Here is a 262,593-nt window from a genome sequence, read left to right on the forward strand (position 1 = left end):
AAACATTTGTGCTGTATATAGAATTATATCTGTAATATATGGGTGACATTACAAGGCAGGGTGGAGCAAAAGTGGAATTTCATCTGGTTGAATTTAGGTCATATTTATCCCTATTATTAACAAATGATGAGTGTTCTAAATAAGAGTCTCTGGTGTTCTTGCTCATCTGATCTGGAAGCCATATTTCCTCATCTAACTTCTGTTTTTTTTTTCAGTTGTATTGCTTTAAATTTGCCAAAGATTATACTTGTAAGTTAGTTTCTACTACAGTACTTTCACTGCACTGCTCACAGTACCTATAGTTTAAACATGGCGCCTTGGTGATGTTACGCATAGTAAATACATGTGACTGTTAATGACCAATACTTGATACTGCAAGATACTGGATACTGGATGAATTATCCACGTAAACTTACAAGGAAAATGATGTTCTGGTGATAACGTCTTTTTTTTTTCAGGCAGAGTCAGTCAATAGGCAAAATTCTGATTAGGGGCCCTCCTACCCAAGTAAGTAAAATTTATTCATATAGCTCTTTTCCAAAAACACAGAGCCAAAAAAGTGCTTTAGAATAAAACAATTAAAACAAAACAGATGGATAAAATTAACAATACAAAGGGAAATACAACACCCCTTATACACAGCAATAAAGTCAAATTAACCAGGATCAAACTGTAGTATATAAATTGTAATTGAATTAAATGTTAATATTGTCCAGTCTAACATGTCTGTCCTTTTTTCTGTCTTCGATGAGACAACAATGGTACGTTTAAATAGCAGAGGAGCTGATCAAACATCTCTCAATACTTAGTCTTAGTCAATACTTAGAAATATACAATATTTAATTTTTAACAAAAAGACATTAAAAAAAAACACTCAAAAACAAAAAAAAAACTCAAAAACTTGACTTTGTGGCAAGTGTGATATCTGAGGACAGACTGTTAGGAGTACTAAACATAAATAAAACTCAATTACCAGTCTACAGCAGTGGGACTGATGCTGGAAGAGGTAATTAAATGTCAAACTCTCAATCCGCCTCAGTTGTACCCCAGGATGGAACAGGAATCCCCCTATCCCCCAATATATGTGGAAGAATGAACAGCCCACAGCTAAACAATCCTCCAAACACCTTAAAAACATACTGAGCTTGTTTTAACCACAAATATAAAAAAAATATATAAAAAATATAAAAAATACCCGCAGTTACATTATAGTGTTTTACAGTCACAATTAGTTCAAATAAAACATACTCATTACTGTCCTGCTCCAAATAAAGAAACGTTTAGGTAAAAAAATTAATCCAATCCTAAATTTCACAGGCAGCCAATAAATGTAGTCCCTAATGGGATCCCTTTGTCCAGTTTTAGTTAAAAGAGACATATTATACTTTTTTTTTGTTTACACTAGTTAGAATAGGTCTGTGTGCTGTGTACAAAACATATTCATACAGTTCTTTGCACAGAATCACTCTCACATAAAAAAATCAAAGCATTTTTGCAGCTTGAATACCGAAAACAACATCAGAGTTTCTCAGTAGCCCAAACATTTACTAAAAAACATTTTTAAAAAGCAAACAAAACAAACTGATTATCAGTTATTGTGCTGTTCATGTGTTATCTAAAATTTTGCTTCTTTTGAATGTGCTTCTGTCTGCCTAAGAGTAAATATAAAACACTGTAAAACATGTTGAAGAGAGGAAAACACCTTCTTTCTTCTGATGCTTCCTCCAAAGGAGAAAAGTCTGAACACAGATGTCTGGACTGCAGATCAGAGCTGGACCACAGGGTCTCTAACAGAGAGGAGAAAACCCACTTATTTAGAATCTCCTTTGGGTTTGTTTGTTTGTTTGACCACTAGAGGGCGCTCCATAGTGAGACCAAGATGAATGGGTTCCTATGAAGCAATAGTTCTCAAACTTTTAAAGCCTAAAATCATGTCAAATACAGTAGTTTGCTTTATTGTCAATACTGCATATGAACAGGACATACAGATAATAAAAAATACTTTACTCTCCTTCCCAAAGGTTACAGCAAGTACAGACAATTAAAATTATAAATATAAAAGAATGAAAAACACTAAATGTACAAAACAACAATGTCACAGATATAGGCTGGTAAAAGTGAACAAGTTCTTTAAATGTCACAGTTGTGGGGGGAATTAAAGTGGGTATGACAGCGCAAGTATAAGCAGTAGTGCAGGTATGAGGTGTGTGAGTGCATGTAAGTTTTTGAAAAGTTCCAGTACTGTGTATATTCCAGTACTTAGTTTCAGTACTGTGTTGCTAGAATATACTCTAGTCAATTTGATTTGCTATTATTACCCATACAGAACTTTTATGAATCTGTGAGTGGAGATCCACAAGGGTCAATTGTAGGACCTTTGAAACTGTAAAGAACTGAAATGTAAAAGCTTACACACAGGATCTAACAAGTTAAGCACTAAACACAAACAGAGCTTACGTGACAATTAGAGGTAAAAACTATTTGGACTTCAATCATTAATATATTTTTTGTGCCTGTATTAAATATTCATCTGGTGTACCACCCTGTAATGGTTTGCGTACCACTAGTGGTACATTATCTGAGATTTTTTTCTTTAAAAAAATACAGAATGCTGCCCAAAGTGAATATACAACCTTGTTTAGAAAGTGTACAACAAGAATGTAAGAATAGAGTAAGAGTATAAATAGCCAAGTATACTTACTTCTGTAACTCCAACACTCCAGCTCACCGGCCAGTCTCAATGCACACTGTAGCAGTGATGATAGCTCCTTTACTGTATAAACCTGTTTGCTGTAGAAAAGCAAGCATACAATAATATGTACGTTTATATGTACGTTTTCTTTGTATGTTTAGCACAATACCTAATCCTAAATTAGTTACTCGCTTCCATATGTATTTTTAGCCGTTTAGATCCATTCATCCCCATTCATTTTCTGCTTGCGCGCGGGCTCCCTCTAGTGGTAATCAGTAATTTTCTGATATAACTGGAATCTATAGATAGTAGGTAGTCTCTCCATAAAACAGCTCTGGATGGATTCTCTGCTTCTCCACTTCTCTGGAGTTACTGGAACCACAGTTACAGAGTCAGCGCCCCTACCTGGACTGTAGGACAAGAGCTGGTTTATTATTGATGGTTTATTAACTGCTGCCAAGAAATACTCCAGCATTGTCATGCCAAATACATCACTGCAATAATTTAATTTATATATATTCCATTTATTTAAGAAATGTTTGCTCAATAATAAATCACATCACATTCTGAATGTTTCTTGAGATTTATTTGGAAATTATGTTTCTTTTTATCGCTTTCTTGTCTCAGTTGGGCTTAGGTGCATACGTTGGGGGAAAACTCCATAGTCATATTTACATATTCCATCAAATGTATTTTTACTTGTATCCATGATCCAATTTGTGTTTATAAGCTTACATTTGTGGATAAACTATCCATACAGTAAACTGTAGTATGTAATATTTTGTGTAGATTTCCCTCTGATTCCCAACATTTCCTTTTCACTAGTCCAGACTGCATTCTATTTCATTGGCAAAAAGCCGTTTTTGTTTCAGGCCCACATCAGCAGCCCCTAAACCTCCAAAACAGTTGGGTTTCTCTAGTAAATGTGTTTACTGAGCTTCCTTTCTTACTCCTACCTTCCACTCTCAACCCATGGAGGCGTGTTTCTGTGAAAGCACCAGAAAACTGCAGTAGAGATCAGATTACCCATCAACCCCTGCACAACCATTAAATTCAACCACCTGATTTAAAGGTTTTGCTCGTTTTCCTCGTCATTGACAGGTAAAAATGATTTTAATGGTTTTAACGTGTTTTGTTCTACAAGTCTAAATTATTTTCTCGATTTTTTTCCTCTTAGTCACCACAATCAAAAACACTTCTTAGATCACAGACTATTTAAAGTCTCACAAACCTGACTACACTTTATACCCTGAGCGTTCCAATAAGCCACACAGATATTAACTAGCGGTTTGTCCCACATAGAATGTTTTACTTCAGTAATCGCGCAGGCTACAATCCGATATAATTGTATAGTATACCTTATATTATGAAAAAGACGGTAATTAATAGTTAATACTATTCACCTACCCACACTGACTGTTTAAATGTATTTAACTGTGGTTTAATCAGTGTGATACTTTAAATATGGTTTTTAACATTTTTGTAAAAAAATAAAAATAAAACATTGAATGAGAAGGTGTGTTTAAACACTTGACGTGTCTGTATTGATTAATAATACAAAAAAATGCATGAGTAAAATATAAATAAATTAAAGTAAGTTTACTTAAGTTTACAATTTCACTTAATTAAACCCACTTTAGATGTTGTCCCTTTGGGGTTTCAATGAGATATTATGCTCATATGTCAATACACTTTATGATAACGTACTGTGATTAATTTAGTCTTATTATTGTGATAGATTTTTTGGCCATATTGTCCACCTCTGTTTGGAGTCAATGTGCAATTGTTCTCTTACCTATAAATCAAAGTGCAGTACCTGCATCCTCTCGTTTGGGGGCACTGTGGGATAGTAAGTCAACAGCATCAATACACCAGCAAGGGGGGGGTGTTGCGCTGGATTGAGTCATAGGGATCTGTCTGAAACACAAGACATTGATGGCTTGCTGACTTGATGCCTTGCTGTCCACACTATCTCACTTAGAAGGCATTGTAGTAAAGCTTTGTGTCTGAAATGTGAGAAATGCTGCTTACTTGAGGCAGGAAGGCATGTCTGAATTAAAGTTCAGTGATGTAGGATTCTGTTTTATTAACCCTTAGATGCATGAGACTATCTATCTATCTATCTATCTATCTATCTATCTATCTATCTATCTATCTATCTATCTATCTATCTATCTACAGTTGTGGTCAAAAGTTTACATACACTTGTAAAAAAACATAATGTTATGGCTGTCTTGAGTTTTCAATAAGTTCTACAACTCTTATTTTTCTGTGATAGAGTGATCGGAACACATACATGTTTGTCACAAAAAACAGTCATAAAATTTGGTTCTTTCATAAATTTATTATGGGTCTGCTGAAAATGTCACCAAATCTGCTGGGTCAAAAATATACATACAGCAACATTAGTATTTGGTTACATGTCCCTTGGCCATTTTCACGGCAACTAGGCGCTTTTGGTAGCCATCCACAAGCTCCTGGCAAGCTTCAGGTCGAATGTTTGACCACTCTTCTTGACAGAATTGGTGCAGTTCAGCTAAATGTGATGGTTTTCTTGCATGAACCCGTTTCTTTAGCACTGTCCACATGTTCTCAATGGGGTTTAAGTCAGGACTTTGGGAAGGCCATTCTAAAACCTTAATTCTAGCCTGGTTTAGCCATTCCTTTACCACTTTTGATGTGTGTTTTGGGTCATTGTCTTGTTGGAACACCCAACTGCGCCCAAGACCCAACCTTCGGGCTGATGGTTTTAAGTTTTCCTGCAGAATTTGGAGGTAATCCTCCTTCTTCATTATCCCATTTACTTTCTGCAAAGAACCAGTTCCACTGGCAGCAAAACATCCCCAGAGCATAATACTACCACCACCATGCTTGACAGTAGGCATGGTGTTCCTGGGATTAAAGGCCTCACCTTTTCTCCTCCAAACATATTGCTGGGTGTTGTGGCCAAACAGCTCAATTTTTGTTTCGTCTGACCAGAGAACTTTCCTCCAGAAGGTTTTATCTTTGTCCATGTGATCAGCAGCAAACTTCAGCCGAGTCTTAAGGTGCCTTTTCTGGAGCAAGGGCTTCTTTCTTGCACGGCAGCCTCTCAGTCCATGGCGATGTAAAACACGCTTGACTGTGGAGACTGACACCTGTGTTCCATCAGCTTCCAAATCCTTGCAGACCTGCTTCTTGGTGATTCTTGGTTGACTCTTGACCATCCTGACCAATCTCCTCTCGGCAGCATGTGATAGCTTGCGTTTTCTTCCTGATCGTGGCAGTGACACAACTGTTCCATGCACTTTATACTTGCGTATAATTGTCTGCACAGTTGCTCTTGGGACCTGTAGCTGCTTTGAAATGGCTCCAAGTGACTTCCCTGACTTGTTCAAGTCAATAATTCGCTTTTTCAGATCCACACTGAGTTCCTTTGACTTTCCCATTGTAGCTTTTGTAGCTGAGTCTAATCACTGGGTCAAATGAGCCCTATTTAAATGGGCTCATGAGAAGTCAACAGCTGTAGTCAATCAGAATCACTTACAAGAAGTGAAGAGGCCATGACATGAAGCTAATTTGATTGACACAACTCGCTACATCACCAAAATTGACAAATTTTGTTGCTGTATGTATATTTTTGACCCAGCAGATTTGGTGACATTTTCAGCAGACCCATAATAAATTTATGAAAGAACCAAATTTTATGACTGTTTTTTGTGACAAACATGTATGTGTTCCGATCACTCTATCACAGAAAAATAAGAGTTGTAGAACTTATTGAAAACTCAAGACAGCCATAACATTATGTTTTTTTACAAGTGTATGTAAACTTTTGACCACAACTGTATCTATCTATCTATCTATCTATCTATCTATCTATCTATCTATCTATCTATCTATCTATCTATCTATCTATCTATCTATCTATCACTTACCTACCTACCTAGGTATCATTTGTCTATTTTTAAGTTTGCAAAACTAATTATAATAATAATACATTTTATTTGTAATGCACTTTACAGTTCAAAGAAATCTCAATGTGCTAAATTAATAATTATCTGGCTAACCAAGCTAGAAAGACATGCAGACACAGACAGACAGACAGACAGACAGACAGACAGATAGATAGATGCATAGTCTGCATGTCTGTCTGTCTGTGTCTGCGTGTCTGTCTAGCTTCATTAGCCAGATAATAACTTTTGCAAACTTAAAAAATAATAAAATTGTGTGTCAGAAAATAGTAAACACATACTCCTTAACACACACACACACACACACACACAGTAAATACAGTAATATTAGCTAGCTTATAATTATAATTAGATAGTAGCAATAAATGAAACCTCTGTGACCTTTGTACATTACTCTTCTTAAGGGCTGATATTTATAATATATTCTGTGTGGTCTACAGTCACAGCTGATAAGAATCAATTGTCATTTTAGATCCACCTATGAAAGATTGGGGTCGTAAAACAAAACAAAGAATTTTTGTAAAAAGGATAAAAAGCAATTTTAAAAAATGGCAGTAAATCAGTAACACTTTTCCCGAGGAATGTTTCCAATATGAAAAAAACAATAAATAAAGAAACAAAGGAAAACAACCTCACCAGGTTATTTTTGATCCACTTTTGCATAATAAGAGCTAACAGCCAATAGTCAGTTGTTATTACTTTGGCAATGACAAGACTTTTTCTTCCTTCTGATTTGGACACAAAGAGATTTTTCTCACTACACTGCCTTCTGAATGGGATTGTGTATGAATCAAAAGGAAAAGACACATTCTGAGTTTATCAATGTATTAAATCCAGCAAACTGCTTGATATGAACTGTTCCTATATAACAAAATATCAGAAATTATTTATTTTTGCACATTCTGTTTACATTGATTCAACATTAATTCGAAGTTATGGTTTTATTTGTACTGTTTGTATTAAATTTTACTTATGTTAAATATGTATATCTTGTTTGTGTTATATTTATTACATTATTTTTTTTTGCTACAGAGCCTCAACCATTCAAAGCCTTTAAATAAATATTGATTTAATGTCAGAATTTTAACACCAACTGAGAATATGAAATAAACATACATTTTTGGTTGCCTAAATATATATATCAAATAATCAACAGTTTGTGGCACTTGTGAAAATGTCTGATTATTTTGCAATTGTATTATCATCACACCCGTGACAGTGACATAAAACAATCTTAGTTACAATCATATTATTAATTTAATGCTTTATTTTTTTAAATCATATTTTACTAATAACATAAAATGAATGGACACAAATAAATAAATTCTGATGTCCGAGATTTGTTTAATTGCATTAGAGATGGAACAATTACCGTTAATTCAACGTTTAATAACGTTAAATTAATATTGTTAAAAGATTGTTTTTCCATCATCAACATTATTTAGACTTGGCCTGGTCTCTTCCTGCCTCAGAATCATGTTTAAATGGGCAGCGTGTCTTACCTTTCAGACAAAGCTGAGATCTCGCCGGACAGTCTCGCCAATCCCAGCACGGGTTTAGGATCCCACCAGCCAATCACAACGCAACGGGGGCGGGATTTCGCCGAAAACAGGCGCGCTGAGGAAAAACGCCGCTTTTGGTGCTGATGCTGCTGCAAGAGGGGCGATGCAGCGACTGCAGTCTTTACCTCAGTGCATCTGACCGCAGAACAGGGGACGTTTAAAAGAGGTTTTATTTATTTATTAGTCATTTTACCTCATTTTACTGCAGTTTAAACACACAGACCTGGTTTAAACGTGTGTAGAGACAGTTTACAACATTAGAAAGAGGGATATTAGAAGGGTATTCGGCAGCAAACAACAACAGCAGCAACAGCAGCTAGCGGTGAACGGAGATGTGTAGCTGAGCTGCTTTACAGGCTTTAAGTTCTTCAACTTTTTCTGGATATAAAGCTCGTTTTTCAGTCGGGTTTCGCCATGGTGGATGCGGCTGAGTGCGGGGTGAAGGTGATGTGCCGGTTCAGGCCACTCAACGAGTCGGAAATCAACAGAGGAGACAAATATATACCCAAATTTAAGGGGGAAGACACGGTGGTTGTCACGGTAAGTCTAATTTGGTTTAACAGACTAAATCTAACGTTTAAAGCTTAATATGTTAAAACAATAGCTATACTTTTATTTTTCATAAGAATAAAGAAAGAATATGGCTCAGCCATATTCAGCCCAGTAGAGATTTGTGGTGTTGATATAACAGGTTGACAGTGTTCATCACCTTCTGGTGAACTTACAGTGCTATAGCTGCTATACACACAAACACACACACACATACATATATATATATATATATATATGTATAAATGTATTTATTCATTTTTTATTTTTCAGTCATAATGACTAATCATTATACTATTGTAAGAAGCACACATCATGCAAGAGGACCAAGACACATATAATAATTATCCATTTAATATATATATATTAATATACTCAGCATACAGAGATATTTACTAGTCCCAGTAGTATAATCATACAACAATGCATAATTTAAGATACATATAATGATCCATTTACACATAGAGAATTATGTTACAGTTTTAAACAAGATTAGAATAAATCTACAGTATACTCTCCATATTATTATTATTATTATTATTATTATTATTATTATTATTACTTAGCATAAATAAATCGAAAAATATATTGTATATAGTATATATCAGTCCTTTTAATTAAAATTTATGTTTATTGCACTTTAAATCAGTCTGATTATTATGCTATTTTATTATCATTGACATAAGACAATGTTAAAATTACAATAATACTTGTAATCATGTATATTTTATTTATATGTATTTTATATTTTGTATCTTTTAAATATATTTTATTTATTTGGTTAATGCAGTTTTTCTTCTTAATAACTCATATATTCAAAACAAATATAAAACAAAATGTGACAGGTCTAGAAAGAATGTTAGATATAAGTTAGAATGCTAAATTAATAATTTTGGCCATTAGCAGTGTTGCTATCTCTATGGCTTATATTGCAGTAACAAATAACATCATTTAGCTGTAGTGTTTATTTTAAAGCTGGTAATGCCTGTTATATGCTTATTATATATAGCCCGATTCAGTACATGTTGTTTAATACTGTAAACTAAAATACTGTAAACTGTATGTGTAAATGGATCATTAATGGATTATGTCCTTTAGTCTTGTATGATGTGTGTTGCTTTAAATAGGCTACACAAACACAGTCTACATACATCCTACAGGCTTTTGTGTGAAAGCCAAGATGCTGATGGAGCTCATGATGGAGCTCAGACATCAACACCTCATTGAATGGGGGAAAATATATAATTTTAAATTATAATTAAATATTTTTCCTTACTATAAAGATTGGTAAATGAGGACAGTGATCAATAAACATATAAATATTTATGTTAAATCAAAATATCTAAAAAGTAATTCATGATCTACTGAAAAACCAGCATGACCAGCTCAGGCTCGACCAGCATGTTGATGTGGGTCATGCTGGTCATCAGCTAAACCTTCAAACACAAACAAAACCAATACTGGTCAGGAACTTAGCTGGTCAACCAGCTTAATCATAAAATATAAAATCTTAATATTTTTCATTGGGGTGTGCCATATTGTATAACACACAATATATTGTGACATTAAATAGATTGTCATGAGTAAATAATCTATATTAAATTCGTCAATTAATTAGTATTTAATTTTAAGCATATTGTCATCTGTGATTTGCTGGTGTTGGTCCACTCTATTATATCAAGTCTAAAGTCAGTGCAGTTTTGTTTTCCCAGAAAATCTTACAGCACTTCATGCTTCCCTCTGCTGATAACTTTTATGGAGATGCGGATTTTTTCCAGCACACTGCCAAAAGTACCAATCGGTTTTTCATAATATTCTGATTTTCTGAAACACTTATTTTTGGGTTTTTATTGACTGTAAGCTGTAATAATCAACAATAAAAGAAAAAAAAACTGAACATTGTTGTTTTCTTTTATAAACTAAAAACAACATTTCTCCCAAATTCCAAATAGAAATATTGTAATTTAGAGCATTTATTTGCAGAAAATGAGAAATGGCTAAAATAACAAAAAATGCAGAGCTATCAGACCTCAAATAATGTAAAAAAAACAAGTTCCTAATTATAAAGTAAAATATATATTTGGTGCAATAGCAATAACAATATATATATATGTGGTTACTGTTCCTCTTTGCTAGTCTTTATAGTTACCAAAAATGGTTTTATATATTGTTCCAGCAGTTTAGTGAAATGGATGTTTATTTCTGGTCTAAGCTCCATCAAGATCTTGGCTTTCACACTTTTTTACTAGTTTTACAGTAAATTGCACTGTATCACCACACAATAAAAAAACACTGTGTACCTTTTTATATTAAGTAATGCTATATGAATAATGGATAAAGTAATGCCCCCTTTTAACCCCTAATGTATTTGCTGTTTTTTTTCTACAATGTGTCATGTGCCTGGATGTGAAAAACATCAATGAATGATTAACCTTAATGCATAATTTAATATGCACGTCTAAAATTAACCCCTAATGAAGGTTCATTTTCTGTGTTGTAATTATTCAGCCTAATCCTGGCTGTGTTCTCTTCTTCTACACAGTCTGTAATCTCATTTTAAGACCAGCAAAGTGAATTTCAGGCTGAATCAGGGACAGTGCTTATTTCAGCCAATAAATGTTCATTCTTGCCCAGAGTATTACAGGATTTTACAGTTTTCTGTATAACTAAGCACAAATTTCCAATAAAAAGGACTACAATCAGATTTTTTTTATTTTGTAGTATACAAGACAAATGAGCCACTACTTGTTCAGATTAAGGGTGCACTGTATGTAAATTCAGGGCAGATGTCAATATCCAATATTACACATGTATGTAACTTAAAAGGTCTTGCTCCATCTTTCTCTCATTCATTTTGAAATGTCTAGTTGTGGCCTCTATTGTGAATGAATGCCATTAGAACTGTTTTTTGTGAATAAATTGTAGTTACACTTTTGTAGCACCTTTCTAGAAACCCAAGGGCACTTTACAATTTACACGTTTTACACAACCATTTTATACTTGGCACTCATTCACACACCGGTGAGAAGCGGCAGCCAATAGCGCACAGTGTACTCTCAACCGGAAACAACCGTCCACCTAGACCACTGCAGCAATTACTCAGAACAGAATGCCAATCCATATCTGGGCACAGTGATACATACATTTACACACACACTTACACATACACACCAGATCAATTTAGAGTATTCAATTTTTTCTAGGCAATTTAGAGTTTTCAATTTACCTGATGGATTGGCAGCCTGTTCAGGGTGTATACTGCCTTCTGCCTGTAAAGCTACGTGAAAGAACGGATGAGGAGAGCAGGGCAAGTAATTTATTAAACAGAAAACAAACCAAGTAAACCAACACAGGATCTGAGTACAAACTGAATAATGAACAGAACAAATACGCTGCCGAGACTGATGCATAACACGCACAAGAACCGACAAACTAACACTGACGACAAAGGAGCTCACAAGGCGGGAGAGGGAACAGGTAACACCTGGGGACTAATTAATGAGGGGCGGAGTTACAAATGAACACAGGGGAGTGGAAAATTACTGGGGAACACACAGGGAAACGAGAAACACAGGGAAAACAGGGCAAGGGCGTGACACCGCCCAATGCCGGCTGGTATAGGCTGGATTTATTTCCTCCATTAAAGCTCCGTAAAAGCTTCAAAGTTAAACTCAGTAACTCAGTGAAATAAAATTCTTAAAAAAGCTTTAAAGCTACTCTGTTATAATAAAGCAAAAAAGGATCTAGTCACAACAAGTCAACTGATAAGCACGATTGAAAAAGTAGATTAGGGGAACAGATTGCAACATTAATTCTGTGAAAATGCATGAATTCCAGCTTTTTCAAAAAAAAAACAATATTCCCCCTATCCTGTTGGGAGCATTGGCTAAAAGTGCTGTATCATGCTATCATGCTTAACTACTACACCCCAAGTCAGTTTCACACTGGATTTGCAATATAAGACTTTTACAAACAGATTTGTAAATGATACAAAATATTATTTATTACCTTAAAATAGTTTTTCAACAGTATTGCACATTGCTATCGTCATTTTTAAAATCATGTAGAGATGCAAGTTGTTAGTCATATCGCAGGGAAAAAGAAACAAGGTGTGTAGTCAACAAAGGTAAGCTGTAAACTGTCAGGTGCAGCAAGGATAGGACACGGAGAGCGGAAGCAAATGTCAGGTATTAATTATACAAAAAAAAAAAAAGAAAAAAAAAACAGAACATAGGAATTTACTGTAACAAAGAACAAAGGAAAATGCAACCTAAATAGACATAGAAAGTACAATAACTGACAACCTGACACTGAACACAAAGTTTTATATGTAAGAAAGGTAACAGGAAGCAGGAAACACCTGAACAAAGGTAACGAGGGGGCGGAGCTACAAATGAAACACAGGTGAAAAAACGTAAGGTGAAGACAGGAGAAACACAGGACCATGTTGTGGCAGGACACAGGCACATAGGGAAAAAGTTAACAAACAGAAAAAACAGGAGCACAGAAGGGAGAGGACAGGGAACAGGGCAAGGACGGGACACACAATTAATAGTAGTCAGGTGACTGGGAACGTGGGGACCATCTGAGTGGGTAGTGTGGGGCATATAAAAGTGAGAGGTGCATTGTGGGATTTTGTCATTTGGGGTTCCTAAAATCAGTAGAGACAGAGGGAGGCCGAAAGGCGTACAGAGCCTTAACGTTAAAGCTCCACTAGGTAGGATTGAGATTTTGTGCTCGTGGGCTCCCTCTACAGTTGTAGAGTGTAATAAATGTTTCAGGCTGATTAGTTTCTCTTTCTCGTTTTCTGGGTTTTACAGACATATTCGGTCTCTTTCCAGCTTTTGCCAGAGTGTCTGTATGTTAGTTTGTAAAGAATGAACCAGTAGTCCTTGTAGAACTGTTAGAACTAAAGGTCGCAGTTCTTGCGAGCATTGGTTGAGGCCGCCTCGGAAAACTTACAGAGTCTGGTTTGAGCTCAGAGGAGCTCCGGCACAGACACGAGAGCATCGCTATTCCTCCTATTCCACCTCAATGCAGCGCTGCAGTGAGTTTCAAGCTGTAATTTTACTTCTTTAAAAAGATCAAAAATCAAGGAAATCCTACATAGTGCTGCTTTAAAGGATGTTTTTGTTGGGTTTTTAAAAGGTTCTTAACAATAATGCTGTTTTCCTTAAAGCAGAAGTCAGAAACTGGATAGGAATGATTGACCAAAGGTTATATTGTACTTGTGTGGGGCACCTGAATAATTGATATGTTTACTATATATTGTACATTTGGTCCAGTTAGTTTTAGTTTCACACTGCAGTTTATTGATCGGACTAAAGAACTTTACCACATCCTGTTATCATCACCTTAACAGGCTACGTCTCGCTATACTTCACACTGGTTGGTTTATAGAAGTTGTCAGTTTAGCAGGATGCCTTTCTGGGTGTTGTGCCAAAGCGCCCCAGTGGATGTGTTCAATTGTATTAGCTGCTCACCTGATTTACCGTTATTAAGCTCTGATTTACCAAACTGTCTGTTTATATATAATATATATAATAGACTCCATGAGGAGATCTTTGGAGATGATTTAATCAACACAGTGATGTAAAACCGTAACTTTTTTACTGCCTAGATAAGGAATCTAATTTATCTAATCTAAACTCTACTTAACTTGTAAATACTGTATGTAAATACTGTAAGTACTGTATGACCACTAAACTGCTCTGAGCAATGTGATTATATGCGTGTGTGTAGGGTGTAGAGTTATTAGCTTGGTGCCCATGACAGTGATGGATCTGCTCCCAAAATATAGAAAGTTAGAGGGAGGAAACACCAAGAGACCAGTGCCAGAAGCTCTAAACGAGTGGACTGGAGTATAGAACAGAAGGAGGGCGACAATGTAGGTCACCTAGAGCTAACCTTAAACTGAATATGAGTGATGCACCAAATATTGGGCAACTGAAAGTATGGCAAGATAGCAAATTTGGTGTTAATAGTTTTTTTAATAGGTGAAACGACTGAATCATTTATAAAGAACAGTTACTAATTTACTTTAGTTTATTTTATTTTTTACATATTCTTCAAAACTCGCTTTTTCGTACTTTTATATTTCCACTTGCGTCTCAACTGCCCCTATTAACACTCCTAGTGCGAAAAAAAACATGGAATGATATACTTCTATAAGTCAACACAATAAGGAAACCTGCATAGAACCACCATGGAACCACCTCAAAACCGATCAACCCCCACCAGGGCCCCACTCGCTAGATCAGTTAAAGAAACAACATTTTGGTAATTTTTGTTGAGAATCAATACACAATACAGACAGTACACAGCATAATTAACTAGCAAACTTTGTCTGATGAAGGCATCTATACCTATTGTCTGTGGCATTCTGAAAATTACTAAAACTGGCAAGAATAGAGCTGGTGAGATCTCTCTATAATTGATTTTGTGTAAAGAACTTCCTGAACATATTTTATATACACATAGACTTTGTGTAAAAAAAGGTATAATATGTCCCCTGTAAGTCATATTGCAGTGTTCACATAAGCATTTATTTTATGCAGTGGCAAAATTTAAGACTAAAAACACATCAGACTTAGTTTAATGCTATACACAGACAGATAGGAGCTACCAACAGACAGAAGGGCTTCCTGTAGCCACAGGACCATGCAAAGACATGCACAAGGACTTCAATCTGTTGTCAACCTGTTGTCAGTGAGTAATCCAGCTCAGAAAAACTGAAAACATTACAGATAAAACTGCTTCAACCCAGTTGTGTCTGTTATCATTGTGGTTTTTAACCTGTCTGAGCACAGCCATAAGCATTGCAGCTAAACTGCTGTAGCCCAGCTGTGGCCAAGCTGCTGTTTCTGTTAGCCTCTCTGCTTTAACCTGGATGTTTTCATCCCAGCTAAAGTGCTCCAGCAAGGCTTGCTGCAGTGTCAGAGTGATTTACTCTGAACTTCAAAGAGAGGGAGGGCATAATAAAGAGAGCACATTGAGGTTGCTGCTCCCGAAGAGGCTTTAAAAGATGTCCTATTCAGGTGAATCTCAATATCTGGGTATCTCTCAACCACGACAGTAAATGTGTTAAATAAGTATAAGCTCTACACACAGAGCTGCAGAATGCAAACTGTAAAGAGCCACACTATTTTATACTCATTTTCCATTCTACTCTGACTTGGTTTATGGATGCTGATGTAGGGTTTTTTCTTGACTGACAGAAGTAACAAAAGTAAATGACTCCGGTAAAAGTGTGGGTACGGACAGTATTAGTGAAGTATGAAAGAGATGACCAAATGAAATAAAGACTACATTAAAAGAAAATGGAAGCTCTTCTTTTAAATAGATCAAATGTAAAATAACAAAAAAGTAGTAGCAGTAAAGAAGGAAGCTTATTATATAAATGTTTTCTATATTTTATCTATCTTGTCTTTTCATGTGATTGGACAGCTGCCTAAACTTCCTGTATTGGAGTTTATTTGGCAATAGAGATTAATCTCTACAGTCTGATATCTAATTCCTGCTATGTTATTGTACAGTGGTATGAAAGTCATTGAGCTTACCTGCCTAATTTAGTTTAAAGAATTATTGCACACTTTCTGTTAGTTCTGTAAACTTCATTCACCTCTCAAATATCTTTATCTTAATATGTTTGTCTTCACTGTGTTTGCTATATGATATATTTAACTGAAATTGCTGATCCCAACAACCAATGATTTATAAAGTAACAGCAGTGATAGGTTCACTCTAAATTTATGAATAGAATAGCACTGCTGAGGTAAATTTATGGCTAGAATAGCACTGCTTCAGTAAATGTATGACAAGCGTAACACTGCTGAAGTACATGTATAATTAGAATAGGACTGCTGAAGTAAATTTATGACATGACACTTTTTTCCACCTTGTACTGTGAATGTTAACATGTGTTCAATAAAACCATGCAAACATATATTTTTTGTGTGAAGTATTAGCTTAAGCAGACTGTGTTTTTCTATTGTTGTGACTTAGATGAAGGTCAGAATGACCAATTTATGCAGAAATCCAGGTCATCCCAAAGGGTTGTAAATGTATGACAAGCATAGCATTGCTGAGGTAAATTTATGACTTGAAAAGCACTGCTGAGGCAAATATAATGACTAGCATAGCACTGCTGATGTGAATTTATGATTAGAATAGCACTGCTAAAGTATAGTTTTGACAAGCATAGCACTGCTGAAGTAACATTTGACCAGCATAGTGCTGCTGAGGTAGGTTTATTACTATAATAGCACTGCTGAGGTAAATTTAGAACCAGAATAGCATTGCAGAAGTAAATGTATGGTAAGCATAGCACTGCTGGGGTAAGTTTATGACAAACATAGAACTGCTGAGGTAAATTAATGACCAGAATACCACTGCTGAAATAAATGTATGACAAGCATAGAACTGCCTAAATACATTTATGATTACAATAGCACTGTTGCAGTACATTTATAATTAGAATAGCACTGTTGAAGTAAATTTATGACAAACATAGCACTGCTGAGGTACATTTATTACAATCATAAAACTGCTGAGGTAATCATATGACAAGAATAGCACTACTGAGGTATATTTATGATTAGAATAGCACTGCTAAAGTAAAATGTATAATTTAAAATGGCACTGATTAGGTAAATGTATGTATAGAATAGCACTGCTGAGATGAATGTATTCTGGAATATTAACATTTTTAATAAATATTTGTAATAAATAGTTTGTTTTGTAGTTGATAACTGTTTATTTGAAAATCAAGACATAAAAATACTTTTAGTCTATGTCATTTATTCAATGGTGGAGAAAAGATGTATTGCTCTCTTCTAAAAATCTGTGAGTAATCCATCTTGGAGAAACGTTTGTGGCATTGTGGCTTAGCTGTATGCTGGGATGTTTAAAATGTTTAGTTTAAGACTGTTATATATTATTATATTACATATACACCTTTATTATATATTATTAGGTATCATTAATTATTAATATGTAACAAAAACATGTTATATATTTGGTCTATGTCAAGATTATTCATTTTGTTTGGTTTCTGATCAATTAGTCTGCTACACTCCAGAAAACCACATGCAGCAAGAGGTTAATTGAGGCATGTTGATATTAATTGTGCCTTTTTCATCATCAATATAAAAAAACAAAGTCCAATCAAAATTTTCTCTGCTTTGTGGATTCAGAAATCCACAGATCAGGGCCATGTGATTGATTTTTTTTTTTTTTTTACAGTGTCTTCGCTATGTCTGACAAAGGGGACTGCCTGTAATCCCCCCAAATTCACCTTCCCTTAAAGAAAGCCTCTTTCACCCCCTGTACTCTATTCATATGCTAATCACCCTGCTCATCCTAAAATCCACCGTTACATGCACTAGACAGCCAAATCCTGTCCCCTGGGCTAGAAATCATTTGTCCTGATACAGTCAGGACAATGTGGCTTCCTGCCAAGCGTAGCTCACCCCGAGTCCCAATGCCTTAGCCCGGAATACCCCGAATACTTCAATCTGTTGGACCTTGTGTTAATAAATGCGCATGGGTTACTGCCATCGCTTAACAAAACATGGCTCATTAATGGTGGTTATCAGGTGGTGAAGCTTGCTTTGTGATGTCACGCTTTAGCCTGGCAAGAGCCTCTACAGGCTGTGTGATGTGTTGAGTGGGGGTGTCACAAATGTAGTCTAATGACTGTGAGTGGAAGGGGGAGGGGCTAGCATCTGGCTACACCAAGTTATGTTGCTGCCTAGTGTGTAATAATTAGAAAAAGAACAGCTTAAACATATCTATGTTATTATTATTATTATGTTTAGGTGCTGTCTTTAAGTTTTAAATATTTTGTTCATGCATTTACTGATATTTCAGATTAACATTTATTTTGAAAACTCATAACTCCTTTGAGTTATTCTAACAATGTGTGTGTGGAAAAGCTCTTACTTTCACTATTAAACATACCTCTGAGCTCTAGTGTTGTATTTCTACTATTTGATTTCACCAAACGATTAAGTGATCACAGATCATGATCATTCAATATTTTTTCAACCGCAGGTTTCAGCTCCAAAGTGTGTTTTATAGTATTTTTAAAGAATTGATTTATGTGCAACAATCAATAGACAACAGTGACATATCCTTTGTTTGTTATTTGGCGTACAGGGCTTGGTTGCTGTGTGTAAGGGTGTTCATGGTCAGATATAGACGTGTTCTTTTCTGAAGGCCACTGAGCGTGTGACTGGGTGACTGGGTGAGATGTATGTTTCTGTGATGATGGCATGTCGGCAGGGGCGGAGACACGTGATTGGTGGAGTGATGCTTGGCCTTCAAAGCAGAATATTTATGCATTGCCATGGAAGCTGCTGCACACACCAACAGACACTCACACCCACACACATGACACCTTTTCTGTTCCAGATTGGAATCTAATTATGGAGTATGAAGCATGTGTGAGCATCTTACATTAAACATTCTTACATTCAGTAATTTTAGGTCAATAAAATTGCATCAAACTATAAACTGGTCTTGTGTTGTAAGAGATATTTTAGAGATATACAACATTTAATGCATCTGTTGCTGACTGGTGTTCGTTACAGAGAGCTGCCATGAGTTTACTGCATTTAGGCTGAGCAGAAACAGCAGAACACTATAGACTACTGTAGCCTGGCAGTGTCAGTGTGTGATAATGTACCCCACTGGTGGTGGCTTTTATACTGTTCATATCAATATTGGAATTATATTGTATCAATCGAAATTAAGAATATACTATTATATATTGTAATATAATTTTGTCCATATCGTCAAATATTAATCGTAACCCCTGTATCCTGATGCTTCAGGTTTAGCCAGGTGACAGTAAACAGCCCTAAAATACAGGGTTGGACAATGAAACTGAAACACCTGTCATTTTAGTGTGGGAGGTTTCATGGCTAAATTGGAGCAGCCTGGTAGCCAATCTTCATTAATTGCACATTGCACCATTTTGAGCACAGTTTTGGTCAAAACATTGCACACAACATGGGTGACATATAAGAGTTCAAAAAAGGAAAAATTGTTAATGCACGTCTTGCTGGCGCATCTATGACCAAGACAGCAAGTCTTTGTGATCTTTCAAGAGCCACGGTATCCAGGGTAATGTCAGCATACCACCAAGAAGAACAAACCACATCCAACAGGATTAACTGTGGACTCAGTTTATTATTGGTTTCCTACGGTATTGCAATATATCATGATATACAGAATTGTAATCCACGTATTGTAATACTTATCGTATTGTCAGCCGTATGTCGTGCAAATACTGAGTCCCTAGGCATGAGTGCTAGTGCTAAATGGGATTGGGCCCAAATGTGCTCTTTTGAATTTCCTGCCACAGTTATTATAATATCTATTTTTTGTATATAAAGTAATATTAGCAGCTAAGGTAGGTGTCACTTAAAGAGCACTAACAGTGAAAGCCTGAAGCTCACACATGGCACCTTCACAGCTGATTTTAAATTCTGCAGACAATAATCGTTTAGTCTGAATTTTAAATGAGCGAGTCTAACGGAGAGCACGCTGAAAAGTATTGATGGCCTGAAGCTGTGCTTGAGCTGGGATGGAAACCCTGAGTTCAGCAGCACATCAGCCTGCCTGGAAAAGGCCTTGACTGTCCCTAGAGAAACCGCATCAATTATTGACCAAAAGAAGATGCCATTTTCAGCCTGTGTGTGTGTGTGTTTCTCTTGGCTGAGTGTGTTTGCTCACAGAAGCTCTTTGTATTTGTAGATCGCTGAATGTGTACCTTATCATGGCTTAAGGGATTTCCTATCTGCATACTGTGTGGCTCAAAGAGATGCTCTTTGTTCTGTAGTTCTGAACCACAAAAGGCAGCGTTTTGATTTGTAGAGCCAGATAAAAGGGTATCTATTATGAAAAGCCACTTTTCTTGCTTATTTGAAATTGAAAACCAAGAATTGCTGTAATTCATAAACACTGTTCAAGTTGTAGACATACTATTGGTCTATTTTCATACAAAGTATAAGGCACATTTTAAGTGACAATAGTAAGGAACAGGGGTGTCACCATGTTTTTCTTCTAATTCAGCAGGTCTTGCCACTGGGGGTGCCTAAGTAAACCAAACTGTAATTTTCTTTCGAAGTCAAACGAGGGTGTTTATTTACAGTAAGACAAGAATACTTAGATTTTCAGTATTTTAGGGGGTTAGCAGCAGCGCTAGCCATGGTTAGCAGCACTAGTAAATGCTTCCTGACAGCGCTACACTGAGGAGCTGAGGAGTGTTCTGGTAACCTAGGGTATCAGCTAGCGGTTCGCCCCACATAGCTTGTTTTAACATGCAGGCTTCAGTCCAATATACTCACCTCTGAATGGCGAAAGAGCTAGCACTAAGCGCGGTTAGCGGCTAATGCTAATACTGCTTCAGCCTCAGTGCTGGAGAATCTTCACTGAAACTCCTTTGTTAACACTGAACTTCAGGCTTTACTTTACTTACAACCTGACTGGTAGAATTTAAACATAAAGCGCACTGTCGATTTTTGGGAAAATGAAAGGATTTTAAGTGGAAAAAATATGGTATATATATCTTAGTAAGAATTCATTTGGGACTTTCTATTGATCAGTTTATAAAGAAATGTTGACACCTTGGAAATACATTTGACAGAAAGTTCATTTTTAGCTTGAGGTCAAGGACAGAGTTCTGGGCATTCTATTTCAGGATTTTTTGGTAGACAGAATAGCAGAATTTATGGTTCCATTTATCACAGCAAGTCTTCCAGGTCCTGAAGCAGCAAAAAATCCCCAGACCGTCACACTACCCCCACCATGTTTTACTGTAGGTATGATGTTCTTTTTCTAAAATGCGGTGTTTTATGCAACATGTAAAGGGACACATACCTTCTCGTTAGTCCACAGAGTATTTTCCAAAAAAAAAATATTTTTCATCAAGAAGTATTCTGGCAAAATATAGACCTTTTTTATCTTGCCATGCACACCATTTTGCCCATATATACAGAAGATATGTATATAAATATATATATATATATATATATATATATATATATATACATATATATATATATATATATATATATATGAAGGGTCATGCAGGCTGGAGCCTATCCCAGCCGGCAACAGGCGGAAGGCACTATACACCCTGGACAGGCCGCCAATCTATCACAGGGCAGACAGAAACAGACAGACACACAAACATATTCATTCACACTCACACCTAGGGGACAATTACAACCAAGTTCCATTTAGCCTTAACGTGCCGTCTTTGGACTGTGGGAGGAAACCGGAGCACCCTGAGAAAACCCACACAGAAATATGTATATATATTAGTGGTGTCAATTAAAATAAAATAAAAATAAAAATAAAATAAAAAAATAAAAAAAATTAATCCAACAAAATTCTGTGATTAACTGCGATTAATCGCATTAGTTTTTCTTCAGACGTAAATTATTATAGTGGATATTTAAATATAAATAAAATAATGAATGTAAGAAATGTAAAATGCAATTATATGTATATTAGTGGTGTCAATTAAAATATTAGTATATACTTGTATGTTTGAGGGAAGATAAAAATCAACGCAGGGTGCTGTAATAAAGAATGCATGATAAATTGGCCCGTAAAATTGTTTGTGAGGATTTCTAAATTCGAACTTAATTTGAATATTTAAAAAATATCAGAGATGAGGATCAGTGCAGTGCAGGAGTGCTGGTGTGTGTGCATGGTGAAAAATGTAACGCGTTACTGATTACAAAATAACAGCGTGCGTTAACGCTTTATCGTATATATATATATATATATATATATATATATATACGTATATATATACGCATCACTGTGCCTCACTCTCCAGACATTCATGCTGTTAACATGGTACAGATATTCTCATGTTATAGTGATTGGGATGACACTGATATCTCTGTAAAGGAGATTTACACACCTGCTGTTGCCTGAGAGAGAGAGAGAGAGAGAGAGAAAGAGAGAGAGATCGCTGCAAATAGAGACAGACATTCCGCCTCACCAGCAATCATGTTTCCATCTTCCCCCCATTTGCCAGGGGACACCTGGCTTTGTCTATTAGCCAATCGGAATTGTTGAGCTTCAGTTTCCGTGGCGACGGACTCCGTGCAGCAGCAAGGGGCTTTTGGCGGCCGCGGCAGCAGGGTGGTGTGACCCCCGCTGACCTTATCAAACACAACGTGAAGAAAACCCACTTCCCCCAATCAGACACAGTGACTGAAGACCATCGGACTATTAGCGGAGCACACACACACACACACACACACACACACTCACACTCATTTGATTTCAACAGCAAAGAAAAGGTTCTGAATAGAGACATCTGTCAATTGAATACATGAAAGAAAGGAAGAATGAATGACCGACTTTACTAATTACCTTTATAAACATTTAGATGCCGAGATAAGGCTTTAGTTTTGCAAATATATTTACTTGATTACTGTAATCAATGCCATTAATTACACTTAATGTCAAAGAAATAGTTGCAAAGAACAGAAAATGATTAACAGTTGATTTTGCAGTCAGGCTGGAGTGTTAATAGTGTGTCCAATAGCACCAATCAGATATAGGTCTGGCTCTACAGCTGGCCCTGGCATAACATCTGTATCTTCAAGACAAGCTCTTAAGATGGCAGCAGTATGTGGACGAGCATTGTTTTGTTGGAATATATAACTGCAGTGTGTGCTCAGTAGGGCTGGCCCGAATAGCGTTTTTTGAGCTCCGGATATTCGGCACTGATTCGAAGCGAATATTCGAATATTCGTTTTTAAAAAAAGAGGTAAAAAAATAAAATAAAAAAAAGCAAATCACGGCCCCTTTAATCCACTGAAAAATGTTAAATTTGCTCTGACCGACGAGACATATTCACCCCGGATTTTTGGTGTTTTTATCCTCCATATTTTTGTGTTTTCACCCCATATTTTTTCTGTGTTTTTAGCCCAGATTTCTTTGTGTTTTCATCCCGGAATTTCTGCTGCCCCACACGCGGCTTATCCGCTGCGTAAGCAGGCTAGGAGGCTGCTGCACGGTTTCTCCGCTGCGCAAGCCAGCCCAGTAAATTGCTGTTTGTGTTTTCACACTTAGGCTATTTGCTTAAAAAAACAAACAAAAAAACGTTTGTTCAGGAAGTATTTTATATTCTTAAACATTGTTAATTATATTAGAGGACAGTCATTGTAAACTGTACTTGGTCTATTTCGGTTAAAGGATTGTGCAGGGCATATTACTGATTTTGTATTTTTGCACTTGGGCTATAAGCTCAATATTAAATATTTCGTTTGTTTAGAAATTATTTTATATTTTTAAACCATGTTAAATTATATTAGAGTAGAGGAAAGTCATTGTTAATGACGTTATTGTACTTGGTCTATTTCGGTTTAAGGATTGTGCAGGGCATAGCCGTATTACTGATTTTGTATTTTTGCACTTGGGCTATAAGCTCAATATTAAATATTTCGTTTGCTTAGAAATTATTTTATATTTTTAAACCATTTTAAATTATATTAGATAAGAGGAAATTCGTTCAGACATCATTTTTGTAGGCCAGGCTTTTGTAACCGATTTAGCCCCTACTGTTGCCACATTACCCCTTACGTTTTATTATATAAATCAGTTTCGAAGAGCCTGCATTTTTTTTTATCATGTATAATAGAGGTCTGCGCGAGACTGATTTTTAAACCCACTCTTCCACGCTCCCGCGTTTCTGTCTCGTTACCGCTCCGCAAAAAAATTGCTTCTTTTAATCCCGCGCCCGCCCGCCACATACACATTTCTGCCGCTCCCGCCCCACGTTCCTAATATAAATTAAATAAACTACATTTAATGCTTCAAATTTACTTATATATTTATTAAAACAGCAGCGCTGAATAGTGCGGTCCCGTTCCTTACCCCAGTCCAAACACCATCGGTGTGTGCGTGTGTGTGTCGGTCCATCCTGCGCGTTGAGAGTTTTCTTTAGGTTTTTTTTTTTTTTTACAATTATTACAGTTTTCTTAACTATTTATTAATTTGCTCCCGCATCGTCTGGATTAAACTCCCGCTCCAGCCAATAACAGTTCAGTTCTGTCCCGCGCGCAAGATATTCTGACGGGACCCGCGAGAACAGAAGTGGTTAGAGTGAGGTGGAACTCTGGAAAGGAGAAAAAAAAACGAATATCCGAATACCAAAATTAAAAACCGAATACCTACTCAACGAACGAATATCCGAATACCCGAATATTCGGGTCCAGCCCTAGTGCTCAGAAAGGCAGGTCCACTGGTTGCAGGACCTCATTAACATAACGTTGGCCCGTCAAAATGTCTGTAATGATCTGGCATTGTACACTATGGCACCAGGCCTTCTGGATGTATTACAGGACAACAAACTGCTTATCTTGGCCCAGACTACTGTGACGCTACAAACTAATTTGTTGGTCATCTCCACCAATATGAACGCAGGACATGTCATGATCTGGCAACAATTTATATCACAATAGATTTCTTAACTTTGGTCAATGTTGTACTAATCAGATGTTGATATGAACAGTATAGATATCCTCTTGGTATACGTAATAACGCCCTATACAAGAATATGATTTCACTATATTTAAGGACATTTTCAGGATACGTAGTATGTATTGTGTTTTGACACATAGCTTCTTCATGATTTGATTTTTACACTCTGTAATTAAATGTACAGTTGGGTCAGTGTTCTTTAAGCACGGATAATATCCTTGCTAGTCTTATTAAGCATATCGTTGATGCGAAAATAATTGTTATTATACAATATCTATATATTTCTCAGCTCTACTCTGGCATAACTACCAAACAAGTTTCCCTCTTGTCAGTTGATTCCTTCTGAGTACAACAATTTTTAACAGTGATTGTTTATGGAACCACATCATGCTTCTGTTGTTGTCAGTGGTAAATAGGCCTGTCACAATAATTGCAATATCGGTTTATTGTACAATAAATTAACATGACCTCAATAATTTTTGAAAATCGTTATTTTGTCTATTGTTTATTTGTATGATTGTTCACATATATAACAGTTAACAGCCAGTCATGCTTCAATAACTGTGACTCCATACACAGTGTGGACTAAAGTAGGTGAAGAAATAATTAAAATGAAATGTATTTCACTAATATGTAAAAATCAATAAAGCTTTGGTCAAGAATAAGCTCAATATGTGGCCTTCAGTCTTTTTACAGTCTAGATATATCTTAATATTTAAATACTTTAGACCTACTAAAGAAGTTCTGAATATTAAATATACTGAAATATTAGCATTCATCATGCGTACAGTGTGTGTAGAGTATAGAGTATGTATGGATATCTGAAGTTGCTGTAGTCAGCAGTAACATTACACTCTCCTGAGAACCTGTGTGAGAGTGAGCACTATGCTAATCTTTACAGTCTTTCTTTATTTCACTTAATTGCTAGACTTCTTCAACTCCCTTTCAATTGGCTCTTCTTCATTACAGGAGCACCTATCGAGGCACTTCATCACGTTTTCTCAACTGTAGAAGAGCACTATATAGTTTTATTTTCTGTGCTGGAAAGGGCAGTCTTTAGGTACTCAGGTTTGTAGGGGTGGCATGGAAGGCACATCAATAACAGCATCCTTTCCTGCAGGAAGGGCAGAACTACACATACAGTCCCCTCCAAACATATTGGAACAGTGAGGCCAAACACATTATTTCTGCTGTAGACTGAAAATATTAAAAGATAAATATGAAACAAAATATAAACATTTCACATTTATTTTCCAGGTATTTACATCTGGATCTGATACACATTTTAGAATATAGCATCTTCTCTCTGAACTCACCATTTTTTGTGAGCAAAACAGATAAAGTAGATTAAAGACTTATTTAGTTGCAAATCTGTCACTTGCAGTAACTGCATCATGTCTGTGACCCACTGACTTAATCCACTGTGTTTTACAGATGAGATAGAATGTTTGGAATCAAGAGCAGATCAAGATCAAGAGCAGCCTTTCTTTCTCCAAATGTTAGCCTCTTCATCATATTGGTAAAGGTTAAACTTTGTCTCATCAGTTCATAGGCTTGTCTCTATACTTTTTGGTAAATTGTAGCCTGACCTTTCTATTCACCCTATTAATTTCATATTCTGGTGAACCACTGTACTTTTGTTCATGAAGTTTTCTGTGAACAGTAGATTGTGATAACAGTTGTTTTATGGATATTCTTTACAGCACACACAATGTGTCTGTCATCAACTGCTGTGGTTTTCTTTGGTCTACCTGTTCATCACCTGTTATTTAGTACACCAGTGACGACTTTCTTCTTGAGGACAGTTGTTCTGACTATTGACAATATTTGTGCAATGTTTTTAAATACCTGGAAATAAGCTAAAATGTTAATCTTTTGTTTTCATATTCATATTTTAATGCCAAACCTGAGTGTTTTCAGTCTACAGCAAATGAATAGTGAATGAATCAGATTCTCACAGCAACATTGAAACATTTTGGAGAAAGTCAGAGACAGTAGAGACAGTTTCTTCAACACCCTTGATTTCAGAAGAAACAATGAATGAGCAGGTGTTCCAATACTTTGCCAATATAGTGTATACTGGAACCTCTGTGGTTTGCTCTGAACAAAGGAACAGAAGGGATTGGGGGGTTGCTCTCTGGGGTAATCATGTTTGATTGACAGTTGGGGGTAGGCCACACTCAAGGCCATTCATCCAACAATGTGCACTCCTTTAAAGCTCTCGAGACCTCCATGTATGCACCGGGTCATGGAGTCTGCATGTAGCTGTGTCTTCTAGGAGGCACTGAACTGTCACTGGGGTGGTACATAAGGTACTTATGTAACTTGAGTATATTAAGACTTTGTTTACACCTGGTCAATTCATGTGATTAGTATCTGTATTGTATCCTGATACAATACCACATGTGCATTGCTTTGGTATTAATAGCAGGACATGATGTGTCATTGACTCTATTAGACACTCCTACCTACTGATGCTCCACCTTGTAGATAAAGTAAAGTCAGAGACAGAAGCTCTGAATCTGTTGCTGCACAGTTTACAGTGTTGGTCATCCTCTAGTCCTTTATTAATGCTCGCAGGACGATGCCCACAAGACAATGCCCTCTGGATGCTGTTTGTAGACTATTCTCAGTCCAGCAGTGACACTGATAAGATGTTTAAAAACTCCAGCAGCACTGCTGTTTCTAATTCACTCATACCAGAACTGAGAATTAATAAACGATCCACAACCCAAATAATAACAGCTGCTCTGTGGTGGTCTCTCCTCTGCGGTCCTGACCATTAAGGAACAGGGTGAAAGGAGGAAAATAAAACAGGAGGAAGGGCTCCTATATGCTCAGTGGAGTTGAAACAATGCATAATGGGTGTAGATGCAAGAAGGTGCTCATAATATTATGCTTGAGCTGTGCATGTGCATTTATATTTGTACATACTTTTGTATATTTGTATATTTCTGTTTTGTATTGTATTTTTCTCTGCTGTTCCTGTTTTGACATTACAAACTGGACAAACGGCTACTTGATAAAGATGATGAGTGTTTTTTATTCAGTCAGTTAATTATCACATAATGCAATAACCATTAACACTACATACATTTCAGTCAGGATAATAGTGACATAAGCAGCACAGGAATTTTGCCTGTCCTCATAACAAATTAGTCTACATATAATAAAAATAAGAATGTAGTATAGAATATATTAATACAGTTATAGAGCAAAGCACAGTTTGTACAATAAAAAGGGGATACAGTATTGCTAAACAAAAAATAAAATCTAGCATAAATGTATAATAATAAAAGATAAAACGATAATCATAAAGATAACATAAGTAAAAAAACAATTCAACCCACATAAATTAAATAAAATTAACAAATTATAATAAAACTAAAAACAGGAAAAATGTAAAAAAAACAACAACAAAATAAAACAAATTAAGGAAATAGAACAAATTAAAACAAGCAATTGGTTTGGAGATGGTTAGAGAGTCTATTTTAAAATGTCTGAGTGACACCAGCAAGCTGAGATTTAGAGTTGTTGATTATTGCAACAATGTTCGAGTAGTGAATTTGCATCACCTGAGCTTTTCTAATGATGATTGTGAACAAGTCATGTCCCTAACAATGTAATTAATTAGTTATCTCCTGGGGCATCTCACTGTGTATCTCTTGGGATGCCTCACTTTTACAAGCTCTTTTCTATATTTTTCTCTGTAGAATTGCACGAAGCAAATGTATAACATATTGTTTAAAATGTCAAAAACAATGTTTCATCTTTCAACTTTAAAAAAGCATTTGGGATGTAAAGTGTACTAATGGAAGGAAGTTAACAGAAGTTGGTAAATATTGTGCATAGAATGGAAATTTAAATACAATGTTTTGTTGTATGTTTCTAATTCAGATTCTTTATTATGTTTGTTATTTACAGGGAAAGCCTTATGTGTTTGATCGAGTTCTGCCTCCCAACACAACCCAAGAGCTGGTCTACGACTCCTGTGCTAAACAGATTGTTAAAGGTGAGATAAGCTAAAAAGTTTAATATTTATTTTCTGTGTTTAAAAAATGGTTTGAGAGAAATTCATTAATTTAAACTGTTTTCCATTCATCAGCTCAGGTGTGTTCTGTGACTGAAGTTTATATTCTGGAGTTTTGCGCTGGAGTTATGTTGCTAACCCATTTCTACCTTTAATCAGTATTTTATCTAATGGTCTCCCCCCATAGTTGGGGAATGTGACTTACTTTTTCACCACTGCTGTAAATGGGCCACCATGCAAATTAGTACAAAAAAATATATTTTGTTTGATATATTTAAAAAAAATAAACTGTTCAAGATTTCTGGGATATGTTTGTTATGTTTTTAGGACAAAAACATGCAGATATTAAGTGTTTTAAGTATAAAGCACAAAATATAATTGATGTAACAGAATTGTACTAATATAGTTTGGGTTACACAGCAGTACACAGTTGTAGAGAGAGGTCTTGTTCAGCTCCAAAGGACTCCAAAGGTACCAAATGTCCTGTCCAGTAGGAACATTCTAGCCCATATTGTCAGTAATGGAGATGCTTATCTCCCCTGTTACAGTAAGTGGAGCCACAACAAAATTATGAAGCTCAAATTCGTAAGGTACATTTTGCTTTAAATTCAATAGATTATTTTAACAGATTGGGTATATATTTTGAAAAAGGGTTCTAAGGGATTTCTTGTTAAAGTATTACTGTAGGTAGAGTAGGAAAAGTACTCTAACTGAAAGTGAATTTTGCTTCATTTGTCTGATTCTACTGTTTTCTGTTTCTCAGATGTGCTTGAAGGATATAATGGAACCATTTTTGCCTATGGCCAGACTTCATCAGGGAAAACTCACACAATGGAGGTATGAATACAAGCCCTTCATATTTAGTTCCATATCTGTCCTACACAAACGTTAAATGTTGTTGTCTTTGTCTGTCTTTGAGCATTAAAACATTGGATACTGTGTTAACAGTACATTGGGTAATGTTAATTGTAGCTTTTTATTACAGCTGTTATTAGCTTTTATTTATCTACTGTCTGAAATTGATTTAGAACACATTGATTCCTTATTGATCCTAAAATCCAACACAAGCAGCCATCATTGGGGTCCAAGCGCTTTGTAAAATTAAGGAAGATACAGTAGGCCCTCTGTCTAGAACTGTCTCTGATAGTGTCCTGATTGTTTATTTAAGTTCACTAAAGAACAGAATAAAAGATGAAGAATATTATTATTATACCTATGTTTGCCTTAAAAACTGAAGAGATATAAACAGTTGTGGCACATCTGCTTCTCTGTTGTATCTGGATGGGGTGGCGGTGCTGCTGATTCACTGTTCTTGCCACATAATTAGTGTCTTCCCAATGGCGCAGTAAAATATTTAACCAACAGATGCCATTTTTTTGGCCTCCTCACAATGTGTGGGGGGGGGCAGACGTTGTCAAGGTGGCAGCTACCCTAACTATAAAGTTCAGTAGGAAACCCTGACCACTCTGGATCACTTTATCCATTTTAAGTACACGCTGTTTTATTATAATTTAGACTGCATGCAGACCACTAGTATTCCGAATACGGAAATAATTTTAAATGCCCATCCTTACTAGTGGTTTTGATAAATTACTTAGCTAGTCTTGCAACGTTTTTTTTAACAGTCTATTCCCTTAGAATTACGTAAAGGACCCAAAACTGAGAATATGCTTAGTTTTTTAGATAAATGATGTATACAGCCTACATTTCTTAATTCATCAGACAGGAGTGCAACAAAAAATGTTCAGTTGAGTTCAGAAATAGGAGTAAACTAAACGTAAAAAAAGGGAGAAATATAACTGATTATTACATTACATTACATTACATTACATTACATTTGGCAGACGCTTTTGTCCAAAGCGACTTACAATAGTCAAGTACAATGTAAAATAAGTTTAAAGGTAAAAACAACTTTGGATAGGGATAAAAGGAGGTCAAAGGGGAATAATAGGATAGAGGAGTGAAGGAGGGGAAGAAGGAAATGAGGTTAGAAGTAGTTAGTGTGTTAGAGGTGTTAGGAGGAGAGTAAGTGCTCTTTGAAGAGCTCTGTCTTCAGGAGTTTATTAAAGATAGCGAGAGATTCTCCTGATCTGGTAGTAGAAGGTAGTTTGTTCCACCATTGGGGAACTCTGTATGAGAACAGTCTGGATTGCTTTGTGTGAATGTTTGTTTGGTAAAGCGAGGCGACGTTCATTGGAGGAGCGCAGCGGCCGGGAGGTAGCGTAAGCCTTCAGGAGCGAGTGCAGGTAGGAAGGAGCTGTTCTGTCATCACCTTGTAGGCGATTGTAAGAGTTTTGAATTTGATGCGAGCATCAACTGGTAGCCAATGGAGCTGAATGAGCAGCGGGGTGACATGTGCCCGTTTTGGCTGGTTGAAGACCAGACGTGCTGCTGCGTTCTTGATCATCTGGAGTGGTTTTACTACACAGGACGGGAGGCCAGTTAGCAGGGCATTGCAGTAATCGAGGCGTGAGATGACGACCGCTTGCACCAGGAGTTGGGTGGCCTCCTGGCCTCCCTGGCCTCCTGATTATACATGCAGACTTATATCACTATTGCTCACTTTTGAAAAAATAATATATTATCTAGTGAAAAAATCACTAAATTAGCAACTCTGGCTCTCTAACAGTGTTGTTCTGTGAACAGTTGTTTTTGTACATAAGTCAAAGTCATGGTTGCAGTGGAACTTAGTCACTGCAGTAAGGAAAATCTTCCTCTTAATGTTTACACTTAAGGGCAGGGCTTAATGTGTTTTATGCAACCGGGCACTGTTCTCAGAAAGTACTTACTGGCTGAAGCATAGCTGTCAAGAGATGCCAGTGCTTCAACTTAACATGTTCCTTAATATCTGTTTCAAAGTACACACTAAGAAAAGTAAGTACAGATTTCTACTTAAAAGAGTACAAAGCTTGTCGCCGGGGCTGTATCTTATATTGAGGTACAAAAAAGTACCTTTCAGTGAAAGTCCTTTTTTGTACCCATGTTTTTGTGCCAGTAAAGATTATAAAGATTATAAACATTATAATCTACTAAATATGGCTCAAAAACTTGATGATCCAAAATTGTCTGGCTTACAGAATACTGAATGTACCTTTTGGCTGGTTAAAAGGTACAGATTTGTATTTATTGCTGTTAGGAAAGACTTTGTACTTTAGAGGGAACAAATCTGACCCTGTAAATACCAATATTGTACCTTTGTGGGTACAATTATGAAGAGAGTACCTTTGAGTACAAAAAAGTACTCACAACATACCTGTTTTTTAGAGTATACTTTAAGTATAAAATATATGGGAAACATTTCCCTTACCTAAGGAAATCACGGTGTGTGTTGCATAAAATCTCTATTAACTATTTACTTAACTAAAAGGAAAAGGGTTAGGATTTACTGCAGTGGAGTTCCCCTTTAACCATTACAATGACTCACCAGCGGTAATAACTGTTCACTGAACAACACTGTTAGTGAGCCTGTGTTGCTAATTTAGCAATGCTTTCATTGGATTCAGCAACTTTTAAGAACCCTCTAATGATTTATTAAATGAATTATTTTAAAAGAAAATGCTTCCTATAAAAATAAAAAATACCCAAATAAAAAACAGCACTGTTTGATCCTACGTTGAACGTATTTGTGGCACTTTTGCCTGATGGATTAATAAATGTAGGCTATATAGATCATCTCAAAAATGCATCCATATTTTCAGTTTATTGGGAGTTAAGGGGAGGTTTTTGATCCCTTGATTAATTGTAAGGTAATAGAGCGTTAAGGGACTTAATGCAATGTTTATGGGACTTAAGGGAAATTTTATACTAAAGGAAAAATGTAAGTTTTATGATGATTTCCCGTAAGACAGCCTTTATATAACACTTAATGATTTTTCTTCTGCAACACGCCTATTTTTAATGAATTGTTAAGGGCAATCTTAAGGGGCAAAATATTACTTAAGGTGTTTTATGCAACTGGATACCGATCACACACTGATCACCTCATGACCAGCTTCCCAGCTCCTCATGAGAAGCTGGTCATGAGGCAACTCCTCCCTCTGCAACTGGGTTTTAGACTTCCTGACTGAGAGACCACAATCAGTCAGGATTGGAAACAACACCTCCAGCACCACCATACTGAGCACCGGCGCCCCCCAGGGCTGTGTGCTCAGCCCACTGCTGTTCACTCTGCTGACTCATGACTGTACTGCAAAGTACAGCTCAAACCACATCATCAAGTTCGCTGATGACACAACTGTAGTTGGCCTCATCAGCAAGAACGACGAGTCAGCATACAGAGAGGAGGTGCAGTGGCTGACGGACTGGTGCAGAACCAACAACCTATCTCTTAACGTGGATAAAACCAAGGAGATGGTTGTTGACTTCAGGAGAGCTCCAGGTGTCCACCACCCGCTGAACATCAACGGCTCTGCTGTGGAAATTGTGGATAACACCAAGTTCCTCGGTGTTCACATTGCAGAGAACCTCACCTGGTCCCTCAACACCAGCTCCATAACCAAGAAAGCCCAGCAGCGCCTCTACTTCCTGCGGAGACTGAGGAAAGCACATCTCCCACCCCCCATCCTCACCATGTTCTACAGAGGCACTGTAGAAAGCATCCTGAGCACCTGCATTACCGTCTGGTTTGGGAATTGCAACACCTCAGACCGCAAGACCCTACAGCGGATAGTGCGGACAGCTGAGAAAATCATCGGAGTCTCTCTTCCCTCCATCACTGAGATCTACACCACACGCTGCATCCGCAAAGCTACCAGCATTGTGGACGACCCCACCCATCCCTCACACGGACTCTTCGCTCTGATGCCGTCCGGCAGAAGATACAGGAGCATCCGAGCCTCCACTACTAGACTCTGCAACAGCTTCATCCACCAGGCAGTCAGACTTCTCAACGCACAGAGACAGAACTGAACCCCCACCCCACCCACCACTCACCCAACACACTCGCACAAAACTAAACTGTACACCCCCCCCCCCTTTACACAAAACTAAACTGTACACCCCCCCCCCCCTTTACACTCACAAAGAACTGAACTTCACCCACACACACACCCAGTCAGCACACAGAGGCTGACATGACCTTATTTGCTGCACTCTTAAAAACTATAAACTCTACCTCAGTAACTGCTGTGATTATATATGTTCTATATGTTACAGTATGTCACACATCTCTGCACCTTATCCCCACTATACACTTTATTATACCGTATCTGTACTGCACTGTCCTGTCTTTAAATTGTCTCGTCTTTTGTATTTATTGTATTTATTGTTATTTAGTGTTATAATTTTATAATTTTATGTTGCACTGTCGTCACTCCTGCACTTCATGTTGTCTATTGCTTGTGGTTCTATGTTGCACCATGGTTCCGGAGGAACGTAATTTCATCACACTGTGTACCTGTACTCAGATGTAATGACAATAAAAGCCTCTTGACTTGACTTGACTTGATCATTTTATAGGTAAGTATAGAAAATATACCACAACTGCCCCAATGAGCATGAAAAACAAGATATTCTGTTTAAAATTGTTGTTTAAAGCAAATATTAAAACAATTGAATAGATGTTGTACTGTTACAGTAGTAAAGGCTCATTCATAACGCTGAGATTCCTCAGCTTTTAATATTAGGACTAAGATGTTGAGAAGGTGTGACTGTGCCTAGTCATCGCCACCAGCCATCATAAGTGCTCGTCGCCCACCAGTCGCCTGCAGCCGTTTCCCTGGAAACAGACCAGTGCTTTGATCCAGCTGAATATAAAGTCATATAATTGCAGTTTTCACGGGTGGGGTCCTGAGGGAACAGCTCTAAAGAGATGAGGATACCTTCAGTATACCCCCTCCTAAAAATCTGATTATACTACAATCCACTTACTAATCCAAATAGTTTATTTTATTTCATTTTATTCAGCTTCATTATCAAATTTCTCTACTGTGACACAAAGAGAGATTATATAATACAATATTAGATTTAATAAAGATAATCAAAAACACACACACACTCATCCACTCTCTATCTCTCTATCTCTCTCCTGCCTCTCTTTCTTTCCGCTTCATATAAAATGTTCAATATAAGGAGCTAAATGAATCGCCTGCGGTCAAATACATATTTCATGTCCAGACAGAGACCCCAGTATTCACACTGTTCTTCACTATTAAACATTCCAGAATCACTGAGGCTATATTAGAATTAAAAGCAAAAATACCAACAAACAAACCTACTGTAAATTAACACCCCCAGCCTGCATGTGTATTTGTTCATTTGAATAATTATTATATGTATTAATTTGAATATTAGTGTGTTGTTAAGCTTTTAAATTCTATTTTCACAGTTGGCAAAAAATATATAAAATTTGATTTGGAAATTTTTGTCTGCTTGATGTGACTGATGGACACATTACACTTTTCTCATTTTCTTTGACATATCTACCAACATTATTTTACTGCAATATTGGACAGGTGGAGTGCTTTCTTAATATTATGACATGTTGGATCAGTGACTTCTTGCTAAATTCTGTATTTTTCTTAAATATCGCAGTATTTATTGCAGAAAAAAAACTGAAATATCGTGCAGCGCTAATATAATAGTCTCCTAATTTTTCATTTTTTTATTGTTTTACATGATTTAAAAGATTTGGTATTTGTTCTTTCCATTTTCCTGATTTAACAATGAATGAACTAATAGAAATGCTTCAAATGTATTGGAATAAAATATTTTACGTTGATAAAGTAAACCTTTTGCGTGACCCCTACTTTTATAATATCCTCTTAATCGATGGGTCCTATTTTAGCGTTATTGAGGCAAGCCATCAACCGTGCACCGTGCACCTTGCAGCTTGATTTAGAGTGTGTCGGTGTGTCTTTGCTATCAAAACAAAGGGAAAAGTACATCTTGTGCGGCTCGAAACATGCAAAAGGCTTAAACTAATTCTCTTAAGTAATTGCTTGCCCTTCCCTTTAAGAGCCAGGTGCGCTCAGACTTTGGCACATTGCTATTTCAATGGCGCAGCTACCTGGATGTGTCCAATATGTCAATGACCTATATTTTATGCTGATGTAAATAATGTTATTTTATATAATATTCTGTTTATTGTTAATGTAAAAGTTTGCATAGCCAACAGGCATGTGTTCTAGTTTTGTGCACTGCAGAGCCTGTGTTGATAGTAATACGGCAGAAATTTACCTGAACCACTTCTTACTAACAGACCACCCATAGGTGTAGATATATTCACAAGCACTGTTGCTATATAAACAACGCAGGCAGAAGGCATGAAAATAGACTGTTGGCAGGGGTAAGATAGAGGTGTATATATATGTAGTATAATTACACACTTTGATATAACTGCTCACTTTCTTTCTCTGTCTTATCTAATACAGGGAAAACTCCATGACCCTGATCACATGGGCATTATTCCTCGCATCGCTCAGGACATCTTCGACCACATATACTCTATGGATGAAAACCTGGAGTTCCACATCAAGGTAAAAACAAGAAAAATCATTATCAAATATGTAATTAATAAGATTAATCAATTAATTAACAATGTTTGCTTTGTGTATGAAACATTTGCATTCTGGTGGGGTCAGCTGGTTGGCTACTTTCAGTACGGTTGCCAGATCATACGCAGCAAAAGAGCCACCTGCTGGTGTGACAGAATGAGTTCTACCTGGGCCATATGTCTTGGTCACCTCCAATAAGCGTCCAGATCATTGCTTTTTCTTTGCTTAAAGCCAGTTCACAGAAACCATTAAACGATCTGTATATTTGTTAAAAATTAAATAAAAAAATAGTTTAGTGTAGCCTGTAAACAGGTGCTCCCTATTGGTCACTGTCTCAGTGTGTGTATCAAATACTTGTTTACTTTGCTGCTTAAAATTACAGTCTAATGTATTTTCTAGAATTTAAAGTAACTTGTTGCTTCTTTGTTTAGGTTTCTTATTTTGAGATTTACTTGGACAAAATCAGAGATCTGTTGGATGGTAAGACATTTTTGCATTGTTTTGTTCTGAGAGCTTAGTAGAATTTTTTATTAATTTTATTTTTATTGATTTAATTTTTTTTTTACTTCCTGTAGTTTCAAAGACCAACCTTGCTGTACATGAAGACAAAAACAGGGTACCATACGTCAAGGTAAGTGGAGAATATTGCAATGCTTTTGAGGAGGGCTTTATTATTTTTGTTCAGTTATTTCTACGTATATCACTTATTCTTAAAAATTTAGATGAAAGAGGTTTTAATAAAAAAAAGTTAGTTCAATTACAAAATCTGAATGTATAAAATTATAGACTATTATAAAATTATAAGTTTGACAGCCTTCTCATTTTGTATTATTTTAAATAAAAGTTGTTTCTTCAACAATAAAACAATTAGCAATAAAAACAACTAATTATTTTATGTATTTGGTGTAATATGCATTTACATTTTTTAAATCATTATCTGACATTATTATTAAACGTATATGCTATAAGTATGCTGTTAATAGTGCACCTACTACATAATAGTGCACCTACTACAAATATTGGTATATTAGTGAACTGGAAGAGAGAGGGAAGGCACACCTCATCCTCTTGAGTTAAACGATATGGAAGAAATATATAAAAAATTAAAAGAGGTTAATGAAACATTACAGGCCATACTGGTATTTATTGTGATCAGAAGTTATATTCTATCCTCTGTTGAGGAGCATTAGGAGGTTTTTGTGAGACAGAAAACCTGACTGTGGTGACAGAAACCTCTTCCTGAAACAAGATATGCAGGAGTTCTTCATATTATCCATCTTGTTTCCTCTCTGTTTGCTAGCTACTTCAGACACCTTCATAAAAACTATACATGTATATCATAATCTAATGTAATATTTTCATACAAAACTGATGGGGGGGGGGGGGGTATGTTATGCTTGTGTTAGTAGCAGTGTATAATAATATGAACAAGTTTAAGAGAAAATAGTAAACGTACGAGAGTGTGAGTAATCCTAAAACATGCAGTAAAGCTGAAGGTTTGAAAATGGGGTTCTCAGGAGTGTAGATTGGGTAGACAATAGGCCAGCATAGAATTATTAAATTGATACAAATTAAAATAAATATACAAAATTGATTATTACAGCGATTCATTTTATTCATAAAAATTTTATTAACTCCCAACAGAATTAGCACTTTTCTTAATTGGACATTTCTTAGTGGGTTTTATCCAACGTCTTAAGAATCAGTGATATACAGTTCATGCATGATTTGAAAACTGAGGGGCTGCATATGTGAATTTAAATTCTATTAATAAATAAATCCGTTATTTTTCCTGTATTTTTTTATTTGCTCTTGTATAAAGGGCTGCACAGAGCGCTTTGTGTCCAGCCCAGAGGAGGTCATGGACGTTATAGATGATGGCAAAGCCAACCGCCATGTAGCTGTCACAAGTGAGTAGCTGAGATTATTTATGTACATTTACACCCATTTCTCTCTCATCCAACACATTGACTATGAAGACTGACTGACCGTAACACACACTGACTAACCGCAAAGTTTGACATGCAGTTGTGTCTCAGTAGCCACAAGAGGATGTAAAGGTTCTATCCCTGCAGCCCTATAAAAAGGTTTTTGGAGTATTTTTTTTGGTACTGTACCTTGTCATTTTCTTTAAGAGCCAGGTGCACTTTGACTTTGGCACGTTTGTATCTTAACAGCGCAATGCTTTTGAGCGTCTCAGCAGAGGTTACTGACCTGCTTGTTCACGCTGTAAAGGTGAACCAGCAGCTCATTTAAGGTGACAGCAATGTCATTTTATTCTGTTTATTTTTGAGTTAAAAGTCTGGTTTGCGCTCTACATAGTGTCTGTGTGTGTGTTTAATGAGTGGGGGTGTACGCCTATAGGAATGGACTCTGACAATTGACTGTTGTCTAGGTTCATTTCAGTCAGTGGCGCATCTGTGTTTTCCACTTTCAAAAAAATAGCAACACACCACAAATTTACCGCAGGTGCAGGCGTGAAAATAGTGTTAAAGGGGTGTAAGATAGGAATAAGCATTATTACGTGCCTTATGCAGGGTGTACGACAGGACAAGCTCTTTTTTGATGCAAGCTGTGGTCATCTCATACCTTGACTGCTGCAATGCAAACGGGCTTCCCAGCCTGTGTAGTAAAGCCATTATAGATCCAGGTCCAGGATGCAGCAGGGCACCTGGTCTTTACACAACCAAAAGAGGAACATGTCACCCCACTACTCTTTGAGCTCCACAGCCTACCGGTTGCTGCTTACATTAAATTTAAAGGCCTTACGATTATCTACAAGGTAATCTCAGAACAGCTCCCTCCTGCTTCCATCTGCTTCTAAAGGCTTTTGTGCTGCGTTCCTCCAGTGAACGTCACCTAGCTTTTGCCAAACATTCACACAGAGCAATCCAGACTGTTCTCATACAGTGGTATTCACTTCTTCTGTGAGTGGTCATAGTATTCCGAATCATCAGTGTCCGTTAAATGTCCTAACCTTGTGCCAATGTTTTTTTTCTTCTCTTTCTCAGACATGAACGAGCACAGCTCACGCAGCCACAGCATCTTCCTCATCAATATCAAGCAGGAGAACGTAGAGACTGAGAAGAAGCTGAGCGGAAAGCTCTACCTGGTGGACCTGGCTGGAAGTGAGAAGGTCAGTCTTCCAGAAGCTCCAGTATTTCTGATACAAGTCAGACACAAGCACACTCTTTAAAATCAAAGTGCTTCAGATGGTTCTTTTAGTGAAGCCATAAAGAAATATATATATTTTTTTACAAAAAGAAACCTGTTTATACGCTATTATGCCAAATATAAAAATAACTGAAATTAGTATTGTGTTGCATGACTTGTCATGTCATGTCCAATGTAAGCTATAGGAATCTTCACTGATTTGTGGTCTATGTGTGTGGAGTCTCTTGCATTGAATGTAGATGGGATTTCCATCATTTCCATAAATCATATAGCCTTGCCATGAGCATGGTGGCCAGTGTTCAATCAACTTTACTCACAAGATAACAGCTCACCACTTGTACAGCTGTGGCTTTTCTAAGCTGTACCACTTAGGTTTGGAAAATGACTTAAGATCAGTTTTCATACTGTTTTTCCATGACTTTTGGTATGCTAGTAAGAGATGTGTGAGTGTGAAGGGCATTTATATTGTTAAAGAACTTTTACTGTATATTGAGTAAAGTATATTGGGTTCTTCAGACTTAACAAACATGCTTGTTAATGTCTACAAAAGTGCTTCTTCTATGGCATTGTGTGAAGAAGTATTTAAAGCATCTTTAGCAGTGTAGCAGTAACCCCTAGCCTTACAGACTGCTGTGTGAGATTCTTTGGTTTTACACCTTGAATACACTACACGACTTTTAAAGTGGGAGCAGATAATAGACAGACTGGGCCAATTTACACAACTATTTTTGCAGATTTTTTAAAATCTGAAGCAATATAGAGCACACACTACACAACTACTCATGATATACTACACCAGCAGATTCCTGACCACTATGCACATGATTGGAAGGGCCTCTGACGACTGATTGGCTGTTTTCTAGGTTAAAATCAGTCAGTGGCGCACCTGTGTTTTCCGTTGCCAAAATAACATCACACCAGAAATTTACCTGAGCACACCTCACTTTCAGATCACCACGGCCATCAGTGTAAATGTATTGCTAAACTCCTAAAATAGACTGTTGACGTGGTGTAAGACAGCAATGAACACCGCAACACGCTTTGTCAAGGGTGCATGATAGGGCCCTCATTTTTACATTTGTTCACAAATTTCTTTCCTGGTCTGTTGCTCTGTCCCCTCAGGTCAGTAAAACGGGAGCAGAAGGAGCCGTCCTGGACGAAGCTAAAAATATCAATAAATCTCTTTCTGCTCTGGGGAACGTCATCTCTGCCTTGGCTGAGGGAACCGTAAGTACTCTTTCCTTTTCTTTCTCTCTCTCTCTCTCGCATCCTGTTTCATCTTCCTCTCTACTTCTATTACTCTTTCCCGTCTACCAACCTGAGCCATTACTTCTACATAATCACACGCATGAGAGGAATATAAAGTATGGTTCTTTTATACACTACAAAAACATGGAGTCCGGATGTTTATGGCATTCAGATACTTCAAGTTAAACACAAACCTGTTGGCACTGTGCCTAATGCCAGGACGATGGGGTGTGGTGGTGTTCATCCAACAGCCTGACCCCACTAATGCTATTTGCCCTGAATGCAATCAAATCCTCACAACAATGCACCAAACAGATTCAGGTTACCCAAGGCTGCCATCATGTTTGTATGATCTTGTATGTAACAGCAGGTATATGTATAATGCCTTAGGAGTCAGATGAAGTAATGAAGTCCAAAAATTTTGTTACTTTACTTTTTTTTACAGGAGCAACTATTTTTCTTTCGACTTCTTTTTCTTTACTTCTACTCCTCACATTTTCACACAATTATCAGTACTTTCTATTCCTAACATTTTATACATGTTTCATTTTAGCTTATTTTCATTGCAGCTTCACCTCATTAAAAAAACCCTATTCAGATAAATCTCTCCATCCAGATAGAGTGAATCTGATTGTGGTTGGATGAAAAGTATGAACATATATCATTCTGACACCCTATTGGTTTATACATGATCCATCATAGAACATAGCAGATGTACAGTATGTAGCCTAGTATGATAATGATCCGTGCAGACTCAAGAGAAATTGAGACAAACGTCCAACTAAGCTTCTTTAATATATTAGCATTGTACTACAATAGATTCATTTTCAATGGGCATATATGCAGCTAAAAAAAAGGAGTCTATGGCATCCCAATTTTTTCAATGTCAACATTTTAATATAACATTATAGTCATTATGGCTTTTAGAGAAATGTGTTTTGGGGAGGGGGAATAGGACGTTTTTGTGCCTGTGGAATTTTTTCCTCTTACATCACTTTTACTTCAATACTTTTAAATCCGTACTTTTATACTTTTACTTTAGTAAAATCTTGAGTTTATTCTTCAACAGTACTTCTACACAAGTATTTTAAACCCTAGTATCCATATTTATACCTGAGTAATGAATGGAAATACTTTTGACACCTTTATATGGAGTAAATCTATATCTGTCAATGTAACTTTGAGTTCAAAGGCTAACATATTGTTGTGTTGTTGCTGCTGGTGTTGTAGAAGACACATGTGCCATACAGAGACAGCAAGATGACCCGTATCCTGCAGGACTCTTTGGGTGGTAACTGCAGAACCACCATCATTATCTGCTGCTCTCCATCTGTCTTTAATGAAGCTGAGACCAAGTCCACTCTCATGTTCGGTCAGAGGTAAGACCAAAATTATTCATTTTAATTAACCTGCAGCCTTTATTTTAGAATGTATTACATTGCAGTGTTTCCTCTTAGTTGCACTTATATCAGTGCTTGATATGACAAATTTTGACAGAGAATGGTTTGCTGCTTTCAATATACAGTTTTGTGCATTAATGGTTATCCATGTGCTTGCAGTATTAGGTTGTATTAATTTTCACTAAATTGGCATCCTCTTACAGTGTACAGTGGCTTTCAAAAGTATTCATACCCCTTGAACATTTACACATTTTGTCACCTTACAACCTTAAAGTGGAACACTAGTGAACAAACAGCAGACAGAGAAACCACATAGGTCAGATTGAAAGTTGTGGAGAAGTTAAAAGCAGGGTTAGGTTGTTAAAACATTGCCAAGCTTTGAGCATTCCAAGTAGCACTGTTCAATCCAACATCCATAAACAGAAAAGGTATTCTACAACTGCAAACGTACCAAGACATAACCATCCACCCAAACTGACAGATCGATAAAGGAGAGCACTGGTCAGAGAAGCAGCCAAGAGGCCCATGGTCACACTAGAGGAGTTGCAGAATCCACAGCTCAGGTAGGAGAATCTGTCCACAGGACAACTATAAGTTATGCACTCCACAAATCTGGCCTTTATGGAAGAGTGGCAAGAAGAAAACCGTTGTTGTAAGAGACACATAAAAAGTGTTGTTTGCAGTTTGTAGCCACAAGCCATTTAGGAACACAGCAAACATGTGGAAGAAGCTGCTGTGGTCGGATGAGACCAAAGGTTAACTTGTTGGTCTAAATCAGGGTTGTCCAAACTACGGCCCGCGGGCCATTTGCGGCCCGTTTACTTTTTTGGAGCGGCCCGCGAGGTATTTTAGAAATAGAATGAAATTTGGCCCGCTGTTAAGCAGGTTTTATAATGTGAGATTCAAAGTTTGAAGGCTACGTGTCAGAAACGGGCCAAAGAGTCTAAAAGCAGCGAGAGTGAAGTTGAAGCGCAGAAAAACAGGCCAAAGAGTCTAAAAGCGGAGAGGATGCGCAGTTTTAGTGCAGAAAAAATTGGCCAAAGAGTCTAAAAGCGGAGAGAGTGAAGTTGAAGCGCAGAAAAACAGGCCAAGGAGTCTAAAAGCGGAGAGGATGCGCAGTTTTAGCGCGGAAAACAAGCCAAGGAGTCTAAAAGCGGAGAGGGTGCGCTGTTGTAGCGCAGAAAAACAGGCCAAGGAGTCTAAAAGCGGAGAGGGTGTGCAGTTTTAGCTCAGAAAAAACGGCCAAAGAGTCTAAAAGCGGAGAGGGTGCGCAGTTGTAGCGCAGAAAAACAGGCCAAAGAGTCTAAAATTGCCGTAATTAAGGAGTTTAATATTAAGAGACATCATGAAATGAAACATCAATTTGAAAAATCGTAGTTTACACAACACTGTCAAAGATAGATAAAGATAGTCAGGTAAAATGATGTGTAAATGAAAGTAATCAGGGAAATGTATTATTTAAAGTGGTATAATTAATTATTTATTTTATTATAGAGTCTGTGGCCCGTTACTTCAAATATATTTCTCCTTCTGGCCCCCAACAAAAAAAGTTTGGACACCCCTGGTCTAAATTCAAACACTATGTGTAGCCGAAAAGTAACACTGCTCATCACCCTAAACGGATCATTACCACTGTGAAGTATGGTGGTGGCAGTGGAAGTGATGTAAAGGGCATTGAATGTAGAAACAAGAAGGTGGTTTTATTGAAGTGGCTGATCTGTGTATGTTAAATTAATAAAAAAAAAATAGGCTTTTAAACAAAAAAGCCTTCAGATTAAATTTCCTTTAAGGTGACAAAAATTGCATTCAGTCAACTGTGTTCAACATTTGACAGGTGCTGTAGGTGTATACTGTGTAAGTGTGTGGGTGTATTTGTAGTGTAATACTGTGGTCAAACATGCCTAAAGTACTCAACTTTTGTAGAAGTTGAAGTGTTCTTTAAGCTCCACACTTATCATATTTTTTTGTATTAAAAGGTGCACTATCAATGAACGTCTATTTTCTGATCTATTTTTATACATAAGGTGCACTGTATTATAAGGTGCATTTTAAGAGACACGATGCGCGTGGAACTTCTAATTCAGCAGGTCTCACCGCTGAGTGGTGGTGGTGGGGGTAGCTAACTAAGTTAATGACTGTAATAAAAACTGTAATAAAAAATACTTTCTTTTATAGTCAAACAAGCAAGTTCTACACAGATTTCTCTCCTGGAAACTCCTGGCATTTTTGTTTAGTAATGCGCTTCTGTTAATTTACAGTAAGCTTAGATTCCCAAATTACTCCAGCACTAAGGCTGCAGCATTAGCATTAGCAGCTAACCATTAGCTTCAGCCGTGCTAGCCGGGGTTAGGAGCAGGCTTCAGGCCAATAATACTCACCTCTGAACAACAAAGAGCTAGCGCTTAGCGCGGTTAGTGGGTAGAGTTAATGCTGCTCCAGCAGTGCTAGCCAGGGTTAGCAGCAGGCTACAGGCCGATAATACTCATTTCTGAATTGGGAAATAGCGGTTAGCGGCTAACGCTAATGCTACAGCTACTGAAACTTATGTATAATGCACACTGGATAAAAAAGGCACACTAATGATTTTTTTAAGTGTCCCTTATAGTGTGAAAAATACGGTAAGTGGAAAGTAAAACTGAAGTATTGTGAGTAGTTTATTTTAAAATGTACTACTGAAGTACTGAAAGTAAAGTTAGTAAAGTAGAGCAAAAGGCAGAACAGAAGCAGAGAGGTCTTTTTTTTAATAAGATCAGCTTGATCACATTATTTATTCAGTGATGAAGCTTCATCAAACAGTGCAGAATATCTACCGCTCTGGCTTTAGTGATAATGTGGGTTTGGAATGATTCATATCATTTTTATAATTGTAATGAGTAACGATGCAGCTCATGACAAAAATGTATCGGAGAAAAAGAATTAAACTTATCCAAAATATGTAGTGAAGTAAAAGTTTAAATAGGAGAAAAAATAATCTCTGACTGTGGAGAGAGCCAGAAATGGAAAAAAATGTGTATATCTAATCCAATTAAAATATTTATAAATATACATATTCAAGGCAAGAGCTTTTCCTGTCTTGTCTGCACATTTCCCCAGGCTACACTGTGTGTTAACAGTGTGTTAAGCCACACACACACAAAAGCAGCCTGGCTGTATTCCCTAAGCCACCAAACTCTTCCTCAGCAGATGCTGCAGCTTAATTGGAGTTAAAAAAAACACACACATAAATCTAATATACAGTGATGCATATATCTGCTCTGCTGATGCCTTTTACACAGTCACTGCAGATATCTCACTGAATAATACATCTTAGAAGTTAGGAGTTACTGTGCATGTTTGCTGCACTTGATACATTTAATTACATAATTAATTATATAGTTAAAGAACTCAATTTACATTCATTTTTTTCTGTTTTTTTGCTCTAAATATTGCAATGCACACAACATTATGGGTGACATACCAGAGTTCAAAAGAGGACAATTTGTTGATGCACGTCTTGCTGGCGCATCTGTGACCAAGACAGCAAGTCTTTGTGATGTATCAAGAGCCACGGTATACAGGGTAATGTCAGCATACCACCAAGAAGGACGAACCACATCCAACAGGATTAACTGTGGACACTAGAGGAAGCTGTCTGAAAGGGATGTTCGGGTGCTAACCCGGATTGTATAAAAAAAGCACAAAACCACAGCTGCTCAAATCATGACAGAATTCAATATGCACCTTAACTCTCCTGTTTCCACCAGAACTGTCCGTCACCACAATACATTATTGTGGTCTAAAACCAGGTGTTTCAGTTTCCTTGTCCAAACCCTGTAAAGACCGCTAAATAACATCATAGTATTCTGATGTAGGGTGATGTACATATGTTCAATATATAGGAGTATATTTACAGAACAGGCTCCTTTACTGGCAGGATAAATATAGGCCTACCCTATACACTAATGACATAATGTCTCACTGCAGTAAAGGTGGTGGGCGGCGGTTAGAGAAGTGTCCTTTTAGTAGGTCTGGTAGTGGGATGCTGATATTCCAGCTCTGTTTAAACAGGGGATTGTTGCTTAAAGTGATTACGCATCAGTTCAGCTTATCCTCCGTATGTCATTAAGACTGATTTCCTGTCTACACTATATCTCTTCTCTCTGCCTCTCACACGCACACTCACACATATAGAGAGTTGTGCAGGGAGAGGACTGGAAATGCGCACCACCGTCTTTTTCTGTGTGACGTCACACTAAGAAAGTTACATGATGTTATGCTTTTCTGAGCATTCAGTGGGTATCACCATATCACCCAGCACTGGTAACCTTAAATCTGCTTAATCAGTGCTTAGCACACAGAACCCTAGGTTTTTTATTCAGGTTTTAGTCTTAATACAATAGAAAATCAGAAAACTCAGCTTGAATTAAAATATTAAGGACTGAAATCTTTAGAAAGTTTCCATCTGTAATTTTCATTCTAACATTTCTTTTGTTTGTGATTTATCTGTTAGAACCTGTATGTAGGCCTTCACTTCAGATTTCATTCTCAGAACTACAGTTTTATAACTAATATCATCAGTTTTATTGGCCCTAGAGTAAAACCCTGTGGAACACCACAAGATATGCTATAGCAACCAACAGTCACCAACAGTTTACAACAATTTCTGCATTACAGTTAATAGCTAAATAAGGTAGTAAACACTGTAGTTCACAGCTTGGCACTCTTGTTGTTTTTCTGTCTAAACTGTTAAATAGGAATAATGTTTTAGTTTGGTCATTGCTGGTATGTGGTCTGAAATGTTTAAGAACCACTGGTTTAGAACATTGGGTGGTGTCCCTAAGGGCTCTTTTGCAAATCGAGGAAGTAATGTAGCATTGATAGTGAAGAACGGAAGTGTGGGCCCAAACTCAAGGTTTAAGATCAGGCGATTAAGGGATAGTTTGGTAAAAAATCAAATACACATACATCATGAATTACTGAATGCAGATGCAGTTGACCGACCAAGACCAATATGATGTATGCTACCCTATTACTATAAATACACACTTTCATAGGTACACAAAAGCTTAATTTATTGGCTTCAAAATGTATTTAAAGAACGCATAAACAAGTAGAAAAACATGTAAATGATTGAACAAGCAGATTTTGTAGTCCTTTCATTTACAGCATTTAGACATCTAAAGTGAATTATAAGTTTAATTCTATTACAGATGTGGGCAATTGTAGTGTTAATCTGGACATACATTGTGCTATATTTTCAATCGTTTTACTCAGCTCAAGCTTAAAATGTGCAGTTAAATCACAGGATTGGTTTATTTCACGCCCAACACACACCCATGAAGTGGGTGCAAGGTGTACTTTTCTCGCCGTTACGATAGCAAAGACCCTAAATCAAGCTGCGTGATGCACACTTAACAGCTCACCTATAGATCACTAAAATAGGGCCCCCAGTCTATTTACTAAGAAAAACACAACATACACTCTGGGGTCTACATATTGTTCAGTAAGACTAAGTGGTGAAGCATGTGTTTTTATACTATTCCTTTAAAGCAGCACTAGGATTTCCTTGATTTTTTAAATCTTTTAAAAGAAGTAAAATTACAGCTTGAAACTCACTGCAGCGCTGCATTGAGGTGGAATAGGAGGAATAGCGGTGCTCTGTTTCTGTGCCGGAGCTCCTCTGAGCTCAAACCAGACTCTGTAAGTTTTCCGAGGCGTCCGCGACCAACGCTCGCGAGAACTGCGACCTGCTTTCCGACCTTTAGTTCTGACAGTTCTACAAGGACTACTGGTTCATTCTTTACAAAGTAACATACAGACACTCTGGCAGAAGCTGAAAAGAGACCAAAAATGTCTGTGAAAGCCAGAAAACGTGAAAGAGAAACTAATCCGCCTGAAACATTTATTACACTCTACAACTGTAGGGGGAGCCCACGAGCACAAAATATCAATCCTACCTAGTGGAGCTTTAAGTAAAAGAGAACAGGTTTGATAGCTTTATTAACTATTATCAGTAAATAGCATCATAGTCTAATGAGACTGGTAAAGGTTAAATGCTAGACTATGCACTGATGTTTTTTTTTTTTTGCTTTTCATAAAAATGATAGATATGCTGTGCCTCTCTCCACACAGAGCAAAGACCATCAAGAATACTGTATCCGTCAACATGGAGCTGACAGCCGAAGAGTGGAAGAAGAAGTATGAGAAGGAGAAAGAGAAGAACCGAGGGCTGAAGGTTATCATCCAGCGGCTGGAGAATGAACTCAAACGCTGGAGGAAAGGTAAAAAAGAGAGAGCTCATGTAATTTATATAACATGAACATGACAGGTGCAATCAAAATGATTCTACTTTGTGCCCGCATCATTAAAGTAGCACCAGAGTTTATGAATATATCTATGCTGATGGGTGTGGTGGTCTGGAAGTGAGGTTTGTTCAAGTAAATATCTGGCGTGTTTCTATCTTGGCAGCGGGAAATACAGGTACACGCCACTGACTAATTAAAACCCTGACAACAGTCAACAGTCAGCCACCCAATACTATCTTAGCCATGCAGGAGCGCCGTGCACGTAGTGCGTGCTCATTGCGTGTACATCCCCCACACACATATAAACACAAATCCACACATGGAATTATGTAGTAAGCTAAAAAAAGAGTCCTTTACGCTAAGCAACTTATTGTTCAGCACCTCCAGGAACTCTAAAAAAAAGTCTAAAGTGGGAGATCGCAGGTTCGAACTTCTGCTCATGCAGTTTTACCATCAAGCTTCCGGCGCTCAGAGGGAGCAAAATTGGCCCTGCTTCCTCCGGGTGGGTAGATGGCGCTCTATCCCCACATCACTAAAGAGTGATGTCCGCAGTACAGGGCGTCTGTGAGCTGATGTACCGGAACCGAGTTGAGTTATTAAAAAAAATAAAATCTGCCAGCAAAGCTAAATGTAGTACTTAAAAGAATGTAAAGTATTAAACATATTTTGTTTAGTTATTAAGTTACTAAATAATGTGGACAGTGCAGTGCAGTGGGTGGTAATGATGGTGAATGGTGGTGTCTGGCTAGAATTGTTTGTTTTAACAGACTCTAGCAGAAATCCACAGTCAGTGTAGAAGACCCTACACACATCCCACAGTGTTCTTTAGCTTTCATACAACATGGCTAAAGTTATGGGACACAATACTAGCTCCTGTCCCTCTACATGTACAGTATTTGACATAGCATGGCAGTGTATTCATGACTGAACAACATGAAAATGACAGATTAGGAGGAATTATATTTGGAAATGTTGTTCCCTTCAGGTTTTTTCTGCAGTGGTTTGTTTGATGTTATTGGTATAATGAGAAACTAAACCTGAATCTGTCTGAAAGGGAAATGAGGCTTTTAAACAGCAGGGAATGTTCTAATGAAACTGTAATGAAACATTAAGACATTTCAGAAAGTTCTTATATAATCTGTCTACAATCATTGGTTGTTTTCTTCATATTGTATTTAGTGACCTGAATACAGCATGTAGAGCATCACTGGCTTCTCTTCCCTTTTAATCACTACATCATTATTTCCAGGCAGAATATGACTGAGCCTTTATTATTTCTCCAAAAAAGCAAGTACAGTTACATACTGTGCTCCAACTCAAAGCTTAAAAAAAGCTTAAGCTTAAGCTTTGAATACAAAAATATTAATAGTGTAGAAAATGTATTAACTCATACAATCAATTTTTGGGTTAAAACAATTAGAGAAATTCTGTTGAAAGTGTGAATTCTGAACTTATTACTCTGTTTTGTTTGGATTTTTTTGTTTAATGATAGTATTTTTTTTAAATACTAATACAAATTAAAGGAACCATAAACAAAGACTCAACCCTATCAGTACAAAAAGTGTAACAGATGTAAACAATTTTTTTTAATTACATAAGTATGTAATTGCCATAACGTTTTGAATTAAATACATTTATTAGAAATACACATAGAAATACACTAATTCTTTCAAGTTTCAGTTACATTTTCAATATTTAAAGAGAGGACAATATGGTCCTGGAATATGAGTTTTTTTCAGAGTATTTTTTTAATAACAATATTCTTGGTGATATAACAAATCACAGAGAACAATATATACATTTTAAGAATACACTACTGCAACAAAATAAGGGCCCTATTTTACACCATGTGCAAAGCGCATCGCAATGCTCTTTGCTACCTTATTTACCCTGTTGCAGAGTGTAAACCAGACTTTACTCCAAAATAAACAGAATAAAGAATAAATTACATTGCTGTTTTCTTAAATGAGCTGCTGGCACACCTTCACAGAGTGAACACGCAGGTCGGTATCCTTTGCTGAGATGCACAAAGCGCCACACTGTTAAGATAAGAATGTGCCAAAGTCAGAGCTCACCTGCCTCTTAAAGCGAATGATGACTGGCACACTGATTGATTTATTTCACATTACTCACAAAAAAAAAAACACCCATGATTAATTAACGAGAATAAATGCATGTCTTTTGCACTTTTCAAGCTGTGCAAGGCTTATTTTTTTGTGGCCTCTCGATACCAAAAAGTCCTTAATCCAGCTGCATGACTCCATGACTCCTCAATTGCCAGTGCACATTTAGTATAACAGTTTCAAACTTTCAGTAAAAGCATAAAATATATAAACTGGTGTCTGTTTTGTAAACAGCGGTAACTTACCAAGACTTTGTATATTTGTGATTTTGTATAGAATAATATGAATATACAAAAAGACATGATGCAACTTAAACATAATGTAATGTAGCACAACAATCTACCACAGACTTAAAGTGCATAACAAATATAAAGTGCATGAATATAAACTGCTCATATAAACAGTTTTTTTTTAATCCCAGTAACTGAGTAACTTCACAGCAAATAGCAATACAAATACATAATAATCTGCTTTTAGACAAAACACCACTATTTTCACAATATGTCTTTATTATGCCTTTCAAAAAAAATGTAATAATGTTTTTGGGAGCACCTAGTTAAAATGTATTGAAGCTGTATTGAAATCATTACACCTGCAGTAAATATTGTATTTTAATAGTCTAGCTGTCTAACAGTAATAAATCTATACTAAAGGGTTCATTTTCATCTGTCTCTACATTTCTGTTCGTTCTCCTTTTTGGCCACAGTATAATTTGCGCCTTTCTTTTCAGTCTCTTCATTAAACCCATCACACAGCGTATCAGAACTTCACCCCAGTGCAGAGATAAAGATGCACTACAAAGTCCAGACAGCTCTTGAAGCTCCTCTGCTCTCCCTCTGCTCTTTCTTTTTGTCCTCCAATCCTCTGCTCTCGTTCTCTCCCTCCTCTCTCCCGGTATCTCTCCTTCTGCAGGAGTTATTCCCTCGTAGCCTCTTTTCAGACTGAATTGAAGAGCTGAACTCAGCTGGGAGCTGATGTAGTCTGCTGGCATTTTACAGGCCTAATTCTCCTCATCACCTGCTGGTTTATGAATATCCATATCATTTGTTCTCTAGTGCACATAGAGTACCAATCAAATGTTTGAACACATTCTTACTCAATGTTAGTATTTATTTCTTTATTTAACTTATTTTCTACATTGAAAATTAATATTAAATACATGAAAACAATTAAGGGACACATATGGAATTATGTAGTAAACAGTAAAAAAGTGTTTGTCCTCCACAAAAAAAAAAAAATGTGAACAGCTAATAGCTAAAAATTAGTATTTGTAACTTTCTGACAGGTAATGTACTCACTCTCATGGTAACCTAAACCTAATCAGATATTATGTACAGTCATATTTGATGTAAATACTGATGTAAATATACAAAACGTTCTTCATAAAATAATAAAGGAGAATAAAAATGAAGATTTGTGCTAAAGAAACACTCAGTAATACATGAATTAACATAGAAAATTAATGTGGGACATTTTTGACCCATGTTGTGCATAAGAGGGTTAGTGATACAAAAAAGGCTTTTAATCAAAAAGTTAAAAAAGATAAAATATGGATGTACCGTACTCAAATAAAAAAATAATAATAGAGGAATACCTTAAATACTGAATGATTACATATATATATATATATATATATATATATATATATATATATATACAGTATATATTTATTTATTGCAAAGATATAAAAAAATTAACTCAGCCGGGTCACTGTTGACCCACGTTGTACATCGAAGGGTTAAGTAAAAGTATAAAAGTGATGAAGGGAATAAATGCTATTAAAGACAACATGGCTCTGAGGATCGACTAAATTAGATAAATATCGTCTGATTGCACATTATCAGCCAGTATTAAAATACTGCCAAACAATCTTTTCAAATTACAATTACTTAATCTCTTTTTCTCACTCTTCTTTAGGTGAATCAGTTCCCGTTGAAGAGCAGCATAAGAACAAGGAAGCGAAGACCGCTGATGCCACACCCATTATTGATACTGTAGCTCCGCCCCCACAGCCTCTTTGCGACACAGAGAAAACCCAGTACGAGGAATTGATCAATGAACTTTACCAGCAACTGGATGACAAGGTGCTCTACAGTCAGTCTAGTCAATGCCAGCAGAGTTTGGCAAGGTGTTTCATTTCATACAGTAGTTCATACAGTAGTAGCCTCCTCCGCACTTACTCTCTCTCTCTCTCTCTCTCTGTGTTTTTTTCTCTCTCTCTCTCTGTCTCTCTCTCTCTGTTTTTCTCTCTCTCTCTCCAGGATGATGAGATAAACCAGCAGAGTCAGCTGGCAGAGTCGCTGAAGGAGCAGATGGTGGATCAGGATGAGGTGTGCACACTCTGCCACACACTGCCTCACTATAGCACAAACCCACAGTTCAGCCCTTATACCACCCCACTGTCCATTCACGGAATTGATTCATGTTATGCTAATGCTAATGCTTCCTTGTATTTCTGAAGAAATAAATGTGTAGTGTGGTATGCATTGCGAATTAGCTGGAGTGACATTTTTTATTTTATTAGAATATCTTAACGTAAATTCTTAGTGTAGTAGTGCGTCTGGTTAGTGTTGTGATACTTACTGTACTGGACTGAGTGATGGACTCTCAAGAGGGGTATCTGGTTGGTGTATTGATAAAAAGTTGCTGTGCTTTCCTCTGAGTGCATTATGATGCTACTTGGCAATGCTGAATCAGCAGAATTTGTAAGAGAGACGGTGGATGACTTCACATGTATTGGAGGAGGCATGTGCTAGTTTTCACCCTCCTTGTGTTGGTGCATCAGCAATGATGGGGGGATATAGCGCTGACTAGCAGCCGAATGGGGGAGAGGGTTGGCGTAACTAAACTGGGAGAAAAATGGGGGTAAATTAGTAAATCACTGCTTCTGCTTTGTCACACTTGTGTTCAATATTTTTCTAATCGATCAGAAGGTCTCTTGTTGAGCATGAATGAATAAAACCATTAAAGGGAACTGGTGCCACCTGCTGGTGGTGGGTTGTCTCTTTATACAGGCAGCACTGTCAACACCCTGCTAATCTTCCCCAGTTACAGCAGGTCTGATTGAAAATTGAAAATTTGAATGACACTGTTTCCATTCAGACTGCACAGTTTCATCCATGTCTCCTCTCAGGCTGTCTTCAACATTTATACGCTTGAGGACTCTAAGTAGCGGAAAATAGACTTTGAATAATTTATACAGTTTTGATATTTAACAGTGAATGATTGTTCCTTCTGAATATGGTTGTGCTGCTCCAATGCTGCTCTTCATTCTGTCATAACTGCTTTTCTGTATCACTGTGGCCTTCAGTGAAAATTATTAGGAAATTATAAAAAATTATAAATGATCCCACTTTCTCCTCTTGGCATTATATCAATTAAGTGCAGCAATAACTAGGAGTCTATTGTTTTTTTTTCAGCACTCATAACTAGTTATAAATACAGTTGAAAAATATAAACTATATAAAAATATAAACCCACCTCCAGTGGTAATAATCCGTTTTTTAAAATAATTATTTTAACTTACGGATACTTTATAACCAAACAGATCATATTTACTCATCCTCGTTGATACAATGCTGTATAACCATTTTTTTTTTCATTCGAAAGGTTCTACAGATTTCTCAGGCATTACAGAAGCAAATGCAGCTCTTTTTATCATACATATTTAACATATTTTTCATGTTTCATAAATGCCTCCAAATAATGCAACACCTACAGCTTGTAGAGCTTGTATACATTATATTATATTTCTATCACAGTTGTTGGCATCAACACGGCGGGACTGTGAGAAGCTGCAAGAGGACCTGGCCCGGCTGCAACATGAGCATGAGGCGGCCAAGGAGGAGGTGAAGGAGGTGCTGCAGGCCCTGGAGGAGCTGGCTGTGAACTACGACCAGAAGAGCCAAGAGGTGGAGCAGAAAGGGAGGTCCAACAATCAGCTCAATGAGGAGCTCACACAGAAGAGCGTGAGTACAGGACGAGAGAGGTTAAGGGCTTGTTCCATGTGTTTTCTTTCTTTTTATGATTTTTACATTGTAAATTTAACATTGAAAACTATATTAAAGCTATACAGGAACACATGCAGAATTATTCTAATTGTGGAGGAGAAACACGTTCTTTACGGTTTACTACATTATTATATTGTCCTTTTTAAACACATGCATTGTTTTCATGTCTCAAATATTAATCTCTAATGTAGTAAATAAATAAAGAAACTTTAAATAAGAAGGCGTGTCGTAATGTTCTACTGATACTGTTTGTACTCCAAAAGTGTGTATACAGCTCTGGAAATTAAGAGACCACTTCAGTTTCTAAATCACTTTCTGATTCTGATTTTGCTTTTTATAGGTATATGTTTGAGTAAAATTTTTGTTTTATTCTATAAACTACAGACATCATTTCTCCCAAATTCCAAATACAAATATTGTCATTTAGAGTATTTATTTGCAGAAAATAAAAAATAACAAATTCATATTCATAAAGTTTAAAGAGTTCAGAAATCAGTATTTGGTGCAATAACTCTGTTTTTTTTAACTACAGTTTTTATGCATCTTGGCATGTTCTCCTCCACCAGACTTACACACTGCTTTTGGATAACTTTATGCCTTTACTCCTGGTGCAAAAATGTAAGCAGTTCAGTTTGGTTTGATGGCTTGTGATCATCCATTTTCCTCTTGATTATATTCCAGAGGTTTTCAATTTGCTAAAATCAAAGAAACTCATCATTTTTAAGTGGTCTCTTATTTTTTTCTAAAGCTGTATAATTAAAATATGTACATGATATATGTATGATAGGATAAGGACAGAGGTGCACAGGATTAATAATGTATGAGAGTATATTTATGAAACTGGATTGTGGCACAACAATTTATTTTATCCTGATCATTCACACCAAAATGCAATTTAAAATAATAACACTGAAATGTGGGTGACCTGTGTGTGTTGTAGACACTTCTATCTAGTGTGGAGAGGGAACTGGCTGCTCTGCAGGAGATGAGTGGACATCATAAGAAGAGATCTGCGGAGATCTTCAGCATGCTGCTCAGAGACATCAATGAGATCGGCAGCATCATCGGCACCAGCGACCTTAAAGCTGTGAGAACTAATACATCACACAGCTTTCTCTCTTATACACACCTATACTGAACAGCCATAATATTAAAAACACTGTTACAATGTGAATAACCTTGATTATCTGTTTTCAATAGCACCTGTCAAAAGTTGAGATACTGCTGTCCTAGTACATCTGGCTGTAATTTACAGATGTTCTCTTGGTTTATTATTACCACTGGATTAATCATACACAGATAAACACAAAAGGACAGATATTCAATCACAGACACTTCAGTACTTCTCTACCTCTCTATTCTTCAACATTTTCTCTCCATTCTCCTCAAATTCTCCTCCAGATGACGGAGTCACACACAGCGATGGAGGAGGAGTTCACCATGGCCCGCCTTTACATCAGCAAGATGAAGTCGGAGGTGAAGTCTCTGGTGAACCGCAGTAAACAGCTGGAGGGCGCCCAGGCCGAAACGGCACGCAAGATTCAGGCCAATGAAAAAGAGCTGGCATCCTGCCAACTACTCATCTCTCAGGTTAAATCACTGACCTCTGAGTTCTGATCAGGCCTCACTCCTCAGAGCCCTCTAGTGGCACACATAGTACGAGAGGTGGAAAAAGTACAGAAAAATTGTAATTGAGTAAAAGTACCTTTACTTTGCTAAAATTCTACTCAAGTAAAAGTAAAAGTACCCATCTATAAATCTACTCGAGTAAAGGTAAAAAAATACTCAATTTAAAATGTACTTTGAGTAAAAGTTACATAGTTACTTTTAATTATTTGATGTAAAAAAGTAAAAACAAATAAAAAATTAAATTGTTTTTAATGAACTATTATTCCACATAATAATTTGGATCTTTCAGGCAGTGGTATAGGTTTCTATGATCCATTTTTTTTTCTTTACTGTTAAAAGTTATGGTCATATAGGTGACTATAAACCGTATTTTTATAGTTTTACAGTTCATTATTATTTTTTAACTTTCCATTTCTATGCTTTAACTGCTATTTACATGTTTTTTTAACATTCAAGCAGATTGTTTAGTGATAAAAATACTTAACACCACATGCTTTCGCAGGTTTGATGTGGAAGTTTTGAAAGCTGACAGCTCTGTCCGGCGAGGCACATTTTGTATTGCATGAGGACGTTTTTGCCTCGTTATTCCACGTGCAAGCATCCGTACCAATTTATTTATTTTTTCATTCAGAAAATTGTTTTTTTCCCCAGCATTTTATTTTTTAGTCAGTAATTGGGATTTTTCCAATGTAGCAAAGTAAATTACTTTCAAAATGTACTTGAGTAAAAGTAAAATTACCTATTTTAAAAACTACTTTAAAAATGACAAATTACTCATAAAATCTACTCAATTACAGTAACTTGAGTAAATGTATTTCATTACTTTCCACCTCTGCATAGTACCAGTGACCTGGATCATGTAATTAAATCAATCAGAGTTTATGTTCTTTACACTGTATATCGTCGCTGTCCAATGAAAAAAAATCTCCAAAACAGCAACTTTACAGGAGAGAAAAAAAAACTTGTAAACTTTCAATGGAACTTAATGTAAAAAGAATTTATTTCAGGTCATTTTGAAGAGTTTCTATTGGTCCGTTCATCAAGAAATTTTGGCACAGTGTAAGGGACAGTTTGTTCAAATTATGTAGTAACCTAAAAATCGACAAAAATGAAGATAAGTTTTTTTTTAATTGGACAGCGACGATATACTTTATACTGTTTAATGTTTTCTGGTTTATCCCTTAGTTAAATCAGAGTGGTTATCATTTAACTACATTTACACAGATACATTGGATACATATAATTTACATTACGTTATTGAATTAAATGTAGTCACATGATTATTGTTGTATATTTCATGATACACATACAGCACCAGTACAGTAAATGTTCTGCACTGTAGATTAATACTAAAGCCATCCAACAGTAAAGAAAAAAACATGGAATTATTTAGTAAACAAAAAAGTTTTTTTTTTTTTTTTTTTATAGTAGGCACCTCTTGGTTAGGTGACAGCTTTGCACATCTTGGCTGGATTTTTTCACCTGGTCACCTGGAATGGCTTTCAGTTAACAGCTGTGTCTTGTCAAATTGATTAGTTAATTACTTGATTTTTTTGCCTCTTATTGTGTTTGAGAGCATCAGTTGTAAAGTTGTGAAGAGGTAGAGCTGGTATACAGTGAATAGTTCTATTCGAGTTATGTTCTAATCCATATTATGCCAAGAACTGCTCAACTAAATAAAGAAAAGAAAATATTTTAAGAAATGAAGGTCAATCAATTAGAAAAAAAAATTAACTTTGAAAGTATCCTCAAGTGCAGTTGCAAAGACCATTAAAAATGTTATGATGAAACTGGCTCTCATCAGGACTGCCCCAGGAAAGGAAGATCAAGAGCTACCTCTGTTCTACAGAATAAGTTAATAATAGTTAGCCGCATCAGAAACCACAAGTTAACAGCACCCCAGATAAGAGATGCATCACTGATTATTTTGGGTTGTTTAAAACTTTTTAATTTTACTACATGGTTCATTATGTGTTCCTTCATAGTCTAGATGACTTCAGTATTCATTTACAATGTAGGAAAATAATAAAAACATTGAATGAAAAGGTGGTACTGGTACTGTATGTTTCTGTGTGGTCACTACTAAGGGTCAAACATTTTGTGCAGATAATTTGCTAACTATAAGGATTATAAAGTTGAAATACAATTAAAAGTACACAAGGTATATCAGGATATCAGTGACAAATGTAGAATCATGTAAAAGCTAATGTCAGCCCATGTAACTGAATGGATGTTTGTCCCCATCTGATTCAGCTCCAAGCCAAGATTAAGTCTCTAACAGACTACATGCAGAACGTGGAGCAAAAGAAGAGGCAGCTGGAGGAGAGCCAGGACTCACTGATGGAAGAGTTGGCTAAGCTCCATGCGCAGGGTGTGTGAAACACATAGACACTTGCACACACACAAACACACACATACACACCATACAAAATGTCCTAAGTGATCAGAAGTTAAATATTAACTAGTATTTACAGGTTTTTTTTTTTCAGGAAGCCTTGAATATCAGTTCTACTCAGTGTACTGTATATAAGCATGGACGTCAATATAACATTTTCTGCTGTTCTGTAGACTTAAAGCAAAATTATATCTGCCATGTTGTTGAATTTGCAACCAGAGTAGTGATTTTCACGATTAATTTGGTTAAGTTTAATGTGATTTTTAAAATGGGGTAATCACAATTTTACATACAGACATTTTATCTTTTTTATCTATAGTGTCTCCAAAAACACTACTCATTTCTGAAGTGTTTATCCGTCTTACCTTGGTTACTGGCACCTCCCACAGACCAGCGCACACATATTCACCGAGTTCCAGCACTGTTCTAGCACTTTCGATATAAACACCCGGTGGGATAAAGCATATATTTAGCTAGAAATAAATCCTACAATTTCTAAAAATTGCAGCACCTGTGATTAATTGTGGAAAACAATAATAATTCTGTGACTCGTTTATTGCGTTATTTCTCACAAACGTTCTGAAGTTTATATATATATATATAATATATAATATATATATTTTTAGTAGGGGGAAATTGAATATATATATAAATAATATATATAAATTTATTTTTTTGTGAAAAAAATCTAAGATTCCTTTTTGGCCATAATTGCCCAGTACTAAACCAGATAGTAGAGACCAGAGGCGAGGCCAGACTTGCCTACTCGTTAGTTAGACCAGCTCCCTTTCTTTCAGACCACACCCCCTTTGTCACTATGATTAACTAGTGCCTGATAGTTCAAATAAAACTCAGCTGCTCCGTGTATTGCAGACGGCCCATTTTTATATGAGCATGGGTGGAGCTACATTTCATACTGCAACTACACCTGTGGTGGCTTCACATTTGAGAGACGTTGTGATGCCAAAGCTTATCACCAGTCTTTGAATCTACTCTACTCTGTGAACAAACAGCAGACTGGACTGCTGAAAATAATGTCTGTAGGTGTATATTAGTTACATTTGCGCTGCTTTATGTTAACACAGGAAAGATGCACGAGGTGTCAGTGATGGACAAGGAGAAGGAGCACATGAGCAGGATGAAGGATGCTGAAGAAATGAAGGTACATGTTAGGCTTCACTTTCTGCTCTTACAACAACAGAGTACCATCCCAATGTGTCTGAAACGAATTGTATTAATTTCCAGAGACATACAGTTGTGGTCAAAAGTTTACATACACTTGTAAAAAAACATAATGTTATGGCTGTCTTGAGTTTTCAATAAGTTCTACAACTCTAATTTTTCTGTGATAGAGTGATCGGAACACATACATGTTTGTCACAAAAAACAGTCATAAAATTTGGTTCTTTCATAAATTTATTATGGGTCTGCTGAAAATGTCACCAAATCTGCTGGGTCAAAAATATACATACAGCAACATTAGTATTTGGTTACATGTCCCTTGGCCATTTTCACGGCAACTAGGCGCTTTTGGTAGCCATCCACAAGCTCCTGGCAAGCTTCAGGTCGAATGTTTGACCACTCTTCTTGACAGAATTGGTGCAGTTCAGCTAAATGTGATGGTTTTCTTGCATGAACCCGTTTCTTTAGCACTGTCCACATGTTCTCAATGGGGTTTAAGTCAGGACTTTGGGAAGGCCATTCTAAAACCTTAATTCTAGCCTGGTTTAGCCATTCCTTTACCACTTTTGATGTGTGTTTTGGGTCATTGTCTTGTTGGAACACCCAACTGCGCCCAAGACCCAACCTTCGGGCTGATGGTTTTAAGTTTTCCTGCAGAATTTGGAGGTAATCCTCCTTCTTCATTATCCCATTTACTTTCTGCAAAGAACCAGTTCCACTGGCAGCAAAACATCCCCAGAGCATAATACTACCACCACCATGCTTGACAGTAGGCATGGTGTTCCTGGGATTAAAGGCCTCACCTTTTCTCCTCCAAACATATTGCTGGGTGTTGTGGCCAAACAGCTCAATTTTTGTTTCGTCTGACCAGAGAACTTTCCTCCAGAAGGTTTTATCTTTGTCCATGTGATCAGCAGCAAACTTCAGCCGAGTCTTAAGGTGCCTTTTCTGGAGCAAGGGCTTCTTTCTTGCACGGCAGCCTCTCAGTCCATGGCGATGTAAAACACGCTTGACTGTGGAGACTGACACCTGTGTTCCATCAGCTTCCAAATCCTTGCAGACCTGCTTCTTGGTGATTCTTGGTTGACTCTTGACCATCCTGACCAATCTCCTCTCGGCAGCATGTGATAGCTTGCGTTTTCTTCCTGATCGTGGCAGTGACACAACTGTTCCATGCACTTTATACTTGCGTATAATTGTCTGCACAGTTGCTCTTGGGACCTGTAGCTGCTTTGAAATGGCTCCAAGTGACTTCCCTGACTTGTTCAAGTCAATAATTCGCTTTTTCAGATCCACACTGAGTTCCTTTGACTTTCCCATTGTAGCTTTTGTAGCTGAGTCTAATCACTGGGTCAAATGAGCCCTATTTAAATGGGCTCATGAGAAGTCAACAGCTGTAGTCAATCAGAATCACTTACAAGAAGTGAAGAGGCCATGACATGAAGCTAATTTGATTGACACAACTCGCTACATCACCAAAATTGACAAATTTTGTTGCTGTATGTATATTTTTGACCCAGCAGATTTGGTGACATTTTCAGCAGACCCATAATAAATTTATGAAAGAACCAAATTTTATGACTGTTTTTTGTGACAAACATGTATGTGTTCCGATCACTCTATCACAGAAAAATAAGAGTTGTAGAACTTATTGAAAACTCAAGACAGCCATAACATTATGTTTTTTTACAAGTGTATGTAAACTTTTGACCACAACTGTATATTTCCAGAGCTATTCAAATCTTCATGTGAAGAATCATAGATAGACTATAAGGACAAAACTATTTGGACAGTTACACATTACACCTTCAAGAGCTTTTATGAAGTCCCATTCTAAACTTATAGACCCTTTGCAGTTCTAACAGCAGGTTTATATTTATTGATCACCAAGCGTCGGACCATTTTTGCACTATTCTCCCCAGAACTTTGCTGTGGTTCCTAAACTCTTTTGACCACTACATGATCAGTTCACATACTTGTGTCCTATCACATTTGGCATGTTAGTGTATTACAGTAAATTTGTGTTTCATTTAAAATTAAAACTAATATATGTGTGTAAACATTCTACATTTGTGTGTAGATTGCCCTTGAGGAGCAGATGGAGACTCACCGTGAGGCCCACCAGAAGCAGCTCTCGCGCCTCAGAGACGAGATTGATGAGAAGCAGAGGATCCTGGACGAGCTGAAAGAGTTAAGAGCTAAACAAATTGTGTTTTTTCTTCTCAGGCAGCTTGTGTATTTTTTTATCGTCAATAATTTTTTTAAATGTTATTTTTTCACATTTCAATTGGAATTTTAACACATCATGTATTTACATACATATCACGGAATAAGGCCCTGTCTATCAGTATCCAGACATTTTGTGCGAAAAAAATGTTAAACTAATAATATTATTATTAATAGTTTATTAATAATAAACTAATAATAATAATAATAAAAACTAATAATAGTGGACTATTCTTAGTCCAGCTGGGATTCTGAAGTGTTTAAAAACTACAGCTGTCTGATTCACTCTTACCAACACAACTCACTCTACTAATACATCACCATCATACCTTTCAGTGTCACTGCAGTGCTGAGAATAAATGATCCACCACCCAAAAAATAATATAAATTAATAATAAAATCCTGTGGGGTCCTTACCATTGGGATGCATGTGAAATTAAGATCCTAAGAGCCTAAGATCGTTCTGCTGGTCATATGACCTGACACATGTTTATTCTCACTCAGTCTGAACCAGGCTCTTGAGCTGGAGCAGAAAAAACTCCTCTCGGACTACGACAAGCTCAGAAAGGAGGAGGAGGAGAAGGACAGGAAGCTGCAGAAACTGGTGTAAGTAGATTGATGTGGATGAACATGAAGGATGAGTGTGCTCAGGTTGGAAAAATGCAAAGTGAGGCTTGTGATGCACTGAAGTTTACCTGTGTTTCTTTTCTATACATCAGCTTACTGAATGAGAAACGGGAGCAGGCCAGGGAGGACCTGAAGGGTCTTGAGGAGACGGTGGTAAGTAAACAAGTGATGTGGTGTTTTAAAAGTATGGACAAAATGTGTGGACAAAAGTATTGGGTCACTTACTATTCACTGTTTCTTCTGAAATAAATGGCATTAAAATAGTTTATCCTACTTTTTTTGGAGTAACTGTCTCTACTATTCAGGCAAGGATATATACCAGATTTTGTGACATTTCTGTAAGGTTTTGATTGCATTCAGCAGCCAGTATGCTAAGGCCAATTTATGCTTCCTGTCTGGAAATGTAACTGTGCAACGCTGACAGCCGGTCCTCCAAGCCTTGCACTCCCGCCCATGCATTCCTTTCTTCGCTGTTTAAATGCAAAGCAGCTGATACGTGCACACAGAAGTATAAATGCACTCTGCTGTGTAGTGCACTCTCGCTGGATACACGTAGGCTACGGCAGAAGTTCGATGCAGGAGTTTCGCAAGGCACACTGCAATGCTCATTCCTATCTTACACCGTATCAACAGGCTATTTTCATGCCTTGCACATGCACATGCCTTGTCAGAGTTATAATAATAATAAATCTACACTGATAGGCGTGGTGGTCTGGAAATGAGGTGTGTTCAGGTAAATTGCTTGCTATTTTGGCCAATAAAAGTGACGAGTACGACCCCCACTCGTTAAACACACACACACACACAGCGCGAACCTGAATTTTACCTTAATAATAAACAGAATAAAGAATAAAATAACAGTGCTGTTCCCTAAAATAAGCTGCTGGTGTACCTTCACAGTGTAATGTGCAGGTCAGTATCCTCTGCTGAGACACACAAAAGCATCGTGCTGTTAAGATACGAACCTGCCAAAGTCAGAGCGCACCTGGCTCTTAAAGGGAATGACAACTGGCACACTGATTGGTTTATTTCACGGTACGCCCAAAACACACCCATGAATAATTAAGAGAATTATTACATTCCTGTTGCATGTTTAAATCCAAAAAGTACTGAACAAAGCTTCATCATTCCAGGGAACACAATACCACTACTCACTACTACTCGCTATTCTCAGAAATTGACCTCAGAGGAAGGGCTTGAGTAGGGGTGGGCAATATTATATCGTATACAATATATCGTATGTATAATTGTTTTAGTTTGCAGTTTATATTCATGCACTAAAGATTCTGCAATATTTTTTGCTGCATTATATTATTTTATGCTATATTATTTATTTTGCCACATTATGATTATGCTGTTATACTCTTATACTATATTCCTGAAATTAATTAATTATTTTCCTATATGGCCAAGTATATCGTTATCGCAAAAATACCCTGAAATATCGTGATATCATTTTAGAGCCATATCGCCCACCCATTAGGCTTGAGGATGCCCAATAAAAAACTGTTTATAATGGCTAGGCACAAACTATTGTCTTGTCAGTGGTTTCCATTGCTAAAAGTGAGGCGGATACACTATATGTCCAAATGTGTACAGTGAACACTGCTTCTAATTGATCCATAATTGACTGGTGCACTATAGACCTCTAAAATAGGGCCCATTGACACCATGCCTAATGCCAGGATTGGGTTTTGTATAAAGCCAATCATCACTGAGCTGTGGAGCACTGGAACTATTTTCTCTGAATTGATTGTGTTCCATCCAATACTTTTGGGATGAAGCATGAAGATGAGGATGAGGATGAGATGCGGTGGTGGTCATCTAACATCCTGACGTCTTGTCGCTAAATGCAATTAAATCCTCACAGCAATGGTCTTGCTCCAAAATCTTGTAGAAATCAAGTAGAGTAGAGCCTTGCTTAGTAGAGACAGTTACTCCAGCAAAAGCAGGATAAACTCTTTTAATGCATTTGATTTCAGAAGAAACAATGACTAAACATGTTACTATACTTTTGACTACATTGTATGCATTATAGACTACACATATCTTTTTAAATGAAATTGAAAGGAAAATGTAGTTAGTGACTATAATAATCCCATAATCCCTCTGAAAATTCTGTGAAAAGTATGCGAAACTGCAACACAAAGTACAGCTAAATATTTTTTTGTGTAAAATATACACGGTCTAGTTATTGTTTTTATCTCTTAATGAATCTGAGTGATTACTGACTTTATTTTTAGCGTTTTTAATCTTTAACAACTTTATTTCTTTGGACCCTCCAGGCAAAAGAGCTACAGATGCTCCACAACCTCCGAAAGCTCTTTATTGATGAACTCAACACACGTGTCAGTAGGGTGAGTGTTCCCACAACCTTATTGTATCTTCATTGTTATTTAATTTTTTTAATATAATTTTATTTCAAATTTTTCCCATTTTCTCTCCAATTTACACGGCCAGTTACCCAACCCACTCATTAGGACTCCCCCTATCACTAGTAATGCCCCAACACAGAAGGAGGGTGAAGACTAACACATGCTTCCTCCGATACATGCGAAGTCAGCCACCGCTTCTTTTCCAGCTGTTGCTGATGCAGCATTGCCAAGTAGCCAGCGCGCTCGGAGGAAAGCGCAGCAGCTCGTTTCCAATACATCAGCTCACAGACGCCCTGTGCTGATCGACATCACCTTTTAGAGTGATGTGGGGAGAGAGCGCCATCTACCCACCCGGAGGGAACAGGGCCAATTTTGCTCCCTCTGAGCGCTGGCAGCTCACAGTGGCAGCGCTTTAGACCGCTGGACCACTCAGCGCCCTTCATTGTTATTTTTGAATCAGCATTACCAAACTTCCCCACATTTCCTATGAGTATTTGGGTGGGACCTACCTACTCTTGGCAGGTCCAGTCACATCCCCTGGCTGTGAAGCTTGTTTCTGATGCCAGGAGCTGAATGACTGATGGGGCATGTGTGGGCTCCAGCTGAGGAAAGAGGAAAAAACATGTGGCCTGTTTGAGATGTTTCCTGCAGACTCAGGAAAACTGTAGCATTGACTCATCATGAGCAAAGTGAAATTAATATGCCACTGCCTCATTAATGTCAGCTCTCTTTGAGCAACATTATCAGATAAACCTAAGGTTGAATAGTTCTCACAGCTGTCTGTTTCTATGGGTCATGCTGTTGACAGTTGTAGTTAGCATGTTTTGCAAACTCAGTGACAGCTTCTAGCATATTACCGGTACTCATAGGATAAGGATATAAAGCTCTGGAAAAAAATTAAGAGACCACTTCAGTTTCTGAATCAGTTTCTGTGATTTTGTTATTTATAGTTATATGTTTGAGTTAAATGAACATTGTTGTTTTATTCTATAAACTACGGACAACATTTCTCCCAAATTCCAAATAAAAATATTGTTATTTAAAGCATTTATTTGCAGACAATGAGAAATGGCTGAAGTAATAAAAAAATGCAGAGCTTTCAGACCTTATAAGTAAAGCAAAGGAAACAAGTTCTTATTCATAAAGTAAGTTTTAAGAGTTCAGAAATCAATATTTGGTGGAATAACCCTGTTTTTAATCACAGTTTTTATGCATCTTGGCATGTTCTCCTCCACCAGTCTTACACACTGCTTTTGGATAACTTTATGCCTTTACTCCTGGTGCAAAAATTCAAGCAGTTCAGTTTGGTTTGATGGCTTGTGATCATCCATCTTCCTCTTTATTATATTCCAGAGGTTTTCAATTTGATGGGGTGTGACGAGACACTAATATCACGAGACAAGACGAGACACGATACTGGGTTCACGAGGACGAGACAAGAAGGGATTTAAAAATAAAATTTTAAAGAAAACGTCAAAAATGAAAAATGGCTTGAAAACTAGAGTTTTATTTGACAAAATCATATAACACAAACTTAACAGACTGGTTTCTCACACATTGATTTTATAAGAAATAGAAATAAAAGGAAAAATAAATTTAAAACTTTTCTAGGTCTTGTAGTGCAAACTATAATTGCAAACCACAACCAGTTATATTAAGCCTAGGGTTTGTGTTTTTTCTCCTAAATCTCTTGTAATTTAACTATGCTTAACCATAGCCAGTCATATTAAGACTATGCTTGAAGTGCAAACAGAAACATTTTTTTTTAAATATAGTACAGAGTTAAGGGAAACTGCCTATGAAACAGTCACGTGTTCGATTTACTTACAGTATTTATATATGGTTTGTGTCTTGTTGGTCACTCTGTTACCGTTTATTGGTTCCACTGGAGCCAAAATGCAACCAGACATACAACTTAAAAGTAGCAGAAGCAGCTTCTATTCAAATGCCCGAATTTTCCTCTTCTGCTGAGAGCTGATCTCACTGCTCGGCCAACACACTCGCTGCAATCGCTACTGTGTTGCCAGATCCTTCTTTAAAAGTCCACGCTAAACTGTTTTTTTCCCCACGAGACAGGTTTAAGCCTGATGAAAAAATATCGTCACGTTTTAATCTCGCGAGATCTCGTCACACCCCTAGTGTTGAGTCTGTGCTAATTGGCTCTAGTCTGGAGACTCTGGTGCACTCGGAACTGACAGTCATAGTGAAAGTTGGGTAATATATGATGAGCTGAGATGACCTAAATTTTTGGATAACATGAATACGTTATTCCAGACCAGACAGGGGCTTTTAATAGTGAGCGGGGGTTTATGTAAATAAAATTAGTCTAGACTGTGATGTAACAGTTTTGGAATCAGACCTTTTTCCACTTCTATTTTGATTCTACTGGAGGTTCTTTTGAAAAAGGAACAACAGTATTTTAGGTTCACAATATGTCACTTTCATGTACTGAACTCCCATTATTCAGCTTTACTAAGATAAACATAGTTCAATATTTTAGAGCACCTTACCAAGCAATCACATCTCATGACCTGTTTCTGTCCTCACAGAGCGTGGAGCTGGACCCGGAGGAGGGTGGCAGCCTGGCTCAGAAGCAGAAGATCATTTTCCTGGAGAATAATCTGGAACAACTCACCAAAGTCCATAAACAGGTCTGTGCTCTTGTTTCTGCTTCAGTCTTCTTCATTCAGTTTCATTAGACAATGGCAGGACTCCTACTCCCTGCTTTGTGCCCCTATTGTTCTGACCCTCTGTCTCTCATCTCTCTGCAGCTGGTGCGTGATAACGCAGAGTTGCGCTGTGAGCTGCCGAAGCTGGAGAAGCGTCTGCGGGCCACAGCCGAGCGCGTCAAGGCTCTGGAGGCGGCGCTGAGGGAGGCCAAGGAGAACGCCATGAGGGACCGCAAGCGCTACCAGCAGGAGGTGGACCGCATTAAAGAGGCCGTCAAAGCAAAGAACCAAGCAAGGAGGAGCCACACGGCACAGATCGGTCAGTTACAGAGCTGCAACTTGATTACTTTAAACAGTACCGCTCAAAAGTTTGGACACACCTTAAATTGATGGGTTTTTTTTCAGTACTTTAACATGTTCTGCATTGTAGATTAATACTAAGTTCATCCAAACAATGTCAAGAGTTAATTACTTAAATGTTTTGCTTCTTTATGTGTTTGAGAGCATCAATTGTAAAGTTGTGAAGAGGTAGAATTAGTATACAGTAAATAGCTCTATTGGAGCAATGTTCTAATCCATATTATGGCAATAACTACTCAATTAAACTCAACAGGATTAGTTTCTCAGGGGGTTCTGGGGTAATTTTCTATTTTAGCAAGAGTTTAAGAGCACAGAATAAGTTCATCAGAGGTACCAGTTTTCGCAAAACTGCTGCATTGTTAAAAATATGGCCAACAAAAAAACATTTTTGTCTCCCTGTCCTTTGTCCTTTTTTGTACCCATGGTTTTTGTGTCAGTAAAGATTATAAAAATTATAAACATTATCATCAACTAAATATTGCTCAAAAACTTGATGATCCAAAATTGCCTGGCTTTCAAATAAAAAATGTGCAATTAAAATATATATTGTTTATTGGTACAGTGATACAGAATACTGAATGTACCCTTTGGCTGGTTAAATGGTACAAATTTGTACTTATTGCTGTTAGAAATTACTTTGTACTTCAGAGGGAACAAATCTGACCCTGAAAAGACCAATATTGTTCCTTTGAGGGTACAATTATGTACAAAAAAGTACTCATATCGTACCTCTGTTTTTTAGAGTGTAGTTGCTGCTTCTCCTTCACTCTGTGAAGCTCCAGCTCATCCCAAATCACCTCAAATCACCATCCAAGTTGTTCAGGTTTAGATCAGAGGATTGTAGAAGACTTAGCACTTTTTTATACTGTTTAATACATAATTCCAGATGTGTCTCTTAATTGTTTCCATAAATTAAATTGAATGAGTTGTGTGTAAACTAATGCAATGTAAGCATATAATGCAAATGCATGTAATGAATGTTAGTCAGTGTCAAATGCTATAAATAATGTGTGTCAGTGTACATGTCAGTTAGATAAGTTCTCAGATCTGGTTCATTTTTCACCTCCACTCTGCTTCCTGTAGCCAAGCCCATCCGTGCTGGACATCATCACCCAGCTGCCTCTGGCTCTCCAAGTCACAGCATCAGAGGAGGAGGCCAGTCTACACCCAGCCCACGCCGCCACCACCATCACCATCAGCAGGCTCTGCACTACCACCAGAGCAGCAACAGCAGCCTGAGCAGCAGCAGCAGCAAATGAAGAACTGAGAGACGGTACAGTCCTGTCTACAAATTACACGATTACACAGCATTGCACAGCTTGAATTAGGGCGTGTCGGTGTGTCTTTGGTATCGTGAGGCCACAAAAAATACATCTTGCCTGTAGTGCTGGGCGTTGTTGAGCAATTTTTGAAAACCGCATACCGCAGCACCATACTGTAGAACAGCGCATCCAAAGAAACACTCTAAACTCGCTGTTCCCAGCTGCACACACACCCCTCCCCTTCCTCCTCATGGTCAGACAGTGCTCTGCTCAAGCACCAATCAGAACACTCCAGTAATTACCAAGCACTGGCACCACCTGGACCAGAGTTGAGAAGAAGCAGGAGTGGAAGGATATTAGCGGAGAAGTTTTCGATAGTTATTATCATTTGTTTATCGTTCATCCATGAGATTCTAAGTGTTTATTAATGTGTTTGGATCTGTTTAGTGGTGTATGGAATGCTGGTGTTTGCTCTGTCGCCGCGTAACCTGGCCCCCCCCATAACCCCCCCCATTCCCGGTTTAACCTGCAGAGCTGAGAGGTATGAACGCGCTGCGCTCTGGATAGGCGTAGACTACGGCATAGGGTAATATTAGCAGCTAAATCACACTCGTCCCTCACTCCATCCTGCCTGAAAACAGCAATTTATCCCCCAGACGAGCCCAGAAACAGTCCAGAGTACAGAAAATCATTTATTCAGCAAGTGACAAAACAACATAAAACTCGCGGATACGAGGTGAGCAGTACCTATAGCCCTGTTTAAATATACTAATACTATAGCCTGAAGGATAATATTATTACACACTGAACTGAATGTATTAGTTAACTGGAGAAAGAAGGGAATTGTGGCTGGTTTTAATACTGTACGGCCTTTAATGGCTTGAACTAATTATTAAAATATTTAGTTTTGTAAAGGAAGTCGTGTTAAAGTTGTTGGCCTATCTCTTTTTAAGGTCTATTGTTTACATAATTTAGCTGTTTTTCTGTTAATAAAGTTTGATTACCTTAACTATTGTGTAATTTTGTCGGACAAAGTAAACCTAATAGTAATCAAAGCCTTAATTTAAAGCCTTAGTGTTTATTATATGTACTCCTAACAGCCACAGTAAGTAACAGACCTATATAAAAGCCCTGTCATGCAAAGAAATATATAAATAAATAATAATAAAAATACCAAGATATACCATGAAACCGTCAGAATTTTTTTAAAATACTGTGATATGCTTTTTTGGTCATACCGCCCAGCACTACTTGCCTGGCTCGAAACGTGCAAAAGGCAGGAACCAATCTTAACAGCGCTGTGCTTTTGGTGCATTTCTTCAGAGAATACTGACCTGCAGCTTATTTCAGGGAACAGCAGTGTTACTTTATTCTTTATTCTGTTTATTCTTGATGTAAAAGCTGGATGTGTGTCCGTATGTGTGTTTGTTCCTTCATGGCTAAGATAGGATTGGGCGGCTGACTGTTGACTGTTGTCAGGGTTTTAATCATTCAGTGGGGCACCTGTATTTCCCACCTCCAAGATAAAAACACGCCAGAAATTTACTTGATAACACCAGTGTAGATTGATTTCTAAACTCAGACGTTATTTAAATGATTCAGGCAGAGGGAGTGAAAATAAACTGTTTATAGGAATGAGCATAGCATCGTGCCTTGCTAGTTGGATGACTTTAGTATTAATCTACGGATGAGATTTTGGGATATTCTGTCCCTCCCTGTTCCCAGACTGGCACATCAGGATGCTTCCAAATTCTCTTCCTTTAAATTCAATTTGACCTGAGAAAAACAAGCTAACATGCCTCCAGCTGCCCTTTCCTTAATACCAGATTTGTCCTCCAAGTTGTGATCAATTGAATTTGATGTAACTCCTGAAGAAACAGAGCTCTATTTAACAGAAGAAGAGGTCCGTCGACCCCTGTGTCATGCTTTACAAATCCCTGATTGGGTCAGGTTTGTCCTCTTCTCTTGTACTGTGTGAAGATTAATTGTGCCGCACTAAAAAACTTGACTAATCAGGTTTGTGCAGCATGTGATGTGTCTGGAAGCGGCAGTGTGGGTCTAACATTAGCCACCGGTGCCAGATGCTCGACTAAGATGGAGGAAAGTGTTTATAATGGACACAAAAAGCTCTGTGTCCACAAAGAGCCGGCAGGCTTCGGAAAATCACTGAGAACAGGACTTTTACATTAACTCTAAAAGCATGGGTGTTTTAGTGTCAGTACATACCGTGTTGCTTTTAGTGATACAGTGCTTATACCCTGCTTATACATTTATCAGATATTTTTCTTACTTTGTATACAGTAGTAACATACCTAAATATTGAAAAAAAAAATGTAAATTATATATATACTTTTAAAGCAAAATGAGACTGAATTTTCCCACTTTAAAGACCTGCTATTATTATTTTTTTTAATATACAAAAAAAATACAAGTAAAAGTTAAGAACATTTGGTAAAATATTATGTCCTTTTTCTATGTACACTACCAGTGTCAGTTTTCTGCAGTTTAGATTAATACTAAAGTCATTCAAACTTTGAAGAAACACATATGGAAATATTATTAGTTAATTATAATAATTATTGAGTGTTAAACAAACTAGAATATGTTTTAGATTTTAGATTTTTCAAAGTAGCACCTCTTGCTTTAATTGCATGTTTTGCACATGTAGGCATTTTCTCAGTCAACAGTAAACAGAACAGAATAGCTCTATTTGAGGATTTTATTTATCCATATTATGGCAAAAACTACTCATCTAAGTAAAGAAAACTTTAAAAAATTAAGGTCGGTCAAACCAAAAATTTAAGAATTTTGAATGTCCTCAAGTGCAGTCACAAAGACAATCAAGAACATTATGATGAAACTGGCTCTCATCAGGACCGCCCCAGAAAAGAAAGAGCAAGAGTTTCTTCTGTTGCACAGGATAAGTTTATCAGAGTTACCAGTCTCAGAAAATGCAAGATAACATCACATCATATAAGAGCCACCTAAATGCTTTACAGAGTATGTTGGTTTGTTTAACACTTTTAAGTTACTACGTGAATCCTTTTGTTTTAATTTACAATGTCGGGAAAAAAAATGTATGTCCAGACTTTTGACTTGTACTGTAAATATTTGAACACTCGATAAATGAACAATAATAACTTGTTGCTTTTGTTTATAACTGATTATAAAGTTAAGAGAATAAGTACTTAAATCTGTCTTTTTAATTGCTATTTTAAATCATCTAAGTTAAATCACCGATACACAACATATTAAAGGACCTGGAATTTATGTGCACCTTCAGAGGTTAGACTGTAATGCTACTAATATGAATACTAATGAAAAGCATCATTAATTATCATCAATTAATCAGTATCATCAATATCATACACATTATATCACAAAAACAAAAAATAGAAATTCACACCAAATTAAACACAGAAATGTATTATAAATTAAATTCATTTATGAATTTAATAATAGAAACATTGAAAAAGTTTCTTCATGGTTTAGATGTCTTTAATATTAATACACAATGTAGAACATAATAGTAAATGTAAAGGAAAAGCATTAAACGAGAAGGTGTGTCTAAATTTTTAATTGGTTCTGTGTATCTTAAGCAATTTATGTACAAAATGACAAGATGCGTGAAACTGCTTAAATATTGTAGGGGCCCTATTTTAGCGATAAAAAATAAACCAATCAATGTGTCTCTTGTCATTCCGTTTAGGAGGCAAGTTTGCTCGGACTTTGGCGCATTCGTATCTTAACAGCGTGCTGCACGTTCATGCTGTGAAGGTACTCCAGCAGCTCATTTACGGGAACATCAATGTCATTTAATGTTTTATTTTTATTCAGTGTTGTTGAGGTAGAAATTGGGTTTGCGTGGTGCAGGGCGTCCATGTATGCATTTAAGAAGCGGGGGTGTATGGCACACTGAGGGCACGCAACACTCCTGCATCACTAGGGTATGACTGGGTGGCTCATTGTTGACTGTTGTCAGGGTTTTAATCAGTCAGTGGTGCACCTGTATTACCCGCAGCCAAAATAGAAAAATGCCAGATATTAACCTGAACACACGTCACTTCCAGGCCACCACACCCATCAGTGTAGATATATTCCTAAACTCTAACACTATTTTAACAATGCGGGTGAAAGGCGTGAAAATAGACTGTTGATGGGGTGTAATATAGCAAAGAGCACAGTGTGTAAGATAGGGTCTTAAGAATTAGTAAAAAAGAAAATTATGTGGAGTTTGTGTTTTAATAGTCTTTATCTTTATCTATTACATTGTCCTGCTAATTTGTGCCGCTGTTTAACTCATACACAGATATTTCTCTTTTTACAAACTGTTTTAGTTCATTTTGTTATTTAAAATTAAAGAGAGTGATTCTAACTGAATACTGCATACAGAGCAGTGGGGTTAAAGTGAGGTAATTTAAAGGGTTAAACCATTAGGCCTTTACTGAAGAACAGTAGGGGTATATGGATGGGTTCTCAGGTTCTTTTTTCTTCTTATTATGCAATAGTAACCCAGTTTGAGATCCAACGTTTACTTTCTTCATTAAAAATAGTTTTGTCAGTGTCCACTAGGGGGAGTTGTTCAATAACTAATGTCCAGCAGAGTCACAGAGTCATGAGAAAATGCAGCCTAATGGCTTCCACAGGACCAAACTGTGATCCATCAGCCTTTCTTCACTCGACTGCTGAACTTTCCTTTGTCTGTGTGTTTCAGAGGGAAGAGGAATGGCGTATCTTGAGCTGACTCGGAATTCTTTCCTTCCAGACTTCGTCCCGTCACTTTATTGATTATTTTTCCATGGCGGACTCTTTTTTGTTGCTGGAAACGAATACAACTTAAGTCACCTCAGATTGTGTTGAGAACAGGAGAGTTTTTTTTCAGAGATTATTCAGGTATTCACCTCATGTTTGACCACACATCCTGATTTAAAAATCAATGAACCATTCATTATGTTCAGTTCAGCAATGTAAACTCCCTACTCTTTCTCTCTTTGGTTACGTTCACACAGCAGGTGCCCAAGTAGCACAAATCTTGATTTCTTACCAAACCACATGTTTATTTTAGGTTGTTCATGCTATTTTTAAAACGTGACCCATATCTGACATTCGTGTAACTGATGCACATTTGCTAAAGGACAACACATTGGGCTTCTCGTGAAGTTTCAGTTTCATCCTTGCCAGGATCACAGCAGCTATGAAGGAGTTCTAGTGACTGACAGCTGGGCTTATCGACAAGAATATGTGCCAGCTTCCTGTAAAAACAGCATAATATTCAGCCATGCCGACGTATTTGGTTTGTGTCCTTTGTCCTTGGTTTCTTAAATGTTGTTTTTAATCTTTTTATTTTGGCTATATCTTTAGAGTTCCTGAGCAGTTGTACGCTACCATTTTAGCCTTAATGCATCTAAGAGCTGCCCCCCAGCTAACAATTTTTGGCTAATAGAAAGTTTTCTGAACTTTACAGGTAATGTCAAAAAAGAACGTTCTCTCAAGTTTTCTGGATGTTTTTAGCATGTTTTAATTTAACGTTTTTAAACGTTCTGAAAACTTCACTTGCGTCAATAATGTTTTCATAATGTTAGTATTCATCTAGCTGGGAACATTATGTGAGAAACGTTCTAATAGCATTGTGATACAAACCATTATTAGGTCACACATTTTAGGAACGCACCTGGAACATTCTTTCTATAATATTACAGGCTTACCTTATTGGAACATTTTTGAAATATTGCTAAATATAGCGTTCTCTGTTAGGAGGTCATGGTGCATGATTTGATGTGGTAATACTAACAGCAGAGTTCAGCTTTATGCAAATGAGTATGACCGTTGTGCTGCATCTAGCCAATCGGACAAGAGTAGGCTGTCGCACACACAACAGATGCCTTTCAAAAAAGGAAGAGGGGCTGAAAACAGCAGAAATTGGATTTACTAAACTATATTTTAAAATAAGGTTAATTAACAATCTACCTTAAGACTGTTTTTTGCCTCATTTGAATTCAAAATTGTTACAGACACACCCGCATGGCAAACCAAGAGATCCGACACGGCAGAATACGTTGAAGAAGAGTGCTAGTGGAATATTGTGCTAGTTCTTGTTACCTCTTTATTCAACCACTGAAATCCTCACTCACTACTGTCGTCCATTTTCCTTTCTTCTCACAGGCTTTTTTTTTTCGCTGCATTGTCCGAATCGGATACGTAACAGATTTCAGTACAACATATTGAAGATGCCCAAATCGGAATAAAAAATGTCAGAAACCAATTACACTGACGCACAGATGTCACATATGTGTCACACCTGTGTCTTATATGAGGAAAACAGTCAGATTTGAGCCACTAAACATACCTGCTCTGTGAACTTAATCCTTTAGTCTCCGTCTCTATTGTCATCTGTAATAATTGTGAATTCAGTACAGATCCAGCTGTTAAAAATCTGGACCTCCTCCCTAAAAACTCTTCTGGATCTGAACTGTACGAATCACTAAAGCAAACCCATGAAATGAACACAGCGATGTCTGGACACCCTTAGGTGCAACTCAAGGGTCTTTCTGGGGTTCTTCTAATTGGCAGCGACTCAGTAAATCCTATTTTTATTGCCTACTCAGAACAAGTCCAGACATGACTGGGAATGTAGTTTGCTTTAGAACCTAAACTCTGTTGATTTAAGGTCTCTGAATGTATTTTGGGTTTTTTATATATACACTGAAATCTGTCAGTAACCCGGACTGAATTTTGTATTTTATAATGATTATTTATAACTTGAGTCATTTCAGAATGTGTTGAAATGTTATTTATTTTTGAATCTTTCTGTTTAAGTTAAATATTTATTTACTGCTCATTGGACAGTTTCATTTGCATCTGTTTCTTTTCATGTGTAAAGTCAGGGATATCTGTACGTATGTTTTTTAGTGTTGTCAGTATTAGTTAGAGAAAAAGTCAATCAGTGTCCGTTGATGGACGAAACACAAAGAGAAATGTATATACATGGAGGTAGGTATGAAAGAATCAAGTAATAATGTGCTGATTTTTTTTTTTATATAGACAGACATTGTGCACATGATGAAGCCAATCATAAAGGCCATATTTAGGGTAATTAACCTTTGAGTAGTCACTGTCCTATCAGGAGCATCTTTTTTTTTTGCACACCTTTTTGCACAGCAGCTACCCTAACATTTTGTCAGTATTATGAATTTATGAGGAGTTATGTTACATAAAATATTCTTACAGTAAGCCGGAATCACACTACCGATGTGTTTTATCCCTAGAATAAAGCTAATTAAATCAAAAATATTAATCATGTTATATTCTACAGTTCAGCATAATGTAATTTACAGTAAAATTTGATAACACAAAAAACTGAGATCAGTGCACTCACAACTAAATTGGATTGTGAGTAGTAAGTGTATGACTTTGGTTGGGTTAAAAACATGCTCACATGCAGTTTATAAGCTTATTTACCACCCTGTAATTTTATCTGGGGATAAAGCACACTAAACATACTTTTCACAAGGGGTTATAAAAATTAATAATAAAACAAATTTACATTAACATTTTAATTGGGTTTAAATTGAGTTTAAAGCCTGTTTTCCAAAATTAACAGGATTCCATTTTTGGACCCTTTAAGAACAGTTGAATTTGGGACTTATTAGCCCTCAAAATCTTTTAATTGTGCTGTAGTGTGACTCAGGCATTAAACAGAAAGTTAAGAATGTTTTTTTTTTTTTTTTTAGTTTTCCTCATAAGTAACCATTCTAAAGACTGGACAATGACAAGAAGAAAATATCAAAGAAATTTAGACAGAATTTGTGCTTTTGCAAAAAAAAGCAGTCTCCCCAGATGCCTTATAGCCCAGTATTAATGTTGTTCTATAAGTATTTGTATAATATTTATTCATGTATTTATTTAAATTTTAACTTTATTACTTTCTTTGCATATTTATTTGTATTAATTTAAATGATTGTATTTTTGTATTATTATTTCATTTATTTATTAATTTCTGTGCAAAACCTCTTGGTGCGTGATGCTGACCAGCCACTCAGTTCATCGTGCAGTATTCCACAAGAAAGCGCAGATCTGCATTATATTTTCTAAACTTTCTCATGATATTTAAAGCAGCAGTCCCTAAGATTTCTCTTTATTTTAAGCAGTTGAAAAGCAGTGGTATTCCTGAGTGGAGGGCAAAAAAAATCATGACCAAGACCATCCCTGCAGTGTCTATTATATTGATTCTAAACAGAGTGGTCTGATAGGTTGGTTAAAAGTAATTGCTCTTCCACATGCTCTGTGCAATTTCACATTCTCACCAGAGAGGTCACTAAATCTCCAAAACTTATGGACTGTTGCTTTAATGGTGCTCAATACGCATTATTTTATTATAAAACTGCTCATATATTATGTTATGTTTTGTTGTTTTTTCAGTCTGTGCAATTCAGTCTGTTGCCATCCATCATTCAGATTGGTTACCCTCACTTACACTCTTATAGCACCAGTATTAGCGGTCCTACACAGTGTTACACTCTTTGCTCACAGTGTTGTATTGCCAGTCACTATTGCTCACTGATTTATTGTTCTATCAGTACAGACTGGTGTGATGAATGTGTGAAAATACTCATACTGTATCTGCTTTGTTCTTGTGTAGATTAACACGTGGTCAGTATACAGTGCAGTGGCTGAACTGACGGCCTTGTGGTGAAATGGGTGTGGTGCTACACACTTCGACTGGTCCTGTCTAATCTTAAAGAGTCAATACTTTGTAAACACATGAGGGAATTACCTCAAATAAACACACACACACACATATACTTCCAATGGACCTTAAGAAGAAACTTGAGTTATTAACTGAGTTATTAACTCTGAATCGTGGCAGTCTGACAGCAGAGGCACCAACGGTACCTTAAATAAGATATCGGTGTTTTTATATTGTTCAGTGTTTTTCTATGACTAACCTCACCTGTGGTTGTCTGAGCGCCTTCATCTCCGATCAGAAAACTCATTCCTCATTCCTGTGATCTCCCAGTTTAGTCCTGTAATGTGTTCATGTTTTCACAATGCTCCCTGATTCATTTGAGCAGGATCATCAGAAAGAAATGAATCGTGAGTCTGACGGGTCTTTATTCCGAAAACTAGAGAATTGTCAAAGATGAATTTCTCTGGTTTATGAGAAATGCATGGCAACATTCAAATATGAGGGTCAATGTTAAAAGGAATAAAAAGTTGTCAACTTTTTGTCATGTGTCATTTTTTTTGTGGAATTTAAAAATGTGTATGTCGTATTATACGTTATAAACTCTTAAAATTAGGAAAACCATGTTCTGTCAGCATATGGTAGATATCTTAGGTGGACATCTTGGAAAACCTCTGGAAAAACTCCTTTGGTCTTTCTCTGATTAGCATGGTGGTGGTGTATGGGGTGTTAGTGTGTGTTGTGCAGGTATGAGTGGATCAGACACAGCAGTGCTGCTGGAGTTTTTTAACAAATCAATGTCACTGCTGGACTCAGAATTGTCCACCAGCAGTGTCCTGTGATCACTGATGAAGGACTAGAGGATGACCAACACAAACTGGACAGCAACAGATTCAGAGCTTCTGTCTCTGACTTTACTTTATCTACAAGGTTGAACAGCTGTAAGTAGGAGTGTCTAATAAAGTGAAGGACAGTGAGTGAACACAGAGTTTCAAAACTTCAACAGCACTGCTGTATCTAATCCACTCATACCAGAACAACACACATTAACACCTCATACACCACCACCATGCCAGTGAATCAAAATGCAGTTTATCTATCTGACCTTATTGAATTTTAATGAAACAGACATCAGTATAAGTCATTCTGAAATCTATAATCTGTTATTCATGAAGAAAAAGAAATTGTGATGTGTAAACGTTTATATTGCTTTGCCAACAGTTTGAAGGCATTCAAATCAAGCTATGTGGCTAAAAAGTAATTTTTGAACCTTATAAAACTTATATTTTTTATTTACAAAGGAAAAACATCCAGACATATATTGTGAAATATATATATTTTTAGATATTTTAAATATCTAATTGCCACATTTATGCATTCAATAAATATGCAATGAATGAATTCAACATATTAGCACTTTAAAACCATAAATCAGAAATGTTCTCCATTTACTAGAATGTTTGTGATTATTGACGCTTAATACAATAAAATTCTCGCAGCAATGGACTGAAATGTGTTTTGACTGTGCCTTGCTCTTCAACCGACTGCTGTAACTGCGCTAACCGCGCCTATAAACTCTAATGGCCACGCCCACCACACCATCGCTTATACCGTAATGTATATTCGGTCACGCCTCTTGGTTCTTTAGCCGCGCCCCCTGCCTGCCTCGCTCTCTGCTTCACGCGGAGAGAGAGCGCGAGCTCGGCTGGGTTTGTGTTGTTTTGTTTTTATCTGAGGGGAATTCAGCGCTTTGTCGGGTTTTACAGGACCGGGACCGGACCAGGACCGGGCTGAGGGCGAGGTAAGTCTGGGTTTTAGCTGCAGGACTTTATAACAAGACTCGGAACCGGTCCGGTGTTCTGACAAGTTGTGCTACCGTGTCAAACCGTGCTACCCTAGTGTAAATTACTGTATCAGGTAAAGTTAAGGTCACATAAGTGATTGGAAACTGTATTTTTCATAGTTTATTTTAATTTTTGATTTTCCATTCGTTTAAAATTGTAATTAACAGTTTTGTAACATTCAAACAGGTTTATTGCACCCAAGGAAAACGGAATTATCATAAAAACACACGAAAATATAAAAAGTGTGGGTTGGCCCATGCGCAGTGCCGTTAAGAAGCACATATGGATGGATAGCATAACTCGACAGAACAGGCGTTCCGGTGAAGAGAGAGCTCGGGTGAGATGCAACTTTCAGTGAAGAGCGCTAAACTTGGATCAGTGTGCTGGGAATGACTGTGTTTAGCTGGAGTTTGGGATGTGGGCGAGGTTTATTGTACATAATTAGAGAGAGAGAGAAAGAATGAGAGAGACTGAGGATCTGAGATTGGAGGTCTGCAGTCGGTCCTTATTTTTACTATGCAAGGAAACCTGTTGAGCTGGACTGGTTTGGTGGGTGACCTCCCCCTGCCCCCACCTGTCTTTGGGACAAGTCTGACAGTTGCAGCTTCCCATTTAGGAACAGTGTGTGTGTGTGTCCTAATGAAGGGATGAAGAGACCCTTGGTTAACCCCTCTGTCACAGATTGTCTTGCGCAGCTTCAGAGTGGTCAGCCAGAACAAGAATATTATATATACAGCTCGTGAAAAAAAATCTGAATCAGTTTCTCTGATTTTGCTATTTATAGGTATATGTTTGCGTAAACTGATTTTTTTTTATTCTATAAACCACTGACAATATTTCTCCCAAATTCCATATAAAAATGGTCATTTAGAGCATGTATTTGCAGAAAATGAGAAATGGCTGAAATAAAAAAGATGCAGAGCTTTCAGACCTCAAATAATGCAAAGAAAACAAGTTCATATTCATAAAGTTTAAAGAGTTATTATTTGGTTGAATTATTTGGTTGAATAACCCTGGTTAATCACAGTTTTCATGCATCTTGCCATTTTCTCCTCCACCAGTCTTACACTCTTCTTTTGGATAACCTTATGCCACTCCTGGTGCAAAAATTCAAGCATTTCAGCTTGGTGTGATGGCTTGTGACCATTGGGTCATATAATATGTGCACTATACACAGTACCTGTCAAACGTGAATGTGTTTGAGAGCATTAGTTGTGTTGTGAAGATGTAGAGTTGGTATACAGTGAATAGACCTATTTAAGTAATGTTCTAAGAAAAGAAAGAGTTTCTTCTGTTGCGCAGGATAAATTCATCAGAGGTAACAGCCTCAGAAACCGCAAGTTAACAGCACCCCATATAAGAGCACTTAAATGCTTCACAGAGTATTTTGGTTTGTTTAACACTTTTACCACAAGATTTTCTATCTATCCATCCATCCATATTTATGTATGTGTGTGTTCGAAAGTGTACATTCTAAATGTAGTTTTCTTCAAAATATATATTGAATTGAAGTACAGTTATCCTCACTGTGCTGCATTATCACCATTTACTATTGTGGAAAGGCTTTAGATGTTTAAAGATTTATGTGTGGATTTGATTGTATTTAGCTACAACAACATCAATATCATCTGTAATTGATGATGAATAGTTAGTTGTGTTGCTCCAGTTTGTAACGAGAACTGGTATTGTGTGTAAAATGTGCTTAAAAATGTCATCAAGTCTGTTTGTCTACTGTAGAGGATTTGGAGAAATTGAGTGTACACTCTGAACACAACAAACTTATTCTGAAATTAAACAGGAATGCACAAACTGCCCTGATGTCCCTCTCAAAATCCCATAGAAATGATTCATGAGTTGCAGTAACAACCTCACCTCACTTCTGGGAAGGCTTTACACTGAATTTCGTAACAGTGCTGTTAGGCTCAGACCAGAGAAATTAGTTTAACTGATCCATAGCTTAATGCTGGAGGGCTTTATACCTCTTATGCCAGTTCTTGACATCAGGGATCATGACCTGTATGAAGCTCTATGGCTTCTCCAGATGACTCCTCACTATTGACTTGTTGTTTCTTAGAAATTCTAAACACATCCTATTTTACATAAACTGTATTAATAAAAAACATTTTAAGCATCATAAGCTTATTCAAAGAAGTCCCTTTACTGTATTCCAATTAGTGTATCAAAACCTTATATGTTTATTACTGAAGAGTCCTACACTGAATCACTGAACATTTCTCAGAACAGTCCTCTGCAGAACAGCTTATTGTATGGAATTGATGCCACTTTTTGGCTGTTTTTCATGTTGTTGCTACACCTGCTCTAAAAGGCACCTGTTAAACAACAGATGCTCACTGCAAATAAGGAACTAGCTGAAGAATAAAAGCCTCTTGGTTTTAGTTCTTGTTTCATTGTCATCATAATCTACCTTGTGCAGAGTTGTTTTTGAAATTTAGTCTATTTAATTAAGTTAAAAGTTCAAATTTGTCACATACAGAGTCAGCCCAGTCACACAACAATATACTGAATAAGAAAAAGAATATTTGTTGTATAAATTACAAATAAGATAACATGTAGAAAATAGACATAAAATATAAGCTAAAACAAAGATGACAGTCAATTAACAATTAAGAGACACATATGGAAATAGGTAGTAAACCGTAAAAAGGTGTTTATCCTCCACAATTCCCTGACCTAAACCTAACTAAAATGGGTTTATTTGGGATCAGCTGGAGCTGAAAGCAGCAACTATTGTTCAGCACCTCCAGGAACTCCTTCAAGGCGCTGAGAAAACCATTCCAGGTGGTTCTCCCTCATGAAGACACTGAGATTAAAGTTTCAAGAGTGTGCAGATCTGTCCTCAAAGATACTTCTAATTGCTTCTAATTGCTATTTAGAAGAATCTGAAGTCACTCAGGCCTTCATGTATGCTAAATACTGTAGCCCACAACCAAGAAGTTATGATATTTGGCTCAATTAAGGAAAGTTAATGCAGCACTTTGTTCACTCTGGAGGTGAAAGTATGTAACTACAACAGCATGATTGATGTTTATGTGCGCCACTCTTTGCATTAGACCTGCTGTTGCCTTGCTTTAATCAGCGTCTTTACTAAAATACACAGAAGTAAACACAACAGACAATATTGATGTTGGAAAAAATGAATGACATCATCTTTATTGTACAATAGGTCGATGATGTAATATTTGTGACAGGACTATAAATAATTAAAATATTATTAGGTATGTTCCCAATCCGATCATGTGATTTCCAAAGGATTAGAATCAGGTGGAAAGCATCCGGATCACTGATGTATCAAAAATGTGACATTACGCTGTTCCTCCACGAGTTCACTATAGACGGTTGAGCACTCACTCTCTCTCTCTCTCTTTCTCTCTCTCTCTCTAACACACTCGCTCGTTTGATCACTTGCTTCCACCAAAAAAAAGCGATATATGCAGCTACATTCGTTTTTATGTCCTCTATTAAAGCTCTTATTTAAACTCATTACATATGTTAAAAGCATCAAAACTATCCTATTATAATACAGTAAAAAAACGTTTAGTCTAAATCTAGTCTGCCAGGCCTAAACTACACTACACCATACATTATTACTGTATCCCGCCCAAAAATACAGGAAAATACCAGCTTTAAAAAATAATCATGATCTGATCTTAATTATGATTAATCACAGAATTGTTGTTGTATGACATTTGTTATTATTTATTTAAGAAAAGTTGCATTTTTACATGGAAATCATTTATATGGCCATTTAGTACATTTTATTTAATTTGTGATAAATAATAATTAAAAATGTATTTTAAAAACCCTTAACGGTCAACTTGGATGTGTTCCTTCTTTTTTTTTTTTTTTTACTTCATTTCCAAGTATCGGATCGGGACTTGGTTTTGGCAGATACTCAAAATCAACTCGACTCTGAATTGGGAGCAAAAAAAAGGGAACTCGGCATCTCTAGATATTATTAATTACAACACTATTGAAAACTAGGGGTGGGTGATATGGCTGTAAAATAATATCACTATATTTCAGGTTATTTTTGCAACAAGAAGACTGTTTCCCTCCACTGCTCACAGATGCCAGCCTCCCTCCCAACCTCCCTTCCTCCTGGCTCCTTCATTTCCCCCTGCCTCCTTGCTATCTCCCGATCAGTCATTTCTGAGAGTGATGAGAAGTGAAGGAGAGCTCCTCCTCTCGTCTTACGCCGGCTGTCAGCCCAGAGTCGCTCCGTGACTGTGGAGCACGGGGGGAGATCACAGGCGGTCTTGTTCACTTTGAACTTCTCCACTGCTCGCAGAGATAGGCAGAGAGAAGGAGCAGCAGAGATATGAGGGAGCTTCCATTAGCTTGTCAGAGTGGCCTGGGATCGGGTTCCGCTGTCAGCAGCCAGGTATCTCCATACAGCGAAGTGCAGCGGTGGTGGGCCCAGCTAAAGTGGACTAGAGAGATGGTCAAGAGCCATAGAGCCATATCTCAACCTCCATTATAAGAGCTTTAGTCTAAATAAAGGGTTTTAATACAGCAACACACCCCTCAGCTCAGATCAACCAAGATAAAAAAATATATTGAGCTCTCATTCTGATTACCAATAACTTGGAAATCTAGGAAATTAGAGAGTGTGTGTAAAATAGCTACAGCAGTCCAATTTCAAAACACTACAGACAGTTGTCTGCCCCGCTCACCTCTCCCTAGACGTGACGCTAACTCGGGTTGCCAAGTTGAGGAGGCTGCATCTACACAATCCATTGCAAGATGAGTTCAGTAACTTCTACCATGGCAAGCAACGACAAGTCATATTATAAACTGGCTCATGTGAACTTTGTCCGTAGCTAACCTAGCTTTATGCATCGCTAGTCTAAGCCATGCCTGTTATACCACTAGAGTTGGAGTTTCCAGGTCCTAGTATTATACTGCTTAGTTCAGCAGATAACAAATACATCTACATTTGATTAGCCTAGCGTTTTATCTTGTTACAGCCTGATCTAGATCTCAGTTGTGACCGGTGTGCAATTGCTGTCTCACCCTGACTAACTTTTTTTCCCCACATGAAAGGCAGTCAGTTGGGCACTTTGTCTCTGTTTTGCCTCTATAAAGTGAACTTTAAGGCATGGAGGCATTTGCACAGGGGCGGATGCTCCCCCTGCACCCTTTTCACAGCTGCTTAGAGGAGCTAATGGCTGCTGATTGTTTGGATGAGATTTGAGGAGTCAGAGTGTTTGTAAATTTTTTTAAATTTGCATGTCGAGAAGTATCTTAAGTAAATAATTGTTTTAGAATCTACGCATCTAGAATCTACCTTTAAGAAAAAGGTTTCGTCTTTGAATTGTCTTTTACTTTTTTCAATATTCTCAAAAAGTAGTTTTAATTTTTTTCCTAACCATATTCTAATCTCCCATCTGTCTTAGGATTCTCTAGTTGTTTTTCTAAAGTCAATACGTTTGTTAACTTATAGTGTTTCCCTGTTGTTTGTATTTCGTACAAAAAAAAGATATATAAGAAAAGATATATAAGAATTTTACACAGCAATTTATGCACTTTAGTGCTGGGCGGTATGACCAAAAATGTTTATCACACTATTTTTATATTAGGAAATCAGACTGCATTTAGCAAAAAAATATTTCAAGCTACAGTGTTATTTTTATATTTGAAAGGGCTATAGCTCCTGCTCTTTACATTTTTTCACCTTGTATCCAGAGTTTTAGGTAGTTTATTACTTGTGCTGAATAAATGATTCTGCAAACAGGATCATCTGGAGGACGAGAGGAACTTTTCTCTAAGCTGTGGATTGATCGCATAATTCCATTTGTCTCTTTTCTGTGTGAAAAGTTGCTGTTTGCTTTTGTTTTTTTTATTTTACTTGGATAAAAACACTCATACAGTGAGAAACAGCAGCAGGAGCTCCTCAGATAAAGTGCTGTTGTTATTTTTCTTCAGGCAGGCTGGAGCGTTTGACTTCACAGGCCTGAGCTAGTGTCACTCCAGGATATAAGCTTGTTATGTTAACTGGCTAGCTTTAGTTAGGAAGCTGTATCTGCTTATTCTTACTAGAGAGGTCACTAAACCCTAAATCCCCCAAACTTACGGACTGTTACTTTAACTACTCATAGCACGAACAAACATTTTGTCTGGGCCAGTGAAATTCATCAACCTGGAAGCTCCAGTTCAAAACTCAAGCAACAACCCCCACAGATCAAACATTTTTGACTAATTGAATATATTTTAGTCAATTAGATTTTTTTTGTTGCTGAACTTTTTCTTTAAACTAAAGCAGATTAAAAAGTTGATGAAAAGATGAAGAGCAGAGATATCTGTTCTGAGATGATGGCTGTCTGTTTCAGGACTTCTTGGTATGCTGTGCCTGTAGCTCAAACCTTCAGGCTGGATTTCTACAGCTCACTGTTTTCATGTAATTCCTTTATTGAGGCGACAGAAACGTTTCATCTTCAGCTCTGATTATTGAGTGCAGGTATGGGCCTCAGATTCCACAGCTTTAACATTAGATAAGGCATGGCTGTTTTACCTTCTTGGCAGGATAATTGCTCTTATTAACTGGTGTTTCTTGTTGTACTTCGCCTTTGAAGTGATTAAAACTGAGCTTTTATCCTCGGTCAGTTCAACAGCTGCTTAAAAGCTGATTATCGTTTGCTTGTGAGCGTGTAATTAGCCGTAAAAGATACAGCTCTGTTGATGGCAGCAGATGCACTGCAGAGCTTTAATGGTAGCATTGTTGGTCAACAGTTTGTTACTTCAGATTCTTAATCAGGCAATTTGGATCAGTGACACTTGATTAAGCTCTTCTCTTCTCTCTTCTCTTTTTATTTTTCTTTTTTCTTTTATTTTGTTCCCGTCTTCCCTAAACAAGGCCACTAAAGCCCCTCAGCCACACTTGGTTCAACTCCAGCCAATTACTGAGGAATCTGAAGTAGGAACTGCCACATAGCACCAATTAACTTTTTATCACTCGCTCAAAGAGAGAGGGGCAGGCAGCCTTGTTTGAATGGCCTCACTGGTGTGGAGGAAATACTCTGCTGCTGAAAGATCCACGAAGACAGATGCACAGAGAGAGAGGAAAACCACTACAGAGAATCTAGAGGTCCAGAAAACTAGCTGTTCTGATGGGGACTACAGAATATAGAGATTTAATGATACACATATTAAAATTTGTGGTTGGCGATATGGCTTTATTTAATATTATATATATATATATATATATATATATATATATATATATATATATATATATATATATATTTTTTTTTTTTTTTAAATATACTTCAACAAAATGAATGTGAAAGTTTTATTTAATATAAATAAGAAACAAAACAATCTGTGTGAACTTCTGAATTAGTGCGAAATGTTCTGGTGTCAATCAATTAACACAATCTATAAAACTATATTCTATAATAATTGTGATTAATTGCACTTAGGGCCCTATTTGAGCGATTTATAGAAAAGCCGTCAAACCTGCACCATGCATCTTGATTTAGGGCGTGTCAGTGTATCTTTGCTATCATAACGACGGGAAAAGTTTGCCTTGCTTGAAACCCGCAAAAGGCATATACTAATTCTCTTAATCATGGGTATGTTTTGGGTGTAATGTGAAATAAATCAATCAGCGTGACATTTGCCATTCCCTTTAGGAGCCAGGCAGATTTGGCGGATTGCTATCGTAACGGTGCAGCTTAATGTGCTCAATGCTTCATGGCAGAAGAAACTGAGCTAATTAAAAATGAAAACAGAAAGAAATTAATGGAATTTTCCTGGGAAAAATATAATTTCATAGAGCTCTATGTACTCTATGTGTATGGTTAAATTTATTGGCATCCAAATAAAATACACAAGGAAATCCTGAGTGGTGCATAAAGGCCACATTAACAACATAAACAAGCACATTGTATATATATATATGTGAATTTAACTATGGCCTCAAATGTACCTCAGCCAATCAAATCTTTATGAGTCAGAATCAATAAAACCAGTCACCATGTCAACCATGCTACAATCTACACACTATTAACATGCTAAGATACAGTAAATGCACCATGCAGGATGTTTCAGCATGTTATGTATTATACATACCGTATTTTTCGGACTATAAGGCGCACTTAAAAACTTTTAATTTTCACAAAAATTGACAGTGCGTCTTATAATACGGTGCGCCTTTTGTATGGATTTTACTCGTCAGGTTGTAAGGAGCAGTAAACACACACTCCGTGCAGCGTTATAGAGAGTTTCAGTGCTATACAGAGTCCAGAGCCGTGCAGCTCCGAGGCTGAGCAGCAATAGCATTAGCTAGATGCTAACCGCTAAGCTAGCTAGCTTATTCACTGAGATCAGTATTATCTAAATTTTACTCGTCAGGTTGTAAGGAGCAGTAAACACACACTCCGTGCAGCGTTATACAGAGTTTCAGTGCTATACAGAGTCCAGAGCAGTGCAGCTCCGAGGCTGGAGCAGCAAATAGCATTAGCTAGCTTATTCACTGTTCAGAGATCAGTATTATCTAAATTTTACCCGTCAGGTGTAAGGAGCAGTAAACACACACTCCGGTGCAGAGCAATAAATAGCATTAGCTAGATGCTAACCGCTTAGCTAGCTAGCTTTTTCACTGTTCAGAGATCAGTATTTTCTAAATTTAGCACTTTTAATACTGCTGGAGCAGTATTATTAGAGTTAGATGCTAATCGCTAAGCGTTCACCGTTCAGAGGTGAGTTATCGGCCTGTAAGTCTGTGCTGCTTTGCCTGGCTAGCATTAGCTAGATGCTAAGCGCTAACTCTCTCAGAGGTGAGTTTTATCAGCCTGTAATCTGCTTGTTTACCGTGTTAAAACAAGCTACGGGGGACGAATCGCTAGCTAATATCTCACTGTCTTACCAGAACACGCAGGATTACTCAGTGTAACGCTGTCGTTTAAGTTTGGGTTAACTTTACTAGTTTAGGTGACTAGCTAGCGTGCTAGCGGATAGCTATGCTAACGCTGGTGCAGCAAGCCTTAGTGGACATCTGGAAATCTAAGCTTACTGTAAATAAACTGAAGCACGTTACTCACCCAAATAAACAGTTTTCAGGAGAGGAATCTGTGTAGATTAATATCCAGCACTCGTTTGACTTTGAAAGAGCTAACGTAAGAGAACGGTATATCGTACACTTCAGTATTCCGTACAGTTGAGCATTTAAACAATAAAATACTTAATAATAAAATATTGTTATGTTTGAAATAATGTCTGGGGTCATTGTCAATCCTTCCTCTTTCCATTAAAACAGGTCAGTGACCATCCACGTTGTGTTTTCTCTTGAAATTCCGGTAGGTAGGGAGGAACCGTCCGCGTCGCCGAAAACGGGTGGGTGGGGAAGGGTTAACAACGCTGAGGCTAAGGGGTGGGGAAAACTTTATCGACTAGTTCACGTAAGGTTTTACCCACTTTTAACATCGCATTTCACCCAAAATGCAACTTTAAACATCCAACTAACAGCATCTGTTGTAATATTTGATTGAGGAATTAATAATCATTGTTTATAACTTACTTTAAAAACGAGCTAACTCCAGCTCCACTTCATCTCTCATAGACAGCTGAGATTTTGTGCTGCAGCTTCAGCACAATTTATTTTCAATTCATAGACAACTTATCAAATCCATTTGACAAACACTTTACTAAGCTTCTACGTCAGTCTAAGCTCATATGTTATAGGTGGTGAACTTTTGTAAAATACAGCCACCAGGAGTGGAAATCTGAGGTGTACGGAACACCGTTGCCTGTTTGTTGGCAGGTGTACGGAATACTGATGCACACTGGTGACAGGACTGAGGTCAGTTTTTGGGGTTTTCTTTAAAACTATTGGTCCAAAAGTAACCAATCAAAATTTATTTTGGTTGCTAGGCAGATATTCCATCATTTAGCCAATCACTGCAGCCTATTTGAACTCGGGTATTTTCGTAATATCCACTCAAACGTGGAAAATACTGAAAATGTGTACGGAATACCGTTCTCTTACGTTATATTTTGTATACTGAGACGCTCCACCGGCAAGAGACCACCCCCGGTGGGGGAAGGGAAACATGGCGCCACCCCTGTTCACTTTGATATAGGCACCCTTTCTAGTGTCACTTAACGCGCCTTATAATGCGATGCGCCCTATGTATGGAAAAATAGCAGAAAATAGGCGTTCTTTGATAGTGCGTCTTATAATACGGTGCGCCTTATAGTCCGAAAAATACGGTATATAGATTTTACAACAATAAGTGCCCAAGACATCACATCCTGAAGTTCAAGAGCTAACCTGCTGCACTGTTTGACTGTAATTACCAGTTTCGCACCCTCTGCTATTTGCAGTACAAAAGATAATTTAGCACAACAAATCTCATGGATGATCTCTGATTTTCCGCTTTGGCACGAACTTTTACTGGATTTTTGCGAGGGTTATTCCGCTGTCCTCGTGTTTGTATGATGAGCAAATGCTTTTCCTAAGTAGATACTGTCTTTAAATAGTGGTTAGCTCCTGTGCTTAAAGTGCTGCATAGAGTACCTAACCACTCAGCTATTTAACCTCACCTGAATACACTCTATCATTATACCCAGGCACAAATGTCTACACTTGAAATGCCATGACATCATTGTTGGACTTTATTTAGATCTTGGAACTGGGTCATTCCCCCAGGGAAACATACCTGTTTAGCTGTGGTCCTATCAGTGTGTTTTGGACGAGTTCAGGTTTCGTGTAGGAGCAGAGGACTATAATAAATAAATTCTGGGTTCTACACAAACTTAAAGACAGAAAACTGAAGTAAATTCCTCTGATTTTATCTGTACCATTAAATTGGATGTAGCTGACAAGTAACAAAAGCGTAAACCCCATCATTAGAATGATGCCTTAGGCACACTTCATTTACACACCTTTGAGATAAAAGTTAAAACTCGGATTTGTAACTTGTTGTAACACTTATTGAGGTAAAATGGTAAAATTCACCTTTGGTTACATGTTAATCAGTATATAGCTGTCAGTTCTTTTTTATGTCAGTTACAAATTCAGTTTTCAAACGTCTAATACCTAATCTGCTTTTTTTTTTACTTTACATTTTTTGCAAAAACATGGCAGTGTCAAATGCTGCTCGCTCATTTCCATAATCACATTCAGGGAACTATCTTACACCAGGGCACGTCCTGATGCTCATTGCTATCTTACACCCTGCCAACAGTTTATTTAATGCCTTGAAGCTGCTTCATTTAAATAACAAAGGTGCTGGTAAAATATGTCTAAACCGAAGGGCCATGGTGGTTTTGACATTGGAGGTGTTCAGGTCATTTTCTGCCGTATTGCTATCTTGGCAATGGAAAACACAGGTTCGCCACTGACTGAACAGAACCTAGGCAGACGTCAACAGTCAGACGTTCATTGTTATCTTGGCAGTGGAAAACACAGGTGCACCACTGACTGAAATGAACCTTGGCAGATGTCAACAATCAGATGTTAATTTCTATCTTGGCAGTGAATTGTCAACACAGGTGCATTCCCAATGCATGTACATGCCCGTTTATTACACACAACTGGACATGCAGCAGTGGACAAACCCATAGAGTGTGCCTGTTGATAGCTACATAAACTTTAACAAACTTTTTTATTGGTCCATTCATCATGAAGTTCAGGTATGATGTAAAAAATCAAAGGAGACAATGTGCTCACGGGGTTTATTGGTGTGTATTTTGGTACGTTTAGGTTTATGCCTGTGTGAAACCAAACCAAACAGAGGGAGAAAATGCACCAAATAAACAAACTCATCAACTGATCCGGACCATAGAAACAAACTAAAGTTGTGAAAACACCCTAAAACATATTCTGGTTTGTTTAACACTTTTTGTTTACTAAATAACTCTGCACATATTTCCGTATAACTTTAATACAGTCTTCAATATTAAATGTACAATGTAAAAATCATAAAAAGAAAGAAAACACATTGAATTATAAGAAGTGTGTTCGAATTTTTGACTGGCTCTGATTTAATCATTTCTAAATACATATCTCACATTACAGCAGAAATGTGACTCTAATGTTGAATTTAAGTGGGATAAAATCAGAATGCTTCTTTAACCGTGGAGTGAATGAATGTGTGTTGGAGCCTGATGTCCGGGTCACCGGGGGCAGGTGACGGCCGGTGATCCAGAACGGCTGGGGATTCTGGCCTACAGAGATCAGTGCTGACTGAATGGAACTGCAGGATAGGGCCAGTCATCTTCGCTTTTAGTGCTGTTGGGGTCACAAATGGACCCGGGGTCATGCAGGACAATGCAGGTCACTGTGCTCATTGATAAGAACCACATCCTCAGCCTTATCTAAACGTGAGAGAGTGCGTGGGCATTGTGTGGCATATCGCTTTACCCAGTAAAGGAGATTAGTTCTCGTTATTTATTTGTGAACCACAGTAGAGCCTCAACAGTTTGGTCTGTATGATAAGGCTGATTGTGGGGATTTCTAACCTGCAGTGCAGGTAGTAGGAGGTGACAGCTAAGGATGTCCCCATCCGATTATGTGATTGGACATTTAGGGCCGATTACAGAACTTTAAAAGGATTTTAATCAGGTAGAAAACATACAGATTACTAATTTATGAAAAATTTAACTTCACGTTGTTACTTCACTAGTTCACTATAGACTATAGAGAATGAAGACCCTTAGGTGCTCATTCTTGCTCTCTCTCTCTCTCTCTCTCTCTCTCTCTCTTTCTCTCTCACATACACGCAAACACGTTTCCTCTTTAAAAAAAAAAAATGCTGTGTTTATACTAAACCTCCTGGTTTATGCTGACTCCATCCTCAAATTTGAAACAGCTCAAATTTGGAACAGGCTAAAAAAAAAATGTGAGGGTCAGATTTGTGTTTTTAAAGGTTAGGAAAGGTTTATAAAAGAATTAAACAGTACTGGTATGTTTCATTACTTCTAAGGAACACATTTTAGCTATTAATAGAAACATATTTTTTAGGGTTTAGTGGCTCTTTAAAGCTCCTTAATATTTCTAATTTGAAAAGCATATAATACAGTAAAAAAATAATATAATACAGTAAAAAAAGGTGTCTAAATCTCGCCTGCCAGACCTGAACCACACTATACTATTATTACTGTCTCCCTCCCAACATTAAAAAAGTTCATCATGATGTTAATTCTGATTAATCACAGAAATGTTATCATGGGACATTTTTTTTGTTTATTTATTTAAGAAATTATACATAATTGAATGGGATTTTTTATGGCTATTTTGCACTATTTAGTCAATTCTGTGATAAAAATGGAATGTTTTGATACTTTTGTTTTAACTTGAATGTGTTCTTTCCATTTTATTTACTGCATTGCCACAGAAAAATGTGATCGGGACATCCCTAGTTGCTCAGTATACATCCCTAGCTGGAGCAGTTATGGATAGTTCAATTAGTTGATTAATCAAGTAAATAATTTTTTTTTTTTAGTCTTCTTGTGAAATTGTGACACAGAAATGATCTGTGTTGCTTCTGCAGTGCTATCAATCTATCAATTCAGTAAAACTATGTTTCCAGCTGCAATATTTTGGCAACTGTGTCTAAGACAATTGTACAGTGTTATTTAGAATTCCAGACACAAATAAATCTCAAATTGTATAATTTGATCATTCAGGCATTTCAGTAAACAAACTGTACCCCACCGCCGCAGGCTGTCGTCACCTCCGTCACATGCCAGTCGCCCCCGCCGCCTTATCAGAGCGTGACCTGTGATGCTCATCAAACGCACAATCAACACTGCTGGCTCCCATCCTGCGACACATGAGAAAGCTCCGGATGAATAAGGGCTTACTGTATTCTCCCACACGGGATAAATGTCCAGGCATCTCTGCTGAATTAGCTTGGCTGCAGTCCCGGCTGAGACAGCTGAAGGCTTTTATTTAATCTTAACCTGACAGGGGTACGCCGGGACAGCGCCCAAATCTCTCATCATCTCAGAAGATTAGATTAGCACGGCCCCAAATCAGCAATCAACAAAAGCCCCGGTTGAGGTAATGGCCACTTGTGTCCGCGCTCACCACTCCCAGTGTGCCCTTAGATAGAGCATTGTGTCCTTTTAATTAAATGTGACCAAAAAGCTTCTGGTACAGAATGGAAGAGCTCCAGACCAAGAAAAAATAATCAGAACCTCATTTAGCGCAGTTGGACACTCAATAAAACCTTTTACTCTGATAAATATCAGTAAACATCTTCTCTTTTCTCTGGAAGATTGTAAACCATGAAATATTTAGTGGTGGTTTCAAAAGTGGGCAGCACTAGCAAACTACACTTACTGTCAAATTAATAAAAAATTAACAGGAACATGAAGTAATTAAACATGTAGACTGCTGTGGGTAACTCTAGATCATATGTATTTAGCTACACATACAGAAGTAGTGTGCAACACGTGTGTAACACAGCATGCAACACATCTCAGCATAAAGTTGTAGAGGTTCCTAAAGGTGCCCTGTGATAATTTCAGTTATTCTCATGTGGTTCCTGGTTCTCACACAATCAATCAATCAGGGAAAGATCTGGTGATGTGACTGGCCATAGTGTAGTATTTACAGGGGTTGGACAATGAAACTGAAACACCTGGTTTTAGACCACAACAATTTACTGTCCCGACGGACAGTTCTGGTGGAAACAGGAGAGTTGAGGTGCACATTGAATTCTGCCGTGATTTGGGTTTTATGTTTTTTGGATACAATCCGGGTTAGCACCCGAACATCCCTTTCAGACAGCTTCCTCTAGCGTCCACAGTTAATCCTGTTGGATGTGGTTGGTCCTTCTTGGTGGTATGCTGACATTACCCTGGATACCGTGGCTCTTGATACATCACAAAGACTTGCTGTCTTAGTCACAGATGCGCAGCAAGACGTGCACCAACAATTTGTCCTCTTTTGAACTCTGGTATGTCACCCATAATGTTGTGTGCATTGCAATATTTTGAGTAAATTTTGTGTGCTCTTACCCTGCTAATTAAACCTTCACACTCTTGCTGGTGCAATATGCAATTAATGAAGATTGGCCACCAGGCTGCTCCAATTTAGCCATGACACCTTCCACACTAAAATGACAGGTGTTTCAGTTTCATTGTCCAACCCCTGTATGTCTTAAAGGTGAGTTCTTAAAATGGTAGCAGTATGTGGATGCGTATTGTCCTGCTAGAATAGAGCACCGGACTGAGCATTTAGAAAAGGTAGGGCCACTGGTTGCAGGGCCTTATTACCATCATTTTAGGTTGTCAAACATTTAAAAAAAAAGAACAATGCTTTCCTATATTAAAAACATTCAGAACCCATTTGCACATTTTCTCTTTCTTTTGGTTATTTGTGAGTGATTTGTACCTTTCAGTCACCAAATAGTCCAAATGCCTTGAAAGGGTACACTCCTCCAAGGGCGTTGACCCATTGGAATGAATGAAATCTGAGCTGGATAATCCTAATTCAGTAAATTCAGCTGTCAAACACAAAAGATGTGCTGGTGCATAGTCTGATGTGACAGCTTTGCATCATCTTCCACAGTGGTCATTGTTTTCAGCTGAGCATTTATTTAGTTAATAAGGTTTATTGTTGTTAATCACTGTTTTTCATTTTAACTTGAAGTGAAGTGTTTTAAAGCAACTGGAACCTGAATGCTCAGGGAGAATCAGACCAGATTATAGGATATTAAACACTATGAATCATTTTAATTATAAAATGTAAAAAAAAAATCTAGAAAATATTAGAATAAAAAAAGAAACTAAAGAATCACAACCACACACCTTGTCTAAACTGTGGGGCTGAATTATAAATACATACACAAAGATTAGATTAGACGAGTATTGGCTGGTTCTTAGCATTAGGAGTCAAAAGTTTTAGAACACCCCTTTTTCTTTTATGTTTTGCAATTTAAGATCTTTAGGTTCAATAAAAAATAATACAAAATCCAGTGAAAAAATATATACATATATATTGATTTAAAAAGGGATGATTTTTAGTAAACAGTTCATTGGTTAACAGCTCCTTAGTATTAGAACAGACACTCTCTGCACTCTCTTTGCAACACATTCACACTTTCTTAATAAGAAGACACAAAAATACAGATATGCAGAAAGGCATCTGGCTGACCCACATGGCAGCCATGCCTTTGGCACAGATTAACACTGTAATAAGCCTCAGTTTCAGCTGTAAAGAGAAAATTTAAGCTTTGATATGTGAAAGGCAGTAATAAAGTCATTGTTAAGATGATAAAATATATGCATGGAGATAATAAAATAGCTGCTTGCCTGGGCTATACAGCACTTCAACTGGTCTACCATAAAATAGAGGTGTTCTAAAATATTTTTCCGGTAGTGCAGTTTAGATCAGGGGCCAAAATTACCATCTAACCTAACCCGAATTGGTCTCATGACAAGAACAAATGTTATAATGCAATTAAAGGGTGGCAGTAAATATGCATTAACATATCATATTAGATTCAGTTGTTTAGGCAGTTGTGTGATAGATGACCATCCAACACTAATTGAATGTAATTCCTAAAGCCATGTTTTGTCTAATAGAAGGGTAAATGCCTTAAATCAACTCAAACCTCCAAAACTACTGTAATAGAACTGCATCAGTCAGTAGTGTGTGAGGTATCAGTGCACTGCATTAACTCTTTAAAACGTGGGTACCATCTGCGGGTAAAATGAATTGATAGTCCCTTCATGCCAACAATGGGGCACAGTAGTGCTGCCCGGTTTGACCAAAATGTATATCACATTTTTTAAAAGATTCTGACGGTTTCAGGATATATCAAGGTATTTTTATTCTTATTTATTCTTATTTATTTATTTATTGGGGGTGGGGGGGGGGGGGGGTTGCATGACTGGGCTTTTATATAGGTTTGTGATGTGTTGTAATGTTAGAAGTACAAATAAAATAACACATTAAGACTTTAAATAAAGGCTTTGATTACTATTGGGCTTACTTGGTACCACAAAATTACACAATATATGAAGGAATCATATATTCTGCATTAGCAGAAAAACAGCTGAAAAATGCACAAAACCGACCTTAAAAACAGATATGCAACAACTTTAACACAGCTTCCTTTGCAAAACTAAATATTTTAGATAGTTCCATACACACTATAAATTAAATAAAAATAAAACATAAAATTAAATATATTAAATATAAATAAAACTGAATGCTTAAGTGTTTAAGAGATCATTTTCAAAAGCTATATTGCACAAGTAAGACACAAGTTTAATATCAATTTACAATATTTTTTTCTTGAAGCCAAGACATCAGCCACAGCCACAATTCCCTTTTTTCCAGCTAACAAATACATTCCATTCACTGTGCATTAAAATTATCATATTATTATTATAATTATCATATGTTATTATAAGTACAAATATATTTAAACAGGGCTATAGTTATTGCTACTGCTCTTTTTCTCCTCGGATTCAGAGTTTTATGGAGCTTTATGGTTTTATCACTTGTGCTGAATAAATAACTCTGCACTCAGAACTGATTTTGGGCTTGTCTAGGGGACGAGAGAAACTTTTTTCTGAGCTGTGTATTGATTCCCAATTCCATCCATCTGTTTCTAAGTGAATAATTGCTGTTTGCTGTTGTTTTTCTATTTTATTCAAATAAAAAAAACTCATATTGCAAAGAACAGCAGCAGGAGCTCCTTAAATAAAGTGCTGTTCTCATTTCTCCTCAGGCAGGACAGAGCAGGACAGAGCGTTTGACTCCACAGAGCTGAGCTACCGTCACTTCAGTGTGTTAACCTGTATACTAACTGGCTACCGTTAGCTAGTGAGCTGTGCCAGTATGCTTCTTTAGCAGTGCTATTCTGCACGGTGCTCCATAGCATCTTTAGCAATATGGCGGTATGTGAAAAATGCATACCGGTTTCAATTTCTTCTCCGGTATACTGTATGAACCAGTATACCACCCAGCACTAAGGCACAGAAATGTACTTTTCTAAAAGCGTTTCTAGAGAATCCTGAACGGTGCAGACAGGCTTGGTCTGGGCAGTGCTGACGTTAGTGATACCTGAGCCTATAGTTTCTCCTGGGGCCTGGTCCAGCCCCCTCAGTGCCTCCCAGGCAATGGACAAACTCATCTCTATTTCCCGGCCAAGTGAACCGCACAAAGAGCGCCCTTGTTCTGGGGCTTCAATCCCTCTGAACCCACGGGCCAGTGAACAGGAGGGCCTCTTGGAGACTGATGGAGGAGAGGGGGGAGCTAACAGGGTGTATAGGGTGTAATCAGTTGGCCAATTAAACCGACCTTGGTCTCTCACCCTCATGTAATGAGAGAGGCAGGCACTGAAGGGTTAGTTTCTCATAGGAAAGTGATGAAGCAGGCGAGTAGAGTGGGGGCGGAATTGTGCTCCCGGATAAAATTTGTAGCTTTGTTGTCATTTCACTACTTCTACCAATCAGATTTAGTGATGGTCCCATCCCAAATTTCTTAGTTCCGTTCTAACCGCCAATAATGATACACATTGTGACACAGATCTTTTCATATTAATGTTGTTGTTTATTATTTAACATCATTATTTAAAAAAAACTTCTTATTGTTGGTGTAACGGTACGTTCACACTGCAGTGGCACGAAGCATTTTCGCTCCTCCTCCCACTGTTTTCTATGGAGAGTGGCGGCAGTGTCGCGCAGAGCACTCTGGGAGCGGTAGCGGCGCGAGCGAGGCGGTGCGAGCGGCAAAAAGTTGAGATATTTTCTACTTTATGCAAATGAGAAGCGAATTTCGCTAGGCGGTAGCCAATCAGCGCCACGTGGACATGACGTTGTCCCACACAAGCCACATGTGAACTACAGTGTGAGAAAATGGAGGAGACACGCCCCAAAGCGGCAAGTGGGAGGCGGAGAAAGCGATTGGCCGCGATGTCGCGCCGCTGCAGTGTGAACACAGTGTGCAGTGTTAAGCTAATGGTTACATCATGGGGCTGTGATAGAGCACACAGCACATCTTATTAGAAGAGCAAAAATACAGGTACATCTTAAAAACTTAGAATATCATTAAAAAATATACTTTATTTCATTAATTCAGTTTAAAATCTAAAACACATATATTAAATAGATGTACAGACTGTGTAAGAGTGTTTATTTCTTTTATTGTTGATGATTATGGCTTACAGCAAATAAAACCCAAAAGTCAGTATCTCCATAAAAGTTGGGAAGCATGAAATGCTGTAAAATCTCCTGGTAGAAGCTGCACGGGCTTGATATAACACAGTGGATCAACACCAGCAGATGACATGTCTCTCCAAACCATCACTGATCATCAGTAAATTTTACATTTCATTTGGAAATTAAGGCAGCAGAGTCTGGAGGAAGAGTGGAGAGACACACAGTTCAAGCTGCTTGAGGTCTAGAATGAAGTTTCTACAATCAGTGATGGTTTGTCATCTGCTGGTGTTGATCCACTGTGTTATATCAAGTCCAAAATCAGTGCAGTGTTTTCATGGAAAATCTTACAGCACTTCTCTTTGCTGGCAACTTTTATGGATATTTTATATTCCATCAGGACTTGGCACACTGCACACAATGCCAAAAGTATTTTTGGTCTTTTATCATAATGAGACACTGTTTTTTTTGTGTTTTCATTGGCTGTAAGCCATAATCATCAACAATAAAAGAAATAAATGCTTAAAGTAGATCACTCTGTGTTTAATACATCTATATAATATACGAGTTTCACATTTTTAACTGAATTACTGAAATAAAGTAATTTTTCAATGACATTATCATTTTTTGAGATGCACTAGTAGAAGGTATGCATTGACAATGGATATGATTATCCTATTCCTGCCAGGACACACCCTCTTTGTTGTTCTGAATGGCAAAACATTTAATAACATGGCTGTATTTCTTAGTGGAGATGGTTAAAGCGGCAAGTGATTAACAAGTGATTATAAAGGCAATTGGGCTTGACATTGAGGTTCATCGAAATTGTTTCAATATGTGGCGAGAAATCATGTTTCCTGACATTGTTATGTTCCTGATTTTAATATCTGGGAAATGCAGTAAGCCAGTGGCTACATGTTCTTATCCTGGATGTTCACTCCCTGCTGAATTTAGTGTTTTCCAGGGCTGTGTGTATTGCCTAGAACCTGGCTAGGGGATACATATCTGTGTTTAATTCACTCATTTCTTACTGTCTGAACGTCTATTCTGGAAGTAAATCAGATGCATGGCTTTTTACATTACTTTTGGCAGACGCTTTTTTACAAAGCGACTTACAATAGTCAAGTACAAAAGTAATAGAAGGTAAAAACATCTTTAGATAGGGCTTAAAGGAGGTCAAAGGGAAATAATGGGATAGAGGAGTGAAAGAGGGGAAGAAGGAAATGAGGTTAAAAGTAGTTAGTTTGTTAGAGGTGTTAAGTGAGTAAGTGCTCTTTGAAGAGCTCTGTCTTCAGGAGTTTATTAAAGATAGCAAGAGATTCTCCTGATCTGGTAGTGGAAGGTAGTTAGAGGTGTTAGGAGAGTAAGTGCTCTTTGAAGAGCTCTGTCTTCAGGAGTTTATTAAAGATAGCGAGAGATTCTCCTGATCTGGTAGTAGAAGGTAGTTTGTTCCACCATTGGGGAACTCTGTATGAGAACAGTCTGGATTGCTTTGTGTGAGTGTTTGTTTGATAAAGCGAGGCGACGTTCACTGGAGGAGCGCAGCGGCCGGGAGGTAGCGTAAGCCTTCAGGAGTGATCAGTGCAGGTAGAAAGGAGCTGTTCTGTCATCACCTTGTAGGCGATTGTAAGAGTTTTGAATTTGATGCGAGCATTAACTGGTAGCCAATGGAGCTCAATGAGCAGCGGGGTGACATGTGCCCGTTGGTTTTGTCTGGTTGAAGACCAGACGTGCTGCTGCATTCTGGATCATCTGGAGTGGTTTTACTACACGGGCCGGGAGGCCAGTTAGTATGGCATTGCAGTAGTCGAGGCGTGAGTTGACGACTGCTTGTACCAGGAGTTGGGTGGCCTGTTGCGTCAGAAACGGTCGAATTTTTCTGATGTTATAAAGCACAAAGAGGCAGGATCAAGCAACCGAGACCACATGGTGCGTGAAGGAGAGCTGGTCATCAACCATAACACCCAAGTTCCTAGCAACCTTTGTCGGTGAGAGAGAGAGTCGATGGTTATAGCGAATTTGTGTTGAAAAGATGGTTTTGATGTTGAAAAAAGGGAGGCTTTGCATCAGTTTGTCAGTTTTTCCTTCTTCATCACACCAGGTTCAAGAACTGACTGTACACTCACCATGCCCAGCACACTTCATACAACTGGTGATCTGTAGAATCCAGCTGAATGTGTTTGAAATGTTGGGTAAGAGCAAATAAACACTGACATGGGCAGATATACTCCCACTGGGATCAGCACTGGCAAACACTGCCTTATTGTTAACATGATTATAGTTTGGGTTTGACAAAGATGAAGCCAAATAACTGTTACACAAAGACTACGCTTTTATTATTTAGGACTTGGGGCCTGGGTTCCCGGACAAGGATTTAGAGTAATCATAGACTGTATTTTCACTAAAATGGAAACTCTTTATTTAAAATGCTGTGTAGTCCAGTACTGGGCTTAATCCTTGTCCAGGACACCAGAACATGGCAGGTTTGAGACTTCCTCAGTCTTGTCTTAGAGAATCTCAGAACATCTTTTTACTTGTTGTAGGCCTGTTCTTAGACCTGCAGGAGTCTATCTACAGTGCCTTGTTGTAACATGCTGTGTGTATTACTGGAGCAAGAACAAATGTGTTACAAATGTTTTGGGAGTGTCCTACTGTGAAAAACGTCTGGGAATCCCTGCAGGTCCTCCTAATACTGCTTCCTCTGCGAGGATCTTTAGAAATGAGTGTTTTTTGTAGGGATAGGGAAAGTTTGATGACAAAAAAGTTGATTGTTTTGTCAACTTAATTTCATTTGTTAAAGTACATTACCAAAACGATTGGACACGCCTTCTTAATCAATGGTTTATTCTTTTTTTTCCCTACATTGTAAATTGGGGTGCTGTTAGCTTGCGGTGTCTGAGGCTGGTAATTCTGAGGTAACTCTTTGTTTTCCTTTCCTGGGGTGGTTCTGATGAGAGCCAGTTTCATCCTAACATTTTTGATGGCCTTGCTGCTTGAGGATACTTTCAAGGTTGACTGACTTTTTTCTTTACTTAGTCAAGTATTTGAATAAGAGGGCAAACATTTCAAGTAATTAAATATTAAATAATAAGTTCAGCACAGCTGTTAACTGAAAGCCGTTCCAGCTGACCACCTCATAAAGCTTATAAAAAAAATTAAAAATATGCAATGAAAAGGTGTGTCCAAACTAATGCCGCACGATATATAGTTTAAGCATCATCATCGCGATGTGTGCATACGCAATAGTCACATTGCGGGACGTGCAATGTTACTTAACACAATAAAATCAAACAATTCATGTTGCAATGTTTAGATTCTTGAGACAAGAAGTACACAGCGTTGTCTCTGTGTCTGTGTAAGTGAAAGGCTCCTGTTGCCTGAGAAGTACGTGGGGGAGGGGAACAGAAGTAAACATGAGGGTAACCACATGGCCTCCATCCAGCCTCCATTCCAGCACAGTTTTGCAGACATTAAAGGGGCTATTACTGTGGTTTTGCTGTTTTCCTTGGGTTTCGAGTAGGGGTGTGCGTACGTGATACTATCGTCAAAAAATGTAAATATCGTGAACGATATTATACCCTGAAATATCGTGCCATATTACCCACCCCTAATTACCTAATTTAGCAAAAGAAAAATTCACACTCTTCTAATTGCCCATTATATATCTACTAGAGACAGATTATATCTGTCTGGTATCATTTATTTTACTTTAATCCTGGATATTTGTAGATATTTGGAGTGCATTATTGGTATCATGACATTCTGGATCATTGACTTCTGTTACAAATCTGATAAAATTATTTTTTTAAATATCTCAGTTAGCCATGTCATATTGCATGCAATAATAAAATTTAAAATAATTTAAATAATAATTGTCATATTGCCAAAAGTATCATTATCATAAAAATACCATGAAATATCGTGATATTATTTTAGAGCCATATCGGCAGACCTAGTTTCAAATGCTCGGCACTGACCCAGCTCTTGATCGGTCTGGACGTGAAACAGCGCACAGGTGTACGCGTGGCTGGTGATGTCATGGGCCCTGCATTGTTTAATATCAGAATATGTATCATTAAAAAAAGGGACATTTGCAGTGTATTTTTTCCCCAATATCGTACAGCCCTAGTAAAAACATTTGACTGGTGCTGTACATTAATTTCTGTATTTCAGCCCTGCTACACATTCTGCAAAAAACTGTGATGTTAAAGCATTTAAGACTTTGAAATGTTGCCATTCCTTCTCTCAACCTTTAAAGGGATAGTTCGGTATTTTTGACATGAGTCTGTATGGCATCATCATAACCAGTGTCGTGCATCCACACTGACTTACCCCCCACAGCGTCCTGTGAGCCGAGTTCTTGTCCAGTTTAGGTCAAAGCGAAAGTAGTCCGGCATGTTTGCTGGGGTCAGGAAAATAACTCCTTTTTCTTCCCAAAGCAGTACGTGTTCAAAAGAGTGATTTATTTACATCACAAAAAACTAACCCTGCAAAAGTCACGCCTCGTAAATCACTTGGGTCCTACTTTCTCTCATTTCGTATCAGTGCGCGTCATTCTGACAGCGAGCTGCGCACGCGTCAACTTGTTCTGTGTTTTGGCAGTGCTTAGCAGCTGTGTTCAGACTAGCAACGCAAACGAGCTAACTTTAGGGAGAAGTCTATTGGCTTTTATAAGCTTTGTAAACACATATATATATATATATAGCTAGGTGTGTGTGTGTGTGTGTTAAAATGGTGCGGACTTGTGACTATCCAGGCTGTAGCAACAAAGATGTGGCTGATTCTCCGCAGAGTTTTCATCGTTTTCCTGTGACTGATGTTGCTCTGAGGAAACTTTGGGTACTAGCGCTGGGCATCCATGTGGACACAAAAGTGGAAAAAATAAAAAAGCTTCGTGTTTGCAGTGCGCACTTCAGCGATGATGACTTTTTATCCACATGTCCTGGACAACGACAGATGAAGAAACGGATTCTGAAGAAATCTGCTGTCCCTGCACCCCAGGTAAATAAAACTGTAGCCTACCAATGTTCTCTACAGCATTCGCTCATAGCGTAAAAAAAAGTTCTCAACACACCAGCATTCAGGAGTGCAGGGAAGTCACTGTTGTTTGTGATGCAAGCAGCTGCCCCGCTGACATCCTCATCAATGGATAGGTCTTGCATCTCGGGCATAACTAAGTCCCACTCGTGGCAACAGTAGCATTCCACCTCGGTCTGCATTATTTCGCACTTGAAACAAGTGCACCAGGATTTGTCGGCCACCCTGGGTATTGCAGCTCCAGCAGTGGCTCCAGTTTCATCTTCCACCACTTCTCTGTCCACCCTCTCTCTTTCTGCCCGATCTAATTCCATTTGGCGAAGTTCAACATCTGTATACTCGGGTTCATAAAGATATCCCCGTGGCCCTGAGCGGTGATCAATGTTTTCCTCGTCACTCTCGTAGTCACACATGTTCTCGAGGCGAGAAGTAAACAAAGCGACCCAAACACGTAGGCTAGCTGTCAGGTTGCAGCGCTGCGCGCATTGATATGGAACGAGAGAAAGTAGGACCCAAGTGATTTACGAGGCGTGACTTTTGCAGGGTTAGTTTTTTGTGATGTAAATAAATCACTCTTTTGAACACGTACTGCTTTGGGAAGAAAAAGGAGTTATTTTCCTGACCCCAGCAAACATGCCGGACTACTTTCGCTTTGACCTAAACTGGACAAGAACTCGGCTCACAGGACGCTGTGGGGGGTAAGTCAGTGTGGATGCACGACACTGGTTATGATGATGCCATACAGACTCATGTCAAAAATACCGAACTATCCCTTTAATTATTATTTTGTCACTGAAGATACCAAGTGATGAATTGTTTCAGGCGTTATTTTATCCTATTCTTTGTGCAAACATTTTTTAAGGTTTGGGTTTGGAAGTCATTTCAGAACTGTCCACAACTTCTGCAGTGTGTGCAGCATGTGGTTTTACATATTCTTGTTAAAAAATGGTCCAAAAGTGCTTAAATTCATAGTCATTCTTGGAAAAAACACATTTTTACAGTGTAGTGGTCCATCGTAGATACCTCTGAGTCCTGAGAAGTTATTGTAAGTGGTATTGTAGCAGTAAATGTAACTCTGTATTGCAGTGCATGACAAAGTAGTCCCTTGCCCACGTGGTTCTATCAGCTATTGTTGAATGAGAACAGAGCTGGGGTGGATACATTAGGCACTAAGGGAACAATAAGTTCTTGTAGTTGATGTGTTGATTCAGTAGGTCTATGAATCTTGAACATAAACAGTAGGCCAGTCATAAGCCAGCTGTGTCATAATACTTCAACACAATCAGAGATGATCTACAGCCACCTAAACGCTGAAAGGCCTGAAGAAAGAGCAGCAATCAGGATTTTCCTCTCTCGGCTCACTTAGGCACGACTAGAGCAGATCAGGTAACAGCGGGGGATCGTTCTCACCTATTTAATGGCCCACGTCACTTCTGTTACCCACCTGGAATGACCCCAGGCTACTTGAAAAGGCAGTTTTATGTCACTCTATATACAAGTTCTGTGGGCCTTAAACATAAAAGTGGCCTTTAAAATTTGTGCCGTTTTCTGTAGTGGCAAAACATTACACAGTCTCAAAATAGTTTAAATACTGTATGTATCCTCAGTGTAAAATTTCATAGCTACAGTGTTGATTTATGTCTAGCTGTGGGGGGTGTTAGATCAACACTTTAAGTGTTAACTCAACACCATAGGTGTTGGTTTTGCTACCAGCATAGCAAACAGCAACTGTCAGTAATTGCGTAACCTAAAGCTTTAGTATGTCATTATTTGAATTATCTAAAACTAAGACAAATACAAAGACATGTTTTTTTGTGTTTAACATCTTCTGGTTTAATTTCCATATTTCTTTCTTCCGCAACTTAGGTATTCCTGAATTTTAGCCATGTTAATTTCTGTGGACTAATAAATGTTGTCTTTTTTATGTTCTGCATTGTAGATTAATACTAAAGTTATCCAAACTATGAAGAAAAACTAATGGAATTATTTAGCAACAAAAAAGTGTTAAAGAAACCACAATGTGTTTTATATTTTTTAAAATAGCATACCTTTGGATATCTTGGCTGGATTTTCTCAGTCAGCCTTATGAGGTAAAGTCATCTTTAATGGCTTTCAGTTAACAGCTGTGCTGAACTTATCAAGAGTTAATTACTTGAATTTATTTCTCTTTTAATGTGTTTGAGAGCATCAGTTGTAAAGTAGTGAAGAGGTATACAGTGAGTAGCCCTATTTTTTAAATGTTCTAATCTAAATTACGAAGGAACTAACTTATGAAGAAACATTACTTTAAAAAATGAAGGTCAGTCAATCTGAAAAAAAATAAGTACAGTCGCAAAGACCATCAAAAAACGTTATGATGAAACTGGCTCTCATCAGGACCACCCCAGGAAAGGAAGAGAAATAGTTATCTCTGTTGCACAGGATAAGTTCATTAGAGTTACCAACCTCAAAATCCGCAAGTTAACAACACCCAAGATAAGAGCACCTAATATGCAGTACGACTTATATACATATGTACTTACTTTAGCATCTCACAAAACATGAAGTGTATTTATTCTGTTATTTCAAAGTATCAGGTGGTGCTACCCTTAATAGCACTAACTGTAAATAAATAAATATGAAAATAATTATTATTTATGTGGCTAAAATATTATACTTTAATATATTATAATATTCTTAGGTTGGTGGTATGTTTTTTGTGATTTACAGGGAAAAAGGTTAACTATAGGATTATGGAATACAAATATAAGATCATTATTTACTCTTATAAACTATACATAATGCAAATACTTTGCCTATAATCATGTATCATTTTATGGGAACATTCATTGTCATTTGCCAATTCAACTTAATGAAAAAATGCAATAACTTAATAAATTTTTTTTTATTTTGAACTTTTTTAAAGGTGTAATTTTCCTTGAAACAGTTTAGTACTTGCTCTGTTTGACATATAAGTCACTTATTAGTCACTTATATTAGGATTCATTGTAGGGGTGGGCGATATGGACCTAAAATAATATTACGATATTTCATGGTATTCTCGCGATAACAATACTCTTGGCGTTATGAAAAAACACTGAATAAAAAAAAAAATCAAAAATACACTACTGCAACAAAATGAAAATGACATTTTATTATTGCATACAATATGATATGGCACATCCCTAACTGAGATTTTTTAAAAATACAAGAATTTCATCAGATTTAACAAAAATCAATGATCCAGAATGTCATGATACTAATAATAATTCACTCCAAATATCTTCATATATCCAGGATTAAAGTAAAATAAATGATACTGGACAGATATAATCTGTCTCTAGTAGATATGCAATAAGAAATGAGAACAGTGTGATTTTTTCTTTAGCTAAAAACAGCAAAAAAGTAGTACCCTGATGTGATAATTAGGGGTGGGTGATATGGCACGATATTTTTATGGTATAATATCGTTCGCTATATTTAAAAATGTTGGCGATATTATCACGTACGATACAATATAGCACACCTCTAATTCATGGCCTCGCCCACCTCAGCTTGTGACCGCCCACCTCAGAGCTGTGGAGGGAGCGTCACAGTACTGTTAGCCAATCAGAGGCCAGATATTTGCATGAATATTCATAAGTAAGAGCCAAAATCATGTAATTCTTCCACCCCCCACTCCTACACCAATTTAAAATAGCTTGAAACAGGAGCACAAAAACCGTCATTTACTGAGCATTCATTAATACTAGAGACCACCACAACATTAATAAAAAAAAACATGAAATGAGAACTTTCATGTTTGAAATATTGCAGAAGATACTTTCCTTTTATGTAATTTTTTCTTTTGACAGAAACCTTATTCATAGTAAAAAAATAAAAGAAAGCCCTATACATTCGGATGTAATTTAAAACTGTAATTGATAGTTTAATGTCTGTTCTTTTTCCCAACAGTATTCAGTCTTATTATGACTGGGTTACAGTGTAGATGCTATAAACCGCTCTGATCTGATCATTGCAGTCTAAGCTTTGTTGAGCTTTGTCAGTCTTCCCTCCGCTTTCAAAGAAACCCATCAGCACCTTCAGAAGTCCACAGTGTGTCCTCAGCTGTGGACCAGCCTGGGGGAGGTCAAACATCAGTCTAGACTCTGCAGGCCTTCACAGCAGGAAGCTCCTGTAGATCCTCCAGCCTCTGTCCTCGTCCTTTCATTACGCTTCATTGTCCCCGGGGGCTCCTCGCTTTACGACCCGGGTGTCTGCACCGGACTTTACATAGCAGTCATAAACCCTGGTTTAAAAAGACCCTGTGGAGTTATATTTGTGCTCTGATTCTTTTCTCTCTAGCTGCTTCCTGTGGGTCGGTGGGTCTGCTGGTCTGTGGGTGAGAATGGTGCAGTAGATGGAACTGGAAGAGTAACAGCACTCACTTCATCTTGGAGAGCTCAGACTGGAGAATTACCCCACATTTAAACAGGTAAGGGCAGTTTTATGATTTTCAATTTATTTGTAATTGCAATTTCTAAATCAATGATTCTCACGTACCACATACACACACTTACACAGTTAGGATAGGGATAGATGTGGCCTCAACATTTTACGTGACACTGTCAATATTATGTGCCTTTGGTTTGCCTTTTAGTTGTCTGTAAGCAAGCTTTATTTTGAGCATGTCAGTGTGTCTTTGCTGTCATAACGACAGGAAAAGTATGCTTTGTGCGACTTGAAACGTACAAAAGGCATGTACTAATTCTCTTAAATAACTATGGATGTGAATAAAAAATAAACCAATCAGTATGTCACCTGCCATTTCCTTTAAGAGCCAGATGTGTGTGATGAGCAGAGGTTGTATGTGCAGCTTGTCTGAGTTGCCAACATATCAATGAGCATCCAGCAGTGGACTGTTGTCAGGGTTCAAGAATACGCAAGAAATTTACGTTACTTCCACACCTTACTTTCAGACCACCATACCCATCAGCATAGATATATATTTATAAGCATCTACAAACTCTGCATAACAATACATTTTTGAGATAACTCTGTCCCTTTAAAATTTGGATCATTAATAAGAGTTTTTCTTAAGGCTACACAGCAGTTGAATCCCAATTCCTTTTGAGTTCCCTTCATGTTGTGCATGTGGGAATATCTCTCTAGTTCTAGTGTTGTTTTTCTGTGGTATAATTTCACCAAATGTTTAAATGATTACCGATCACCATCATTCAAGATTCTTTTTTTTCTGACCACATTCCTTCCTAGAAGAAGATGTTTCTTCACTGTCCTTCCACATTTTTAATAATGTGTTGGACAGTTCTTAACCAGATATTAGTAGTTTCAGCAGTGTCCTTAGATGCTTTCTCAGCTTGATGCATGTCAATAATCTGACCCCTCTGAAAGAGATGAACGTCTTTTTCCATGTGGTTGTTTAACAAATGAGAAGCTACTCCCTGCATCAGTTATAGTTAAATAACTTGCTGCCTGCTGAAACATAATCACCCATGCAGTAATTATTCAATAGGAGGCTAAACACACACACAAACACACACTGAGGCATGCTAGAGCACGGTGAGTCATTAAAAGCTACCCTGAGCTCTGAGGTGCGGAAGATGGGGGTGTTCGTGACAGTGTGGTACGTGTTTTCAGCAGAATGCTTGTTGGGTTCTTCTCCTCAAACAGAAACCTGATCTGGAGGATCTTTCCCTCAATAGGGGCTTCCCATAACAGCTGCAGTGGAGTGTCCCATGCGTGACTATTGTACCTGATGATCCTCTAACCGACAGGCCTGTCGCTGTCCGTGCCAACCCAGCTCACGCAGGCGGGAACGCTGTCAGGAGAACTGTTGAACCTGGCTCGCCAACTGCTTTGAGCCAATCAGTGGCATAGTAGATCTGTGTGTCTAAGTGCTTTGTACTGCATTTCCTTTCTCTGACATATGAGTTATATAAGTGTACAGGGTGGATGCTGTCAGTTTATAATTTATCTTTTTTATATGGTTGTTAAGTTGACCCAGGTGGTTGCTGAGGTGTTGCAAAGTAGTGCTTTGGCAGATGGGATCTAGGTAGTCACAGGTAGTCATGTGGTGTTTGGGTGCAGGGGCGATTCTAGTTTAGAGTTTTTGTGTTTATTTATGAACCCATCAACCTCATTTGGACTTTCTATATTATCTCAGGAGGGGTGAGGTAAACATTTTTACATACAGAAATTCCTAGCACAGTTGCATTCTTCGTTTCCTTATCAAATGTATTATTTATTATGGCTGATTGGCAGGCTGCAGCTTTAGCTTAATAAATAAGAAGTGTCAGTGACAGCATAAAGACTGCTGTGTGATGGTAAGATTGTGTTGGTGCACACTCAGTGCACTGCAGAGCGGAGAGAAAGTTTATCATACTTTTTGTACAGTAAGGGAAGACTTCAGGATTCTGTTTCATGATCTACTTTCTAAGATTTGAACATTTGTTTTAGTTTATCAGAGAAAAAAAGCATTTTACTTTCACTTGAGAACTCCGATAAAGGTATAACTATGCTCAGGGTTGGGTGTTATCAGCGTACTTGTATAATTATCACATAAGTAGGGTTGAAAAAAAGTGGTGTCAATTGATTTAAAAAATTTAATCCGATTAATCACAACAGTATCCAAGGATTACCGGTGATTACTCGCACTTTATGTACATAAAATAATGAATGTAAGAAACGTAAAATGCAATTATATTTATATTAGCGGTGTCAATCAAATTCTAGTATATACAGTGCCCTCCATAATTATTGGCACCCCTGGTTAAGATGTGTTCTTTAGCTTCTCATAAATTGAGTTTTGTTCAAAATAATATAGGACCACGATGGGAAAAAAAAGTAAAGTCCAACCTTTAACTCAAGTAAATTTTAAGGGGGAAATAAAATCCCTGACTAAGAAATAATTATTCTTCATAAAATCACCTGTTCCACAATTATTGGCACCCCTAACAATTCTTAGGAAATAAATTTAATAAAAGTATTTCTGTCACTTCTACAGTAGTTTACGAAGTTGATCAGAGTATGTAGGAACATTTAATTAGTAATTCACAACTTCCTGTTTCCCTGGGGTATAAATATGACGTGACACAGAGGCCATTTATCTTCAACATGGGAAAGACAAAGGAACATACCATTCAAGTGAGGCAGATGTGTGTTGACCTTCACAAGTCAGGCAATGGCTACAAGAAAATCGCTACTCGCCTACACCTGTCCATATCTACTGTCAGAGGAATTATTAAGAAGTTTAAAACAACTGGAACAGTGGTAAACAAGCCTGGACGAGGACGCAAGTTTATTTTGCCACCACGCACAGTGAGGAGGATGATAAGAGAAATAAAAAGTTCTCCAAAGCTCACTGTTACAGAATTGCAACAAATGGTAGCTTCTTGGGGTCACAAAGTCTCCAAAACAACCATCAGGCGCTATCTACATGCCAACAAGCTGTTTGGGAGGCATGCACAGAAGAAACCATTTCTCACTCACAATCATAAACGCAAACGTTTGGAGTTTGCTAAGCGGTACTATGACTTCAACTGGGACCGTGTGCTTTGGTCAGATGAAACAAAGATAGAGCTTTTTGGCAACAAATGCTCTAAGTGGGTCTGGCGTAACACAAGAGCTGAGTATGCAGAAAAGCACCTTAGTTTAGTCATGTTTATTTCGGTTGAAAACACATATACATACACATAAACAGAAAAGTTTTCTGTTAATAAGCATATCAACAACACAAATATGAACCGAAAAGGTATAGGCTGAAGCTTTGGCTTATTTTTGCCTATCCTTTTTACATTATCTCACATTCTAAATTCCATTATTTTGCAAATCAAAAACACAAAATGAGTCAAAAAAAAAAAAAAAAATAAAAAAGCCACACATTCCATATTTAATCACTGTTCATGTTTATAGGAGTTTACTACTTTTCTCTTGTAAGTTTTTTTAAATTTGCTGAGTGAACTACACATTTTCAATTCATTGTTAAAACCATTCCACAAAGTGACCCCCCTGACTGATACACATCTATTTTTTATATTTGTTCTTGCTCTTATTTTTTTAAACATACTTGTTGCTCTCAGCTCATACTTATTCTCTCTCAATTCAAAAAGCTTCTGAATACAGTCAGGAAGCGAATTGTTTTGCACTCTATACATTATCTGTGCAATGTGTAAGTCAACTAGATCAGTGAATTTTAGAGCCCATAAATTAATAAATAATTTGTTTGTTGATTCATAGAAGTCTGCTTGGTTAATAATTCGTATTGCTTTTTTCTGTAGCATGAAAATTTGATGCATGTTAGTTTTATATACGTTTCCCCATACTTCCACACAATAGGTCATGTATGGAACTATGAAAGAACAGTACAGTATAAATAATGATTTTTGATTCAAAATATGTTTGGTTTTATACAGTATTGCAATGGTTTTAGAGATTTTAGTTTTTACATTATTAATATGTGGTTTCCAACATAATTTATGATCAATTATCACACCCAGAAATTTATTTTCATATACTCTTTCAATTTCAACATCATCTTTCCTAAGTTTAGCTTCATTTCTGATTTTTCTGTTACCAAATATTATAAACTTTGTTTTACCTAAATTCAACGATAGCTTATTGATATCAAACCATCTCTTTAAAGTACTCAATTCTCTTTCGACTGTATTCAGAAGCCATTCCAATTTCTCCCCAGAACAATATAAGTTTGTATCATCAGCAAATAATACAATTTTTAATAGTTTTGATACTTTACAAATGTCATTTACATACAATGTGAACAATTTGGGTCCTAACACTGAACCTTGAGGAATCCCACAAGTGTCCTTCAATAAATCCGATTTACTATTGCCTATTTGCACATATTGGTATCTATTTCCTAGATAACTTTTAAGCCATGAATATGCTACACCTCTCACTCCATATCTTTCCAGTTTCTTTAACAATATTTCATGATCAATAGTGTCAAATGCCTTTTTTAGGTCTATAAATACTCCAACAGTATATTCCTTCTTATCTATTGCTGTAGCTATTTCTTCTACTAATTGCATCACTGCCATCGAGGTGGACCTATGTTCTCTAAAACCATATTGATGATCACTCAATAGATTATGCTTTTCTATAAAGTGTTCAAGCCTGTGGACAAATAGTTTTTCTAAAATTTTTGAAAACTGGGATAGAAGAGAAATTGGTCTATAATTAGAGAATTTATGTCTGTCTCCACATTTATAGATAGGAATAACTTTAGCTGTTTTCATTTTGTTAGGAAATATGCCTGTTTGAAGGGACTGATTGCAAATATGTGTAAAAGGTTTCACTATGCATTCTATTATATTTTTCACCAGTGACATATCAATGTTATTGTAGTCAGCAGATGTTTTATTTTTACATTTGTTTACAATTTCAAGTATTTCTTTTTCATCAGTGCCCCTAAAAAAATGGAGTGAGGGTTTTTAGTAATAATATCATATTCTATCCCATCCTTGTTTCTAGGCTCCACAATCTCTTTTGCTAAGTTATATCCTATGTTAACAAAATAATCATTAAATCCATTAGCGATATCTTCTGCTTTATTTATAATTGTATGGTTTCCTTTTACAAAGTAATTAGGGTTGCTTGTTTTCCCAGAACCTTTTCTAATTATGCTATTAAGAACTTTCCATATTCCTTGCATGTTGCTCCTACACTGCTCTAATACTTTCTGATAGTAATCCTTCTTACTAAATCTCATAATACTTATTAATTTGTTTTTGTACCTCTTATATTTGTATTCTGCTTCATTTGTTCTTTGTTTTATAAATCTTTTATATAATATATTTTTCTTTTTACATGCATTTGCAATCCCCTTTGTTATCCATGGCTTGCCCTCATATTTGTTTCTTATTTTGTGTTTTCTTAAAGGACAATTTTTTTCGTATAACCCTGTTAGTATGGACAGAAAAACCCCATATGCCTTATTTGGATCATTATTTGTATATATGTCTGTCCAGGCTTGTTTCATTAAGTCCACCCTGAGAGCTGCTAAAGTTTCTGGTGTTCTATGTCTTACTAATTTAAATGTATTTGACCTATTTTCTTTTTTAACCATAAACATGTTTTGAAATACTGCAAAGACTGGAAGGTGATCACTGATGTCTATTATGAGCAGTCCACCAATTATTCTAGCTTCTATTTTGTTTGTCCATATGTTGTCAATCAGTGTTGCAGTGTCTGTAGTTATTCTGGATGGTTTTATGATTACAGGGAATAGATTGTTGCTATACAATGAATTCATAAAGTCTGTTGTCTTTTTATGCCCATTTGGATTTAATAAATCAATGTTAAAATCCCCACATATAATTTGAACTTTATTTAACTGGTCTAGTATGTCCTCTAATTTATCTTTGAATATGTCAAGGCAGGTTCCTGGTGTTCTATATACACAACTGATTAATATATTTTTAGATTTTTCTATGTTAATTTCTATGGTTATGCACTCCATTATATTGTCTATTGCATATGACATCCCTGTAACCATATTGCATTGCAAAGCTGTATCAACATAGATGGCAACCCCTCCTCCTACTTTATTAACCCTGTTTACTGTAAATAGCTCATATCCCTCCAGCCCAACATCATACTCTTTATTATGTTCAAGCCAAGTCTCAGATACTGCAATGATAGTGAACTTATTAAATTTATTCAAATACTCCTTAATTTTTGAAAAAATTTTGTTAAGGCTTCTGCTATTGAAGTGTATTATGGAAAAAGCACCTTCCATATTGACCTTACTATTGAACTGTTCATCTGTGTAATACTCACATGAGTTATTGATGTTATTGTAGAAGTTGTTTTCTGGGTCAATATCATTTCCAAACTCATATATTTTATGTTCCATATGGTCAATAGTGTTCAAATTCAAACTGTCACACTTGCTATACTGTCTATTTGCATGCTCAACCACACAGTCCTTGATAGTATGTTCAAACTCTTCCTCATCAGTTTCATTGAATGGAAATGAATAATCCTCATTCAGGTCTGTCATTTTTTGCGAATACAAATTGTCACTGTTCGCCATATGGAGGCAACCTCATGCCCACTGTGAAATACGGCGGGGGATCAGTGATGCTGTGGGCCTGTTTCTCTTCTAAAGGCCCTGGGAACCTTGTTAGGGTGCATGGCATCATGAATGCTCTAAAATACCAGGACATTTTAAAACAAAATCTGGTGGCTTCTGCCCGAAAGCTGAAGATGGGTCGTCACTGGGTCTTTCAGCAAGATAATGACCCTAAACATGTGGCCAAATCTACACAGAAATGGTTCACCGCACACAGAATCAAGCTCCTCCCATGGCCATCTCAGTCCCCAGACCTCAACCCCATTGAAAACCTGTGGGGTGAGCTGAAGAGGAGAGTGCAGAGGAGAGGACCCAGGTCGTTGGATGATTTAGAGAGAATGTGCAAAGAGGAATGGTCAAAGATCCCTCTTTCTGTATTCTCCCATCTTGTGAAACATTACAGGAGAAGATTAGGTGCTGTTTTGTTGGCAAAAGGGGGTTGTACAAAGTATTAACATCAGGGGTGCTAATAATTGTGGCACACATGATTTGATGTTAAATAATTATTTCTTAATGTGGGATTTTTTTCCTACTGAATAAATTCACTTGAGTTAAAGGTTGTATTTTACTCTTTTTTTCCATCGTGGTCCTATATTATTTTGAACAAAACTCAATTTATGAGAAGCTAAAGAACACATCTTAACCAGGGGTGCCAATAATTATGGAGGGCACTGTACTTGTATGTTTGAAGATATATATATATATATATATATATATATATATATATATATATATATATATATATATATATATGTATATGTATATGTATATATATGTATTACCCTCGGGATCAACTTCCACCAGTCCCTTTTGCATTATGACCCAAACTTGTCTGTTTACCTCGACCTGCAAAAGGCCAGGAATAGTTGAGGTATGAAAACCTGCCCAGTGAACAGCCCTGAAGCCCCGAGGCACCACTGTGTCACCCGAACCCTGGCAGAGGGCGTGTCCACCAGTGCCTTCTCAAAAACACCACTTCCCTGTTGCCCTCTGCAGAGAGGATTTCTATAAAAGCAAAGCTGTAAATCTGTCACTGCCATCAATCTCAGCAAAAAGCTGACACAGCAAGCTAGCATGCTAGTAATACCCTGACAATTCACTGCCATTACTCAGTTCACCCCAGGTTTACATGCTTTTACATATTTTGTGCTTTTGGTCAAAATATGGTTAAGAATGAAACCATCTTTTCAACATTTTAAATGTAAATGATGAATGTAAACACAAAAAAAAAAGAAACAACCCCTCCAACCTCCAACCAACCTCTCGCTAGGCCCGTGGCTTGTTGACAGTTATTGTTCAGAAGCCCTTTTGGTGCAAATTTCAGCTTTAAGTGCTTTAATAATACTCTGATTCCTCAAACCTTATCCCGACCATCAGCAGCCCTGGACTCCTCTAAGCAGCTGCCCAACACTCTGGATATTAATATAACTGATGCCCAAAAAGCAGGAGAAGACAAAAATAGATAAATATGAACATATGAATAGATAAATATGAAGCATTTTTTACATAGCTGCTCCCTCAGTTTGGCAAATCAAAGCTCTCAGGATGTAGAAGACTTTCAGAAGCACTCAGGGAGTGCACTGTTTTACTGTGCAGCACCCGCTGCACTTACATGGAAGAGTCATTAGAAAAGATGTATTTTTCATCAAAAGAAACACTCTTTATAACTTCAGCTCAAATATACAGTGTTTTATACTAGTGCTGGGTGGTTAATTGGAGTTAATTAATTTAATCAAATTACTGTTTTAATATGATTAAAAAATATGATCTTTACATATAGAACCTGCCAGAGGAAATCTCAGAGGATAGGCTTGTGCTTCTGTCAGAAACCTGTAAGAAACTCAGGTTTTATGTGGCAGTAATTTTTTTATTTTACACTTTTTCTTAACTGAAATTACATTACATTACATTACATTTGGCAGACGCTTTTGTCCAAAGCGACTTACAATAGTGAAGTATATAAGTAATAGAAATTTAGGTAAAAAAGGTAAAAACATCTTTAGATAGGGCCTAAAGGAGGTCAAAGGGAAATAATGTGATAGAGGAGTGAAGGAGGGGAAGAAGAAAATGAGGTTAGAGTAGTTAGTGTGTTAGAGGTGTTAGGAGAGTAAGTGCTCTTTGAAGAGCTCTGTCTTCAGGAGTTTCTTAAAGATAGCGAGAGATTCTCCTGCTCTGTATGTAGGAAATGTAGGAAGTGTCTAAGTTGGAAGGGAGCTATTTGCTGTTGTTAAAAAAGTTAACATCACCCCACCTAAATGCTTCACAGAGTATTTTGGTTGGTCAAACACTTTTCAGTTACGACATGATTCCTTATGTGTTCCTTTATAGTCTGGATGACTTTAGTATTTATTTACAATGTAGGAAATATATATAAAAAAAAAAAAAAAAACTTTCAATGAGACAGGGAATAGTTTACTTTGGAGGTTCATCATTAATGCCTGCATACAACTACAACAATCATTTATTAAAAAAACAACTACAACTAAAAAAAAGTAAAGCTCAGTTATTGCCATAGTATAAGTCCTTTAATAACTTTAGCAGAATGCTTTGTAATCATGCGCCACATTCACCCAGCTTATCAAGTTCAGCCTTTAATAAGCCACGGGTCTGTTGTGGTTTTTGACTCTTTTGACAGGAAAGAAGCCATCCAAGTGAGCACAGCCACTGTAAACAGTAATTATACCTTCAGCTCATCATCCACTAATAACTACAGCGTGTGACGTACACGGCCAGGAAAAACCTGTTAGGTGGGAGAAGTTACTTTAGTAGAACGTCTCTTCAGTGCCAGTAAATTCTTTTTTTTTCTCCAGGCTCGGGAGATTATTGCCACCCAAGAGCGAAGCTTATTCAGCTCGGCTTCTGTTCGTGTTTCACTGTCTTTGTTCCCTAAACTGCTGTTTTGCTGTGAGATCTGCAGGAATGCTATCAGACTAGAACAGTGTTTTACTGTACTGTGTAACCCTGTGCTGTGCACTTCACTTTCTCTCTCCTCTGATCACTCATTTAGAACTGCATTCATAACCTCTTCTGCACAACAGTACTGTATGTGATGTTTTTAAGGTAGGGATGCATGGAAATAAGCAAAACTGAATTCGAACTAAATGAAACATTTGATGGAAGGCTGAATACTGAACACATTGTTTTTTAATGATTTTAATTTCGATTTCGATTCTCCAACGCATCTCAAGTTGGACCTGGATGATGCCATTGGACCTGCCAACATGTGGCTACACAGTTTGTGAAACGGGGACACATTTTGTATGCATATCGCTTAATCACGCATTTCCCTCATTTGTCTGTAGCCGCTCATGCTGTCATGCTACATCAACAATTGTTTGCATTGATAATTGATTTATAATCACATCACAGACCTCTGTGTTGTAATCAGATTCCCACCCCTATTAAAATGCATTAAAAATGACAAACAAAATATCTAAATGTCCTGACCATCAGCAGCCATGGACTCCTCTAAGCTGCTGCCTAAGGCTCAGTTCAAACAACAGGTAAAAGTGGCCCAAATCCAATTTTCTATCCAAATCTGATCTTTGTTTTGGGCTTTTCACACAATATTTTTAATGTGACTCATATCTGACATCTGTCCAAATGATTTTCACTTTGTAAGTGGCTCACATGTGTGAGCAGTGAGCAGTGCTTCACGTTAAGTTTCACTTTAATCCTTGTCAGAATTTAAAGAGCTTTGATTGAGTTCAGACTGCAGCTGAGCTTATTACTTAGAATTCACACCAGGTCACGACCAGGTTTTTATTCCTTTATTTTCTTATATCTGTAGCCACATTTTGCCAATTCATTAGGAACACCACATGGCTGCAACATGAATCTTCCAATAAGATTGGAAGAAACACATCAGTGCAAATATTTCTGAGCTCTATTTTGTTTTTCTTCTGCTGTTCATTTTCCTGTCTACTTACAATCACTTCTCCTCCGTCTTTTTTTTCGCACGTTAAATTTCGGTCATAGGTTGCCAGGTCTGTACAGAACCCTCAAAGCAGATTGCCAGTTGATTACAGAACCCTCACTGGAGGGGATTGTGACAATAGTTCTAAGGTCTGAAGAAAAAAAGTTACATAGAATGTGAAAGCTCTTTTAGTCTGTGAGAGAGTGAGGGGTTTACTGCTCCTCCAGTAAATAAAGAATAATCCTGGTTCCTCTGGTATTGCAGTGTGGTTCTGTGCTGACAGCAGGGCTGATCGTCTGAAGGCCAGGCATGCAAGTAGTGCGGGGAGTTAGCATTCTCTTTGTGAATATGCTCCAGTAGTAATTATCTCAGCCAGGGGATCTGCCAGATTCTGTTTAATGCCTGATGAGAGAAGAAGCATTCAGACGTCTCATAGAGTCTACTGTGATCTGGGAAGCCAGTGACTTTCTCCTGTGTAGGATAGGAGTGTCTGGATCTTAGGGTGTGTTTGTATTTGTCAGCTTTGGTTGATTTAAAGTGATCCCTGGTGTGATTGCTCTGTTAGTGTGGTTCATTACTGTAAGTGTGAACGCTGCCTTTTGAATTCTGATGTGCACCATAAAAAACTCAACCCATTTTTAAATTCATTCTGGCATGGTTCATTTTAAGAATGAATGCAATGTGAACCAAAGGCATCTTAGGATGTGATGTCACAGGATGGTGGCGACAGAGGCATTCCTGCAGCTGGAATTGTGCACAGACAAGTCTGCACACCGCATACCTGACCACGTTTCTTTCACGTGCTTTAACTCCCTCCTCTCCCAAACCACAGGCCGCCACACTTCATAGTGTTTCAAAACTAAACAATACATAGAATACATTTATTAATATGTAGCTAGTGCAGTAAAGTAACTGCACACTTGTGTGTTTCAAACCAAGAGAATTTAACAAAATATAATTACAATATAATATAAAATATAATCTTTACGCTGTCCAGGTAGTGTTGGAAGCTTAAGGTATTTGTTTGGCAACAATTGTGATTTACACAACCTCAGCCCTTTACCCATTAGTGTAAACACACCTTTCCCAGTTTATGTTTGTCTTGCATTGAAATACAAACTGTAGATGTCTGTGCAGCTTGAATAAACAGTGTGAAAGACTACAGTTGCAGGAAAACTGTATTCCTCACTATTATGGCAGTTGAAAAGTTAATCTGTTACTGTAGATCTCTATGCTCTCTAAGTGTGGAGGCACAATTATTGATGCTTTGTCATTATCTGCATTGTTTTGCTACAAGATAGATGTCGCTGTCAGCTCACAGGCTCATCCTTGCATAAGACAGAGAGAAGATGAGAGAACAGAACAGTGCTACTGGCAGTGCTACTGAAATTTACATAAAGAAACACAATGGCCAATATTGGAGTCAACGAAAATAATTGAAGCCATATCCGTACATTGCACAAAAATTGATAATGGACAATACCAGTCAAGGGACATTTTTCTGGATTGTGGATTAATGCTAAAGACATGGAAATAATTAAGGGTCACATATGGAATTATAGAGTAAATAAGAACAATAGAGTTTGTTCTCCACAATCCCCTGATCTAAAACTCCAAACCAAGATGGTGATTTGAGGTGATTTGGGATGATCTGGAGCTTCACAGAGTAAAGGACAATTTGCAACGATTGTTCAGTACCTCCAGGAACTCCTTCAAGATGCTGAGAAAACTTGTGCAGCTGGATTTAAAGTGTGTCTTTGGTTTTACGAGGGCACAAAAAATGTGCCTTGCGCGGCTTGAACTTTGTGCCAGTTGTCATTCCCTTTAGGAGCCAGGTTTGCTCTGACTTTGACACGTTGATATCTTAACAGCATGGTGCTTTTGTCTCAGCAAAGGAACCTAAAGAAGGAAGATATGCCTGCCGCTAAGGGAACATGTTATTTTATTTTTTATTAAGTTGGCTTGGAAAAGCCAACTTCTTGTTCTTCGTAATCTTCTTATTATTATTAAGTTGGCTTGGAAAAGCCAACTTACTGTTCTTCGTAATCTTATTATTATTATTATTCTATAAACTTTTTATAAACAGTTTCTCCTCCTACAGTTTTCAAGCTAGAACCACGAAACTTCACAAGATGATAGAACCTATTGCCGCGGGGTGTGCTTGTGCTTTTCTAAGTGATCGGACCACCAGGGTCCGATCGGTGGTCCGCCAAAGTCAGATTTTTTCCCATAGACTTCCATTCACACTTTTTTCAAACTGCTCTAAAAGTCACAATTTTTAAGCTAGAACAACGAAATTCACAAGACATACAGAACTTGCAGAGACGTTTCAGACGATATGCTGATCTCACCGATACGATTTACGGTTTTCGTAAAATTATCGTACGAACTTTCCCCATAGGAATGAATGGGCGGAATGTTGGCCATCTCACACACACCAGCCGATCCTGCGCACGGCCCCCCTCTCTGCCCTGCTCCTCAGTACTGTATCTGTATGGAGAGGAGACTGCTGAACACAACCCACACCAGAACCAATACAACACTACACACACAGCACACACCCCACACCACACACAGTCCACACCACACCTTATACACATTCCACACCACACATACCCCACACCAAACACACTCCACACCACACATACCCCACACCACACACACTCCACCCCACACACACTTTAAACCACACTTCAAACCACACATACCCCACACCACACACACTCCACCCCACACAAACCCCACACCACACACACTTCAAACCCCACACCACACACACTTCAATCCACACATACCCCACACCACACACACTCCACACCACACAAACCCCACACCACACACACTTTAAACCACACACACTCCACAGCTCACATACCCCACACCACACACTCCACCCCACACATACCACACACACTTCACACCCCACACCACACCACACATACCCCACACCACACACACTCCACACCACACAAACCCCACACCACACACACTTTAAACCACACACACTCCACAGCTCACATACCCCACACCACACACTCCACCCCACACATACCACACACTTCACACCCCACACCACACCACACATACCCCACACCACATACACTTTAAACCACACACACTCCACAGCTCACATAGCCCACACCACACACACTCCACCCCACACATACCCCACACCCCACACACTCCATACCACACACACACTCCACAGCTCACATACCCCACACCACACACACTTCAAACCACACATACCCCACACCACACACACTTCAATCCACACATACCCCACACCACACACACTCCACACCACACAAACCCCACACCACACACACTTTAAACCACACACACTCCACAGGTCACATACCCCACACCACACACTCCACCCCACACATACCACACACTTCACACCCCACACCACACACTCCACACCACACATACTCCACACCACATACACTTTAAACCACACACAAACTCCACAGCTCATATACCCCACACCACACACACTCCACACCACAAATACCCCACACCCCACACACTCCATACCACACACACACTCCACAGCACACATACCTCACACCCCACACACTCCATACCACACACACACTCCACAGCTTACATACCCAACACCACACACACTTCAAACCACACATACCCCACACCACACACACTCCACACCACACACACACTCCACAGCTCACATACCCCACACCACACACACTTCAAACCACACATACCCCACACCACACACACTCCACACCACACAAACCCCACACCACACACACTTTAAACCACACATACCCCACACCACACACACTTCAAACCACACATACCCCACACCATACACACTCCACACCACACAAACCCCACACCACACACACTTTGAAATCACACACACTCCACAGCTCACATAGCCCACACCACACACACTCCACCCCACACATACCACACACAATTCACACCACACACTCCACACCACACATACCCCACACCACACACACTTTAAACCACACACTCCACAGCTCATATACCCCACACCACATACATTTCAAACCACACATAACCCACACCACACACACTCCACACGACACAAACCCCACACCACACACATTTAAAACCCCACACCACACACACTTCAAACCACACATACCCCACACCACACACGCTTCAATCCACACATACCCCACACCACACACACTCCACACCACACAAACCCCACACCACACACATTTCAAACCCCACACCACACACACTTCAAACCACACATACCCCACACCACACACGCTTCAATCCACACATACCCCACACCACACACACTCCACACCACACAAACCCCACACCACACACACTTTAAACCAGACACATTCCACAGCTCACATACCCCACACCACACACTCCACCCCACACATACCACACACTTCACACCCCACACCACACACTCCACACCACACATACCCCACACCACATACACTTTAAACCACACACAAACTCCACAGCTCATATACCCCACACCACACACACTCCACCACACACACACCACACACACTCCACCCCACACACACTTCATACCCCACACCACACACACTTTAAACCACACACACACTCCACAGCTCACATACCCCACACCACACACACTCCACCACACACATACCACACACACTTCACACCCCACACCACACACATTCCACAGCACACATACCCCACACCACACACACTTTAAACCACACATACCCCACACCACACACACTCCACACCACACAAACCCCACACCACACACACTTCAAACCACACATACCCCACACCACACACACTTCAAACCACACATACCCCACACCACACACACTTCAAACCACACATACCCCACACCACACACACTCCACACCACACAAACCCCACACCACACACACTTCAAACCACACAAACCCCACACCACACACAATTCAAACCACACATACCCCACACCACACACACTTCAAACCACACATACCCCACACCACACACACTCCACACCAAACAAACCCCACACCACACACACTTTAAACCACACACACACTCCACAGCTCACATACCCCACACCACACACACTCCACCACACACATACCACACACACTTCACACCCCATGCACTCCACACACACTTCACACACACACACCACACTCTACACACCACACCACACACACTCCACACCACACCACACTCTCTACACACCACACCACACACACTCCACAACACACACACTCCACACCTAATACACACAACTCACCCCACACTCCACCACACATACACCACACTCCACCCCACATTCCAAACACACCACACCAAACACACTCCACAACCCACTCCACACCCCACACACTCCACACCACACTACACAACTTAGTAACTATTTGACAAGCCAACTTAAAGTTCGTTCACGAACTTTGCCTTTTCTAGTTATTATTATTATTCTTACGCCTTTTTTTCTGTACGCTACTCCTCCTAGAGCTTTCAACGTAGAATCACGAAACTTTCACGGATCGTAGGACCTATGCCAACTTAGCGTGCTTGTGCTTTTTGAAGCGATTTATCGTACGGTTTTCGTAAAAACTTCGTAAACGTACGCATTTTTTCCCCATAGGAATGAATGGGGCGAAATTTTAAACGTCCGTAACCGCCACAATTTTTGAGATACGAAGACCAAATTTGGCGAGCTTATAGATCTTACCGAGATCTTAAAATTAATAGGAGGTTGCGAAGTGATACGACGTACGGTTTTCGTACAATTTTCGTACGAAGTTTTCCCATAGAAATGAATGGGGGGCCCAGAGTTCCATCTCGCACACGAGCAGCTCTGCGCACGGAACCCCTTCTCTCCCCTGCTCCTCCAGTACTGTGAGTGTATGGAGGAGCTGCTGTATGGAGCAGCTATCAGTCAAAAGTTTGGACACCCCGGCACCCCAGCCAGGGCTTAGCAACCACCTAATAACTGCTTAGCAACCACTCTCTCTTTCTCACTCTCTCTTTCGCTCTCTACTTCTCTAATTCTCACTCTCTTTCCCACTCTCTCTCTATTTCTATATTTCTCACTCTTTCTTTTGCTCTCTACTTCTCTACTTCTCACTCTCTCTTTTGCTCTCTACTTCTCTATTTCTCACTCTCTTTTGCTCTCTACTCCTCTATTTCTCACTCTCTTTCTCACTCTCTCTCTACGTCTCTATTTCTCACTCTATTTCTCACTCTCTCTCTACGTCTCTATTTCTCACTCTCTTTCTCACTCTCTCTCTACGTCTCTATTTCTCACTCTATTTCTCACTCTCTCTCTACTTCTCTATCTCACTCTCTCTTTCTCACTCTCTCTCTACGTCTCTATTTCTCACTCTCTCTCTACTTCTCTATCTCACTCTCTCTTTCTCACTCTCTCTCTACTTCTCTAATTCTCACTCTATCTTTCCCACTCTCTCTCTACTTCTCTATTTCTCACTCTTTTTTTTGCTCTCTACTTCTCTACTTCTCACTCTCTCGTTTGCTCTCTACTTCTCTGTCTCACTCTCTCTTTTGCTCTCTACTTCTCTATTTCTCACTCTCTCTCTACGTCTCTATTTCTCACTCTCTCTCTACTTCTCTATTTCTCACTCTCTCTTTCTCACTCTTTTTTACGTCTCTATTTCTCACTCTCTCTAATTCTCTATTTCTCACTCTTTCTCACTCTCTCTCTACGTCTCTATTTCTCACTCTCTCTCTACGTCTCTATTTCTCACTCTCTCTTTCTCACTCTCTCTCTACGTCTCTATTTCTCACTCTCTCTCTATTTCTCACTCTCTTTTGCTCTCTTCTTCTCTATTTCTCACTCTCTCTTTCTCACTCTCTCTACTTTTCTATGTCTCTTTCTTTCTACTTTTCTATTTCTCTATTTCTCTCTTACTCTCTCTTTATTTCTCGCTCTTCTCTCCACTTCTCTTTCACTCTACTTTTCTGTCTTGCTTTCTCTTTCTATCTATCTCTCTACTACATCCTCTTTCTTTCTCTACTTCTTTATTTCTCGATCTCTCTTTTTCCCTAATTCTCTTTCTCTTGCTCAATATTTCTCTCTACTTGTCACTCTTTTTCTCACATTCTCGGATGTTCTTTCTCTACTTCTCACGCTGATTTTCTCTCTACTTCTCTATTTCAGGCTCTCCCTTTTTCTGTACTTCTACATTTAACACTCTTTCTTTTTATCTACTACTGCCTAGCAACCAGTTAGATACACCTTAGCAACCACCTGGAAAACATTAGCAACTGCCTAGCAACCACTTAGCAACCATGTGTAATACGTTAGCAACTGCCTAGCAACCAGATAGCAACACCTTAGCAACCACCTGGAAAACGTTAGCAACTGCCTAGCAACTGCTTAGCAACCACTTTAGAAATGGTAGCAACTGCCTAGCGACCAGTTAGATACACCTAGCAACACCTTAGCAACCACCCCAGATACCATAGCAACATCTTAGCAACCACCTAGCAACACCTTAGCAACCACCCCAGACACCATAGCAACACCTTAGCAACCGCCTAGCAACACCTTAGCAACCACCTAGCAACACCTTAGCAACCACCCCGGATACCATAGCAACACCTTAGCAACCACCTAGCAACACCTTAGCAACCACCCTGGATACCATAGCAACACCTTAGCAACCACCTAGCAAAACCTTAGCAACCACCTAGCAACACCCTAGCAACCACCTAGCAACACCTTAGCAACCACCTTGCAACCACCTAGGAACACCTTAGCAACCACCGCGGATACCATAGCAACACCTTAGCAACCACCTAGCAACACCTTAGCAACAACCTAGCAACACCTTAGCAACCACCCTGGATACCATAGCAACACCTTAGCAACCACCTAGCAACACCTTAGCAACCACCTAGCAACACCCTAGCAACCACCTAGCAACCACCTAGCAACACCTTAGCAACCACCCTGGATACCATAGCAACACCTTAGCAACCACCTAGCAACACCTTAGCAACCACCTAGCAACACCCTAGCAACCACCTAGCAACCACCTAGCAACACCTTAGCAACCACCCTGGATACCATAGCAACACCTTAGCAACCACCTAGCAACACCTTAGCAACCACCTAGCAACACCTTAGCAACCACCCTAGATACCATAGCAACACCTTAGCAACCACCTAGCAACACCCTAGCAACCACCTAGCAACCACCTAGCAACACCTTAGCAACCACCCTGGATACCATAGCAACACCTTAGCAACCACCTAGCAACACCTTAGCAACCACCTAGCAACACCCTAGCAACCACCTAGCAACCACCTAGCAACACCTCAGCAACCACCCTGGATACCATAGCAACACCTTAGCAACCACCTAGCAACACCCTAGCAACCACCTAGCAACCACCTAGCAACACCTTAGCAACCACCCTGGATACCATAGCAACACCTTAGCAACCACCTAGCAACACCTTAGCAACCACCTAGCAACACCCTAGCAACCACCTAGCAACCACCTAGCAACACCTTAGCAACCACCCTGGATACCATAGCAACACCTTAGCAACCACCTAGCAACACCTTAGCAACCACCTAGCAACACCTTAGCAACTACCCTGGATACCATAGCAACACCTTAGCAACCACCTAGCAACACCCTAGCAACCACCTAGCAACCACCTAGCAACACCTTAGCAACCACCCTGGATACCATAGCAACACCTTAGCAACCACCTAGCAACACCTTAGCAACCACCTAGCAACACCCTAGCAACCACCTAGCAACCACCTAGCAACACCTCAGCAACCACCCTGGATACCATAGCAACACCTTAGCAACCACCTAGCAACACCTTAGCAACCACCTAGCAACACCTTAGCAACCACCCTGGATACCATAGCAACACCTTAGCAACCACCTAGCAACACCTTAGCAACCACTTAGAAACACCGTAGCAACCACCCCGGATACCATAGCAACACCTAAGCAACCACCTAGCAACACCTTAGCAACCACCCCGGATACCATAGCAACATCTTAGCAACCACCTAGCAACACCTTAGCAACCACCTAGCAACACCTTAGCAACCACCTAGAAACACCTTAGCAACCACCCAGGATACCATAGCAACACCTTAGCAACTGCCTAGCAACCACCTAGCAACACCTTAGCAACCACCCAGGATACCATAGCAACACCTTAGCAACCACCTAGCAACACCTTAGCAACCACCCCGGATACCATAGCAACACCATAGCAACCACCTAGCAACACCTTAGCAACCACCTAGCAACACCTTAGCAACCACCCTGGATACCATAGCAACCGCCTAGCAACCACCTAGCAACACCTTAGCAACCACCCTGGATACCATAGCAACACCTTAGCAACCACCTAGCAACACCTTAGCAACCACCCCGGATCCCATAGCAACACCTTAGCAACCACCCTGGATACCATAGCAACCGCCTAGCAACCACCTAGCAACACCTTAGCAACCACCCAAGATACCATAGCAACACCTTAGCAACCTCCTAGCAACACCTTAGCAACCACCCCGGATACCATAGCAACCAGTTAGCATCCACCTGGAAAATATTAGAAACTGCCTAATAACCACTTAAAAACCATTTGGAATACGTTAGGAATTGCCTAGCAACAAGTTAGCAACAGCTTAGCAACCACCTGGAATATGTTCGCAACTGTCTAGCAACCAATTAGCAAACACTAAGCAACGATGTGGACTACATTAGCAACTGCCTAGCAACTACCTAGCAACCACTTAGCAACACTTTACTTTATAAGATAATTATAAGCTTTTCACCATGTTAGCCAAAACTTTTTGGACTTCAACATTTAGCCGAAAGTCAACAGCATAGCAACCACTCTTCATACGCTTTAGACAGAAATATCTTAGCAACCATTTTAACTATTCAACGTTATTAACATACTTTTCCAAGCCAACTTAAAGTTCGTTATCGAACTTTCCTTTTCTAGTTTTGTTTATTGTTGATGTAAAAGCTGGGTTTGTGTGCATCAGCACATTTATTTGTGTGTGTAACAAGTGTGGGTGTACACGTGCTAAGCATTCGTGATGTGCACTGTGCTCCTGCATGGATAAGATAGGATTGGGTGGCTGACTGTTGACTGTTGCACCTGTATTTCCCACAGCCAAGCTAGAATCACGCTAGAAATGTACCTGAACACACCTCATTTTCAGACCACTACGCTTATCGGCAAAGATACAGTATATTCCTAAAATATGATGCTATTTTAACAGCGCGGGCACAAGGCGAAAGTGATGAGAGCAGCCAGAGAGCAATGAGCAATGCGGCACACCTTGTTCAGGACGTACAATTGGGCATATAGTGTAGTTCTTTGATTTGTACTCATTAAGTCTGTGATAAGCTAATGAACTTAAAATAGAATTAAGTATTCAGTTAGCCTTTCGTAAATATCAATTTATTTGAAGTAAAAATGTGTGAATTGCAATTTGTATGACTAACACTTAAATAATTAAAATATAATAAAAGTAAATGGAAGAAGTGACTCTTACCATGTTGTTAAAGTTGGAAAGGGGTTGTAAAGAACTGAGGGACTCCTGCCTCTGTGATAAAGGTATCAAAGTTGTCTAAACATCAGAAGTGTTTTAATGTGGAAGCTGGTTTACTGTTCACTGGAGGAATTTATAAATGCTGTGATTAATGTAGGAAACTCTGCTGCAGTTCAGCTCTGAGCCTGTCAGAGCAGCAGGAATGCGTAAACCTCAAAGGATGCAATAAAATGCATTGGAGTGAAGTATTTACAGATGGCTGGGAGATTGCACATGCATATATTTACTGTGGTAGCCCTGGGGGACAGAAAGAAGCAATTATACGCTTGTGCCCTGGAACACTGCTCAGAGCTAGTCCTCATCAGGTTTCATGGATGTTCTCAGATGTTCATACATGTTTTGGGCTCTAGATTGCATCAATGTAGTGCGATTACCACCAAGAGTTTACAAAGTTTGACAATTCACTTTAAAAAACAAAACGAGAAAGACTGAAATTGTGGAATTGTCAGAATAACACTATACTTATTTATACTACCCTATACTGCTTAATACTACCATAAACCCTTACCCTTTACTTATATATTACCTTATGTTCCTATTTTTCCATATACTATTCTATACTCCTATATCGCCATATAATCCTATACTACCATGTATTACTCTATACTCCTATAATCCCTACACTACTCTATATTCATATATTACCACATAATAATTTACTACCCTATATTACCTTATACTCCTATACTACCCTATATTACTCTATACTCATATATTACCGTACAATCCTTTACTACTCTATATTACCTTATACTCCTATACTACCCTATATTACTCTATACTCATATATTACCATACAATCATTTACTACCCTATATTACCTTATACTCCTATACTACCTTATATTACCTTATACTCCTATACTACCTTATATTACCTTATACTCCTATACTACCCTATACTGCTCTATACTCATATATTACAATATAATTCTTTACTACCCTATATTACCTTATACTCCTATACTACCCTATATTACTCTATACTCCTATAATCCCTATACTACTCTATACCTATATATTACCATATAAATCTTTACTACCCTATATTACCTTATACTCTTATACTACCCTATACTACTCTATACTTGTATATTACCATATAACCCTATACTACCCTATATTACTCTATACTCCTTTAATCTCTATACTACTTTACAGTTGTGGTCAAAAGTTTACATACACTTGTAAAAAAACATAATGTTATGGCTGTCTTGAGTTTTCAATAAGTTCTACAACTCTTATTTTTCTGTGATAGAGTGATCGGAACACATACATGTTTGTCACAAAAAACAGTCATAAAATTTGGTTCTTTCATAAATTTATTATGGGTCTGCTGAAAATGTCACCAAATCTGCTGGGTCAAAAATATACATACAGCAACATTAGTATTTGGTTACATGTCCCTCGGCCATTTTCACGGCAACTAGGCGCTTTTGGTAGCCATCCACAAGCTCCTGGCAAGCTTCAGGTCGAATGTTTGACCACTCTTCTTGACAGAATTGGTGCAGTTCAGCTAAATGTGATGGTTTTCTTGCATGAACCCGTTTCTTTAGCACTGTCCACATGTTCTCAATGGGGTTTAAGTCAGGACTTTGGGAAGGCCATTCTAAAACCTTAATTCTAGCCTGGTTTAGCCATTCCTTTACCACTTTTGATGTGTGTTTTGGGTCATTGTCTTGTTGGAACACCCAACTGCGCCCAAGACCCAACCTTCGGGCTGATGGTTTTAAGTTTTCCTGCAGAATTTGGAGGTAATCCTCCTTCTTCATTATCCCATTTACTTTCTGCAAAGAACCAGTTCCACTGGCAGCAAAACATCCCCAGAGCATAATACTACCACCACCATGCTTGACAGTAGGCATGGTGTTCCTGGGATTAAAGGCCTCACCTTTTCTCCTCCAAACATATTGCTGGGTGTTGTGGCCAAACAGCTCAATTTTTGTTTCGTCTGACCAGAGAACTTTCCTCCAGAAGGTTTTATCTTTGTCCATGTGATCAGCAGCAAACTTCAGCCGAGTCTTAAGGTGCCTTTTCTGGAGCAAGGGCTTCTTTCTTGCACAGCAGCCTCTCAGTCCATGGCGATGTAAAACACGCTTGACTGTGGAGACTGACACCTGTGTTCCATCAGCTTCCAAATCCTTGCAGACCTGCTTCTTGGTGATTCTTGGTTGACTCTTGACCATCCTGACCAATCTCCTCTCGGCAGCATGTGATAGCTTGCGTTTTCTTCCTGATCGTGGCAGTGACACAACTGTTCCATGCACTTTATACTTGCGTATAATTGTCTGCACAGTTGCTCTTGGGACCTGTAGCTGCTTTGAAATGGCTCCAAGTGACTTCCCTGACTTGTTCAAGTCAATAATTCGCTTTTTACAGATCCACACTGAGTTCCTTTGACTTTCCCATTGTAGCTTTTGTAGCTGAGTCTAATCACTGGGTCAAATGAGCCCTATTTAAATGGGCTCATGAGAAGTCAACAGCTGTAGTCAATCAGAATCACTTACAAGAAGTGAAGAGGCCATGACATGAAGCTAATTTGATTGACACAACTCGCTACATCACCAAAATTGACAAATTTTGTTGCTGTATGTATATTTTTGACCCAGCAGATTTGGTGACATTTTCAGCAGACCCATAATAAATTTATGAAAGAACCAAATTTTATGACTGTTTTTTGTGACAAACATGTATGTGTTCCGATCACTCTATCACAGAAAAATAAGAGTTGTAGAACTTATTGAAAACTCAAGACAGCCATAACATTATGTTTTTCTACAAGTGTATGTAAACTTTTGACCACAACTGTATACTCTCTATACTACACTATACTCATATGTTTCCATATAATTCTACTACCCTATACTGCCTATACTACCCTCTGCTACCCTATATTCCTATAATACCTTATATTTCTATACTCTTACACTAACTTATACTTTAGTTCATATACTGCCCTATTTTACTCTATAATCCTATACTACCCTATACTGCCTATACTACCCTCTGCTACTTTGTCCTTTTCTATACTGCCATATATGACTGTATAATCCTATATTAAACCAATACATCAGTATCAGTATATCTACAAGTATTCAGAGTTTGATACATTACAGGAAGGGAAGATCTACTGTTTATTTTAAGTATTAAAAGTAATATTTGATCATGCTGAGTCATAGTTAAATTGTTTAATAATAGTTTTATTACACAGTAATTGATTGCAGGAGAACTCATTAGTTGCAACTGTAGATGGGCATCAGGTTTTGTGTGTGTGTGTGTGTGTGTGTGTGTCAGGTGCTTTGCTCCTAATCAAACCCCTCTGGTACTGTCTGAAGACGGAAGCTGTTAAACCTGTGCAGAATGACTGGTGTCCTGCTGAGCTTGTGCTTGTAAGCAATTACAGCTCCCCATCCTCTTCCTCAGTCGTCACGGGAACTGCTCTTTACACACTAAGGGAATCCTGGGAAAAAATGCTAAAGCGCATTTATATTTATAGCATTCGCCTAATAATTTCATCCAGACAGACTGTGGTGTTAGGAGGCTTCACCAGAAGCTCTTACTGGTAGAGGCTACTTTCCCACACACTTATACCTACAGTACCAGTCAAAAGTTTGGACACACATTCTGATTAATCTGATCTGTATGTATTTGTATATTTTTTTCAATTGTAGATTAAAACTACAATGAAAAAACTAAACTACAAGGAAACAGACATGCATGTTCTAGCTCAAGAAGCCACTTAGAATCAGCCAATAGTGAGCAAGAAGTTGCTCATCAAAGCAAAAGGTGCTACTTTGAAGAATCTAAAATATAAAAATAGTTTGTATTGTTTAAAACTTTTTGATTACATCAGAATTGCAATAAAAATAATAAAAATAACATAATAAATCAAAAGAGGCGTGTCCAGATTTTTGACTGGTACTGTATAAGTGTACTTTAAATTATTCTTTGATAGTGCCCTTCCACCAACATTTGTGCCCAGATGGAATCAAAAAGCAAGGCATTTTTTTCCCACATACCTTGGCAACATTTGTTGGCATCTGTAATTGTACAGAGCTGTTGTGCAAGGCCCTCTGCTGATGAAGTACTCTGTGTTGTATCCTCATGTCCAACAAAACTGGTACAAATGTGAGCTGGTTCACTGAAAGGCACCAAGGTTCTTATAAGCCTGAAAAGAAGAACCAGGGTTCATTTGGTTCAATGACGATCGATCAGTAAAGCAGTGACTGATGTTATATCATAAGACTTTAATATATTATTGCTTAATTGTTACAGCACAATTGTTTTAAGGTCAGAGGGCCATTATCTTGCAATATTATTGGCACTCCTAGAATGTCTCTAAGCCAATCACATTGTGGGGTCAGGTCTAACTGTGTATTTTAAAAAGTCAATGATCCTACAAGCTGTGATATGACTATACTGTATATCGAAGATTGAAGTAAAATAAACAATATTGGGCAGATTCACTACAAGTAAAAAGTTTGGACAATTTTTTTTATTATTGTTTTTTATATATTTTTTTTCCTACATTGTAAATGAATACTGAAGTCATCCAGACTATGAAGGAACACATAAGGAATCATGTAGTAACTTAAAAGTGTTAAACAAACCCAAATAGCTTGCAGTTTCTGAGGCTGGTAACGCTGATAAACTTCTTGTACAACAGAGGAAACTCTTGCTCTTCCTTTTCTGGGCCAGTCCTGATGAGAACCAGTTTCATCAGAATCTGTTTGCTGGTTTTTGTGACATGCTCTTCAGGATAAGTTCTTAAAATTTTTCAGATTGACTGACTGTTCATCTTTTTGTTTTTTTACTTAGTTGAGTAGCTCTTGCCATAATATAGATTAACATTACTCAAATATGGATATTTTAAAACAGTTATAAAAAGTTTTTTTGTTAGTTTCATAATAGTTATCATGAGCTGGATTCTTAGTTTAGTTTCCTAAGAGTGAATTATTTTCTAACCCCAGTAATTTAGTAGCCAAGAGTGTCTGGAAAACCACCCTTCCCCCACAGATAAGAGTGTGAGAGAGTGTGTGAATGGTAATTACCTGGGACATCGATGGCTTTACACTTCCGTGTGACAGCACACAGTGGCCCCAGGCTCCCCCTAAACTACTCCAGTCGTCCAGTCATCCAATCAGAAGAGCCCAGGGCAGGGCTGAGGAGGAAATGAGCTCTCTGGCCTTTTTTTCTTCTTCATTTGAAAATCTCAGTCAGGTCCAGCCCACTGATCCAGCAGCTGGAGCTTCTAATCCAGACCTTGATCTGCACTGTTTCTTGAGCTTTTAATTCCACTGCATTAAGGTAAGGCTGTGTGTCATTTGACAGGATGTACAGAGCTATTGCTGTGTTTCTCAATGGATGGGAGGAGTTTTGCTGTCGTTTTAGTCTTAATAAAGATCTTAAGCAACCAGGATTACCTGCAATAGCTTTTCTCAAGCTGTTTCTTGAAGAGTAGCTTCAGAGACTTTTTTCAACAGAGCTTTTTGGCTTTAAACATTGGTTAGATTGCCTTTATGATATTAAAGGAATCCACTGAATATTTGGCAACTGAAAATATTTGGTTAAAATGTCAAAATAATTAAAAAGACAGAATAATATGCCAAAAATGAGTTTTAAGTCATATTGTGACTTTATTAATATGTCTGCCGGGATGTTAAAATGCTAAGTGTCCAATAAATATTGGTACATTGTAGTTTTGTAATGTCTTTTTCTTTAAAAAGGATGGGCAGGATAAGTAGGATAAGTTGTAGGATAAGTTGATAATGTAGTTATTGTAACTAGGGTTGGGTGCATCCTTACAGAAGAAATATTTAATCAGTGTGTCCAAACTTTTGATCTGTTCTTTATCTAAAAAAGCATTGTTGCCCATTAGGGGTAGACAGTATGACTTTAAAACAATATGTTGCGCAATATGTTAGGAAATGTGTTAAATGTGATAATGATACGTTTGACTGTAAAATCTTGAATGCAAAAAACATTGAAAAAAAGAGTAATTCCAAGAATCTACTACTGCAGTTTCATATAGCACTTTTATTAGTAACAAAACAAAATTCTAATTTTCGAAAATAACATAATAATATGACACAATAAAATAAATAATAAATAAACAATGTAACTAATAACAATTAGATAAATTTGTTTTTTATCAATTAGATAAAAAACAAAATAGCACAAAACTAAAGTGCTAAATATGTTGTGTGTATATGAACAGTTACAAATACTTTCAAATCATCACAGAAAACAACAAAAAATACAAAAATACAAAATAAACTGCTTTTAGAACAGAATACTGCTTATTACTGTTGTAATTATGCTGATATTATTATTGTGCATGATATGATATACCACAGAACTACTTAAATCCACACTTCAATCAAGAACCAGGGATATTCTTTCTGAACTGAACGGACTTATCTACCAAATTTGAAAACCTTCAACGGAGGCCCACCCTGGACGCTGTGTGTGCTAATGTGAGTGTAAATGGTGTCCGTTATTCAGGCGTCAGTCTGAACAGCTGAAGTGGAGCAATCCACACGGAGACCTGCAGAGCTGCAGCAGCTAGCGGAGCAGGAGGTGTTACCAGTCAGACAGCAAACCAAACCAGTCAGCTCCAGCACCAGCATGACAAAGAGATATGCAAATCAGACTTCTCCAGGAGTAAGACTCTGTTGTGTTGTCTTTATAAAGTGAAAGAGTGAAACATACAGTGTTGCTTTATTTGACATTTTTAAAAGAATAGTTTGGCCAGAATGTTCTTTAGCACTGGAGCTGTAAGACCACTGTAGCTCAGGAGCAATGGGATTTTGCACTCTTGTATGCTTCAGTTCTGCGTTTTGGTTAGAGAATACTAACAACATCAGATTTAGGTGTGCAAATGAGCACAATGCTAGTATTAGTAGTGCATGTACAAGGGAAATTCTAGAATTGTGGGTACATTTTAAGCATATACAGTACTGTGCAAACGTTTTAGGCACCAAAGCAAATTACACTAATTAATTTATCTCAGCAATATTAATGTTTTACCTGAAAAAAGGTCATTTTTCCACATCATATTTGAACAGATGCAAATTAACATACATACAGTAAAACGTAACAAGGAATTCTCATTTTTAACTAAGTATGTTATATCCTGTGAGCCAAGCTGAAGAACAAGCTGTGTATATGTTCAGTTCCGTCAGCAGCTCACCTGATTTACAAAATTTACCAATTTTCCAAACCAGTTGTTGAAATGATCTAAACTAGAATAGGAGAAAACAGGGCTGTAAAAGCTCTGTTTTTTGTAAAATTGCTGTTTGTATTTATTGTAATGTTAGTCTTTTACTGAGCTTATAAACACTTCTTTACTGAAATTCCCACAGATGCCTAAAACATTTGCACAGTAGTGTACATATGTAAATTCTTGTGCTATAACTCAAGTTTTAACTTTGATTCTATGATATTTCAGCACGACATTATTTATTAAAAGTTAAAAGAGAGTTTTGCTCAGTATTACAATAACAAATCTCTATCAGACATGAACATAATGATCTCATGCTTCCTGAATCCTGCACTCTTTCACAATCTAACCCCAATAAATCCTGCCACTGTGATCTTGGAATATGCTCGTGCCATCAGGGAGGGAAAAATCCATTGATGGAGTAACCTGGTCTATATTCAGTGTATTCAGGTAGTCAGCTGACCTCATTCTTTCAGCACATACTGTTGCTGAACCTAAACCTGCAGACCAACTGCAGCATCAACCCCAGATCATAGCACTGCCCCCACAGACTTGTACGGTAGGCACTAGGCATGATGGGAGCACCACTTTAACCGCCTCTCTTCTTACCCTGATGCTCCATCACTCTGGAACAGAGTAAATCTGGACTCTTCAGACCACATGATCTTTTTCCATTGCTCCAGAGCCCAATTTTTTATCCTCTCTAGCAAACTGAAGCTGTTTTTTGCCGGTTAGCCTTACTGATAAGTTGATTTCTTAAAGCTACACAGCTGTTTATTCCCAATCCCTTGAATTCACTTTGTATTTTTTGTATGGAAATGCTCTTACTTTCACTATTAAACATATCCCTGAGTTCTAGTTTTGCTTTTCTACCATTGGATTTCACCAAACGTTTAAGTGATCGCCGATCACCATCATTCAAGATTCTTTTCCGACCATATTCCTTCCTGGTTGATGATGTTTCTCCACTGTCCTTCCACTTTTTACTAATGCATTGGAGAGTTCCTATCCTGATTTTAGTGGTTGCAACAATCTCCTTAGATGTTTTCTTTGCTGGATGCATGCCAATAATTTGACCATTCTGAAACAAATTGACATCTTCTGACGACCACGGGGTGTGCCTGTCTTTTCACATGGTTGTTTAACAAATTGAGGAGCTACTCACTGCATCAGTTAGGGTTAAATAACTTGTTGCCAGCTGAAACATACTCTTATCACCCATACAGTAATTATCCAATGGGAGGCTCTTACCTATGCTTAGTTATTTTTTTTTGGCCAGGTAGTGTATAATAATAATAGCAGCTTAATGAAGAGACACAATATTTATCAAACATTATTTATACAGTACCAGTCAAAAGTTTAGACACATCGCTTCTCAAAAAATGTGTTGTTTTTTTTCTATTGAATACATTAAAAGGTGTACGGAAACACACATTAATCTGGGAGACACAATGTACTCCCATTTCTAGAATGATTACTAGCTATACTATCATATATTCAGTACAAAAATAATACAAAAAATGTTGCTGGTGATTAACTAATTTATAGAGTTCTAAATATGTGCAGTACATGTTTCTTTAGCAAGTGTTTAAAAGTGTTCAGTAGATTTATTATCTTAATGATAATCTGTGAAAGTACTGGTAAGGCTGCTGGTTGAGGTCAGAGCTCTTCTGACTGTCTCCCCTACACTTCACACTTCCACACTCCAGCTCTGTTAGTGTGCACTGAGAGGTCATCTAAATAGACTGAAGATAGGCAGTGAGTGCTGCAGGTCCCAGCATGCGGCTTTAGCTGAGAGGAGCTCAGTACTCTCAGTGCTGACTGAACTCAGCCCTCAGACTGTTTACTGTTTCAGTCACTCTCTCACTGCATCAATATTAATCACACTTCTGTTTATAAAAGTTTACAAAAAACAGTGTCAAGCACTTGATTTTAAACATACATTCTTGAAGGAGAACTCTGGTGTGAAAATGGACTTGGGGTGTAGTGAAACATGATATTAAGTACCAACTTTTGTAGAATAGCCCACCTCAGTTCACCCCACAAGCATTCTGAAATACAGCACTTTTAGCCGATGCTCTCATCAGGTTTTTAGTGCTAGTGATAGGGGCATAGCATTGCCCAGGCAAAGAAATTACTATTGCTACACCATTAACAACTCAAAGTAGCTTCACACTTCATTGGTAGAATTCTCAGAGCCCTTACATTTAAAACGCACTGAGAACTGAGAAAAGTGTACAGATAGTTTATTAAAAACACTATTTATACATACAGTACCTTCCAGTAGTTCTCCACATGCCGCCATCTTTAAATTAAGTTGTGATAAGTGCATAATTTATTCAATGGAAATGCATGAATTACAGGTGTTCATGAAAATATCTCAATAATATTGATGCATATTCACAGAATTAATTTTGCAGTCTGTTCCCCTATACTACCTATTCGCTTGTGCTCATCAGTCAGTTTTTCTTTTTTTTTTTTGGAAGTTTAAGTACCTGAAGGTACTGTATGTATAAACAAGATTTTTTTTTACAGGCCAGGATTTTTGTCAGTGGTCTGCCTGATATTACTCCACTAAATCTTGAGGATTTCTCTTTAAGCATTACAGACAAGGTCTTCATGTATTATAAGAAAAATATTAAGTAAATCTGCTAATGTCAAAAAAAAAAAAAAAAATTGTCTCTTTCCTAAGCTTTATTTTAGAATAAATATATTCCTGAATACATAACAGTTCATGTTTTCCAAACCTTTATTTTCATTACATTTGTCTAGTTTTCATGTCTATTTTTAAACATGCAGAATTTGGGTTTCATTCCTGTTACTGATCTGGAATTATTAAGTGAAGTAGAGAAAAAAAAACAGGACAGCTTCTCCAAGTGTCCTGTAGGAGATTTCAAAGCCCTTAAAGTACGGACCTTGTAGCCCGTATATCGGACAAGGAATTTTAAGGGGTTAATAAACTAAACTATCTGTACACTTTTAAAGTTCTCAGTGCCTTGTTTTAAATTTCAGGGACCTCAGAATTCTACCAATGAAGTGTGGAGCTACTTTGAGCTTGTTAATGGTGTAAGCATTGTAGCATTGTAAGCGTATTGGAACCATCAGCTAAAAACTCTGTATTTTGGAATACTGCGGGAGAATGGCGGTGGGTTATTTGATAAAGTTTGTGCTCATTTGTATCATGCTTTACTATAGTCCAAGTCCATTTACACTGGATTTCTTCTTTAATCTTAACATTGAACTCAAGCTTAGTTAAACTTAGATTCTTTGGTTTCTGTAGTTTGCACTTTAGCTACCAGACATCCCATCCTGCAAAACCTCAATTTTTCAGAAAGGTATCTCCTTCAAACCTGCGTTTGCTGTGGCATAGATTCTGCAAGCTTCTGCAATGTCACAACATTTATATCAGTCTACGAAAAAGTTAAACAGTAATTAAAATTGTAAACAGTAGTTGTGCGCTCAGCTGTAAAGCAAGTTTACATAGTTAAAACGGCTTAGTGTTGACTGGTATGAGAGCAGGGTAATCTTAGTAACCATCAAGCCATACAAGCAATCAGTGGAGCATGAAAATCCACTCTGAACGGTGATTGCACTTATCCTTAATGATTAACCTCCAGGGTCACCATGCAGGTGACCAAGAAGGCCTGAAAAGATTCATACCTTTATAGATTTGGTGTTGGGCCTGCTGTGCTGGGAACTTGAGGTTAGGAAAGCCCATTCAAAGCCCATATCCTTGCTGTCCAATTAAAAACAAGTATCCCCATTTTTGTTGATTTTTAGTCTAGACTCACAAACTGTCCTTTATATTGTGTCAAACTTTCTTAATGAATGGACCAATAGAAATTCTCCAAAACGACCTAAAATTACTATTTTTACATTGACTATCATTGAAAGTTAAGAATGCTTTATCTCTCTTCTGTAAAGTTGCTATTTTGGACTTTTTTCATTGGAATAAGACAATATGTGTTACCACTTTGTTATAAAGCCATCACTCATCAGTACCTTTTTGATGCCTTTGGGAACATAAGAGTTTCACTACATGCTTTAAACATGTTTTGTTTTGTACTAATAATAAAAAAAAAATAAATAAGAATATCTGCTGTTACTTTAAACACAATCAATGATATTAAAATAGTTTATCCTGCTTTTTTTGGAGTCACTCTGGTAGATGGTGACTCTAATGTCCAGGAGAAGACTTTCTGCTAGGTATTAAAGAATTGCTGTTAGTTTTTAATTGCATTCAACAACAGGAGTGTTAGTGAGGCCCGGATGTTGGATGATCACCACCAGCCTCATCCCCAACCCTTCTGGTTACACCTGGGATTAGGCATGGTGCTAGTAGGTTTTATGTTTATTGGCTCCAGAGAGTCCTATTTTATTACCAGTACTTTTCTAAATGTCTAGACAAGGTTCTGTGTATGTGCAGTTGCACATTTGTGTCAGCAACATGTGTAACTTTACGTAGCTGAATTCCTTTCTTTAGAAGAAGTGCATGTTAATAAGCGAAGACAGACTTTACCTGTATCGTATTTGCTCTATTCCTCTGTTGTTTTCTCATTATTGTTGTAATCAAAGTGTTTGGATCTGAAATCTTTATACTTATTAGGTCTTATGATACAGATAGCCGTTGTTGGATTGCCATTAGCTGGTTCCCATGACCTCATGCAGTACTGAGTCTATTTGCTGGGACACTCTGAGCTGCACACATGGTTTTAAAAGTCTGATACAGGTGGCAGTCGTTTTGTTTGAACATGACGCCATTAAAACTCTTAAGAGATATTTCTGTGATACGTTATCAGCTCTCTTTTATTGTGTTGTTTTCCCAGCTTATTTACTTTAATCAAACTCAAATCAGTGATGTCATTCAGTGCAGCCCCCATAGCAACCCCACCCATGCGGCCATAGCAACAGAATACAAGCATAGTTGTGTAGGTGGATGCCAAAGTGAAGCATTGATTGGCTGAAGGATGGACGTCAGAGGTGCAGCTGTTGATCGATTGGTAGATTGAGATTTATGTAATGTGAGATGTTAGTGATGTATAGTAAAGCCAGCTGCCTTCCATCCCTGATTACCAGACCAGATCTGATATATGTAGTGGTCAGTTCTCAGCTCAGAACTGTTACTGTGGAAACATTACACTACAATCAAATAGAAAAGTTCACTTTGCTTCTGGTTCGTGAGGCTGCACTGTAAACTCAATGAAGGCAGTCTGAGACTGTTGGACTCAGAACAAGGGGCTGGTCTATTAAATAAGTACAGCGCAGGCTTTGGCAGCTTTGGAACTTGAGGTTAGGAACCCCTAGATTTTCTACATATTCTCAAAACAAATTCGATTTTTTTTAAGGTATTATGACCTTAAAATTATATCACAATAATTTAGGGTATTTTTGCATGAACAATATTGTAGGTTATATGAAAAACACTAGAAAATATTTAATTAATACTACTGATTATACTAGTGCAACAGAATACATTTAAAAATTATATTTTAGTATAGTATAACTTTAAACTTTTAATGCATGCATATAAACTGCAAACAGAATTGGTAACACTTTACTTGGATGGTCCATTTGATGCTCAATTGACATTCAACTACATGTCTATAAAAAGCAAATGAACTAAAAGGTGAAAGTAAATGATTCTCTATTGAATAAAACCCTACATTCAACTCTAATCAAAATGCTTATCTTAATATTTTAGGATTGGGTTTAGGGTTAGATTTTAAGTTTAGGTAAAGGTTAGGGTTAGGTGTAGGGTTCAATTTTATGGTTGATTAATGGTTAAGGTTAGGGTTAGGTGTTGGGTTAGGTTCTATTTTGAATTATTTTCATTCAACATAGGGTTAAGTTACATTGAATGGACATTCAATTCAGTGTTAGTTGAATGTCAGTTGAGCATCAACAAGGCCATAAAATGGACCATCCAAGTAAAGTGTTTCCACAGAATTAAATTGAGGTGTATGTAATTATGGGTGATGTTAGTGGTGAAAACCACTTTGCTTCTGGTTTGTGAGGCTGCAATGTAAACTCAATGAAGGCAGTCTGAGACTGCTGTTCTCGAAGAAAGGGGCTGGTCTATCAAATGAATAAAGCGCAGACTTTAATTCAAATTTAATTTTGGCTTAATATCTATTGATCTGGGCCTAGATTCCAAGAAGCATCACTTGACCATCTAAGAATCATCTTGGTGTTAAAAACCTTCTAGGAAACTCCCTTCAGAAGGGAAAGAAACCACAGCTTTTTCATCGTCATCAGGGATTTTCAGGTTTAATCCCAGGTGATACCATGATCTTTCTATATTGCCAAAAGTCGCAGAGAGTAGAGTTGACCCCCCTCTAGTTGGATGGATGGCACTCATGGGTCAGTTCTGGTCAAAGGCAAGTGTATTATGGGCCCAAAACTGTCTCAAAATGTAGCTTCTCCATTTACATGTTTGGTATGGCATTTATACTTTGGGTTTCATGTGGCCTTCAATCATCATACCATGTGAAATATTCAGTATTCAGCATTTCTGTAGTCAGTAGTGGCTGTGCACCTCCACCCAGACTTGGGTGAAGTTATCACTATGTTCTGTAGTGGAATGTGGGCTGGATTAAAGTATAAGTCTGGGCCAGAACTGACTTGTCTTCTGCTTGGTTAGAGTTTTGAAAGAGTGGAAAAGTATTTTCCAAAATAATGTAAATGGAAGTCTCCTTGTGGTTTGAGGTTTTTAATTCTTCATGCGGACTTAATATAACACACCTGATTCAGATTCAATTCATGTCAGTGCAAACAACAGTCCCACACAATGTCATATTGGGAAATAGGGATTTAAGTGATCTCTGTTCAAAATCATTGACAGATAGTTGTTGTAGTAAATTTGGAGTCAGTTTATAATTGTCAAATAGTAAAATATATGTTCTAGTGAGGGTTGTGCACTACTGACTAATGTTGTTTTCAAGAGCCTAAATTAGACATGGGGTCAAGTATGTGCCTGGCCACCCCTTGCCTCGAGGCCACTTTGTGATCTGTAGGTCGGGTGACTGCTTATTTACGTTGTTTGACATCTGGTGTCTGTCTTTTATTGGTTTTAAGTGCTGTGGTGGGGACCTTTTGCACTAGCATGGCCTGATCCCAGTAAATCACCTTCTGTGTTTCTACAGAACACGCAGTGACCTGGACTGTTCTGAAGGTCCATTAGTCATCGTTTGAAAAGGTCATATTGTCTGTCGCGGTGTGATGAACGATTTCCAGTTTATTCACTAAAAGCCCTTTAAATTTAAATAACATTTACGCAGTCATTTCCCTTACCTCAAGCGTAGTCAACCAACCAAGACATGCTTTGGTTTTGCAAAGTAGATTATGGGCAAATGTATGAAAACAATTGAGCATGTAAAGGTTGTGGTTTTTCATGGTTTAATGTTTCGCACTTGCCTTTACTTTTTACCACATGGTTACAATATATAATTACTTTTAGAAAATCTTGTCCTCTTAGTTCTACAGAAAAGAGATCACAAAAAAATATTATTTACATTTGCATTTTTAGGTTGTGGTGGGAAACAATTTGACCAATGGTTCATGCATTTAAATGTATTATGTATCCTAATCCTATCATTTTACACCATTTAAAATGAGTTAACAGCTGTGCTGAACTTGTCTAGAGTTAATTACTTAAATTTCTTGGCTCCTAATGTGTTTGAGAGCATCATTTGTAAAGTTGTAAAGAGGTAGAGTTGGTACACAGTGAATAGCCCTATTTTAGTAATGTTCTAATCCATATTATGGCAAGATCTACTCAATTAAGTAAAGAAAAAAAAATGTTTAAGAAATGAAGCTCAGTCAATCTAAAACATTTCAAGAACTTTAAAAGCACCATCAAGTGCAGTCACAAAGACCATCAAAAACGTTATGATGAAACTGGCTCTCATCGGGACTGCCCCAGAAATAGAAAGAACAAGAACTTCCTCTGTTGCACAGGATAAGTTCATCAGTGTTACCAACCTCAGAAACAGAAAGTTAACAGCACCCCAGAAAAGAGTATCCAAAGCTTCATAGAGTATTTTGGTTTGTTTAACACTTTTAAGTTACTACATGATTCTTTATGCGTGTCTTCATAATCTGGATGATTTCAGTATTAATTTACAATGTTGGGGAAACATAAAAATAAAAACATTTGATGGGTAATGCCTGAGTAAAAAGAGGATGCATGACCACCCTAGATAAATGAAAGAATGTACGGATAGTATTTTAAGCTTATTTCTCTTATTTCTCATTTTAGGTGCATCTGTAAAGTTTAAAGCTCAGGAATGGCTGTCCTCACAGCTATATACCTCGTCATTGCTTCCAAGCTCCTTTTGGCCATGGTGAAAAGTGACAGCATCAACTTCTACAATATCCAGCCCCCTGTAGACGGTAAGCAGTTTCTATTTTACTTCTATATAAGCGTATTCATACATATGCACACCAATGAAGCACAACATCACGTCCTTGTTTAGTCACCCATTATCTATTTTTTAGCTCCACTCATCATATAGAAGATCAGAGGGTCTAATACAGCCTGCTAGCTCGGTTCCTAGCATTCCACTGTGTTGAGTGTTGTGTCCATATGTGTAACATAGACGTCATGTCTGTGCAGCGACTCCATACCCCAAGAGCTTCAAGTGCTTCACGTGTGATCAGGCCTCCGACAACTACAACTGCAATCGCTGGGCTGAAGACAAGTGGTGTCCACAGAGTAAGTGACCAACTTCCATAACACTTCCTCCCACATGCATTCCTCACATCACATCCCAAAATATTTCTTCTGCAGGAAATCATTTTGAAATAAAGTTTAATAAGATTCTACTGGCAGAACCAAAAGTCAGTATACATCAAAACATTATCACCTCATGATATTATGTGCTGTTAGTCCTCCTTGTGCCAAAATACAGCTCCAGTCTACTGAATCATGGACCTCTGAAGGGGTTCTGTGGTGTCTGACACCAAGACATTCCACCACAGTACCTTTATAATTTCTGTAAATTGTGAGGTGGTGCATCCATGGATCATACTTTTAGATTTTTATGGGATAACCATCTAAGCTTCATATCTTAGCTTCATCTATGAGTCGTCTCAAAGATGAACATTTTTTCGATGATTTATCAATGTTGGCTTCAGTTACAAATCAATGACATGACAAAGGTTAAGTTTGGTAAAACTATATCCACTGCTGATCAGTTTTGCATGCTTTTGTATTCCACTTGGGTCTGGTCTGCCACTATAAACAATCCAAGCATGAAAAAAATCCATACATCTGTTTTCTGTAAATCAGCAGAAAAAGTTTGGTGTCAGGAATCATATGCTTCTATGAGCTGTTTGCATGGCTCTCTTATTGTGACATCACAATAAGGGAACCTGCTTAGGACCACCTGAAACTGGCGAGAATAGAGATGGTGAGATCTTTTAATGTGATTGATTTTGTGTAAAAAACTTCATTATCATGTTTTGTACTATAGCCCATTGACCTATTCTAACTTGTGTAAAACAGGTATATGTCCCCTTTAAAAAGACATTGTGGGCTCATATGTGACACAGCTGTCTAAAGTTTCTTTTTTTGCCGGGAGGTCATAGGTTTACACCCCCATGATACTGTGAATATGAAAGTTAATTATCACTGATAATAAAACCAAACCAATCCAAACTGACAATAGGTTACTTTGTCTCAATCCCTGCATTTCTCAATTTATTAGTTTAATAAAGCAACACTGTTGCTGTTCTTTCTGCTGACAGATACACAGTTCTGTATGACCATCCATCACTTCAGCCGTCACGGTAAAACCAAGTTTGTGACTAAAAGGTGTGCAGCGTGGGAGGAGTGCAACTCTGCAGGCTGCCGACATCATGGCAACACCCACCATAGTGTAAGTACTTTTTATTTCAGCTTAAATATTCAAAATAAGTGTAAAAAATAGACTTGTGGTGTCAGTCATTAAAAATATAATTGTTTTAAACACAGCGATACTCTTTGATTTTTGGAATGATGGATAAATAACTTGTTATATAGGCCTGGCAAAAAACATAGAGTCTTTAACTGTGCTGAGTAAAAGTTAAACAGAGAGCTTTAGCATCAAACATGAGGAAGCTTGGACAGTGTAGCACAGCTCATGTTGAAACACTAAAAAAACAGCTCCTTCACAGATTATTAATCCAGGTAGAGAGGATAGCAGGAGAGGGTAGCAGAATTAATGCATCACTGGAACAACAGGTGTGTGTGTGTTTGCATGTAAGAAAAAGAGATGGAGAGGAAAAGAAAGAAATGAGAAGAGAACGACACAAGGCGTTCGGTGAGCGGATGTATCAATACTGATTCACTGTGCTTTTCTCCGAGCATGCTAGCTGCTCAGGCATTTGCATTTGGCAATTTAAAAATGAATGCATTAGTTTTCAGAATAGTGACATGTATAAACACATTAAAGGCACACTATGTAACCATTGGTTGGTTTTCTTATGAGACTCAGGTCAAGAGTATTGTCGTAATATAAATATCGTAATATTAATTTAGGGACATATCGCCCACTCCTACCAGCAACGCAATATATAATCATGAAAATCAATCGAACCATTCTAGGGTCATCAGTAAATGCTAGTCTAGAATTGTAAATACACTTACATGGGCTGAACTTTTTTTTTTTTTTTGACCAATAGCAAGTGATGGAAAGGCAATTGTCTAGCTATAACCAAAACAACTGTGTTTAGCCAGTGAGCTAGCTAGCTAACTAACAAACTATTTAAACAAACATCCCCACTAGCCACTTAGCTATCGAGCAACAGACCACATCCATAAACACAACAGTCGAAGAAACACCTTTACAAACAATGACTACCATAGAAAGTGAAAGAGAAAGAGAGCAATCATCCCAGTGTTCCTTAAAATCAACCCTTTAGCTCTCGCCATTTACCTGTGGTTCTGGAGGGAAATCTACCCACAAATTTTAGATCGAACCCTTATCCAGCCCACCTTTCAGAAGTTGTGTACTGGCTGAATGAGGTGTAAGAAACCTGCAGATATGTACTGTAGCTTTCCAGGAAGATGATTAGAAGCCACTAGTCATTTCTAGAAAGTTAATTCTGAATTATACAAAACATTATCTGAGAAGTTCTGATCTATGATAAATATCTCTCTCTCTTGTGATTCAGGTGTGTGTATCGTGTTGTGAAGGCATGGCGTGCAACGTGGAGATGCCCACTAATCACACAAACGCTGTGTTTACACGGAGTCAAGCTTTCAGCTCTGCTGCCCCCAGTGGCAGGAAATGGAATTACATTCTCCTGCTCATTCCTGCTCTCTCCATAATTTTAGATTTGGAACAGTAACCAGAAGAGCCTGTATAGATTGCAGTAATCACAGAGAGGCCAAAGTCAATCTACAAAGAGTCTTCACTCTGAAGCATGCTGGGATATCCGAAGTGCTGGACGAAAGCTTTGAAGAAAAAGTTGTTTCGTTACTTCAGTTACTTCAGTTACTTCAGTTGCTTCAGGCTTATGGTGGCATCCTGTGTTCTCAGAAATGGGCTCTACAATATGGAATATTTCAATATGGAATATATTGAAGATGCCAGCCATTCAGCTCTTTGAGTTGGACATGAGGACAAAGCCCTTCATGAAACCAGACAAATGATCTTATCACTGCCCAATATGGATGTTCCTTCATGGAATATTGGTTGTGCCATATGATTAGCTTTCAGAGTTGGACATGAGGATGCAAGCCTTCATGAAGATCAGAAAAGTGAATGCTGTGGCTTTAATGATGAACGTATGGACATTTTTTAAAGTGAACTTTTCAAGATAGACTTGAGCATAACAAGGCTCAAGAATTCTTGAAGTCCAAGGAAATCCAATCCTTCTTCTGTGATGGACATATGGACATCCTCACTGCTTGTATACTGCTTGTGCCAGCCAATTCGCTTTTTGAGTTGGATATGGGGAAAAAAGCCTTTGTGAGACCAGAAGAACCATCACCGTCATCTTGTGGCTTGAGTAATGGACATTCCAGTATGGTTCTTTCACAATGGAATATATTGGAAATGCCAATCGATCAACTTTTATGTTGGTTAAAATATGGACTGTCCAATATAGAGATCCATCATGGAATATTGGTTGTGCCAGCCAATCAGTTTTATGAATTGGACGTGAGGAGGAAAGCCTTTACAAAGACCAGAATGGTGACATCCTTTGGCTTTCTTTGGCCTCATATGGATATTTCATTATGGAATATTGTGTGGCCAGAAAGAAGCCAGAAAAAGGACATCTTAGCACTCTCAAATATGGACGTTCCATCATGGAGTATTGGTTGTGTCAGCCAGTCAGCTTCATGAATTGGACAAGTATTGTGGCTATAGTGATAAACATATGTTAATTTTAACATGGACTTTTCATGGTGCCAACCAGTCAGCATAAGAGCCTTCATCCAGTCCAGAAGGGTTTCATCCTGAGGCTTCAATGGTTAATGGATAATCCATTATAGAATACATTGGAGATTCCATATAATCATTTTTTTCTGAGTTGGACATGAGTACAAAGCCCTTCATGAAACCGGGAAAAATGACATCTATACACTATACAGTAAATGAAATTGGATGAAAATGAATGTGGATATTTCTTCATGGAATATTATTTGTGCCAGCCAATCAGCTTTCAGAATTGGACATGAGGACAAAAGCCTTCACTAAGGCCAGAAAAATAATGATGAACTTATGGGCATTCCAGAATGGATAATCCAGTCAGGACTATTGGTTGGAATACTGGCCAATTCAGCCTTACACATTTGACACGATGGCCAGAAAAGTGTCGTTCTGTTTCTTCAGTGATTGACATGTGGACACAGCCAATGGAAAATGGAGGCGGTCTTTCTGACATTAGAACTGTGCCAATGGATGCGGGCATCCAAACCATGAAACTCAATGATATGCAAAAGAGGCTTTGCCAATGGAATTCCAGAACTTGCTATTGATGAGTGTTTACCAGTGACATGCTAAATAGGACGGGGTAAAGGAAGCTAATTATTTAGCTCTGAGGGGAAGCAGATACCCCTCAGTAATGCTTCATTGAGTCTGTATTGACCAAATTGACAACCGCAGACAGACTCGAGTGTTTTTTAGGTGGTGGGACGGCCTCTTGTGGCTTTGAGCCCAGAGACTGTCCAAACAGTCGAGTCACTGCTGCAAATAGATGCTGAATGTATTGTCATAGATTTCCAAACAATGCTGAATTCTCCAGAACAAGGGTTAGAAGTTTTTTTACATCAGTTGAATCTGTCTGTCAGTCTACAGAAGTTTTATTATTCACTGATATAGAGTTTGATATAGAGACGATTCCTGACAAAGTCAATGGATGTTTTACTTCAGCAAAGCACAGCACTGCAGAAGGAAGAGAGCTGATGTACTGTAGTGCTGGTACTGTGGTATATCACTTTTAACCATGCACTGAATGTCTGCAATTCTAATGAACAGTAAAACACATATTAATGTCAGTATTTAAGAAAAATGTAATAAAAATTTAATATTAATACTGTTGCCTCTGTTATTCTTGAATATCTGGTCAGTCGCAACTTTACTTTGGTTAAAATTAATAGATTTGTTAAAATTCAAAAGATGTTTTTAATGTTGCACTTGTTGAATAGCAGTTACAGTCTCAGTTTTTAACTAAAACCCATTTTTAAAAGATTAAAATGTGTTTAGTGGTCTCTAAAACACACCCCCAAGAAGACAAAAAAGATTAGAAACAATAAGAGAATGACTATGCAGTAGGCCTGTCACAATATCCAATTGTAAACACCAAACTTCAGTGATAAACTTTATTATCATATTAATTATGTCAATTTTGTGCCATTGATGATCTCTTTGGAGTTATGTGAGTATGCGTCATTTTGTGCTGTCTTGTTTTTTTTTTTTATTTAGACTGTCAACCAAAAGTATCTGTAATAGACAACAGCTTGGAAAACAAAACATTGAGGTCTTGTCTATATATTGTATGATCAGTTGATAATGTAATTATCATCATGAAAGGGCTACTTATAAAAATAAGAACAAATTGACAATATTTTTGAATACATACAATTTTAAAAACTTGATTTTTATTAGTTCCAGAGGGAAGACTATATTTCCAAGTGCCCTATTTTAGCGATCTATAGGCAAAATTTTAATTGCACACCATGCAGCTTGATTTAGGGTTCGTCGGTGTGTCCTTGGTATCGTAAGGGCACAAAAAATATACCTTGTGCAACTTAAAATGCACAAAAAGCATGAACTAATTCTGTTAATTAATCATGTGTGTGTGTTTGTTTTGGGTGTAAAGTGAAATAAACCAATCCGAGTGCCAGTTGCCATTCCCTTTAAGAGCCAAGTGCACTCTGACTTTGGCGCGCTGGTATCTTAACAGCGAGACACTTTTGTGAGTCTTAGCAGAGGATACTCTTAGTCATTTTCTTTTTCCATTGCAAACAAACACGTGAGTAGTGCCAATATATAGGATCTGAGGGTGTACTCAACAATACTGACCTGCGCGTTCATGTGAAGGTAAGCGCATACCATTCTAACACCATACTAACACCTTAAAAACCACCTTGCAACCATGTAGCAACACCATTGCAACCAGCACAGATACCATAGCAACACCTTAGCAACCACTTAGCAACACCATAGTAACCACCATGGACACGATAGCAACACCTTAGCATCACCTTTGTAATCTCCTAGCATCCACTTACCAACACCATAGCAACCACCATAGCAATCAGTGGGAACCATTTTAGCTGTGCAACCATCCAGCATTTCCTTCAGGATATGCACTTTTCTAGTTTTATATAGTGGCTTGCAAAAGTATTCATACCCCTTAAACTTTTCCACAATCTCAATAAAATACATTTACAAAATGTGGAAAAGTTTAAGGGATATGAATATTTTGCAAGCCACCATATGTTGTACCTTTTTGATATTAGAAAGTGTTGGGAATATATTGACAAAGTTCATTTAGTTCAGTTAAAAGGTCATAAAATCTGGCATCCACATTGTTTTGGAAAGCATTGTTCATGTGTTTGGGAAGTTTTTCTTAAAATAATTGTATTCACAAAGGATTTAGAGAATGCGAAATTATTTTTGAGAGAAATCCCCATGACCTTTTGTAATTTCTGTGTGTTGCCAAGCATTACTTTCATGTTGAAATTGAACAGCTAAGGCATATGAGGTTCAACACGCAGGAGGATGTTTTAATAAACGTGTGCACTCTAATATGTTAACCCCTCGCTGAGCTCCCACCCTGAACTCCCACCGGCTGAATGTCACGGCATTTACTATAATGACAGCAGACTCACAGCAGCTCAGCTCAGGTGTATTAATATGACTTCATAATGTTCATATTAGTTACGGTTAGGGTTTTGGGCTCTTGGCTTTTATTTTTCTTTTATTTTCAATTTCCTGGTGTTTCAGCCTTTTAAGGACTAGATAAACAAATTAAACTAGAACATGCTTTAGCTATCATCTTGTATTTCTTTCTAAAGTCAGTAATGACTGTATATAAGGCTTTATTATGTGTTACACACTTTTAAAAAAGCTTAATTTGAGAAATCATAGCTGCATATTATAATGCATTATACCAAAATATACCAAATCTGTGTTATAGTGCATTACAAAACTACATTGTACAATGTTTTTATGAACAGATATAAGTCCTTTCTTTATAAACCCTTATACTTGTAGTTTACAATGTGTTATGAATGTCGCTGTAAGTACTTATGAGTTATTATACAGGCTTATTACAGTCATTATAACGTATTATGCATGTCATATAGTGCATTATGAATGCATTCATTATGAATTATGAGTACAGGATTCATAGGAAGTGTTACCCAATTTTGTTTTTGTTTTAATTTTTGCAGGGGGTGGTTGCAAAAATGTGAGATGAACCATTTTCATCTTATTTGTCGATTACACTACTTAAGGCAAAATGAAAAGTTTCCTACTGAAAAAATACTTTTAACTATTTTTTCTAGATCTTCAAACTTTAAAACGGGTCAATTTGACCTGTAACATAACAGGAGGGTTAATTAAGGTTTTAATGAAAGTCCTGCACCTATCCTTCACATCATCTCCTTACAGTGTTGTTTTTTAGGCTGATTCTGACTGAAAGAGCTGTTTCGGGATCAGCTGAGGAAGGCCCATCTCCTGGCCTGGGCTTCATGGTGCATTAAGAAGAGTCCCTGAGGACCGAGCGTGCTGAACACAAAGCCACGGGCCATTTGTATCTTTTCTGTCTAGACTAATGGGGAAGGTTTTGTCTGACTTAACATGACATATGGCTTTCCCCTCCACAATGCTTTCAGGGGGAAGTGAAATCGCTGTGAGTTCTATTGTGAGATCTATTGAGTGACAGTGTGAAAGTGAGTGTGTGTGTGTATGTGTGTGTTGGTGGTGCAGGCTTTGTATCAGTGTTTCTGAATAGAGTAAAAGTGTGTGATGAGTGTTTGTGGTCTTTGGGTGTTTGTGTCGCTGCCTGAATGGATTTCAGCTGTCCAGTGAACAAACGTGTGTAAGATTGTGTATGAGTGTGTTGTAATTGTGTAGCTTCTCTGCTGGTTGCTCTGTAGTGTGTGTGTGTGTGTGTGTGTGTGTGTGTCCGCTCTGCTCTCCTGCTCTGCAGTGTGTGTTGGTGTATTCTATATAACATTAGAAAAAACCCAAATAAACAAAGTCAGTGATCAGTAAGACTGTTTACCCGCAATAAACACTTTATAACATTAGAATAAACCCAAAACATATAACGTCAGTTATAACATTAGAATAATAAAACGAAAATATATCCGCAAACGGCGATTTACGGGGTTCGAGCAGTGTGTATATAGAAGTATGAGTGTGTATAAGTGTGTATTGCCTACTGATGTTGTAAGGGCTACAGCAAAGCATACAACTAAACCATATGGGTAGGTGAAATGTACATTTAGATATAATTAATTTTCTGGTATATCGGCCCCAAGCGATCAATCCATTCAAAACTTTACAGCATGATAGCAGGCCCTCATTTACATATGTTTCATCCTTGCTAAAAAAAAAGCTTGATTAAATTTATTGGTTAATAGAAACCACAAATATGTACTTATCAAATTTTCCTTTGGTGTTCCATTAAGACATGTGGTAAAGATGGTAATTGCAAAGTTTGAGCTTGATAGCTTGTATGGTTCTTGACTCAGTGCTCAGTGAGTGTTTACCTAAACGGTAATTAACTCTTAAACATTAAAATTAACCTAAATAAACAAAATCAGTTATCAGTGAGTGTTGACCTTTAACTGTATAAAACATTCAAATAAAAAAAACAAATAAAGATAAAGTCAGAGGTCAGTGAATCTGTGTACCTGTAATTAACTCTATATAACATTAGAATAAACCCAAATAAACATAAAGTCAGTGCTCAGTGAGAGTGCCTACCTGTAATTAACTCTATATAACATTAGAATAAAATCTGATAAAAAAAAGTCAGTGCTCAAAGAGAGTGTTTACCTGTAATCAACTTTATATTACATTAGAATAAACCCAAATAAAGTTTATATAACAGCAGAGTAAACCCAAATAAACATAAAGTCAGTGGTCAGTGAGAGAGTGTTTACCTGTAATTAACTTTATATAACATTAGAATAAACCCAAATAAACATAAAGTCAGTGGTCAGTGAGAGAGGATGTTTACCTGTAATTAACTCTATATAACATTAGAATAAACCCAAATAAACATAAAGTCAGTGCTCAGTGAAAGTGTTTACATGTAATTAACTCTATATAACATTAGAATACTAAACTCGAATAAACATAGACAGTGCTCAGTAAGAGTGTTTACCTGTAATTAACTCTATATAACATTAGAATAAACCCAAATAAACATAAAGTCAGTGCTCAGTGAGAGAGTGTTTACCTGTAATTAACTCTATATAACATTAGAATAAACCCAAAAAAACATAAAGTCAGTGGTCAGTGAGAATGCCTACCTGTAATTAACTCTATATAAAATTAGAATAAACTCAAATAAACAAAGTCAGTGCTCAGTGAGAGTGTTTACCTGTAATTAACTTTATATAACATTAGAATAAACCCAAATAAACATAAAGCCAGTGCTCAGTAAGAGTGTTTACCTGTAATTAACTCTATATAACATTAGAATAAACCCAAATAAACATAAAGTCAGTGCTCAGTGAAAGTGTTTACATGTAATTAACTCTATATAACATTAGAATACTAAACTCGAATAAACATAGACAGTGCTCAGTAAGAGTGTGTACCTGTAATTAACTCTATATAACATTAGAATAAACCCAAATAAACATAAAGTCAGAAGTCAGTGAGAGTGTTTACCTGTAATTAACTCTATATAACATTAGAATAAACCCAAATAAACATAATGTGATCCAGTGATCATTGAGAGTGTCTACCTGTAATAAACTGCTGTTCCCTAATGACCTGTATTGATGAGTACATATCCCTACTGATACCTACTTTCTCCTACAGAGACCTACAAACATCTAATAAAACTGATTAACAATTGCTGAACCTTGCTGATGCCTGATGACCCCTACTAACTTCTACTGATGCCTACTGTCCCTTACAGAGCCCTACAGAAGTCTACTGTTATTGACAGACATTTGCTGAACCTCAAAGGCCCCAAATGATGCACCTTTATTGACCACAACACACAGACCAGATGATTTTTTTTTTTATTTATTGCCATGTGCCTAAATAGTGGCACTGAATAGAAAAGGGATCTGGGGTGGCAGTGGTGTTCCAGTATACGTTCCAGTACTGCTGTTGCTCTTGACCTGGTCTATAGTTCTGTCCCTGTCTGTATCTGCCATTCCACCTCTGGGGTGGTTGAGGATAGAACTGTGATAACTGTAATAACAATGATAAATTGATGAATAATCATATCATTAATAAAGTAGACTGACTAAGACTGAAATAGCCATACTTTAGCTGATCAAGAATCTGAATTGACCCTCTTCTACTGACTCCTTCTAATTCTACTGACTTCTACTGACCACTACTGAGCAAACAGAAATAATCTGCCCTGAGGATCATGACTTAGCATGAAGATGTACCTGTACCCACCTGTTGTCCTGTCCACGGATGATTCCACAGCACAGGGCTGTAGAGTCTCGGAGGTTGTGGCGATATCGGATAATTCCTTGTCGCCCAGGGACACTCCCTGCTTTGTCTTTCATAAGAAGAAGACCTGCTGTCCCCCTGTCCTTCATCATTGCAGACCCTCCATTCTTCTTGGCATTTGTTATACTTGTTATACCCCTTTGCTCTAGTTCCCCTCTCCTTCCTCCATGTGCTGGATTCTTCTTCAGTGGGGTCTTTGTTTACTGAATGGAAGCTATAGAAAGTTGTGGGAACCAGAAGTTTTGTAGGAGTCAGAAGATGGTAAAGTTCTAAAGGGTTCTTACCCAGAGGATGGAGCTCAGCCAGTTTAATTTTCTCGATTTCTGAGATGATGGAGACGAGCTGCTCTGTGGCCCGATCGTCAGCATCCTCATCAATATCATCAGCAGGCAGAATTTGAATTCCTGCTTTAAAATCTACAATAAAAATGAAAATTTCAATAGCATTTTATTTTTTCTCTTAGGGAAATAAGTCAATAATAAAACTACTGCTGCTGCTCCACTAATAGTAATATTACTCATATTGTTATGAGAATTACAATTACTACTCCTATTATTAATGCTACTACTACTAATACTGGTACTGCTACTTCATCAATTCAACTACTTGTTCTAATACTGCTTCTACTACATGCCCAACTGTTAATAGCATTATGACTAATAGTAAAGTGGCAGGACTGGCATATATGTATATATGTGGGTGAGTTTATGAGCTCTCACGGGAGTTCCCAGCATGCTCAGCGGTCACACTTTTCTTTTTATTGGGGTTATTTGAGGCGGTTTGTTTTGTTTGTGGGGTTATGGCTGTTTATATTTGTTTGTTTGGATTAATGAAATAAACAGTAGTTGTTCAGCCTCTTGGTGTTGGGTTAGAGGGTGGAAAAGAGTCTCCTGTCGCATGAATAAATAGCATTAATAAAGTTACTCATTAAATTACAGAACAGTGTAAGGCAGTGAAGTCAGCTATAAGACATTGATGATATTGATGATTACATCCCATCAGTTTTCCAGCTGTTTCGTTTTCATTCCTGGATCTTATAATGATGTGCGTTTAAATTTGTACTCACCAATAGGCCGACCATTGACCCTCTCAACTTCTTTCAGCAGCTCAACCACAAGCCCTGCTGTGGTCTCCTGCTTATTAATTCCAGCCTCATCCACAATGATGATCACCTGATCACCTGTTTCAAAATTAATAGATATCATTTGTTATCTCCTGCGTTTTGATCCTACCATAAGGATCTATTAGTGGTTGCTAATGTCTGTTTAAACTTACCAACTGGCTCGACACTAACTGTGACCACATCATCCTCCAGCACCTCAAGGACCTCAATGATGACATCTGCATCATTCACTAGAATATTATAAAAAAAGTTAACTTTAACATTTAGATTAACTTTCATATTCAGTTAAATGAGATAAATATCATTACATAAATATGGAGGAGTCTCAGTTTCTGATTAAATGAGAAATGATCATGGTTACTATGTAGTTACTATGCATGTAACTACGTACATGTAACTACATCATTTATTGGTAGATATTTCTCATGTGGTTGCTAGGTTGTTGCTATGGTGTTGGTGTCACATTACGTTAAATATGAGTTTTTGGTAACACTTCCTATGAACCCTGTATTCATAATGCATTCCAAATGCATTCAGAATGCATTATATGACATGCATAATACCTTATAATGACTGTAATACGCCTGTATAAAAGCTCAAAAGTACTTACAGCAACATTCATAACACATTATAAACTACAAGTATAAGAGTTTATAAAGAAAGGGCTTATAATGCTTTATAATATCTGTTCATAAGAACATTGTACAATGTAGTGTTGTAATGCACTATCACACAGATTTGGTATATTTTGGTACAATGCATTATAATATGCAGCTATGATTTCTCAAGTTAAGTTTTTATAAAAGTGTGTAACACATTATAATACAGCCTTATATACAGTCATTACTGACTTTAAGTGACGTGAGTTGTCATATGCGTTTTAAACGTGAAGTAAAATTTATTATGCCTCGCTGTAATGTCTTATAGAGCATTACGAGTACTCGTTACTGGCTTTAAGTGAAGTGTGTTTTCAAATGCCTTTTCAAATGCCTACAGTAAGGCATGATAAAATTTACTTGTTCAAAAAAAACGTTTGAAACACACTTCACTTAAAGCCAATAAAGAGCACTCATAATGCTCTATAAAACATTACAATGAGGCATGATTAAATTTACTTCACGTTTAAAAAGCATATAAAGTTTGACTCTATGTTTTAAGTTTTAACTCTCTGTTGTCTTACCCCTTCCTATAAAGGAAGATACTGATTGGCTCTGCTTCTGAGATTAAACAGCCAATAAGAGCATAGTTAATTGTCTGTTGCACCTGCCCTCCCTGAAATAAAGATTCTGATTGGCTTTGCCTCTAAGTGTGAACAGCCTATAAGGGAGGGCTTCCTGTAAAAGAAAGTTTCTGACTAGCTTTTTTTTTTGTTTTAACTGTCTGTTGCACCTCCTCCTCTCAGAAACAAAGATTCTGATTGGCTTTGCCTCTAAGTGTGAACAGCCTATAAGGGAGGGCTTCCTGTAAAAGAAAGATTCTGACTAGTTTTTTCTTTAGTTTTAACTGTCTGTTGCACCTCCTCCTCTCAGAAGCAAAGATTCTGATTGGTTTTGCCTGTAAGGGCTAGTTTTAATTTGATTCTCTGAAATGGGCCTATAAGTAGTTGTTTTAACTCTTTGTTGTCTTTGAGATTATCTTCATCTTCATCATTGACTCACCGAGGAGCTGCTCACAGTTCTTCTCCACCTCATCCCTCAAAGATGTAGAGGTTTGGAGGACTTCCTCCATTTCTTCAGGAGTGTTCTCCACTATTGGAGTATATAAAACCTCCAGTGTCACTGCGTGGACTTCTGCAAGAACGCCAGACTCTGGAACTATCTGCAGGTCCAAAACTTGGGTCTCCTCGACCTCCTTCGCTGCCTGAGGATCAACCTGGTCGATGTTTCCACCAGTTTTCTGACTCCTTTCTTTCCTCCAGGGCAGCTTCCACCTGCTCTTTCGATGAGGCGATGATTCAAAACTGTACTGTGTGTATACTCCGTTACTCGGCAACGCGTCGGCGGAGTGATACAAATTTAGTGTGAGAAGGCCGTGATGTTATCACGAATATCATCACGGCTAGAACACTTCTCAACCAATCAGATTGTGAGGTCGGAACTAACTGTTGTATAACTGTGCTTTGTGTGTGTGTGTGTGTGTTTGTGTGTGTGTGTGTGTGTGTAAAATTACCTGTAAAGATCTCTATATAACATTAGAATAAGTCAACATAAACATAACATCGATGGTCATCAAATGTGTTTACCTATAAATAACTATATATGCAATCCTAGTGTAACTACCTGCAATAAACACTATATAACATTAGAATAAACCCAAACAAACATAAAGTCAGTGGTCAGTAAGAGTGTTTACCTGTAATTAACTTTATATAACATTAAAATAAACCGAAATAAAGGTAAAGTCAGGGGTCACTGAGAGTGTTTACCTGTAATTAACTCTATATAACATTAGAATAAACCCAAAAAAATACATAACGTCAGTGCTCAGTAAGAGTGTTTACCTGTAATTAACTTTATATAACATTAGAATAAACCCAAATAAAGGTAAAGTCAGGGGTCACTGAGAGTGTTTACCTATAATTAACTATATAACTATATAAAATTAATTATATAACATTAGAATAATAAAACGAAAATATATCAGCAAATGGTGGGGTCCGAGCAGTATGGGGCAAACATATATATATATATATAAGTGTATATAAGTGTGTATCTCCTCTGCAGTGTGTGTGTGTGTGTGTGTGTCAATTTCAGAAAAATGTTCCTCAACATGAAATTGTAACAAATCTGGATATGCCACTGCCTATATACCATCATCAAAAGGTTTAGAGAAACTGAAGAAATTCATGTGAGGAAGGTAAAAGGTCAAAGGTCAGTACTAGATGCTGGTGATCTTTGGGCCCTCGGGCAACATTCTGTTTTTATTTTCAGTTTTCCAGTCTTTATTTCTTGTAATTACGTATTCCTTTTCTCCAAGTATACATTTGCTCTCTGCACTCCACTTTTATTCCACAGGACTTTTTTAATTGTTTTATATGTTTCTTTGAAAAAAAATGAGATGCTGAATGTTGTGGTACGAACACAGGATGAGGATTTCCTTTGATGACTCTTCCATGAAGGTGATGTTTGTTTAGGTTTTGTTCAGGGCAATAGTCTAAAGCGCTGCCACTATGATTGGGAGATCGCTGGTTCAAATCCAGGGCATGCAGCTTGCCATCAGCTGCTGGAGCCCCGAGAGAGCACAATCTGCCTTACTCTTACTAGGTGAGTAGATGGTGCTCTTTCTCCTTATCACTCGTAGGGTGATGTCGATCAGCACAAGGCATCTGGGAGCTGCTGTATTGAAACCTCTACTCCAACCGTGCTGACTACTAGCCAGTGCTAGTCTTTACCCTCCTTGTGTTGTGGTGCATATACATTTACATAAAAAAGTCCTCTGAATGTTTTTTTGATATTTTATTTAATGTTTAGATTGTCAGGCAGCTGCTTGGAGGATGAGTTAATGAATTAATGAATGAAGTTACACTTGTGTAGTGTCAACACACATCAACACACACACAGCCAATTACACACACTGTACTCTTTAACAAAAATGTCCATCCACATGTAGGACTGCATCCAGCATTGACCTTAGACTCTCTGCTTCTTATATAAAGTGGCATAAATTAATTTAATTACAGTGAACAATGCTCGTCTTTCTGAACAGTTGGCTTGAATTCAGAACCATTCTTCATAAACCCACCACAACTGCACACACACACACACACACACACACACACACACTCAACAGCTCCCATTTCTTTCATACCACTCTCATTCATTCTACAGACCACGCAACACATGATTCTCCAGCTTGTGTGCTATGATAAATGAATCAATCCTGTTACCTTGAAATTAGAATTACAGAAAAGGTCAATTCCAATTATAATCATGTGGACCTTTACTATGACTTATCTCCCTGTTTTGCTCTGATATATTTATTTCATTGATTCATTTGATCAAATTACTGAATGATTAGATTTTCTAATAAGCTTTCCTTAAAGAGCTTTTGAAAATATGTAACATTCTCTCATCATAAACAAAGACAATGTTTTAAAGGCTGCTCTTAATATTTAAACTGGCGCCAAGTGGGTCCCCAAATGATTGAAGTCAGCTGATTTATGATGGTTTCTTGACCCACTAGACACTATATGGGTTTCTGTCCCAAATGATTTAAAACCAAAAATCCGAAGCAATCTGTTTATAAATAGTGAGCAGTATATAAGGAGTATGGCATTGTCTAGAGAGTAAAAGGTAGTATAGGGTTTGTAGGGTGAAAAAATGGAGTAAAAGGCATCGTAAGACATTATAGAGGGTATCATTTGTAGCATATGGGGATAAAGGAAGTATGGAGGGGAGTATAGAGGATATAGGGTAGTATAGAGGAGTGTAGGGACGTTTAGAGGTATTTGGTAGTGTAGGGGGTTATAGGGTAGAATAGAATAGTATAGGGGTATAGATTAGTGTAGTATATGGGTGGTTGACATAACATGGTGTTTTTTTGGTCCAGTGTGTCAAATATATGTAAATTATAGAAGAAAATGTCAAAAACTGTGATGATATTGTTCAGAAAGTCAAGTCAAGTAGTTTTATTGTCAATACTGCATATGTACAGGACATACAGAGAATTGAAATTACGTAACTCTCCTTCCCAAATTTTACAGCAAGTACAGATAAAAGATATAATAAAGGAGAATGGGAGACACTATGGGTACAATACAGCAGGGACACAAATAGACATACATGAGACAAAAACAAGGTGCAGTGGTGTGGGGGAGAAATAGATATATAAATATAAATAAAAAAATAAATAGATATATAATCTAAAAGAGTGGGAGACACTATATGTACAATACAACAAGACAATAAACATACGTAAGACGGAAGACAATAGTGCAATATTGATGGTGATTGAGATGGGATGACAGTATAAATAGTATATATCAGTAGTGCAAATATGTTATGTAGCTTAAGGCTGGTAAAATGAATGAGTGCTAAAGTTCTTAAAAGTTCACAGTTTTTGGGGAATTAAAGTGTGTATTGACAGTGCAAGTATATCAGTAGTGCAGGTCCATTTGGAAGGGACCAGTACTTTGTGCATTGTAGTGCAGAGTTTCAGTACTTTATTAGTGGGGGGGTCAGGATGCTGAGTGAGTGTGTGCTGGAGGCAGGATTGGGATGGGGGGTAGAGCAGGAAGAGAGTTCAGCATCCTCACAGCCTGATGGATGGGGCTGTCTCGCAGTCTGCTGGTCCTCGCCACGAGGCTCCTCAGTCTCCTACCTGATGGCAGCAGGCTGAAGAAGCCTGTGCTGTTTTATATGAACTTACAGAGCATTAATGGAATTACCATTTATTTTTTCTCAATTTTCAGTCAAGCTAGAAAAAGCTCATATGGTGTGACTGTCCCAATCACATTTCACAAAGTTAGATTTTGAATAAAAACAAGCAAATTATTTTTTTTCTGTTTAATCAATCATATATTAGTAACCCAGATGTCTTTTTGAGAGTCTGCTTGGCTAAAAGCTTAGGCATAATATTTTGAAGCCACCCTTAACTAAAACATTTTGTCCCAAAAATAAATGTCATACTCCTTTTTTAAAATGGCCAATTGTGTGAAGACCTTTGGGAAGTGGAGTTCTCCTTCTTTTGGAAGGAAGAACAACACCTCAGAAGGACACTGAAATGTACAGGGTGTGTTTTCGCTCTTTATACTTTTAGAAAAATCAAGTATATGTAGCACTCCTGCTTCAGTTCCATTTTGCACTGTCATATAGTGTGACGCATTTTACACAAAAATGCCCAAATGAAATTTGTTTTCAGTCAACATTACCTTTAAAACTATGTTGTGATATTGTGGTTAGCATGGTTTTATAATACTAGCATAATGCTACATTGCTTAAATGTAAATGGAGCTCATATCATATAGTGTGACAAAATAATCATACTGTGTGACAGGGTTTTCTTGTCACACAATATGATTATTTTGTCACACTATATGATATGAGCTCCATTTAAATACATAAATAATGCTCTTAGATACATATATTATAGCTAATAGTTACATGTTTTAAATATTTCAATAGTTTAACACATTTTTATAGTATATTATTCACAGATGTAATATTTATACAGCAACACTCACTCATTCATGCAGATTCACTCATTCAAATTGTTTCAGGAAACATTCGCCTAAAAGAACATCATTCTAAGACAAGCTAACACTGTTTGTACAGTAGTGGGAATAATTAAATAACTGATGATCAGCAGGTGCAGCCTTGTATCTTAATACAGTGCAATTTACCCCAGCATCCCGTCAAAACTCTAAACCACTCTTTTTTTTAGTTTATACTTATTTAAATCCAGGCCCAAACCTCTACCTCTCCTGTATTTTTGATCACTGGATCCGGTCAGTTCTGTAATCTGACCGTGTTGCTGTGGCTGCATTGTCTGTATGCGTATGCTTTGTGAAGTTTAGCAGAGCTTAACATTCCACTGAGGGGCAGAGGTTACTGTGATAATTGGCGGCAGGCGGCGTTTCAGAGAGATCCTGCCACTTTGTTCTGCCGCGAGGACCTGAGCCCTCCGACTCGGCCTCAGACTGGCCTCAAAGACTGCCCTGTCCCCCTCAGAGGGTTTTTACTAACGACAGGACAAAGACGCTAATGACTTGGAGACTCTCCTGATGGATTGCAGAGGGAGTGGCTGGGTCTCCGCCTTCTCCATTAAGGTCTCTGGGTAACTCTCTGAGTGCTGAATGAGGATTAATGTGCTATACATTTAGGTAACATACAGTATAAGCTTCAGGTTTACTCCCATAGCTGGGCCCCATTCTGTATCAGTGGTGTTTCTATGAAACTAAAGGTTAAACTTTAGTGTTCTGCACTGGAAAAGCAATTTCCTGCTCTTCAGGCAAGCGTTTGTAGCTAGCCAAGAGGTGGGGTCTCCAGTGGTGGAAATCAATGAAACCTCCCTTGTTCAAACATTAAGGAAGGGTTAAGGAAGTACTTGATTCCAGTAGAGATAATTAGATATAATTGGATGAGTTGAGGAGTTAAGAACAAGGTAAGGTGGAGATCATCCAACACCCTAACCTTACCAGTGATGGGAACTTTTTTCAGTAAGGAGTAATCTAACTAATTACTCTGACTGTCACTGTAACGGCATTACCATTTCCGACACCACATTACTGCACATTATTTTAGCCACTCAATTAACTTTTTTTTTACTTTGTGCATACAGACAAAGGCGCAAGTGTGTGTGTGTGTTGTGTGTGTGAGTCACAAGGGAGGGGAGGATGAGATAATTGCCAAATCAATGATTGGCTAAGGTATAGTAAGATTACGTCTTCCAATAGCCAATCAGAGAAAATAGGTGGGTGGGTGTTTTAAGCGCATGCATAGTGGCGGGTGTTCACAGCGCATAGCGAGAGATGACGAGTGAGGAGGACTCCAGTGGCAAAACAGCATTTTCCAGATGGAAATACTGACACTATTTCAAACTCACTGAGGCCAAAGGTAAAAATGTGCACGTCAAGTCATGGACAAACCTCTATGCAGGAACTTGTCTTTGCTGTCGTGCACTCTATTCATCTGGCTTATGAAACACGCTCTGAGAAGGTGGGTGCCAGGGGGTTACAGGGGCGAGTAACAAAAAAGTAACGCAATAGTTACTTTCACTGGTAACTAGTTAGTTTTATAGTGGAGTAACTCAGTTAGTAACTTTTGGAGAAGTAACTAGTAACTATAACTAACTACTTTTTCAAAGTAACGTGCCCAACACTGAACCTAAGACTCTTGTTGTTGAGTGTAATTAAATCCTCTCACAAATGCTCCACAGTCTAGTAGAAGGCCTTCTCTGTACAGGAAAGACAGCTACTCCAACCACAGCAGGATAAACTTTTTATTTCAAGAGAAACAGTAAATGAGCAGGCGTTGCAATCTTTCTTTTTCCATTTAGTGTACTTTTAAGCGGTAGCTCCAAGGTCTGCTGTATTTAGGTAGAAAAGAATCTCCTGAAAATAACCTCTGGCATGTGTGACTAGCTCCTATAAATTATTTGTCAAATTCTTTGCATCAAACTATAATAAATAGGTCTAGTGTTGTGAGAGATATACAGTATTTACAGCCTCTGTTACTGACTAATGTTCAATCCACTGCCATTAGTTCACTGCGTTCAAGCCGAGCACAAACGTGTCAATAATGTATCCTACAGGTGGTGGCTTTTACACTGTTCATATTGATATTAGAATTATTATTAGAATCGTCCATCTCTAAACTCCAAAGTGGTTGGGGTCTTGTATACTATTTTCACAAGCGTACAAATTCCTTATCTGTGTGGTCTTCAGAAGTCAACCCTTACAGCTTTGTACTTTAGCCATCAGAGAAGCCTTTCATGTCCTAACTGCCCTCCACGTCCCATATGCATCTCCATGTGGCATCACAAATTATTCCACGAATGGTAGACTCATCAAAAGTTCCCTCAAAAACCCTGAGATGTTTATGTCCAGTCAGAAGGTTCCAGCCCCCTGTAGACCACCTGCAGGAGACAGGCCTTCATGTGCTGGTTTGACTCAACCAAACTGGTCTTCAGCTCTGAGATGGAAGGCATCCCCCTGTTGTGAGAAGCAAACATAAAGCTCTAAGCAGAGGATCTTGTAGGTCCATCAGTCTCTGTGATCTTTTACTACACATCCCAGCAGGGGGGCTCTGGTGCGGGGACAGGAACTGCTGGGATCTCACACTTTCTTGTGTACGTAATTGAGCTTTCACTGAGGCCCCAGCAGTGTTTAGAGACAGATTTCACACTGCTATGTGTTCTTTTTACGAGGTGGCAAGTCGCACATCCCAAAGATTCTCAATTTTCAAAAGTCTGGACCCTGTGGTGGCCAATCCATGTGTGAAAATGATTATGTCATGCTCCCCAAACCCCTCTTTCACAATTTCAGCCCCATGAGTCCTGGCATTGTCATCTTGGAATATGGCAGTGTCATCAGGGAAGAAAAAATCCATTGTTGGAATAACCTGGTTTATATTCAGTATATTCAGGTAGTCAGCTGACCTCATTCTTTCAGCACATACTGTTGCTGAACCTAGACCTGACTAACTGCAGCATCAACCCCAGATCAAAGTTGTGGGGTCAGGTTTTGGGGGCAGTACTTACCCTGATTCTACATCACTCTGGGACAGGGTAAATCTTAACTCATCAGACCACATGGTCTTCTTCTATTGCTCTAGAGTCCATTATTTATGCTCCCTATCTTATTGTAGCAGTTTTTGCCAGTTGGACTCACTGATACGTGGTTTTCTTAAAGCTACACAGCTGTTTAGTTCCAATCCCTTGAGTTCCCTTTGCAATGTGCATGTGAAAATTTCACTATTAAACATACCCCTGAGTTCTAGTGTTGTTTTTGTACCATTTGATTTCACCAAACATTTGAGTTGCTGATCATTCAAGATTTTTTTCAACCGAATTTCTTCTTCAAAGATGATGATTCCCCAGTGTCTTTCCACTTTTATTAATGTGTTGGACAGTTTCAGTAATCTCCTTAGATGTTTTCTCTGTTTGATGCATGTCAAAAATTAGAAGCTACTTACTGCATCAGTTAATGTTAAATAACTTGTTGTCAGCTAAAACATAGATCATCCTCTTACCTATTTGCTTAGTTAAATCCAGGTGGTGACCTTTTTCAGTGTACTTTAGGGTTGTCAATCGATTAAATATTTTTTCCTAATAAATAACACAAATGCCTGTAATTAATTACGATTCACATTTTTTCTTCCTGACACTGAAACCTTTAATAATTAAGTTTTAAGTGTAAAAGAAAAAAATCAAGGTTAGATCACCAATTCTTTTATTAACATTTTAACTTACTTTGAAAACTTTGATTGTCATTTGTGAACTATGTTTAAGTACCAGCTAAATTGTCAAGTAAGAAGAAAAGTGTCTCCTTAAGGTTCAGACTGTTAAATTGTTGAATCTGTAGTTCAGCTCACTTATCCCTCACATTCAGCTAGTTGTTGTCACACACCAGTTTATTTTACTGAATCACAGCTATCACAGTGCAGCTCTCAGCTCAAAGTTCTACTGTTAAACTCAATTTATAAAACAGGGGATTAAACAGGTAAGAGACGCAGTGCGAAGACCACAGCTGACCCCTCTGTCCTGTGAATGGGTGCATTGTAATACAGGACCAGATGGCAGAGCCCTTGCTTTAGGACAGAAATGGAATTAACCTTCCTTCACTTGTCTAAGAAACAGAATGGGCAGGCCTTAAACTGGGTCATACATAAAGCTAAAATGAACCTGAAGAGCTAAAAATGAAGCTAAACCTACTGAAATAAAGCTAAACCTGGTTATCGAAAGTTAAACCTGGTAAGCTAAAAATAAGTTAATCGTGGTGATCCAAAGCTAAACCATGAGAGGTAAAGATAAAGCTAAACCTGGAGAGCTAAAGTTAATTCTGGTTATCTAAAGCTAAACCTGGAGAGCTAAAGAGAAAGCTAAATAAAAAGCTAAAAATAAGCTAATCATGGTGATCTAAAGCTAAACCTATAGAGATGAAAATAAGTTAATCCTGGTGATCTAAAGCTTAACCTATAGAGATAAAAATAAGTTAATCCTGGTGTTTTAAAGCTAAACCTATAGAGATAAAAATAAATTAATCCTGGTGTTTTAAAGCTAAACCTATAGAGATAAAAATAAGTTAATCCTGGTGTTTTAAAGCTAAGCCTATAGAGATAAAAATAAGTTAATCCTGGTGTTTTAAAGCTAAACTTATAGAGATAAAAATAAATTAATCCTGGTGTTTTAAAGCTAAACCTATAGAGATAAAAATAAATTAATCCTGGTGTTTTAAAGCTAAGCCTATAGAGATAAAAATAAGTTAATCCTGGTGTTTTAAAGCTAAGCCTATAGAGATAAAAATAAGTTAATCCTGGTGATCTAAAGCTTAACCTATAGAGATGAAAAATAAGTTAATCCTGGTGTTTTAAAGCTAAACTTATAGAGATAAAAATACATTAATCCTGGTGTTTTAAAGCTAAACCTATAGAGATAAATATAAGTTAATCCTGGTGTTTTAAAGCTAAGCCTATAGAGATAAAAATAAGTTAATCCTGGTGTTTTAAAGCTAAACCTATAGAGATAAAAATAAATTAATCCTGGTGTTTTAAAGCTAAACCTATAGAGATAAAAATAAGTTAATTGTGGTAATCTAAAGTTAAACACAGAGGGCTAAAAAAGGGTTATTTCTGGTGATCTAAAGCTAAACTTATAGAGATAAAAATACATTAATCCTGGTGTTTTAAAGCTAAACCTATAGAGATAAATATAAGTTAATCCTGGTGTTTTAAAGCTAAGCCTATAGAGATGAAAAATAAGTTAATCCTGGTGTTTTAAAGCTAAACTTATAGAGATAAAAATACATTAATCCTGGTGTTTTAAAGCTAAACCTATAGAGATAAAAATAAGTTAATCCTGGTGTTTTAAAGCTAAGCCTATAGAGATAAAAATAAGTTAATCCTGGTGTTTTAAAGCTAAACTTATAGAGATAAAAATAAATTAATCCTGGTGTTTTAAAGCTAAACCTATAGAGATAAAAATAAATTAATCCTGGTGTTTTAAAGCTAAACCTATAGAGATAAAAATAAGTTAATTGTGGTAATCTAAAGTTAAACACAGAGGGCTAAAAAAGGGTTATTTCTGGTGATCTAAAGCTAAACCTGGAAAGATAAAAAAATAAGTTAAGGTAACATTTTACTTGGATGGTCCATTTGATGGCCTCTTTGATGCTCAACTGACATTCAACTAACATTCAACTACATGTCTATTAAATGCAAATGAACTAAAAGGTGAAAGTAAATGATTCTCTATTGAATATAACCCTACATTCAACTCTAATCCAAACGCTTATCTTAATATTTTAGGATTGGGTTTAGGGTTAGATTTTAAGCTTAGGTTAAGGTTAGGGTAAGGGTTAGGTGTAGGGTTTGATTTTATGGTTGATTAAGGGTTAAGGTTAGGGTTAGGTGTAAGGTTATGTTCTATTTTGAATCATTTACATTTAACATAGGGTTAAGTTAAATTTAATAGACATTCAATTCAGTGTTAGATGAATGTTAGTTGAGCATCAACAAGGCCATAAAATGGACCATCCAAGTAAAGTGTTACCTAAGTTAATCCTGATTATCCAAAGCTAAACCTAGGTAAAGTTAAAGATAAACATGGTGAGCTAAAGTTAATTCTGGTGATCTGAAGCTAAACATGGTCAGCTAAAGATAAAGTTAAACCTGATTGTCTAAAGCTAAACCTGGAGTTTCAAAGTATAAAGCGACCAAACACATTGGGAGAGACACTAAAACTGAAGCATGTACAGTAAATAATCTTAGTAAACTTGTTGATTGGATTGCAAACAAATTGTGCAGTAATTAAATTATAAAGTTCAGATGTAATTTATGATTGAGCAAAACTGAGAAGCAGACAGGAAACTAATGGCATGTGAAGGAATTCCTTGGTGTTCCTTGCAGTGTTTTGAGCCTAACCGGCAGATCACAGCTGTACATGGCGTGTGTCTTGTTCACGAGGATAGACTGACGTGTCTGAAGGACCTTGATGAGGCCGACGTTGACGGATGAAAGAAACCCTGGGGCCCTCAGAGCAACTTGATGAAAGCTCTATCCAAGCCTGTCCTTTAATTTAGCTGGGAGCAAGTAGAAGCGCCCCTTGTGTGTCAACTGTGTCCTTAGGAGGCTTGGTGACATTTGAGGGAGCGGTCCAGGTGTTTTAATGCCCTCAGGGAGGAAATAACACAATGCCATCATGATACCTGACAGCAATAGATTATCAGTACATAGTATCCTGGCTTTCTGAATGAGTGGGTGCACTGGTGTACTCTCACAAAAGTTTTTCAGCTCAGTGTGAAGGGTTTTCTTAACTGATCAGCACAGAGATTATCAGTCTACTCATGCTTTAGTATAGCTCAGTAACACCGACATAAATAACTGATCAGCACAGTGATTTATCAGTGTACTCATGCTTCAGTTTAGCTCAGTAACACAGAGATAAATAACTGATCAGCACAGTGATTTATCAGTGTACTCATGCTTCAGTTTAGCTCAGTAACACAGAGATAAATAACTGATCAGCACAGTGATTTATCAGTCTACTCATGCTTTAGTAGAGCTCAGTAACACAGAGATAAATAACTGATCAGCACAGTGATTTATTATTCTTGAGAACAATATTCAAGAATTAATAACAAAGTTGTGCCAGGGCGCAAAATTATGCACCTGCCTGATGTTTTTGACATAATTATTCCTTTCTGTAAATCCTATAAACTTAATTTCTATTTTCAAATATCACTGTGTTCGTCTGCTATATGATATATTTAACTGACGTTTCTGATCTAAACACCCAGTGATTTATAAAGGAAAATCATAAAAATTATCATGGGTGCCCAATTTTTTTCATACCACTGTAACTCAAATTAATCTGAAAAGATACTTCAGGCTGTTGAAGCATCAGGCTGATGAGCTATAACATGTACAGTACAGTATAAATCCCTGTAGAAGGCCTATGTGGGTGGTTGCATGTATGGGCAGGCTGCTGAGCGTACAGCTGAGGAAATCTGACAATCATTTAGCTTCCTAAAACACCAACTAGCTACACTGTAAGGGACATGACAGCTAGTCAACACAATGCCCAGTCTAAAGGTTGTCACCTGAATTGCATCTGTTAAGCTCAAGTTAAATGGTTAAATTTGCAGCTAAAAGCTTTGCATGATCTCAGTTTAAATAGCTAAACTGTAAACAATTCTCAAATTAATTCTCAAAAACACAGTCTTGGTTCACAACTAATACAGTACAGGCCAAAAGTTTGGACACACCTTCTCATTCAATGCGTTTTCTTTATTTTCATGACTATATACATTGCAGATTCTCACTGAAGGCTTTAAAACTATGAATGAACACATGTGGAGTTTTATGTACTTAACAAAATATGAGCTGGCCTCCACAGTCACCGGACCTGAACCCAATCCAGATGGTTTGGGGTGAGCTGGAGCACAGAGTGAAGAAGGCAAAGGGGCAACAAGTGCTAAACACCTCTGGGAACTCCTTCAAGTCTGTTGGAGAAACATTTCAGGTGACCACCTCTTGAAGCTCATTGAGAGAATGCCACGAGTGTGCAAAGTTATTTCACCTTTTTGTTAAGTACAAAATTCACATGTGTTCATTCATAGTTTTGATGCCTTCAGTGAGAATCTACAATGTACATAGTCATGAAAACCAAGAAAACGCATTGAAAAAGAGAAGGTGTGTCCAAACTTTTGGCCTATACTGTAGTTTAAATGAAAAGTCTGGTATCAGACAGTAGTTCATTTAGTAGCACTGTATTATAGATCCACTGCTCTGATTGGATAAAAAAGTAAATTCAAATTAAATTAAATTCAAATTAAAACAAATGTTTTCACAAAAGCAGTTTTACAGAGATACAAATGATAATGGTAACAGTGGCCAGGTAAAACTCCCTCATACTAAGAGGAAAAACCAATTGAACCAAGTAACGTTCAAGTGTTTAGTGTTTAGTGTTAAGTGTTTTTAATACTACAAAAATTGCAATATATTCAGTGCTGTGAAAAAGTATTTCCCCTTACATATTTTTTCCTGTCTTTCTTTTCATATTTTACATACTAACTGCCCCAAAACCTACTTGGTTGGGCCACCCTTGGCAGCAACAACAGCAATCAAGAATTTGCTATAACTGGCAATTAGTCTTTCACATCTATGTGGAGGAAGTTTGGTCAACTCTTCTTTGCAGAATTGTTTTAATTCAGACACACTGAAGGATTTTCCAGCACGAACCATCTGTTTAGGATCATCCCACAGCATCTCAATAAGACTTTGACTAGACCACTCCAAACCTTTATGTTTTTTGCAGCCATTCTAAGGTGGATTTGTCAGTGTGCTTCGGGTCATTGTCCTGCTGCAGAATCCAAGTACGTTTAAGCTTAAAGTCACAAACTGATGGCTGGACATTCTCCTTCAGAATTTTCTGGTAGAGCAGAATTCCTGGTTCCATCCAGGTCCTAACGCAGCAAAGAAGCCCTAGCAACTAGCACAACCATGTTTGATTTTAAGTAAGGTGTTCTTTTTCTGAAATTATGTGTTCGTTTTAACTGATAGTTTCTTTAGATTGGAGCATAATGTGTGGCTTTTTTTGAGACAATATCATTCATTTTAGCTGCCAAACAATAGCAGATGAGTAGCCTTAGTTGATCAGGGCATGTAACGTCTATCCTTGGACATGCAGAGAATGCACTTCACTCTATTTTTCGGTTCCTTAATGGACAGGAAGATTGGGTGTCTGACCTGCTGTCCTGAAAGGGCCTCTGTCCTGGTCCTCGCGCTCTTCACTGCTGCCATTGTCTCAGGTGATGGACAGGCCTTCAGCTGATAATGCAGCCGAGGATGGTCCACAGAGCCATTTCAGCTTTCAGCAGCCCAGGACATCCACAGGCTTTACCTTACACTGCTGCACGGACCTGACACTGATATACGTACAGGTCAAATTTCGTTAGTAGGGTTAGTAGAGTTTTGTATTCAAATGAATAGCTGTTTTAGGGTACGTTCCACTGTAATATAATTCAATGTAAAATGTTTTAAAACTTATAATTATTAATACCACATCATTATTCACTATTATAAGAGCTGTAATTAAGATTTTAAGCAAAATTGATTGTGACAAACTTTTAGTTATAATGCAGACAGAGTGGAAACTGTAGAACTTGCCCGAGGCCGCAGTTGTGAATAGATCCTGCTAAATAAACAGCTTGCTAGAAAAACTGATGTACCAACTACCATATTTTTTGCACTATAAGGCACAAAAGAAATCTTAAAAATCATCATTGCGACTTATAATACAGTACACTTTATGTATGAATTTTACCAGTCAGGTATTAAAGAGCACTATACAGGAGAAGAACAGGAGTATACAGAAGTTTCAGTTTAGTTCTTTAGCACCTAGGCTGGAGCAGCATTAGCATTACCCGCTAGCCGTGCTAGCTCTTTCGCCGTTCAGAGGTAAGTATTTCAGCTGTATATCCTCCATTACTAGTGATGCCACAACACAAGGAGGATGAAGACTAGCACATGCCTCCTCTGACACATGTGAAGTCAGCCACCGTTTTTTTTTCGAACTGCTGCTGATGCAGCATTGCCAAGTAGCATTACAGCACAGTGCACTCGGAGGAAAGTGCAGCGACTCGGTTCTGATACATCAGCTCACAGATGCCTTGTGCTGATTGACATCACCCCTAGGAGTGATGAGAGGAAAGAGCGCCATCTACCCACCCACCCTGCTCTCTCAGGGCTCCAGCAGCTGATGGCAAGTTACATGACCAGGATTCGAACCAACGATCTTCCGATCATAGTGGCAGTGTTTTAGAACACTCAGTGCCCCACAAAACAGAGTTCAAACTATATATTTATTTGGAAACTAATATGAGTGAGAAACACACCAAGCTTCCATCATTACTACCAATAACAGCAACTTCAGTTTACTGATCATTAGTTGCATGCCGTCTCCTGGTGCAAACAAGGCCATGTGGAAATATGTAGAAACATAGGAAATGCCTGTGGCTCTATTTGAGGCGCTGGGCTCAGAGGACATCTCTGTACGGAGCTTAATCAGTTTACATGCTCTCAATATCAGCAAATCAAGTTATGACTTTCCTCGTTCAAATTATACATAATTAGTCCCTGGGATAAGATACGATTACGACATTCTTAAATCAGAGGCCTCACGAAAGTTGGCTATGAGCAGCTGTGTGGCCCAGATTAACTTCACTAAAAAACGTTAGTGTTTGTCTATTATTGGTCTGTTTTTCTTTTCTGTCTTGGAGTGTTCCAATTAAGCACATTCCAGTGCTATGATTATAACTGATCACAGACTAGAACATATGGGCTAAAGCAAGGATCAAATAACTAGAGCTACACCAATCAGTCACTTCATTAACACCCACATCCTTGTTTCTACACCAGCTGTCCATCTAATCATATTTAGACCATTTTTAATCTTCAATGCTTAGGACCCTACAGGAGAGACCACCACAGAGCAGCTATTATTATTTGTGTGGTGGATCATTATTCTCTGCACTGCAATGACACTGATTAACTGAATGGTGGTGTATGAGGTGGTAGTAGAGTGCATTGTGCAAGTGGATCACATACAGCAGTGCTGCTGGAGTTTTTAAACACTGTGTCACTGCTGTACTGAGAATAATCTACCAACCATAAATTTCCAGCCAACAGCGTCCTGTACACAGAGTCCTGTGGGCAGCGTCATCTGCAGTATCCTGTGATCACTGACAAAGGACTAGAGGATGACCAACACAAGCTGTGCAGCAGCAGATTCAGAGCCCCTGCTATAGGTAGGAGGGTCTAATAGAGTGAAGGTCAGTGAATGTAGAAACAAGAAAGGCATAAAATTCTAACCAGACTGTGTAAATACAGAACCAGACATACCTCTTCTCATTCAATGTGTTTTTGTTCTTTTTATGATTTTTTTACATTGTATATATAATAATTAAGACTATATTAAAGCTATGCAGGAACACATACTGAATTGTTCTGTTAACAAAACGTGTTAAACAAAGCAGAATATGTTTTATACTTTAGATTCTTCTAAGTACCACATTTATCTTTGAGGACAGATCTGCACACTATTGATATTTGAAGTGTCTTCATGAGGGAGGGTCACCTGGAATAGTTTTCTCAGCATCTTGAAGGAGTTTCTGGAGGTGCTAAACAATGGTTGCTGCTTTTCCTTCACAGTGTGAAGCCCCAGCTCATCCCAAATCACCTCAAATCACCATCTCAGGTGGGTCAGGAGATTGTGGCGGACAAACACTTTCTTTACTGTTTATTTTGTAATTCCATTTGTGTCCCTTATTTTCATGTCTTGACTGGTACTGTAGATATGTATATATGCATGCACTATTCTGTTAGGGCTTAGCATTGGGCAGTAGATTAGAGGAGTTTTAATTAACCTCTAGTACATTTGACATCCAATACATTTGGAATATTCTCTTCGGAGCAAGACTAATAATCAGCTGTTAATAAACAGTATCTGACCACACTGATGCTCTCGTGGCTAAATGCAATCCAAATCTTACAGCAATGTTTCAGGAATTTCAGCACAGACTGTTACTTTTAAGATTTTTAGTTATTTGTCAAGATGAACTGGGTTTAGATAGTAAATCACCTGACAAGCAGCCCTATAATAATAAGAATAATAAGAGTAAATGTTATTTATAAGGCTCACAGTGCTTATAACTTATTACAAACATCAATTAAACTTAATGCAATCAAATAACTGAAAATGAATAGCATTAATTGCTAATTATAATTACTAATATTTACAGGTATTTAGCAACAACATTCACATTTAGTTAAATATATGGGGTAAAGTGATACAAAATGAAACATCAGAATTCAAATAAAGATTATATTTAATGATTTAAATTTTCATCTCCAAAAGCGTGTATTGAACTTGAGTGTGTAATACAAACTGCACAGTAAATTTACCAGTGGCCAATTAATACTATCCATTGTGCATCATGCACCTTGATTTAGGGAGTGTTTTGGGGATCATGAGGAGGCAAAAATATGCCTTAGCTATTGCATAGCTAAGACAGGACTGGGTGGCTAACTGATAACTGTTGTCAGGGTTTAATCAGCCAGTGGTGCACCTGTATTTTCTGCCACCAAGATAATATCATGCCAGAAATTTACTTCCAGTAAATACACACCTCACTTCCAGACAACCACACCCATCAGTGTAGATATATTTTTCAAATTCTGACACTATTTTATGGTGCGAATGGAAGACGTGAGGATAGACTGTTGATGTGATGCAGTGTTAATTCAACTCAGATTGAGTTAACTTAACACTGGCAAATGCTCTGTGTAGGAGAACAATGAGAACAGAAGTTGGCCTCTCTGTTGTTTTAGTAATTTACACAGTGAATTTTCAGAACGCAGTCAGTGAGAGAGAGATGTGGGTCAGGGATGAAACAGATCAGGTTAGATGTTTCTCTAAACCATAGCTGTAATAATTCAGTCTGTTTCCACTCGTTCTCTTCTTGCTCGCCCGTGTTTCATCTCTGAGTAAAATTATCCTTATCTGAGAGTCTCAGGCTGCCAGAGAGCCATCGCCCCTCCATTACATGAAACCTGAGCCCGGAGGAGCAGGTTGTAATTATGGGAAACCGGACGATTTTAGATCTGAACTCTAACGGAGGTTTGGTCATGCGTGAAATTTAGAAGCTGCCCTCATCTACTTTTTTTCATACAAGACAAGAGATCCAGATGTGCTTCTGGGTTTTAAGATTACAATGAATATCTGTTTATTTAGTAAAGAAAGAGTGAAATAAAATGAAAATCTAAGCTTCAAAAAGGTGTTCTGATTCTGATTGTTGAATTTGCATCGGAAATGGAAGTAAAATTGGCCATTAGTATGCCAAAAAATATTAGATAAATATAAGATAAGTGTGGATGTAAAGTGGCTTTATCAATTGTTTATAAGTAGTCTGACCAGAGGAGGATGGGTCCCCCAGTCCTGGGTCCTCACAGTGTTTCCTCCAACAGCTCTGAGGAAGTGTTTCTTAGCCACTGTTACTCTATTTGTTTACCTATTTGTCTGTCTGTCTGTCTTTTCATAAATAAATTTGATTTGACTGAATTGTAAGAAATGCTATGTACTCAAGCAGGATTCTGAGGTAGGAAGGCACTCCTTCAGTCATGTCTGAATTGAAGTTTAGTAATATAGTATTCTGCTTTACTGTGCTAAAACAGGTGCTAGTATTGTTTTATAAGCATTGCCTGTGTTTCTTTTGTCCCATATGAAATATCTTTCCACTCTAGACCTAGACTATGTTGTACACAGCAGGTTAAGCGCTGCACTGTTAAGATATCAAGATCAAATTCAGAGACATGGCTCTTAAAGGGAATGAAAAGTGACACACTAATTGGTTTATTTCACAGTACACCCAAGACACACCCATGATTAATTAAGAAAATTAGTACACGCCTTGTGTGTGTTTCGAGCAGAGACTGTAAAAAAGATGGATGCCGTGTCGCCGTTCCCATTCATTAAATGAAAATGAAGCCAAAATCTTCCGCCATGTTGGCGATCCTGATACCCGAGTCTGCGCAGTAGAGACCAGAGGAGGGAGAAAGACTGTGGAGAGACAGCCTACTCATTTGAATAACCCCGCCCCTGAGGGCTGCCTCGCGGTCACAGACTGCAGAGCGGAGCGGAGCTGACCGTCTGTTATTGGTCCCGCCCATAACCAGCCCTTTTACAATAACCACACCTTTTTTAATAGAGCTGAATAACCTTCTTAAAAAACGAATTCTGTGGGGTTATAAAATTGTGACAATATAAGCAGAGGTTACACTAGCTGCTGCATTTAAATAATGGAGGTAGAATTACAGTATATTAGAAAAAACGTGATTGAAAGTTATCTGTTTTGCCATTGAAACCTATGGGAATGGGTGGGGTTACACAGCTTTCTGAATCCGAACAGCAGGGGGCGCCCGACCTGTGGTGGCATTACTCTTGAGAGACGATGCTCTGTCCAGCTATACACAGTCTATGGTTTCGAGCCGCGCAAGGTGTATTTTTTTTTCGCCCTCACGATACCAAACACACCCACACACCCTAAATCCAGCTGCGTGGTGTGCCATTGACTTCTTGCTTATATATTGTTAAAATAGTACCCATTACTGTATGTGTTATAATAAAAAAGCAGTGGTGGAAAGTTAGAGTTTTACATGATTTTTACACCTCATATTATTCTATGAGTTTATTGAATAATATTTATTATTCAATATATCAGCTCAAAATAAACGTAGCATTTTAAGAGCAACTATAAAGTTCACACTGCTGCACAGTTTTGAGATCCCAGCTCTGATCATACCATTCCATTCATGCTTCAGTCACTTCCATCATCACTTCATCACATATAAAACAGTTCACAGTGGGACCCCTGGGACGGCATCCACATCCGCACACCACAAATCAACCCCCCCATCCTGTCTGAAAGTGTAGACGGGACAGCAGCGCTTTGAAGTGGCTCTTTAGACACTGGGTTTTATGTGTTGCTGATGGATTTATGTACTCTGTATGTTAATGTGTGGAGTTTTTATTTTCCAGTGGAAGCTTTCTAAAAATATCCATCCACTCAATCCACGCTCTCTGGGACTGGGAGAGAGTAGAACGATGTGGTCAGAGCTGTGGTTCTGGACCAGATGTGGAAAAAGGCAGTTTTGAGGTTTTGCTGGGACTCTAAAGGCCAGCAGCCACAAGGAACTGTGGCTTTATACAGCTTTTCTACAGAGGAGTTACATAAGTCTCACAGCAAGTTGTACATATTTCATTGCACCACACGCAGTCTTTACCCCCCACTATGAGGAAAATTAGATGTTGGGTTTGTAAATCGTAAATTGCAGCCTGAGGGGAGCAATTGAGATCATTCATTTCTTTGGTGGCTAAAGGAAATATGAAGTTATGTGTGGAATAAGAAGCTAAATCATGCAATATGATTCTGATTTACTCACTAACTACAGGCGACAATACAAAGTTCCTAATGAACAGTACAGTGCTGGGTTTAATTACAAATTTAACTTAAATAATGTAGAACCATAATTACCCATGCAGCTTCCCTATTGGTTCTTGGCGTTATTTTTTTTTATAGCGTTGTGTTTTCCTTCCAAACAACTCAAAATTTGATTTCACTTAGATGTCCTTCCATGAACTCCATTCTTGTTTAATGTTTTACTTACTGTACATTTGTCAACAAAAATGTTAGCATGTACCAAAGATTTCTGTAAGTCTTTAGCTGACACTCTAGGATTCTTCCTCACCTCAGGAATGTATGTAAACGAATGTATGTGAATGTAAACATGATCTGTTCAATAAAACCATGCAAATGTAAATGTGTGTGTGTGGTATTAGTTTATGCAGACTGCATTTGTCTATTGTTGTGACTAAGATGAAGATCAGAACACATTTAATGACCAATTTATGCAGAAATCCAAGTAATCCCAAAGGGTTCACACACTGTTTCTTGCAACTGTATATAGAGGTCATTAATAAGGGTTAATACAAATATGCTTAACCAGGAATCCCTTCTTGACATGACTACAAACTAATGGTGACACACCAATCATGGAGACAAATGATGCTTTGATTAACTTTGCTTTGTTTATATTATTTTTGATAATTTAAGTTGCCAACAATTATAAAAAATTACAATTCAGAGATCCTTTGCCATTTAAAGTTAGTACAACACAACAAAATTAAACTGTGTTTTACAGACACCTAAATAGTAGATATTAAATAAACTTAAAATTAAAAAAAAGTTAAAAATAACAGTTATATTTACCTAACATTTTCTAGGCAAACAATTTCCCAAATTCCGATAAGTAAAATCAACTTATGACATTTTAAACTGTAGTAGGATCATGTTTATTTACTATTAAAAGTATAAGTGTTAAAAGAACACTGCTATCAGCTAGATAATTTGCTGTAGTAAACTAATTTAATTGCATTTAATCACAGTACCTCTACAATACTTTCACAGCCATGCCTTTGTAATGTGGACAGTATGTGGTTTTGCATTGTTTTGTTGAAATTTGTTTGTTGATTTGGTCCTAAAGAACATTTTTACCTTTTTGACCATATAAAGCACCATTTTGGAGATATATGTTTTTTTACTGGATAAAACATCGAGATTGTTACCAAAGCAGCTTCGAGTAAATTTGCCTACAGAACTGCAGTAAGACACCTGGGCACATGCAGTGTCTATATGGATATCTGTATACGATGCTGTTAAACGGAGCTGAAGGTCTGAGCAGGTTTATTTGCGGTTAATCTGTAGAAGGTGGCGGTTCAAAGAGCATTCCTGACATTTTTGCTTTTAATAGAAACCCACATTGCTCTAAGAGGCTGCTGAAGGATTTATTTAAAGGCAGCAATTCTTTAAATACTGGAGAGTATTAATTAAGCTATTTCTGCTCATTAAATGAAAATGATAGTACCTTAAATTGAGGTGAGTAATTTTTTTGTCACATTTATTTGATGTACTGTTATACTCAACACACCTGTATCATCAAGAAAATCATACAATTATTTTACGTTTAAAACATGTTTTAAACCAACAATGTTGCCAAAAATACTTGATATCTGTTTGAATAAAATCTAATAATTGACCATTGGCTAAAAATTCAGATAAAATATAACTGCACTCTATTGCTATTTTTTCTATTTTTTCTAATAACTGAACCTGTTGTGTTGCAGCATAATTTAAATGTCATATAATCCCTCTGTGTAACAATACATTTATAAGGATTTACTCTGAAATAAAGCATTATTACACACAAAGAATATTAACCCTCACTGCCATGTCTGCAGTGCTGCCTTCCTAAGTTAAAAAATATTAACCACCTTTAAAAAGTGGTTAAATAATGTATTTTTCTAAATATTTTGTCTAAATATTTGTTCTAAATATTTTTTCTAAATATTTGTTCTAAATATTTTTTCTAAATATTTTTTCTAAATATTTTTCTAAATATTGTATATATTTTTAATGTAATTTAAGTATTTAAATAATTAATTAATAATTCATTTTCAGAAAAAATATCAAGCTTATGCCCATGGGATAATGCTGCCCCTTTAAGAAATAAAATTTAGGACTGAAGATATTAACTGCTGCATGTTTAGTAATTAATAATATAAATTTTTATTTATGTTTGTCATATTGTCTCCATACTAAGCTGAGGTTAAACTTAAGCTGTCCATCTCATTGTAAAATATCACAGTAAAATTTTTTTTTTAGAAAATTAAAATGTACATTGCCAGTCAATTTTTGAAAAATGCTCTGTAAAGCATTTACTTGTTGCTGCTATATATGATGCTGTTAGCTTGTGGTTTCTGAGGCTGGCAACTCTGATGGTCTTCCTTTCCTGGTGTGGTCCTGATTAGAGCCAGTTTCATCATAATGTTTTTGATAGTATTTGCAACTGCAGTTGAGAATACCTACAAAAATCTTTAAAAAAATCCATAATATGGATTAGAACATTACTGAAACAGGGCTATTCACTGTTTACCAACTCTACCTCTCACAACTTTACAACTGATGCTCTCAAACACATTAAGAGACAAAAAAATTCAGGTAATTCTTGTTAGCAAGTTTAGCACAGCTGGTGCTATTTTGAAGAATGTAAAATATGAAATGTATTCTGTTTTGCTTAACAAATAATGAAAAAACACTGAATTCATGGTGTGCCCAAACTTTTCACTGGTAATGTATATTTGAAACAGAACAAGAACACCATGTCACCATTAACAATTCAACATGTCTACTACTCTAGATCAACCATGTTTTCATGAGATGCTAATTTTCAGTAAATTTTTTCTACTGGGAGGATGCATGCACGATAGTAAATAAGTATTCGAGTTGTAAAATATGATTTGTGTGTAGTCTGAAGTTTTATAAATATGATAAATAGTCAAAAGAATTACAAATCATAAGGTACTTCTATAAAAGTTTTGGGCCAAAAGTACAGTATTTTGATAATGACCCATACAATACCAGTACAGGAGGCGGGGCCTGTCTAAATACAGTAGAAGTTCTAGCAGAAGTCAGAAGAGGACATCTTTCAAAGCTTTTTAATGGCTCCCATTTCCTTTTTACACTCATGTTGACTTTAAAATGCATTAAGTGCTTTTGTTCCTTTTATTGTATTTACATTTAAATCAATTTAAATCAATTAGACCTTATGTTTTTTTTTACGATGTGGGGAACTGGAGTACACAAGTTTTGGTTCTTTAAAAGTAGACAGAGTTACATGCCATTGTATGGCCCTCTGCTGGTCGCTATCCAAACCTGAAATAAACTGAAGAACAGAGTGGACAATCCAGGGGCCTCAATCTCAGGTTCTGGAGGTCCAGAGTCCACAGTTTGGTGAATTTACTGCTCAAACACTGCTGATTTATTATGGCAGAAAATCATTACTGTCATTAAGCAGTTTTAGACAACCAGTCTTCAGGAACTGGAGTTTGAGACCTCAGCTTAAGTGTCAGGTAGTTATTTGAGGCTTTTGTATTTACACTAGTGGTGGATTTAGGCCTGGTCTGGACTGGGAACCAAATTCAGAACCATGCACTCTTTCCTAGATTAGCTCATTACAATCACAACAACTCCAAAGAGAAAACACCCAGCTTTTAATCAGCTCTCCTATATTAAGGTTTCAAACATTTCAACAACTCAGTTCTAAAATTATCATACAGTGATGTGAAAATTTTTGTCATCTTCATGATTTCTTATTTTTTTGTTTGTCACTTTTAAATGTGATTTATTGATTTGAGAACAGGTTTGGCAGTAATCAGGCCTAGGTGTGGCTAGATAAATTGATCTCCGGTGTGGTAAACCACAGTTAAGAGATGGGGGGGCATGTATGTTTGATTTCCCACCCCAAAAAAATACAAATATTAATAAAAAATGCATTTTGCGTGTCACGTCCTGGCCCTGTTTCCTGTCTGTCCACGTGACCTGTGCTCCTGTGTTTCTGTGTCAGTACTTTTCCACCTGTGTTACTTTGTAGCTCCGCCCCGTAGCCCCAGGTTTTTCTACTTCCCGTGTGTTATATAGCCCTAGTGTTTCAGTCTGTGTTCGTCGGGCTTTGCACCTTTCCATGTTTCACTTGTTTGTTTTGGTTATTGGTTTATTCGTTTATTTGTTTCTCTGTTATTTATTTATTTAATAAATTTCTTTTACTTGCGTTTACGTCCGCCTCCACGTCTTCCTGTCTGCATCAATCCTGACATTGTGTTTACTTGTGTTGTCTTTGACTATTTTTCTTTAATTAATTGGTCTGACACTAACATTCCAACTTACCACTGTTGTTATTCAGAATAACCAGATTCCATATTACATAGTGTATTTTATGCATTTTGGAATGAATAAAGTTGTATACAGTATATCAATCTTAGACATTAAAATGTTATGCACTATTATAGCATTTCTTAATGGATTTTCATAATTAGCTCAATCGGGGGTTCCCTATCTTGTAAGGCTCTAGACATTAAGACAAGTAAAGTCTAACTTTCATAAAATTACTTTGTGTATTTTACAAAAATTGTTGTGCTTGCATTATATGAAGGGAGGTGTGGCATATCAGTGATTGGCTAATGACTATGTACTTCTGGATAATGGCGACGAATAAACAGTTTAATATTAGAATACTTAAATCAGACCCATTTTTGGCACTTTCAAGAGGCCCACACACAGAGTGGCCCACCGGGAATTGTACCAGTACTCCCTAAGGCCAGCCCATCCCTGATTGGAGGGTGGGGCAATCAAATAAAATGGACACCTACTGCATTACATAAGGCGTGTGCATTCTACGGTGGGTGTGGCTACAACTGAAAACATTAATGGATGCAAAATAGATGCAAATTTAAAGAAACAGTACAGGAATAGTTGGAATCAGTTCTAAATGAGAAGAAGCATATGAACTGTATATTCATAGTTTTTTATATTACTTTCTATATCTGTAGTAGTGCAATAATGTTTATAGTGTAAGTTATGTATGTGTGAGGTACCTCCCAGCTAGCAATTTATGGTTAGTAAAATGTTTTCTGAACGAAAAAGTTATTTTTAGTCTTGTTTATATTTTTTTTGTTTTAGGAATGTAACTTTAATGTTTCCACAATGTTAGTATTCATCTAGCTGGGAATGCTATGTGCAAAATGTTCTAATAACATTTTCAGAATGTTCCTGGGACATTATATCTGTGACTTTACAGGCTAACCTTTCTGGAACCTTTTCTAAACAAAGCTAAATGTTCTTGTAACTTTAACTGTGTTACTATGATGTAACAATAAAATGGTTCAATCACTTTCTGTGTGCTACATGTTTAACTGTACCCCGAAAACATTCAAAATGTTCAGAAAATGTAGACATTTCCTCTTCAAACATCATTACAAAGTGAGAAATGAGGATAAAAATATCCTATAGCCCAGGTTTCTCACTGGTCACTGGTATAAAGCACTGCATGATCCTGATGAATTACACACAACTTCATGCAGTAGGCCTCTGGAGTCGTACGTCATTCTGTAGTTGGCATCGTGCCCATATTAGGTACTCCTCTCCTGATATCCCTCTTTGGCTCACAGAGTCCCCTAGACTGCAAGATTGTTATTATTATTATCAGCACTGCTACTATTATATAAAAACACCAGCTACCCAAACTGTACTCTACTCCTACAAGAACCTCTTGAATACCACACAGGACAAACTGAGCTGGTGTCTTTTCGTATTATGAAGTTCAGTCATAGTAGTGCAGGTTTAGAACGCATGTAAAAAAAAAACCTTAATAAAAAAGACACATTTCAGCATTTACAGTAACAGCCAAAAGTTTGGACACACCTATTCTCATTTAATGTGTTTTACTTCTTTTTAATGATTTTTTAAAAAATGTAAATGTAATATATAAGACTATATTTAAAATCTATACAGGAACTATTATACAGAATTATTATAAAAACAAAAATGTTAAATGAACCAGAGTATGTTTTATATTGTAGATTCTTCTAAATAGCACATTTAGCTTTGAGGACAGATCTGCACACTCTTGATATTTTAATCTCAGTGTCTTCATGAGTTAGGGTCACCTGGAATAGTTTTCTAATCATCTTGAAGGATTTTCTGGAGGTGCTGAACAATAGTTACTGCTATTCCTTTGCAAAGACTATCAAAATGTTAGGATGAAACTGGCTCTCATCAGGGCCGCACCAGGAAGGGAAGAGCAAGAGTTTCATGTGTTGCAGGGGATAAATATTTTATATTTTGGTTTGTTTAACACTTTTTATGTTTACTTCATAGTCTGGATAAGACTTCAGTATTCATTTACAAAGTAAAAAACTTTACTTGAATTGAATGTTAATAATTGTATTGCATGCAGAGTATGGTATTATATACAGCTCTGGAAAAAATTAAGAGACCGTTTCAGTTTCTGAATCAGTTCCTCTGAGTTTTCTATTTAAAGGTATATGTTTGAGTAAAATGAACATGGTTGTTTTAGTCTATGAACTACAGGCAACAAATAAAAATATTGTAATTTAGAGCATTTATTTGCAGAAAATGAGAAATGGCTGAAATAATGCAAAGAGAACAAATTGATATTCATAAAGTTTGAATAACCCTGGTTTTCATGCATTTTGGCATGTTCTCCTCCACCAGTCTTACACACTGCTTTTGGATAATTTTATGCCACTCCTGGCGCAAAAAAATCAAGTAGTTCAGTTTGGTTTGATGGCTTGTGATCATTCATCTTCCTCTTGATTATATTCCAGAGGTTTCCAATGTCGTAAAATTAAAGAAATTCATAATTTTAAGTGCACTCTTATTTTTTCAGAGCTGTATAAGAGGATGCCTCGGGCTTTGATTTAGGCGCAAAGCTTCGGTATTGGAGAACCGCTCATAGAGCAGAACTATTAACCAATCAGAGCGCAGGGGGCGGGGTCTGTGTGAATACGGGTGGAGGAGGAGCTGTTGTGTGTGTGTGTGTAAGTGTGTAAGTGTGTGAGAAGTCAGTGGGAGCGCTGACAGTGCGCGGGGATGGATGTTTAGGCTCGGTAAAGCTGCGGGGAGTTACAGGCGGGACTCTGGCGGGTTCTGGAGGAGTTTAGCGGCGGGGCTGGAGCTGGAGGTGTGAAGCTGGTATCGGTGAGTAGCTTCAGTACTGCGGGCTTTTCTCCTCTTTCTGCTGCACCAGAGATTCACACACTCACCACAACACCACCAGAGCTCTCTCCCTCACACACACACACACACACACACACACACAGCTCTTCAGCCCATAATTTACTGAAAGGAACATCAAGAGTAATCCGAGAAACTGCAGGAAATAACAGCCAGTACTACATTCAGTAACAATAATCACTGAATAATAATAATATTACACTAAATATAACACTGAGTAACAATACTAAGTATAATACTGAGTAATAATAGTATTATACTAAATATAACCCTGAGTAATAATATTGAGTATAATACTGAATAATAATAGTATTACACTAAATATAACACTGAGTATAATACTAATTAATAATAGTATTACACTAAATAGAGCACTGAGTATAATGCTAATTAATACTAGGATTACACTAAATAGAACACTGAGTAACAATAATCACTGAGTACAATAATGTATTATAATAGTATTACTCTAAATAAAACACAGAGTAACAACACTGAGTATAATACTGAATAATAATAGTATTACACTTATTAGAACACTGAGTAAAGAGACTCACAGAGTATAATACTGAACAATAATAGTATTACACTAAATAGAACACTGAGTAACAATACTCACTGAGTATAATACTAAATAATAACAGTACCACTCTAAATAGAACACTGAGTAACAATACTCACTGAGTATAATACTGAATAATAAGTTTGGACAAAATCATGTACACGATTTTTCTTTATAATTCATTGTTTGTTCAGATCAGCAATTTCAGTTAAATATATCATACAGCAGAAAAACACTGTGATATTTAAGAAGTGAAATGAAGTTTATAGGATTTAAAATTAGGCAGGTGGATAGATTTGGGCACCCTTGTCGTTTTATTGATTTTAATACCTTTATTACAAATTACTGGAACACAAAATCTGTTTGGTAAGCTAATTGACCCTTGACCTTCATTCACACAGGTGAATCCAGTTATGAGAAAGAGTTAAGGAGCATATTGCACTTTTTTCTCCTCTTTGCATCTTCTCTGAAGAGTGGCAAAATGGGAGCCTCAAAACACAACTCTCAAATGTCCTGAAAACAAATATTGTTCAACATCATGGTTTAGGGGAAGGATATAAAAAGCTCAGAATCTCAGAGATGATGATCCTCAGTTTCCACTGTGAGGAACATAGTGAGGAAATGGAAGAACCACAGGCACAGTTCTAGTTAAGACCTGAAGTGGCAGAACAAGAAAAATCTCAGATAATCAGAGGAGAAGTATGGTGAGAACAGTTATAGTATCCCACAGAGCAGCTCCAAACACCTACATCAGTGCTATTCAGCACTTTATTCAGTAGTAAAGGCTCTCTCATTGGAATGCTATACTGCATTTAACACTGAGTACTACTTGCTACTTACTAATATACTCTAGAATATACTGAGTATAACAATGTAGTACTGATAATACTATTGCTTACACTATTATGTACAACATTCACTAATATATTGCCGGGTATAACACGTATAACACAAGTATGATACTTTATAATAATAAGTATTAAGTGTTATATTACATGAGCATCAAGTGTACCTGGCCCAGTTTGACCCTGAGACATTTAGTACATAATTACAGTCACTGTTTTTTAGTGTTGGTGGTGGGAGGGACTACTTTACAAATTATTATTTTTACTTACTTTTAAAAAGACCCGTAGACCACTCAATTTCTGTTTGGGGGTTAGAGCAGGGTGCTAATTTATTTAAAAAATAATTATTAATTATATCTGTTTTAGTAATAGTAGCTTACTCAAAATTCAGTTTTTATATAAAATCATACAAATTTAGCATAAAAATTAAAGTAATGAAGCAAAAAGAATGACCAAAAATACAAAAATAGTGCAGATGATTTAATGCATGCATAACAACATATTCAAATGATATAAAAATACATTTTAAGCTTTACAGTAAATAGCAAAACAGACTAGACAATACTAGGCAATATTTTCAAGATAGATAATACTATAATATCTCGGTATGATTTTTTTTTTATCGTTTCAGAAATTACAGAGATATATTTTGTATGATACAATATTACACACCCCTACTCTGAAGTGATCTGTTGTGTTTTTTTAGTATTAGTGTGTGAAAAACACAGTAAGAAAGGAGCAGTGAGATTTAAGGTCTGAGGTCAGGATCAGTCAGTCAGAAATTTCAGGAACTGTAATTCGTTATGTATAAAAGGTCGGGCCCGGGTGTGTTAAATACATGCTATTCCATGTATGTAGGTTTAATTTCACGCGTTTGCTCTGTGTTATATGGAACTGATTTGTGTGTGGAACTGGTCTGTCGGATCTGCCAGTGTGGATACATCAACAAGCAGGTGCAGGGTGAGGTGCAGATAGTGCTGTGTGTTTATGCAGGATACGGGCAGATGTGTGTAATTTGCGTGAACAGTGTGTCCCGGGCTTTGTGTGTTTGTTGTCGTGGTGCGCTGTTGTGGCTAACATGGTATTATTTAAACTGGAGCTTTTTTTTTTACACTTTATAGGTTTAATACTTAGCTATATCACAGTATTAGCATTCCTAAAACTAATATCGTCCATCCACCTATTTTTAACTGTATTTAATCCAACAAAATATTCCCTCAAGACAAGTAAAAATAATGCTAATTACTTTATGTTCATAATATTTTAAAATATATAGTTTCTTCACAGTAATAACAATATATTTGCAGTAATATGGACACGTGATAATATTAGCTTTGTAATGTTAACGGCATTAACAGCATTGCACATATGCTAATGCTTTTTAAAATATATTTTATGTTTTAAGTTTTTATTTTAAGTATATGTACTTACCTTAGTATGTCTGTCACTTAAATACTTTTTTACAGCTACTCACCACATTCCAAATAAAAAAAAGTGCATTTTTTTTAAAAAATAGATGCAAGATCAAATTTTGGTCACATTAATATTGTTAATATATTTTACATTGCATCACAATAAATCACAGTGCAATGCATACACAAATATGGTGTCATGTTATCATCAGCAGATAAAATACAGTTAAACAACAGTTAAAATAATATCATTAAATCAGCATCACACAGATATAGTAGAGGCTTCATTGGCATACATTAAGCATAAACAATATTTTAGGCATCTGTACTTTATCTGATTATGTCTGTCACTAATATGTTTACCTCTACTCTACTCTACTACATTCCAGAAGAAAAACCTGTCGTTAGAAAATCATTAGAAAACATTGCATTTTTGCATCATTGCATCAAAGCTATTACTATATTTAACTACAGTGAATATGAATGTAAGCATTTTAAAATATTTATTTTTGCCTATTTGTAGTAAAATTCAGGTGAAATCCTAATGTGTACATTATGATATTTACGAATCTACAAAAATATTTCCATTGATATTTACATAGAAAACAGGCCAACAATTCCCACATTATTGGAGCATTCCAATGTATTGCTATTTTTACCCTGTATGGCTCTATTTCAAAAGCAGTGTTTTAATATTTTAATATTTTGCACAGTAAATTTGCCATTGTTAAACCCTAACTGTTATTGTTAATTGAAGATCATTGGCATATATTTAACACAGAAAAACAATACTGCATATATTTTAGCTTACCATTTTTCTTTAAGCTGTTTGTAGCAACAACAAACAGAATTTTATTTACTACCTGATGCACCTCTGCAGCTACACATGTATTATATGTACTGTACCAGTCAAAAGTTTGGACACTTATTTTCAGTGGTTGTGAAATTTGGAAAGGGTCAGTCAATCTGAAACATTTCAGGTTTCAGTTTTACTCAAGTGCAGTCACAAAGACCATCAAAAATGGTATGATGAAACTGGCTCTCATCAGGACCACCCAAGGAAAGGAAGAGCAAGAGTTTCCTCTGTTGTACAGGATAAGTTATTTAGAGTTACCAGCCTCAGAAATCTAAAATTAATAGCACCCCAGATAAGAGCACCTAAATACTTCAGGTTTGTTTTACACTTTTAGATTAATAGCATGATTCCTTATGTGTTCCTTTGTAGTCTGGATGACTTTAGTATAAATTTACAATGTAGGAAAATACAAGGAAAATAAAAACATTCTGTGGAGTGGGAATAAATATCAGAAATGAAAACAGACGTATGTTGGTGCGACCTGCACAAAACATTAGGTATGAGGTTTTAGTTTTATGGCTTACTAACATATACTTGTCTTAAAGGTACAGTAACAAAAACAGCCTGTTTAATTCTATAAGGAAAACGACAGGATTTGGGCTCTTTTTTACGGGTGTGTTAAGACTTGGTAGATGGTTAAAGAGTGTGTTTATGGTGGGTAGGTGGGTATGCAGTGTATGCTGGGAGTCGGGCACACAGATGGAGGAAAGCAGTGATAAATTCACACTGGCTGCAGAGAGGAAATCCACAGCTCTGCAGAAGAGGTTTTCTTTGAAGTGTGATCTGAAAGAGAGGCTGTACCCTGGAGGAACGAGGATGTGCCTGGAAGGAACCGGGAGCCGGGGCCGTGCCCTGGTGAAGTTACTGTGGCGGAGGCTAAGCGAGGCTGTACAGAGTGGAGCAGTAGGTCAGAGGCTTGATGAGCTTAAGCGTGGCTTATCAATTTTTCACTGAGATCTAAAAACCTTTCATCTCTCTGTCACTGAAGATACTGAGCTTATTGCTGATGCAGCAGCTACAGCTAGAGGAGGGCAGTCTGATCATATTTAATCATATTGTTATACACAACTTATGCTATTCTTGAGCATATTTTGGATATTATCATCCCTTATATACACAGATAGCAAAAATCACCCAGCCCCAGTTTGAATCTAGTGCAGCATGTACCAGCACCCCGGTTGCCGAGTATAATATAGCAACTGGCCTGAGCTGCTTGTGCCAACTCTCCAGTTGCCGAGTTAAAACCACATTAAGCCCAATTCTGCATGGTGATGCAGTGTCTCAGCTAATTTCTATGATGTTGAAAACACGGACAGTTTTAAATTTAGAATTGAGGAGTAAAAGTGGAATTCAGATCATATACTCATCACAGTGCAATCCATCTGTTATGAAACACCAGCCATTAATTCAGCAAAAAAAAAAAATAGTTAGCATCACCAGGTAGCATTTTGAGCTTCATAATAAAAGACCCACTGCAGAAAATATAAATGAAAAGATTTATACTAAAATAAATGACTAAAATAATAAAGAACACCTGGTAAATTATTAAGGACTTTAATAAGGGACTTTACTAAGTTAAAGTTTATATCAAAATATGGTCAAATATTTAAATTCTTTTAATAGTTTCATCAAATTTTAAGCGTTTTATGCAGGACTGGTATATTTTATTATTACAGAGCAACACATTTCAGCTATTAATGTAAAATGTATTAAAGTGTACATACTGTTTAACACTTTTAGACCTGAACTAAGTTCCAGTGATGTAAAAACACTATCCTAATATAAAATCTATATAAAAATAAATCTAATTAATAAAACGAATTGTTTTATTTCTAAACATGGTAAAATGTTCATCACAGCATAAATGAAAATGAGTTTTTAATACTTTGAATACAAGTTTTTAATACTTTTTAGTACAAGATTAAAAAGGAAATAAAAATAAAATAATGTGACAACAAAAACCTACCACAAAATAAAGTGCAGCATATTTAGTGCATAGATATAAACTGCAAACAAACAGCTAAAGTAAATACAGTGATAAAAATAAAAGTAATAAAATAGACTTTCGTTTTCAAGAATTATAATTATTATAGGACTATTATCAGAGTACAGTTTTTATCAGTTCAAAAATACAGTAGCTGTCAAAAGTTTGGTCACACCCCTTCTTATTTAAAGTTTCTTTAGTTATTTATTTTCTACATTGTAGATCAATATTAAAGACATGAAAACAATTAAGGGACACAAATGGAATTAAGCAGTGAACAAAAAGTGGTTTGTACTCCACAATCCCCTGATCTAAACCCAGCACCTCCAGGAACTCCTTCAAGACGTTGAGAAAACTATTCCAGGTGACTCTACCTCATGAACACACTGAGATTAAAATACCAAGAGTGAGCAAATCTGTCATCAAATCGAATAATTCCACACGTGTTCCTGTAGAGCTTTAATACAGTCTTCAATATTACATTTACAATGTAAAACAACATAAAAAAGAAGTAAACCCCATTGAATGAGAAGAGGTGTGTCCAGACTTTTGACTGGTACTGTATATTGCCCAGCTCTGTACCTAAATAACAGTTGTTAATCACAGCCTTAGTTATCATATTAATTTGATTGTACGGACGATATCACGGATAGACACGGCTGTCTCCGCGTCCCGAGGTTTGCTGGTAATGGTACAGTAATGCAATAATACAGTTCCAGCCATGTAAAGAGCAAGGGAAGTGTATTATATCAGCCCAACATGCATAAAGAGAATAGAATTACTGAGTTTATCCAAAACCCGTCTGTGATGCTGATCTGCGAATGGCGGCGGGGCAGCACTTTTGGTCACGGGGGCGTCGGCCGAACAATGGATCCGGAGCGGAGAATATTTCAGTGATGAAAAGATTCTTGCTGGCGTAAAAAATGCATTTGTTCATGCTTTGGTCTTTAAGAGCTCAGTGCCCACGCACAGCCCATAACAGGCATGCAGTCCCTCGGGTCCTGAAGGGGGGGGGGGTGTTGCTGGGGATGCTTTAATGCTCTAAAGCAAGGCCAAGGCCTGAGCGATACTACCTACATGTGATTTCATGCATATGCTTAAGATTCTGCAGGATCAAAAGGAGGATAAATCACTTTACAAGAACTTTTTTAAAGATAAGAAATTCATTTGAACATATATTTACATAGTTTGTCATAACTGGATGGTATGTAATAAGTTTTCCATATTCAGATATGCTTCTTTATTATTTTAAACCCTCATTAAAAATTAAAATATAAGGGCTTTTACTGTTTTTTTGCAATTTTAGTTGGATAGGGCTGCAACTAATGATTATTTTGGTAGTCGACTAATCTAATGATTATTTTTTTAATTAGTCAACGATTATTTCTGCAATGTCCTTCACCTCTAAAATGAGCTAAAAGAGCTAAACATGAGATTTAAAAGGCATTTAAATGTCTGGATGTTGTTTAAATGTGGAAATTACTGATATTTAGTGATTAAATATATAATCTGTTGTGTTTGGGTACTTTTGGAGACAGACTAAGTTGAGTGTAAACTGTGTGAGTGAGACATTTACCCATCTCCCATTGCTCTTCTGTGTAATGCAGTACTGTTACAAATCAACATTGTCGATTATATCGACTAATTGTTGCAGCCCTAGAGTCGGATGGACAATAGTACTGTTGGATATCCCAATATCATAGGTGTAGGATGCGGGTGTAGGTGTGGGATATATAACTCTTATATATTACACATGTATATACCTGCCAGTGTTGATGCCAGTGTACACATTAATAACATACAGAGAGATATGTTTTTTACTTGATCCTAAATTACATTTTGCCAGTATAAGAATGAGTTTGGTGAGTGCGTTTGGGCACCCCTGATCATTTTCAGGATTTTCCTGGTTGTTCAGATCAGCAATTTCAGTTAAATATATCATATAGCAGACAAACACAGTGATATTTGAGACGTGAAATGAAGTTTGTAGGATTTACAGGAAGTGTGCAATAATTCTTTAAACAAAATTAGGCAGCTGCATAAAATACATCAATATTTAGTAGATCCTCCTTTTGCAGAAATAACAGCCTCCAAATACTTCCTATAGCTTCCAATGAGAGTCTGTAAATCACACCACAGATTATAATAATATTCAGGTCTGGGGACTGAGATGATCATTCCGGAACGTTGTACTTGTTCCTCTGCATGAAAGCTTTAGTAGATTGTGAGCAGTGTTTAGTGTTTAGGGTCGTTGTTGGGTCTTGTTGAAGTATCCAGCCCATCACAACTTCAACTTTCTCACTGATTCTTAAACATTGTTCTCAAGAATCTGCTGATATTGACTGGAATCCATGCAAAACTTTCTGTAAATCCTATAAACTTCATTATTACATTTTGTAAATATCATCTGCTATATAACATAACTGCTAATCTGAACAACCAGTGATTTATAAAGAAAAATCATGAAAATTAACAAAGGTGCCCAAAATTTATACTTCTTGATTTTAGACGATAGCATATAACTCTAATATCGGTAGGTACAGTATAGCCACCACCCTTGATGTTTGTAATCACTCGTTGATAGAGCTGGGTGATATGACACTTTCATGATTTTTAACACTCTCTGTTATGAAATATACAGTTAGGTGAGTGTTCTCTAAGCACTGATAAAGTCCTCCATGTGCTTATGAAAGTATATAGTCAATATGATAAGAAAATATATTGCTATATGATAAAATATCAATATATTACCCAGCTCTAAATTCAATAAATCAAAGGCCATAAGATTCTCTCATGTAAATCAGTCTGATTGCTCCAAAATTTCTCAGAATTATTTTTTTTTAAATGACTAGTTTCTCCATGGTACACTGTTGCTTCTTTTTACTAAACATAAACATTTAAATTTTATAAAATGTTAAAAATGGAACAACATCTATCTGGACTTGCATTATGGAGGAACATAATTTGCATGTCTTAGTCTCCTCCTTCTTTGACGGAGGCTGTTGGTGATCTATGTGCCGTCACGGTTATTAGCCCCATGCTACGTCTTTCAGAAGAGCGATGGCTAAACCCTGCCGTCTCGGTGGCAGTTGATGGATGAACATGGTCCTGCTGGCCCTCATATCCTGTTAACTCAGACGTATTTGAGAAATGAGCCGTCACCTGCTGTTTCCAGAGCAGATCTGCGTCCATTAGGACCAACACTTTCCATTATGGGGGCTTCTGATGGAAAGTGGCCCCCACAAGCGGCATTGGCTGAAACACCGCCATGCTAACGGGGGTCTGGGCAGATGTGCAGCCTGCGCTGCCTGTGCTGGTGCAGATGGCTGGCAGAGGGACTGAAGGCTGTCATTTGAGAGCTGTTAATGATGAGTTTGAGGATACACTGAAGGAATGCATGAAGGTCATTATAAGCCACCGGTTGTGGACCAGCATGAGGGCCGTAAGCAGGAGGTATGACGCAGGTGTGAGGAAGGTTCTGTCAGGGTTCTTGGAGGTACTTGGAGCACCTCACCGGAGGCTGCTTCCCGAGTGTGCTGACAGATCGCGACTCATGTTACGTTATGCTATCACGCCTGTCAGTTCTTACCTAATCCTTCAGGACACGAGTGGCTGACAAACGTGGCGTGTTTAAGTGCTTGGCGTTTGCCATAGGATGTCCAAGAATGAAGTGGCTGCTTTGTTATGGTGGTTTCTACTGATTCTGCTAGGGATGCCCAAAGATATCGTAATCATATCGGTCTAGGCTGATATTTTTTTTTATTAGAATCCTTGCCATTGGCTGATGTCTAGATATTTTTAAACCGATTTAAAGTCATTTTTTTATTTTTGTAGTTTTAATAGATCTATTGTTTTTTTTGTATTTAACCTTTTTTACTTACTAAAAAGAAATTTAAGCTGTGACCAGTCTATGTAAGGACGAGTTAGCTAAATGAATGAAACAAAAAAAAGTGAAAAAAAAAACATATATATAAATATATATTTTATATTCATCTCAGATCAGTTGGGTTTAGATCAGAAGATTGTGAAGGACAAACATTTTTACAATATTTTTACAGTTTACTACGTAATCTCATATGTGTACCTTAATATTTTATTATAAATGTCTTTAATATTATTCTACATTGTAGAAAATAATTTAAATAAATAAATAAATAAATAAATACAAACATTGAATGAGAAGGTGTTTTTGTGTAATATCAGATATTGGCATTGGCCCAGAATTCCCTCATCGGTGCATCCCTAAATTCTACTACAGGAATGAGTAGTCTCTAGATCTAAGAATTTATCTTTAAAGCAAAATAGCAAATACAAAATAGGCTACTGTTAATTGCCAATTCATCAATAACTATAATCTCTAAACTATTTTTTTATTATTTAATAAAAGAGTGATGTAATTGCATTATTATGCTATTATATTACTATTATATCAGTAGCATAACACAACAGGGTGGACAATATTAGTGAAAATTGGCATTTGATGGAAACATGGGTAAGCTAGGGTTGCAGGCATGTTAAATGGTGACAGTTCTGTTTCAAAGACACATTTCAATTTCTTAAAAATATTAAAATTACTGTGATATTTTACCACAACAAGAATAATTCAGCTTAATCAGGCAGCACTGTGAACATGGCCAGAACCCATCTTCTCCGCCACATCAAATAAAACTGTATGAAATGTACAAAAAGTTATTTAAAGTGAAACTTAATATTCCTCTATATGTGTAATAATGTGTCCGCTCAGAGAAAATAAAAATTAAACAACTATGTTGCGACACAGAAGACAGAATATATTGATGTTGACCTTTTAATTTCAATTATTCTCTGGGAATTCTGGTCCGATATTGATATCTAATATAACACAGTATCAGTCAAAAGTTTGGACATTTAATGTTTTTCTTTATTTTATTTCTTTATTGAATTAGTTTTTTACATTGTAGGTTATTATTAAAAACATGAAAACAATTAAGGGACACATATGTAATTATGTAGTAAAAAAAACTGATTGTAGTTCTATCTGGCATACAATAAATACGTCAGCAAGAATTGCATCCCTACATTTTTTATAAAAAAAAAAAAAAAAAAAAAAAGGAAAGTGCCCAGAGCAAAAGTTTGGACACCCTGTATGGTTAGTACCTAGTACTACCTGTTTTTTCAAATATTGCAGCTTGTAAAGGCTTTTGATGGCCAACCAAGAGCCTTTTAAATTCCTGTTTGAGGGATTTTCATACATTGTCCCAGTTCTGTAGATGTTTATCATTAATCACATAATTATTGTAACAGCCCTACAAGGTACTAAATGTTTTTACTACATTTGCAGTGATGGGGCACATTTTTCATCATATTTGAAGTTTCACTTTACATCAGAATGAATCGATTACTGATATAATGGGGAGTGACAGCTCTAGCTCCCCCTGATTCCCCTCTGCTTTTATATCTTGTTTTCCACGAGCGACTGGGACTGTTCTTCTTCATTTCCCTGCGTTTAAAATGTCAGGCGGACATTCCAGCTTTTACAGGCTGAGGGGGGCAGTTAGAGTTCCTTCGCGTGACTCCAGGCTTTCTATAAAACCCATCACAGTCCGTTTCCATGCAGTGGCACAGTGCAGGAAGGGGGCGGGGCTCGGCCTGGACAAAGAGGAGCTGGCCCTGGGTAAAAGCCACTTGGTGGTCAGGGCTCCATGCGCTGATGTGTCTCTCCATTAGTCAGAGTGCCAGCTCAAAGGAGTGCTGGGGGGGGGGCACGTCTTCATCTGACCTCTTTGTGTGCCTGCGGTGATGGTGCCAGGCAACCCCACAATGGAAGATGGGCTTCAGATGATGACACGTTTTCGTGGTGGTCTTTACACTCACCTCGGTGGTGCAGCGGGGCGTGTAACATGCTCCCTTGCCGCTGTACATTACTTATGCTCTTTTTGAATTATTTAGTGAAGTTTATGCTTCGTGTTAGCCGCATGGCTGGCTAGTGCAAGATCGCGGCCTGGTGACTGCATGTTAGCCTCAAGAGGATCGCGGGATATCCTTGTTTTTTTTCCTGGCACTGATCTGCAGGCCTGTTCCTTCCATATCCTGCAGTTTTCTTGTATTTTATATTTTTTTTATATCCTAGAGGTCTTCAAAGTGTACAACATTCCAGTAGGCCTCTCACAATCATTTATTTTTATTGTATGATATACTGGTCCAAAAATACATAAAAAAACAATATTATTGTCATTTTAACTCAATTTGTGCCACTAACAGATAGCAGAATTACACTTCTTTATACAGCACTGTGCAAAAGTTTTAGGCAACAAAGATAATTACACTAATCCATTTATCTCAGCAATGTGAGTGGTTTTACCTGAAAAAGCTCCACATATGATTTAAACAGATGCAAATAAACAGACATACATACAGTAAAACGTAACAGAGATTCTCATTTTTAACTAAGTATGTTTTATCCTGTGAGCCAAGCTGAAGAACAAAGTGTGGAGATTCCAGATTTCTCCTGGATGATTTCCCTCAGGCAGGCATGTGTATATGTTCAGTTCCATCAGCAGCTCACCTGATTTACCAAATTGACCAATTTACCAAAGCAGTTGTTTATATGATGAGAATTAAAAAAACACTATTAAACTCAGATGAGGAGAGATTAGGAGAAGTTTTAAGGAAAGCTCTGCTTTTTGTTAAATTGCTGTTTGTATTTTTTGTAATGCTAATGTTTTACTGCACAGATAAGAAGCTTTTTCTTTGCTAAAAATTCCCACAGGTGCCTAAAACATTTGCACAATACTGTATACCAATGAAGTTTTAAAAATTAAGACTAATTGAAACATATTCAGACATGTTTAAACATATTCAATAAAAAAGTCATATTAATAAAGAAAAACCAATAACTCAACATACTGGTAAAGCCAACAATGGGACAACAATGGGAAATATATTGAGGTCAGCAAAATAATCATTTATCATACAATAAAATGACTGGCTTACATACAACAGTTCATGTTTATGCGACGTCCATTTTCCAACATTTTATATCTAATAGAATTAAATTAGAATTAGTGTTTGTTGCTGCACCTTAAAGACTAAATTCAACCTCTTCTAAGACATTTAATGACTGAAACATTAAGAGAAGGCACTACACAATGATGGTGAATGGGTTGCAGGAGACACGCCAAGTATGCAAATAGATCCAAGTGTCAACAAGAAAGTTCTACACAGTTTTACACATGAAGATGATACCCATAAACCAATACACAGTGTTTCAGTGTGGCCTGCTTTTTGAATGAGTGTCAGTTCTGACGCTGTCAGTCTGCCTGCTGAAGACTCTGAACTGTTCTCTACTGAAGACTCAACTTCCCAGCATGCACCCACACCAGAATTCCCTGACTCCACTGATCACATTAAGCTACGGTGATCCCGCTCTCAAAGCTTCTAATTGGCTGCACCTGTCCTCCCTGGTATATGTACACCTTTTTTTTGCTCATTATGCTGATTATTGAATCAAGTTGGAATACCATTTTTGTATTTTTGGACCTCTCTTTTGCCTTCTCCCTTGTTTTGCTGGATAGACCGTGTATAACCCTGTAATATGTTGTTTACATTTGCTGCCATTTTGTTATGCCTTTTAGAAAGGACAAAAATTGTTCATCCTGCATTTCTTTCACTTCTGACACTATAAAACTGGTTATCACTTTTACACAACATTTAAACAGGCTTCCTATTTTCCTCTGCACCTTCAAAACAAAATATATATAGACTAAATGAGCTCTGTTCTGATTGGCTCGCCTTTATTGTGCTTTATTCAAAAAAATAAATACAATCTTGTGATCTGTTGCCACCTTCAGAGGCCTTGTGGAGCCCATGCCGTGAATGATCAGACATGCACAAGAATAGTCAGGTGGTTTTAATGTTATGGCTGATTTGAATAAATTATATTGAATGTTTATAGTAAAGATGTTTAAAAACAGAAAGACAGAAACTCAAAAAATATTGTAGTGTTAGTCCAAAGCCGTATCTTACTTTTAATTTTACATCATCTCTCTTCCTAGAAAGTTCCTGGTATTAACATCTCGTCTTTTGTCCGGTTGGCCTCTCCGGGGAATTTGGTCAAGCCTCCTGGTCCGATATAAAGGAAAACATGGCATTCATAAGCCACACTTGGAATTCAAGTGTCAGATTTTGATGCTAATTAGCTCCTCTGCTGCTTCATTTCAATGCTTTACTGAGCAGATGTATTCGATTTGTCTTCATGGGGCCTCTTTTGCACCCTATTGTGAGCTCACTGCTATTGTCAGTGTGCTGAGGTTTATCGAGGAGTATCTACTGTGGAGCTCAGTCTGGTCCAAGAAGATACAGAGAGTAGCGCTGTAACTGTACAAGATTTATTATAGTATGATTACCCCCATACAATTCTATAATATAATATGATGGACAAGTACACAGACAAGTACACTAGCACTGGATGGCTGCAGTAGTCCAGGTCAAACTGGAATTTAGGGCCCTATTTTAGTAATTCGTGTAAATGTCTTAAAATGTCTTAAATTAAAATCTGGGTATTTAAGGTCTTAAATTGTCTTAAATTTACTGTAAATTTGCTTTAGGTATTAAATTTTCAGATGGTGTGTTTAATGCCGGTGGGAAAGCACAGTGGCCCAATGTGAACATCTAACCCAGGGAGAGAACTATGATTAGCAGAGAGCTAGCTAACATTAGTGGCGAGTTAGCTTACATACAAACTTTAGAGGCAAGATAGCTAACATACTAACTTTAGCTAGCTAAAGTGAGCTAGCTAACGTTACCAGAGATAGAACTAAAGTTAGCAGAGAGCTAGCAGACATTAGTGGCGAGTTAGCTAAGGCTCCACCTCTTCATTCAAGGTGTCTTCGGCCGAGATGGTACAGCATTAAAACATGCTGTTGTGGTAAGACCATGTTGCACCATATACATCAGTGTAGTTCTTGCTGTCAAACCTAAAATACTCATCTACTATTGCCCTTTTTTTCTCATAAGCTCTCTTTTGCTGCTTTCTTATTCCCGCTTCTCAACTGAAAACCTCTGCCTCCATAACAGCATTTCACACATCTCAGTCTTTTACCTGCATTTGTTTTGCTGTTTTGGCTCAGACATGTGTTTGGCAAAAGTACGCAAGTAAGTAATTTCATGAAGGTCTTCAGTAGTGATGCACTGAAATAAAAAAGAATTTTTTGTGAACTTTGACGTCTTTTTGGCTTTATTTTCTGTGCTGCTGATTACTTTAACATTAGAGTAAATGTAAAACTGCTAAATTATCTAAAAATAAATTAGTCATTGTACTGTATACATTTTTCAGTGTTTTCATTTATTTGCCAAACACAAACTGCTTTTTTTGCCATTTTCAGCTGTTTTTTTTCTCAGTTACCAAATATAGAGTGCATTCGGTGCGAGCAGTTGTCTTTACTGTTCTTTGTTTTCACATCTGTATGCATAATGGATCTTCACTCTGCTTCCCATGTGTAGCTCTACACTCCCCTGTAGATGAAGCTGGGAGTGCATAAGCAGCATCAACAGCCAGATATTGCCCCATTTCTCCAGAGATGCTTCTTTTGATCATCTGCTTTGAAGTTCAGTGTTTTCACTTCATAGATAGAATTGGTAGAGGGGGATTTTGCTATATAATTCACGCCTGGATTTAGGGGTGGAAGTATTTTTTGTGCAAAAGCAGCATTTTACGGATTTCCTCACTCAAACATGCTCTGTAATAATAATAGTGATGCAAAGTGTTATTTAAACAGTGCCTTAGTAGAAGCAATTTTGTTTAGGTTTTAAAGATTTTAAAGGTTCTTTGTGATGGGAATGAATTTTACATTCAAAGATCTGCAAAAATAAAACCTTTTCTACAGTAACAGCTTTTAAGCTTTTGTCTGCATGTTGTCTCCAATCTACATAAAATCTGAATTTTTTATCACAAAAAATTGTCACAATGTATTTATATGTAAAATTACAACGTCCACACACAGATAGATGCTAGATTGTCTTAGGTTAGGTTAAGATCGAAAATGCGTGTTTTTTATGAGTAACATACAGTAGTACACCACATTTCTTGGTGGCATTTTGATGTCTCCCTTAATAAGGTTCTCCTCATACAAGCCTTTATCTGTGTTAACAGAAATGTTTGGAAAAATGGTGGAAAGAAAATTTCAGTTTATAACATTTCTGGATACGAGTAGATAGATCCAAAGAAGACACAAATAATCTAAAGTGGATCAGACTTTAAATATTTTATGATATTCCTTTTGAGAATCCTTTTACTTGCTAATAAATAAGTATTAATCTACAGTTACAGTAGATACAGGAATCACCATCAAAAAGTTGCAAAACCGCAGGCAAAACTGGTAAAAAGTGCTTTCTTTGCAAAGTGAACTGAACCATGGTTTACGCTGCACGTCCACTAGCACTTTTCTTCAACGCAGGTCGCCGTGCCGGGTCTCTCGGCTCGCTGCGTGTGGGCGTGTCCGTGAAGTTTTTGAATTCAAATTAAGCAACTGATGTAGTCTATCATAAGTTTAAGATTTTACATTTTTAGTAAATCCCACTGTGATCTATAGTTGTATAAATCCATATTCCGCCATTTTAACCTCTCTTCTGTGTTTAAAAGGCGCCTGCTCTGTGTTTGTGAGGCTAGTCTGTGTGTGGCGTGTCAGCCTGCTGTTCCCTGGTTGGCTGGACGCAGCGCGGCGGCCTGATTCATTTGAATAAAGTTGAGATCTGCTTAACTTTCTTGCCGGAGGGCGGGGCTGCGCCCAACGCAACCCAGCATGCAACGCGGCATACAGCGGCTCTCTTTATTGAAATGAATGGGATGCGTCGGGGCTTAAGTGCTAGTGGACGAGCATCAGCAGACAGGGCCAACTTTTTTGGTTGGACCAAATTTTGGTCTTTTGGTCCACCATGGGTCCGGACCAAAGTAAGAGTCCGGAATAATCAAGGTAGATGTGAATGCAGTGAAGCCCAAATCCTGTTGATTTTGCATAGAATTACCTTCTGGGATCAATGAAGCATCCATCCATCATCCATCCATCTCTTCTTCATGCTATAAGTTTTCCACTTAAGGATTGATGGTCAGATGTAAAGTTCGTTCACATGGTGATGTGTTTTGAAGTGCTTTTTTTCATTTACTATTACATTTACCAGTTTTTCTTAAGTTACCCGGTCATCCTCTATAAAAGGAAAGTCATGTTCTCTCACTTTGAAATGTAGGCTTCACAGCACGGTGGTTTAAATCGCTGTGGTCCATGTCTAAAGATGCACCCTCTCTGTGTTTGTACTGGTAGAACAGCTCTTCATGGCTTTAGAAGATATTTAAGTTGGGGATCCTAAAAGTGGATCAGAAATCTGTTTGAATAAATATAAAGCCTGTCTTCATTTGTACTACAAGTTGTAAAGAAAGTGCACATTTCTTCCTTGAATTTCATAATATAGTAGTTTTCCTTTCAATATTCTAGACTGAAAATAATGTATTCATAACTACTTTATTCAATAGCTGTTTGTGTGGTCTGTTTCTACTGACTACCATAAAAAAATTTTGATTGACCTGCTGGTGGTTTCCGGGGGGTTGAAGGGTTAATTGTAAAGTTTTTAGAAAGGCGGAGCAGTAAAGTAAATACAGAAAGAAGGTTCTGGACTAGTGTATATTTCTGTGCAGTTTAGCATGACCAGAGATAGCATTACTTCTTAGCTGTAGTAATTATCAGCTTATAAAGGTAATACATCAGCTTAAACCACACCTGCAGAAATAGCAGCTCAGCTCAAACCTGCGGAGTACAGCTGATAGTTGGGTCAGATAAACGTCAGATCATGTTCTCATCACAGAGTCCAGAGAGAGTCTGGAGAGTTTGCTCCAGTGTTTCTATGGGACTGGACCGAGACCATCTTCTCTAAACAGTCCCAATGAGTTTGTTTTGGTCCACATATGTAACCTGGTCTAAAAAAAATGCACCAAAGGTAAAAAAAAAAAATCTAAATCCAAATTAAATGGACAAAAAAGCAGATGTGAAGACTCTTAGGCATTATTAAAAAAAAAAAACGTTTTGTCAACGATTTTTGGTGCATTAGAGCTAGAGCTGGACAATATATCAATATTTTATCATATTGATTAGATTGTCTTATGATATCAACAAAACACTGACCCAACTCTACATTTCATTACAAAGACTGTAAAAAAAAGACTGTTGGCATTAATGTGGTACTCACTCATAAGAGGCTTGGACCCATTTCTCTGTAAAGCTGCTTTGTGACATTTGTTATAAAAAGTGCTATATAAATAAAATTGAACTGAAGTAAATTGAATTGAAAGATGTGCATCAACAATTAAATAAGAATTACTGAAATCTAATTTAGGGGTTCTCAACTGGTCTGCATGCATGCATGCAAAGTGAATTTAAGAGATTGTTTTAAAAGAAACTGAGAAAGAAGTACAACTACACAAAATAAATAAGGCAATAAAAAGAGATATTTCACCTCTCTGCATATCTCTGCATTACTACAAAAAACTCCCAATTTTTCCCCAATATAAAAGATGAATACAAAATCAGATGAGCATTAATTATTATTTTTTTAAATGTATTTTTTACAAGCTGTCCACAACCCACTTTTGGGTCCCGACCCACCAGTTAAGTCGTTTGCATTTTGTCTGCAAATCAAAATATGTTAAATACTATGTATCGTGAAAATGCCTTTAAATATTGTGACAAAATATTTTTGCCCTACCAACCAGCTCTATCAGTGTGTGATTTTGTATATTATCAACTGAAAATTCACAAATATATTGTGAGGTAGATTTTTGCCGTATTGTCCAGCACTTTTAGACTTATTTAGATTTTTTTATATAATAGAACCTGATTAATTTACTATGTAAATATATGTATGCAATTATATTGCAATACTTTCTTATATTATAATCGTAATAAAATATCTCCTTTTCTACAAACCAACACAAATCTGCAAAAAATCAGCATTTTGTCAAAATAGTTTTTCAGTGTTTCATTGAGGTACGACTGTGCTTTAATAAATTGAAAACAACAAAAAATGTTCATTATTTTCTGTGATAACTGCAGCTTTTTAAAAAAATCAGCATGTTCTGCACACCAATCATCCATGATCATGGTGTGGAATGGCTTCGTTTGGAGGCTTCGTCCCTTCCTGAAAGATAAAAGAGAGAAGGCAGATCCCTTCCCTCCAAAATCTCAATTAGCTGGCTTTGCTCTTTGCTGTGCCGTGGCTTTGCGTGTCCCATTTTAACCCCTCGTCCCGCCCTCCTGTCCCCTGTTTCTCTGCAGCTGCTGCTGGGATATTTTATCCCTCTTCGTTATGATCCCTCGTATGCTCCCCACCCTGCCCTGAGCAGGGAAAAATGGAGCATCTTAGCCACCCTTCAAAGGGATTGGCCAGTGCCCTCCAGAGAGGCTTAACCCCTCCCAGAACAATGGGGAAAAAGGAGATGCCCCCAGTGGAGAAGGTCAGCTGGCCACTTGAACTTCCAGCTAGATTTTTGGGCCTGAAGCAGCAGGACTTTGGGTTTATCATGCTGGGAATGAACATTCTTATACTGGAGCCAGGTTCTGGATACTGCTTTACCTTGCACATTTGAGTGCTTTTCTGCCCACTTCTAATGAGGTAAAGGACCATTGATGACTCCTAGAAGCCCTTTTTATTACATATTTTACATCCAACATTGCTGCCACAGCATAAGCACGCCAGTGACCAAGCCTGTCTCACATCTATAATGCGACATTAGCATTACTAATGCTACAACTAGCTATTAAGCAGATTCCTTCGTTTTTTCAAAACCACCCTTGGTTCTTTGTCTCTGAGTTTGAGGTCAGTGTAGAAAAAACGTCCCATATTGACTGGAAAATGGGATCTAATATCCACAGTGTCAGTGTGCTGAATTTGTCCCCTTTGTGTAACATGGGCACTTCAAATGTAATCTGCTCTATCCCACGTACAGAATCCCACATGTCTGTTGTTGCTGGATTTAAACAAAAAAGTCTTTGGAATTTTCTGCTGTACTTACTGTGGTTCAGTGCATAGTACTATAAAATGGGTTTCAGATGAATAATCTGATTAAACATAGTATTTTCTAGATGGTAGTCATGAATTTAGATCATAAGTAAAACCTTTAAACTGGATTATTATCAGTTCACACTATGGTTTGGACTTTATAGTAGGGTACGAGCATCTGAGTTTAGGAATATATCTACGCTGATGGGTGTGATGGTCTGGAAATTAGGTGTTTTCAGGTAAATGTCTGGCATGTTTCGATCTTGGCAGTGGGAAATCAAGGTGCGCCACTGAATAATTAAAACCCTGACAACAGTCTACAGTCGGCCGCCCAACCATACCTGTCAAGTTTTAGATTTAAAAATAAGGGATATTTTCCTCTGTCCACTTAAAGCCGTCCCACCAGCCCAACGAAGGTTCAGTATCCCTTACATTTTAAGACAGGTTTAAAAAAAATCTAAAATAACCACATGTGAAACACTTACACTACAATTAGATTATCAGAATCTGAAATGTTGTGGACATTCCTACATATGTCATTCTTTTAATGCAGCCAAATTAAAAATCCTTATCTAGATATTTAAAAAAAAGTTAAGATTTCATGTCTTTTTTGGCATAATGCACTCTTTTATATGATATATATATATTTTTATTTAATGGATTTAAAATTGAACAAAGGGTGCACAAATTCTACAAAATGACTGTAGGTGACCTAAAAAATAGTATCATGAGCTTTTACTAAAAGGACAAGGACCAGATATATTCCATCAGTAAAAATTAGTCCTAATGGGCCTACACAATTAATAATTTTTAATTAATACTTCTTTCTTTTGATCACTCCTGATCAGTTCAGTTCATTTCGGTCCTCTACAAATTTCTAGTTAAACTGAGTCACAAACTTTATTTTTATAATTTTAAAAGGTTTAATCTGTGTGTTTTATTTCGGAGACGAGTATTTTTAAGCAGCTATCAGAAAAATCTCATCATAGTTTCCATTAGCCTACCGTTACATTTCTTTTAGAAAAATCGCTGTATATACAGATAGGTTTTAACATCAGCTGCTCCGACGACGGGGGGCTTCCCCACACTGACCCTCCTTTGCAAGCTGATTAGCTGTTTCTCCTGAAAGGCGGGACTTTCTCCTTGAACCGGCTCCACGATTGGTTAAGAGACACAGAGCGGTCAGTGCCCTGTCTCCTCAATAATATAATATAATAAGATAATAACCCTATCTTAGCCATGCAGTAGCGCCATGCTCGGCCTGTGCATTTTACTTTAACAATAAACAGAATAAAAATTTAAAAAAATTGCTGTTCCTGTAAATTACCAGCTGGCGTACCTATACAGCATAAAAGTGCAGGTCAGCTTCCTCTACTGAGATGCTGAAAGCGCCACACTGTTAAGATATCAATGTGCCAATGTCAAAGCGCACCTGGTTCTTAAAGGGAATGACAACTGGCACACTGATTGATTTATTTCATGTTACTTTTAAACATAACATACACACCCATGATTAATTAGGAGAATTAGTACATGTCTTTTGTACGTTTTAAGCCACACAAGGTGTATTTTGTGCATCCTCTCGATACCAAAGACACAAAGACATGTCCTAAATTAAGCTGAGCAATGCGCAATTGACTGGTGCACTTTAAAAAAGGGCCCATAGTCTTAAAACTGGAAGAAAATTAGTAACAAACAATAAAAAACAAAAAAAAAATGTACAGGACTTTTACTGTGAATGAACCCTAAAACATACACCAATATTAAAATAGTGAAGCAGCGTGAAAGTAGTAAATGTGTGGTAGAATATTGAAGGTTCTTTAATACTGCGGATTTGCAGCAAAGCAGCAGAATATTCAGGACAGGGGAACTGCAGGGCCAGGGTTTGCAGTAAGGGGGGAAATTCTCTGCTTCAGAGGCGTGAAATTGAGAGAGGGGGAAAGATAAGGGGGAAATATGAGGGAGATCAAACGCAGAGGCAGGGAGAGGGAGGGGGTGAGCGAGGGTGCCAGAGTTACTCTTTTAAAGTCAAATAAGACTCTCTGCCTTTTGTGGTTCCATAGTGTCAGCGAGCGAGTCGAGCCCTTGTCTTTCTGTCGTGATGAAAAGAAGACTGGTGCACATGTGACCTGACCTTTCAGGATTTCTGTTCTGCTGACTGCTGCCCCATGAGACGTTTCTGAGCTGCCCTGTTTTGCATAAAATACAGTATTTCTACTCTGAATCGAGTGTTAGGATCTCAGACAAAATAGACGCTCCTTAAAGAATCATTAAAGAACCTTGTATCAATGTGTTCTCTAATGTTTTTAAAGTCTGCAAATACAAAAAAAAAATTGCACGAAAGACTAACAAGGCTAAAAGCAAGTGCAGACAGGGTGAAGTGATCAGCACTTATCAGAGCAGGGCTTTTTGTAATGTTGGTGCAAGAGCCCAGAAATCACAGCCAGAGAAGTTATTAATGAGACTAGCCACTGACTGCTGTATGAATGCAATTGTTCTTAATGCTGATTATTACAATAATTACAGATGAAATCCTGTTCTTTCACAAAAAGAGCCAATGAGCTGGCTGGTTTTGCCGAGAGCAGAGGAAGGTCAGTGTGCTACTTGGGAAACTCCCCATTATGTGGGGATCTGCTCAAGTGCAGTAGCCACAACAAGTGACAAAGCCACTAAGAAGAGTCAAACAATAAAAACTGTTCATGAGGTTTTTGTCAGATTTTATCAGTGATGTAAAATATGTTTCTGACTCTGATTTGTCAAAATACTGTGACATTTCTGTTTCAATGAACAGAGATGCACACACTGTCAGGGCCTTTAAGAAAATCAAATGAACTAAAATCTGACAAAAAAGAAATGAATCGTATAGAAAAATAAGAAGAATGGCCTGAGGCTAACCTGTTGAATTCATGCTGGAGAAATTTGTCTTCACATTGTATTCATCAGTTTTTGAAAACAAACTTCAGCATTTTCCATTGGGATGTTTGTCCATAATATTTAATGTCTGTACTGAGACGGTTCTGAAAGAATATACGTACTGTTTCACATATAGTCTTTTCCATTGTGTACATATTTAACTGATCATATATTAAAATACTTGTAGAAAGGTAATGGTTAAATAAAGACTGATGGGACGGAACTATAGTCTATAATCTACATAGTTTTAAATAAATTCTTGCAATATTTTATAAAATCAGTTATCAGCAAAGTGCACGGGACACGTAATAATTAGTGTATTTTACAAATAAAAGGTGTCATTTTAACAACGTTCAACAGAAATAATTGATATAAATGAAATGATGATCTTTCATATTAAAAATATTTTAAATGGGACAATTGGCCTAGCTAAATTGGGAGAAAAGGATTTTAATTGAAAAAAAAGCTCATTTGGTAATTAGAAAAGTTCATTTTCTAAAAATTGTTGCTAAGCTGTTGCTATGTGGTCACTTGGCTGAAATTGTTTTTGATAAGTGGTTTCTATGATATCCTATATGGTAGCTAGGGTGTTGCTGTACAGCTGCTGTGATATTCTTATGATATTCTTGTGATATTCTTAGTGGCAGCTAAGGTGTTCCTGTGCAGTTGCTAGGTGGTTGGTAATATTGTAATGGTGTTGTAATGGTGTGGCAAGGTGCTTGTTGTGGTACTGATGGTTGCTGTGGAGTTTAGTCTTTAAAAGGATGTTGCTGTGTGAGTTTAGTGGTTGCTATGGCAGTACTACGGGGTTACTATGAGGTTACTACTTTAGTACGTAGTATATTTCAGGTGGATGCCAAAAGGTTCATTGGTGATTGATATGGAGTTATTTAATGATTGTCAGGGTGATTGTCAGGTGTTTGCTATTCTACTGCCATGTGGTTGCTGTTGTACTCCATGTGGTTGACTAGGTGTTACTAATGTATTTGTATCTTAGTGACATAGGAAAGGTGTACTGCATTTATTCTTATGGGGAAAAAGCTGTATGATGAACTTCTAGTGAGTCAAACACCCCCAGTATACAGTACTTTAATACTTTGAACATGAGATACTTGAAGCTTGGGTTCTTGTTTCTGTGTTCCAGTGCGCCGACTGGTCAAGGAGGGGATTAAGAAATTATCCAGCTGAAGTGGAGCACTTCAAAAGAACAGTGGTGGAGCAGAGTGTGTGCGCTTGTAGGGTTTCAATTAGCCGGCCTGTGATTCTGATCCGACCTGACTCCTCTGGTTTTGGCCGGCTGCACCGCGAGCCAGTGGGAGCGGTTCAACACCATATGGCATGTGACGAGAGGCCGAGGGTCCATGCCAGGAATGTATTGTTCTCCACTTTAGACCTCTCTGGTGTCAATGTAGATCCTTAGGTTTGGTTGCAGCCATATTTTAGAATTAGCCAACCAATATTAAGCATTTCTTTGCTGATGTTAATATCAGAAAAGATATACAGCTCTGAAAAAATAAACGGCCACTTTAAAATGATGCGATTCTTAGATCTTACCCAATTGAAAACCTCAATCAACATTAAACCAAGCTGAACTGCTTGAATTGTTGCATCAGGAGTGGCATAAAGTTATCCAAAAGCAGTGTTTAAGACTGGTGGAGGAGAACATGCCAAGATGCATGAACACTGTGATTAAAAACCAGGGTTATTCCACCAAATTAGATTTTTGGACTTTTAAAACTTTATTAATATAAACTTGTTTTCTTTGCATTATTTGAGGTCTGAAAGCTCTGCATCTTTTTTTGTTATTTCAGCCATTTCTCATTTTCTGCAAATTCTGCTCTAAATGATAATATTTTTATTTGGAAGTTGAGAAGTAATTTGGTAAGTGTGTTATTAGCCTGTTTATGGATGAAATCTAGCCCTTCAGTACAAAACAAATAAAAATCTTGCTGGTTGTGCAGAGATTGAAGGATGGTTAGCATGCTGGTGGGAAATCCTCCTTGCTGTGGAGATCTGCGCAGGTGCAGTAGCCAGAAGTAAAATCTGAAACTAATCTTTTTGTGCATTGTCAAATGCAACAAACTGTTGATGAGGTTATTGTTAGATTTTGTCAGTGATGTAAAATGTTTATAAAAATAATAATACATTAGCATATTGTAAAAATATATTGTAAAAAAAAAATGGAACAAGTAATTTATTTTTTTAAATAGAGGGGATGATTTTTAACAAACAATTCTTGGGTCAACAGCATACGGCTGGTAATTAGCAATGGAAATAAACTGATATATTTATAACATAAATTTGTCAGAGAATCTGATCTTTGAACAACCATAATAATGTCATAGTGCTAGTGTCAAAAGTATGTAAAGCCTTGTTGTTAATGACCTAAAAAAAAAAAGCACATTAGAGTAAAGTATAAGCGTACCTGGAGTCTTGCTAATTTGGAGGTGTGGACTAGAGATAATTTGACTGATAAAAAAAAAATCAATCAGTTTGGGTTTGCTCCACATAAGAAAGATATGCACTTGGGAGCCATGCCACACCAAAAAGAGCTTTCAGAGGAGCTACGATCAAACATTTTTGATTTACATAATCTACAAATGGAGATAATTTGGGACTGTGGCTAAAATGGTGATGCATCTAGCCATGACATAGTATCTCTATTCAAGGCAAGCTCTTAAGATGACAGCAGCATGTGGATGAGCACTGTACTGTTGGAGTTGTGCACTGTAGTTTCTGTTTACTGGTAGCAGGAAATATAAATATACTATTTGAGATGTTTTTGAGTGTTGTTTAAACTTCAGGGTAATACATATACTGTCGTTCGGGTGCCTGAAGCAAGCTGGATGAGAGCCACAGTGGGCAGGCCTGCGGAAGCTCCTGCGCTGCTCATTCCCCTTTCACTTCTGAAATCAGGGCGAAATCTGGTCGGACAGGTTTGTGGAGAACTCACAGGAGAGGATTTACATTTCGTTCCCTCCAGTGGGAGAGTTCGCCATTCACAGGCTGTTTCACGGCTCTGGAATATCACGTTGCCAACCCGGGTTAGTCTTACCCACCTGGCAGAGGCTCGCCGAGGAACTCCTGGGCCTTTGACCCGAGCCTCCGCGAGCCTCCAGTCACCGCCTCTCTTTAACTCCGCCCTCTCGGGTCCCAGCGAGATGCTGACCCGGAGTAATGAGATGACATGGAAATCAGAGCTCGCCGTTCTGTACCGCAATCAAAAGACGAGCCCTGAAAAATGCACACTTTGTGCACAATCGACTTGTGAAAAGAAGGTGCTCAGTACTGAAATTTACATCTGATTGATGTAAATTGGTGTGAGGCTGAATAATATTGGATTATATCATTGATTATACATTCCTTCAGTGCATAACCTACTAAAATCTCATCAGCAATGATTATCTTTTTTTTTTTTAATCATTTTATTTCAATTTCATTTTTTTTCCCATTTTCTCCCCACTTTAGCACAGCCAATTACCCAACCCACTCACTAGGACTCTATCACATTACTATCACTAGTAATGCCCCAACACACCAGGAGGCTAAAGACTTACACATGTCTCCTTCAATACATGTGAAGCCAGCTTCTTTTCGAGCTGCTGCTGATGCAGCATTGCCGAGCAGCCAGCACACTTAAATCTTATACATCAGCTCACAGACGCCCTGTGCTGCGGACATTACCAATTAGTGATGTGGGGAGAGAGCCCCATCTACCCACCAGGAGCAGGGCCAATTGTGTTCCCTCTGAGCTCCAGCAGCTTAATTTGCAACGCTGCATGAGCGGGGGTTCGAACCTGCGACCTTCCTCTCATAGTGGCAGCGCTTTAGACCGCTGGACCACTTGGCGCCCCAGCAATCATTATCATACTGTCATTTACTATTTACCGTATTTTTCGGACTATAAGGCACACTTAAAATCCTTAAAATTGTGCATTATAATCTGGTGCATCTGTATGAATGGCACCAGTCAGGTAATAAAGAGCAGTAAAGCCACTTCACTAAATTACTGCTTTATAAGCGTTAGCATTAGTTGACTAGCTAGCTGCAGTGCTAGCTCTATTGCCGTTCAGAGGCGAGTATATTAGACTGTAGTCTGCGTATTTGCCGTGTTAAAACAAGCTATGCAGGACAAACCATAAGCTGATAGCGGCCTGGGTTACTGAAACACTCAAGGTTCCTCAGTCTAGCACTATTTGGTGACATTTATGTCCCACTTGCGCTACAGTTAGCATCTAATGCTAATTCTGCTGCACTGAGCCTAAGTGCTGGAGAAACTTCACTGAAAATTGACCCTTAAACAAAAAAATGGAAATCTAAGCTTACTATAAATAAACAAAAGTACTTTACTTACCCAAATAAACAGTTTTTAGGAGAGAAATATGTGTAGATTAATATCAAGCGCTTGTTTAACTTTGAAAGAAAATGTTTTTTTTTTTTTAGAATTACAGTTTTGTTAACTTATTTAGAAGTGAAACATGGTGACACTCTTGCTCACTTCAATGTAGGCATCCTTACTAGTGTCACTTAATATACCCTATATGAAAATAAACCAGAAAATAGACATTCGTTGATAGTGCTCCTTATAGACCAAAAAATACGGTACCTTAATTATTTTAAATATTTTAAAATGACTATATTTTTTGAGTATTTAAGTTGTTTGATAGTAAGTATGTGATCTAAGTATGGTTACAGTTAAATTATGTTCAAATGCAGCTTTAAAAGTTTATTTACCACCCTAAAACAAACCTGTATTCTTTCATATGTGGCGTATAGGTAAAAAAAAAGTGAGCTCTGCTTTGATTGACTGGTTTACACAACTCCATGAGCCATGTAGCATAGCAAAGTGTAGTATAGTGTAGCATCTTGAAGCATAGCATTGCACAGCGTAGCATAGCATAGTAGCACAGCATAGCATTGTATTGCATTTGTTGTAGCACTGTAAACCTGTGTGTAACGTACATTCATAAACCGCTAATGATCAGATTACAGCAGTTATATGATTGTTTAACTGTTTTTGTAAACAGGATACTCAGATTTCTTAGATCAGAGTAAAGTCTAGAAATCTGATCCAGAAATCTGATAAAGAGAGTTGGATTTTAGCTCAGTAATTAAATTCTGCAACATGTTCCCACTTAAGAATTTAGCATTCAGTTTTATACTGAAGATCAGATTGGCTGTCAAACCCTGATGTGAACAGTCAGTCAGGTTCTGTTGGGTTCCAGACTCTATTCGCAGTCTGTTGCACAATGTTGGGCTGGGTGTAATGTTTGGTATAAGGTTAATTACTTGCTCTGAAACTGTGCCATCCTCCTCCAACAATAGAGGAGATTCTTTCACACACAAACAAGCGACCGCAGTTTCCAGGTTTAAGCGAGGACTGCTGGCGGGCGAGCAGACTCTGATGACAGGTGTAGCTCAGAGCAGACGGCCTGGCAGAGCTTTAGACGAGGGCAGGCACCTGTGTGGAGTTTCTGACTGAAGGCCTGGCAGTTTGCCCTTAAACGCCACTTATTAAGAGTTATACGTCTTGTTCGGAAATGAGTTAGCATTCATAGTTATACCTGAAGCTGAGGTAATATTAAGGCGTTCCCTTTTATATATATATTTTTTTACTCTATGTGAGGAAGACTGTGTAAATTGTCTTTTTAAGGATTATTACTGTTTTCATAGATTGAAGTTTATGGTTTGATGCAGTTTGAGTTGATCTTGATTGTTGAAGTCAGTGGATTTCCATGAACAGATCCAATGCACTCCTGAGATCTTCAGAAAGCAGGATGTAGATGCAGAGGAGTAACATCTTAAAGCCCAGAGCAAGGATTGTGTGTGTTAGTTATATTCCAAGATTCTGACGGTTACACAGTATATCACAATTTTTTTTATTATTATTTATTTATTATTAGTTATTTTTTTTGACTGAGCTTTAACCCTTGTGTGGTGTTCATATTTTTGTTACTCGTTTACTTTGTTACTTGTATTTAATTCAGCAAAATTAAGCAATTTTAAATTAAAATGCTTTACACATGCTTGCTTCACCTAAATTGCAAGCAATATAAACAGCTTACATGGTTAAAATTTGCCCTTTACCTTTCTTATGTTACATTTCTTTCAAAAAGTGCTACTCTTTTTTTATTAGTGTTTTAATAAAATGTAAAAGAAAATGAATTTAACTCAAGATATGAGTATAAAATATGTTTAGTTTCAAATTTACAAATGAAGCAATGTTTATTAGCCCTTGGCCAAACATACTGTATGTAATATAAATATGTGGGGGGGTGGGTGTACAGTGTGTGTTTATCGAAAATGTGTTTTGATATATGTTTTTCACAAAAAATGAGCCAATGCCAATGAGTTTGAGTTAGAAAAAAATATTTTTTTAGTATCATTTGATGAAAAATGAAAACGGGTTCCACAGACCCGAACACCACACAAGGGTTAATATAGGTTGTGACTTACTGTACTGTTAGGATATAATATAAAACATAATATCATATAATTATAATATCATCATATAATATAAAACATAAAGGCTTTAAATTATTATAAACTTTGATTAGTATTGGGTTTACTTTGCCCCACACAATTATACAATATATGAAGAAATTAGACTTCATTAGCTGTGGAATGTAAACAATAGACCAAAAAAACCAACAACTTTAACACGGCTTCCTTTACCAAACTAAATATTTTAAATAGTTTCATTAACACTATAAATGGACCTAATATATATTAAAAATGTAAGTATTCAAAAAATATTTCTCAAATGCTCTATTGCACAAGTTAGACACAAGCTTAATTTAAAATTACAATTAAATGCTATTCTTGAAGCCATTACAGTATATGCATTCAAGTATTTAAGCAGCTGTTTATCAATTTATCTCAATTCCCTTGGTTCTCCAGTCAGCACATTAATTTTGTTTTGAGTGTGCACTAATATTATCCTTCAAGCTACAGTATATATAAATATATATTTATAAGGGCTATACTTATTGCTCTTAAAGTTTATCTACACCTTATATCCAGAGTTTTAGGGAGTTTCATCTCTTGTGCTGAATAAATCACTCTGTACCCATAACCGGTTCTGAGCTTGTCTGAGGGGCGAGAGGAACGTTTTTATGAGGATTTTATGTGGATCGATTGTGTAATTCCATTTCTTTTCTTTGTCTCTGAGTGAATAACTGCAAAAGCTTTGGTTGTTTGCTGTTGTTTTTCAATTTTTTATTTGGATAAAAAATAGGAAAACAACAGCAAACGACCAAAACGTTTGCAGTTGTCTCCCTGTTTGAGTGTTTTTATCCAAATAAAACAGGGAGACAACTGCAAACGTTTTGGTCGTTTGCTGTTGTTTTCCTATTTTTTATTTGGATAAAAACACTCAAACAGGGAGAAACAGCAGCAGGAGCCCCTTAGATAAAGTTAAAATGCTGTTCTCATATCACATAATGTTTCTCCAGGTAGAACAGAGCGAGACAAGCATCAGTCCAGTGTGTTAGGTTGTTATGATAATTGGCTAGAGTTATCTAGCTAGCTGTATCGGGATGCTTCTTTGGTGCTGCTTTTCTAAGCAGCGCTCCACAGCACCTCTAGCGGTATGGCGGTATGTGAAAAATGCATACTGGAGTGTATCAAATGTTTGCCACCTTTATTATTTTATTTTTTATTTTTTTGTATGTTTGTTACTCTTAATTCCTCTGTCTACTTAAAAATCCGGCAATCTATTCGTGACCTCAAGCGGAAGCAAACTTGGGTTCTGCAGCAGGACAATGATCCAAAACACACCAGCAAGTCCACCTCTGAATGGCTGAAGAAAAACCCCAAAGTGAAGACTTTGCTGTCAAAGGCCTTACCTGAATCCTATTGAGATACTGCAGCATGACCTTAAAAATGTGGTTCATGCTTGAAAACCCTCCAATGTGGCTGAATTACAACAATTCTTCCACAGCACTGTAAAAGACTCATTGCAAGTTACTGTGGACGCTTGATTGTTGCAGTTGTTGCTGCTAAGTCAGTTATTATAGTTTTTAGGTTTTATTATTTATTTTATTTATTTTAGGTATTATTACAGTTATTAGGTTTAGGGGCAAACACTGTTTCACACCACTGTATTTCTCCACTTGTTTAAGTGTTCTGTATAATGAATACAAAATTACACCACCTGTACATTCAGTCGTAGCTCTGCTCCTTCCCTGGGAATGGGCTCATCACACTGTCTGCACCTGCTGCGGTGGTCCTGATCTTATCCTCTCCTGGGCAGATGACAGTGGAAGGACTAGGTGGGGAAAGTCAGGCTCCTTAAGGAAAGATAACATTGCACAGGATGCTTCTATAAGGAGAATACGGACACCTGGGCCCTGAAACCCGAGCCGGGTACCGCTGTCAGTGGGCTGTCTTGGTTACATGAAGCTTTCACCCTGACGCATTACTCAAGGTTCTCCCAAGAGCCTAAAAGGTCTTGGCCTCATCTGGTTATCAGGGCTTTATCTGGGCCTGTCGCTCGGTTCATGGTAAAGTCAAGGCTCTGCGGCTCCTCCTGAAACATCAAGACTCTTCCTAATGTAGTTTGCTCTGGAGAAAATGTTTCCATCTGGGTGAGGAATTACAATAGATTACTACATGAATCAGACCGGTGGTTTCTACAAGCCTCAGGAATGCTTGGGATGTTTTATTTGTAATGTCTTCTGGATAATAAAAGAAGTTATATTGTGACAATTCTGCAGATTGTCAGAAGGCACAGCATCTCAGTTGTAATACACAACCATACACTGCCATGCCAAAAGTCATGGGACAACAGTATGTTCTGTAAATTGACTTGGGAAAGTACACATACAGGGCCATCTCAAAAAATTAGACTATCTTTGAAAAGTTACTTTATTTCAGTAATTCAGTTCAAAATGTGAAACTCATATATTATGTAGATAGAGAGACATTTTATCTGCTGGTGTTGATCCACTGTGTTTTATTATCAAGTCTAAAGTCAGTGCAGTTTTGTTTTCCCACAAACTCTTACAGCACTTCATGCTTCCCCTCTGCTGACAACTTTTATGGAGATGTGGATTTCATTTTCCAGCAGGACTTGGCACACTGCCCACACTGCCAAAAGTACCAATTGGTCTTATATAATACTCTAATTTTCTGATGCACTAATTTTTGGGTTTCATTGGCTGTAAGCCATAATCATCAATAATAAAACAAATAAATGCTTAAAGTAGATCACTCTGTGTTTAATACATCTATATAATATACGAGTTTCACATTTTTAACTGAATTACTGAAATAAAGTAATTTTTCAAAGATATTCTAATTTTTTGAGATGGCCCTGTATGAACGAGTAGTAAGGTTGTACACTGGTCACTGTGCTCATTCCAAGGCAACATTGGTTAGTAGAACATTTTTTTAACATTATAGTAATTTTTTTTGTTTTATTTAATGTTTTTAAACGTTCTGGTAATCTGCAGCATCACTTGTGTCAGTGTTTTTATTGTTAGTTATGAAAATGTAACCCTTAACGTTTCCATAATGTTAATATTCATCTAGCTCTAGCGTTATTAGAACATTTTGTGAGAAACGCTGTGATGCAAACCATTATAATATCTCACGTTTTCAGAATGTTCTTATAACATTCTCTGTTAGCTGAGATAGGTCTCCAATAATATCGCTAAATGTTAATGGTTTTTGCGATAACAGTATGGCAGTGTTAACCCTTAGTCTGTTTTGGTGTGTTTTTTCTTCGTTTTTGTCAGTTCCTCTTTCAGGTCGTATAATACAGTAATTATATCAGACAGACACATGCCATGATCTCTTTTACTCCAGAAGACATACGGCTGCTCAAAAATGTAATCATTTAAAATGTAAAAGGGAGCAGAATCGTTATATTTTCCTGGAACTGATCATGTTTCGGGTAAAATTTTTGAATGTATAGACTTTAAATATATTCACACCTAAGATATCTTTTCAAAAATGGTTAGACTAGAGTGTTTATGAGTTAAAAGCATAAGAGAATATTGATGATAGTTCATTGCATGGATTATTACTTTGGCAAAATACATGGAGAAACAGCATCAGGCGGGTTTATTTTTCTTGATAATCACACCTCTAGGATACATGTAGATACTAAAAACCCGACACTCAGAGCAGCCTATGCCTTTCAGTATTTTGATCAGGGCACACAAAAAAACTATATACAAAAATGTAAACTTTTTAGTCTAAATAAATAAAAATGTTTAGTGCAAAATAACTACTTAGTAAAAATATATATATTATATATATATATATATATACTTTCTAACATTATGTTTATGTGTGAAAGTAATTGAGGTGAGAACACAAGCTGCGATTTTGGACGGGACCACAGGGTTCTAAGGGTTAATTCCAAGAATAAACTATATAATATACTACCGCAACAAAATAAATATGGAAGTTTTATATAGTGTAACAGTTTTAAATATTCAGTAGAAACAATAAAATCTTAAAACATTTGATCTATTTTATAAACAACATAAGCTTAAAAAGATTATAATTTATTTTTTGTCTAAACTAATTAAAATAATTAAACATCTGAACAAATTAGAATATCATTGGCTGTATTTCAGTAATTCAGTTCAAAATGTAAAACACATACATTGTATAGATGTATTACACACAGAGTGAACTCATTTTCTGAGATACTGACTTTTGGGTTTTCGTAGTCTGTAAGCCATAATTATCAACAATAAAATAAATAAACGTTTAAAATAGACCAATAGATCTATATAATATATGATAAATAAAGTAACTTTTCAATGATATTCTATTTTTTTGAGATGCACCTGTATGTCCTGCTTGTGATGCGTTAATTTAGCGCATGATAAATGCAAGTGTTCCCCAGAGACCAGTAAAACAGAGCTAAACCACTGGTTGACCTTCTCCGTCAACCAGCAGCTCGCAGGCCGGCCTGAAGCTAGAAGCAGGAAATTGAAATGTACACCTTGTATTTCGCTCTCTCTCTGAATGAGGCCTTGGACCTCCAGTAGAGATAAGGATCGCTTTTGGGAAACCCAATGCAGTCCAACATGGCTGTGGTGTGCTGCACTGTATTGTCTGAGGAGTCAAGAGCTAAACTGCAACAGGAGCTAAAGGCTGGGTGGGACTGCAGGATTTTCAGTGCTAGCATGTTGTAGAACAATAACCAGGCTTAACACTGCAGATCCATAACCCTGATTCATTCAAGACTCGTATATCCATCAAATCAAGTCCAGTCAAGAGGCTTTTATTATCATTTCTTCTGAGTACAGGTACACAGTACAATAAAATTATGTTTTTTAAACATTTCCTAAAATACACTTTTTCTCTGGTAATTAATTTATGGCTCTGCAGCTCCTTCACAGGTTCAACTGTGCTATAGGTGAGGATGATATTTCTGTGTACTTTGGTATGCAGCTACTCACAATATGCAAATCAGTCAATCAATAATACTGTTTTTGTTTATCAATATATTTTTTTATTTTATTGTATTTATATGTATTTTTTTATCTTTATATTTTGTATATTTTATTTTGTAACTTTGTGTATTCAATTAGTAACGTTGTGTATTATACCTGTTGCTGGATGTCTAGAATTTCCCCTCAGGGATCAATAAAGTATCTGTCTGTCTATCTATCTATCTATCTATCTATCTATCTATCTATCTATCTATCTATCTATCTATCTATCTATCTATCTATCTATCTATCTATCTATCTATCTATCTATCTATCTATCTATCTATCTATCTATCTATCTATCTATCTATCTATCTATCTATCTATCTATCTATCTACTGCCCCCCTTTTGACATCCAAACATATTGATCTCACCGCTATCAGAGGCTCTCCCTGCCCCTAAACCCATACATCACCCAGTGCCCCTCCTAAACTACTTCTCCTATTATTTTTTTATTTATTTTTATTTTTTCAAATTGAGAGTGAGGGTGGAGTAGCTTTATATTTTTATAAGAATAGTTATATAATATAAATAATTTACATTTTTTAAAGCATCTTTAAAATATGTGAAAAGTTATTTAAAGTAAAAGTTAGCATTTTTCCATATTTGTGATTCATTCTCATTCAGTGTAAATGTTGAAAAATACATTAAATGAACAACTGTGCTGCAAACACAAAAGGCAAGATATTGCTATTGATTTTGACCAGTTGCTTCTACAGGTTTAATTGTTGCAGGTAAAATATGGGATGTTTGCCTGTTAGTGTAATAAACTGGAGCCTGGTCTGCTGAGCCATTCTAAGATGTACTGCAAATACATAACAGTGTCTGATAGAGAACATAGAGGCCTTTAGCTGAGTTCAGACCTGAATACCACAGTTTAAACACGGCTACACATATCTCACATGCCTCTGATCATTTCATTACAGGCTGGATTAGTGCTGTTAGAGTGTAGTCATGTATTAATAGATCTCACTGATTCGCACCGCTGGCTTTATTTGCTCTTTCTTTTGTTGTCTTATTTAATATTTTGCCCCAAGTATCAAAACCTGTGCTCGTAAAAAGTGTTGCTAATCATTAAACGTACCATAGAATGCTTTTATTGCATCGTTAGGTTGTTGTTTAAGGAGGTACTAAATATTTTGCAACTGAAAACATTTGGTTGAAAATAGCAAATATTTATTTCTGCACTCTTCCTGAGTTAAAACTTGTGTTTCTTATCCAAAAGCAGTGTGTAAGACTGGTGGAGGAGAACATGCCAAGATGCATGAAAACTGTGATTTAAATCCAGGGTTATTCCACCAAATTAGATTTTTGGACTTGTTTTCTTTGCATTATTTGATGTCTAAAAGCTCTTTATCTTTTTCGTTATTTTGACCATTTCTCATTTTCTGCAAATAAATGCTACAATTTTGTTTGAAATTTCGAATACATGTCTGTAGTTTATAGAATAAAAGAACAATGTTCATTTTACCCATAAAGATACATATAGCAAAATCAGAGTTTTGCAGTCAAAAAAGTAAAAAGATTAAAAAAAAAGTATTCCTTGAATAATTAAGGATAAATAAGGATTCCAAGACACAAAATGGAGCCAAAAATCTGGTCATTTTGATATTGAAAATATGGTTGATATTTAAAAGGTGTGGCACTTTTACGTGTTTCAGCAGACCTGTGACCTGAGCTGGATGGACGCACTGCAGTGCGTCCGTGTGTGTGTTTAACAGGAGGGGGTGTACATACACTGTGCACGCACAATGCGTACAATGCTCCTACATGGCTAAAATAGGGTTAAACAGCTGACTGTTGTCTGTTGTCAGGGTTTTAATCAGTCTGTGGTGCACCTGTATTTTACGTCGCCAAGGACTTCACCTGAACACAGTTTTAGACCACCACACCCATCAGTGTAGAAATATTCCTAAACTCTGTCGCAATTTTAACGGTGAGGGTGCAAAGCGTGAAAATAGACTGTTCACCGGGTGTAAGATAGCAACCAAAATCGCAACGCACCTAGCGCAGGGTGTACGATAGGGCCCTTACACTCACAACCAAAACACATTATCTTATCTGTTCTTTGACAAGCCACCATCTGTACATATCCTGTGAACCAGGGAAATGTTTGGTTTTGGCCGAGTGCAGATGAATCCATGTGTTACACACATCTCCTCCATCTCCTGCTGTTATTATGGTGAAAAGTACACACTATGTGTATAGTTTCTTCTTGAAAAAAAAATATTATTATTATTGCTCAAAAATTGCAAAAAAAAAGGTAATTAGTAATTCAGGAAATTTACATCTAACCAAAAATAACACAATGTTAAACTACTAAATCTAATATTCAATGTTGTTTGCATGTATAGTGCATTCATCCTATACATATATGTATATTGCGTTTTTGATTATGTTAAGGAGGTTCAATTACAGCTTTTAAAGCAGTTGGATGAATTGGGCACCATCGTTTTACACTCTACAGCACACATGATTTGAAAATCTCATAGATCACATTTTATTCACAATAAAACATACAAAACATTCTTGCAAAATATTAACTAATTTAAAAGTTGACATTGCTCAAAAATTTAGTATGGGGCAACCATAGTCTCAATAAGCTGTATGTTAAATGGGGCAGCAACTAATGATTATTTTTGCTAGTCATTTTTCAGATTACTCGATTAGTTTATTAGTTGATTAGTTGGAGATAAGCAGTTGTTAGCATTCCCCCGCTGCATTTCTGCCCCTAAAACTTGTGTAGAGCATTGAAGTTACAAATAAACTGAACGATTATTCAACAATTAAATTTGGAGTTAACAAATTTATATATATACAGTATATGGATAATGTTCACATTTCCAGGCTGAAGTGACTCAAATCCGATTTTTTGCTTAATGTGGCTCAGATCTCATTTTTTTCATGGCTGTGAGCACGTGCCAAATCAGATTTTTTTCAAATTAGATCTGAGTCACTTTCATATGTGGTCCTAAATCGCATATGTATCCGATCCATGCGACATGAAAGTGAACGGTCAGATCGGAATTCATGCATCCTTTTCCTTTTACGCATGCGCTACATGCTTCTCTCTAGTATCCACACATCTCTTGGTGCAGCTGTGCAGCTATAGCTGCAAAAAACAGCAAAAGCAAACCGCCTGACCCTTCTCGACCTGAACTTTGAACCTTGAACTTCAGATTAACAAAAGATATGAGCTGCTTACTCATCTATTTCTCTTTGCAAAGCTTCGAGTTGTCTCTCAAATATGAGGTTTTTTGTTGTTGAAGAAGAAGGTGACGTTTATACACGTATCAATGTGTGATGGCATGTGACGGTGCATTTACACTGCTCCGTCGCATCAACGCACTGGTCGCATGTGGGCGTTACAAAGGCGTTCCTTGCGTCGTCCAATTAAATCATTTTAATAAATGGAAAATGCTTTTATACAAGCTATTACTATTTCCTATAAAGTAATACATATAAATGTGTATTTATAGATATAAACATTTGATTGAGCTTTATTACACTGTCTAGTGAGCAGTATATAAGCTAACAAAATATAAATATTTTAAAAACCCACCAGAGACCAATCACAGCAGCCTTTCTCCTCGCTGACAGAGACCCTGTAAATCAGCAGGGATTTAACAAAGATTCTTTTCCAGGCTTCTCTGGACGTTTGAAACGGAACTAAAATGTTTTCATATGCTGCGCCGTGGACGCGTATCAAGCAACCACCTGGTCTCTGATTGGATAGACGCATCGCGTTGGACGGATTAATTTGCATAAAGTTCAGCTCGGCTCAACATTTCATCGCATCGCATCCCTCGCTCTCGACGCATCGGAGCCATGATGCACCGCGCGACTGCGTCTGACGGAGGCGGCGCTTCCCATTGAAAATGAATGGAATACGTCGCCGTGCGTTGACGCGACGGAGCAGTGTAAAAGCACCGTGAGGCATTTCAGAAACAGATTTGTTCACATTACACACAGATACAGGTCGCTTACATTTGTGAATGTGAACCATCAAGACCAGCCAAAAACCAGCCAAATCCGATCAGAGAAAAAAAATCAGATTTGAGCAATGTGGCTTGTAATGTGAACGTAGCCTAAGTCATACAAGTCAGCGTTTTACAAAAAAAATAAACATGCTCAATGAGTGCCATTCATTGGACACGGTCATGCACAACACCGCCCAACTGTTGGAACTGTTGGAATTGTGGAATTGTGGAATTGGGGTTACTGCTATCAGCTACAACATGATGTTACTAGGGAGCCAGAAAATCCACCTCAGTGCATCTCTAGTAATTAGTTCTCAACTGAGAGAGTATGAATCTCAGAGTAACCGTAGCTTTTTACACTCGTCCTGAGTGACAGCGCTGTCAGAATGAGTGGCAGTGAGCCAGACTGAAAGAAAGTCTAGAAGTTATCAGTCACGCTATGCTATACGCCTTGTTTTGACTAGTGAAGTACTTTCATTTTGGGCAGCATCAGCAAAATCCTCTAATTACCACTGTCAGCCTGAACGTTTTCTTTTTTTTCTAGAATTAGATCAAAGTGTAAAAGAAGCACTAGAGCGTGATTTGCTTAACGCGAGCTGATCTCTAGCATGCTTGTTATTTCTAGCTGTGCTTTAGAATGGCTTAAGGAACTTGATTTAATCATTTCTGACAAATGTGAGATCTGTCCCGGTTTTTGTTTCATAAACCAGAGATATTCTGTGAGCAGGGCCGAAGCTCCTCCAGGCCTTTATTTGTTTCTCTAGATTGACTTTACATTTATTATTGTGAAATGGAGTTAACCATGGAGCATTACCATGGCACATGCTTAAATGTAGGACGAGTTGGATGTCACTAACAGTCAGATAACAGGTCTATATGAGGAATAGAAAGTTTTGTAAATTTTGGATCCAGGTTAGCCCTTCACCTCAATGCTCATCAGGGTCATTGATGGGGCCAGGAGGGCTAAACAGGGGGCTCATCTGGATTGTTCAGTCCCATCTAAACCCAATTTAAGATTAAGGTGGGATGATGGAGTCCATTTGGAATCACAACTAGGTTCCAATAACAACTAGGTGCTCAGAGGCCATGGTCACTTGGAAGCCACCTAACTCACCTTCCTCCCAAAAGATCCCCACATGAGTAAGGCCATTGGTGTAGCAACCGGTGGGACGTGTCCCACCCAATATTGGAAATAAGTGGATTTGTCCCCCCAAAAATGATATCGCAGAAAAACCAGAAATATTTTTTTAAATAACCTTTAATTTTGAAAGGGCGATAAAATCTGCATCTATCTACATTTTCTAAGTAAAGTTAAAACCGAGAGGACTTGCGTGTGCCCTCCCAAGAGGGGGTGCTTTTTCTGGCAGGGGGGCTGAATTCGGCACAACTCCGCCTTTACACACGAGGTCAGTGATAAACGCAATGATTCACAACAAAAACAATGTACTGCTATAAATACGGATTTTGGGTAATGTCTTGTTCTGCTAAAAGACTAGGAGAGTTTGGTATATCTAACGTTTATATTAACTACTGACAAAAATCTCTATGTTGCCTCTCTATGTGATCTCTGGTGGGTTTTGAAAATATTAATATTTAATTTAATTGGAAACGCTTGCATTTGATAAACTATATGCTGCTCACTAGACAGTGTTATAAAGCTTTTATATTTATTAGTTTAAAAAAAAAGCTTGTATAAAACCATTTCCATTTAAGCGATTTAACTGTAGGGACAATGTAGGGAACGCCTTTGTAACGTCCACATGCAACCAGTTAAAAGGGGACAATGCGTTCATGTGTGTTGATGCGACAGAGCAGTGCAAATGCAGCAATAGCACCCCCAATCCATGGTAGTACCACCCTATGCTTCAAGGATAAGAGAAATGTCTCTTATTTAGTGAAATTGTTAATCAGGTATTCATGTCAAGAAGTACAGTACTGATTGTGACATTTTAACCATGCATCATCGTTTGCATTAATATCATGGAAATTAAGCATTTGTTTGATGGCATGATATTGTTTTAATATTGAACAGTAATGTTTGAATGACTAGTATGGTGGTAACTGTATCCAAAACATCTTAAAAACCCAAAAGCCAAAAGCTCTGATCAGAATTTAACCTGACCAGCTCTTCACGGTGACTGCAGAGCTTTCTCCCCTGCATTAAAGAGAACAGAAACAAGCGCAGGCCTTTGACTATTATACTATTGACTGGAGAAACTCAGCCGTCCGTGTTATTACAGCAATCATACCACAGACAAACATTTCCTCATTATATCAGTAACAATATCAGCAGCCTGCCAGTATCCCGATCCTCACGCATCAGTGATCTTATTCCCAGCACTGGTCTGAACAGAGGCTGGTATAAAGAGAGGATGTAGAGATTGAGTTACTCTTTAAATGTATAGTTATGAATATATTTGTACCATAGCACTAAAAAGTGTGTTTGGATTTGCCAAAGCTTCTCCACCAATGCCAAACAGCTTACGCTGCCTTGAATCATTTGGGGTTGTATGGAACTTGGTCTTCGGTTTGGAGATGGTACCAGGGCTCACTCCAGGTAATGCTGCAACTTGGTTGTGCAGAACAACAGCTGAATTATTGCACAAGCGTGTGCCTCGCGCATGGCACACCTGTTTAGCTAAGATAGGTATGGATGGGTAACTATTGACTGTTATCAGGATTTAAATCATTCAGAAGCCCACCTGTGTTTTGTGCCGCCAAGAAAGAAACATGGCAGAATTTACCTGAACATACCTCGCCTCTGTTGTTATCTTCATTGTTATCTTCATTCCCAGCATTTTTAGTAATATAGTTGGCATTCCAAGACTCTCTAGTGCTATTGTTATTTATGGATTCACACTAGAATTTCCAGTGTTTGCCCTACCATCCCCCTAAAAAAAATAGCATCCCTAATGTAAATGTTATAGATTTTGAATCACTTCAATTGGAAAATCAGATCAGACTTATTGTAAAGAAAATATTAGCTGTTTTTATTTATTTACGTATTTATTTATTTATTTATTCAACAGGGACTGTGCACATTGATCAACATTTCAGTTTCGACATCAGTGTAAATGTGCCAGAGTTAGCTAAAAAGCAAATTTTCATCTGTAGTCCCTGGGTGTTGTTTGTGAGTGATTGAGGTAAAACACTTGGTCCTTTTTATTTTTTATTTTTATTTTATTTTTTTTAGTTAATGAAATAACCCTGAGTTAGTGCTGGGCTGCTGTCAGCTCAAAATATTTCAAATCATCACCATTAAAATGTATAAGTAAATGTTTGAGTAATTTGTTTTAAAAGCCAATAGACTTGTCTCAACAATTACATTACCCACTTATCAAACAATATATGGGCATGACCTTATCATCATTATTGCACACTACATTAAAAAACAGTGATAAAACAGTGGTTTTATTTAAGCATATTAATATTCCAAATCCTATGTCTCAACATTCTTAATTAAACTTTCATTACTCCTTAAAAAAAGAAATAAATAATTATATTAGTGGCATAAAATGGCCGTAAAATTAAAATTATATATAAAATTTTTTTATTTAATATTTTGTATTATTTATTGTCATTACTTTTACTTTGACAGTATATCATTCAAAAAAGGTTATCGTGACGGTTCTACCAATAGAATGACTACTAAACACAACATTTCTATTCCTTTTAACAGGTGCCTTTTTGGGATTTGTCCAATCACAGAGCTGCATGTGTGAGGCTCCACCCAGCTATGGAACCCTGGCCTATAGTGGCCTGGGTCCTAACGCTGACTTTCATCGCTGATTGGCTACAAACTGTCCAGTCGAGGGACTTCACAGAAAAGGACATTATTTTCCTCCATCCCTCCAGTAAGTATCTCTACCAGTATCTTAAACCCGTATTTAATATCACAGATACGCTTCCAGTGAACTAAAAGCTTTCATGCTCTCGCTTTTGTTGTTTAGTTTGTTTGTTTCATTTTAAGTTGGTGTGTTTCTCTTTTATAGTGGTAGGCAGCAGATATCTGCTTTTTTTTTTCTTGTTCCCATGAAATTTATGTCTGTTTTTCCTCATTTTTTAGACCCAGGGATTACCAATGACATGGGGGTAACGGTTTTACCCTGTTATCTCACAGCTGCAACTTTGTATAATTAGGTGTTTGGTAGGGGTTTCCTGGTAAACAAACCAAAGTGCTGTTTTTACTTTATGGTTCAATAAGAATACAGTACAAGAGAAAAAAACTTATTTAATGAACAGACAGTGGGACAAGTTTCATCTAGTTCCATACACTGAAAAAAATGATGCGTAAAATTTACTTAAAAAGTTTAGCAACTTTCTGCATTTGCTTTTTTTAAATAAATTTAATTTCATTTAAATTTAAGTAACTTCAACTTGGTTTCAAGACTTAAATGTTACATAGAGTAAATAAGTGAACTGAACTTCAGTCAATCCTTTCTTTTATTAAACTTAACTTAATTTATTTTTGCTGAATCAATCCTTTCTTTTAGTAAACTTTACTTAATTTCTACATACAATATTACCTAATTACAATTACTTCATTTATACAATATTATTATATATAATTTTAGTTAAAACACACATTCAAATATTTACATAATCTCATAATCTCATAAGTCTCACTGTCTCAACACATGGATGGCATGTAATAGATTCTTTTTAATATACTAAACATAATGTATTACATGTCATCCATGTGTTGAGACAGTGTAATATGTCTGTTTTAACTAAAAATATTCAAATTTTAGGAATTATAATATATTATGTATCATCAATTATTTGAGTAATATTGTATAAATTAAGTAATTGTAATTAGGTAATATTGTATGCCTAATGTTCTTGCCTTTTAATGTGTTTGAGAGCATCAGTTGTAAAGTTGTGAAGAGGTAGAGTTGCTATACAGTGAATAGCTCTATTTGAGTAATGTTCTAATCCATATTATAAAAAGAACTACTCAACTATGTAGCAACTTTGAAAGAATCCTCAAGTGCAGCTGCAACTACCATTCAAATGTTATGATGGAAGTGGCTCTCATCAGTACCGTCATAGAGTTACCAGCCTCAGAAACCGCAAGTTAACAGCACCCCAGATAAGAGCACCTAAACGCTTCACAGAGTATTTTAATGCTTTTAAGTTACTACATGATTCCTTGTGTTCCTTCATAGTCTGAATGACTTTAGTATTCACTTACAATGTAGGAAAAAGTTGTGTCCAAACTTTTAACTGGTATTGTAAATATCATTACTCCCCAAACATATACTGTATACCTCATCATGTGGGAGACCTTTGAGACTGTAGGATTAATTTAACATTATTTTACTATCCAAGCTCAACAGGTTTAAAGCAACAGTGGAACAGATAAAGCAGCTGCCCTCAGCAGGTCTGTAGTGGATTAGCTGCAATGCTAACAGCCAGGCTTAGCTTCTTCTGAGCCACAATAACAAATAAAAAGCATTTTTTTTTTTTTGCCAAAGTGGGTTAGCCGTAAAGCTAACAGTTTTTCTGAGAGTTAGTTAGAGTAAGCAGAATAACATTTCCAGTCCTTTCTTTAGAAAAAAAAAATTGTTGACTAGTTAATCTGTAAAAACTTAAAAGAGTGCAAGTGTCAGACTGGTTCCACGGTGATGTAACGTCAAATGTTGTTCATACATTTCCAGATGTTTCTACAAGATGCTACCACCTTAAAGATGTCTTGTCCATTACTACGGGTGTAAATTCACATGAAAGGATGAACGCTGTGCTGTGCATACTATACTCTTGAGGGATCACACAGATGATTAGCATTTACAGTACATGTTTTCTGGCTGGTAGTTCATTCAGACGGCTCTGCAGTTCTTTCATCTTTTAGCTTTCGGCAGCTGAGGGAAACAGCTGCTTTAGATAAGCATGGAAATCTCGGCCCACCTGCTGCTGAGATCAGCATGCAGCCCCTGATATTTCTGTATCGCCGGTCGGACGTAAAGAAACGGGTTTATAGCACCTCAGCGGGTTGTCATGGTTGTTAATCTCATTTGGACAATAATGTGAGGGGCCGCTTTCTAGAAGAATCATGTAGATATTGGCTGTGAACAGATATAGAACTATACTAACTATTGTTTTAGGTAGCTCAAAATGTTTGTATAGTAGCTAAAAGGCAGTGCATAAAATTAAGCCAATCAATATGGGTCAGAATCAACCATCAGAATGCAGAGAAAAATTATGAAAAAAGATTGTTGGTGTCAGAAGGGGCTGGTTTGAGTGTTTTTAGAACTGCTGATCTTCAGAACAAGGGGTGTGCCATATTATATCCTATGCAATAATATCGTACCCTGAAATATCGTGCCATATTACGCAACCCTTACTATCATATCAGGGTACTGCTTTTTTGCTGTTTTTAGCAAAAGAAAAATTCGCACTGTTCTCATGTCCTATTATATATCTACTAGAGACAGATATCTGGCCAGTATCATTTATTTTACTTCAGTCCTGGATATATGGAGATATTTGAAGTGCATTATTAGTACTTTTTTAGACTTTTTTTATTAGACTTTTGTTAAAAATCTGATGAAATTCTTGTATTTCTTAAAATCTCAGTTAGGGGTGTCCCATATCATATCGTATGCAATAATAGAATTTAATTTTCATTTTGTTGCAGTAGTGTATTTTTAACTAATTATTTTCATTCAATGTTTTTTCATATCACCAAGAGTATTGTTATCACGGAAATACCATGTAATACCGTGACATTATTTTAAGGCCATATCGCCCACCCCTATTCAGCACTACAGTCTCTACAGTTACTCAGAATGGTCTAATAAAGAAAACACATCCAGTAAGCAGTTTTTCAGTTCTTCAGCAGACAGAAACAGCTTGAAGATTAGAGAGAACAATTTTCAGAGAATGGTCAGACTGATTGGAGCTGACAGAAAGGCTACAGTAACTCAGATAACCACTTTGAAAATTTGATGAGACCAAAAGGGAAGCATATCTGAATAAACAATGCAGGCTCAATCCTATTTCATTTCTTGGCTCTACCAGTTACCCCTCTTCTGTTTTGCAGGTGCATGTCTTGGGTTAAGGTGTCTCAATTCTTTTTAGGCACAAGGGATAGGGGAAAATGTTAGGGCCACATGCCCCTCAAACTGAGATTTTTCAGAGGCACACTTAAAACAGAGAGCTGACTACAATACTAACAGCCAGCCTCGGCTTCTTGGAGCCACAATAACAGACACAGCACCCAGCCCTGGCATTTTTGGAGTGAGTTAGACATAAAGCTAACAGTTTTTCTGAACCATGGAGGGGTGGGGGCGGGGTTTAGGATTATATGGCCCTTTAAACAGGGATTTTTCAGAGGCAGACTCCAAACAGAGAACTATGAGAATCACTAGCAAGATGGCAACACAAGCAACCAAAGAAACCCACAAATTTAAGTATTTTCCTTGTTAAAAATTACAATAACACTGTCCTGAGGCCAATACTGATACATTCGCTATGCATATCGGTTGATAAAAAAGATCAATCTGATACCTTTGCTGAAGTAATACACTGTAAACTTCACTAGAGGCATCAGAATTGATTTAACATTACTTTACTAATTTTACTAAGCCTTAAATACCAGGTTAGCCATGATGCTAACAGCCAGGATCATTCATTTTAAAGCCACAATGTTAACAGAAAAATAAATTGCCCTCTGCAGGTTGTCTACAATGCTGACAGCCAGGCTCAGCATCTTTTGAGCCACAATAACAGACAAGGTGCCCAGCCCTGGCCTTTTCTGAGTTTTTCTGACACATGGAGGGATAATGGGGGAGGTTTATGGATATATCGCCCTTCAAACAGATATTTTTCAGAGGCACACTCCAAACAGAAGGCTATGAGAATAACTGGCACAAGATGGAGGCACAAGCAACCAAAAAAACCCACAAATTTGAGTATTTTTCTTGTTAAAATGATATAAGCCATTATATTACCATAGTTTAATACGTCAGTAGTTTCAATGATTTATGGCCATTTCTTCTTCTAGCTAGCTAACCTTAAATAGTGCAACATATAGCAGAGGCTGCAGAATGTATGGTGTAATGAAAAAAATAAAATAGAATGAAAGGTAATAAAAGCTCATTTTAATTTTAGAGGAAAAACGTGATTTTTTTTTTTTTGCATGGACAATGTTATGCCCCTATCACTACCATTGTAAGCCTGTTGGGAGTATCAGCTAAAAGTGCTGTATTTCAGAATGCTGGGGGTAAATGAGCTTTTTGACAACAGTTTAAAAATATATAGAATTCTGTTTTTTTTTTTTTTTTTTTTAGATTAGCACATGGAGTTGAGGCACAACATTTTAATACATTTTAACTGTTTAACTGTTTAAAACGGTTTAAACAGTTTAACGATATTTAATAAGTGATAAGTCAAATCTTAGCATATTCACAATGTGCAAATCTGGAATGTTTCAAATAAATCAATAAAATGCATCATAATAAACACTATAACTTGATTTATAACGTAGCAGCTGCTGTTATCAGTGAGCAGAACAGTGGTGAGTTATTTGAACTATTGTCAGCTGTGTGTTTTTAAGCTCAGCCACGTTTGTTCCAGTAGTGAGCCACCACATGTACTGCTGGGTGTAATTTTTCCTGTCCAGTGCGTTTTCACGTTGCATCAGCGACTCTCTCTGTGACTGTCTGATCTTCAGCCAAGTCCAGGGTCACAGCTGGCACAGCAACTGAGCTAAGACCCCCCAGTCTCAGCCACTTTGAGTCGCACTGACCGGCGGACCCTCTAATGTGAGGAGAAATGTTCAGATCACATGATGGTGAGCACTCTGTGGTGGTCAGTGTAGCGCCATCGCCTGAGGCTCAGATCTAACTCACCTACTGATGGTTATCTGGTGGTTCTGTGGAGCGGCCCTGGCATTTAGACCTGCCTTTCTGAATTACGTTCCTTTGAAAACTCAGAACTCTGCTGGATTAAAATACATTTATTCAAATTATCAGTTTCGGTTATCTGATCTTTCTTAAGTTATTAATTGGATTAATCCCAGGCAAGGGTTTATTTAGTGTTGATGGAGGACCGTGGCTTTTCATGTAATCTGAAAAAAAGAAATATATTTTTTAGAAAATTAAAAGTTTTATTCTCTGAAAATTATCTTGGGATATTATTTCAGGATAATTTTCTTGGTATAGTTATCTCAGGATAAGCTTCTTGCGATAGTTATCTCAGGACATTAAGATATTGGGATATTGCTCCCAATATAATTTTCTTGGGGTATTTATTTAAGTATCATTTTTCAGGATATTTATCTCAGTGTTATTTTTGGGATATTTGTCTCAAGATAATTTTTTGGGATATTTATCTAAGTATATTTTTATCTCTAGATCAATTTCTTTGGATATTTATCTCAGTATCATTTTTGTGGAATATTTATCTCAAGATTTTTTGGGGGATGTTTATCTCATGATCATTTTGGGGGATTTTTATCTCAAGATAATTGTATTATAGTATAGTTATTTCAGGGTAATTTTCTTGGTATAGCTATCTCAGGATAAGCTTCTTGGGATAGTTATCTCAGGACATTAAGATATTGGGATATTTCTCCCAATATAATTTTCTTGGGATATTTATTTAAGAATATTTTTTCAGTATATTTATCTCAGTATAATTTTTTGGGAAATATTTATCTTAGTATTATTTTTTGAGATATTTATCTAAGTATATTTTTATCTCTAGAACAATTTCTTTTGATATTTTTCTTAGTAACATTTTTGGGAAATATTTATCTCAGTATTATTTTTGGGATATTTATCTCAAGATCATTTTTGGGATTTTTATCTCAAGATAATTGTCTTATAGTATAGTTATCTCAGGATATTTTTTCTTTGGATAGTTATTTCAGGATAATTTTCTTGGGATAGCTACCTCAAGATAATTTGTCGAGTGAAAGTTCTCAGGTAGGTAGTTTTCCTGGGATAAATAACTTATAATCATTTTTTTTATTGAAAATTATCTTAGAAGATAAATGTCAAGATGATTTTCTTGGGATAGTTATATCGGGATGATTTTTATGGGATATTTTCAGGATAGTAATCTTAATACATTTTCCCTGGGATAAATAACTTAAGCAATTTTCTTGAGATTATTTTCTTGGGATAGTTATCTCAAGATAAGATTCCTGAAATATTTATCTCAAGATCATTTCACTGGGATAAATATCTCATTCCTTATTTGTAGTCCTGGTTTTGGTGAAAGTAGTTGTCATTTTTCAGTTTGTCTTTTTTAATTTGCTTTACTATTTTATTTTCTATTTTTTTGCAGTTTTTGTTTTGTGCCTTAGGTTTAATAAAACCATCCAGTTATGTTCAGTTTAAACTAACAGTTATGCTATCATAACCAATGTTAAAAAAATATGTTTTACATAATAATAAATATAATATAATGTCTAGAAACTCTAAGCAACATGCTGATGATACTTGTGTTGAGCACTGGTTCAGCAGTGTACAGTACTGTACTGAACTGAATGGGAGCTTGTTGTTCAGCAGTCATTCTTTTGGGCAGGATTTAGTCCACACTAATTAGACACTGGTGTCAATTAGATCAGATTCCCTGCTGTTCACAGTCCAGATAGTTATGTAATGATTTTTTGGCTGGTGCTGCAAGTGAAATATGCACAGAGAACAGCACTTTCATACAGATTTTTTTGTTAATAAGGCCACTCAAACTACATTCCGCAACTACTAAATGAAGAGAGCAAAAAATGCTTGTGGTCATTTTTTGTACTGGAAGTCCTGGATAAGGCCTGTTACAACAGCTGTTTTAGTTTGGACGATATATTGTTACAGAAATAATTGTGATTTATTATATTATTGTATTTTTTTATATAATAGTATACTTATCTCATGATAATCTTTTAAATAAGGTGTAATTGGAAGAATATTAATAAACATTAATAAATGTTTAATAATTATGAAGAATATTTAGAAATTACGGTTTCTAAACCACATACTAACATTTACATTAATGGGCTCTTTAATGTAATTATCCTAAAGTGTCCATGTGTTACTAAGCCCTCCCTCCAAATGGTTCTGTGGCCCCAGGTACTGTTAGCTAGCCCTGCTAATTTAGCTAATTAATTAATGATAATGATAATTAATTCCAAAGGCGGTCTATTGGGTTTAGATCAGAACGTCCACACCACTTCTCAACTCACTAATCTAAGTCTTTATGGATCTTGCTTCATGCTCTGATGTACAGTTATGTTGGAACAGAAAGGGGTCGTTCCCAACTCTTTTGGTGTACTGAAGCATTAAGAGTTCCTTTCACTGGAACTCTGAAGGGGCTGAGCCCAGCTCCTGGAAAACAACCCCACAACATAATCCCCCCTCAACCAAACATTACAATTGTCATAATGCAATCAGACAAGTACCATTCTCTTGGCAACCACCAAACCCAGACTCGTCCATCGGTTTGCTAGATGGAAAACTGGGATTCTTTACTCCAGAGAACAAATCTCCACTGCTCTAGAGTTCAGTGGTGGCATGTTTTACTCTACTGCATCCAAGGCTTTGCCTTGCACTTGGTGATATACGGCTTAGTTGCAGCTGCTCGGCCATGGAAACCAATTTCATGAAGTTTTCTACCCTCTAATGTTCTTAAACTTATCTGAAGGCCACCTGATGTTTGGAAGTCTGTAGTGATTAACTCTTTAGCAACTTGGCAACCTCTGCAAACTATACCTCCCAACATTCGCTGACCCTACCCTATTATTTTACACTGACTGAGCAAGATTCTGTCATTCCCAGTCACTTCAAATTTGTATAATATCACTGACAGTTGGCTGTGGAATATTTAGTAGTTAGTAGTGAAATTTCACGACTGGACTTGTTGCACAGGTGCTGCATCCAATCACTATACCATGCTGGAATTCACTGAGCTCCTGAGAACGACCCATTCTTTCACTAATGCTTGTAGAAGCAGTCTGCATGTCTAGTTTTATGCTTGGTTCTATACACTTGTGGTTATGGAAGTGATTTGCAACTTCTGAATTTGGCAACAGGTGCCACTGGAAGCAGTTGAACACTTGAAGGCACTGTATAGATCATTTCTGTCACAGTGAAAACCTCTTATAACACCAGGGAATTAGTCTTCAGCACAAAGAGCCGGACCCCCCAATATCAGCTTCTAGCTGTGTGTCGGCTTTCCGGGATCAAGCCGGAATATCCGTGTCAGCTCAGCCTCCCCCACGGCCTCGGCCGGTACTGTGTGTGTGTGTGTGTTTGGCTGGAGGGGATTTGGATGGGCAGGAGATCATCAGCAGAGAATAGAGAAAGGCCTGAATGTGCAGAACGTTATAAAGAGCCTAATGAGGTGCAGTACAGCGGAGACATTCTGCCCTCAGCGTTTACTTAACCTCAGAAGGGAAGAGCCTGCAGTGGTGCAGATGAATGCACCGCTCTGATGCTCTCTGACCTCGACTGTCCCTCGTTTCTCACAGCAGATGGAACGCATGGACGTTTTCTCCACTTGAGACCATTTAGCAAAGTTAACACATTCCTTCCTAAAGCTTCCAGTTTCAAACATGAACAGAAAAACAAGTTCTGATAGTCAGTTTTTTTTATACGATACCACAGTATTCAGTGCAGGGTTGTTAATATACAGTGGTTGGACAATGAAACTGAAACACCTTGTATTAAACCTCAATAATATATTGTCCTGACGGACAGTTCTGGTGGAAACAGGAGAGTTGAGGTGCACATTGAATTCTACTGTGATTTGGGCAGCCGTGGTTTTAGGTTTTCTGGATACAATCCTGGTTAGCACCTGAACATCCCTTTCAGACAGCTTCCTCTTGCGTCCACAGTTAATCCTGTTGGATGTGGTTGGTCCTTCTTGGTGGTATGCTGACATTACCCTGGATACCGTGACTCTTGATACATCACAAAGACTTGCTGTCTTGGTCACAGATGCGGCAAAAAGACGTGCACCAACAGTTTGTCTTCTTTTGAACTCTGGTATGTCTCCCATAATGTTGTGAGCATTGCAATATTTTGAGCAAAACTGTGCTCTCACCCTGCGAATTGAACCTTCACACTCTGCTCTTACTGGTGCAATGTGCAATTAACGAAGATTGGCCACCAGGCTGTTCCAATTTATTTCCTTTTAATATATAAAATGTTATACTAGTGCTTCTCAAAAAAATAGAATATCAATTAAAAGTATATTTTCATTTCAGTAATTTTGTTCAAAATGTGAAACTCAAATATTATATAGGTGTGTCACACACAGAGTGATCTATTTTAAGTGTTTATTTATTTTCATGTTGATGATTATGGTGTACAGCTAATGAAAATCCAAAAGACCCAGTTAGGACGTTTGGCAGTGTGGGCAGTGTGCAGTCCTGCTGGAAAATGAAATCCGCATCTTCATAAAAGTTGTCAGCAGAGGGAAGCATGAAGTGCTGTAAGATTTTCTGGAAAAAACACTGCACTGACTTTAGACTTGATAATAAAACACAGTGGATCAACACCAGCAGATGACATGTCTCTCCAAACCATCACTGATTGGTGGAAACTTCAGACTAGACCTCAAGCAGTTTGGACTGTGTGTTTCTCCACTCTTCCTCCAGACTCTGACCCCTTGATTTCCAAATAAAATACAAAATTTACTGATGGTCAGTGATGGTTTGGAGAGACAAATTGTAGCCACAGTTTTTAAAATGGATTTTCAGGACCGCTTTGGGCTGTGTGTTTTTTGCAAATGAATGAAGGCTGCTGTTCTTTTTAAGTTAAAGAGTCCCATTATAGAATATATATCTGCACTGCAGGAATCCTGCACTGGTCCAGTCTTTCAGTGATATAGAGGCTTTACATGTACTACTGCTTATTAATGATGCACAAGGGGAGAAATGCTCAGTCTGGATAAGCTGCTCTCAGTAAAAGCTGATGTGTGGATTAAAGGCCGTAGTTAACTCCCTTTTTGTCATTTTTGCTCTTTCCACAGCAACTCCATACCCAGGAGGGTTCAAGTGCTTCACATGTGAGGAAGCTTCTGACAATTACGAATGCAATCGCTGGGCACCGGATCTGTACTGCCCAAAGGGTGAGTCCATCATATCCACAGTCAGGATTCTATTACATCTACAATACTGTTCAAAAGTTTTTCATTTTATGTTTGCCATTTAAGTTTTTCAGGTCCAGTCAATAAATGGAAGTGCTACAAAATGCACTGTACAAAATTTAGCAGTAACCTGCCAGGGCCTTTGAGGAAAACAAATAAACTAAACACAAAAAATAATGTCAGTATTGTAAATAAAACTTTGAATATTGTAAAAGTATGTTGTAAAATAACATGAAAACATCATATTGTTTAAAAGTGTGCAACAATTCATTGGTTAACAGCTTTAACAGTTAAAAAGTAGCAACGGGAATAAATTGAACATTTTAGAAATGAAAATTTCCAAAGCCTTCCTCTGTAGTAAAGCAATACTGGTCATGTTACTGCGCTTTTTACTCAAGTCACATATAACTCTGTACACAGATAACTCTGTAGCTATTAAAAGTATAAATCTTTTCTTTACTCTTGGACACTGGAGAAAACTGTTACAGGAAGAGTTATGTCTGGCTGACCTACATGGCAACAACGCCTTTAGCTCAGATTAGCATTGTCTTTGTTTCAGCAGTGAAGAAAAGAATTTGAGGTCTGACAGATGAGCTGAAATAATGTGATTGGCCTCCGTGATCTAATACTTTTGGAGGGGAGTGTAACATGGGAATCGTCCCAATCCACATGTTCCAACACCAAGTATAATTTGTAAATCTTCCAAAGCCAGCACCCCGCTAGGTGAGTATAATATGGGGTTTGGTCTGTGCTGCTTGTACCAACTCACTTGTTGCAAAGTATAAACCACCTTCGACCCATCTCGAGACTGTAGTAGCAAGTTACAGCTTACTTTGCTGCTTAGTTCAGCTGTTAACTGAATGCTACCAAAAATGCACTAATACTTATAAGATTAAGGCAGCAGAATTTATTGAAATAACATTTGACATGTTAAAAAACATGTTAAAAAATATGTGCATACAGTATATTCAGAGAGCCTAATTTACATACATTATTTTGATGTAATATTTTTGGTTAAGGTAAACATGAAGGGGCTTATTGTACAACCGTGTCACAATGCTCGTTGCTATTTCATAACCCATCAACCCCATTAGTCTACTTTCACAGCTTGCACCTGCACTGTTAAAATAGCGAGTTTAGGAATATATCTACACTGATGAAAGGTCTACATGGTCTGGAAGTAAGGTGTGTTCAGGTACATTTCTGGCAGTGGGAAATAGTCAGGTGCACCACTGACTGGTTATAACCAGTCAGCCGTCCAATCCTATGTCAGCCAAGCAGGTGCCCCGTGAGCACTGCATGTCCTCAGTGATTTTACATCTTAACACACAGGAATGCGTTGCATCGCACAAACCCAACTTTTAACAATAAACAAAATAAAGAATAAATGAGCTGCTGCCGTACCTTCACAGCTTAACGTACAGGTCAGTATCCTCTGCTGTGACGCTTAAAGCCCAGCACTGCAGTATGCCTACCGTCATAACAGATCCACCTCAGACGCCATCTCTGCTGCCCTCCACTACTCCCTCTCACACCTGGAAAACAAAGACTCCTACATTAGGATGCTCTTTGTGGACTACAGCTCTGCCTTCAACACGGTCATCCCCCACAAACTCACCCACAAGCTGTCCACACTCAGCTTGCACCCCTCCCTCTGCGACTGGCTCCTGGATTTCCTCACTGGCAGGCCGCAGTCTGTAAGGATTGGCAACAGGACTTCAGCCAGCATCACCACCTACACCGGCACCCCACAGGGATGTGTCCTCAGCCCCATCCTTTATACACTGTTTACCCACGACTGTGTCGCCTCACACAAGGACAGTATCATCCTGAAGTTCGCTGATGATACCGTGGTGATAGGACGCATCACTGGCGGAGATGAAGCGGCCTACAGGAGTGAGGTGACCAGGCTGGTGTTATGGTGCGAAGACAACAATCTCGCTCTCAACACGGTCAAGACAAAGGAGCTGATAGTGGACATGAGAAAGGGGAGGAGACCTCATCAGCCACTGTTCATCCGGGAACTTGAAGTGGAGGGAGTGAGCAGCTTCAAATACCTGGGCGTCCACATCAGTCAGGACCTCACATGGACAATAAACACGACGCAGCTGGTCAAAAAGGCTCAACAGCGGCTGTACTTTCTGAGGAGACTGAGGAAGTTTGGGATGTCTCCCAAGATCCTCAACAACTTCTACAGCTGTGTGATCGAGAGCCTCCTGACCAGCTGCATCACCGTGTGGTACGGCAGCACGACTGTGGCAGAGCGCAAACGTCTGCAGAGAGTGGTGAAGACTGCCGAGTCCACAGGAGAGCTGCATCCATCCTCAAAGACTCCACCCATCCCCAGCATGGACTGTTCACACTTCTGCCCTCAGGCCGGAGGTACAGAAGTGTAAAATGCAAGACCACCAGGTTAAAGAACAGTTTCTTCCCCACGGCCATCAGACTCTTGAACACACCTAAGGAATGACCCTGCCTTCAGACTCTAAACACACCTCAGGTATAACCCTGCGATCAGACTCTTGAACACAACTCAGGAATAACCCTGCACTTTACTTCAACATGTTTACATTGCAGCCGTCACTTTACTGTTAATCTTTTTTTAATATATATAGTTAATGTCCATAACTGCATTATTTCGCACTTGCACTTTTTTTATACATTTCTTTGCTTAAGTAACTTTTATTTTTTTTATGTCTTTGACAATTAGTTTAATATTTATAACCTTATTGTATTTTTTTGCACTTTTTCTATCTTCTATTTGGCATTCTTGGTGAAGAGCAAAGAAAGAATTTCATTGTACACTGAAACCCGTTTCTGTACTGTACATATGACAATAAACTCTTTGAATCTTGAATCTTGAATCTTTGAATCTTGAATCTGTTAAGATACGAATGTGCCAAAGTCAGAGCACATCTGGCAAAGGGAATGACGACTGACACGCTGATTGTTTTTTTAATGTTATGCCCAAAAACACACCCATGATAAATTAAGAGAATTTGAATGTCTTTTGCACGTTTTGAGCCACACTAGGTGTAATTTTTGTGCCCACCAACATTCCCTATTTCCAGCTGCATGACGGACAATTGACCTGTCTGCTAAAATAGAGCCCTAGTTCTTTTAATTTGGTCTGGATTTAGTCACTGTTTTGTTGCATAAGTTGTATGAGTTTTGTGTAGTTGTAGGCTGCCCTGTTAAATCCTAATTGAATTAGCTGTGTAAAAACAATTTGTTATGCTGCTAATGAGACATTTAAATTATAATTTGGAGAGTTTACACAGTCAACAAATCACCATCCAGACAATTGTATTCAAAAGATCACGGGTTGAATTGCGGCTTCTCGGTGTCCATTCATTACCCAGCATGCTGTGTAAGCTCATTATTCAGCACTGGGAGCATCCTACCTCATAAATAAAGCCGAGCTGCTTCTGGATGGATTTACAGCGGTTGTTTAATGACTCAGGAAATCTTATCCTCCTTCTTTTGAAAGCACTTTCTTTCAGTGCGTCACAGTTGTGGTATTAAACATGTGCTTGTCGGAATGTGCTGGACAGGTTTTAGTGCTTTTCAAAATAATGATTTAAGCGGCGGATGATTCTTTATTCCTGAACATTTTTATAGGATGTGACCATGTTTTTTCTTGTAAGCATTTAAATAATTACTCAAAACCTGAGAAATATAGGTAGTGGAGCTGAACACAAGTCTTGGAGTGGATTCTTTGCAGTTTACTCCCTCAGTTTCTAGTGTCTAGACACCCAGCTACATGAGGTACACTTATTGCCAACACAGACATCCAGTAGCTTACCTACAGACCCATTAAAAATATTTCTTACACAATAGGGCCCTAATTTAGCGATCTATAGGCAAGCCAAGCTATCAGTGTGTCTTTACTATCGTAACAACGGGAAAAGTATGCCTTGCCTAACGTGTAGTAAAGCAATCAGCGAGTTACTTGCCATTCCCTTTAAGAGGCAGGTGTGCTCTGACTTTGGCAGATTGCTATTTTAACAGCGCTTCTGCGCTTCCCAGTGTGTTCATACTGTAAAGCAGGAACAGCAATGTTTTTATTTTTATTTAGGGCAAGTCTGTGTGTCTTTCCTATCGTAGCAAGAGGAAAAGTACACCTTGTCCAGCTTGAAACATACAAAAGGCATATACTGGTTCTCTTAATTAAGCATGGGTGTTCATTGGGCAAAACGTGAAATAAACAAATCAGAGTGTCACTTGTCATTTTCTTTTAGGAGCCAGGTGTATGTAATGATTGGTGGTGTATGCATGGCGTGCCTGCATTGCCAAGATGCAATAAACATCTTGACTGTTGATGTCTGTCTAGGTTGTATTCAGTCAGTGGCACACCTGTGTTTTCCGTTGTCAAGATAGCAATACAATTTAGCTGAACACACTTAATTTCAAGACCACCAAGCCTATCTGCATAGATACATATTCATAAGCGCCAGAATGGCAGAATGCATGTAAGATAGCAACAAGCATCACAACGTGCTTTTTGCAGGGTGTAATAGCTCACCCACAAACCCTGTATAGTTATACACTGACAATCATATGCTTACTTCCAGACATTAACTCAGAAAAAAGTTAAAGAGATGGAAACAGAAAGAGGTACAGATGTACAGAGAATGAGAACAGATTATCAGGGTTGCTAATGGTACTTCTGACTATAAGAATCTAACTAAAAGAGAAAGCCAGAAGGTAACATAGACACAAGGGTACCATGAAAATCTGGAACCCACATTCAGCCTAGACTTCAAGACAATGGCTCAAAAATAGTCCCAAACATTATCTGGAAGGTTATTCCAGAGTTGGGGGGCTTTATAAGAGAAGGATCTTCCCTTTTGCTGAATCCTCTGTATTCTGGAAACCAGTATAAAAAACAAGCACATTGTGATCTAAGTAATTGTGATGTTCCATAATAGAAATGAGGTATTTTAGGTATTTAGGAGAGAGTCCATGTAGTGATTTACTACATATGTCTATAGTAAAATTTTATATTAATACAATATTTAAATGTATTGGATGCCAGTGCAGTGCTGAGAGAACTGGTCTAATAAGGTAAAGTCTTTTCAAAAGTGTAAATGCCAACAAAGTTGGCTGATTTTAGAAGAAATATTGGATGCTTAGGTGTCTGAAAACATTTAAACACAGAGCCAGGTTTCCAGAGAAGGCTTAAGCCTAGTCCCGGACAACATAACATTTTAAATGGATTTTTCATTGAAGGAAAATATAGTCCATGATTAGGCTTAATCCCTGTCTGGGAAACTGGCCCATAGTATAAGTTTATATTATAAAATCACAATGGTACAAACTATTTTAAATCTGATTAAATCAAACTAAATGCTTCAGTTATTTTAATGAATTATATCATTCTTTTGTGCTTGCAGAGAGTAAATACTGCTACACGAGTCACAAGCTGGACTGGAGTGGGAACACCCTGTCAGTGACCAAAAGCTGTGCGGCCTTGGAGGACTGCGTTGCTACTGGCTGCTCTGAGCTGGACCATGAAGGAAACAAAGTGAGTGGCACTGATAAGGCAAATTGAGAGAACAAGAAATTCAAGTAATTAACTCTTGACAAGTTCAGCACAGCTGTTAACTGAAAGCCATTCTAGGTGTGTCTACCTCATAAAGCTGCTTATATGAGAAAATGCAAAGGGGTGCAAAGTTGTGTTTTTCTTTATAGTTTGGAAGACTTTAATTTTGGAAGCTTAACTGCACTCCAAGCTTACAGCAATCCAGGGTGTGTTGATCAAAATATGGAACATTTAAATTACTAAAAGCTGAGACCTGAAAATACAGATAACATTAATAATACTAGTAATACATGTTGCTTATCGATATTAATTGTTACAGAATGTTCACCTTTATTCATGCCTGTCATGCTTATTTATAATATAAGCATCAGTTCTGTAAAGCTTTGAGTTTAATCATTAAAGCACATTGAAAGTGCAGTTTGATATGTTTATTCTTTGCAGATTTCTGCAGATTTTATTATCCTCGCTAATAAATAAATCACCCTACTCCATTTCTTTAGTTTCTGAACTCCAGCTGCTGCACTTGATGCACTTGATCTTAGAGGAATCTAGTGGGAGGATTATGAACAGGCCTGCAGTCCAGCCCTGCAGCAGCATGGAGGACACGGCACAGTTAACTCCACTTTAGTTAATCCATAATTTCCCTGTAAGTGATTTCACTGAGTCAGACTGTCTTCCCCTGACATGCAGCCTACTCAGCCTGCACTGAAGAGAGCGCGTCTCCCCATCGCCTGAGGTCACTGTGTGTCTTATCTCTGACCCCTCACTGCAGAGCAGGAGGGTTGAAGAGGGAAAGAAGAGGGTAGTGATGAACTAATGTAAGACAGAAGCCTCCAAAGAGTCTTTGAGAATTTTCAGATTTTCTTTGTCAGTTTCTGGAGTTTATACTGACATGCCAAAAGTCATAAGATATGTTTGTAAACTGATCACAGAGTGTTAGCTCAGGGGACGGGGGACTTGGGAATGCCCCATCCTGTACGGTGTAAGTTGTGAGGTGTTATCTTGTTTTCTTGTGGGTAGGTTTAAACACTTGCCAGCATGCTCATGGCATGGTAATATAAATTATGAGGTTTTGGGAGTGAGGCTTGATTGTAGGTGCCTGGTGGATGGGACATTCTATTTCTACAAATATCTCTGTGAGTAAGTGCTGGCAGAAATCAGTTAATTAATTAGTTAGTTAATATGCAGTAATATTTGGCATTGGCATTTGGCCAGTGTAGACCTAGAAACTGTGTTACCTTTATTGTTTATGAGCCAAAACACTATGACTACTCAAAACCACTCATTGCTATGTTTCACCCCGCCAAAAGTCTATTTTCACTCCATGCGCCTGCATCGTTTCAATAGCAGCAGTGCTTGTGAATATACTGTATTTATGCTGATGGGTGTGGTCTGGAAGTGAGGTGTGTTCAGGTGAATTTATAGTGTATTGCTATCTTGGCAATGAACAACACAGGTGCACCACTGTCTAGGGCTGTGTATCGAAATTCTATACCAAAATGGCACCGATCGCTCTGCCTCTCACTAACTCAAGCTCCCTCACACTCTCTTTACCCGCGCTGTATCTCACTCTCTTCACCCGCGCTGTCTCTCGCTAACTCACACTGTCTCTCACTTTCTCTCACTCACTTTGTCCCTCGCTAACTCACTCTGTCTCTCACTCTCTCAATCACTATGTCCCTCGCTAACTCACGCTGTCTCTCACTCTCTCTCACTCACTATGTCCCTCGCTAACTCACGCTGTCTCTCACTCTCTCTCACTCACTATGTCCCTCGCTAACTCACGCCGTCTCTCACTATCTCTCACTCACTATGTCCCTCGCTAACTCACTCTGTCTCTCACTCTCTGTCCCTCACTCTGTCTGCCCGCTTGTTACACACACGTGGACAACAGCAGTGCACAAACCAATAGCATGTGCCTGTGGCAGCTGAATGCAAAATAAAATAACATTATTCTACATTGTTGTTAGTGTTTGCTAATTCATGAGTGCAATTAAATGACTTGCTCACACAGCTTCACACACCTTTACTCTGCTAAAAAGCGTTGGACATGTCCAGGAAGCTGCACTGTTAAAATAGCAATGTTTTAAAGTCAGAGCGAACCTGCCTCTCAAGGGGAATGGCAAGTGACACGCTGATTGGTTTATTTCATGTTATGTACAAAACACACCCATGATTAATTAAGAGAATTAGTACATGCCTTTTGTGCATTTCGAGCTGCACAAGGCATACTTTTCCTGTTGTTACGATAGCAAAGACACACTGGCACGCCCTAAATCAAGCTTACCCACAGATTGCTAAAATAGAGCCCTAAAGATGTTATATTTTATGCCACATTTTATGCTTTTTTTAAATAAGGATCTCTACTGTCCTTGTTTTGTGCAGGTGTGTGTTGCCTGTTGTGAAGGGAACATCTGTAACCTGCCTTTGCCTCGGAACGAGACGGACGCCATATTTGCCACAACGTCTCCTCTCAGCGGAGGGCAGAGGACTACACTGCATCCCACAATGCCACTCTCATTCCTCATATCCACCCTCCTCGTCCTCAGCCAGGGTTAAACGACTGTTGGTTAGGTGGTTGTGAGAGTGTTTTTTTTTTTTTTTTTTTTTTTTTTTTTAACACTGTTTAGAATGTTATGAATACTGCAGAGTTTTTCAACCGAATCAGCTGCATCTAGACTTGTGGCATGTGGACTTTTACTTATAACACACTTACACTGGCCAAAAGAATTAACCAACTGACTATTGGTAAACTTAAAAAAAGTATTCAGGTTACTTTAAATTATAAATACTTTTTTTTTAGGGCAACGCTTTATTAAAAGCCAATGCAGAGTAACTTCAGCAGATATCTATTGGCTTCTATTATAAGCGTATTTTGAGTGAATACGTTTTATGTTCAGAGACATATTGAAACATATTGAGACACCTTGAGATCTGGTCTAAAATTTAAAAAACTCTAACTCCTACTCGTAACAACAGCCTTTTTGTGTTATCACAGCTGTGCTGCATTCTTTTGGTCTAAATGAATAAGAGCAAGCTCAAAAACTAGACCCAGTTCAGAGTGCAACACAGCTCAGTTCAGTTTAATTGAGTTACATTTTATTTAATGGTTACCTACATATAAAAGCTTCATAGCACATGTATAAGCATTGAGGAATATGTTTCTAAAGCAATACTTTTACATTTATAACTGACATTAATGCCAGTAGTTTTTGCTTTTTTAAAGTAAAATGACTTAAAGTAAATGGGTATTACTTTATTTGAAGGGTATGTACACTGGAGCTTCAAAACACATTTATGAGGATTGAATAATGTGTTTATTAAGCATTGCTTTAATGCTTATGAACAGCTTATGTTATGTTATTACTCGCAACATGACATTTTGTAACCATTGTATAAAATAAATAAGATTGTATTGATACATTGATATATTGATACATTGATACTAATCCGAGGGAGAAAATGCTCCAAGTAAACGAATCATCAATTAATTTGGACTAGAGAAACCATGCCCTAATGTCTGAGTTGCTGTTATTTTTCCAGTGCAGTGGGCGGGGCTAATCTACTGTTTCATTGGTTTGTGAACTTGGTTTGGTTTGTCTCAATTAGTATTGTGTGCAACAAATCATAAAAAAAAGAAAATACATGATGTCCATTGTAATGGACACAGTGTCTGAAAGGGTTAATAGTAGCATATCTGACGGACCAGTGTTGCTCCTGGACTGAACACAGGGATGTTTCAACAGAATGCCACACTGTGTTGTTTTTAGCAGGTCTGTTCTGGGCGTGATAGCGCATACCTCCCACAAATGAAGTGTTATTATTTTTGGACGACTGATCAAATCAAACTGTTGTGAAAAATACTTTTATATGTAGGCCATTTTTATAGCAGCTGATAATCTGCTTTCGATGTGAAATTTAAGCTTTGTAGACGTTTCCCTCAGCAAGTTTCAATCTCTGCATGTGAGAAATTCAGCGTTTTATTACGAGAATGATAGAGGGAGGGGTTTTTTTTTGGGTGGGTTTGCTTACTAGGGGGGATATTTATGGTTCTGCTTTAACAAAACTGTACAGTTGTGTCATCAATCATTAATGTAGTATAATATTTATTTTTGTACCATACATTTTGTTATATTTTGAGTGTGTGTAAACTGTAGGCCACTGTAGGATGTTTTTATTTGTTTTCCATTTACAAACTAATCACACAAGTAGGCCCATCACAGTTATTTTAAGATTTGCTGTATTGTATCTCTTTTTTTTTCATATTTTAATTTTTCCCCATATTTTCCGCAGCTATAATTCTTTACACTTATGTATTTATATCACAGCCAACAGTAGAGATTTTTTATGAATCAGCTAAAATAGTTTGGTGTCAGGAATCATATACTTCTGTGAGACGTTTGGATGCTCCCTATTGTGACACCACAATAGGGAAATCTTCGTAACACCACCCTGGAACCACCCCTTAACTGTCAACCTCCACCCACTAGATCAGTTGAAAAAACACCATTTTGGTCTGCTGGTTGAGAACGTCATACAGTACGCAGCAGGATTAAACAGCAGACTTCATCTGAGGGAGGGATCTGTACCTACTGTCCTTGGCAAGTCAGCAGATGACAGTGGGGAAAGTAATTATCAACAATATCAACAAAAAAATCCAGAAAGAAACCAGAAAGTATTTGATTTCCTACCAATTAGTAGGAAAAATTCTGCCCCCCCCCCCAGACCAGTTATGTGCTCAGTTATGGGCTTATGTACTGTAAAATCTCCAATTAACCTCCTGACTTCAGCCAAAACACAGAATGACGGTCATGGATGGGTCATCCAGCATGACAATGACCCAAAATATATGGCAAAAGTAACAAAGGGTTTTCCTGCTGTATGTGTACATCATTTTCTTTTTCTTGTCTTTTTCTGAGCAGAAAGCCTCTCAACTAGCAAAGCAATAGGTTTCCGTTCATCTTCCATGTTTCTTTACATTTAGTTTGTGAGAAACTCCCATCTGCTTTTGTGATGTAACAGTTTATGGGAAAATCCTGTGGCATCGGCCAGGCATTACTCAATCAGCAGCAAATAAAAAAAAAATCACAGAGAAGCTACATGCTAAATAGTATGAAGTATGCACATAACATCCTGTGCCATTTACTACCCAAGCTAATACAGCCTGTTTCATCACTAGTGGAACACAAAAATATTTTTTTCATTCAGGTCATGCGTTTATATCTAGTTTGAATCTGTCAGTTCTTTACATATCATCAGGATTTCATGATTAATGGACCAATAGAAATGCTCCAAAATGACTTGGAAAATCATTTAAAATGAACTTAAATTGTAAAGTTACATTTGTTCCTCCTTCTATAAAGTTGTCATTATGGATGTTTTTTGTGTTATAGCAATAATATATGTTTTCATTCCCACAAAAAGACGCACAGATGCTCCCAAGCAATAAATAAATTACCAGAAAGCATTACCAGCTGAAACTGTCATTCTAACTTGAATGTGCGGAGCTAAATTGCTGAATATCTAAGGTATATGTGTAGATGAGTTGGTTTTTGTGACATCACAGTGATCAAACTAGGCCATATACAAACATAAAATATATATACGTCATCAAAAATAATAGTTGCACCCAGAAGTAATCAATCGACAGAAATTAAACTTGGAAGTTTGATATGGTAAAACATGCAAGAAATTCATGCTCTGTTGTGCAGGTCACATAAAAAAGGAGTGGCATTATCTCTATATCTGACTTACCTATATAAAGATTGACTGCCACCTTGGGTGGGTGAATTAGGGCTGCAATGATTAGTCAATATAATCAACATAATCAAAACAAAAAGAGTCAACCAGTTCACATTTAGCTCACCAAAAGTAACCAAACACAACATATTTTTTTAACATATTTTCTGGCGCCACTTTATAATAAGTGTGTCTAATAACTGTGTAATTACACATTAACAACCCATGTAATAACAGTGTAACTACTCGTGAAATACAAATTGGTAAAGATTTATTACCGTTTTACACGTTATGTAATTGCAGATGCGCATTAATTTTCATTTTGATCAATAGTGCAAGTGTAATGACATATTATAGTATAGTATGTGTGAATTTCCACATGTAATCGTCTGCGTATGCGCTTATATTTCTCCAACAGCTCCAAATAAAAATCAGTGATCAGATTCTAATTCAGATTTTATGTCTGACACTGGTATATGTGTAATTACATAACCTGTACAACTAAAAATAATCTATTTGTAACAATGTGTACTTACTTAGTACTTACACTGTTATTATGTGGACTGCTATTATAAATTGGGACCTATTATCTCACTAAATATATCAGAACATTCAGCATTTCTGATCATTTACGGGGCATTTAAATCACACGTTCAGCTGTTTCTATTGGTTTAAAGCAATGGAGAAAGCTAGGAATAGGAGGAAGAGGAGTATCCACAGCAAACAGAGATGGAGGACATAGCAGAAATAATCGTAGACTAATTGACTAATCAGAAATATCAAAAATAACCATTATTTAGAGCCCTAGATTGAAGTATGTTTGGGTTATGGTTTCACAGGACACCATTAGGAACCTCTACAACTCTATGCTAAGAAGTTTGGCACTTAAAGACACTAATTTTGTATTTATTTCAGGGTGCAACTATTCTTTTGATGATTGAATAGTATATTTGACGTGTTTATATTGTTTGTTTTTCTTTTCTTTGAGCACACAGCGAGTCGTTCACATTCTGAAACTGTCCTAAAGCACTTGTGTACAGATGTGTGTATGTTGTGAATGCATGTAAACCACTTTTATTGTCTATTGTTACAAACAGCAATGATCAGTGCCTGTACTCGGTTCTCTGGTGTTCTGCGTTCTGATTGGTTGTTCTGAAGGTTGTTTGTACTGTCATTTCTTTCCTGTTCATTGCTTTTGATGGTGGTGAAGTGCAGTGTTCGCAGCTACAGTGTTATTGTTGGTCGGGCTGTTCAGGGTTTGTTCAGGCGAATTGCCCGGGATCTGGAGAGATGAGTCTGTGTTTCCTGTGTTGGTGGATCTTTATCTTGTCTCTCGTTCAGTCTGAAAGCCGGGCTGGAGCTGTTTTCTTACCCATACTGCTGTAAAGCTATAGCTGTTGCCTCTGTGAGACATTAAGGGCATGCAGGTTACCCAGTGGTAACAGAAGGGCTAACCACGTCTATCATGTTTTCAGTAGCTCAGGTAATGATGGACCACACGCTTCAAATTAAGGGTGCCAAAAGGGTTCTGTGGTGCGATGCTGTAGAAGAACTTTCTAATGGATCAGAATGTTCTGACCACTTCAATGGATAGATCATCACAGAGCAGCTCCAGATATTATCATTTGGGTGGTGGTGGGCAGAGACTGCACTGGCATGGTAAGGGTGTATTAATAGTGAGTTGTTTCTTAGATAAGTGGATCAGGCACAGCAGTGCTGCTGGAGTTTTTAAACACTGTGTCAGTGTCACTGCAGGACTGAGAATAGTCCACCAAGCAGAAATATCCAGCCAACAGCGTCCTTTGAATGGGTCTTGTGATCAATGATGAAGCACTAGTAGGTGACCAACACAAACTGTACACCTTTTAGCTTTTTTTGTCCCTAAATTTTGAAATTTGTTCAAAATATCGCCAAATAATGTACATCATAACCCAGAATCATTTTGGTACCTTTATTATTGACAGTGCCAGTTCCACAATGTACAGAAACTGAGTGTATCTAACAAAAAACAAACAAATGGAAGTGTGCAAGAGAGTAAGTGTGTGTGTGTGTGTGTCTGTGTCTGTGTGTGTCTGTGTGTGTGTGTCTGTGTGTGTGTGTGTGTGTGTGTGTGTGTGTGTGTGTGTGTGTGTGCGCGTGCTGCATGCCAACAGGTCTTGTTAAAATGTAAATATTTTTCTTAGGATCTTTTTGTACGATTTCTGTAAATGTCTGTATATAATTTTGGATACTCTGTGAATGAAGATGTTTTTTTAATCAGTCATGTTTGCATTGCTTTATAGGCTGTTGCTTGTGTCGAACTGAAAACATTTAAACCTGAATTTACTACGCTGTGGAAGACTGACAATAAAACCCAAACCAGCAGAACCATGTGGGAGGCTGAGTTTATTCTGTGTCACTGTTATCTTTTGGCCATGACTGAAATGGATACCTGTTTACGTTTTAGTTAGGGATGCACCAAATATTTGGCAACCGGAAACATTTCGTCGAAAAAGTGAAGAGAATTAATAATTCCAAATTAATATACAAATAATTGCACTCCTCTTTTTAACAGCTCTGTAATGTGCAGTTAGGGAACAAGCAACAAAAATCGACAAACTCCAGGTTTAAGTTCATTTTTATACTCTACAATACGTTTAGCATCTTTTATCATGCTTTTTATCCATTTACAATTTTTTTCTATTTTTCTAGCCAAAATTTTCAAGCTGTACAGTTCTAGAATACGAATGGTAGTTTAGATAACAGTCCTACTTTAAAATAAGCCTTTAATAACTATGTAGTAACACATTAACAATTCATGTAATACCATGTAACTTTTTCTGTTTAAATTTTCATGTGTAATAACATGTGTAGTGTAAGTTTGAAATGTGTATACATTTCAAATTCTCCAACAGCTTTTGTCTGGTATGTAATTAGGGCTGTGATTGTTTTCAAATACTAAAAATCATTATTCAGATTTCATCACAGACAATTTAAGCCAAATGCAACAATTCACCATCATTACCACAGTCCACTGCACTGTCCAATGCAGGTGGTAATGGCTTCTATGATCTATTCCTGGTATAAACGTAACATTGTGGATTGGGGAATTTTGGAAATGGAATGTTCCATCACCTGCACCCACTGTCAGACCTCCGATAATTGAACTTGCCATAAGTACACTGGCCAGTGTTCAACCTGTCTCACAATGTAACACCTCAAAACTTATATTACATAAAGAAACAGCTTGTTACTGCCCACACCTATATGTCATGATCTTCATTAATTTACAGTATATATTGCCATCTCAAGACTTTTATGGGTTTTTTTGCAAAAAGTGTCATCAAATTTAATCTGATTTTCATTCACAGTAGACACAGTAAATATATCAATAACTTGTCTAAAATAATTTGACAAAAATATATGATCTTTCATGTCTTTCTTAAACACATTCATTCAACACTCAAAGTATAGTGGAAAAAGTTATTGAACCCTTGGATTTAATAGCTAGTTGACCCACCAACGGCAGCAATAACCTCAACCAGGCGCTTCCTGCAGCTGTAGATCAGACCTGCACATCATTCAGGAGCAATTTAGCCCATTCTTCCTGGAAGAACTGCTTTAGCTCTGTTATATTCCTTGGGTGCCTCAAGTGTACATCTCTCCTCAAGTCAGTCTGAGCATCTGAGATCTGAGTTCTGACTTGGCCATGTTTGGACATTGTAAACTTGCTCCAGTGTTTTGGGTCATTGTCCTGTTGCATCACCCTACTTCTACAGAATTTAAATTGATGTACAGACACTCCTGTTGAACCTCTGAAAGCTCTTTTTGGAGTGGCCTTCTTGTGCAGAGAAAACTTAAATGATTTCAGTGTTTTTTATCAGTCAAAGTAGCTTCATACTGGCAAGACACAAGGTATGATAACACATTTCTATTTAGCTTTTTCCAGGTCAGTTACACAAGGGTTCACATACGTTTTCCACTAGCACTTTGAGATTCTTGTTTTATCTTAATAAAGACATAAATTATCATAATTTTTATGCAACTACGCTAGGTACATTATATTTGTCAATACCCTTGAGCTATATAATGATCATATTTTATTTTAAAAAAAGAAATGCAAAAACACAACAACATATACTTCCAAAGGGTTTTCCTGTCACTGTATTTTAATCCACTCATGGCGGAGGTGTACGTGCAGGATGTTATCTGGCAAATTAGTCCCTTTTTCTCTGTGGCAGATAGGAGGAGAGATTTCCCTTGAGGCAGAATGCCACAGAATTGGTGGAACAGGCTGCTGAGAGTGATCTGATGAACTTTATTTGTAGACCCGCGCTTTGCTATGCACTCGTCTATTTCAGTCACATGAAACATATTTCAGTGCTATCTGCTGCCCTGCTGTTTTCCACTCAGCCTTTCCACACACTGACGCTTTTCCATCCAGAGGGCTCGGCCTGGACTCCATAAATCTGACCCCCTCAACTGCCCCAGTCTAAACGGCCAGGCTGGTGCTGGTCATAAATATAACCTCAAACAGTGATGACGTTAACAGTGGTTGAGCAGTCAGCTGATCTGATCAGCAGACAGTGAGATACAGTGAAACACCTGCAGGGTGTTGGTTTAACAGTCTGCACTCACCACATCTCACTGTAATAAAACAAAGCACTGCATACAGCTGCTGTTACTGATCCACACTCATACAACCAGCACTACACACTCTTACACCTCATACACCACACCATGCCAATCAGTTTCACTGTAGGGCTGAAAATAAATGATCTACCACCCAAATACTCTGTGTCCAAATGATTCTGTTTCCTAAAGATTCAGTTTGATTAAAAATGTTTTTTATCCTCAACAGCTACAGTAAATAAATTGTAAACATTGTAAATAAATACTGAACTCATCCAGACTATGAAGGAACACATAGGGAATCATGTAGTAACTTAAAAGTGTTAAACAAACCAAAATACTAAATGTGAAGAATTTAGGTTGTTTTTATCTGTGGTGCTGTTTACTTCTTGTTTCTAAAGCTAAAAAATGTACCTTGTGCAACAGAAGCAACTCTTTCTCTTCCTTACCTGGGACTGTCCTGATGAGAGCCAGTTCCATCTTAACGTTTTTGATTGAGTGATTTCTTAAAGTATTTTTTGTTCTTTACTTAGTTGACTAGTTTTTGCCCTTATATGGCTTTGAACATTATTTAAACAGAACTATTTACTGTATACCTGTAACTCTACCTCTTCACAACTTTACAACCGATGCTCTCAAACACATTAAGAGTCAAGAAATTCAAGTAATTAACTCTTGACGAGTTCAGCACAGCTGTTAACTGAAAGCCATTCCAGGTGACTCTCCCTCATAAAGCTGAGTAAATCTAAGCAAGATGTGACTACTTTGAAGAATAAAAAAAAATGTTTTAATAAATAATTACATATGTATTTTTCTGTATAGTTTGGATAAGTTTAGTATTAATCTACAAAGCAGAACTTTTTAAAACAATAAAAAAACACAAAGTTCTAACAGGGGAGTTAAAAAATAAATACTCCTTTATTTTACCATTATCTAATGTTCACATCTTTAGTGTTTGAGCCACTACTTGGCGCCCAGTTCTCTGAACTACTGGGGGACTTGTGTAACAGAGTTGGAAATAACAGATAATATAATTAATGAGTTTCACCAAAATGTCTTAAAAATATGAAAAATGTTTTTTTTTTTTGTAAAAGTTTATATTTTTGTAAAAAGGTTAAAATATTTTAATTTCTTGCTTTGACGTCCTTGCAGGCTGTGTCCCTCTGCTGCTGCCGTACCTCCATCAGACGAGTGAAAGCTCTGAGATGGATGGTGCGAAGCTGCTGCAGTTCCACTCTAAAATATATATTTTTTATCTATATCTAGTTAAAAACTTTAAAAACATTGTTCTATAACTTTATAAAAAAATGTAGTGCTGTGTGGAAAATACTGTTTTAAAAGGAACACTCAGACCTGCAGAAGATTTATTTGGTTTAAAATCTGTTTCAGAATAAACAGAGTGGAAAGCAGCCCTGGTTTGAGATTCATTTAATGGCCAAACAGTGGTCGTTACACTTGCAGACTTGTGTATCTTTAGGAACACAATACTCTGAGAGGAACAACGAATATCTCCTAATTAAAGCCAAGACTGTCCATCATTATGATCCTCGCATTCATCAGTCAGCAGCAGATGTTTGTTTGGACAGATTTGATTCATATTCCATTACCCAAAAGATTCACAACCTCACCATGTTAAGTGTTCTGACTCCTCAAAGCACAGGAGGGTGCAACCTGACCCCTGTTAAAGTCTAATGCCAGGGGTTAAAGGTCAACACCTACTGCTCCTTTGTCCGCTCAGGTCACAGATGGACTTTGGGGTGAAATTGAAGTCGACTTTGTTCAGTAACGGAGCGTTCGGTTACAATCTGCTGTTACTGCTGATTCAGATTACTTTCAGTCTTTTCAGAGAATAACAAGTAAACCAGATAACTGTGTAAAAATGACACAGCACTGCACTGTTTAAACTAGTAGTGTTCTATAAGTAGTTCTATTTTAACACAATAAATAAATTTTAATATTTGAAGTAGCCTTATGATCAATATATATATATATATATATATATATATATATATATATATAATAAATGCTAATACAATCTTTGTAATGATCTTAAAAAAACTCACTATATTTACATAGACAGTCAACGTTAAAGCATTAAAGATTAATTTGGAATTAGTAACACATTATTAATTCTTAATGCAAGATAATTACGGTACCAAGTTTGACACCAACTTCCGCCATTTGGAACCAGCTATCAAATATACCTCTTTTGAATTGAGCTAAACTGCTGATAAGACACAGTTGAATTTGATATATTAGCCAGATAATATACTGCTATTAACAAACACTGTCTCTGCTGCTTCATGCTGTTTACACACTAAGAGCGCGGTATGTGCAGCGTTCACTGCTCACTTCTCACTGTTTGAAAGTGCAGCAGCAAATTTTCAGCATTCTGTGTTAAAGCAGCTTCACACTGCACAGGTATACGCGCTGGAACAGGAATCTTCTCACTATATTTACTTCCTCGCTCCTATTAACAAACAGCTCTCCTGTGAACCAATCAGAGGAGAAACTGTGCTTGCGTGGTTTATCAGTGCGCATTATGGTGCATTAAGGTTTATGTCCGTGTGAAACCAAACCAAACAGAGAGAGATTAGCTCCAAGAAAACAAACTCCTCAACTGATCCAGACCATAGAAAAAAACTACAGGTGTAAAAACGCTCTTATATACTCAGCAAATTGAATTCTAATTCAGAAATCCTTACATCCAAGCTGAGATGTTTACAGTAAAGTATAAAAAAGGTTCCTCTATCCAATTTATTATGCATTCTTTATTCCAGCGTTTATTGCCCCACCCCAAAACACTCTGAGTTCACTTCTTTTTTTAAGAATTTCTCTTCTTTTTCTTCCAGATTAGCCATTAACTGATGCCATGTTTCAAACTAGTAAATAAGACTTTAAAATATTACATATTATCGAATGCAGTTATATACTTAACAAAAAAAGGTGAAATAACTAAAAAAATGTTTTATTAGTTCTATAGCACACTCGTGGCATTCTCTCAATTAGCTTTAAGAGGTGGTCAACTGAAATGGTTTTCCAACAGTCTTTAAGGAGTTCCCAGAGGTGTTTAGCACTTGTTGGCCACTTTGCCTTCACTCTGTGATCCAGCTCACCCCAAACCATCTGGATTGGGTTCAGGTCCGGTGACTGTGGAGGCCGGCTCATATTTTGTTAAGTACATAAAACTCCACATGTGTTCATTCATAGTTTTGATGCCTTCAGTGAGAATCTACAATGTAAATAGTCATGAAAATAATAGAAAACGCATTGAATGAGAAGGTGTGTCCAAACTTTTGGCCTGTACTGTATATATATATAATAAAATATAAATAAGATTTGAGTTACATTTATTGCAAATGTAATTTGATTGAATAAAATATATGTAAAACATACTAATAAGATACTGTATATTTGATTGTTTCCTGTGGAGGATTTGTTCACTTATTTTCATTTAAAAACTAAACCAAGGTGTGACCAAAGGTGTCTAAAGTTTTTGGATAAATTTGTATATATATGGAATGGGTTATGACCTTATATGATCATAAGACATTTTTGGGTCTCTAGTTTTATGTAAGTTTGTGAAAGCTAGTGATCTGAAGACTTTAAAGCAGCTGAGATCTTCTCCTCCACATGCTGCAGATAATCCACTTTCTCAGGTCAGAGTTTCTCACCAACCCAAAACTCACATTTCCTCCTAAAGCTGACTTTCCAGATGAGCAGTAACATGTTTTTAATGACCAGGGGTCGATTCAGTCTGCCGTTCAGGTACCTCGTCCGGACCCCAAAGAATGACCCTCATTGTTAGGGACCACCGCAGCACATCCTGTCCACGACGACCACGCTGAGATTTTAATTACCCTGAGCTGAGAGCTTTCGCCAGAGATGGAGCAGCGATGGAAACGAGCGTGGCCCTCCTCGCTGTGGGAAAGTGCCGACCTCTGGAGTTCTGGGTGATGCAGGTCTAAAAGACCTGAGCAGTGCTGACGTAAGCAGAGGCGTCTCCTTCAGACAGTACGGATCACAACACTGCTGCTGACCTGGTTCTTGTATTTTAATATTTTCTGTAATATTTGTGTGAGATTATGTACCAAAGAAAAGAGTAATTTTCTTTTTACATAGCTATTTTCCAGCAACTCTTCGTCATTGAAAGGTACCTAGGCTTTTATATACAAATAAGGTTGTTTTAATCGGCTGTTGTCATGACTGGACAGGACCCCGACATGCACAGATGCAAATCAAATACTTTATTATATAAAGTAGAGGTACCATAGGTAGTCAATACAAGAAGGGTAAACACCGGTAAACCGAGAAGCAGTTCAAGGAACATACACAGAGAGACAGTGACGAAAGAATCTGAGTCGAAGAAACACAAAAACAAGGTCATGTTTTGTAAAGTGGAAAACCATCAATACTCTATGAGGAGTGAGTGAAGTAAAGGTGTATATATAGGGGGGTGAAAGGTGAAATCAATATTCCGGTGATGAGCTTCCTGTGCTGTGTCATGTGATCAAGAATGGGAGAGATGTCAGTGTGAGGTACATTTTGGGCATCATAGTCCTGGGGCTGTAGAATGCAGGTAGAGCTGAGTGTGGGAGAGACAGGAGTAACTTTACTTAAATAAAATGTAAAGTTTGGACTGAAAATAAATAAATACATTTTAAAATGTTCAACTTTGCTCTGTTGGAATGTCTTAATTGCCACAATGATCAAATTGCTTTCCAGCAATCCAGGACTAATATTAAAAAGATTAATATTATTTAAGTAGATATTTTTTTAAATAGCTGATAATTCAAAAACTATTTCTGATATGCTCCTTATCTGTGTTTGCATTTTAATAGTCTGATTTACCTGATGCCCAAATATTACAAAGCATTAATAGGAAACAGTTATAATGTAATAGTAATACATTAGTAATAGTAATAGTAATAATGTTTATATTAACATTATTTAACCTATTTAACCTATTAAACCTTGGTGCAGACTCTGGTCCAGACTTTAAGATGTGAAAACACAGCAAAATTACACATCACATTTTATTGAATTGCATATTCAAGCTAAAAATCAACACAAATACAAACAAATTAATTTATTAAAAATCAAATGGCACAACAACAGCCAACTATCACAGCAGCTTCTAATATTATTCAGTAGTTTGATTGGCCGCCACATGTCTGTATACTCATATCTGAGCAGCATCTGGGCATGCTTCTGATTAACTAGTGGATGGTGTCCTGAGGGAAGTCCTCTCAGACCTGGATCAACACATCAGTGAGCTCCTAGACAGTCAATTTGGGTTGCGACTTGGTGGCATCAGACTCACTGATACAGAGGTTCCTACAAGGATATAAGAGCTGCAGGTACCGCCTGACCATTTGCAGTGGTGGATGTCGGAATTGCCAGTGTACAACAGTAGAGAATCATGTCTGGAAATGTATTGCTTCAGACTGGAAAACCAGACAGACAGTTGAACAGATGTAAAGAATGGAATTGGATAAAAGAAAAAAGGACAGAGACTGTGAGTGACTCACAGTTCTCACAGTGATAATGAGGGGGAAACGAGGACAGTGAGAACCGTACCAGGCGTGGTCGTAACAGACCATGATGTAAGTGTGAAAACGACCCTCAGAGGAAGAGAGGGACAGAGGGAGTTTCACTGCCAGAACACAAGGACACTCTGGTGATCTAAGGACACGACAGGAAGAGCTGGAAAGCGAGAGATGTGGAGGACGGAGTTGAGAGATATCTTGTGAATTGTGGGACTATAAAAGTGATCAATGAATTCCAAAACAAACAAACTGTGTTAGTAATGAAACCAAGTAAAAAAAAGAACTTTAAGTTCAACATCTGAGCATACTGAACAATCCCAGTGCCAAGTTTGGCTAGAGTATGAAAGTGCTTCTCATGCTGTCCTATTAAAAGTCTCTCAGATGCAAATTGTGGGTAGTGTACCTCTTAGTGAGAGATCACTGGCTGTTAGACATTTTGCCCTGGTGACATATTTTAAGAGGTGGTGTATTATTAGACATAGATGTTTAACTGAAGGTCATTTCAATTAATTAAAATGCAATGGTGGGCCATCCATGAGCCGTCCACCATTGCAGCAGTTTGCAATGGTGTCAGAGAACTGTATCATCTTTAGCAACAAACCATAGTTCTGTTTGTGATACAAGAAACACAAACTGCTCAGTACTTTGTATTTGCAGGACATTCTGCAGCCATGTGTGTCGTCTTACATGACAAGGCCTCACAATGGCATGATTCAGCAGGATAATGCTCATCCACACACAGCAACGGTTTACCAGGAATGTTTCCGCCAGATTGCAACTCTTCCTTGGCCTGCCTGGTTGCCAGGTTTATCGACAATTGAGCATTTATGGGAGCAGCTGGGATGCCAACTTTGACAACCTACGAGTGTAGGTTGTGCCACTCTGGGTGACAACAACTGCAATCAATCTTTACCAATAACTGGCAATAAGTCCTTTACATCTCTGTGGAGGAATTTTGGTGCTGTCTTTTTTACAGAATTGTTTTAATTCAGACACATTGGAGAGTTTGCGAGCATAACACCCTGTTTAAGATCATCCACATCATCTCAATCAGACTTTGACTAGGCCACTCCAAAACCTTCATTTAGTTTTTTGTTTTTTTAAGCAATTTAGAGGTGGACCTGCTGGTGTGCTTTGGATCATTGTCCTGCCACAGAACCCAAGCACGCCTGAGCTTAAGGTTACAAAATGATGAGCATGACATTGTCCTTTATGATTTTCTGGTAGAAAGCAAAAAAGCAGCCCCAGACCATCAAACTACCACCACCATTTTCTGAAATTATGTGTCACTCTTACATCAGATGTAACAGAACATGTACCTTGCAAAAAGTTGGGTTGTACTGTTTTTAAAAAAAACATTTTTAAAATATTTATTCAGGTTATGATAATCTTAAAAACGTAAGTATGATAAAAAAGCAAACAAAAGAAATTTTTTTTTCACAGCACTGTACCATTGCAATAATTAAGAATACCATTAAATGTGTTTTTTTTTTTTTTTACTTGTGTTTCTTCCTTCATCTAAACCTTCTTCTGCAGGTTTTTAGTAACTGTAAGCTGGGCCGCTCCTGCACTGCTAGATTCGCCCCTGTGCATTGCTAATGTGCGCTCTAATCCACGCTTTAATTGAATGAAATTCCTGCAATAAGAGCTCTAACAGGATTACAAGGCAGATTACAACGTGCTGAATGAAGAGGGAGCACAGGTCACAGTAAAGGCATGGATTACACCGGCTACCGCTGCTCACGAAACACTGGCCGGCTTTATAGTGGCCACAAGCCCAAGCCTAAACACAAACACGAAGCTGTTCTGGTAGCTCCCCGTGCTGTAACGTCCTGTAAAATGATTTTGACTAGACGGGTAGATGTCACTTACTGCATAAGATCACTTCATAAAGATCAGATGTTGGGTGTAGATGTTTTGAAATGAGAAAGAAAATTTAATGTTTATCTAGTACTTCCACTTATTAGCCCACTTTATACTGTACATGGTACACTGTAGAACCTGGTTCTATCAGGATTACTTCTAAAGTCAAGCATAGTAATATAGTCTGTAATCTCAATATTATATTATTATAGATAACAATAACTGTAAATGTAAAGTTCTTTGAAAGAGAACCTGTCATTGGCCTGGGTCTGCAACATCTGCATCCCTGCAGGTCCTGCCATATGTAAAAGGTGTGTAAAGGGAGGTCTTATAAAGGCAAATGGAAGCTGGTGATTGGTTGAGATATAAGTGACATGCCTTCACATGCATTACTCAAATATGGCAGCCCTTCTATTCAGTTCTGTGAAATGTACTTGTTTATTTTGTGTTTATACATCATCATTAATGCTCAATTTATGTTAGAACTTCTGGTGCAACATCAGATCTGTTGATATTAAAACCTAATAAAATGTAAATACATGTAATTTAAAACAGAATACGATAATGATTAGCAAATCTGGTTGACCCACATTTTATTCACATTACAACATACAACACATATCAACTGCTGAAAGTGAGACACTTTACTATTTTAATAGAACATGATACAGACTTAAAACATTTAAATTTAAATTTATATGATTTTTTAAAAAGAGAATATGGCAGCATTTTGCATTAAATGTTGCATTAAAATATGGCTTC

General features: G+C 37.5%; 4 protein-coding genes across 6 annotated transcripts; 3 read left to right on the forward strand and 1 right to left on the reverse strand.

The window, feature by feature from the left end:
• The first annotated feature begins 8,285 nt into the window (after nucleotides 1-8,285).
• On the forward strand, nucleotides 8,286-78,983 carry kif5c (kinesin family member 5C). Its single transcript, XM_049485055.1, has 26 exons — nucleotides 8,286-8,747; nucleotides 29,196-29,283; nucleotides 30,065-30,138; nucleotides 36,672-36,776; nucleotides 37,226-37,274; nucleotides 37,370-37,425; nucleotides 38,617-38,704; nucleotides 39,806-39,930; nucleotides 41,091-41,195; nucleotides 42,447-42,595; nucleotides 48,728-48,876; nucleotides 52,941-53,107; nucleotides 53,285-53,353; nucleotides 54,785-54,991; nucleotides 55,974-56,120; nucleotides 56,435-56,623; nucleotides 58,916-59,033; nucleotides 60,143-60,219; nucleotides 62,320-62,429; nucleotides 62,970-63,071; nucleotides 63,185-63,245; nucleotides 65,378-65,449; nucleotides 68,017-68,118; nucleotides 68,239-68,455; nucleotides 69,580-69,769; nucleotides 74,473-78,983. Exons 1-25 carry the CDS (start codon nucleotides 8,622-8,624, stop codon nucleotides 69,753-69,755), a joined length of 2,928 nt encoding a protein of 975 aa, XP_049341012.1. The 5' UTR covers nucleotides 8,286-8,621; the 3' UTR covers nucleotides 69,756-69,769; nucleotides 74,473-78,983.
• A 1,115-nt stretch (nucleotides 78,984-80,098) lies between these two features.
• lypd6b (LY6/PLAUR domain containing 6B) lies at nucleotides 80,099-150,783 on the forward strand. 3 transcript variants are annotated; one of them, XM_049484984.1, is made up of 6 exons: nucleotides 80,099-80,242; nucleotides 108,786-108,915; nucleotides 145,519-145,652; nucleotides 145,876-145,974; nucleotides 147,009-147,139; nucleotides 148,416-150,783. In XM_049484984.1, exons 3-6 carry the CDS (start codon nucleotides 145,547-145,549, stop codon nucleotides 148,590-148,592), a joined length of 513 nt encoding a protein of 170 aa, XP_049340941.1. In that variant the 5' UTR covers nucleotides 80,099-80,242; nucleotides 108,786-108,915; nucleotides 145,519-145,546; the 3' UTR covers nucleotides 148,593-150,783. The 3 variants fall into 3 exon arrangements, with proteins under 3 accessions (XP_049340941.1, XP_049340942.1, XP_049340943.1); XM_049484985.1 differs by lacking the exon at nucleotides 80,099-80,242 and adding an exon at nucleotides 105,723-105,848; XM_049484986.1 differs by lacking the exons at nucleotides 80,099-80,242; nucleotides 108,786-108,915 and adding an exon at nucleotides 135,187-135,346.
• Nucleotides 150,784-156,615: 5,832 nt separating this feature from the next.
• Nucleotides 156,616-197,962, reverse strand: LOC125804926 (uncharacterized). Its single transcript, XM_049484818.1, has 6 exons — nucleotides 197,820-197,962; nucleotides 159,197-159,468; nucleotides 157,691-157,768; nucleotides 157,482-157,595; nucleotides 156,700-156,831; nucleotides 156,616-156,629 (listed from the first exon to the last, which is right to left on the reverse strand). The coding sequence occupies exons 1-6, from the start codon at nucleotides 197,960-197,962 to the stop codon at nucleotides 156,616-156,618; spliced, it is 753 nt and encodes a 250-aa protein (XP_049340775.1).
• lypd6 (LY6/PLAUR domain containing 6) lies at nucleotides 186,219-252,175 on the forward strand. The gene is made up of 5 exons (XM_049485058.1): nucleotides 186,219-186,366; nucleotides 228,113-228,287; nucleotides 238,408-238,506; nucleotides 243,921-244,051; nucleotides 246,455-252,175. The coding sequence occupies exons 2-5, from the start codon at nucleotides 228,170-228,172 to the stop codon at nucleotides 246,626-246,628; spliced, it is 522 nt and encodes a 173-aa protein (XP_049341015.1). The 5' UTR covers nucleotides 186,219-186,366; nucleotides 228,113-228,169; the 3' UTR covers nucleotides 246,629-252,175.
• Nucleotides 252,176-262,593: the final 10,418 nt, after the last annotated feature.

Source organism: Astyanax mexicanus, chromosome 11 (assembly GCF_023375975.1).
Source record: "Astyanax mexicanus isolate ESR-SI-001 chromosome 11, AstMex3_surface, whole genome shotgun sequence".
NCBI lineage: Eukaryota > Metazoa > Chordata > Actinopteri > Characiformes > Acestrorhamphidae > Astyanax > Astyanax mexicanus.

Bases quoted from the DNA above. Each gene is read 5' to 3' on its own strand.
- kif5c (XM_049485055.1), top strand. From the start codon at position 8,622: ATGGTGGATGCGGCTGAGTGCGGGGTGAAGGTGATGTGCCGGTTCAGG. The intron at 29,284-30,064 runs GTGAGATAAGCT...TCTGTTTCTCAG, and splicing joins TGCTAAACAGATTGTTAAAG to ATGTGCTTGAAGGATATAAT. The intron at 68,119-68,238 runs GTCTGTGCTCTT...ATCTCTCTGCAG, and splicing joins TCACCAAAGTCCATAAACAG to CTGGTGCGTGATAACGCAGA.
- lypd6b (XM_049484984.1), top strand. From the start codon at position 145,547: ATGGCTGTCCTCACAGCTATATACCTCGTCATTGCTTCCAAGCTCCTT. The intron at 145,653-145,875 runs GTAAGCAGTTTC...ATGTCTGTGCAG, and splicing joins TATCCAGCCCCCTGTAGACG to CGACTCCATACCCCAAGAGC. The intron at 145,975-147,008 runs GTAAGTGACCAA...TTCTGCTGACAG, and splicing joins AGACAAGTGGTGTCCACAGA to ATACACAGTTCTGTATGACC.
- LOC125804926 (XM_049484818.1), bottom strand. From the start codon at position 197,962: ATGTACAGCGGCAAGGGAGCATGTTACACGCCCCGCTGCACCACCGAG. The intron at 157,769-159,196 runs GTGAGTCAATGA...ATAATATTCTAG, and splicing joins GAACTGTGAGCAGCTCCTCG to TGAATGATGCAGATGTCATC. The intron at 156,832-157,481 runs GTGAGTACAAAT...TTTTTATTGTAG, and splicing joins GGTCAATGGTCGGCCTATTG to ATTTTAAAGCAGGAATTCAA.
- lypd6 (XM_049485058.1), top strand. From the start codon at position 228,170: ATGGAACCCTGGCCTATAGTGGCCTGGGTCCTAACGCTGACTTTCATC. The intron at 228,288-238,407 runs GTAAGTATCTCT...CTCTTTCCACAG, and splicing joins TATTTTCCTCCATCCCTCCA to CAACTCCATACCCAGGAGGG. The intron at 238,507-243,920 runs GTGAGTCCATCA...TTGTGCTTGCAG, and splicing joins GGATCTGTACTGCCCAAAGG to AGAGTAAATACTGCTACACG.